Source organism: Thunnus maccoyii, chromosome 7, assembly GCF_910596095.1.
Source record: "Thunnus maccoyii chromosome 7, fThuMac1.1, whole genome shotgun sequence".
Taxonomy (NCBI): Eukaryota; Metazoa; Chordata; class Actinopteri; order Scombriformes; family Scombridae; genus Thunnus; species Thunnus maccoyii.
Window position 1 is genome coordinate 3,257,362 of NC_056539.1, and position 238,303 is coordinate 3,495,664.

The 238,303-nt window shown below is 39.2% G+C and overlaps 1 protein-coding gene and 1 long non-coding RNA gene across 7 annotated transcripts; one reads left to right on the top strand and one right to left on the bottom strand.

Annotated features, from left to right (window-relative positions):
* Positions 1–242: 242 nt before the first annotated feature.
* Positions 243–117,565, bottom strand: LOC121899939 (spermatogenesis-associated protein 16-like). Of its 5 annotated transcripts, XM_042415721.1 has the most exons (13): positions 116,464–117,561; positions 114,736–115,345; positions 111,602–111,747; positions 90,160–90,249; positions 70,378–70,462; positions 61,882–62,029; positions 51,840–51,992; positions 49,831–49,958; positions 40,675–40,842; positions 26,971–27,054; positions 24,197–24,294; positions 2,005–2,100; positions 513–668 (listed from the first exon to the last, which is right to left on the bottom strand). In XM_042415721.1, the coding sequence occupies exons 1-13, from the start codon at positions 116,613–116,615 to the stop codon at positions 599–601; spliced, it is 2,028 nt and encodes a 675-aa protein (XP_042271655.1). In that variant the 5' UTR covers positions 116,616–117,561; the 3' UTR covers positions 513–598. The 5 variants fall into 5 exon arrangements, with proteins under 5 accessions (XP_042271653.1, XP_042271654.1, XP_042271656.1 ...); XM_042415719.1 differs by lacking the exon at positions 24,197–24,294 and having other exon boundaries at positions 243–668; positions 116,464–116,576; XM_042415722.1 differs by lacking the exons at positions 24,197–24,294; positions 116,464–117,561 and adding an exon at positions 116,404–116,452 and having other exon boundaries at positions 244–668.
* Positions 76,066–236,153, top strand: LOC121899941. 2 transcript variants are annotated; one of them, XR_006096832.1, is made up of 6 exons: positions 76,066–76,105; positions 77,556–77,736; positions 214,570–214,756; positions 233,400–233,490; positions 234,836–234,855; positions 234,932–236,153. It is a non-coding gene; the product is annotated as an uncharacterized LOC121899941 (long non-coding RNA). The 2 variants fall into 2 exon arrangements; XR_006096833.1 differs by lacking the exons at positions 76,066–76,105; positions 77,556–77,736 and adding an exon at positions 189,945–191,289.
* Positions 236,154–238,303: the final 2,150 nt, after the last annotated feature.

The following is a 238,303-nucleotide window of genomic DNA, read 5'->3' on the forward strand; positions in this document are numbered from 1 at the left end:
TTGCTCCCTTTTCATGGGGCTATTATTATTATTATTATTATTATTATTATTAAATAAATGGATGTGGGTTCCTGGAAATTTTAAGACCTTTTCCATTTTCATGCAACCTGACAATAAGTGCACAGCCCCCAGTGTCATCAGCTGGGCTATAATCTTCCTGGACATGACCTTTGTCACTACTGTATACTTGTATGAAATCAGGAATCAAGAATCATAAAGGGTAAAATTGTTTTCATATATTTTATTTACAGTAATTTCTATATCTTATAAATCACAATTACACGCACTTCTAATATATAATCTCACATCACATTAACATTCTAGGTTATGCAGTACTTACTCAAATTCCCTACAAATAATCATTTTGTGCAGCCAATTTAAGCTAATGCTGGTGAGCTTCTCATCTGATTGGCGGTTTCTGATAAAATTGGATTAACAGAATTCAATACATCACTTTCAGTGATGTTGCTAGGAGTGATTTTCCTCGTTGATGAAGAGCTTTCATTGGCTGTTTTCTTTTCTGCTGATGAGCTACAGTATGAGGCTGTCTTTGAACTGCTGGGAGTCAGGGTTTTAGCAGAAGGTGAGATCCTCTTGACTACTTTGTGCTCAGTAGCAGGGGTTGGAAATAATTCCCTGGAGATGCTGGATCTCTTCTTCCCTTTGGCCTGCAAGCAGAAAACCAGGAAGTAAGCAGCATGTAACAAATGATAGGCTAATGACTATAATGGCTATAACTGTTATGATTATCTGTTGACTCCTCCTGCTCTAATACATAATTTCCTCTTCGTACAAAACAGTACATTGATGCAACTGAGACAATGTTTGTAGCATCCTAGTTTTGTCAGTTGGCTCAGTCTAAGTAAGAACTACTCTAGTGCAGCCTGTTTTCATTTAAAGATGAATAAATCTCCACTTAGTAAACACTTAAGTTATAACAAGGTCAAGCTTGAATTTATGACAGCTGGTGCAACCAGCTGCTGACTACAAACAATACAAACATAGCTGCTATGTCTTGTGTGTGTGTGTTGCACCTTGCACAGGAGATTAGACTTTGCAGAGGGTGCCACCGATGCATGTAAACAAACATCTTGTAGGTCAGTCTGTGACAATGACATGTTTTAGATTGACTCTTCTGTATGTGAGCAGCTCTGCACTGCTAAACACTGTGTAGTGTAAATGAAGCCAATACAAAAATGACACTGACCAAAGAAAAGAAAATGTGATCACACTCTACATTTTGACACCACGCTACATTATTTAGCAGTTAATGAAGTTGCTATAACCATTAGATACAAAGCATCATGTAACACAGCGAGGGCCAAAACATCCTACTTGGCAATGCTATGCACAGATATGACCAAGGTCAGTCTGAACAATAATATAATAAGTCTTCTAGGTCTATTGAATTCTCATAAATATTCATAGGTGGGGTGAGCGTACAGGTCGACATGGGCTGCGCTCAGTTTCTCAGTCATGTCAATCGTCAGAGCAAAACATGCTGATCATAAATATGCATCACGCAGGAAGGAAAAACTATAAATATTCAATGGTGTCTTTAAATATCATGGACTTGAGATGCATGCAGCCACCCACCCCCAAACTACTGCAAACACAACTACAAAGGTTTCCAAAGCTTGAAATTCCTGTTGACTCTCTTCCTCATGTACTCTGTTTGGAGCAGCGGATGTATACTGCCTGATGGCAGATATTAACATTTAATGGCAGTTAATGTGAGCACTGGGTGCTTTTTATACAGTGACATTAGCTGTAGAGAGATAGAAGCCCTGCTTCTTTGCAAACTTAAATCTTACTGTCATCAAGCAAGTAAAATTTGATTATAAAGTATATTCAAGGGGCCATCACTGTACAACTGAATACAAGTTACTGTTTTACAATGCAGATAAAGGTTTGTTAAACAGGCCGCTCAAATCAAGTCAAACTCTTCATTACATATGCAAACCTGTTATGTTTATAGTCAAAAAACAAAAGACTGGCCCTTACCTTGTCTTTGTTCTTCTCTCTGCACAGATGTCTTTGAGCTTTCTTGCGGAGGTATTTCCTCCCCACTGAATGAATGAGATCCTCCAACCAACCAACCTGAGTACACACAGACACAGACCTCAGATACAGGTTTATATCACTGGTTCACCAAATCTAACCCCAATCTTGAGGAGGCGCACCTGTTCTGTAAACTGAGAACTGTGTTTGAGTTTCAAGGCGTCCTGGAAGGAAGTTGGGATATAAAATATCAACAAATAACTACCATTTGTAACCCTCAATAGCCAAACGGTGTTTTTCATCCCAGATTTTACTAAAAGCTTTGTTTTAAATGTTTGTTTCATTTACACTGACTGATACTAGATAATGAAAAATGATCCACTCTGTACGAGTTCAATGAGAAGCTGCAGCACATGGGTTAGATTATCTTTTAAGCTTCCCTTTGCAACATTCAACATTTTAATGAGGTCAAAGTTGAAAATCATCCATGTTCTTTAAAGTTCTATGCAATAAGTGTGCATTAACAGTTGAACTGCTGGTGCACAAAACACAAACATACTGTACATAACCCCAAATATGTTGGTGCATAATGACAGATAACTACTCTAAATTGTAGTATAGTACAATGTCTCCATTATTACTGTCACTTGGATTTATTACAATGTTACACAATGTAACAATTTCATTTGGCAGATGCTTTTATCCGAAGCGACATACACATGAGAGTTAATATCTAGTCAGGAGAGAACAATGCGAGTAATTGCCATAAAGCTAAGTTCAGGTCCAATAGGATGTAGATGCAAACAGGCAGTGTATAATGGCAATTTATTTTTATTATTATTTACTTACTAGAATGGTCCCATTCAGTTAGTCATATGAACATGATTCAATGCATGCTATAATGCTACTGTACTGTGATCATTGATATGACATAAAATATTTTGATTAACCAGAAGAAATTCTGTTTGCAGTCTGGGGTCATTAATTAAAATGACAGCTCTGATGGAACTCAGGATTTCTTAAGATGACTGATGTCTGGCATGTGAAGAATCACAGAAGGTAAATGTCCCTTAGATTCTGGTACCATGTTGAAAAATTTAGATATTAATGAAGTCACTGGTACTGTGTGATCTGTGCAGAAATTTTCTGTAAATTGTCTATACAACCCATTAGTCATAAACTTTCTTTTTAGTTTAGATTGAAAGGTCTATCAAAATACAACTTTAAGGCAGACTAACAAAGTGAAAGGGAAAACTCAGTATACATGAAAGGTTTTTTGAGTTTGTATTTTTGGAGAAGTGTGTCTGCCCTAGCCACATAAGGGGAAAAAAAGACCAAACTGACCTCACCCCTGGGTGCTAAAACAAAATCGGGAAGTCTATCTTTAATGGGAAATTGTATTTTGCTGTTTTCAACTGGGGTCATCTGACGCTTATGTTCCTTGCCCTTTTGGGATTCTTTTGTACTGAGGTTGTCATGCTCCAAGAGATTAATTTCCTAAAAAAAAAGCTGCCTGTAGTTTTTATTAAATGTTACCTAAAGTATTTGTTAAACTGTTTTTAGCCACAGATGAATCAACATTTGTTGTTCTAGTGAGTCTTTCTGGCAGCAGGACGGTGTGATATGTTTTTAGCCCTGCTATCAGCATGGATCCAGGAATAGAAATGTTGGTCAAATGGTTGCTCCACCACTTTGGTCCACACTAAAATATCTCAACAGTTATTGGATGGACTGCTGTGTATATACATTCATGGTCCACAGAGAATTAATCCTATTGACTTTGGTGATCCCCTGATTTTTCCTCTAGTTCCACATGAGGTTACTTTTGGGTGAAATGTTTTAACAACTGTTGGATAGTTTGCCACTGATGAAATTTAATTCACATGTTCATGTCCCCCACTGGATGAAATGTAATTACTTTAGAACTACCTAACCTGACTTTTCATCTAGCACCATCATCAGGTAAAATTTACAGTTTGTCCAATACATTGTTCTATGACCAAATGCTGATGAAATAAACTGCATTTTCATCAGCCTCAGCTACACTTTGCGTTCATTAATAAATGTTATGATAGTCACCGAGACCAAGCACCATTGTACATAAGTCACCCTCTTGTCATCATCGGACATAGACTTTGTTTCTGGTTCTGGTTGACAGCTGGTGGGTTGTTTGTATGCTCTCTCTTTGTAAAAAATTAGCAGATTCCTCAGGTTGCAACAACATTAGATCAGCCTGATCTACTCATATGTAATTTTATGTAGTTTTTCCAAGTTGTATCACAATAAAATGACGGAGCAAAACTGAGGATGAACTTGTTTTGTTTTGCTAATCTTGTGCACCCAACAACGAGAAGCACCAAGGGAAACTACAGTGTACCAAGATGCTACCAACCTCCTTTTTTCTGGAAAAAAAAAAAAAAATTTGCCAAATTTTAGCAAACATTATCCTAACTTCTCCCCTGATTCTTTCCCCTATAATAGTACAGGCCTGGTGGCCCGCCAGGCCAACGAGAACCGCAGCCAGGCCAAAAAATATTTTTTTTAAATGCCAAAAATAACGCCAAATACCCATTCATTCGGAAATCAATAGCGTTTGGGAGCCTCTGAGCAGCGCTGTTTTGAAACTTGCGTCAATGTCTGTGTTGTTGCCTGGGAAACTCCAGGTAGCGTAGCTCCTTTTAAGGAATAGGGCAGTGCGTAAGCGAGTGAGTGGTTAAGTGAGAGAGTGAGTGGCAGAAAAGTGACGGTGAATGTGAGCAGAGGAAAAGGTTAGCAGTAAGTTAAATGTACAGTACAAGCTACAGTGTGTCAGTTAAAAAATGCTGCAGCTTCTCAAGACCAAGAAAAGTCTTGTCTGTTCTTTCTACATCTGCTGGAAAAGTGAAGGGGGTTAGTCTGGAAGTTAGCAACAATGGGTTAGCCTAACCTGAAGACGCTAAACAGAGAAATAGAGAACGGAGAAATGTGTGGCTGTGTGCACTGGTTTTAGAACAACTTCTGTAAGTGCTCTTCTAAGGGTTACACATGATTTATTAATGGCTGCAGACTCTGGATACTGCTCTGTATTGGTGCTGCTCCTTAGTGCAGCACACCATCGATCACACTTTGCTAATTAATAGACTCAAGGATAGGGTGGGCATTTCTTGAACAGCTCTGGAGTGGTTCTTCTCCTATCTGTCAAATAGAAATGTTATGTCTCAATTGATTCGTTCACCTCTTCACCTGCACAGACAACTTGTGGCATACCTCAAGGATCAATTCTTGGACCAGTTCTGTTCTCTCTCTATATACTACCATTAGGTTATGTCATCCATCACAATAATATATAATTTCACTGTTGCAGGTGATACACAGCACACTTCAGAGCTGCTTCACTGATGTGAGAGACTAGATGTCACAAAACTTTCGTAGTTAAACTCTGACAAAACAGGTGTGCTTCATCATGGGCCCTGAGCACCTCCACAATCAAGTCCAGCCACTGCTTGATACCCTTATCCCAAATATTAAGGGCACTACTAAAAACCTGGATGTTATCTTCGACAGTGAGCTAAGCTTTCAACAAAACACACACACAAAAAAATGGTACAAGCATGTTTCAACCAACTCAGGAATATTTCCAAGATCAGAGCAATGTTATCTTGTAGCAATACAGAGAAAAATATTCATGCTTTTATATCTCCATGCCTGGCCTATTGTAACACCTTGTTTACCAGTGCCTGAGCTATAGCCAAACTTCTGACGAAGACCACATCACCCCAGTTTTAGCCTGTTTGCACTGGTTACCAGTTTCTTTTAGAATCCATTTTAAAGTCTTACTCATGACTTACAAGGCTTTACATGGCCAGGCACCAGAGTACATCAGTGAACCCTTGCTATCCAAAAAAACCTCTTAGATCTGCTGAGTTAGGCCTGCTAGCTGTTCCAGAGGTAAGGTCAAAGGGTGATCAAGCTTTTGCTGTACTGGCACCTCAGTTTTTGGAGCAGTCTTCCAGTTCATATTTGGTCTGCTGACACTGTTTCTGCTTTTCAATCCTGTCTTAAGACACATTTTTACAGACTTGCCTTTTTGCCTGACAACTCGTCTTACAGCTTTATTGTGCAACCACCTGATTTTAAGTTTATTTTAATAGTTTCTCTTGTTTTACTTTTGGATTCTTTCATAGAGTCTTTTCATTGTGTGCTTGTATTTTGCTGTTCTTGTGTTTTTCTTTTATATTTGTGATTGTTTATGTGGTGCTGTTTATGAAAAGCACCTTGTGCTCCTGGCTTGAGAAGTGCTATACAAATGAAATGATTATATTATAAGCCTCACAGAGCTGCTAGCATGGCTGTAGACTCTCAGTCTTGTTAATAGTTTTTGGACAACAATGGAGCTCTTTGGCAAAGATAAATAAGATATCAGGCTTTGGTTACTTGTTAGTAGAGTCTATTCTTTGTTGGCTTTGGTGTTTTCATGGGATTTAAAATTCATGAGTGAGCTTCTTGTTCCTTCTACTTGTGAAAAGTTGCCCAGAATACAAATGTCATTGTTATTAAGATATAGGAAGTATATTCATAAGCTTTGCTGTATTGGAAGCTTTGCTCACAGTATAAATTAGGGCTGAACAGCACTGAGCTCTTCCACTACAGGCTGTAAACTAGCAGAGAGTAATACTGTTTGGACAGGAGGCACCAGGTTATGAATTGGCTGTTTGTGAGCCAAAATAAATCCCCCATTTCTCTCTCTCATTCTCTCCCTCATTCTTTCTCACTTCTTCTCCCTATCCCTTCAGCCTTCCCCTCCTCTCACACAGCTTTAACTCCTCACTGCCTCCTCTCCTTTTCTTCTTATTTGCCCCCTTTTCCCTCGCTTTTCTCCGTCCGTCAGGGATGTAATTACCTGCCTGCTTTGGCTTCAGCACTACCATCTTTCATTTCGCAAGGCTGGAGTGTAAACGAAGGGAGCAGAAAGAGGAGAGAAATTTGAAAGTGAATAAGTGATGGAGAGGTGAATTAACTGGGTTTTGTGGGACAGAGACAAAGCACACACACATGCTCACTAGTGTGTGTGATGAGTGACACCTGTCAGGCTGACAGTCATATCTGTCGGCTGTAATCATCGTGGGCACACAGACAAATGCAGAGAGTGATGGGGGCTGTGCTGGGAGGGATTCATGCCCTGCATACATATTCCCACCTTCCTCCACTCCAGAGTGCACAGCTCAGCCTATGTGCATTTAAGTCTGTGTGCACACCACTGAGCTGGTCCACTTGAACAAACAGTGTGGGTGGTTTGGGAGGTGGTAAATTAAAATAAACAAACCTTTTCAGCCACCATGACAGCTTCTGTACAGCATATAAAGTCTCACTTTCAATAAACGCTTAATGCTAATGTACTGTTACAGTTTCTCCAGTTATAAGAGGAACAATATACACAAGGCACAGAGTTCACAGCTTGCTGCACATTATATTGTTATGTAAGTTTGTCTAAAAGCCCACTATAATGGTAGATTACTTTTTGATTCCTCATTAAGCATAACATTTGCAAAAACTTGTGTTTTTTGGTGTCACTTTCTCTTGATCCCTTTTGGTTTGCATGTTGCAGCTAATAGCTTTATTAATGGTTAATATATCAGACAGCACAGTCCATTGGAGGGATTATCCTCCAATGAGCCCTCCCATTCATTTGGGGACAGTGTGTTTACATGTAGAGAATTCCAGCAAAACAACAAAGTGTCGTCCGGCAAAGAAGTTTAACCGGGCTCAACTTTTATTGCAATACGACGCAACATCATCTGGCAAGGGGCTGCATTGAGTATCAGTGTTTTGGCATCTGATAAGCCTTTAAATGCATTTATCTGTACCTCCAACTGGACTTCCTAGATTTAATTAATTGTGTCACCAGTACCTTAAACAACAGGCCCACACCAATGCAGCCCCTTGCATTGTTTTAATGCAGGGCAGTTTTCAGTCTAAACGCAGCCTAACTGTGTTCAGACAGAGCAAGAAGTGAATTTCAGGTGCGGCTCAATTACATAAAAAGTCAATGCAAAGATGCGAATTTATCGGGGGGGGGGGGGATAACAGAAAGAACCAGAGTTTCTGGTGAGCTCTGAGTTCAGTCAGAGGCTGAACTGAACACTAACACAGAAACACAGACACCTTCCCACAGACGTGGTCGCGTCATGCCTCTTTTGCTAGCTAGCTGATACAAGAGTAGCGTAGCTCCGTTAAGGTATAGGACAGTGTGTGTGTGAGTGTGAAAATGTGCGCGTGTAGTTGTGCGGGCACAGAGAGTGACAGAAACGTGACGTGAATGCGAGCAGAATAGAGGAAAAGGTTAGCAGTAAATTGTCAGTACAGTAATAAATGCTACAGCTCCTCAAGACAAAGAAAATACTCATCTATCGAAGGGGGTTAGCCTCGAAGTTAGCAACAACGCATTAGCTTAACTTGACCAGGCTTGCTTAAGGTGGACTGACTTTTAAGGCGGACTAGCAATTCTCATTTTAGTGTCAGTCTCAGCTGCTCTTTAAGAGAGAATCATCATAACTGATGTGGTTTGCAGTTCGAGGTGTCCTGTCAACAGTTTTACAGATGTCTCTCTTACAGTGGTGGTCTATGGGGAAAATGCTTTTTGGGCTGCAGAGGTATTTTTCGTTGCAATACCGCGAGTGGACACTGGGAAAAATTGGCTGCAAGGCTGAGCAGTGGAGCCCTATCCAGGCGCTATATGTTGCTAGATGATGTCATGTGTTAATTTGCATATCTATGATGTCATGACATAATTACATACATTCAAGATTTTAAAAAATCTAAAGAACATTAATTTAAATTAAACTAAACTGACTGTAACTATTTATATCTAAATAGAGCAGCTTCTCAATGTGCATCTAAATCTACCTGTAGTATTAGTAAACTGTTGTATCGACTCTAACTGAAGTATCATTAATAAAGAGATGATCATGCACCGGATTAAATCTAAATAAATAACTGTCTATTTTGACAAAACAACATCAAACTTAGATAGTAAAGTTAAATCATTTAGAATAAAAACAATGAGGATCAATGATTGGTCATTAGGTACACACATTCACAGCTCATTCATGACTCTGTCTAGCTGATGATTGGTTGCTGTTGCTCTGTCCCACCTACTGAACAGTCAATCCAAGGAGCTACATTATATTATTCTATGAGAAATACTGGCGTCTCCCTTCAAGGAGAGGAGTTAAAGTCTGTTCAAAAAGTTGCTAGATATGTTGCTAGCCGCTTTTATGAAAAAAAGTCGCTAAAGGGGTCTGAAAGTCCCCAAGTCACTAAGTTGGCAACAGTGGTTTGATGTTGACCATCTGAGAGTAGCGTGTTAGCGTACTAATTTGCTAATTAGCACTGAGCACATAGTACAGCTGAGGCTGAATCATTAGTTTTGCACATATTTGATCATAGAGCAAAGGACGAGGTGAAAGTTTGACTTGATGATGGTTAATGCTAGATGAAAAGTCAGGGGTTAGGTACTAAAGTCACTTAAGTTCATCTTGTGGGGAACATTAAATGTTGGTACCCGTTTTTATGGTTATTAACCCTATATTTGTCAAGATTTCATTCTGGACCAAAGTGAGGACTCAAAGAGGACCGCAGATTTGCAGATTACAGTGAGGTCACATTAATGATTGAAGGCTTCACTGTCTGAAAGAAAAGAAGGAATAATTACAGCAACCAATAACTATTTCATCATACATTCAGGCACTGAGTATTTTATTAAGATAGACTTGAAAAAGTCAGAACTTAACCTTCAGGATAAAGAGCAAATGTCTGGAAGTCGTCAGACCTTAGTTGCCCACTAAACCTCATGTTAACATCTTCGAAGATACTGATATATATTTTTGGATATTTCTGGCTTTGGGGTAGGATTTAGGATTGAGGATTTTCAGGCAGGCAAATGAGACATCTGACTGCTCACAATGTAATTTCATTGTACCCTCTGGCATTTAAGTAAAAGAAAACATGATTTAGTTGACATATGATCCATATTTTAGCTGCATGATGCATAAGTCACATTTTTGTATTATAAAATACGGTGCCAAAAATATCATTGCACCCTCATGGTAGAGGGCCTCTACCACATCTGCCACTATTGGTGACTGGTAGTGATACTGCAATTGAACCTGAAAGGTCACTGGAATGTGCAGCATCTTGTATCTACTGCATCAATTTAATACTAGAGTATTAAGGCTTTTCCACAGTGGTTACAGATGCATACCAGCTTTGCTGCCTCAGCTGTCCAGGCTGGACCCTCAGCGGGACTATAGTGACATGCTGCGGCCCGACATACCACTGCTCTGAAGTGAACTCCTCTCAACCATAGAAAGTTAACAGCATAATTTAAATGAAACAACCAGGAGAGTTAGCTTGTTTGTCCTTGATGCTAATGATATCAGACTGGTTAACCAACAGCCACAAATGGGCGTTATGACATGGATACTTCATCTCCATGAAAGAAAGAAGAAGACATCAGATAACGTGAGTCAGATACAGCTTCTCTCTCTCTGTCTCTTTGGTCACTAATTTCATCTCTGATGGTTAAATGTCTCTGTGGCTGTTGTGTGAATTTGTCTCCTTAACAAGAATGCAGCAGAGATCATATAATATGTTGTGGGTAGTTTGCTTGTTGGAGTTACAGTGAGCTGTCTGGACTCACTCATTCATTTGGAATTGATCCTGTTTTTAATTGTTTTTTTAACAGTTTTTAATTTAAGTGGTTGTTCAGTCACCTGTTGATGTTGTGTGATTTATGAATGAGTGTGCAGGTCTGGCTGCTTGCTTGTAAGAATTCCTTCATTCTTGTTTGTTTTTAAGCTGAACCGCATATTGAGTAATAAACTTAAAGTAACTAGAACTGAGACATTTTAAATACTAAAAGTAACTAGATTAACAAGTGTTAACATGTCATCTTTGTAGACTATATTTGGTATGTTGTCTATATAGATCAGAGTGTGTAAGTCATGTATTTGATACATGCATTAATACTCTCTGATGTGAACCTACACTTTTAGATCTGTGAATGTTTTTCGTGTTCAGTCTTTCTAGTATTCAGCACTGATCTGAACCTGTATCACATTATAAACTTTGTGATACTTTATATATTTCTGTATACTAAGAAAATACACAGGAAACACGTGTAAATCATGTGATATGTTTGTTTTTGATGAGAACATAAATCTGTTGTCACAATAGAACAATACTATAAATTTGAAGTTAACTTTTTTGGTAAAATGACACATCTGAACCACTCCACAGCTAAAATGAGCTTCATAAAGATAAGTTGATAAAGATAATAAGTACAGATATTTGCGTTTTTATTCTAAAATATAGTTAAAATAAGTAGACCTACAAGTTTTTTGTTCAGTAAAGAGAGAAATAGGGCTCCTTCATCAGTAGTAGCATACTTTTTGAAGTTTAATCTTTTATTTTATACTTCTCATGCATAAATAGGTGCCTTTGCCAGGGATAAAAATCATAGCCAATGCACCAAATTACACCTGGACCCCCCTAGGTGACTTCATGCCTTCAGCACTTGTTATGGACACCAGTAGAAAATATTTCAGTCAAAAAATGTTTTCTCACCAGCACCCATGCCTGCAGTTTTCAGATGTACAAAGCACATTAAGAGTATGATATGATCACACTATGACATCACTACTTGTTCATCTGAGAGAATGGAAATCGTTTCATGGGCCTGTGGTTGAACTTATATGAACTACTGTATAATACGCTCTTTAACTGAACCTCTGTTGCTCTGTCAGTCCACTCAGACCACAGACAGTGCTGTCAGAAGTAGTATCCAACAATCCTGCTAACCTTTCCAGCAGGAACATTAAAACTCCTCCCTCCTCTCTCCTACACACAAACATATACAGAAATATTTTTAGGACTATGAGTAATGGATACATGAAGTGTTATGTACATCGCCCACACACAAACTAAATTAGCATCTCTGTGGACAAGAATGGAAGTGAATTTAAAAGGATACATTATATTGAGTGGTAGCAGTCCACTAGCATATACTGACCTTTTGGAAAAAAAAAACCCCACTCTGAATTATAATTTTCCTACTATAATGCCCCGTCTTAGAGGTTTCTAAAACTTGTATCATGAGTGCACCACCTAAACACTGATTCAATGACCGGCATAGGTCAAAGCGACCTGGCAACAAGAGTATTTGCTTCTCCAGAGATTGTAACCGGACCTTTCGAAAACAACTCTCTATCTTTGGCTTCATGAAGTGCTCTGTGTATTATTTGGTAAAGAACAACTCCTTATCTATCTCTTCTGGTTATGCAGCTGTTTATTTAACCTGAAGTGCTGTGTGTATTGGTTGGTACGATTCCAGACGCTATCATGTTTTTTTTGCTTCTACATAACCCCCCCCCCCCCCCCCCCCTTAGGATGAATCCTTCATCATACCAGTTTCAAAGACAGCGTGTTATACGTTCATTTTATATGTGTTAAGGTACAATTGGATACTCAATGTTGTGAGAGCAACCAGTGTAGTAGATATGAGAGTACATAAAAATGCATAGGCTATATTTTCAATATTATATTATTAATTTCAGTGAACTAGTAGCAAGATTCACATCACATTGACACATACATTTTATACAAAGTTTTGTTTTAGTTGATCTCTGGCACATATTTAAACTCCAATTTCATTCAGATTTACAGATGAACATTTTTGAGTCTAGTAAGTGTTTTTTTTTCCACATGGAGAGATTATGTTGATTTATAGGACAGGTCTGGACTACACATGAATTTTGTTTGTACCGAAAATTATAAATAAAAGAAATGCTCTCTTAAAGCATACACACATCACTTCACATCTCTTTATACAACTGATTTTTTAAAAATTTATTTGCAGCATCATATCTCATTCTGGCCTTATTTATACTTTCTTTATTATTCAGAAGTGACTATGATATCAGCATAGACATCTGTATGGTAAACTGTCCTCCTGCCCATTTTGGCATGTTAATTTGCCAGTTGTCTGTGTGCCTGGTTCCCCAAGTAGAGAAAACTATTTTCTGCTGTTTGGTATTGTCAGCGGGATATTCATAAAACACCACATCAGCAAGGCCATGCCTCAGTATAATAGTTGGCAGTCCCAGCACTGTGTTGGGATGTGTGTGTTCAGTGCTAGTGCGGAACTCACAGAGCACAGCGAGGGATCGTTATCAGCTTAAAAAGTTCACTACCATCACACCACAGACATAAAAATGTGGTCTGTTCTAATTACTTAGCAGGTAATCTGATGTGTTCCTTTTAAAATGACCTAACTTTAGAGTACCTTTACACCTAACCCTCATCTGTGAAAATGTAGAGTTGCAACACATTCTACAGACTTTTCTGAAGCCTGTCCTCCTTTCAATGTGAGGACACACACAGACTTGTACACACATGTGCAGTGCTCCAAATGGCCCAGAGACCTTTTCTACAGTGTCTGCATTGTTGAAACAACCACTGCAATCAATAAACACCACAGGGCTCATTTATCAAGCAAGATATTAACGAATTTAGAAGGGTTAGGGGGTTAGGGTTAGGGCCAGGGTTAGGATTAGGGTTATGGCTAGGGTTAGGGTTCAGTCGACAGAAAAACCAAGCATCTGGTTTTCTTTTAAGGTACAAGAAAACCAGATTTTAAGAAGTTGCAGATGAGGCATCTTAGGAGAAACATGACAAAGCTTAAGAGATGCAGACAAACAGACACAAAGAGGGAAGGGAAGGGAAAGAGAGGACCACAGGAAAGGAGGAATAAAGAGCGAGACAGAGAGGGAGGAAGGAAAAGATGAAGGTGAATTGGAGAAGAGAATAAAGTGGGGGCCAGTGTCTGGAAATAGACCCAACAGAGACGAAATAAAAAAGCACCACCATCACCACTGCAGCAGAGCGGCACAGTCCGCAAATTCCCTTATAGATATTTTATGGAGCGGAAAACATTCGGTGCACCCTCAGTGTTCTGGCCAGAACTGGGATGGAAAAGAGGCCAAAAGAGGAGAGAGGAAGAGGAGAAAAAAAGGTGAAGTGGGCTGCAGTTATTTTTATGTAATGGAATTTTAACGAGGGGCAGCAGACATCAGGAAATGGCTCAGTCAACTCAGAGAGCAAATATACTGTAAAATATATATGGCTGCTGTTGTGTCAAAACATTAAAACTTCAGGTTGGGAATTCTGAAAATGTTTTGGGTCAAGTTAAGTTTTTCATGGTTGGTCAATTGTGTGCAGAGTTCATTATGAGGGGGGCCAACAAAAGTCATTCAAAACATAAGTGGCCGTCTGTTGAAAATAGAAATGTACATTTTCTCCAACCATTCACTCCTCATTTTTGGAGTTTCTTCTCTTGTGCAATTGAAACATACTGTTGGACAATGCCTCAGATAAAGCATCAGTCTTACCTTTGAGTATTTTGGCATTGTAGCCATAAAAACAGCTACTGTGAGGTGTACTGTTAAGTTGTTATTAGCGCCACAAAACGTCTAAAGGAGGATGGTTGGTCAACAAAGCAATGAAGCCTTGAGATGGGAGACTGTTTTTCATTTCCTTTTTCCTTCCAATAACTGTGTCTTTTAAATGAATAGTTCCATATTTTGGGAAATGTGCTCATTCGCTTTCTTGCCAAGAATTATATAAAAAGATCAATATCAGAGTTTGAGCCAGGAGGTGATTAGCTTAGCATAGCATAAATAGGCTTCTGGAGGGGGAAAACAAGTTAAAAAATACATCTACCAGCACCTTGAAACTGTAATACGTGGTCTAATATTTTGCATGTCTGTTTTCTGAAAGTATTTTTAAAGTGTAATCTATTAGACTTGTCTGTTTTACATGCAAAGATAACTTTTTTGGGAAGAAAAATGGTTGCTTGTATGACTTAGAGGTGACCCTGGTAACAATCCACAAATAAACTGGGGTTTTTAAAATAACTTTTGTATAAAATTTAATCTCTACTCCAAATTTAATCCACTCTAGCGGCTGCTTTGCAGCCGGTGGAATCAAGCCGTTAGAGTGGTGAGTCAGTGTATTTTTGACCTTCAGACAGTCAGTCAGGCTAGCTCCTGGACTTCCAGTCATGATGCTGAAGCTAATCACCTCCTGGCTCTAGCTCAGATATCCCTCATGTTTGTGTGTTAGATGTAGGTAGGTGCAATGCTGGTTTGCATTGAAACCAGTGTTAAGCCCAGAGTTGCAGCTTATGGTCGGCGCCATCTTTTCCGTTTGAGCCAGGACCTTCCAAATAAGGAGTGCGGGGCGTTGCCTTTCACGCTTTGGAAACAGACCCCGCTACCTCAGACCCAAACTGACACTAGCTTACATGGAACACTGAGCTTGTGCTAGCTAACACGGCAGGTATTGTTATCAAGTAACATCAAACTTTCCAAAATATTGCGACAGTAGTCCGACAGCGCAAGTCCCAGAGCTGGGGAGCGAACTGTCAATCACAGCTGTCAATCAACAACCACTCAGCAGACATCAAAGCTACTATACATCTTTATATGTTATTATCCGAGCAATAATTTCCAAAATAACCACCAGCACACTTATTAGAGGACCTGAATTTAGAGATTGAGACCATAATGACTCATTAAAAAATGATTGACTTACTATTTCATGAGGGAAGTTGATGCTTTTTGAATGGGATTTTTTTGAAGCCATCATCCAGTGACCATCAGTGATATTGCACTTAAAGGGACTTCTGCACTAGCTTCAATTTCAAGCAGTGGTTGTTTGCGCTGGAAAACAACACATTTTGTTGTTTAATTTAGACGACGTGGCAATTGCACAGAAAATAGTCATAATTTTTCATCAGAGTGTTAAGTCCCCTTTTTTCTAGTCTCTCCAGTTCTTAGGGGTTTTTTTCTCTCTTCCTGTTACCCTGCCTCTGTCCTCATCACTAAATTAGGAATCATGGCAAACGGCTCAAAGCAAATCACATTTTTTGGCAGGGTACTGTGATTTCATATATTAAGTACATATGGCAGTGGGAAATACTCACTTCTGATTGCTTCACAGGTGTTTGTTAAAATCATACACCGGGTCAACACAGTTCTGAATCAATGTGCAATTATTATATTGAAATGAAGTTAACCATAGCAACAAAAAATCAGCTCAAACTCCATACTTCAAAGCCTTCCACCTACTACATTACAATTCAAGTTTTTAATTTGTATATTTTTATTTTAGATTTAGCTGTTGATTTTTTAACACAAATAAACAAATCATTCACTCTACAAAATATCAGTCAGTTTCCCAGAGCCATTTGAATATAAATACAATACATAATAATATAAAATACATCTACAGTTTGAGCACATCACTTACATATCCAATCTTTTTATATTAATGTGTAAGAAGGATGTTTCAGCTTTCAGTCTTGAGCAGCCCATTTTTAGCATCTGTCTTCACATCTGGCAAAATCTGTTGCAGCACTGACAAAAAGTGTGGGGCCACAAATTTTTACCCAGACATGCCATTCACAACCAGTAATAACAATATACATGAAAGACACATTTTTATTTTGTATCTGTGCAACTATTTACCTACATGAGAGCAGCTGGGTCAAATTGATCCACAGACATCATTGTTGTATATAAATTTAGTATAGACGTATTACAACACATCAGTGTGTCCAGATTTCACACCGAAGGTCATCACCATAATTGAGGAAAAGAGATGGTAGCCAGTATTTCAGACAACTCCAAAGTAGAAATGGGTCATATTATAGGAGGGTTAAAATAGATGGATAAAGAACTATTAAGATTGATTCTATTTTACAAGTACCACTGTATGTGTAGCACTTTATTTAAAGATACAATATACAAGTTGTGGAAATCCAGCTAGTGCTAGCATGAGACCACTCTGCTCCTTCCCTCCCTCTCCCCTCCTCCCTAATGCACTGGGAGCTTGCTAGTCTCTAAGTAAGCCATAGTGATGTCTTCCAGCAGCTAACGCTAGCGTCGAGCCTCAGTACAAGAGGAGTGGTAGGCTAGAAGTGTGCTCACATATTGATTGACAGCCATAAGCTCCCGCCCCTGACTCTGGCCTTCTCTGAGTGGTTAAGAGGGCAAGGCTCACTTAAAAACTTGAGAAGGGAATATCTCTGTACTGCTGCCAGGCTGTTCAATGAGCCTTTGACAACACTTCTCCACATTAAGATGCGCTTGGGAGCGTATTTCAACTAAATATAAGAAAAACATACATACTGTAGCTTTAAATACATATGCTGGGCTCTTCAGATTAAAAGCAGCGCTCTGTTTGAAGTACATATTCAAACATAAAAACAAAAATCTGTTGAAAATGTTGTCAGCCATTTGTAATAAAGTCTTTTTGATGAACTCTCTTCCTCTGCGTGAGTGCACCTGAAAGTGGTGAGTATTCATCTACTCATCTTTTTGTCTTGACTTTCAGATCTCTCGCTTTTCTTAATAATAAGGTTAAGTAAAGAAGAAGATACATGACTTTGTGGTCAGTTATAAATATGGTGGAATGGCATCTCTCTGGCTTTTGATGTTAAAATTGTGGACAACGCGAGAAGAGGCAATTAAGGTTTTAATCCAGGGATGCAGTAATGGCAGCAAATGGCGGGCTAATCAAGCCATTAGGATGATTCGTTACAACATAAATAGTGGTTACACGCAGACAGGCAGGAGGACAATGCAGTTTGGATGCAGTCGTAGCACAGCGGCTGATGGTGTGATTAATATAGACCATCAGTAACAGCAGCCGTCTCGCTTCACTGAGCGGCAGACAGACTCACCTAGCGATTCCCCGTTCTCCCAATACACACACACACACACACACACATACACGTTAATGCACATGTGCACAAACATATACACTTATCCCATTCTTTATCGAGTCGCAGGAGAGGTAGTAAAGGAGGGAGCTGTAAGTACTCTGCCTTTCTTTCTTCCTTCTTTTCTCTCAGCCCACACACTCCCCTCCTCTTCCTCTTCCACTACGCTACACTGCCTCAGAAGCCATCAACTCTACTCCACCTCCATTTTTCCTCTCTGCCTCTCTCCGCTCTCTTCCTAAATCACTTAACTGTACTAAATCAAAAAAAAAAAGTCCCTCACATCTTTACCTCTCGCTTCATCCAGCTTTCACTTTCAGGGAGTTGGCTTATGGACGTGTTGAGTTCAGGAATGTGTGAGGACTCTTATGCCTTTAAGAAGGGTGTAAGGTGCCTGTTGTGCTATTTAAGTAATTAGTAGAGAAAATGTCTCGATGTTGGGGCTTTCATACGTTGATGTCTGGAGAAAACTGAATAAATATCACAAGGTACATTTCACTGTTCATCCAAAAGGCTTCTTCAGTTCTAACAGTTGTTGGCATGATACTGGCTTGTATTCCTGTGACATGTGACTGCTGATATTTCAGTACAGTAACTTACACATTTCAATAGTTGCTAGGAAGCTTCTCTCACTCTGATGGCAGTCTCCAGGCCTTTATGCAAGTAATATTTCTCTGACTGTCACATCCTTTGACCACCTCTCATATTAGTCATAGACTGCTTTGCCTCAGAAAGAGGTTTTTAAGCATCTAACTCCATATCAGACTGTATATTCCTTCTATTTCTGTCACAGTACAGCACTCTGATGACACGTCGTCGGCAGCTGTCGTAGGCTAATATTCTCGAGTCCTGTAATACAAGGACTGGTACTGATAAATGTATTATGTTTTCGTCTGGTTATTTCTGACAGCAGGACAAGAAGCTATGCAGTGTAAAATTCTTCTTTTTACTCTTAGGTAACATTTTTATGAAAGAACTTGTCCACAATCAGAGCAGAACAAACTACATAGTAGTTTAGGGGCGTTTAAGCTAATGATCAAATCTCAGTCAAGGCAGATGGACGCCCACCTAGAGCCCGGTTCCGCTTGGGGTTCCTTCCTGTTAAAGGGGAGTTTTTCCTTACTGCTGTCGCTAATTGCTTGCTCATGGGGGAATGTTGGGTCTCTGTAAAACAAAGAGTACGCTCCAGACCTGCTCTATGTGAAAAATGCCCTGAGAAAACTTCTGTTGTGATTTGGAGCTATGTAAATAAAACTTGGCTTGACTTAACTCACCTCCATAGAACAGGCTGAAACCAGTCATTTATTTAAGTTTACCTTTAGTGAGCCTGGTCAAGTTAAGCTAACGCGTTGTTGCTAACTTAGAGGCTAACCCCCTTCGATAGATGAGTATTTTGTTTGTCTTGAGGAGCTGTAGCATTTATTAACTGACACACAGCCTGTACTGTACATTAACTGCCAGATTGACAATGAATATAGGGGAAACACTGGATGTATTTCTTGTCTAGATTATATATTTTACAAATGTTGTTTCAATGTTTGGTTCTCAACTTAGTGTGATAGTAATATCACTGTGTTATTGTCGAATATATGTTTGTGAAGAAATCCTATTCCTAGGCTAGTTGAACTCTTGACCATTGCTTCTCTCTGAGGGTTGTTTAGTAACCTTCAGGGTTAGCTATGAATATTTCTGTTTCTGTAGAGTGATACTTAAGAACTGCCAAATCGCCAGAGAGAGAGGCTGATTCTAGGTGGTATGTGCTCTCTCTTAGAGATATGATGCATTGTACTTCTGATTGTATTATTTCATTACATTATTTCAAAACCTGACAACACTCTTTGTGTGTTCATTGACTGATCAAGCAATTCTCCACTACTTTCTCGTGGGTGGCCCGGCTCCTCCAATCCACATGTGGAATTGTCGTTGGGCAATATACTGAACCCCAAATTGCTCCTGCGCCATCGATGTGTGAATGATTAGATCCTCCTGATGAGCAGGTTGGCAGCTTGCATGGCAGTCCCTGCCATCAGCGTATGAATGTGTGTGTGTATGAATGAATGTGGCTTGTCATGTAGAAGCGCTTTGAATAGTTGGAAGACTAGAAAGGCGCTATATAAGAGCAGTCCATTACCATTTACATTTTTGGGGCTTGTCCCTGGGATGCTAAGCCGCTGACCTTTTTCCCGGGAGAGTTGACCCTGGTCCTGCCAGGACCGATCCCAGGAGATTGCAGAAACCTTGGGGTCCTGTGTAAGTTGGGGTCTTTTTACAAGAAGACTGAATCTATAGGCAGTTAATCGGCAGGGTAATTCTGTGGAAATTGCATTTGTTAATTACTTCCAAATTCAAGAAAAGAGGGTTTAGCTTTAAAGCATGCATTGATGGTTGTTGAGGTTTTACTGGCGCCATAGATACTCTAAGCTTAGAGGTTGAATTAAGTCTTCTGCTGAGGAGGTCCTCTCTCTCCTCCTTTTCAAGTGTGCCTAGAGGATGAGTGTGCAGTCAGGAATAGTTCTCTGGATGCAGGGCTGTGGAGTTTGTGTGCAGGCGAGACATGCTGGTTCAGGCAGGTGGATTGGAAAATGTGTACATAAAATGATGTCATAGAAAAAGTGGGGTTTCAGTCCCCATTTCAAGGTTACAGTCCTTGATAAAAGAGCAAAAATGAGGCAAGACCAAAAAAAGCAAATGTGAGCCTGCGTAACTAAAAGCCAGAGAAAAAAGGGGTTGAAGTCCCCTAGGGCTAAAATACCAGGCGAGATGAAAAAAGCAGAAATATGTGAGCCTGAGTAAATAGTGAAAAGCGCTTAATACGGTTAAAGTCTGTGCTGTGAACTGTTTTTATCTGTCTGAATTTCTGCATTTTGCTGTGCAGGTATGTGTCTGGAGCTCCTGCCTGCAAAGTAATTAAATAGAGTAAAGTCAAGGAAAGACATACCTTTCCTAAGCAAGTGCTAGCAATAAGTTGTTGAACTCAGGAGAGAGAGAAAAATAATTTGACTGCTTTAATAAGTAATTAATGATGCCTGGTTACCCCTTTGGTGACATACATCGCATGCATTACCAACCTCCTTTTCTTACCTCTATTGAGATTATTGAACATACTGAGCAGTTGGTGTGTTGCACTTTTATTAGATCTTTTGGACAAAGAGAAGACAAAAAGGTTTTTGTTTAAAACACTGTCAGTGTTGGCCTGCATGTCAGCATGTTGTATACTGTTTTTATCTTCACATCTCCAAGTGCTGGCTGAACAACATGCTTTCTCTCCAAAAATACAAGATAATTGTATTTTAGTATTTGGACATTTGTATAATTGTTACTGAAAGTGTGATTAATACAGTGTTTACAACTACTTCAATTAACAACAATGTGTAATGCTTTCTTTATGTCTCTGAGGTTTTTGTGCAATGATGTAAACATTTCCATGACAAATCAATAGTCATAATATCATGTCATAACATTTAATGAAACAGATATGTTACTTTTTGGGAATTTTTATTTTAGAATAATGCTTTAATCATAATTCTGCTGTTTGTTTTTGATCTTCTAGAGTAAGTCTCACATTATTGCGTGCTTGTTTAATGAATATACATCTTCGCTTTAATGAATCAAATCACGGTTGTCAAATGAAATCCAGGAACTAAGGAGAGAAATGAATAAATAAATTGCTATCGAATGGAAGAACAAAACATTCCAGAAACGTTGACAGCCATAAAGCCTTCCCTGGCAGTCAGAACAGCAGACGTGAACAGCAGCAGACGTTGTACAGTAACTTGCAAAGCACAGCTGGTTTGATACCCCTCACTGCTGTTTGAAACACTGCAATGCTTGGCTGGACCAACTTTTTTCTCCTACAGCGATGCTCTGAATAAATGAACAAGGACTCGGACAGTGCTCTGAATTCGTTAACTCTGCGGTTTGGCAACAGCGTGCTCTTTGACGAGTCATATGCAGATACAAAACATATTCTCGGTGTTTAAGTTGAATATTTTAAATGCTGTACGTTCTGCCTGGTCAGACTGGTTGTTAACGGTTAGAAACAGAGGAGTGGTGCTGTCAAGAAATGCCAGAACTGCTGTCCGATAATGAATTAGTCTTCCTCTTGTTCTTCGCTTCCGTATTGTTTCACTTGACAGTTTGTTAATCTGTTGTGTGCATGTGTGTGTTGGCATTTCCCTCCAGTATCATGTTTGAACTCATAGTAATTCTTTCTCTGATTTTGAAGAAGATCACTCAGAAACATTTGGCTGTTTTACGTATGTTGAGTGGAAATCTGTGGACAAAAACGTTTATATTGTTTCAGCAGTGTAGGCTGTTGTTACTTCAGATTTCAGACTTCACACTCATGCTTGATAGGGAGTTCAAGTAGCACAAAACTATTCAGGCACAGTTCCAATTTCCACCCTGAACCCTCACAGACTTTGAATAACGTCACCTGTATGATCAGTATAAGGTAACCTGAGCAGAGGCATCGCTGTAAAGATAGATAGTAATGTGTGAAGCTCCTACAGATCATATCATGATCATATCTTTATATAATGCAGAACTAAATGCAGCACTTGCTGATATATGCATACAAATTAAAATTATTTTTATTATTTGATTTTATTATTTTTGGATTCCCCCTGACATTGTTGACATATTAGAATCTATAAATTGTGGGTAAATCCTCTCAAGAAAGTCTGGTAAAGGGCTGAAAAAGGCGACGAGAGAACCCTGAAGCACTTGTCATTTGCCACTGATGCCTTGCAGACTTGAGGAATGACTATCAAAGGCCCTCTTTACACCTGGCATTAACATGGGTCTTGAGTGATCCGATAACAAGTGGACAACTCTAAGTACGTCTGTTCACACCTGATATTAACATGCGTCTCCATGTGCTTCTTAAGTCACCACTTATGATCGGATCTCACAAACAAGATGTTTTCTGGTTTTGATTTAATTTCTATTCCAATTGCCGATTTTGAAGAGGAAAACTGGGCTAGGGGAACGGGAAAAACAGGAAAAATGTTTTTTTAATTCTAATGAAATACAGGAAAACCAAATAATGCATTTTTTTTATCCTGTTATCAAACAAGTTGAACACAGCTTTGGACAGAGGGCACATGTACTGGGAGGCAGCAATGCAATCCCTGTGCCTAGTCTACTGGAAAATAGAGAACGTCAGTTGAGAAGGCAGATCTCAATGCGTGTTGGGTGCGTTCACACCTATACTAGAGCTGTCCACTTGTGATCAGATCACCTGAGACGCATGTTAATGCCAGGTATAAACAAGGCCGAAGTCTGTGAGTCTATAAGGATGGTCATTGGAAGTGGGCCTTGGATTACAATCTTTTTGGTTTTTTTTTAATATAATTTTAGTTTTTTTAATATCTACTAGGCCTATTCCTGCTAATCCTGACAACAGTTTATGCGCTCAAACAATGCCTCAGAGCTGGATACTGCACCTGAGCAAAGCCCCCCATAACAATCCTACTGCAATACAGTCCTGTCTCCTACAAATGACGTTTACTGTATATATCAATAATTTGCTTTCTCAAATATGTTCATATAAAAATACTCTGCTTGGAACAATAAGGCATGTCTGATATGCCCCCACCCCCCCCCCCCAAAAAAGTATAAGTACCACTTTAAAATCCTTAAAATAGCATCTCATTCTCCCTCATTAAAAATTCAGTAATCTATGAATATGCAAATATTGTTCATTTCAGAAGTTTATCTGTTGGACACAAGATATCTCCTGCTTTATTGTAAAGTTTATTCTCAGTGTATGTGCACTGGAGGATTCAAGTTTCCACATCACACATGTGTAAGTTGCATATTGGACCACAATTGGCTCCATACTAGTTGTGATGTCACAAATCATGCTCGTATGCCCCACCCCTTAAAATCTGGTTTTCAGTGAACACACAGATGAATGTGAAGACAGCATTCTAGTGTCAAACTCTGCACATACATCAATATGTATAGTGAAGGTCAAACATCTAACTGTAGGAATACGAGGAAAAACATAATTTTGAGTGAGAAGGGACTTTAATAATCAATCAAGGCCAAGATCCTGATGTCTGTGAATTTCTTCTAATACATTTGATATGAACATTTTCGGCGTTTTATTAACAATCATTTTAGAAAGGCAGCATTGTGTTCGTTTCAAATTTAATATAATATAGTATATGCAATTCAGTCATAAAATCTCTCTACTAAAGGAAGGAATCTCTTGTTCGTATGTATGTATGTGTATCCGTCACATATCTTAACAATAATTCATCCAGTCAACTTCACACTTGGCCTATGTATTGCTGAGGAGCCAAGGAAGTGCAGTGTCGAATATGAAGTTGTTTGGATGAGAGATTCTTGAGAAATATATAAAAGTACCTTATAAACAACTTTGTTTCTGCTTCTCCTTCTGCCCACGGGGTCAGCGAGTGGAAATACAGACAGTGCCGCTCTGCCAATGCAGCCCTCATTGTTGTCTGAGGGGGAGATTACATCTGTAGTGATAAGAACTACCATAGAGAATGAATTGAAAAGAGAGTGAAGCTCTACTGTTACCATTACTCATGTGTGGGAACTCGATATGTATGTTCAAGACATACTGCAGGATGTCTCAGGCACGTTTTGAACAGGCACTGCAGTTCATTCCAACTTCAGCTCAGCTCCAAATTGGAGACTCCGGATAGTCTGAGGTGTTTAGGGAACATGGTTCAATTGTAGCGTCTACCGATAGTCTGCATGTGAGGTGTTTAGGGAGCATCGGTAAATAAAAGCATGTACCGATAGTCTGCATGTGAGGTGTTTAGGGAGCATCGGTAAATAAAAGCATGTACCGATAGTCTGCATGTGAGGTGTTTAGGGAGCATCGGTAAATAAAAGCATGTACTGATAGTCTGCATGAGAGGTGTTTAGGGGACGGGCACTGTTCTCTCTAGGTACTGAGAATTCGGTCTGTTCCAAACAGGCACATTTTGAATGGCCACTGCACCAGTGGCCTGAATATTAAAATCTAGTCTTTTCTCAAATATTTTACCATGTGCATACAATATATAGCCATGGTCCTCATCTTTTTTCTTTATATTATAAATAACATATTTGACTGATATTTGTTCATTCTACAGAAACATCTCCAGTCTAAGCGGGTAATGACCATTTCTTTGCTGTCAAAAGTAAATTGGATTTTGGATACTAGTAAAACTGTAATGCATATAAAGTTATTTGCTCTAAAGAACCAATGGGTTGCTTCAGAACTTCTCCTCTCAATTAGCTCAAACAGAGTTTAATATTTAGTGTGTTCATGGTCCTTACAGAGATTTTAGTTTCTCTGCCTAGAGGAGGCTTCCTCACGGCCACGAGGCAGAGGCAGAGCTTATATTCACATTTACAACAGCTCTACCAAAACAAACTAGACAAAGAACCAGGCTGTCATACAGTAGTCTGTGTACTGAGTTCAGCATTTTTCTCCAGTATCTCAATTTATTTCTTTTCAGTCCTTGGGTTTATGAATTTCATTCACAAATCTGAGAATAGCTGCAGAGATGCAACTGATTTGACCTTCCATTTTCTATCTACTGCAAAATAAACAGACAGAAAAGAAACAGTTGGGTTTCTTGGTACCAACAGGCCAACCATAGCATTTGACAGACTGGGTTCCAGCAAGAAACAAATAACAGCTATTAGTGAGAAACCCAGTATCCACCCTGCCTTATATACTATATACTGCCTTACACATCTATTTTCTTTGTAATTTCTGTATTATTTATGTAGGATGGGCATTGTTATCTAATGGCTGCACCAGAGTAGATGATGGTTATATTTACCTTTTTTTACCTGTAAATATAAGTTAAAATATAAGTATCTAAAGAAAGCCAGCCCAGCCTTCTTTTAGATTACATTCACACTAGATGTTTCTGCAGCACATAAGGAGCTTTATAAGCTTTACAATCACAAGTCAACATAGATTTTTAAGACCCTCAGGGTTTTCCCATTGACACTTTTGGCCACACCAAGTCAAACCATTGCGTTTCCATCACCAGTTTTGCTGCGCTGAGTTGCGCCAAGTCACACCCGAGATGGACCATCTCTGGAGTTGGGCCAAAGCGGCCCGCCTCCAAGCAGGTTGCGGTCACATCTCGCTGACTGCAGCCAACTGTGACGACCCCCCCCTTCTCCCTGCTTCTCCTCCTCAAACAGCTGTGTTGCACCGCGAGACTCAACTCATGTCTGTGGAGACCAGAGAGCTGTTTTTAAAAGTCTCTGTGTGTTCAGCTCTCAGTACTTTTGTAGCTTCTAACTGAATCTCTGTGGTTTAAAGTTTAGTTTCTCTCCTGTGTTCCTGTTTGTACTTTCGGAAATCGGCTTTATTTTATCGTTTCCTGATCGCTGAGCTGCGTTAAGTTACTGCTGATGAAAACATTTCCTGCTGCTGCTGCTTCATATTAAAAGCTTTCCACTGACAAACTAATGGAAGGTTTTTATTGTGAAGAATTTATAGGAAATAAAATGTGTTTATCCACCGTTCAACAGCTGTGACTTTGACCACTAGTCACAGCCATGATGTATACAGGCAGTGTGTCATCAGTTAAAGACACACCTCCAAGCAGGTAGCCCTGTTGTAATGAAGATGCAAATCCCTGCCGTGCTTGGCTGATGTGCCAATTCAAACTGAATCAAGCCAAGCCAGCACATGTGTATGGAAAAGGCCTACATCACAACCTTATCCATAGCTTTGTCATCCTGCTCATTACTGCTGATAGTGGCATCAGATCAGGAAACACTTCTATGTGTCATTTTGGAGTGAATGGTCAAACTATGTATCTGTTGTTTAATTTGGAGGACCTGTGGGATAACCCTGGTGACTCACTATGATGTGATCAGGGTTACTTTTCAGACTTGACAAAGCTCCTCCACAGTCACAGAGGATATTATACAACTGACTAGAAGAGTTTTAGATGTGTAACCTTTACTGCACCTTGACCATAGTGTAGTTGCCATAGAAGGATACATGTAGTAATAAATGATATAAAAAATGACGCCATGAGACATCCAGGGTTTAGCAGAAATGTCAAATATCAATGGTTCTGTCTGTTGAACCAGTGGTGGGTTTCAACAGTGTGTCTCTCTCTCTCTCTCTCACACACACATTCTCTCTTTACCTTAAGCATTTTATTCCAGACACGTTCAGTGCTACTCCTCTGTCCTCCCAGTTCATCCATGATGTCTGTCAATAAAGCCTGCAGCTGTAGAGGGTCACGCACACACATACACACACACACACACACACACACACACACACACACACACACACAGACATACACATACATACATACACACACACACATACACAAAGATTATGGAAATTCGAGTGGTGCCACTTTTTTTTCCCCATAAACACACTATCTCAAATGAACACAGACAAACATACAATTTCCTGATCTGTACTTCCACAATTTGCCTGTCCATAATTCTGCCAGATTGCACACATACACACACACACACACACACACTCTTACAACTAATTAAAAATCCATTTGCTGGGTGTTAATTTTCATAGCCTGGTGGGCTCTGTACAATGTATGCCAGGCTGTCGCCAAACCAAATGCTCTGCCATTCAGACAGGATTTTACAGAGCTGACTCACGCTGAGACAGACAGATAGACATGCATGTGCTCCTGCTGATACTTTATTTCTGCATGTAGTCATGAAGTATTTTCTGTTGGTGCTCTCCACAGGGAGGTCAAAGTTCAGGGTCAGCTGCAGAGCAGTTGCCCTAGAGCTGAATAAGGATTCAGTGTTTTGGATGAGGGTACTTCAGCAGGCTGGAGCTTTGGTGCTTAATTTCAGCAGTAAAAGCAATACTCACTTGGGGAAATACACTGGTTTTCTAACTTGCTTCCACAACTTCCAACCTGAGTCATAGCTATCACTGAGGACACTGAAGTCATGTCCTCTGTACTTTTTCCTTGAATTTGGGGATTTTAGGAACAAGGGGGAGGTGGTTACTTAACAGGCTGTTTCCAGTATTTCAAGACTAATACGCGCTATTTAAATTGGACCTATATATATATATATATGTGTGTGTTGGATACTTTCTCCTTAATGTTTGGTCAAAGGGTCTTTGCTAAAAGTAAAGAATAACACATTTATCAAGTGACTTGCTCCTACTTGAATGTAGAATGTAGTAGTCTTGAATGAAGTAAATGTTAAGAGCAGCTTGCATTAATCAATGTACCCCGAGAGACTACAGTTTACTACATCACAGAGACTGGTGAACATGTAAATGTACTAACTGACAAATGATGTCAGTGACGTGATGCAGAGTCGTCATGCTTGCTGTGTTACAGGGATTAATGGATGGTTGATATCAGTGCCAGAGAAACAAGTAACCAGGTCTATGGAAACAAGCCCAAAAAAAGTGACTCTCCAAAAAAAAAAAAAAGAAAAAAACAGATGACCTTACCCACCAGAATGTGACTGAGGCCACTTGGTCAATTTATATATGTATAAATATATCATAAGCAAACATATCAAAAATACTATTATTTGTAATCTTACATTTTTCTTTTTAACTCTAAAGAAGTTGAACCAGTTTAATCCAGTCTTTTTGTTTTTTTTCTGTATTTTGCCCACTTATAGCCTGGCATTGTTAACGAAGTAGCTAAAGAAACTCCATCAATCGCAAGATTTTGATTGTAAATGTCTCACTCACTGACTGTTACTTGTGTGTATGGGGGAAGGGGAGGGGTGGAGGAAACAGGGTTGTGGATGGATCCTCAACAGAACAAGCTATTATGCGTTTAAATAACATCAAAAACATCTGCTAAGGATTTTTTTGAAAGTTTTTTTTTTTTAAGCATTTTGGCTTTATTAGACAGGTATAGTGGAAAGAGACAGGTGAAGGTGGATTACATTAAGGATTGGCTCTGAGCCCTTTCTTGTTTGCAATGGTGATGGACAGGTTGATGGACAAGATCAGGCAGGAGTCTCCGTGGATTATAATGTTCGCCGATGACATTGTGATCTGTAGTGAGAGTAGGGAGCAGGTTGAGGAGAGCCTGGAGAGCTGGAGTTATGCACTGGAGAGAAGAGGAATAAAAGTCAGTTGGAGCAAGATGGAATACATGTTTGTGAATGGGAGGGAGGACAGCGGAATGATGAGGATGCAAGAAGTAGACGTGGCGAAGGTGGATGAGTTTAAATACTTGGGGTCAGCTGTTCAAAATAACTGGGAGTGTAGAAGAGAGGTGAAGAGGACAGTGCAGGCAGGGTGGAGTGGGTGGAGAGAAGTGTCAGGTGTGATCTGTGACAAGGTTACCAGCAAGAGTGAAAGGGAATATTATATATGTATGGTATATTGTTGGTTTATTGTATGGTTTGGAGGCGGTGGCACTAACGAAAATACAGGATACGCAGCTGGAGGTGGCAGAGTTGAAGATGCTAAGAGCTTCTTTGGGAGTGACGGTGACGAGATAGACAGGATTAGGAATGAATAATTAGAGGGACAGCTCAGGTTGGACAGTTTGGAGACAGTGAGAAAGGCATGTGAGATGGTTTGGACATGTGCAGAGGAGAGATGCTGGTTACGTTGGAAGAAGGGTGCTGAAGATGGAGCCGCCAGGCAAGAGGAAAAGAGGAAGGCCAAAGAGGAGGTTTATGGATATGGTGAGGGAAGACATGCGGGTGCATGGCAAAAGAGAAGAAGATGCAGTGGACAGGAAGAGATGGAAATGGATGATTTGCGACGGATGGGTCGTGACCCCTAACGGGAACAGCCAAAAGAAAAAGAAGTGTGAAGTGGAGAGAGACAGGAAGAATGGGATATAGAGAGAGGGGATGACATACAGCAATGGGTCTGGGTTGGAAATGAACCCTGGCCGCTGTGGTAAGGACTCAGTCTAACGTTACATGGTATGCGCACTAACCGGTGATCCACCGGGGCACAGCTAAGGATTTTAATGTTGGCTAGTACATACGTGGTTCTGACTGCAGGCAGCGATATTTGACAACTTGGATTAGACTTTATTTAACGTTAGACATATAGGGAACAAGCCCAAATAAGCAACTACACTTTAGAAACAAGCCCAAAAAATCGCAACCAGTGACTACCAATATTTGTAAGCAACAAGCCCAAAGTCACTCATTATAAGTGGACAGCTGTGGTTGATATCAGTGTGGTCTCTGCGTTTAGCTGACAGATGGATCCAGAGGAGAAAAAATGTGACTCACAGTAATTCCAAAGTTGTCTTATTGACATGTGTGTTCTTAGTAGCCTTGCTAATGTTAGCCATGGGTATGCCACAACTGGAGGATGTGTGAATTGTGCAGCTGAGGTCAGGACTTCTGGAGTGCTGTGTGCAGTCACTGAGGCTACGCTAACACTAACTGTTGGATGGTCAGAAAATCTTTCCAAACTGTATCCTACTGGCTTGTTAAACCACAAATGTCTCATTTTCTATTCCTACATGTGTTAAATATAAAAGATGCAGGATGTGGGTTTGGGGGAGTTATTTAAAGGCAACTTTGATGGAGCTGACGGCTGACTAACAAAAGTAAAGTAACGACTGATGTAACAGGTTACACTTGAGTAATGAGTAATGTAATTACTTTTACAATTAATATGTAATCAGTAATTGATTGCAATGTTCAAGTAACTTGCCCAACACTGTCAGCTGGGTTTTGTTAAGACTTACTTACTACAAGAACTGGACTTCAGAGAAGCTGCAGTCTTTCCCTAACCTTTAAAAGTAGTTTTACTAACCTAAACTTAACCAAACATTTACCATAGAAATGCAGAGAATGCTCATATAGATCATTTTAGAAGATGCTGACAAACCACCTTTTTTGCTGTTTAGGTAAGAAGACTTGTTGATTGATTTAGAATCAACTTTTGGTGGATAGATTTGACATCAGCTGCCATGTTTTCCATTTTAAAGATTGGCTGTCCAGTGACACGGCAGTGTGCTGTACTGTATCTGTCAAATCAATTATAGAGGGTTCATGTTGATATCTGAGTGAAGAGAACTGTCAATCATCTTTTGCACAAATGGCTTGAAATGACATCTGTCTCAAGTTAAAGGTCCAGTGTGTAGAATTTATTGGCTTCTAGCGGAATGGACTTGGTAGAAATGGAATATAATACTTGCAAGTATGTTTTAATTGGTGTATAATCACCTGAAAATAAGAATCATTGTGTTTTTGTTACCTTAGAATGAGCCCTTTATATATATATGAGGAGTAGATCCTCTTCCATGAAGCGCGCCATGTTGCACCGCCATGTTTCCTGAATGGACAAACCAAACACAGGCTCTAGAGAGGGCCTTTCGTGTTTTTAGTGGCCACTGTTGGTTCTTCTACATGCTTGGAAGGGGAGGGGTAGTGGAGGGGTAATCAGTTGGTTGCAACCTCACCATTAGATGCCACTAAATCTTACATACTGGTCCTTTAATTTATGCACGGCATTACCAGACCACAGTTGGAGAGAGGAAAATTGTGGGATGACTTTGCCATTAAAATTCTGCGTCAGTCTTCAGGGCACATGTACAAATAACACAACAGAGAGAGATTTGTTTCCTCTTCACCTGAATTCACTGTAAACCAAATTCCTGAGCCTTAAATAGTTCCTCAAGAGTGACAGCCAATCAAAATGTCTTCAGTTTGGAGGGTTCATCATGTTTTTTTTTTCCTTGCGTGAACTTTGATTTACACAATAAGAAAGTAAATTACAAACACACATACACAACATGTAGCCTATTCAAACACATCTGCTAAAACATCTTTTTTTCTGAGGAGGGAACTAAGCTTTTCACTTTTGTCAGCCACAGTTTGGCTTTTCTTGGGGCCCTTTCAGTCAAGCTGGATGCTGCGAGCTGTGAATTATTAAAAATCCTGAGAGAGGAGAGCAATTTGACATGGCTCTATCACATCTTGACTGGCACATGAATGCTGTATTGGACTATGAATGGAACAAATAAACACATTTCAAATTTGGGAACTTTTAAGATACCTTCAGTGCTTCAACAAAAACTGAAAAATGCTCTTTTGGGAAAAATAACTACTTAAAATGAAGGAGAAAGTCCTTATTCAGGTGCTTTTCTGAGGCAGAGTCTATAGCTGAAGAATTACCTTCCAAAGCTAATTCATTTTGATTGATCCACCAGTTTTAAACACAACTTGCTTCAGATAATCTATATAAGCCCTTACATTTTCTTAAAATGCAGCCTTACATAATGTATCATTCTTGGCTTTGTTATCAGTTGGTGCAGAGAAGGCCTTTTGTTTACTGCGAACATATTTTTTTTCTTCAGCTATTTTATAATGTATGGAGCTCTAGTCTAAGTTTACTGAAGTGGGATAAAAGTAGATTCTACTACTTTTTTTGTAACAAATTTGAAATATGCTCTGTGGTGTTCAGAAAAACAAAACAACAAAATACATGTACTGTATATATTACAGCTAATATTATTTACTCTTTACTATGCTGTTGACACCATCTGTCTTTGCAATGATTCCAAATGAACCACCATAAAGTGTGAGTTCATCTTGGCATCTTGCTATGAGCATATTGGTTGCTGTACCTTTATTTTTCCTCAGTGATACTAAGTATTAGTGATACACAGTGGGTTTGCTGAGTGGTGGAAGCTGCTGTTTTTTATGTACACAGGGTTGTACCTTTTAACTTTTTATTAGAACCCAACAGATATTAACATGCCAATATTAGCTTATCACAGATGTAAGTAGTTGCAGTTCAGACATGCCAAAGATGTGTTTGAGGTAGTTTAGAAACAGCAACATTACCACAGTTTATCTACCAGAGAAAACTTAAGTGTTAAATGTGCTGTACAGTTTCCATCTTTGTCACAAGTCTTTAATTACCACATTGATAGATTCTAATCAAAAATGTTTGTGATTGTGTAATAAGCTATTAATGGCCAATATATCATTATCTGACATTCTAAAAACTCAAATATCGATGTCAACCTAAAAAATTCAGTATTGGTAAGACTCTACTTCTTAAAAAAAATCAAAGAACCAACTACTTCTGTCACAGTTGCTGATCTTTTGTACCAATTATTCAACTAAGAGAATTCTTAATGCCCATTTAGGAACATGACTCTTACTTCCTGAACCACCTGACACCAGAAATAATTCCTCTCTGTAGAGACTCTTATGTTGACCCTCCCCTATCTGTGCATCTCTTTATACTGTCAAGTATGACAAAACATACTGTGTTAATATATTTATGCAAACCTAAAAATCCCTTTGAAGATTAACTTACTTCCATACATACTCTGAATTACTCAAAGCAAACAGGGACACGCTATTTCAGTTGTAGATTACATGGGTAATACCTCACGGTCATGCATTTTTGGGAACAGAACTGTAAATTAACTTCTAAATTACTAGGTTTGCCATCACTGTGCCCTCCAGAGTTAATGCTATTAACTGATAAGTCCTCAGAGAGCCCCGACGTGACACGTGGAAAACTTTGGCTAGCGGGAAACAAGATGTTGGCTATTAGATGGAAACCTCTGCACACTTTCTTTCCTTGCACCAGTGGAGTGTGTCATTAATTGACATCCTAGCCATGGAGCTGCCCGCTGCTAGGATGAATAAGGCTGCCCAAGATGTGCTTGAGGCCAGGAAGGCAACACTTGAAGCAGCAAAGAGTCCACTTACATGAAAATTAACTTTCTGTGCTATCTTCAGAGCCACAGAGAAAAGGGGCGGGGTGGGTAATGGTTCCTGGGGGTGGGGGCGGACAGAGAGTGGATCTAAAGAGACAGACAGGAAGCAGAAGCGGACGACTGGGGTGGAAAATAAATGGAGTAAAGAAATCTGGAAGGTGGAGGAAAGAAAAAGGAGTAGGTTTTCTTGCAAAGGAGATCTGACCTTTAAAGAGGACAAGAGGACATCGTGTATGTGTGTGTGTGTGTGTGTGTACTACTATCTTTGGGAAGACCAATTTGAGTTTTAGACCTGGGGAGTGAGGACATTTTGGATAGTCCTCACTTTGGGACAGACTTTGAAGGGCTGTTTAAGGGTTAAGACTTCTTTTTAAGGTTATGATTAGGTTTCAGTCCAGTTTGGGGTTATGGCCAATTCACATAGAAAGCGTTTTTAGAAGTTTTTTTGACATCTGTCATCCGCGCATGTCACGGAACAGAACGCTTCCACTCTATTAAATGTATCAATCTACACTGACTCTGAGACACGTGTGAGTGACACGCGTCTCATGGAGACCCCCCACGTTTTTTTACAGTCTGTGTCTATTTCTGTCATGTTTAGTGAAGTGTAATCTGCACAGACAGCTGTTTAAATCACACAAATATCCTGCTGTATATGTGTTTTGAACTTATTAACAGTATCTACATTGATGGATCAAGGCTCCCAGTCTGTGAGCGTGCCTGTTTTACTACAGGCAGATTCCCCTCACTCACTGCGGTTGACGGGGAAATAAAATCAATTAAACGATAAATACAATTACTGTTGATTTCTTATCGTGGAGCCTAGTGGTGCAACGGATCGTAGTTGATCTGTGATCCGTACGGATTGCCCCCCACAGTTGGGGCACGCATGTGAACTGCGGATTAATTGCAAAATTTAATGTGTCATTTAAGACAACGTAAACAAACTGCTGTAAGTACAAGTCATGGACAGACAGCATGTTGCTGATTTTGAAGAGCATTGACCAAACCAGCATTTAAGGGGTCCGTAGTGACATCTGCAGGTATGTTTACCTGCTGTTTAATGTGCTGCAGCTGAACAACTAATTAGCTACATAGCTGCTAACTTAGGTTAGCGGTGCACTTTCCCCCGGTGAATGTTTGTTTGGTGGCTTGTTCAACAAGCTGAGCTGCAGGACAAGACGTGTGTTCATGTTTGTAAGTTTTGATGATGTGGACACAGGCTGTTGTTTCATTCACTACCATGTTTAAAGGAAGAAAGTATCATGCCTCGTATTGCAATTGAATTTAACAATTGAGCATTGAATATTTTAAGATTTTATTTAACATTTAACATTTAAACATCTTGAATGTTGTTTTCCTTTAAGACCATGGGCAAAAGTTCCTTGCTGTGTTTTACAGAATATATGGAAAGCAAAGTTTTATTCAACTCATGGCTGCTGCAGACTACCAGCTCCAGGCTACATTAGATGCTACTAGCATCGTACACCGGAATCTCAGAACTGTCAACGGTTGAGTTGCATTGTGGGTAATGTAGGCACTAGGTTTTGACGAGGAAGAAAGAATAATGCATGAAAAGGTTCTGCTGCATCTATTTTAATACTTTTTAAAATTATTTTTGAAATAACTGTCTGTGGGTTTGTGAGTCATACAATGTTATAGGGGTGCAATGATAAATCATCATTCTTTTAATTACCTGGCTTTCAAATTGGACTTTTAGTGTTTTATGGTCTAAATGCAGTCTAAGTCATAAAATCAGTGTGAGGAAACTTTTTCTTAAAGTCTGAAGTCAAATGACTCAAGTCAGACCAGAAGACAGAGAAATGATGACTTCTTTAGGACAGGAATTCAGGGACTTGACCTTAGCTTGGGACTTACTTACAAACTTCACTTGCAAAACATTGACTGTGTCCCATTTCTGCTTGTATATACTTCCATTTTTAATAAAGACAATTGCATATAATCAATTAATACAAAGTATTGATAAGATTATGTCAACAATTTTCAGCCTCACTCCAAGACATACTGCATGATCTTTTGAAAAGCCGGTTGATTATGTTTTTACCTTCATCTATGGTCATATGGTCTGGAGACTGAAAGAATGAGATTGCAGAGGCAAGAGGCAAAATGAGTTTGCTTTGCAGGGTGTCTGGTTTAACTGTAGATATGGTGCTCAGATATCTGGATTCTGGTCACCACTGGAAGGAGAACCTGGGGCAGACTCTGTCCATGCTACTGGGACTGAGAATGCTTTAGGATTCCTCATGAAAAGCTAAAGGACATGCTTGGGGAAAGGGGTGTCTGGGCCACGCTGCTGCCAGCATTAACCTGGACTTGGGTTATTGGTGAAAAATGAATGAATGGAACTTTCAAAAAGACCACAAGTTGACCACATGTTTTTATATGTTGGCTTAATGTCAGTTTATCTGCACATTGTATTTTACTAAATTTGGTTTTAATAATTACTTGTTCTATCATCTGAGGGAATAATTAAATTACCTGTCGTATTAAGATATCAGTGAAACTGTCGCCTGTAGTTTATTCATTGGGTTTTTCTTTTCTGGGTCTTTCTTTCTTGGGTTTGTTCTTGCTTTCTGGCCAATGAATGTTAAACAATTACGTGGTCAGTATTTTTTGGCACTCAGCCTGAATTTCACTTCTTCTTTGACTGCCTTTTTGTTTTACGTCATTCATTCATTCATTTAACTTTGTTTTTGCACTAACAAATCAGTAGCATGACTGCAGAGATAAGTAAAGAGTATCCATTTCACCATATAGTAAACATTTTTCACAATGATCTAAGAAATATGCGATTTTTCTCTACAGGTTGTCAAACATTTAGTCCATTTGAACCTGGTTGGTTTTCAGTACGATCTGTTTTGGCAGATCTGAACACAGCAATCGTATTTGAATGCAGACCAAAACAACAGCACCAAGCCCATTCATAGGTCTGTCCATTGCCAGAACATGATCTGACCTTGATCTGACCCAACTACAAGACGTACTCTGGAAGTTTGAGCTAAACAGCTCCTTTAGCCAGGTGTGCTTAGCATACTGGGAAGCAGATGAGCAAAATCAACAGTTGCTAGCTGCTGTAGCTGGAGAATGAATTGAAGGCCAACCTGTACTAGCAATGAAGTATTTTGCCTTCTTGACATTGGGCAGATAGGACCTTTGTTCCTATGTTTGTGTTCTTTCTCCCGTCCCAGACACATCTAACCAAGAAGCAGACGTGTACTTCTAGTGACCAAAGGAACAACAACAGTCTATGCAGCTGCGTTGATCTCATCTGAGCTTGTCATTTTTGTGGCGATCTTTCATTGCTACTTTTCATGGATACAGCTGGGTAGACTGCTAGCAATGTAGGAAACAACAGCAGCCAATGGGCTGCCAATACAGCAATACAAGGGTGTCCAACCTATTTTAATGAGGTAGAAAGTTTTGTGTTTTTTAACTGTAGTAATGTTTCATTTGTACTGGCCAATCCAAAATCATTGGATTCAGGGTCCAGTTTGGTGTCATGGTCCAAGTTCAGTTCAGTCAAGTTCAGCTAACGACAAATCAGTTAGTCACAATGAAGAAAAATGGCTTTTAAAATCTGTGATCACTTATACTTTCAGTATGGCACTTATACTTAATGAAGATTGATGTCTGTCTAGAATACGCTAAATTGTATTTGTATGAAACAAGAGTCAGTTACTGTTGTCCATCTCTATATATCCCTAATTACAACTAACCATCCAACTACACTTCCACTGCTCCACACACACATGCAAACACACTCATATTTTCCTGCTTCTCTTTGTTTCAAACACATGCACATTTGTTCCTCACTACAGTATTTCTCTCTGACACGCAGCTCCTCTAATTCCTTACTTTAGTCTTCTTATCACAACATGCACATGCTCCCACTCATTGACTTTTTCGCACATGCACAAACATGCAAAAAAACTCAGCAACGGACAGAAAGAAGGCCAGCCTCTGCCTTCTGATTCCTCACTCTCTTTCTCTCAGTTCATAAATATTAAAGTGCAGGCCCTGCTTATTGCTGTGCATAATTCAAGACTTTATTAAAACAAGCTAGCCTAGTTCTCTCTCTGTGATGCTACTGTGCTGTTAAAAGTGTTCCTTGATGATGCTTACATCCATGGCACTGGAGGCCATCCTGCCACACACACACAGACACACACACACACACACATGCGCACATACATGCGCGCACACACACACACACACACACATACACACACACACACACACAGGCACATGTTTCTTTCTATACTTTTTCAGACCATCCATAGTTTAAACTCACTAACCCTTAACTGAAAACAGGAAATTCTTGTATTTGTCAACCTCTGTGTTATTCTCATATTATTGTCATATGACTATTGGTCATCAAAACATTATTACTCCCCTCCTTCACTGTAGAGATTTCGGAAGTGCATATTATGGCAAGATCATATAATTTAACAGATATAATCTGTCTTTGAGTAAGACGGTGTTGCCTAGAAACTCCTGTAGCTATTAAGTAGTCATGTGACTGAAGTGGACAGGTCTCTAGGAGACAAGGATGCACACAAGTGTGCATCATCAGCAAAATCATGGCAACATAAGTATGTTGTTTCTCAGGATTCTGTAGAAGCAGCATGTACAGGCTAACCAGAAATAGACCAGGTATTGATCCCTGAGGTACTCCATATGTGATGTTATATTTCCACCTAAGGTTCTCAGGAGATACAGAAAAATGTCCCCCCTGAGACAGGAAATCCTACCTACGTCTGAACCTTTTGAAGTAGAATGTCATGATTGCCATGACTGCTGTTGGCAGGGAGACTTGATTGAAATGTTCTGAGTAGTTGACTGATGGCCAGGTATTCAACTATGGACAATCTTCTCCATAATTTTGCTGAAGAACAGTAATTGTAGAGGCAGAAAATAAGACAGACTCCTTACAAAAGATAAATACAGCAACTTGGTTTTATATATTTGGCAAGCTCTCTGCTTCCATACAAATTTCATACACAGTGCTTGGGTTTAGTCTGAGGTTGTACACAGGAAAACAAAGTCACTGTGGTGCTTGAGTATGTTACTTTCCTGCATCTGCTTTCATACATTCTCCACTGCCAAAAGCAGAGAACTTTCAAAGGAGTGCTCATAAGATGTCATACAGATGGCCTTAAATGAATATTGCCAAATTCAAATTCTGTTTACTCACTTTCATAAAGTGTGGAAACTTTTAGCATGGTAATAGATGCTGTGTATTGTTCTAAAGTTGAGATACATACTGTATCTTGTTACACAACAGTATACTGTTATGTACTTTGCATGGGGGTTTGGGTTTGACAGCATGTTATCAAATTAGTATCCAGTATCAAATGAACTTTTTGAATCTGAATCCTTACAAATCCTATTTGACTCCACTTAGGTTCAACTTTTAGATTTATAAGTAGTTAAAGTAAAAGGTAACTTTTGGCTCCAAAGGCAATAACAGCAGCCTAATTAAAATTCACAACCTGAAAATGAGATGAACAGTAGGAGATTCACAATGTTGAAATAAAAGAACTAGCCCCAATTAATTTTGCACACTGTATTTTTCAGCTATTTGACCTAAATACTGGAGGTCCTGATTCTGGGCTGGTAAGGTGGAAGCTTAAATTATTGATATGATCTGCATAAAAGGTTAACTGGGAAACTGACGTGTGATTAGCAAGATGGTTTCACTGTTCAACCATGTTAGAGAGTAGTGTTTCTTTCTCCAACAAACAATCTTTGGTTGAGTACAGAAACAAGCTTGCAAAGAGGGCAGAAACTAGACATTAGTTTATAGGTAGCCTTTGGGCAATTCAGTTAAGGCACTGATAATTAGCTGCAGCTGATATAATTTGATGATTGCCATTTTAACTGGTGGAAGTGCTGGTCAGCACCAGCTAAAAATGAGAAGCCTACTATCTGAATGAATTGTGCATTGCACTTTGATCAGATATTTTGTCTCTCCTAATTCTTTTGGATTAGCAGCGATTTAGTCTTGTAGTTCAGCCAATCCTGTATTTTATCAAACTGGAACCAGATCCAAAACAGAATCTGCAATCAAACCCCAAAGCAATTACTTTGGAGTACAACAATTTAACCATGAGATGTGGGCAGACAGATCTGTCACTTTTGGTGATAACCGAAAGTAGTTGATCCATGATCTGTAAGGATCACCCCCCACGATTCGGCACGCATGTGAATCGCAGATTAACTGCAAAATTAAATGATTTAATATCCCATTGGAGACAACGTAAACAAACTGCTTTAAGTACAAGTCATGGACAGACAGTGGATCTAATGGGCCCGAAGTGACTGCAGCTGAGCAGCTAATTAGCTATCTAGCCTGCTAAGTGATGTTAGTGGTTTAACAAGCTAAGCTGCAGGACAAGACGTGAGTTATCATCAAGTTTTGATGATGTGGACACAGCCTATTGTTTCATTCACTACTGTGTTTAAAGGAAGAAGGTATCATGCCTCATATGGCACTTAAATTTAACAATTGAGTATATTTTATATATTTTAAGATTTTATTTAAACATTGGGCATCTTGAATGTTTTTTTCATTTAAGACCATGGACACAAGTTCCTTGCTTTAAGTGTGTTACAGAATAAATGGAAGTTTATATTTGTCTCTTTTTTTTTTTTCTGATCCGAAAAATTATCCGATCCGTGACTCAAAACCGTGATATAATCTGAACTGTGAGTTTTGTGATCTGTTGCACTTATAGTCACTTGACGACAAGAAATGAGACAGAGAATTTTGTTATCCATCAAGATTTGTTTTGGCATTTCTTCGACTCATTCTTTATTCTGGCCTAGCGCCTATTGAGAATTTAGCAACATGGACAGCAAAAAACCCACACTTTTATATTGTTGCTACTATTGGTTGCCAACTAGAGTTGTACTAGTTTAAGAATAACTTGTTATTTTAACTTAGATCAAACTATGTGGATTTGTTGTTTCTGCTCCTACCACTGCCACTAACTTCATTTGATATTAAAGCATTCTGCAGCCCTTACACCCACTGGATCTCACCCAGGATACAAGTACATAGAAAACACTCACACACTCACACACATGCTCACATCCAACCATAGACATATTTCAGCTGTTACCCACCTACATGCAGACTATACAGCTGCTTACCAGTGTGTTTTCCTGCTGTGTGCTGATCTGCGGCAGGTAGGGAGCGGTGGCGAGCTGAGCCTGGCAGCGGTGCAGTATGGTGCTGTGCTCTCTGTGGTAGCCCAGTTTAAACAGCAGGCTGCTATACTGAAGCCACTCAATCAGACCTGAGCCCGCACACACACCTGACTGGGGGGGAACACAATGTAGAACACACACACAGGTCAGAGGAGTAGCATGTGCAGAGATACAAGCATGTGTGTACAGATATTAGCCACTCTAGTGGCATGGCTCTTGGTTGGATAGATTGCCATGTTTGGCAAAGTTTTTGGTGATATTCAAGATCCCCAGAGGATGAACCCAATAGCTTTGATGATACCCTGACCAGCATGGTCAAAGTTTCAATTTGTACAATATTTTGGTTTAATATCTGAAAAACTAATGACATTCCCATCAGCCTCAGTGGTAGTTTGCGTATAATGCTAATTAGCAAATGTTAGCATGCTAACACACTAAACAAATGATATCTGCTACACCAGTATGTAAACAACTTTTATTGTGAGCAGGTTTGCATGCTAACACTAACATTTCGCCAGCCAGAATTTCCATACCAAAGTATATCTGATGGGAGGCACTGTCAGCTTGTTTGATCTGTCCATCGGTTCACCTACACACCATTTCCTCTAACTGTCTCCTTGATATTTTTCTCAGGAGTTGGTGGAGACCAAACCAGAGCTAAAAGGAGAGTGAATATTGAATGGTAATATGTAAAAAGGCAACAGTTTTCCAACATGTTCGCTGTATCGACTTTTTAAGGTGAGAATATGTCGATGTTGTGTTTATAATTGTTGCCCCAGTGGCCAAAAACAACACTATCATTGTCAGACAACTGTAAAACATACACAACTTTCTCCTGTTCTTTTACGAACTTTGCAGCCCTAATTTGTTAGGAAAAAATAAGACACTACACGAGATATCATGAAGTGTCTCTTGACATTTTGACCTCTCTGCACCATCCTTACAAAAAATAAAAAACGATGTACCACTGCCACACACATCTCTTCACACTTTGATGCTCACAACATGATAATCTCTTTATCCGAAGGGTACCAAAGACCTTTACTCTGAAACCTCCCTCTCAGTTTTTACATTAGCTTTACTTTGACTGCTGTGGATCACAAATATTACAGCCTCACAGAGCCACTGGCTAAAGATTGTAGTCTGTAGTTATTTTCAGACCAATCAGAGTTATTCACACAAACTGCTGCCAACCTGACAACTCTGTTGCCACATTTAGCAGATTTCAGACGTTCTGAAAAGTAAATTTTGACAAACAACCACAGGGAGCATTGTTAATGTGTTTACTCCCGGAGCATTTGGTGACAAATTGGCACAGCTGATACTGATGCATGTAAATGTGTAGCCTACTACTCGCTTGACAAATCCATAGAGATATCATCACAGCACCTCCTATACACAAAGCAAACCTGCTGCTAAGAATAGATTCTTAGCAGAGAGGCAGATAGTATTATATGCAAATTAGCATATAATGTCATCTGGCACCTTCTCCCAACTTTTCAAGCAGCCAAAAGCTAGTCTCATCGGAAGAGAGTTGGCAGTACCTGGTCGGGGAGTCGTGCGGAGCAGGCATGGTGGCGGGTGTTTCAGATTACAAAGCCAAAAGAAAAAAGCTGTTTCTTTGTTCATGACAGCAACCGTTTTCTCGGGTGGGAAGTGATGAATCCATTCCATACTATTTGTCGGCCATTTCTGAGGGAGGCCGACGGAGCTGGCTCGCTTTTAAAGGCGCCGATAATTACTGCAAACACACATACACACAGATGATGCCTAAAATGAAGTGCCAGCAGCGCCAAAGCCAGTCTGTTGGCGGAGTGGCTGGATGACACCACCTCATAATGTCTGATTAATGTACTGGCAAGATGGATGAATAGAGACTTACCTGCCTCATCAATCTGCTCTGGTTTTCTTTCTTTCTTTCTTTCTTTTTTTTTTGTTTTCATTGAATTTGGTTAATTGAACAGAGAAATGTGTGTCGTTTGGTTCTGGATGTTATGACTTATGAGGCTCATCCAAAAATTCAATAAGAGCAACATGGGCCAATTTATAATCTGGATTAAGGAGTGCTTCAATTTCAAATTCACAATAGCTAGTTTACATCTTTCTTATTCATCAGTGTGTTTACTACTGTGTGCTCATCATTTCATACACACACACACACACACACACACACCACACAGACAGTGCAGAGATATTACATTGATCCCATACATAACATCTCACTTGTTTGCCGTCTCCCACTCCCCCTCCCATCTGTCCTGCTGTGAGACAGTTTTCCACCAGTTTACCACTCTTTGATGTTTGTCAGCTCCTACTGTTAAGTTTGCTCATTATGTCTTTTATGGCGTTACGCCGGGCTTTTGAAAGGCAGCCCGCTAAGCTCAACAAAAGGCTTCAGAAACAGAACAACTGCGCTAACACTATCAATGTGAACAAGGTGACACAATGCATACGGATACAGGTATTGGATACTGGTTCAATAATGTGTAATTGTTATCTGTATTGACAACAAAAGGCTGTTGAAAAAGGCCGCTGATAGGGATTGATTAGTACAAACAAATCTTACAAAAAAAAACTATCAAACTGTGGCAAAATCTAATTGAAGTGACCCAGTAATCCATGATAGTGTGACAGCGACACACGATACAAGGACCCTGAAACTGAAACAGCTAAATGGAATTCAGCCATCATTCATTTGATTATTTTCACCTGCGCTTTTCTTACTGTCACATGTTAGAATATCTTCTGTTAAAACAGTTTGTCGCTACAACGAACTCAGCAGGGTAGAAAACCAGAGGTCATATGATCAGACAACAGTTTAGCCAGATTATGTGTTTAGAGGTAAAACTTTTGTTACTTTATTGGTGAAGAAAGGCAAACAACAGGTGATGTATGGGCTAGGAGAGGAGATAGACGGATAGGACTTTCATTTCTTCATCTCTGCCACTTTTTATGATGATTGTTGTTTTTTTTCTCTTACTCCTGAAAGATATCATTGCTCTTTCATACTGAGACACTGACATACTGTAGATGTGACATCACTGCTACTGACATCTATGTTTGACCACTTCTAGTGTGTTCAGTAACTGGAATTAGAAAAATACAACAAACCACAGCATTAATCCAAACCTTTAGTTAAGAGGTCATTTGTAGCAGTGGTGGTCTAAAGGTTAGAGAAGCGAGCTTGTGACCTGAAGGTCGTCGATTCAGTCCGTGGACCGGCGGGATAAATCTGGGTGGGGAAAGTGGAAAAAGCAGCACAAGGCCCTTAACCCCAACTGCTCCAGTGGAGCTGTTCAGTGGCCCGCAGCGCTGGTCAGCTTCCAGGTGAGAATGTGTGTAACTGTGTGAATGTGATCAGGATGTTCCTGCAAAACAGAGGCTGCCTCTCAGTGAAACTCCCCTGAAAACATAAAGGTTAAAAAGCAAAAAAAATTCTACACCAGCAGTACCAATGATAATGTTAGGGGAAGCTTTTGTCTGGTTTCTGAACATAAAGACTGTAACGACCTTGAAAGACATCTGTTTCTCTTCCTCCTGTGGAGTGGACTTATAGTTCTGCTGACAATGAGACCTCACAGGGAGGGTCAGTATAATATGTCCCAGCTTCAACACACACACACACACACACAGGCTCTGCTCAGCCCAGCAATAATTAAAGAATAGGTTGGAAATCTTAGCAGAAAATCTGTCATTCTTCCTCTGCCTTCTCTTTGTGTTCCTATTCCGTTTTGTAGGACACACTCTTCTCCCCGACTCCCAGATGACTTCTACCTGGTGGAGGTTAATGGAGTCTAAATGACACTGGCATGTACTACCACAGACATTAGCGCACACACACACACACACACACACACACACACACACACAAACTGTGTACTCCCTGAGGTCTGTGTGCTCTACTTGTGACACCACTGTTACTGAGAAAGTAAGAGGAAAAAAAAGGGAAAGTCTGATGGATGGATGGATGGATGGATAAGAGCGGCTGTTCACAACCTTCACACAGAGTTCACCGCAGATTTTTTGATTTTTTTTTTAGTACATAGATAAACTAGGAAAAGCTATTTTATCACTCTGCAGTGTCTCCTGTGGCTGCGTGAGGACACACACACACACACTTGCATCCACTTCCAAACATGAAGTAATGCTCCATTAGGGAAAATCCAGCCTAAAAACTGTCTGCATCAAGAATAAACATCATGTTTTGGTATCACTCCTTTAAAATAAATGTGCATAGGATTCTGCCATTCTCCAGCATGTTCAACAAATATACAAGTATAATAGATCAGAATGTATTGCAGCTTTATTTTTCCCTATTCACCTACACATACAATCTGGATTAAATGAGCAAACAGATGAGCAAATATCTAACTCTGTGTGTAGTATCATGTTATCTGTTTGTCATGTGTAACCTGAGTGCAGTGAGTACACATCTCTTCTCTTGGGGGCGCCGAAAGTGACTGAATTAGAACAATAAATAACTAGTAGAGTGAACTAAACATCATACACTGATGAGATCTAGCAATGTGAGAGGTTTGGAGAGAAAACTAATCTAAAGAAAATGTGACTAAATGTCAAATTAAAAAAAAGACCCACAATAAAATCTAAAAGACGCAGCTTTTTTCAGTTTGGTACACAGCTTTCTTTGTTTCTGTTGGCGACTTTCTTTGTTTTGGTATAGGTGACTGATTTAGTATGCAACTTTTTTTTTCTTTTGATGAGTGATTTTTTTTTTGTTTTTTAGATGACTTTCTTCAGTTTGGGATGTGGCTTTCTACATTTACTAGATAGAAAGCCACGTTTAGTGAAAAGCTTTTTTTGGGGTTTGCCACAAGACATGTTTTTGCACGATTTTATTGGATGGGCAGCTGACTCCCAGTGGTTTGGTAACTTTCTTTTGTTTGGTAGGCAACTTTCTCTGGTTTGGGAGGAAGCTTTTCTCATTTTAGTACATGACTTTCTTTGGTTTGGTGTAAAACTTTCTTCTGTTCAGTACAGAACTTTTTGACTCAGTAAGTGACTTTCTTCGGTCAGGTAAGCCCAGTGAACCAAATACTGGCATGGCATCACTCAGATTTTTTCAGGGCCTGCATCTAGATATAATGTAACTTCACATGTGCATTTTATTCAGTCAGTATTCTGTATACACATGCTCTTATTATTTTAATACTTTGGAACATCTTTCTAGTCAGAGTGCCTAAAAAGCAAATTTGCTGCAATTCACCCCAGTGCTGTATAATGTCCTTTGAGTACTTTTGTGTTTTCAATTTATTCATTCCTCCTCATCAAAATTTCACAGGTACTTCACACACACAGGTACACTTAATCTTGATCGTAGCCTCTTACCATCAGAACAGATCGAAAACGGAGGATAAAAGAAAATCAGGATTTCTGTTAGATCTGATTTCTGATGTCTTTCAAACAGATGAACTATTGGAATGTTTCCTGTGGTCTCTTTTAAGCACAGTTCAAGGAACACTGAATCTGACAGTGGACCGAATGCTGAATCAAAACATAAAGGTCCTTGGTTATAGCTGGACAGGGAGGGAGAGGGATTAAAGCCTGTGTGCAGGTGCCTACAGTTGTGGTATCTGTGTTAAGAGGACTTTCAGTGGAGCTTTGTTCCTTCTGCAAATGGAAACACTGACCACTACACTTATACAGACACCCATGCAGGTATTCCTGCACTTACGCTATTAAAAATAATTTTACATTTCCTTTATAAATACCTGGGGTCCTATTTATAAATGTTGAATATGCATAAAATGGGGCCTGAAAGAGGCGTTCGCTACGTCCCACGCAAAAGTTGTGATCTATAAAAACAAACTTGGCTGGAGAATGTGCACACCCGTATGTAATCTCTGACCCATGCGTACAAACATTTTGGAGACGGGGGAAATCAACGACAGATGGTGAGGTGGTGAATTGAAGCCAGATTGTATAATAATCCTCTCACACATTTAATTTCACTTCATATCAAACATTATAGATCCACGTTATCATAAACATTCAAACCAGCAGTGTTATCTGTACTTGGGCTCGAAGTGAGCAATAACTATTCCATAAGCATCTTTCAATTTGAAAGATATAACCCAACTCAGATCTTAAAGTCCGCTCAACATTTAATCAGCATTGTCTCACCCGGAGCGCAAAGGAGAAAGTCAGTTGTGGAGCAGCGCAGCAACTGCTCAAATGAATGATGTCAGGATGTGGCAGCAGGCTTTCCTTTCTCTGATATTAGCTAAGTGTGAATATAGCCAACTGATTCATTTTCACCTCAGCAACGTTAACTAACTGATGAAATTATCATCAATGATTGTAGAAATCCAAGATGACATCAAATAACTTAACTTAGATTAACATAACTGAAAACTAATTGCAGGACAGAGTGTTAATAGATTTTTAATATTTCGTCATACTGTGCATATATCACCAGGTATGAGTTTAGTTTCCATGTAGTTTATGTGTGTAAAATCGCTACAGTAAACATGATTGTGTTGTCAAGCGCAGAAACACTGGAGACACACCCACTCTGCCTTCTTTCAATTACCACTAGAGGTTAACTGAAAAAATATTTTTTAACTATACTTATACTTTGTTATATCATATTATATACATGTTTTCCCAGAGCTTTCAACAGCATCTCATGGTCTTCACTAGTGGATGGAGTTTGCTCAGTTGTCATGGAGAAACAACATAAAACTGAGCAAACTCCGTCCATGAATAAAAAAGTGTGGTACAAATTAAATGTATTAATGTTATTATTTACATGAAATAGTCTACAATTAAGAATCTAAAAACTTATATTTGAATATGGAACTATCTGTTCAAACAATAAGTAAAAATGTTACAAATCTGACCAGTTATTCAATATTATGAGTACTTGACCGTTTTTGATACTCTGCGGACACATTTCAGTTGCCAAAAAAATAAAATTGAAAACTACTGTCTACTACTGTTGATACTCATTTGATACTCTAGTTGAGGCACATGTTGAGGCCATAGTTAGTTAGTTATTAGTGCTGTTGAATTAGGTTGCATTATATGTGATAGATAGATAGATAGATTTTATGTATAGTCACCTCAAAACTGACTATAGAGTTGAATCATCTCTGACTCTGTCAACATGGAAGGATGTTATTACTACAAGCTCTTGTATTGGGTTATAAAAGTGTACAAAAGTGTTGTATATATTTCTGGTCACTTAGTGTATAAAGAAGAATGTTGTCATCTTGAAGCTGCACTAATTTCTTTAAGCAATATTGCGATCATAAACCTTTACAGGTCTTAAATTGAGTTCTAAAATGAATAGGGAGCCAATGAAGAGAGGCTAGGACTGGGGTAATGTGCCTGTACTTTTTAGTACCAGTCAACATCTTTGCAGCTGCATTTTGGACCATCTTTAGGCAAATAACTGAGGACTAGGGAAGGCCTAAATATAGGGAATTGCAATAGTCCAGTCGTGATGTAATGAAGGCATGAATTACTGTTTCCATATCATGGAAAGACAGAATTGGCTTGAGTTTGGAAATGGTTCCTAACTGATAGTAACTATTTTTAACAACAGAACTGGCTGTTATCCCCAGAACCAGGGGATAACAGTCAGGTTTTTTGCATGACTTCACAAATGGAGTGAGGAGGCCTAGCTTACTGATGAGATGGCTTCTGGTCTTAGAGGGACCATAGATAATCACTTCAGTTTTGTTACGGTTTAGCTGAATGAAATTATTTGTCATCCAGCCTTTAATGTAAAGGAGAGGCTCTAGGGAATCCCTAGATTTCAGTGGGAGGTAAAGCTGTGAATCATCAGCATAGAAGTGATGGGGGCAGAGGAAGAGGAAAATGGACCTATAGCCACTGAGAATGTCCTATGTTTAAGATAGGATTTAAACCAGTTTAGCACTGTACCCGTAATACCAACCCACATTTCAAGATTTGTCAAAAGGATGTCATGATCCAAGATCTAGTAAAACCAGGATGGTATTTTCCCCAGAGTCAACAGAGAATAACGGATCATTTTTCACCTTTAACAGAGCTGTTTCAGTACTAGGGCTGGGTGAAAAATCAAAATCTCATATCCCAATAACAATACCTATCCCGATATAGCACATTTTAATCCAATGAATAAATAGTTGGTCCGCCCCCTCCCTCTCCCCCCACTGGCTTAAAGCTGCCTTCATGTGTGCCTTTACATAGCATGCAGGTGTTCTTGATTCAGAGGTATGACAGAGATCAGACTGATCAGAGCTGTAAACTCTGCCATGAGGGAGGACAAAGACATTACCAGGACGTGGGGAGGACATTTCTCTTCGTTTGATAACGTTAAGTTAAGTTAGACTTTTCTGTCGGCTTCCCGACTTTAAAAAAAGATGAGAGAAAAAGAGAGAGAGAGAGAGAGAGAGCAGCTGTGGTCAAGTGAGCTAGAGAGTGAATGAAGAGAGGGAGCGCTGGTAGTGAGGAAGCCGGTGAATCAGATCAATAAAACTTTATTTTCTGATTGTTTCACAGCAGTTACGTTGCACAAACACCCTCACACACCTCCACCTCAGGTTTTACAGCATGCAACTTTACTGTTTGGTTCAGTCTCACCGCTATCATCAATCTCTTTTTCCAGCAGTGAAAGGCAGGTAAAAGCTCTGATTAACTGAGTGTACATCACCTGCTCAACACCAAATAGCAGACAAAGTCAGCTAGTTACACTAGTATCACATTCAGCAGCTAAAGAGACGGATATGTTTTTGAGCAGTTGGTGGAAACCAAAACAGAGCTTACAGGCATAGTTGATATTGGACTTACATTCATCACTGATGATCCTATTTGCAGGATGTGTGAACAGGCAACTATGAACAGGCAACTGTGTGAACAGGCAACTGAACATGTTAGCCATTTAACTTTATAAGGTGTTAACAGTCAGTGTTTTTGTTGTGGATAAAAATGGCTCTCAGTTAAGGAGAAAAAAGTCCTCTACATTATGCAATTGATGAATAACCCACATGTTTTTATTTGTAGGACTAGTCATATATATTTCTGTTTGGCAATAACTTCCCCCAGACTCATGACACTTGCATGAGCTGTTTGTGTGTTTGTTGTTATACTCACATTAATTTGGGTGGCCTGCATCAGATCCAGGACAGGCAAGATCTTCTCATACTTTTCACATAACTTCCAAGTTTCTTCCTCGTCCATCTTCTTTTGTTGCTTGGGACTCAACAACTTTTCTTTCCCTCCTGCATGTTGTCACATCGCAAACAAAACATTATTACTAAACTGAGAAGAACTCTGGTTACAGCTACTTGAATGCCTGGACAACGTTCAATTTACGTCCACTACAAAAGGTCATTTTTCCATTTTAAAATCTGCCATATCTCTAGAAACGTTCTTGATTTGATATGTTAGGCCAGTTATTTGAAACTTGTAGCGTTTTGGAACATTCATAAAAATCTCACTCAACTTCTCCTTGATATTTTTAATGAACCTATTTTTTCCCTAACTGAGATTCAAGTGACGTCTCAGTAGCTGGCCTCAAACTGAGTAAAACATTTCCGTGTATTTGGAGATCACTGTGATTTCAGCTGCAGCGACTCAGATAAGCTTTGCCAGGAGCATACTGAACTCATCAGACATTCTTGCCATTGTTAACCCCTGTATGCTGCAGGCCATGTGACTGATGACTTACAATACTACAGACTGAATGGAAAAAGCCGTGCCAGCAGGCATATAGTTTTCATGCACTACAAAGCCATGACAAACACACACAAATCTTAGCCTGGTAATAACTGGGCACCATCCTGCATGCCTGGTAAATACAATAACATGGATCTTTGGGCTACTTCTTTTCACTTTCAGATGCCTGCCCTTTTTGGACAGACAGACCCATTATCTACAACCAGAGTGGCTCTGACCCACTAAATGCAATCTTTCTAAAGAAATGGGGGTAATGAGGTGTGCTGGGACACCCTGTGTGTTGTGAAGTGGGTGGGGTGGTATGTTAAGCCTGTAACATACTTTAAATGTCACCATGTGAATGTTTATGCAGTTACACCAATGTATGGTTTCTTCTTTTATTCATTTTTAAATCAGAAATAGTAGTTTTTCATTCAAAGGGTAATTGCTGTTAGTTACAACTTGAGTCTTCATCGATGTGGCCATCATTTCTTTCAGTTGCTAGATGCTCCAACTGACTCTCATTCAAAAAGTGTCAACTTCTCTCTAGAAATACTAAGTCAATAATTTTTTTCAACGAGTCATTCTGGTCTCAATCTCTAATTTCAGACCCTCTAATAAGGCTGCTGGTGGTCATTTTGGAAATTGTTGCTTTGTTAATAAGATTACTTATAGTAGCTTTGATGTCTGCCATGCAGGTGTTGATTGACAGCTGTGATTGACAGTTGTCTCACCTGCTGCGTATTGTTGCAATATTTCACTAAGTTTAATGTGATTACGATACCTGCCCTGTTAGCTTGGGTCCGAGGTAGTGGGAGGTGTTTCTAGAGTGTGAAAGGCAACACCCCAAACTCCTTATCTGGAAAGTCCTGGTTCCAAACGGAATAGATGGTGCTGACCATAAGCTGCAACTCTGGGCTGCAAACCAGCTCCAGTGCAAACCAACATCACACCTCACTACATCCATCTTTATATACTGTCTATGGTTCCTGCACATGCTCAGTGGCGACCGGAAGACATGATCACTGTTATTAGTGTTTGGAGCCATTCCTAAACAAACTACTGTGACTGTAATCTTCATGATGAAAGAAAATGTCACCCAATGCAACAGTGTGGCTTAATAATTGGTACTTAATACTTAATACATAAAAGTTTTTGGACAACAGCAGTTAGTTTATGGACAACGGAGATATATCAAGCTTTGAATACATACACAGTACTAGGTAGCAGATCATTTCATTTTTGGTTTGGCTCTACACATGAGATTTGTTGACACTAAGACAAATGTAGAAAATCACCTTAACCTAATTTGCACTGCCTACATTAAGTTTGCACCTATTTGTGCTGTCTGGCTGCCTCTAAAATGAATGTTCAGTCTGAATGCACCTTTAAAGTACAAAGTAGTGAATGTGAAGCTCAGGTAACACTTGTACGCACATACACACCTGTGAAAGAGGGACAGATCCTTGAGTGTATCTTCTTGAGGAAGAGGCCATCCTCTCTTCTCCTAAAGCCCAGGGTAATGAGGTAATGCTTAGGTACAGCTGGAACAGACAGCCAGTCAGTGGTCTGGGGGAGGACATGGCCTCCTCTGGGGTCTGAGGAGAATGAAAGAGGAGGACGAGGAGTACAGATCAGGACGGTCAGCGTTGGGATCTGAATGTATTTCAGAAGTCAGGCATGTTGATTCGCCAAAGGGAATGCAGCTCTGCTTATTGTAGTGTGGCCACTACATTAACATTTACCATGAGCAGTGAACTTTACAGCTCCCAGTGTGATACTGACTGTTATTTATGACCAAAGTCAGGGCATGCTTACCTCTCTTCACTCTACAACATATTATTTGTGTCAAGTTAAACATAAGGCACATAAACAATTTTAATAAGCCCTCGTCAAGCTACCACATTAGTTATTTTGATGCTTTATTGAAAAAAATAAAAAGATGAGGAAAGCCTTTCAGATGGTAAACATACCTACCATTGGTTGTCATTTTCTAAAAGCCTGGATTCATTTGCTGTTGCAACAGTATTTAATACAATGAAGAATTTCATCTCGAGGAAAATCCTGACACCAAGCAGAGCAACTAGAAAGACACCAATATATCTCTCATACAACATATTCATGTCACTGACAGCTGGATTGTCACTGGATAGAAACTTGAATTTGTTTTGGTTTTATGGCCCACAACTTTATTGTTTAGTTTCTCACCACTCTTGTCAATCTTATTTCCAGCAACAGCAGGCGGGTGCAAATTCTTGTAAGATGTTTCCCACAGGAGTCGGTAGAAAGAACACCAGAACCAAAGGAGAGTGCATATTGGACTTCACCATGGACTTCATCATGGAGTTCATCAGGTGACCACAACACAACTACAAATGAATCTTAATGTTGATGTGAGTCTGCTGGATGTGTAAAAATGCGCATCCAGCAGAAAAAAACTGATAAAAAATGCGAGAGGGCGCTCCCAAGAAAAACAGCAGGATCAGTTGTTCATGCAGGTTCCCCAGGACAACATGTATTTATATTCAAGTGACAGAAGCTCTCTAACTGCCAGTCAACACTGTTTTTTTTTAAAAACACTGACATATTGTAACCCTTAAAGTTGGTATGGTGAAGTTAAAACAGTTGCTTATTTACACATGCAGCAACTTTATTATTCATTTGGAGTCGTGTTTCTGTCCATAATATTCGCTCCCTTTTAGTTCTTTACTAAATGCTCCACTATGTTCACCAGCTAGTCTACAGCTAACTGTGTCTGTTCACCGTTTGGTGCTGAGCAGGTAGTTTACAGTGGGTTTTTAGAGCTTTTTCTCTGAAAACAGCTGCCTGCTGTGATCGAAAACGACACTCTAAGAATGCTGAGAGTGAACCAGAACAGTAAAGTTTCAGCTGGACAGTTAAACAATGAGCTTAAACTTGCTATAACGCTCCGTAAAGCAGAGAGCTGCGGAGTTGCTGTTAATGTTGTCCTGCCCATTACTGTCAATAGGGGCGTTAGATCAGAAAACACTATACTTCATCAAAATATGTTAGGCCTGAGTATTTTTTGTCCCAGAGGGACTTAAAATAACTGACAACTCACTTTGTTAAAGATGGCTACAATGACTATTAATACGACTACTACTTTGACCTGGTTTTAACTGATCTGGATAGAGAACAATTGTCAAAAAGTCAAAAGAAATGCAAGGAAAGAAGAAAAGGAATAACCAAATCAATATAAATACATATTCTTTGAGTCATGTCATTGTCATATTCTTTTTTCTTTCTATCCTGACCACTGAGTACATCTGTTAATTTCAGGGAAAAAAAATGTTGGAGGTTTGAAATTCAGTTCCAGCAGGGACTCAGAGATGGAGTACCCTCCAGATGAACTAGATAACGAGAGAAATTCAATGTGTGATGAATGGGACCTCAGGAGAATGTTCATGTTAAGGTCTGGTGGACAGTGCATAGTGAAAGTGGAGGAAGGAGAGAAAGGAGGGGGCAATATTATCACTTACTGAATTCAGAATGTTATTGTGAAACGTGCAGGCGTGGCTATTACACAGGAAACTACTGTGAATTCTGATTTTGAACGAGGCCTTATGAGATTTTGAGCTTTTGTGTCATTCCTAGTCCTTTTCCATGCACCGATTCAGTTTCGATAGGTGTTGAAATGTCAAATTTTGTCAACTAAATAACTGGGTTTTTTGATATGATAGTGAATGTTATTTAATCGTACGAGCCAAATAGTGTTAGTTGTAGGTCCTGTTGTCATTTGTATGTTTTTGTAGCCAGAGCGAGGACTTAGCATACAGAGATACGTTAGCAGTTGCTCATGGTAGGTTGAAGCAAGCTAATGTATTAAACAAGCTCATGACAGTTGTTGGTTGTAGTGTTAATTGAGCTCTATTAGTGTGAGACATTAGCTACCCTGTCAGAAAACTTTTGGATTTCAAAAGGTTTGGTCATTATCTGTTTGCTTTTCTTAGTGCTTTTTCTGTCCCTGCTATTCATCTTATTTTAAAATGTGAATACAAACAGTTGGTTGAACTTCAGTTTTTGTGCCGCACTTCAGTTTGATCACTTCCCTCACTAGCTTAACTAGCTTCTTTAATGATGTCCTGGGAGCACTTCCAAAAATCAATAAAAAATGGAAATGGCCTGTTGCTGCATCACACTACACACCCCATACACAGCCTGCCGGTCAGACAACAGTGTTTTCAGTGGGAGGCTCCTTCAGCTCTGCTGCAACTGTTACAGGAGGTCATTCCTGCCCACTGCAGTAGCCATCTACAATGAGGGGGAGACTCCTCCACTGAGTGGCAATGCACCATGAACATTTTACATTTAGTTTGCACATTAATAGCAACGTCTTACCTTAAAGTTTTAAATTCTATTTTTATTCAACTTTTTTTTTTATTAAACTTGTTTTTATTTAGTGCAGCACTTTTTGTATAAATATATATTTTTGGTAATTCACACAAACCTCTTGTGTGTGTTTTTGTAAGCTACGTGTGTTTTATATTTTTTTTGTCATTTATGTGATAGATGCTATCTAGCTAGCAATCTATAACTTAGTAAACTTATAAACTTAGTGATGTTTTACCATTTTAATAGTGAATGTAATCACTTTCTATGTAAACAAATTCCAGTTTTGTTTTCAATTTGTTTCCAAATTCCAGTTTAAATTTTATAAAGTCCATGAGTGAAATATATCTTCTTGCCAGTTTATAAACATACAATACTAAGCTTTTCTTACTAGCTCTATATATGAGCTAATACAACAACTTACATTAGCAATTGAAACAGACATTTTAGCTGGACACAAGTTAAATAGCAAGTTATTTGTATCTGTAAACATTTAAATAGTCTGAAAATCATTTGATATCATTCAGTAAGTCATTCCAAAAGTAAAAACATCAAGCTGCCAAACACAAGAACTGTTTAATATAAAACTTTAGATCATCTGAGACACACGCTTTTTCTTGTGCATTATAATTGCAATGGTTTACAGTTTACTCTGAAATAGACACAATCAGCGGTGTAGCACTGAGATACCTGAAAAATATCATGTTGGAGACAAATCATGTATAGAAATGACAGTACAATCAAGGCTCTGCAAGCTGTCTGAGCAGATCCATTCAGCAGGGCAAATAAGCAAATATTTACAAATATTCAGGTTCAGTGGACATCAGGATTTTTTCAAAATGTAAACTGCCATCCTCAATCAGCATCCTTATGGATGATCTCACCCTGTGTTTTCACAAGTGCTGCACAGGTTTGAAGGATTTTGTCCATTTTGTGTGCCCATAGACTATATAAAAATAACGCATGTAGTCACCATGATGTTACCTGTTGGTTATGGACTCCCGTTTTGAAGCCTCAAGTTTGGCATTTTCACCATCACCGTCTTGGTTTTTTGGAGCCAGAAGTGATGAGAAGTGACCATATTTGGACGAGAGGATGGAGCTGGGGAAGACCTCCGCATGGTCAACTGCAGCACCTCACGCATCGCCATGGTAGCGACTTGTCAATCACAAGGTAGCTACACCCTAAAGCTTTATGTGAGAGCGTATATTAAGTGTCATTAGGGACACCAACTGAAGCTACTAACAAGAGTTTGCATTAGCTAGCAGGAAGCCATTCAAACATCTAACCTGCAGATACTAATCTCTTGACAAGATGTCGCCTTAGAGGTTTTAACGGTGCTTCATACCCCAGACACTTCTCTGGTATCAGGTGGTCTTCTGTAGGTCTTGTGTGTTGAAGTGAAAAGAACAAACATACGGTTGCTTCAGTGTTTTTTTGGGTTTTTTTTTTCAAATTTAAAGCTTTTAACCACAGGCGAAGGGATCCCTCATTCTTTGGAGGGGGATGAAGTTTGTAGGGCGCCTTTTGTTTGCACCAGTTATCATGGTAACCTCTAACTGCACAAACAATCCCAGTTTTCCTCAAAGCCATAGTTGTCCAAAGTGTTGTTGTGTTTGCTGCTGTGGTGAAACAAAAGATAGCTCGACACAGGGCCGGGCAATTAATTGAATTTTATTTTCAATTAGGATTTTGGCTTCCAACGAGTATGAAAACAAGATAATTGAGATAAAATGATTATTGTGCTGCATTCCGTCTCGCAATGATGATCTAGTTTTGTCTTGTGTTATAAATCCAGCGCACCACTTTCCTTTACAGTGGTGCGCTTTCGCCCCTCCCTTAAAGCCCAAACTCACTCTCACTGGGGATCCACAGATGAAGTGAGACGTGAGCAGCACATTAGAGCATTTTTAACTGTTTAACGCACACCGACTCCGACCTGCGTTCAACGTCTCAGCTCTCCAGGAGCTGCAGCTGACAGACGGCTGCTTCTGTGATCAGAGAGGACAGCAGCCGCACACAACTGCCTTCACCAGGCTGACTGACAGCAGAAATCTACTGAACCAAAATAGTTTTCATGTCGGCTCCGCAGGAAGAAATCAACAGTGTTTGTGTTTATTGATTCATTGATTTTATTTCCCCACCCACAGTAGTGAGTGAGGGGAATCTGCCTGTAGTGAAACAGTGAAACATGACTGGAAGTGCCTGACTGGAAGTCTTGCTCAAAAAACAAAAAAGTAAAATAGCTGCGTCAGTATTTTTGTTGAAAATAAGGTGAATAGGTTTTCCCCATAGCGGTGCTGTGCTTTATAATATGAAGAACACTGGTAAATAAAGTTATAAGGTAAGTTGTGGCCTTAACGTCAGCATCATCATAGTTATGGTCAACTAGAGAAATGATAGTGTTATGGATTTGGGCAAAGGTAGAGGAAATTAATCTTAAGTTAATACCTGGGCTTGTTCGTAGTTTTTCCCCTGCTGTTTGTGTTTGTGTGTGTGTGTGTGTGTGTATGTGTATGTGTGGTCTGTCATAGGTTACTTTTGGGGACAAATTTCAGACTTAAGACCAGTTGATTGGGGACAAAAGACGTGTCGCCAATTGTGTGAAAGCTGATTTTTGGGTCAATGGTTAAGGTTAGGGTTAGGGTAAGTCTCCAGGAAATTAATGAAAGCCTCCAAAAGTGACCATGATCTGATGTGAGTGAGTGAGTGAGTGAGTGAGTGAGTCCACAGAGCAGCCATTGTCTGCCTCGTCAACTGAAAAAAGTGTGCATGTCAATTAAGTTAATTAAGTTATTTTTTAGAAATAAAAGAAAGATTCCACTGTGCAGTTTTCCTGCTGTTAGACCAAGCTGCACTCATGTTTGTTTTGCAAATACATACATAGCATACATAGACATTCCGAAGGACTTGCAGTGATTTGTAGCTGTACACGTTTGTAATTATCGGCTTTTAATCTTTTTATTTTGTGACGGTATTTGTATTTGTGAGCCACCTTACAGCAGTAGTGACAAGACTACAGGGTGGTGAAGTAGCTTTCCAGCTGCCACACCTGACTGTTGGTGAATTAGAAGGTCAGTTGTAAGGTTGACAACCTGAGTTGTCCTATATAGATCCCATATTTTCAAGTCTAACTGATGTGTATATTGTGTATTTGGTTGCTATCACAGCAACGGTCGCCAAGGATCATGGGTAGGCTAATGTAGTCGCTTCCGCTATGTACAAAACTGACAAAAATACTTGATTTCTAAACCAAAATGACACATTCTTTTGAATTTGTTTTTCTGGATTTTCGTTGAATAGATCACATGATTTCGTTTTTCGTTTTTGGTTTAAAATGAAAAAAGGAAAAACCCATGTGACTTCCGTTTTTGGTTCCAAACGCAAAAATGAATCGGCCTGATGTCCGCAGACCTGTTCGATATTCAATCCAAAAAGGAATAACGATAAAACGAGTCGGCAAAAACGGGCTGGGTTTGATTGGTTTTTCGTTATTTGATTCTGACACCAAAAACAGTTTACCATTTTTTGTTTTGAAACAAATAACAGATTTACCGTTTTTTGGTTTTTCAATTACAAATTAATTACGAATTATCCGATGATACCCGGAGCTATTTAGTGATTTTTGTGTGTGATCCAGATATGTTAACTTGGTGTTATGAGGACAGTCTGCTAACTATATACAAAATCACAGGATTACCAGTTTTAAATCCCTGTTAGCCCTGTATTTTGTTTTTCTTAACTAAATAGCACACAGTGTTCAACTGTAAATTCAGTTTGTGTGAGCATGTGTCTAAAACGGCCATTTAGTTTATTTGGCACTCAAAGCTGCTAACTATAAGTACCGTTGTGGCGTGCCTGAATGCTCTCGAATGTGTCACAAAGCAAATGTCTTAGTATTTATGTGTATATTTACAGCACATTACTTTTACACTGTAATTCTACCGGAGCATACTGCCAAATCACATTAATATGATTGCATAACTACTGTAAGGTCAAAGTATACAGCTGACATTTCACAATCATTTATTGTAAAAATGATACTGTAACTTACTGTGAAAGTAATGCAACTAGTAGCCAGTAATTTACTGTCAATATACAGTCAAAAGGTGAAAAGGAGAAAATGTTCAAATGGATTGGCGATGTGCTAGAAGGGACAAAGAGGAGGAGGATTGAGGAGTCTGGGCTTTATACGGGGGGATTTATGATCTGTGGTTGTGAGGCAGACACTTTTCTATCTCTCCTACTATAATTTCATTACAATTCTCAGCGGAGAGTTTGAGATTCCTGAGGTGGAGATGCCAATTCCGAAGACTCTGCTGATGCATTCATGTGTTTCAGTGGTGAGTTCTGAGAATTTCATCAGCCCTGGTTGCTTATATCAGTCGAGGTGTCCTGAAATAAGAACATAATGGTGTACGTAGAGGCAAAGAACATCCTGACTCTCCTAGTAGTGTCACAAACTTGTCCTGTCCTGTGATCTGTCTGCTATTTCAGAGTCGAATTACTTTTGGCTACACTATAAAGTTTTGGATTTCTGTAACTGTGCTGTGGTGGAGTTTCATTATGTTTGGTATTGTTAGAATGTGTGTTTGTACTTGTATAGGACTGTAGAAGAACCATGTCTGCCAGGGAAGACTTAGGGACATCATTAGATTATTAATAGTGAAGCATCAGTGTTAGAGCAGCATGTTACTGTTGTAGCTGCTGGAGGTGGAGCTAGTTTACACTACTTTATATACAGTTAGCTAGTTTAGTCCAGTGGTTCCCAACCTAGGGGTCGGCCCCTCCAAAGGGTCAGCAGATAAATCTGAGGGGTTGTGAGATGATTAATGGGAGAGGAAAGAAGAAAAAACAAAATTCTCATACACAAATCTGTTTTCAGTTTTTGGACTTTTTCTCTAATCTTTGATTTTTTCTGAAATATTGGATCATTTGAACATTTATTGAAATGAAAGCGTGTGAGAAGTTTAGAGGGAAAAATCACTATTTGGTGGAGCTGTTAACAACTCATAGACATGTGACATGTGACACACTGCTTTTTATAAGACGTCTGAAGCCAAAAAGGTTGTAAACCACTGGTTTCATCTTTAACAATGTGTTGTATTTTAAAAGCTTGTTATATTATCCATTGTGTCAAATCTTCATCTGAAAAGTAACTAAAGCTGTCAAATAAATGTAGTGGAGTAGAAAGTACAATATTTCCCTCTGAAATGTAGTGGAGTGGAAGTATAAAGTAGCATCACATGGAAATACTCATGTAAAGTACAAGTTCCTCTAAATTGTACTTAAGTGCAGTACTTGAATAAATGTACTTAGTTACTTTCCACCACTATCTGCAGCCGGTGTCTGTACTCAGAGATCATTTGTGAGAGAAAAACCTCCACTCTGTACATTTACAATAGGACTGAGAGTATTTGCAGTCCCAACAACTCCAACACAGTGATACATCTTCTCTATAGCTGATCTCATCAAATTCATTAACTTTATCCAGTTAAACTTTCATTCATATCAAATCAACCATTTCAAATAATCAACTTATACATTTTGAATCTGGACCTTCAGTATTTGGATAAAATAGCTTGTGAAAAATAATGAGTGCTATTAGGTTACTTGTGTTATTTTAATGTGCCACATATTTAATCAACATTGCTTATCTTCTGCTACTATGTATAAAGTATAATTATTTTTACTATGTATGCTGAGCCTCTTACACATAAAAAACACCACTTGGGTGCAATGTGTCTACATCATAAGTCAACAGAAATCAAAGTATTGTCTCATAGAGGGCCATTTGATCTAGTGAAGCATTCAGGTAATATGGGAGTCAAAGTAAGAGACCTGCTCTATGTCAGACAGTTTCATCAAAAAAAAGAGATAAAAAAAAAAAAAAAAAGCTAGCATATGACTCATCATACATGTGTGGTTATACTTATAACAAGATCAACAAAAGTCTCTAGAAAATGATTCTGGTGAAGACAACACCTTATATCAACAGCTACAAGTTTCAATGATAGACGCCCAAGTGGTGCCAGCAGTATTTCCTACGTCAAGTGAATGCAGCATACAATCCCACTTGTGTTCTTGTCTCATCGGAAGAACAGTAACTGTACGGCTCATTACTGAGCATGCATGTCAGTGTCGTCATATATGAAAGGATGTAGCTTGTGGGTGGCAGTACACTCCCGATGTAAATAGCAAAGAGAAGTTTCATTAAACTCCATCATTACTGTCTCCTGACAGCAGTTAATAAGGAAAGTGTCCTCATCTCCTCATATGTTCAAGCTAAGCTACATTTGATCCTACACAGACAGCTTCTGCAACAGGCTGCAGAGGTGGTATTTATTATGTTTCCTAAGTTGTATGGAGCTGTTGAGAGAGAGTTTGATGTGTATGTATAGTATGTGTATTATATCAACATACAGTGTATTTCTGTATCAGCGGTGTATTTTGCTGATACAAATATCTGCAACTTTTTTTGAAAGGAGTAGAAAAACAACTTAAAACTTTTTTTCTCTACTCTATGTAGATCATAAACCCTTGAATATAAAAACCAGAAGAAACGCAGCTCCCCGTTTACTTGTATTTGTTTACAGGTCAGTCTTACCCGGTCTTATATGGTGGCGTCCATGCTGCATCTATGTATATATGTCTATATGTTCAAGACCCTGCTCTCACCTCAGCCCTGCTCTGTCATCCTTTACTCTCTGCTCATCTCGACTCCCCCCCTCCCTCCCTCCTCTCCACTATCCCCCTCTCTGCTCCTCCTCTCCTCTCTGACCACTTGTAGTGTGAGATGTCTGGGGCCTCGGGCCAGCCTTGTTAACTTGGCTCTCTGAGACCTTTCCTTTCCACAGCTCTCTTTTCTACTCAGCTTTATTTCCCCCTTTTCCTAACTCACTGCCTGGAAAACTGATTCACTGATGGACTGACATACTGACTTGGCTGACCTGCTGGCAAACATAGTGTCTGCGGGGGCTCCTCTAACCGGCTGAGTCGACAAGAGACTGGCTGACTGACTCACTGCTCACCTTGTCAAAAAGGCTGCCTGTGAGTGACTGTTTGCATTTGTAAACCGGGCTGCCTGTCTTAAGATTCAATAAAACTGGATAATGCAGGATTTGACTTGGAACGCACCTGTGTATATGAAATCAGTGAAGGTAGGGTGATACTTCATGAAAGCCTCTTCTGCTTGGCTGATGTCCTTGTCTGTAAGCTCTCCAGTGTAAGGCGTGTACATCACAGTGACATCCTTCTCTGTGGCTTGAGCTTGGTACAGCATAGCCTAAGGCAGGGAGAGAGAGAGAGAGAGGGAGGGAGGGGGGAGTGAAGTGAGAGAGTGAAGCTTCAGGGCGTTCTTGTGCCTCTGTTCATATCAGTCCAAGCTGTGCTCACAAGGATGTAGAATTGATGAGTGTGTGAAAGTGGGAACACTTTGCACATCAAGGTCCTGGGTTTGAGACTACAGATTGAATATGGATTTACAAAATTCAGCACCTTTTTAAGTTCAACGCCAGTGGTCCCAAAAGAGCTAAAAGAGAAACTAGAAAGCACTGGTGGAAGAATTATTCAGACCCTTTACTAGTAAAAGTAACTATATCACATTGTGATAACATATACTGTACGTGAACTGTAACAGAACATACATAAAGCATCAAAATTAAAATGATTCATTATGCAGAGTGTTATATAATGAAAAATATATATTGTACTATTGGATTATTACTGATGCATTAATACTTAACCCCAGTATGCTTCAGATGAAGTGTTGACAGCCTCTAAAACCCTCTTTCAGAAGGCAGAAATTATGTGTCTGACAGTTTATGTAACTTTTAATAGCAAGATACACATCAAGTCCCTGGTTGAGGTTAATTCAAGGGCAGCAGACAGACATCAGGCCCCTCAGTGTGATTAATTTACTGGAAGTACACAAGATACACATCATTTCCTTGTTTTGGTTAATTGCAGTGCAAAAGAGATGTTATTGTTTTGGTGGTTTTGAATGAGGAGGGATACTGTTTAATTGGAATGAAGAAGTTTATGTCATTACGAGATGTTATTAACCTTTTTTACTTGTTAGTGGAAATTAGTTATATTGTTGCTTCTAATTCAGATAAACATTCCCTGCTTTTGGTTCATTTCAGTGCACGGACTGTTACCTCATCTTCATTAATTTAAGTGTGTGCCATTATCCACATTTGCAAGATTAATTGCATTATGACTATACACAATACAGAGTTGTTGGAGAGAACCTTTTGAGTGTAGACATTCAGAGCAGGTTTTAATAATTTTGCCTGTAGACATGGTGGTTGGATGACACATCGTACAACCTTGTTTGAAGCATACCGAGGCCTTAAATTGAACTATACAATGTCAGGTTTATTTTTTATTGTTTATTTGGATACCCATTTGCTGTTCCCAAGGTAACAGCTAATGGGGATGCTGTTGGCTGGTTTTCACTTCTAACACTAGTTATGTGGCATAAAGATCCAAGAGCATTTCTTAAAAACATGACAGCAACTCTTCTCACTGATATACTCACCTTTTAATAATGAAGAGAATGACTTAGTGAGGTGTGACCTACAGTGGTGGACAGTAACTAAGTGCCTTTGAGCTACTTATACTTCACATATACTTCTATGCTATATTATACTAATTATACTCCATTACATTCCTGAGTTAAATATCATACTTTTTTCACTGCTCCATTTATCTGAATACTACACTTACTAGTTACATTAGTTAGTTACATTTTTCAATACTTCTACCCTTAACTGGATGAGGACATCTTATCTAATAGAATAGTTTTTAGTTTACAATAGTTTAGTTTAATAGTTTCAGTTGATCAAAAACAATTTTCAAAGAGAAGGTTTAACTCATCCACACTGTTCGATGACATATCCATTGTGTAATCATCAGCAAGCCTAGCTAAACTAGCTTTACTCTAAACAAGTGGAATATCAGTGGGCTCAAGCAGCTTCCCTGGGGGACCCCACACTGTACTGTCCTCACATTGGAGATTAAGAGTAGAAGTATTAAAAAAATGTCACTAATGTAAGTAGTAAGTGTAGTATTCAGATAAATGGAGCAGTGAAAAAGGTATGATATTTAACTTAAAGGTATGATAAGCACACACAAAATTAACATGCCAAAAGAAAAAAAATCTGAAGAACTACTACAAATTTAGTGGTATTGCTGTCCCTACCATTCCCACTGGAGGGTATTGAACATACACAAGCTGAGGCAAATGTGTGTGTGTTTTCTCTTTTGCCAAGTGTAAAAACATCAGGAAATAAATCTTCAGTGGATTGGGGCAGAGAGAAAACATGAAAAGAAAACATGGAAAGGAGAAGGAGAAGAATGAACACGATGAAAGAGGATCCATGCTACATACAGAACCATATCTGGCTTTTTTGATCAAAGCAAAATTAAATCTAAGGCAGAGGCCAGAAAAAGTGTGATTTCTGATGGTAATAGTGGTGGTAGTGGGAAAGATGAAGAGTTTTTTTTAAAGAGCCCTCAAACTGAATGTGCACCCACACATCCACACTGCATCTTCAAACTCACTTAGACGGGGGGGGGGGGGGGGGGGGGGGGGGGGTGAGAGAAGAGCGGAAATCTCTTGATGTGCTGTGTACTAAAACCGCTCCTTGCACTTATCTCACATCAAGTAAATGCAAATGAACAGGCTTGGATGGCGAAAAACATGCACATCCACACAGACGGGCACGTTATCCTTAAGACAGTCATGAACACAAAGAGAGGGCATCGTTCCAGGTGGAAGCATCGAGGAAATGTTGTGTTGGGAGCTGAAGCCGTTTCCCCTCACCTGTCCTCACGCAGAGAGAGGACGAAACAAAAAAGGCTAAACAAGAAAAAGGAAGAAACAACAGGACGAAAGGAGTCTGAATTGAGTTCTGTCACATAGGATTTCCTTTTACTCTGCCTCGCTCCTCTTTCTTTTTTCACATCCAAAAACAAGTCCTGCAGTTTCCCCCGTTCCCCTGCTCAGTCCTACTGTGTGTGTGTGGAGTAGTTGTGAAGCTGTGGCGAGTGAAGATGATACTTTTAGCAAAGTTTATCCTGAGTGACCGATGGCTGCATTTTACCAAAAAATTGTAAAAGACAGACAGACAGCTGGGATCACAACTTACTCTCTCCACTGACAGCAGCTGAGGGTAAATACCCATAAATAATTCAAAATAAAAAGCACTCTTTTTTTTAAAAATAAATTAAAGCTGCATATATTAATATACTGTATTTATATTAATGATGGATCAAATCACAACTTAGTGACGAACCCACAGAGAATTATTACCCGACTCTGCAGTTCCACTCAGCTCTACTGAGCTTTGTAGCATCTTTCAGCTAATTGTTTTGGTTCACTCTCACCACTCTCATCAACCTAATGTCCAGCAGCAGCAGGCAGCTGTTTTCAATGAAAAACCTTCAATAAACCCACAAATACACTAGCTGCCCAGCACCACACAGCAGACAGATAAAGCTAGTGACTAGCTGGTGAACATAGTAGTGCATTTAGCAGCTTAAGGGACAGATATTTTTTCTAAGGTGCAGGTTTCACAAAGATAGACTTAGTCTTAGATCTAACTAACGGTCAGACTTCAGATAGACCTCTAAATTCATCTGTTGTACAAAGCTGTCTAGATATTGATCTTAAGTCGCATTTATTTACTATGAATTCTTGATACACTCATAAATGTTTTCCTTCTTGTTCTTACAGTTGGATGTTTGAGCTTCATTGTGCAGAATGATGTATGTGCAGACTTTGACACTAGAAGGCTGTTGATACATTCATCTGCTGAAAGTGGAAAGTTCCTCTGTGCTGATTTTAAGGGGCGGGGCCTACCAGCATGATTTGAGACATCACTACTAGTTTGGAGCCGACTGGTGTGATGTGGGAACTTGAAGCCTCCACTTTAAAGTGAAGAAGGAGACATCGTGTGTTTAGCAGGAAGACTTATGAAACGAAAAACATTTGCATATTTATAGATTCTGGAATTTTTAATGAGGGAGGAGGAGTAGATGTTATTTCAAGGACAAGATAATTTAACTTGTTTTGGTTGAAAAACCATATCAGACACAAATTATCATTACATACCATCTTATATACATCTTAAAACATGTCTGGAGGGGATCTTTAAATAAAGACTTTTTTTTCAATGTGTATGTGAACACAGTACAAACCAGCTGGGCTGAGATGTTGTAGCTCTCTTAAGGTGCTTTCAGACATCGAGTGGTTGCTGCTGAAAATGATGATGTCCTCACTGCTGTCTGTAAAGAATATATTCCCTTCTCATTGCTTACCCCTCAACATTGTAACCACAAATTAATCATCCATGATCAATGATCCATGTTTTGCTCTTTTTTTTTTTCATGGTTGTATGATATCGCTGACTGACTGGAGGTTTTGCTACGTTTTTAATATGACTCTGCTTCTGCTTTTGCTGCTGACAAACGAGGCAGACTTCACACAGCCACAGGAGGTCCTTGCCAGGTTAACATAGATGTAAGTTGTTTTAGGTATTTCAACGAATGACAAATGCTGTTTTTTTTTATCCATTCTTATACAAATATTTACTTTCTGAGTAGCTTCATTTATTCATAAAATAAAAAAAAAAGACATGCCTAGCTGTGACGGGAAGCTACAGTGTCATAAGCCTGTCAAATAATAAGCCTGAAAACTGAACAAAAACAGCCAGGAGTCCAAGTGATTTAAAGGAAAAAGCTGGTGATATTCTATATTGCCAACAAATCACAAGACCAAAACGAATTGATCTACTAACAAGTATTGTGTGTGTGTGTGTATCAGAGCCGGATATATCTTCTTCCTCTGTGCCGTAGAGCTCCATTGTTCTCCAAAAACTATGAATAACACATCAGTGAGCCGCACTGCTGTACCGGGTATCACGTTCCTTCATTACTATGAACACACACACACTGTAGTTTATTTAGACTCAATCCCACACACACACTGTACTGCTGCCAAAAATACTCACTAAAACACCAAATGTGGATTCATCCACAGCTGAAAATAGTCCCTAACAAATGTTTTAATAACATACAAACTAGAGTGTTTTTAAAGGTTTACGTCTTTAAAAAGAAGCAATAGTTAAGGAAGGGAAATCAAAAAATAGGTTTTTACTTTTTTTCATGTTTGTACACAAAGATAAATATTTAATTTGCAGCCAGATATTAAGCTGGTGTGTACAGAGCAGCATAATAAAATCATAGTTAAAGACACCAGTCGCCTTGGTTTTGTGTCTTGGTGCATTCATTCTCTCTGTGACATATTATACAGGCAGAGATGATGCATTTCATTTAATGACACTCTCATAAAATGTATTTGTCAATTGCAGCTTTTAAAATAAATTAGGCTCTTTATGAAAATCCTGAATTATCAGGCAGAGCTGAGAGTCACACACAGCACTGCAAAAATGTTTATTATACATCCTTCAAGTGATCCAATTATTTGTCCCAAAATAAAGCATGTACATGAGAGTTTAATTAGTCAGCTTTCATTCTCTATTTAGTCTGTGTGAACCAGGAATATTTAGGTTGAGTCTTCAATTCAGATTTTTCTCCACTTTCTTGGAACTTCATTTAATTTTGTTTGGGTTTTGACCTTTCACTAATTCAATCCAAAAATTAGAGTATGGAACATCCCCTATTAAACTACTGTTGCCCAACACTGTTTTTTTTCTTTATTTAGTAATATAGTATATTGGATTGAAAATGACTAAATTTCTAATTTCTCTGGACACTTCACTGAGGGATTAAAGGAAAATATTTTATTTTTTTCATTGTTTTGGCCATCATTTCTCCCAGTTATGATAACATTATGCTCACCACAGTTATTGTTAATATCTGAGAACACTGTGACAGCGTTGCAAAGAAGTCCAACAGATCAACAAACACGAGCAGTCAGACAATCAGACTGATTATAAAGAAAATGACATCTTATCCAGATTTAATTAAAGGTTAACTGAAGGTTAACTGAAAGTTAGCACAACCATAATGTTGGCAATAATGCCTAATTGCACAGGGCAACTATGGTTGCGTACGGCGGATCAATGGTAGGACGTGGATCTGTTAACTGTGATGGATGTTTATAACATTATTGATGATAATTTGACATTCTTCTTTGTTTTGCCTTTGAAATAAGTCCAGCCTAACCTTGACGTTTAGATTGTCTGACCGGTCCTGAGATGGACAGAATCCTATTGTGATATCAATATGTCATATTGTAAATTTTGTAGATAATCAATTCAGAAACAGTATCTGTATGTACAATATATCTGTCATGCTAAAATTAAGAAACAGTTTCTGTGTAATATAGTCAGATGGAATGATGAGTACCTTACAGATCAGGCTACATCATCACATTGATGGAAAAATAATCCAATATTGCCATGAATCAGCCCTAATATTAGCCCTGACCCAACCATATGGTAAAGTCTGTGACGGTATACATATTAATAACATCTCACAGTACTTATCATTTGCTATTTTGGCTTAATTTTACTGATAATCATTTTGTAGCAGCATCAGCAGTCAGTGTGGTTAAAGCACACTCATGTCTACTGTTCCTGATGCACAATGGTTGGAGCAGGAATATTTACATACTGAGATATACGCTAATAACAGCTTTTAATAGCAGTTAATAGCTTCACGCTGTTACTCCAAGAAATGATTGATTTTCAGTTCCCCTGCAGTATACATGACAAATGGCCAGCTCACAAAACGACAGTGATGGTCAAATCAACAGAATAGTTTAACGTCGACCTTTCATCAGATCACACAGTCGCACATTCAATCAAACCAGAAGACAACAAATTAACGTCTGCCTTAGTGTTTCAATCAACGTCTCAGCGCTTCAGATTCAAGACAACAGAGAGCTGCAGTTTTATACCCTGCACAGGTGGAAGAATCATTATTTTGTGTCTCATAATCTATGTGATATTCTTCCTTCATCACAGCCTAAACAGCACAAAGTCTTCCTCAAACATAAAGAGAAAACACTCTCAGTTCATGAAAGGTATTTAAAATGATGATTATTGTGAGGCTCATTGTGTTTATGTTGAATTAAAAGTGTATTTGTTAAGGCTGAGGTTATAGCACTGCCTCTGCCTTTGGAAGTTTTTGTTCATGTTTTATGTTCATGAATTTCAAAAATAATGGATTATTTCAAGTAGGCTAGTTTTTGTACTGTCTTGAGATTGTTATTTAAAGGGGCGTCAAGGGCTTTTAAACGAGGGATACAATACTGGATCAAACACTAAATCATTTTGCTTTTGTGTGTTTACTTCATGAAAAAATTAATATTGGAGAATATGTTTTATTTTCCACTGTAGTGTAAGTTTTATATTAGCAAAGCACTCTGGAGTGAAAATTGCAAAATGAACATTGGGATGATTCTGCTTTCTCATCTCCAACCAACTTTCATTTAACAGAAACTGACACTTAAGCTAGTTTTCACTGACAGGTCCATTTTTACTGACTTCAAATGATATTTAATATAAAATATTATTTTAGTCACTGCTTTACTTACCAACTATTTACAATGTACTCACCTAAACTACAACTGAAATTTCAGTTGCTTTTATCGTTTACAATCCCGCTGACATGTTAGCAGCTGTCATCTCTTCATCCGTTACTCTTCAACCGTCACTTCAACTACTTTGTGTTCTCAAACACACTTATAATTCAACTGCTTACAGGGCTTCACCTTGAAACTAAAATGTCAAACGCTTCAGTTATGATACTTCAACTGATTTCAATTGCTTTGAGCTCCTACACTTGAAATGACTGTTTTGACTTCAATTGACACTTCAGCAGTTAGAAGTCCTCATGTTACGTGCAAACAATTAACATTTTAAGACATTTTTAACATTTTTGACAGTGTTTGCACCTGCAGTTTCAATCATAACCAAGCACAAAGTTGCCTTTGTCTAGTTTCAAGTAGTTTTTGTCCTGTTGAGTTTTGGTTTATAATTAAATTAAATAAATACAAATGGCTTCAGGAGATTTTTAATGCTGAAAAATAAGAACATAATACTGGATGGAACACCGAATTCTTGTGTTTTTCTGGACTTTTTCTGGCTTGTACTTATGCATAATGACAGCGATCTTCTGCTTCAGTTCAAACATGTCAGCTGATTTATTGATTTTTATTTATTTATTTTCCATATTTCTGCGGCGACATCAAACATTGTGTGTTATGAACTAATATTGATATCACCTGCTATCCGGCTAATTAGTGACAGGTCTGTAAGTTGTTTCTCTACAGCGGCTGGGAGGGTCAGAGAGTTCAAAAGCCAGTATCAATTATTGATTAGAAGACATACCGACTGATATATGGACCGTGCCCTTAGCTATTCCATTTTAAGGTTAATTCAAGTCTGTGTTCTGGACACAGACGCACTCTCTGACACACACACTTTCACCTTGCCCTTGCGGGTTCATTATAAACACTTTAGCGGGCCGTCTGCAGCAGCCAGAGATTGCTAAACAGTCCTGATTGATAGGCTGGTGAAGACCCCAGTCGGCAAGTCCTTTTACCAATAATCATTCATGCACACACTCGTCCGCTGAGCGCCCATCTGTCCTGCTCACCTGCCAATAGAGTTTGAGCTGCGTGCTGATATGGCGCTCGGTGCCTCCCAACAGACAATACAGCCAGTCAGCAGTCAACACACTCCTGATGACAGAGAGAGAAAACAACGTGTCAGGGAAATATCAATCAAGACACAAGCTTGTAGCTGCTGATAATGTAGTAAGTTTTTAGAAAAGGCAACAAGCTGTCCAAATGTTTTAACATGTCCTTCTGAATGCTGAACACCAGTCCCCATTCAGAAGGACGTGTTAAAACATTTGTGCAACAGATCATATTGTGTAACAGTCTCTCCTGTTGCATTACCTTTGCATTACTTATTTAATTATATTTAACATACTGCTGATGTGGTGGCCTATCCTGGGTCTACCCTGCCTAATACCCAGTGCATGCTGGGATACATTGGCCCATAGCCACTTGTTGCCCTGAACAGGATAAGTGACTAAAGAAATGTATATTTGTATTAGTGTGGTTAGATGACTTTACAAACATATCCAAGGATTGAACTGAGAGATTTCCATTATGAGCAGCACACAGGCATGTTATAGTATATGCTGGGGCTTATGTCAAATTTCTGCCCTTATCCTTTTTAAAAGGATGAAACAAATGTACTTACTTTTGTTTCTACCTCAGAAGGATTGACAGTTACTACCATTGACTGTAAATAAAGATGGACGTCATGACAGCACCCCAAACATCTCAATCTGCTGCAACATTATGTTGTAGGCTCCTGTGTGTGTTGGCCCTCATGTAACAAATATCAGTGTAACTTCGCATTTCATGGCTGAGGCATGTTGAAGCCTCTAAATGGAGTTTGGATGTCCACATGAAAAAGTCAGAAAGATGACTATATGTATCAAATACAGATTTCTACACATCTTCTCGCTACTCAGCCAACAAAAAACACAGATCTCAACTGAATATTTGCGTTTAAGCCATTTTAAACTTTAGTTACAACTGTTGAATGCTGAACCCAAATGGATTTGATAAAGGATTTGAAAGGACTCTGATTCAATAAACGGATTTGATTACTGTTGATTCAAATACAAACAAGTTCTGTTGAACCCCAATAATGTGTGTGTGTGTGTGTCTTTGGGAAGTGCAAGTACATTGTCGTTGTCCTGTTAAATTAATGTTAATGTCCATAAGTCCTTAATATCTTGTTAAATTCTAAATAGTTAAAGTAAAAAGTTACTGACAAGTTTATGAGTTGCATGTGACAAAACTGAAAAAAAAAAGAATCTGGCAAAATACCCAGATTCATTAAGATCTGATACAAACAATGTTCCTATCAAACTTTCCACTCTCTTTTTTTATTAGCAAAGAACAATAGAAAACATAAAGGTAGCAAGCTTCCATTACTGGCGGCAGATTAGATCAGCTGCTAATTAACATTAATTCCATAATGGCCAAAATGAAAAGAAGTGTGTGCATTCTCTGGTTAATGTGCTCTCTGCAGCTGGTGTGTCACTCTGTAACACCAAGTGGACTGTGTGTGTTGTTATAGTTCATCAGCCACCAACAGAGTGGTGAACTGATCAGCTGATCCCCTCACGTCTTTTTAAGAGTCTCCCAGTTCAACTTTGATTTGTATATCAATATTTGAATCTGATCAATTTAATAGTTCAGGACTGAGGACATTCAATATGTAGAGCTGGTGAAGTACAGAAGGCTACAGCTGTTAATTGAATGTTCCACATACATTTTATTAACATCTTTTATATTATGTTGCTCATCTCATTTTCAGGTTGTAGGTGCAGGTTGTGAACATTTATCGATTCAAATGTGTACAGTGTCTCAAATAACAAAATTAGTGTGTAGTATTTTTATAGTGTGTAGAATGACTTTGTGAGTCACCCCTTAAATGCATAGGATGTTCAAAGATGTGAAAATTACCCAGGTGTCCGTTTTTTTTTTTTTTTTTAAAAAGCACTGGGCTTGTCATTTAAAAGCCCAGTGTTATGTGCAACCTGGAAATCCATATCAGCAGAGATCACCCAAGAGCCAAAGCATTGAGTTTTACAGAAAAGAACAAAAATGGAGCAAGAAAGACTCAGAGACGAGATTTTTCCCCGCTGCAATATGGCTAGAAACCTCCTTATCGGGGGGGCAACCAAAGTTCCATCCACAGTCAGTATCAAACCCGACTGCACAGAAAGAGAGAGATAGACACAGTTTCTCCTTGTCTTTGTGTTCTTCACTGTGTCGGTGTAGATAGTTGTCAGGCTGGGTGGGGGCCGAGTATATAGCCTTGGCTCCCTGCCAGTCAAAATGCTTTAATGTCTGTGCTGTCATTGGGTGCATGTGTGTTACAATTTAATACAGTTGTGTGTGTGTGTGTTTTTGTGTCTGAATTTGCATGTATGATGTGTGTGGAGATGGTAGTGAATATGTGGATTGGGGGTATAGGGTAGTTTGTGTGTGTGTGTGTGCATCATGATAGGAGGATGCAGCAAAGACATGGATCTCCTTTGACAGAGTGAAACATTAAAAGCAACATTCTGTCACTCTATGTGAATGTAAAGCATTTCTCCACAGCAGGGAGCTTACACAGGCATGACTGGTGTGTGTGTGTGTGTACATATGCCTGTATAGCTCCCAACAGTGTTAATGCAGACATACCCCATCATTTCTCCATACATCGACATCCCGCATTAGGCTTATGTGGAATACATGGAACTATGTTATTAGTATTAGCAGATACTATAGAGATGACTGCAGGGGAAACTCCCACATGTCCCAGTAAACGCTAAGAGAACCAACAACACGGCTGTTTAAATGACAGTAGCGCACCAAGGTCAGCCATTGTTTGTCGTGCTAAGAGGCCCTCCAGGCCCCGTTTACTGGCTGAGTGTGTTTCCCATCACGCATGGCTGTCGGTCTTGTGTGATGTGGAGTCGGGTGGGCTGATGGGTGTCGGGGTTGGGGGTGGAGATTCCTTCACAGATAAATACAGTGAAGGAAGAGTGAGAGCTATACTGTACTATGTTTAGCACTACATGCCACATCAGGAGCTGCTGTGAAATATCTCCCAGCCCCTCAACAAGCTGTTTAGTTTGAAGATATTAATTGTTTTGCCAACCACCTGGATTAGCTCCAACACTGACAGATTTCAAATCAAATCGTCACCTCTCCTTTTTAGCCATGCTAGTGATGTGGAACTATGGACGGGTTAAGATTTAATTTTGTATAGACATTGACTGTCACAATTTTGCTTTTTAGTGAAATGTCTCCACAACTTTCAGATAGATAACCATGAAATTTGTTACAAGCTGCCCAGAAAATGAACCCTTATGACTTTGGCTAACACTAGGAAAGGTCTTTTCCTATAGCACCACCTGCAGGTCAAAGTTTAGAAACATCCTGTGAAATATCTCTACATCTACCAGATGGGTTGGAACATTCATGATCTCCAGAGGATGAAACCTAATGATTTTGATGATACCCAGACTTTTCCTCCAGTCCCACTATGAAGTTGACATGTGGCTTTGGGTAGGTGTCTTGACAACTATTCGATGAACTGTCATGAAATTTGGTAAAGTTCCCCTCAGGATGGGTTGTAATAACTTTGGCAATCTTGATTTCCATCCAGCGCCATCATATCCATATCCAGAATGTTTGGTTTATGACCAAATACCTGCAAAAGTAATGACATCACCAAATAAGCTAATGTTATATTATCATGCTGTAATAAGATGTGTTATTATTTAACTCAAAGCATCTCTGTGACTAATTACAGCCTCACAGAGTGGCTGGCATGGCTGTAAACTCAGTCTTGTTAACAAGGAGCAGTGTCAAAAACATTTAGGTAGCAGACACTGTGCATTGTTCTTGCCAGCTGAAATGACAAACGTAACGAGCAGCAGTAATATCAGTTAATTGATGTTAATGCTGTAACAGCTGATGAAACTTTTGACTGTTGTCTAATTGATGTGCTGTTTGCAAGCTGGTGTCTGTACTCAAGCTGTACTCAGTACACTGGGACTGTGAGTGGGCTGTGTTTTTGACAATACAACAATTTCTATTTAAGGAAAAACGTCCAGTTAAACTTTTACAGCTGGGAGTGGAGTGGTTAGCAGTGCTTTGAGCTAAATGCTAACGTTGACATGATCACAATGACAATGCTGATATTTAGTGGGTAATGTTTACCATGTTCACCATCTTGGTTTTGCATGTTAGCATGCTATTATTTGCTTGTTAGCACAAAGTACAGTTGACGCTGATGGGGATGTAATTACATTTGCAGGTATTTGGTCATAAAGAAAATGGACAAACTGAAAATTTGACCTGATGGTGGTGCTAGAAGAAAAGTCAGGAGATCACCAAAGTCAGTAGGATTCATCCTCTGGGGACCATGAATGTCTTTACAAAATTTCATGGCATCCATCTAATGGTTTTTGATTTCAGTCCTAACCAAAGTGGTGAAAAACACACCACATAGACAATATTCAAGGAGGTGCAGTCCAAAGATTTTTCCCATAAAAATGTGTTTGCTGCATTTTCACAAGAAGTTATTGTCATAGTGTTCAACAAAACAACCAACCTTAACCATCAGTAGACATTTCATCAACTACAGGAAAGCTGCGAGCAGTCTGCACGTTTGTGTGGAACACTCTTCTTAAGGTTCCAATCCCTCAGTAATGCACTGTGTATTGACTGAGTTTGATCGGCTGTAGTGGGTGTGCTGTAGAAGTGTCCCTCTCCTATGAGGTGGGATGATTATACCGTCACTCTCCATTGGTCCCCGAGGTACTGTATTGTATATTGTCCAGTGACTTAGGTCTGGGTCTATCAACTGATGGTAATCTTTAGGCAGTCCCTGTGCGGTGTAATACATCATATATTGACTTGGGATGTGTCTATCAACTGGATGTGTAGCGCTCTCTGTTGCAGTGTTTCCCTCTCTTCTGCAGTGAACACAACTCCCACTGGATTTAATTAATCACTGTCTTGGTTGGCTGCCACACATACACACATACATATGCATGTACGGATCATGTTTTACTGCAGGGTGTCTCATGCATTAACTTGACCCATTGACTATAAAGACTTATGGATACAGCAGTTTCTGCTCTATTTTCTGAAGATTGTTTGTCATTAGATGTTCAGACCGGATCTAATTACTAACTTCTGGTACATGCATGGAGCTGCTTACTGTAAAATGTATTTAAGCCTCCACTGTTATTACAAGTGCTGGTGTTAGTGCTGATTCTTACCCAGACATTCTACATTCACAATCTAGAATGCTGTCTTTTGAATATTACATCAACCTTTAACTGTTATTTTCTGTTGAAGAAACACCTGTCCAACCCTTGATTTGTACGCAGCAGTCAAGATGAAGTCTGGAAGCAGAAGAGTTAAATGCATCCCATCTTTTCTTAAAGGAGACCTATTATGTTATTCCTTATTTGCAGTCATATATAATGTTACAATGTCGGATGTTCATATTAAACGTGGCCAAAGTGTCAAATAATGAGGTAAACGTATGTAGAAGTAATCCCTGTGAGCAAAAAGCACCGGCTTCAGACTGCTCTGAGCGCTCGGTTTCCAACAGTTTTTTTCTTTTCTTTCAGCTTGAGCCGACGTTGGCTTGTGATGGATTTCTTTATATGGTCATCTGCTCCACACACAGCGTGCAAGTTCACTGCTCTGCTCCAATAACATTATGGCATTTTTCCATTGTTTTGGGGGTATCACGCCGAGCCATGACTCAAGCCGAGCTGGCACACTGTGAGTGTTTTTCCATTACACAGCAGGGCAAAGTAAAATAAGTTGTTTACCTGTTGGAGGTGTGCTGGTCGTCTGCAGCTCTTCATCAAACATCATCATCACTGTGGCTGTTTCTGTTGTACTATTCCTCCCTGCATTATTTCTAACTGATCCACTGAGCAAAGAGCTCCAGATATCTCCATATCTTGTTGTTTATCGGTTTTTAGCACCGCTAATGAAGCTCTGCTAATTTGGTGAGGAACATGTTTTGTTTTCTGTAAATTCTTCACAATAAAGGTCTCCTGTTATTTAGTAATTTAAAAGCTTTTAATATGAAGAATTAAAGCAAGAAATGTTGGGTTTGCATCGAGGGTAACTTAACATGACTCTGATACAGCTGCCTCTTGAAAGGCTTCTGGAAAACTGGCCAATCAGAACAGAGTGGGCTCAACAAGGGGGGTGCTTAAAGAGACATAAAGGGCCAGTATAAGATAAATAAGAGGTTTTTTGAACTATGAATCACGCAGTGCTATTCTAGTGGAGTCCCAGAATAAAAATATAGAGCTTGAAATGAGCATAATAGGTCCACTTTAAAATATGACCTTTGTACATTAGTGCAGTATGCAGTGATGTTAATAGAATTTTTACAGTGTTTTACTGCGATTATAGGCATGGCTAGCATTATGTAAGTACTTGTTATCAATCCATGACCAAATAAAGAAAATACACACTATAAAGCTGCCAGGGGCAAATAAGTCTGAGAGGTCCTGAGATGATTAATAGGAAAGCACAGAATCATAAATATATTCTGTGGCAGACGAAAACATCAGATCTGTGAGAAGTGATGAGGAGACTGTAAGGCTCCTCAAATGAATACATGAAACAAACATAAATGTCATACTTCCATCATGTTTTTTTATCAGGTTTTTCACAATTTGAGATTTTACCGGCATTCATTTAATTGCTTCATCTCGTTGTGTCTGCAATGGCTTCATGGCACCGACTGGAGAATTAGCGCCACCAGCTGTTTATCTCGGTGACCTAACTCCAAATATTTGGATGGAAATGTGCATTTTGAATATTCTCTAGAAATGCACTTAAAATTTGTGCAACATTTGGATGGAAACCTAGCTATAGACAGTCAAGGAGAAAGGTGTCCTTCTTAAAAATGTTTTCAAAAACCAGGCAAGTAAACATATAAGGATTATCAACGGCAGTGAATGTGATGCTTGTATCCTAATTTGGCAGCATGCACTGCAGTGCGTGTTTTAAAATGCATAATTCACTCAGGGCTTGCATCTGCAAAGTATCTCCATTTTACTTCTCAGTGCACAGCAGCCACTTGGGGAAGCACTTGTCATTGCCCCTGCTGTTGCTATGCCAAGTACTGAAAACCTCTTTGAATGCGTTGCTTCAAAGAGGTTTTCTCTTTTGTTCAAGCTGAATTTTTTTTTTTTTTTTTTTTTAACAGGAGGCCTGGCGCTCTGAGCACATACTCAGGCCTCAGAGCTGTCATCAGTGTGTCCTTTCCACGGTAAACAAGGAGAAGAAACAAGCCAGCGCTATAAAGAGCTCCCCGGTGGACACAGTGTCTCACGCCTGATGCAAACATTTTCTGCCTCTCCAAATTGGTTCGGACGTTGGCCGCTGAGGTAAGCGTCTGATTCTCATTATGGAGAATGGACATTGCCCAATTTCAATTGGTGTGTGATCAATCAGAGTGCCATCAGCCTATCAGCCTGCTTTTAGCTAAAAATATCCCCATTTTTTAAGGTTGAAATGGGAGGAAAAAAAAGTTTTGTATCTAATGTTTTTACGCTGACACATGAACATAACACACACAATCAAGAATGCATCTGCACACGTGTATGACCACACACACACACACATACATGAGACAGGATATAAAAAGGGCAAGGCTGCCAATAATGCAGATTGACCACTTAATCCCCACTGGTCCGTCTGTCACCTGGCAACAGAGGTGGCCAGAGATCAATACACCTATTACCTGATATAAGAGGAGAGAGCAAGAGAGGGGGAGAGCAAGAGGGGGATATAGAGTGAGAGAGAGAGAGAGATGCCCAAGGCCGACATGTTGTATCTCATATCAAGATAATAACCCTGGTGGCCTTCTGACAGCTGTCCGGATAGAAAATATGATGAGGGATAGAAGAGAGGGGAATAGAGGCAGAGACCGACTCTCAGTCTGTTGCTGCTGCCATGAGACAGACATGTAGACTGACAGACAGCTACACAAGTTTATAAATGACATCGAACACACACAACACATTAAAGGATAGCTTTAGGATTTTTCAAATCTACCTTTATACAACACTCACCTTCTATTCATCCTTAGATTTACTGGTTGCTATAATTGTTCCACCTCTCCATACTGGTAGTGAAGTGATCCCTTTGTACAGCGACTACACTGTCAGTCACACTTGGAACTGGCACACAGCAAAGTTCATCCGTAGTGTCGGAAGCTTGGTGATGTAGGAACTATTGCAGCTAATGCGCTAGCAAGCCTGGCACATCCTAACACTATAGCTCTGCAAAACATAGCCATGCCTCTTATTTTGGACTCCTTGGCTCTTTGTTCCTTCAAAGGTCACCAAAGTTGACTTAAATGTGAAAGATACATGTGAATTTATTTCACCCCCGTGAGCAAACCCACTGAGTGTGGTGATTCCATTTAAATAAATGGACTTTGCTACAAAGTTTAGCAGTTTTAAACGCAGGTGTGAACGGAGCGGGGTGAACACTGCGCAATAAGAAGGAAGGTTTTTCTCAATTTATTTCCTATGGAACACAAGTGAAAAGCATTGTGGGATAGCAGGCAATGTGGGATATTCAGACACAAAGTTTGGGTGAAATTCACCTTGAGGCTCCATCCATAAATTGTTGAAGAGAGTCACTTGTTAAGGAGCAAGCTACTCAGTAGCTTGTGAGCATTATTATGCCCACAATGACAAGTGAGAGGTCACGTAGGCGATGTTGTACAATTTGTCTGCTTCCAGTGGATCTTCACCATAGAAGATAGGAAACTAAATCCACAGTCCTCATTATGTGCAGTAATACATTCCAAAGTTGAGGCAAAGCTAATATGAGGCCAAAGCAATTATTCCTTCAGTTTTTCATGTTGTGCAGTGCATTTGACCCTGGCGGAGTGTCAGGGTGTGTGAAGTGTGATTCAGGTGCATTTACAAATTTAAAAATTAATGTAAAGCTCTCAGTGCGTTCGTCCAAAATTCCGCAGCCTTATAAGCACAAGAGTAGTGCTTTGTGAGGAAATTGTATTCTTTTTAGTTTGTTCTGCTTTGTCATTAACATACAGTGAGGTCTGCACTGCCTTCTGCTATTTATGACAATTCCTCTCACTGTTTCTACTGCCAAGCTCTCATTTTTCTACAACTACAACTTATTACAAGCTATTTGAGGAGCACAATGGGGCAGGACAGTCTGACCCTGTCACCTGTATACACAGCTGCTCCTCATTTTGCAGGCAGCTTCGGTGTACATATAGAGGGTATACACATAACGTTACTGCACGTGGAAGTCTCCACAGTCACCCCCTCCCTGAGTGGCAAATACATAACAGTCAGCATCTGTCACTAATGCATTCATATGGGAGAAAAGCATGAAAAATGCTGCTCAAATGGTTAAGAGCTGCTGTGTAATCAACTGCATAAACAGATTCAGAAAGAATTCAGGCAGAGGATTTACAGACTGCTGAAGGGTAAAGAGGAGAAGCCATAATTTCAGGGGCAGAGTGCTAACATGTTTCTAAATGAAATTAATAAAATCATTTTATAAATCTGTCATGTGAAATTGTCATGATGTCGATCAGGCTCAAGGATGAGGTATGTGTAGCCCTGAGGATTTGTTTAGATTAAAGTTATTTGGTGTGGAACTACATATGTCAGTGTTCACAGAGTGGTAAATCTCTGGTACATCATACTGATCTTTATTAATTATGATGCCCTTTATTTTAAGACATTGATCAACTGAACTATTACTTGCCAACTATTTGATAATCGATTAATCATTTTTAGTTTTTTTTTTTAAAGAAAGACAATCTATGATTCCATCTTCTTACTTTTAAAATTGAGTCTAGATAAAAACAAAATAACTGGGTTGTGAACTGTTGATCAGGACAAATGAAGACGTGAGGACATTTGGGAAGCAGTGATTGACATTTTTCACCATTAACTGACGTTTTTGTCGACCAAATGACTGCTTGATTAATGCAGAAAATAATCAACCAATTAATTGATAATGAAAATAATGGTTAGCAGCAGCCCTGGTTTATTCTTAAGTAAACTTAGACTTCAGTTTCTTAAAGGAAGTTGTGTCAATGTTAGCCAATGATGCGGTTTTTAGATTTTTCACCCTCATTTACACTAGTCATTTCAAGTGTCCTATACCCAGATAAAATCCAGATTCAATGCACTTTTTATTATTTTTGTGTCTCAAGTGACAAGGTGAAAAACAGCTGATTTCAGCCTAACTTTAACTGCCTTTTTCACAAGGGACAGAAGCTCTTTCCACACACTGCTTACTGTAGTAGTTAAACTTAGGAGGAGCAAAGATCATGTTTACATCTTGGAAAGACAAAGTCATTTATACCTTTTCAACATCTGGCTAGAATCAAACCACGTCCTGATTTTCCCAGATTTCATCCAGTCTCCAGTGCTTCTTGGATGCATTCATGTTTTTTTTAGAGATGTGATAGCTAGCCAGTCTGCCCAAGATGCATCACGTAACAAGTGTAAATGGGGTCTTTCGGCAGCCCATGAATGCCTTGGCTGTCAGCAGAATTTTAACCCTTCATGGGACTCTCATGAGTACCAGAAGCCATCAGTCATGTCAATGTGACTTTGGAATCAATAGAAACAGATAATCAAAACACAGCCAACCAGTAAATGGGAAAGGGATTAAATGCTGCTGGACAGGAAATTACTTAAGTTCAGTGAGCCATCACACATCTCAAAGCAATTCTGGTGAATAAAACAAAACGCTGGTAAGATTGCTGTTTATTTGGGTGCAGGTTATTGTAGTAGTAGGCTTAGCAAAGTAGCTGAGATGGCCATTGCCCTTGCTACTTCTCCCAGCTTCTGGCATTTACAAACCAGACGGGAGGGATGTGTGTCCCAGTGACCTTGAGTGCTGTGTTGTCTTGGGCAATAGTTCCTGGTAGGATCTCCTGAGGCGAATTGGTTCAAGGCAAGGAACCAGACTATATGTGTCTCCACCTTTTTACATTATTGTAGTGTATTCAGTCTCATTCATGAAGGAGAGTCCTATAATGCTTTCTCAAGTTGAAAATGTTTAATTCGCGCTGGTCAGGGCTAATTTACATCCAGATTTGCCTTTGCATTGACTGTTTGCAGATGTTCTGTCTCTAAAATTCAGTCCAGAATAGGGAAACCAGAGCTCCATCCTGGAGCCTGGCCTGGGCATGCACTTAAGGCATAGCCCCAAAAGACAACTTGGGGTTGCCAATATGTGATCTCACGGGCCATAAGGAAGTGTCTAAGGGCTTAGTGCTTTGCCAGCCAGGTGGCGAGTGAGAGCAGAGGCCTTGGCATGCTGAACCTCGGGTTCTGGAAATTGGCTGGCCCAAACCATTTCTCATGCCAATGTTACGTTAGAGGAATAGCTCAACAGTTTGGGGAATATGCTCATATAGGCTTTTTTGCTGAGATGGAGATATTAAGATTGATACCACTCTCATGTCTATTCATTAATTATAGAGCCAGTGCCAGCCGTTGCTTAGCTTAGGATACAGAGGAGAAGCAAGGGCAAACTGTTCACCTGATGCACTCCGTAGCTCAAAAATATGTTGGTCACCAAAAAATTGCATGCAACTCAATGTACAACCAAAACCTGTTTATTTTTTTCCAACGTTAACCAGAACAGCGTTGGTAGCGTTGGTCCCCCTGCTTCCAGTCTTTATGCTAAGCTAAATGCCTCTCGTCTCTAGCTCCATAGTTCACACACAGACATAAGAGTGGTATCAATCTTCTCATCTAATGCTCATCCAGAAAAGCAAATCGCATTTTGCAAAATATCAAACTATTTCTTTAAGATGGGGATCTAAAGTATAGGATATCTCACAATCACAGTCTGTGATTGTTTTACAGCACCCTTTCCACCACTACCACTAGAGTGAGCCTGGACCGCATCCAAGTCGAGTGTAGACCAGGTACACACATACAGTAGGCTGCAAAATAAATGTGGACTGGGGCTATGACTGATGTTAGTGGCTGAGAAATTGATCTCATACAGATTTATACCACCCTGGAAGAGTGACTTGACTGTGTTCTGCAGATAAAAAAGGGTGTCAACTACATGGCCTGAGTCTTTAGAAAAAGCAGGTCAGAAAGGCTCGGCGGTGTTTAGATTATCATCAGTGAGACGAAGCCCTCTAAAACATACTCTGTGCAGGCAAACACGCAGGCAGGCAGAATGGAAGGCACTGTGGCCAGCCAATCTGCATGCATTGTCATTTTACTGGTGTCAGCACTCTGGATGCTCACTCACACAAACACACACACATACACAAGAGTAAAGGGTCTGCTTGAGTGCTACAGCCCTTTTTCGCACATATACAGCCAGACACATAGATAGGGGAAAACATGAGGTAAGGGTAAATAAAGATGAAAAGTGAGGATGGGGGATAGCAAGAAGAAGGGAGAGAGGATAGGTGAGAAAGAACTGAAGAAAAGGAGGTAAAAAGTGGTAGAGGACAAGATGTGCCTGTTCCATTATGACAGTGGGGAGAAAAGGAAAACAGGATATGAATACAGAACATCAGAAAGGTGTAAAGATGGAGGAGGAGAGGGAGGTGAGAAAGAGACCAGGGGTTAACAAGAGAAAACTGCTCTCCTTCTCTCTCCTGCCACCCCGGTCACACTCTACCTCTCTCTCTGGCTCTGTGAGTCATGCAGTGCATCGGAGAGATTCCTCGTGATCAGACTCAGATCACAAATGACGCCAGTAACACGCAAACAGGAATCAAGTCCACTCTGACAGGAACGTGGAATGAGACTGGGAGCAATTAAAAGGGCATATTACCATTTAGAAAACCATCTATTTTTAGTGTGTCAGCGATGGCAGGACTTTAACCTTGTTTAATAAAGCAGCGTGTTTGGGTCAGATCAGGTTCTTATTATGCATGCTCCATCCAACCTGATTAGTTTGGATGTGATATTAGTCAACATTAGCCTTTTATCAAAAATGTAATAATGGAAGGTCACTACTGTTCACCCAGATAGGATGCACATTATTTACTGTATATTCTTGTTCATCAATACTACACTGGCTGTACATGTCTCAGCTGTTCCTCTCACAGCTTTTGTGCCATTTGAACATTTTGTTTTTGTTTTTTTGCAACGGCTGCAGTGCAGGGATATGTGCATGTGTATGACTTATTGTGAATTAGCTCAAGTTTGTGTAATTAACATGTTTCATACAGATAATTCTGTTAAACTACAAAATGCTTAAATTTTCTGAGCACTTAGTGTTAGTTAAATTGAAGCACTGAAAGGATTTGAAGTGTCAGTTGAGGTGTATGCATTAAAAGGAGTTGAGGTGTCCTTGGATGCAGATGAAAGCAGTGTAAATGTAATCACTGAAAACATTTCTATTTTGTTTTTAAGTTAAAGTAATTTGAAGCTTCATTGTGTATGTAAACATTGAAAGCAGCTGAACTGAAGAGAAGGAGCTGAAAGCAGGTACTGTGAGCTGATTACTGAAAGCAGCTAAAATATCTGAGCAATAAAAGCAGTTGAACTGTCAGAGTGTAAGAGATGTAAGCAGCTGAAAAGGCATTTGAAATGATAAAAGCAATAGAAATTTCAGCAAAAGTTAAGGTGTTAGTAGAAACTACCATGGCTTGAGGCTGATGGAAATTCAGAAGTGCCTTAAAGTGCAATACCACCAACAGCCACTAGATGCTCCAACTGACCGCCATTTAAAAAGCCTCCACTTCTCACTAGAAATACTAAGTAAAAGATTTTTTTCAATGAGTCACTATGGTCTCAATCTTTAAATTCAGGCCCTCTAATAATTGTACTGGTGATTACTTTGGAAATTATTGCACTGTTAATAAGATTTGAAGACTTATAGTAGCTTTGATGTCTGCCATGTGAGCGTTGAATGACAGTTGGCTAACCTGCTGCTCTCCCCGCCTCTGGGACTTCCACTGAGTCAGAATATTTTAATAAGTCTATGTTACTTGATAACAATACCGGTCCTGTTATCACAATTTAACTACAGTAGCTAATGTAGCTAAAGTGTAACCAGTGCACCAGTAAGCTAGGGTCTGAGGTAGCAGGGCGTGTTTCCAGAGTGTGGAAGGCAACAACCCGCGCTCTTTATTTGGAAGGTCCTGGCTCAAAATGGAAAAGATGTTACTGTAGATGAGAATGAAAGCAGCATCCCCCATGGTAATCACTCCAGTGCTCCATTATAAAGCATTAGCGCTCATTATACTAAGTTTAATAGCAGAATACAAGATTGAGAAAAATAGCAACAAGAGTCATTTATAAATAAATATTAATATAATCTTAATATAATTCATATAATCATTCATCTATATCCCTTTTACCAACACAATCATTTCCATATTTCAATTCTCACAACATTTTACACTGTGCTTGTTGCTTATAGCAATAAGATGCATGTGTCTCAGTTGTAAAACAGGTTACAGAGATCAAATGGAAAATGAAAATGTGTGGCGGAACTTTACAGTTAAAGGTGCCGTGTGTAAGATTTGGCCACCAAACAACTTCAATTCAAATTTGCTTTATACATATATATATATATCGTAAAAGCATCAAGAATCAATATTTTACACATATATATGTGTGTGTTTGTGTATATATATATATATATATTTCCTGTGTATGTGAGTGAGTGCTGATGAAGGGTTTATGTTTCGGGAAGGATGAAGGGGTAAAGTAGCCATATCCATATTGTAATGAATCCCCAGTTGACCCGGACAGACGTGATCACTATTAGTGGTTTCCACTGTAGTTAAATGTTGTTCATGCATCATAATAACATCAGCAGCTTGGTTAAGACCTTGGGCTTTACTGTATTTAGAGTTGGAGTGAGTCAGTACTTTTTCAGCGCTCATTGTGAGATCTCCTGAGAGCTGACACATCCAATTTGCATCTTTCACCTATGATAACATTACTGACATTTTTATGACTGACTGAAACAGTCAAGTGCTTGTTACCTAGAATAATTGTATTGAAAATAACTGATGTATTTTTGTTTTCATTATCATAGAAACAACAAGAAAAGCAAAATAGAGAGTGTGACCAAAATGGGACATGTGAGGAAAATGTTTTTTAGGAATCAATGGAGTAGTAATTAGTAGTTAATGGATAGATGAATTGAAAATGATTTCAAATAGGCGATATATTATATATGCACTATATTAACAACTAAGAAAAAGAGGCAGAGCAGGGCCCCAACCTCTCAGGATCCCTAAAGTCCCTGGGTTCACTGTGTGGCAATTAGACTGTGGCAGTTTGATTAATTGCAATTTTGTTTTATGATGGGGTTGCAAGGTGAGTCAGTCAGTCGGTTCACCACTTTTACCAGATTAAAACATAGATGGACAAATATTGGAGAGATTGCCGTGAAATTTTGTACATTTATGTTCCCCAGAGGATGAACTCAACTGACTTTGCTGACTTTTCCTGCAGTGCCATGATGAGGTTGACATTTCTGATTTTGAGTGCTTTCATCAACAGCTAATGAAAGTGCCAGATTATGGCTTGCTTCCTCAGCCAGCTGTGTCGTCAGGTCTCCCGCTAGCTTCCTGACTCGGTCTGCGATGGTGTTTCTTGACAAGCTGACATTGTTAAAAGCCGGTTTCTGGTCAGGGCACACCTGTTCACATACCTTCAGCATACACTGCTTCAAAACTGCACCTTCTGAAAAACACTGATGATCGGGCGATTACTTCAGCCACAATAAAGCAGCTGCATCTTTTTTTGCTGTAAGTTTTGAGAATATATTGTTTCACAAGCGCAGGCTGCCTTTTAATTCTTGTTGCTTTTCTTGGTGGCTAAGTTTAGCAAACTTGTCTTTGTGTTTGGTGTGCTGCCATAAATTATATTCCTTTGGCACTGCCACTGCCTCCCTACAAAGAAGACATACTGGCTTGTCTCCATTAAGCACAAACATGTATTTGCTTTCCCATCTCTCATTATATTGCCTTCCCTCTGCGTCAACTTTTCTTTTCTTTGACATTTTGCCAGGCTGCTACTATTAACGTCCCTAGCTAACCTATAACCACTTGGCTAGAGTGCCAGGTGCCACTGCTGGAAACGGCTATATGATATTGAGATGCTATCTAGCGTATACTGATACTAACAAAACCGGGATGCATTCTGGGACATGTAGTTTATGGACACCGTACTTCTGTAACACAGCATAGAATTGCATTGAGTAAGTTATATTCTTTGCAAGCTCTTGCAGGCCACATAAAATGAGGTGCCGGGCCAGATTTGGCCCGTGGGTCTTGAGTTTGACACATGTGCACCAGAATAACACTAGAAGAAGACTGTAAGCTGCCAAACATGGATGTAAACATTGCATTGTTAGACCTCAAGGATACACACAATGTGTTTTGGTATAAATAACAGTGAAGGAAAACGCCACAGGGCACCTGAAACATTGTCATTGACGTTAGGCACAGTAGTGCTTTGAGCAAAATGTTAGCCTTTTAGAGCTGCTAGCATGGCTGTAGACACTAAAGGTCCTTTCAGACAGTGAGTGGTTACTGCTGACACCTCTGTTGTTTTCAGCTGCCTCTTGTGAGCAGCCATTTGCCACTGCTGTCTGTGATGGTTCAACTTCTTTCAACGTGCTGTCGCGGCTAGCCGTGTGACCATTACAACCACAGCGAGTGAAACAAAACTGATTTGCCTAAATTATATATATCTGAACAGACAGATCAATGAAGAGAAACAGTATTGGAACAACATCAGCTTCAAAGTCTGATGATCCGGTCTGGAACAACAAACGTTTGATACTAGTTAGCAAAACTTACTATATATTACTAACCATTGACTGTATTTTAAGCTACAAACTGTCCTATTTTTCTGTGTTATGAGATAGTTGGTGGACAGCAGCAGAATGTGGTGTACAGGCTGGTAGGATCACAGGCAGCCAAAACACAGAATATCACAGAATACTAATGTTGCTAGACTGGAACCACTTGCTGTCTGAAGGCACCTTAAAGGTTCTGTATGTAGGAATCAGAAATTCCCTCTCACTAGTGACACCTGTGGCCATTAAATAAACTGTAGTCAACATCCTGGTGCTCACGGCGCAAGACTATTTAGTAGCACTAGTTTACTAAACACCGGTAGGCTCAGTGAGCTGTGGCTGGGAAGCAATGCGCTGCGGTTTTGTTATGAGATGTGTGCTTATTACGACCTTTGGATTACAACAAGGACAACAGGAAAAACAAAAGGGGTAAGCTATGTTCTGCTATCGCTCTAGAACTTGTTTTCTGCTCCTTTGCTGAGGAAATAACGTAGTTTTAGCTGTGTGTATGCTCGGAGGTGGGCGACTTGTCACCGCAGCTGTGTTTGGTTGTGAAATGTGTAGTGGTTGAAGGAAGCAGCTAGCTGTATCATTAGCTGGAGAGCTAATATCTGCAGGGCGTGTCTAGTCGGATAGCACCGTTTTTGTGTTGTGTCGTTATGCTGGTCGTTTCTTGACGTTAGCGGGAGAGAGACACACCAAATCTTGAGGTCCTGTCTTGTGGAGAGGGTTTGTATCAAAATCTAGTATTAATAGCTTTATTATTTTAGTTGATCTTATGGTTACATATTGCATATTTCTAAATCAATGTGTGTTTTAATCAGTATGAATTAACTGACACACAGCAGACATGGGGCAGGGTTGTACTCTGGTTGATTTCTGGGAGTCTGGCCAAAATCCAGTGAAGCTGGCATGTGTAGTCTGCTGTGTATTTTTCACCTGATGTGTATTTAAAAGTAATGTAAAGGTAGTAAATGTAACTCAGGTAATAATAATAATAATGATTAGTTCTTACAATAAGCCAATCCTGGACAATCCCTGAATTAGGTCAGCTTGAACCGCTTTGATTTTATGCAAACTGACTGAACCGATATTTGTCATTATGAGACGTCTAAAGCTCAGATACTGACACGGCCAGCTGGATGCCAGAGATGAGCTGGAGGAGGTAGGCTGACCTGGGCTAAGATCTCACCAATAACCCGGATAAACCTCTCAGGCCCTGTTTACACCTGGTATTAACATCTGTCTTGGGTGAGTTGACAGCTCTAAATATAGGTGTGAACGCACCCGAGACGCATTGAGGATGGATTGAGATCCAATCACTCAGATCACATTCTGACATGGTCTGGGCTGCATGTGGCCACGTTCTCTTAGTTGTGTAAATGCATTGAAGGACCGCCTACTCAACTGACATCCTCTATTTTCCAGCAGACTAGACACAGGACCCTCCGTCCAAAGCTGTTCAACTGGTTTGATAACAGGATAAACAAATGATTTTGTTTTTCATGTGAATTAAAAACGTAATCCACCCCCTGTTTTTTCCTGTTTTTCTCGTTCCCCTAACCGGTTTTCCTCTTCAAATCGACAGTTAGAATAGAAATGAAACCATTAATTTTTGGCCTGTCTGGTTAAATGTTGCTGGATAGTTTCCAGAAGAAGAAAAGAGAAATAAAAGCTCTATGTGTTACTCAGATGTCCTGACTGTGGGGCAGCTACACTCTCATTCATAGGCTCTCATTATGTTCCACTCAGGAGCGGCTGAGTCATGTGCATCACACAGGCTACGCAAAGATAAAGGACATTTAAGTCATTTTATTTCAATTGAATTGTACTTTTGACTTAGTTGTAACCCATTATTGACATTTGTGGTTTCTGGGATTTGAAAAGTGGTAGCAGACTCAACAGCATGGAACCAATAATCTGCTCATGATTACTAAACACTACCATGTACCGAAATCATGTGTGTAAGTTCAGCTTGAGTTTGTTTTTTCATTCTCCTGTCTGCTTTTTCAGTGTGTGACAGAAGTCATCCCTCAGTAAAGCTAATCAAGAATGAACAAGAGATGAAGGGAGAGTGAGAGAGGGAGAGATGGGGGGGGGGGGGGGGGGGGGAGTGCAGGAGCTGGCAGAGAGGTTCAGACAGATGGACAGACAGACAGGCTGTGCTCTGTCAGCACCGTCTGACCTGATGAGAAGGGACAGAAGGATGGAAGGACGGGACAGCAGAGGGAAATGAAGTGGAGAGAAGTCAAAGGACTGACCTCTCTGTTTACCACTAGTTCACCTACAGAAACACACACTAACAATTGATCCATTTCTATTTGGGTAGACGGATCAGTCAGTTGCGGAAGTTGTTATTTCTATACAGCAGGATTAGATGATTGTACAGCTGGACGTTTCAGCATTCCACATTTGTATATGAGACAGAATTACGGAAGAATAAATCATCTGGAATAAACTTTCGCCACTGTGAAAATAAGAATTCACTGCAAACTTTAGCAAGGCAGAGTTCTATGGTGAAGCACATAAAGTGCTTTTAATGAGAAGCAGTGCATGCAGGCAGAGTGAGGGGACTCTAAAGAAGGCTTTTTGTAAAGGCCCTGCAGGCTACCTAGTGAGGAGATCAAAGCAATATATTTTGGTCCAATTACCTTTCCCTACAGACTGGAGAAACACACCACGTGTCATGGATTATAGTTTTTGTCACATAAATGTGCAGCAGCAGCAGCACACAGCGTGGATAATAAGTGCTCATGGAATATTAGTGGAGAAGTTGGTGTGATTGTCAACTGAAACTATTCTAAAACTATGGACTATTCAGGTTACATGTCAAAAGTTATTTCTTTGTGTGTGCTCTTGCTGCAATGTGCATGTTACTTGTTAGGCAGGTGTATTTCCAAGCCTCTGACACTGGGAAATAAGTGATTACCATATACCATGGGTAGACAGAATACACACACACACACACACACACACACACACACACACACACACAGAGTTCTTACTTTGCTGCCTGGCAGGGTTTGCCCAGCATCCTGTAGACTGCAGCCTGCCGCAAATGGTTCTGGAAGTGTCTCGGGTTCAGCTGGATACTCCTGGTATACAACACATACACACACAATGAATACTTTGACAACTTTGCTATTCTTATAATCCTTTTGCGTACTTCGGTGAAACATTATTTACAGTAAGATGAGGAGAAAAAGCTGTAATTTAAAATACACAGTAAAGATGTTGCATTAGATCAAATATAATAACTCCAGAATAACTGCAAACTAAATTCTGTCACTGTGTCCTGAATCTATAACATGTACTAATTCTAGTACAGTATATACTACATACTACTCATCACAGCATACTGTTATTACAGTTATTGTACAAAAAATAAAGTCCACTACAAGGCAAAACCTATCATGACGGACGTCATATCATCTGTGACCTCAGACTACAGGCAGATTTGAAAATGAGAGAGCTGCCATATTGTCTTCTGGTGATTTTTAAACAGATGCTCCATTTTTTCTTCTTCTTTTGATGTGATTCCAGCAGGCTGTATGAGGCTTGTAATGCTGCCTTCTATATCTGTTCCAATAGGTACAATACAAACACACTACATGTACTCAAAAACTGTTTAGAATTAGTTTGTAGTCTGGATTTAGGACAATGCCTTGAATCAGCCATAATTTTGGTATTTATATGCAATTTCAGTTTTTTCTTATGATTTGATTTCATACTTTTATTCCTTAATGCCCCAAGACTTGCTCTCTGTACTTGGCCTAGTAGTTAGTAATAGTTGCACTTTTTTCACTACTACTGCTAAAACCAGCTGTCTACATGCTGGCAGCTGCCCTTACTGTACATTCTGACTGTTTCCATTTTCTGGGGAAATCTTGTGTGCATTTAATGAAATGTTACATATTTTGAGACATGTTTGAATCAGCCATAAAAAACGTACATGCTTCTAATTCCTGGTTTTGCTATTTAGACACAGTTTCTTAGATACTTTACAAGTGGCTTCTGAATCCTGACTGACCATCTCTTTCAACAGGACATAATGCAGCAACATACTGTCAGCAATAGATATCTTTTCATATTTCACTGTCTGCACAATCAGTGTATAAACAACACTAAGAGTTTCCAGCCACAGTAGCAGCTCTGTGAGGCTGGTAACATCTGCATGCTAACATGCCCACAATGGTGATACTAACATACTGATGTTTTCACAGGTGTAATATTCACCATCTTAGTCAAGCATTAATAAACCAAAGTATTGGACAAAGTGAAATATTGACATGATGATGATGACGTAAAATGAAAAGTCAGAGGATCAACAAAGTGATTACAATTCATCCTGAGGGGAACATGAACGTCTGATCAAAATGTCATGGCAATCCATCCAATAGTTGTCAAGATATTTCATTCCTGACATACACTGATAGTATAGCCTGCAGCTTGCTTAATGGGATTTCAAAGAAAATGACATAAATCCTGATGTGTTATCTGCAACACTTTCCCTTTACTTCATAAGTAACCTTGCTCACTAAACGTTGATGGTGTGTGGGTCTAACTAATCTGTAAACCCATGCTCCTTGAATATAGGCACACTCTTAACTTTGCTACATGTAGATCTGCTGCACCTGCCTGCCAATTTTGGTTTGGGAGGTTTGTGGCCATATACAACGTATCCATTCATAAAATCATTTGTTAGTGCATGACAAAACAACTCAGTTTAAACAATTGAAGTTGGTTATTTTAATGTTAATTTTAAAAACGTGTTCATACAGAGAGCATCATTAACACCGATGTGACTGCAGTTCGTGTTGATCTTGTATCAAACTGTGCCGTCACCTGAAAATTCAGGTGTAATCGTGTCTCTCCACTGACTCTAAAATTCACCTCACTTTCTGTCTAAAAAACACAATGTGACCTTTCTGTTTTTTTGGCACCTCACAAATAGCTGATAGATCTATTTTTACTTCATCACATGTGACGTACAACATTTTGCAGCGTCTTCTCCAGGAAACTCTACAAAGCTAGTGTAATACTTAACATTTTTAACAATACCATATGTCATAAACAACTCTTAACTTTCACACAGCCTACTGTATTTTATTTTATCAAAATACAATGTGTTGCACAGTATTGATAAAGTTAACATATATTTACCAGCTATTATGTGAGGTGCCAAAACACACACACACACACACAGCCGAGCCATATTTCAGTGTTTTGCAGAAGGCTCTTAAAATAACCGTTTTCCAAAGACGACAAACTTCCGGCTGCTGCACAACGCCAGCTTTTGACAGAATAAGCAGGAGATGAGAGGAGGAAGAGAGAGGAATGCATCCATCCAAAAAAGCAGCAACAACAACAACAACAACAACAACGAAAGCGTGGTGACATGCACAACAACCCGCACACATCAGACAGAACCAACAGATGAAACCAGCTGCGTAGAAAAGAAACAACCAAGAACAAGGCAGCCGCAATGAAACGTTGTCATCCCTAACAACCACACCTCAAACATGGGCAGTGCTCTGCTGCCGAGGCCAATATCTTTCTCTCTACTGTGTTTCTCCACCTCTCTGCTGCTATAAGAATGCTAAAAAGGTGAGAGATCATAGCTATAATAGTTATATAGTAAATGTTGAATGCTCTGAATGACATCACTCAGGTTAATGGAACACAATACAGGAGTATATCTAACATAGTCATTTTCCACACCATCTGTCCAATCTGATTGAATTCTGTAATCTGGTGAAAACATAAATAGACTAGATTAGAACTGAAGCGCAATATTGAAATGTAGCTCAATCCTAAATCAGTATGTAACCTTGTGTTTAGTTTCAGTGTATCATTTAGTAACATAAAGTGCTGTTGTAGCTACCAAACAGTGACTTTATTGAGTATATTTTGCTCTTTTATCAGTATGTATAATAGTACAGGGATGGTATGTCTGTCAGTCTTAGTAAGATGTTCACCAGATAACAGGGGGGGAGTGGGTGGAATATTCATAACACGCCCACATCAGGATCACACAATAACCACCCAGGTGGTGTGTGTCAGTGCAAATGAGAAAACACACTGTCACAGTGTTATCAGCTGTTATCCCAGCTTACCCCTCAGAAACTACAGGTCAATGTTTTAATCTGTCTTTCTGGTTTCCATACCTTGTCTGTGGCTCTCAACTCCAAGCCCACTGAAAATGTCTTCAAGAATGGCTCATAAATACACATTTTCATTTTTCTTAAAAGTCTCAGTAATTTCCCAAAATAGCCGGACACTGTAACTTTTAGAAAACGTTGCAGGAGGAAATAGTGCAACAGTGTGGCTCATTCATGTGTTTTTAATAATTTTTCTGACAACAATGGAGTTCTATGACATAGAGGAATAAGATATATCAGGCTTTAGACACACACACACACACACACAGCTTTAATTCTCAGTTGCACTAAACTCAAGGACCCTTCTTTGAATGATCTAGCTCAAGGTTTCCAGCAGCTGTATGGTCAACCACAGTGAACTGAATGGGGTTTTTGGATCTTGGTTTTTCTTTGCATTTGTGGAGGCTGTTCACTCTCCCATAGTAAGGACGGGACATTTCATTCTTATCAGCTAAGTCACCAACTGTTGCGTCCTGTCTGGCAAGTGAACGTCTAGATAGTTTTTTTGACTGACCAGTTACATTATTTATGAGCAGTTACATTATTTAGTTTCATAGTTCAGCCTCTAGAAGTTACATCAAAGCCATCATGTGGAACACAAGCAACTTGTCATTTCCTGTAAAGAAAAAAAACTCCAGTAAAAACAGAGACGTGAGCAAAAAGCTGAGAGACTGCAGGGTCTCTGGAGAATTCTGAGTTTAGTCAGAGGCACACACACATGGTCAGTGAGTCTGTTGCTAGCTAGCTTACAGCTAACCTACAGTTGGTACTTGGGCTACTTGGAGCTTATAAACACTTATGAAATGGTCCACTTGTCAAATTTTGCTTCATTTCTGAGCAAACCTCAATACAACAAGTCCTCAATTAAACAACCAAATATATCCTTTGACCATGTGACTCCAGAATGACTCATATGAGTGTTTTCTATTCTGGTGCTCCTATTGGCAGAAATGAGAAGGACGACATCATTTGTCTGTGCTTTCCAAAACCATTACAAATCACTATTAAAAAATAATGGTGTTTTATGATGTGACAACACTGTAGTTAAAGTCTGGTTATGTTTAGGAATAAAAAACATTTGGTTAGTAGGGGTGTGCAAAAAAATCGATTCACATAAGAATCAGGATTCTATCTCTGCCGATTGAGAATTGATTCAGAAATTCCCAGAGGCGAATCACATTAAGTCTCGCCACAATGCTGTTTTCCATTTTTTCCTGACATGAGTTAGCTGCTAAATCATATAGATAGCGCAATGACGCCGCACGTGTTTTCGCCCGGACCCAACTCTGGGGGCAAGAAGGAAGTGAAGTGTGTGTTATGGAGAGACTGCGAGCAATGGAGCTCCTGACAGAAAAACAAATACAACGTGCATTGAAGGCGATCATTTGGACATATTTTGGATTTTCTTATCTCGAAGGGCAGAAGGAGCTTGACAAGACTAATGCCATTATCAGGCATTGCAGCTCACCTCTGCAGGTTTATGTATTTGTTACCGCTGTGAAACAATCAGAAAATAACGTTTTATTGATCTGATTCACCAGCTTCCTCATTAATGTTACCAGCGCTCCCTCTCCTCATTCACTCTCTAGCTCACTTGACCACTGCTTCTCTCTCTCGTTTTTTTTTAATAATAAGTTGGGAAGCCGTCAGCAAAGCATAACTTTACTTTTAACGTTATCAAACAAAGAGAAATGTCTTCCCCTCTTCCTAGTAATGTTTTTGTCATATGGCAGGTTGTACAGCGTTACAGGTTGCGTTTCTCCAAAAGTTGGTTCTGGTTCAACTTTTTCACTGCGGCCCCTGCAGCCCTCCTCCCCCACAGCCTAAACGCACAACCCGTCAGCCTGCCAGCTGGTTACCTGAGGACGGGAATGAGAAAGTCATTTTATCTCAGTGAAAAACATAGTCTCCTTGAAGTTTATGACAAACTGCCAAAAACGAGCCAACAAGATGCAGCAGCGAAACAAGCGTTTAAACAGCTGTTCTGTATTTTGAAATTAAGAAAAAGAAAGAAAATTGGTCAAAATAATCATCGGCTTATAGTGATCAATTTGACCAATTTGATCAATTTTCTTGTTTGCACTTTTCAGCTAAATGTAGCAGGCAGTTATTGTTTATTTGATTTTATCATTTGAAGTATGAATTTAAGTTATTATTTGAAGTTTTACACTTAGCAGTTTATCTTTGTAATCATTTTTATTTTTGTATTAGGTATTCATTTGACCCTTTGTCTCAGGGCTGCTTTGGTTTCTTATTGACTGAGCAAACTAAAAGAACATAAATCTTACTCAGATTGACTTTGAGTAGCAAATGTTTACATTTGATTCAGTCTGATCTTTTTTGAGACCTATAAAAGTGTTTACTGCAGTCAAATGGAGAGAGTGACTCAAAACATCAATCTAGAATCAAATCTATGAATGTATTGAGAATTGATTTTGAATCGCGAATTGATTGTGAATTGAATCATGATCCCAAGAATCGGAATCAAATCAAATTGTGAGATTTCCTGAATCATGCACTCCTTAGGTTTAAGGAAAGATCATGTTTTGGGTTAAATTATCACTTTGTTAAGGTTAGAGAAACATTTGGTGTGGGTTAAAGTTACTACTTATTTAAGCAAGGTGACCTTCATCGTCATGGCTACAATAATAACCATGGGGTTAAGGTTAAGGAACGATTGTGGTCACGGTTTTAAAAAAAATCTGTCTCAACTAGAGGTTGGAAATTGGAAATTGGAAACAGCCGTCTCCTGTAGCAAAGTCCACTAATAATTAATGCCTCCATCCACTACACACACACACACACACACATATATATATATATATATATATATATATATATATATATATATATATATATATATATATATAATCATCTGAGCTGCACCACTGCACTGAGACGTGTCCAGAGGTTGTTCACAATGGGTTAACATGAGAGTGTTGCTAGTGATGCTATTTCATCTCAGCTGGAATAAATGGCATTAAATTTGGCGCTATGACACCCAAGAAAATGGCTTCCTTCACTGAACCAGTGAATACTAGCTGTTGGGTTGTTAGAATATTTCGACCATGTTGTAAAGCTGCTGTGGCAATCAATAGTGACAATATGGCTCTATCACAGCAACAGAGGTAACACTCATGTTAACCCTGTCTCCCTCCATTGTCTGTCTTTATAGAAACCTGGTTGGAGAGCTAAGGGAGATGTAGCTCAACTGGAGCCATGATACACGCAGCATAAAACTCTGTGTTCACACAACATCTTTAGCACCCGTATCATTAATCCATCACATTTACCAGTAAACCATCATCAGTAGTGACATCTCAATCATCGTTATTAAACATCAAAAAAGTAATTAGTAGTTAAGTTTATGGTACCACTATCAAAACACTGTGCTGCACAATACAAGATAGATTAAAAATACACACAGGAAATCAAAATAATGCCTCATAGATGAATGAAAACAATTCATAACACAAATTAATCAAAATTAGATTGAAATGCACCTGTTATTGTGGTTTCAAATCACTGAGTAGGTTGCAAAAAAATGGTAAATCAGGCTACCTGAACAATACTTCATTTTTTAGGTTCCATCTCTCATCCCTTGTTCCTCTTCATCTTATCATATAAGCTGTAGCTTACTGTAGAGAAACATGTTTATTTGAAGGAAATGGCATATGCATGGTATTTGTATTTAGGCATCTTTTACATATCTGACCTGTCCTCACAGGAAAAATATTCTTTACGTGGTTTATGTTAAGTGACAGCGCCTTCCAGCAGTCATAGTAATTATGACAGGAGAGGTTTGGTTGCATTTAGGTTGTTTGCCTGCTAGATTCAGTTCTCTGTGAGGTAAAACCACAACACCATTTAAATAACTTTCTAACACACACAACCCCTTGTGAGCAGCTTCAGTTCAAAGACTGATTTGCCTTGCTTTGTTTAAATAATTTTATAGTCTGGAAGAAGTTAAATTATCCAATATTGTAATCCAGAGGAAGAAAAGAAGTAGAGACAGAACTTTATCTATTAAAAATGCATTTTTTTCTGCTTGCCCTCCTCTTCCTGTGACTCTTCATATCATATTTATCTTGCGACTCTGCCATCTTTTAGATATCTGAACGCAAGCAGTTTATTTATTTCTATGAGTTCTAGTCCAACATGAACTTGCTAACACTTGGAACTTGGAGTGAATGGGCACAATGCCAATCAGCCAAGCTGTTGTATAAAGTAGTGTTAGCATATGCTGTTCCTTACAGTTAAATCATTAAAGGGAATCTGAGAAGGGCAGTTTGAATGGACCACATGCTAATGCATTTTTTTTCTGTTATGATGTATAATCAGTTTAGGTTTTCCAGCAGAGGAACTGTTGGATAATGAGGCAGCATTGAGACAGCCTCAGCTTCGGTCCAGGCAGCGGTGGCAGTGTTCTCCAGCGTTGTCGTGATTGTGTGAGATGTGTTTTCTGCGGGTCAAACCGGGACCTCAGCAGAAGTTTGCTCAGAGCCCCAGGTAGGCCAAGCTCGCCACTGCTAGGAACTGACTGAACACGGTCTCTCTCCCCGTCTTCTCACAGCTAACAAGGCAGAGATGAAATAATGCCAACTTGTCGGAGAGGGAATAGATTGAGGGTGAGGGTAAAGGGAGGCTGATGTATTTGCAAATTTGACCGTCAGTATGAACACGACCGGAGCTTGTTTTGAAATCCATCCACTCAAAAACACCCCGACACACAAGTCTGATACTTCCTCCTTCGCTTTCGATTGGTGCTAGAGGGCGGAGGAGGGAGAAGAAACAGCTTTCAATATCATTTGGATAAAAAATATTTCCTAAGGGGCAGATTCAGTTGCTATTGGATTCCAGCGGAGAAGCGAATACATGGAGCATTATGGAAATGTGAGCCGGCAATAATAGTGTTCCTTCATCAAAAAGGCTCTGAGCTATCGTAGTAAACACACAACAAAAGCTCCACTCTGTCTATCAACTGAATACTAACTGGCTGTGCGCATGACATCCCTTCTGAGGAGGTTGAAATGCTCTGCTCATGGGCACGGTGGCAGCTGACAAGAAGTGGAAACTGACTCGCAGCTCACAGTTAAGCTCTTTATTTTCACTTTTCAAGCTACAGCACAAGCAGGAACTGTTTTGCCTGCTACTCGTTCATCTATTTAGTCATTTAGGTGTGAGGACTGGTTGTCTACTCCTGCTTTCATTCACCGTATCATCATCTATGTGACTATTGACCTGTGTAGTGCCACTGTTGGTTTCACTGCCCACACTAGTATACATACTAGTGATTCTTCTTTTATTTACTACATGAAGAATTTATGACAGGAATTATTATTATGACAGTTGGAGAAATGTGGTCTGTGTTTTCTTCCAGACAATACTCTTCAAATATTGTAGCTTATTGTAGGATCAAACTGCATCAAATAATCAAAATAAATTATATTACAATATTGTTACAATATAAATAATAATATACAAAGACATAATCTTGTGTTTGTTATGATTACTGTAACGTCTTCATTGTTGCATTCTAATTTGTCAGTGTAGTGATTTTGGTTACAATACTGGCTGCAGCACTGCTTTGGCCCAGATAGTAGCATAGGACTTTATGGGTGTGTAGTTATGTGTCTCTATGTACATGTAAATATGACAAATGCATTTATACTCATGTGTGCATATTGGTCATTTATCAACAAATGTCCCCAACAATGTTAAAACCAAACCTATGCCTTTATCCTTGACATTCATCATGCAGAGTTTTGGGCTTATCTGGGATTTACTCAGAAACATTGGTTTATAATTTGGATTTATTTCTATATACAATAGACTGCATATAATAATTCTTCTCTACATAAATAATAAGGATACATAAGCATTTGCTTTTATCTGGAGATTAACTCTCTTAATGTCTCTTGTGTATTGGAAATATAAGCATTGGATCAGAGTACTTGGACCATATCTGAAGTAGATTTAGTTTCCCCATGAGACATGAACAGTTTCATATGTGAATAATAATATTTTCTTGGAACAGGACATTAGCAACCTAGCTACAAATATACCTTCATATTTTACACTGGAAGAAAATTATATGAACAGGGCAGCGCTTACCCAAAGTGTTTTTTCAGTGTATTATTTGACATGTTTTGGAGTATTATATCATGTTAAATGGATAAAACATGAGATTTAATAGAAGTTTTTAAGAAGTGAGAATAGCCCGCCTGCTTTGAATAAATACACTTTATGTCAGCCAAAAAGGCAGGCAGACTATTTAGCAAATAGCACAGTGGGTGTTTGCCAGCTTTACTCTACAGTGGTGGTGGTTTGTCATCTCATACTTAACTTAAGAGCTGCTTCTGAAAACCTTAATGGCTGCACTTCGCTGTATTGTCTTCTGTCTATTTCTGTAACTCTCTCAGCTTTCCTTTTCCAAGAGGAAAACAAACACACATGACAGCCTGACTGTCCACTTACGACTGCAACAAACACACACACACACACATAGATTTTTTTTTTTGAATTTTTCAAACACTCTTAATCTTCTTCTTAATAAACACATGCTGAGAAAATACCTCTCCAAACATCCTGAAGATCTTTTCTAACAGATGAAACGAGGAACATAGTCTGCAGCAGTCCAGGAAACAGTGTTAAACAGTTTCTCTCTGAGTGCAAAAAGGGCAATTATCATTAACATTTGGATTTATAGTGGAAACAAAAGTATTGACAGACACAATCCCGTGTAAAACTCTCCGCTGTAAGTCGCCATTTGTACGGTAATCTTCACAGAGGCTTCACCTCATCACTCAGAGCTAAATGAGCTCTCCACAGAGCGTCAGTCCCACCACTCACTTTACTCTTGTTCAACACTTTGACCATCATTCTCTACATTGTTTTTTTCTGCCAAGATATTGAACCTATTTTCAAATGACTCGCTGAACTCTAACAGACACCCAGTATGCTTTTAAAATCAGGCACAATTTTCAGAACAGGAATGGGATCATCACCATCAGGGTGAACGTATCCATCACAGTATGCAACTAACAGGAATTGTTCTCATGGTGTTTCAGCTGATGTTTCCAGTTACTGAGCATGTGACTGATGAATCTGACAGATCTGACTCCCAAGTGAGAAATCAGAGCTGCTGCGTTATCCGGGTACAGTCCAGACATTTTAACCACATGTCCCAGATGTCATGATCCGTGCCGAGCAGAGGATTCTGTTGCATGTGTGGTATTAAAATGAGTCCCATACACCACTGGCTCCTTTAAGAGCCAAAACAGTGAGTCACACCTCTCCAGAATCTGTGGAAAATCCCCCACACTGTGAGCAAACCATGATAAAACCTTGGAAGATCATCCTGGTTGTGATTTCTCAAAATCCATGAAAGACAAAGACACAGCCAGTCCCAAACCACCACACTGACCCAGTATGGTTTCAGCTATGGGTCTCCAGACCAGGTCTGTAGGACTAGTGAGAAATATCTGGATAAACTGGAGATGAAAAGCAGCGCTCCTGCTGGCCAGAGTCAATGACCTCCTTCCTCTTTAGGCGAGAACAACACACTCTGTGGGATCCAGTGGAAGTGATCCCCGAAAAAGTTCACAATCACTGTTTGCACTTTGGCCAGCAGATTTGTTACATGACAAATGATGACATAACACAGATGATACCAAGTTGTTTATTATTAAAATAAAACCTTTAAAATACAGTTTGGGTAAAATCCATTTCCATTTTTTAATCTTCCTTCAACTTTTTCCAACATGTATTCCCAGTTTTTACAAATTAAAGATTCATTCCCAAGATACAGACCAAGATATTTAATCCCTGCTTTATTCCATGCTAGCCCACCGGGTAAAATTAGTTTCCTACTTAACCCATTGCCAACCATTAATGCTTCACTTTTTCCCCAGTTAACTCTTGCAGATGAGATCAAGCCAAAATTATTAACATTTTTAACTAAAACATCAATATTATGCTGCTTATTTACAAGAACAATGACATCATCAGCATAGGCAGACAATTTGAAGACATTTTTACAACCAGGGAGATGAATACCAGAGAGATCTGTCCTCAACCTGTGCAAGAGAGGCTCTATAGCCAGAGAGTATAACATGCCAGACAGGGAGCAGCCCTGTCTGATTCCCCTCTCAATTTTAAAAGGAGCACTCAAATACTGCTAATCTTTAGTACACTCTCAATGTCAATTTACAAGACCTGGATCTTGGCTATGAGACCAGAGTTGAACCCAAAAGCTTCTAATGTTTGCCACGGTCAAAAGCTCTTTCTTGATCTATAGAAATCAGACTAGCTCACAGCCCAGTGAACTGGAGAGGTCCAAAATGTTCTGAATCAGAATAATGTTGTCAGATATCAGCCTGCTGGGTACACAGTAGGTCTGGTCAGTGAATGACCTGCTCCATCACTTTCCTCAGTCTAGTGGCCAACACCTTGGACAGAAGTTTATAGTCTGTACAAAGCAGAGCCCTGGCCTCCAGTTCTTAATTTCCTGCAAATCCGCCCTTTTTGGGGAGAAGGGTGAGAACCAGCCTCCTGCAGCTCAGAGGCAGCTGCCCCTTACTCAGTCTCTGACAACACTTAAGAGGTCTTCACCAATCACAGGCCAGAAAGTCTTATAAAAGTCTTCAGGTAGTCCATCTATCCCTGGGGCCTTGCCGCTCTCCAGACTCTGCAACGCTGCATGCAGCTCCTGAGCAGAGATCTGCACCTGCAGCTCTGCACTGGCCTCCACAGTAACCTTTGGTAGGCCCTCATGAAAAGACTGCATCACCTCTGGCTTCTCCTGAAACTCTCTTTTAAAAAGCTTCTTGTAGAAGGCGACACTGACAAATCTCACAGCAGACTCCTGCAGCAGCTGCCTGGTGTCAGACCGCAGGGAATGCATGAGCCTCTTCTGCCTATTTTTACGTTCCAGACAGAAGAAGAAGTGAGAAGGAGTGTCCACTTTAGAAACATGTTGAAATTGAGATTGGGCCAGAGCACCTTGAGAAGAAAAACTCAACAACCTCTTTAATATGTTCTCTTTTTCCTGTGGAGTACAGCTCCAATATTTCTCTCTCCAGAGCTGTCATAGACCTGGCCATGTCTGTTGTTGCAGCGAACTGTACTCAGACCTGGTTTTTCTGTACTTGTTGCAAAAGAATTCAAAAGCATTCGTAAAAGCATTATCAGACAGAAGAACCACATTAAAATGCCAGTAAGCACTGTTACATTTCACATTTTTTTATAAAAATTGAACGCTGTACAAGAGAATATAACAACTGGAATTATGGAACAACCTTTGAGTACATTAACCTGCTGTTTGAAACAATAAAACCTATCAAGTCTTGCCACAGACATAGAATTATCTTTGCTGTAAATCTACGTGTGCTGTCATTTGTTCTGATAAAAATATGTCACACGACTCATACGTCTCAACTGACTTTATAAGACGACTCCTAGAAGCTGCACGTGGTTCCTGATGGTTTCTGTCTAAAACAAACATTTCTGTATAGTTGAAGTCACCATCTAGAAACAGATATTCCTCACTGCTGCCATTATTAATATCACTGTTCAACACATCCAAGAAAAATAATCTCTCTGTTCCTACAGTTGGAGCATAGACATTTACAAACACCATTTTTACTTTTTACTTATTTTCAACAACCGACAGGAAAACAGGTAAAAAAAAATCCCTGTAAAATAAAACTCCACCACTGTTACTGCTCTTATGGCTTAAGAAAACCTCCCCACTCCATCCCTCTTCCATTCAGTTCAGTTATCAGCAATACTGTGGGTTTCCTGAAGAAAAGAACCTCTTTTTTTGCATTAATCAAACTATAAAGGGAAGCTCTTTTTACATCATCTCTTGCATCATTTATTGTTTTAAGAACCCAGCCTTATGTCACACATATTTGGGATAAAGTTGCCTGAAACACTTCATTGTCTCTGAAGTGACATGAACAACATAATCAAAGTCCTCAACTTTGAACCAGAAAGCCAAATTAAGCTCCTTGTCATTTTTTTTTTTCCGAATCATGTGAACCTGTCATCTAGGAGACATGACATGTGTCAAAAGAAGAGATTTGCAGCGGAGGGGGACACCAATTGTGTGTACCTGGCCACTTTTTCCAACATCGAATTTCTTATAAACGGGGGCAGATTAGAAATAATGATTTTCTTTGCAGGAATAACTAGTGATAATACAGGGGTGAAAGTACCCTGAATCACAACTCCTCTTTCAAGCACTCGATTCATTTTTTTCAATGCTGTCAAGAAAGATCACGACAGAGCTGTTCATCCCTCAGGCAGATTTAACACTTCCATATCCCACAACTTTACCCGCTGCTAGACCACACTCCTCCACTGAACAGCTGACCGCCGGCAAAAGTTTTATCACATGCTGGTGAGTCAGTTTGTCTAAATCAAAGTCACCACCTGCAGCCATGATGAGTGGCTCCACCGGTGGCCTCTGCCACTGGAAAAAAACAACAAAACTACTCTATCAGAACACTTATATTCAGAACAATAAAGCATAAACACATCAACACAGAGAAAAAGACAAAAAAACAAGCAAAAAGAGTTAGAAAACTCAAACTCACACACTCCAAACACTCTCAGCCACCACGCTCACTCCCAGCATGCACTTTCAGAGAGAGAGAGAGAGAGAGAGAGAGAGAGGCTAAATTTCGTTGAATCATTTGCTCTACTTAAGGCTGACATAGAAGGCAAGAGCCACAGGAAGTTAAAATGAGTGAATGGGAGTGATGAGGAGGATGAGAAAGTTAGTAGAGGAAGATGAAGGAGGATGGAGAGGGCAGGACAACACAAAAGAGAAGAAGAGGAAAGGAGACTAAAAGAAGAGAGGATAACAGATGAAGATGAGGTAAAGATAGAGAAGTAGACGGTAGAGAGAAGAAAAAAAACAAAAGGGAAGAATATGAGGATGCAGAAGTCAATTGAGGGTCGATGAAGAGCAGGGAGAGATGCAGGAACAGAAGAAGAAGAGTTAACAGGAGGGAGAGCTGAGGATATAGAGAGAAATGAGTGCACTGCTGCTAATTGAGTGCTCTATCTGCAAGACAAGGTCAAGAAAACAATCTGAACTAACCAGCCACAACAGACACTTCCACCGTCTTTTTGTAGTTAGACCCTGCTTCATGCTCACAGTGGGAGCTGCCCAGTACAACCACAGAGCTGCACTAGTGCACTCTGGGTTCAGTGCCTTTCTGAAGGCACTTCAACAGCGGCTGCTCAGGGAATGGAGAGTTGCTAATTGATTTTCCTCATTGCAAAGCTCTCATCAAGTTCAGGAGATATGACGCTTTTCAATCCCAGTTTTCTGACATCGTGTTTTTATGAACTGTACACAGACTAGGGACGTGCAGAAGGCCCAGTATTTGTATTTGTATCTGTATTTGTTGAGGCAGCAAAATTATTTGTATTTAAATAAAAGTTACGCTTTTAATTTTAGAAAATTAAAGTGTTACAATAAGTGTTCATGAATAAACTACCTTACGAACGAGGTCCCCCTAGACGACTGTGCTGACTACTGAGCTAAAACTTTACTCATCACCTCATCACAGACCGACCTCAGATTTATTTATACACCCATAACACAGAGACAGCGCACTATGTAACGTGTAGGGAAGAACTTCAAAGGTGATTCTTGCTTTGCACTTTTCATTTATTGCCTATTTTTTACATCTTAACTTTGTGGAAAGGAGGTGGTATTTGACATGGTGTTTTTTTTCTTCCTGTAAACGAATAATTTTTAAAATATTTGTATGAAACAAATATTTGTTAAAAAAAAAAAAAAAAGCACTATTTGTGCTTTGCCGAATAACGTATTTGTATTCAGGCACACCCCTAACACAGACAGGTGACAAATTTAAGGCAATATCTGAATATATGGATGGAGAAACAGAACAAAAGCAGGATGTGAGGGCTCACTGAATGGTTTGATGAGTATAAAAATGAATCATATCCGATTCATATGTTATGGCCTTCACAGTGACCACATCTCAACTCAACTGACAGACTCCAAAGTCTGCCTCTTTTATTAAATGCACTAATCACAGCTAAGCACAAATCTCTCTGTTTTGGCTGCCTTGAGCCTAGAGTTATATTAAACTGTATGCTGTGACAAACTATAAAGACACTTTGAGGACGGTCAAAAGATGTGTCTGCTGATCAACTGGATGTTGTTTTTATTCCATTTCCTGGAACAAATCTAGTTCAGTTGTGCGGAAGAATTCACAGCTCAACATCAATACCATCACTACAATAATCACACTTTGGTCTGTTCAAAGTTACTATCAAAGCATATGTTGTCTGCATTCGCTAACATTCACTATAGTTAATATCCTGCCTGCAGTTAGCAATGTTAAAGTGTCAGTATTGGAGCTGGGAAGTTTGAGTGTTGTGTTGCCTCTGTGCACCTGGGTTTGGACCTCTGAACATACCAAACTTTTGACTTTTTCAGGTTTCTGAGTATGAAGGCAAGTCCAAAAGAGTGCAGGACATACTAATATGCGTTGCTAGATTGTTTTGACCTCATTTTCTTTATCTTACTTACTCTTTCTGAGCCAGACAGGTGTTACAGTTTCTCTTTTTCTTCCCACTCGTTTTCTGATTTTTACTTTTGTTTTGCATCATTTACATCAACACCACTGTAATAAACGTTACTCCAATGCAAAATTCATACCCCAAACAATGCACAAATATCAAAATCATTCATGCTGTTCCCGAATATTCAAATTCAGAGCATTCCAATTATGTTTTCTTGTAAGCCAAGTATGGCCAAGCCCTGTTGCGTACATGCAAAGCTCTGCAGAGTGAAGTGATGTTGAGCATCTGGAGCAGCTGCTTCTGAGCTTAACCCCACACAAACTCAACCAGTTGGCATCAGAGCCACAGAGTTGTCTCATCCATCAAGAAAAACTTGAAATTCACTTGAAAGATGGCTTCACCAGACAATGGATGGAAGTAAATCTCACGACAAACTGCTTTGTTGTCTGTTCTTTAACAGAGGAATCCAACCAGCAGAGCTTCTACAAATACATCCTGTGTATAATGTGCTGTAACAGATATAACACATACAGCATGTGGAGAGTATCATTCATTACATTTATGGTCAGGTCAGACAGCATGTTTGGTATAAAGACTAACTGATGAGCATAGCGGAGCATTTAGCAGCTGAAGAATGTTGTAACATTAACACCCATGCCAATGTTTCCTTTTTCGGTTCAGGTTTTGTTTTCAATGACAAATTTAACTGTCGCTGTTCTGGCCCCATAGGTGCTGGGTAATGATAAAGAGTGGAGAAGGGTTTGGTTTTTTCAGTGTGTGTGAGTGTGTAAGTCGCCCTACAGTCTCAGAGTTCAATCCACTCAGTAAAGAGTCTGTTTTGTTTTCCCCACAACCCCAAACCAGTTCAGTTCAATCCAATTTCACAAACATAAAAGAAACACAACACAAAAGTCTTCTGCGGACATTATCAAAGCAACACAGTACATAAAATAAGCCAGCAGAAACATCAGATTGGTGGGACCACCATGTTTAACTATATATATTCAAACGTTACAGTTACGGCTGAAAATGACAACAGAAATAAACAAGTTTTCCAATTTCACATATCTCCACAATTCAAATCAACTGCCAGTTATCTACCTGGAAGTGACTGTTGTTGTTAGTGCGACGTTGTTAGTGTCACCACCCCTCTCCCCCTACTGTACAATTCCCCTGTGGGAAAGGTGGGTGTAATTTCTTTTGGCCCATTCATTATCCTAATCCATCCCATTATCTCTCATATTTTTTCATCTGTATTTTGGACTTCCTACCATGTTTGAATATTTGTCTTCAGCTGCTAATATATTGATTTCAATGAACTGGCACTTAAAAAAAGGCCTAGTTGTTTTAAGAGTGAGTGCTTCTAGCTTAAAGTTGTGGCAAACTAAACTCACTTCCATTTTTATTTTATTTGTGTAGGAGCTGGAGCAGGCAGGTGTTAGGTATGTCTTATTGTATATGTGGTTTTATCCCATGGTTCCTACCATTATATTAGCCTCTTTCACACATGCAGTTCAAGCTGAATTTCACAGGTAATCTTCTGTGTCAGGGTGACTTGTGAGCAGCACACAGAGTTGTTATTCTACAAAAAAAATCTATTCTGTAGATATGTTGAATCTTCCTCCGTCAAACCCTAGTGAAACCCAGGTGGAATCTGCCTTTGATTATCACAAGCAAAAGATTCACGGGTCAAGCAGACGAGAAGTAGGTGAGAGTTTTCCAAATGTGCTTTCATGTAGAGCAAGTGAACCAATCACAAGAGACACCAAACTAGTCTGTTTGACTCTGCAGCTCTAACTGTGTGTGTGAATTCTCATTTTCACAAATATAGGGATGGAAAACTGCTGGTTAGCTTCAGGCCAGCTGAGTGAATGTGAATATTAATGATTGGAGGAAGAAGGTAAACAGGCCATTCTCTGCTATTTTTCATTTGCTATTTTTAACAATAAATTATATACTGTATTGCATTAAACACAACATCTCACCCTGTACCAATTCTGGACTGCCTTTATGTGTGAAAGCTTTCTACATAGATATTAGCAGATAGTGCACTGACTAAATATTATAAACAGAGTAAACCACTAGTTTTAGTTTCTAGTAGTTTTAGTCTAATCAGCCGTAAAGCTTTAACTGTTCGCTTGTCCAACACTTCATCTCATGCTGACTCTAAAACTAATGACCACATGCCTGCTAGCCTCAGCTGTATGCTAACCTTAGCATGCTTGCAACTGATGCCGAAAGACACTGTCCTCATTGATGGCTGCTTACGCTCGGAGAGACAGTCCACCAATCAGAATTAGTAAGTAGGATTAATAAACTAGTGACCTAACTACATCATGAATGTATTAAAAGAGCTGGATACTACATCACCACTCAGTCTTGCTGAAAATTCATCCTTCTGGCAACTCCAAAAGAATCCCCTGAGGCCTAAAATGTATTTTCTTCATAGACATAAAAGACACCTACTGAAAGGAAACATCAAACATGGTCCAATTATTGTTTTATATTTGTAACACTAATGTTGAAGTGCGATGGGCCACACAACGCGGAAGCAAACCCATTAGCAAGAAAACTTGTTTGGCTTAACTTTCATTCAAATGACAGTTCTTATAACAGGTTCATACACAACTGTACAGGTTGTTACAGAAATAACAACTCTTAAAGTGGCATATTTCTGTGATCAATGTGAAAAACTCTAAGTTAACTGCTCCTAGCAGAAGCTACTGCAACTTCTGGGTAGACTGAAAATAATGTGTAACAGATATTTTACTCACTCCTGATTGGTTAGGATCAAACAAAACATCCACAAAAATAAGATAATGTACACAATATCAGGCAAAATGCATGAAGTGAAACGAAATGGCCATTCAGTCTGATTATCAACATGCATTGCAGGGACAAATCCACTGTATATCCAATCTGCAAGAAGTTTGGCTATTGACTGACTGAACGGAGGATTCATAGTAGATCAGGAGTACACTGTGTCTACATGGGCAGCATAGTAAAAGCAAATCATCAGCAGTGCAGCAGCAGCAACTTCAGTCCTCCATCAGTGTCGACACAGTACTGCATGTAGGTCACCTGATTTTTGCCAGTGGTCAGATACCAATACTGAATCAAAATAGTTATGTGCATAAAATATAAGGAAAAAAAGTTCAACAGATGAAGTTTAAAGAAACTTGAAACTTTGGGTTGTTACACAGAAGTTAAAAAGAATAGAGGAGGGAAAGAGAACAAAGTGACCAGGAGTAGATCAAATAATAATTTATGCCCATGCTGTTTATCCTACTGTGCTATTCCCCAAGGAAATCTAATATAATTACAGTAAATGTTCTTCTGTTGGCCTAATATTCAATTCAGAATATTGAAGACCACATTTACTTGGCATTATTGGGTATCCTTGATTTGCAATTAGAGCAGTCCAGATTATTATGGCATGGATTCAAATGTAGCAGATTTGTAAGCTAACAAGACCACGTAAAACCAAGTATACGGCTGGACCGTGTATGGTCAATGTGTGAAACTGTGGCCAGTTTGTTACAGGGATAGTCAGTAGTGTCCATAATGTGAGTTCCTGGACATGTTCATCTGCAATTTTCTGTAGTGGTCCCAGTAATATTTGCTGGTAAAGTGTGCTGAAGTAGCATCACATGACATGGTTAAGCTATGATTGAGTAAAAAAAAAGGTTATAAATGCAGTTGCAAGAACATTATTTTCCAGTCATATCTTGGGATATTTGATTCGAAAGAGAATTTATTTTAATTTTAGTATTAATTATTCTAACTCCCCCTGCTCTTTCATCTGTTTCTATCTGTGGATGTGTCTCATTTTTTACTCTACATTGAGTGTTTTATTTGTGGTGTTTTAACTGTGCGCTCTCCCTCAAACCTCTATGCGCCTTTTTCCTGCCTCTTTCTCAGTCGATGATCATGGAGGCTGCGTTTGAAATTGAATATGAAAGTTTTGACAGAATTGTGGGTGTAAATTCAGGAGGCACATCACCGCCCAGTTACAGTTAAATCAAGCGGCCTCAGAGCAGCCGTCCAACACTAAACTGATATAACAGCTACATGAGTTGCATGTTTTACCTGCAAGACTCGTGTTTTAATGCTGTTATTCATTGTTTATGATGTGATAACATCAAAAGGAATAAAAAGCTTGTGTCCTAGTATTAGTTCAGTTATAAAAAATCCAAACGCACTGCTGGCTGCTGACAGCGCTGTCAGCTGGAGAGTCGATCACATTGGATGGGAGAGGAGGAGACAGTAGAGATGTTGGTACGCGTCTGTTTAAACAGGAGTTTAGCCAACTTCACTGTATTTAACACCAGAGCTGAGAGCGTCAGAGCTAGGAGCAGGAAACACAATCACTCTGTGTTGCACTGCTGTCCTCTGCTTCCATCATCTCGCGATAATTCATTTTGAAAGAGCAACAGCTAATGAGGAAACTCCAACTCACTCCAGTTGGCCGACCAATGGTGTAACTTCATCGCTCACTGAGGCACTCAATTACTCAAACGGCAAACGGGGTTATAGGCCTGGTCTGTGGCTGGTCCAGCCAAACATTCATTCTCTGAACTCTACTCCAGCATAGTATAACAAAAATAGGTTTCAAGATAAGTAATGCTGTAACTTAAAATACTTAACAAACTTAAAAATAGTAACATCAGACCATTGTTTGCCTCTTTTTAGGTGGCAGGAGTGGAAATGAGTTATGGTTTCAGAATGATGAAGACAGTTGGAGAAGAATTAGATACAAAATAGGATGTAGGCTCTAGAGGATGTTTTTTTTCTGAGCAACTATCATGTTTTTCCTAAACGATGTACAGATTTTGAGGTATTCTATTATCTCAAATGGCTTGAAAAATAGTGCACATAACTGCTGTAAGTGGGGAAAAAAATCTCAATCTCTCTGCAATCTCTCAATCGCTGCATTCAGTGTGTAAACTACAATTATTGTCCTATTTGCAACCTTGTATTGTCTGATGGTGTGAACTCCATAACCAGGGGAATCTTTCACATTACTACCATCCATCTCACATTACATGAAGTAAATCCAGCTGCTGCAGTTTGGGAAACAGCATGGCTTTTCTTCTGGCATCATGCTCAGACCAAACTTTTCCATTTTTTTGCCCAACTGTTGTTCAGGATTTAAGCAAAGGTAAGCTGCTGCCTCTTCATTTTTCATTCATCCAACAGTTTTGTTTTCCAGTGTGTAATGAGAATTATCTCCTCATGGGGCTGTGGCTGTAATCTCTAATTCTTGTTATTTTGTTATTTTCCTCTTACTGTAGCACCCCTTAGGACAATAAATGAAATTTCTATAAATAATAATAATAATAAATGTCCTACATTTTGTCTAATTAGAATTCAGTTAAGTTAATGGAAGAATCAACACAGACAAACAAACAGAGGCAAAGACATAACCAGTGCACTTGTTGTGAATTGATGGCAAGAGCAAAACAAAACGAATAAAACAAAAACAAAATTGGATTATAATAGTTGAATGTATTTGTTTGGGAGGATTAATAAGACAAATTACCATCTAGATTTTCATTCTCTTGAGCAACACGGGGAGAATTTTTGTGACAATCAGTGTAACTATTGGAGACCCGTTTTGTCTTTTTCAAAGAGAGTTACAGTCAGCCAGATGTCTTTGACAGGCTAAGCTGTATGTATGTGTGTGTGTGTTCAGGGGTACGTTGAGGCTTCTGACCTGTGCGCGTGTTCGAGGGCCAGCTGGGGCTTCTTCATCCTCAGGTAGCAGACCACCAGCCTCGCCTGGATGTAGCTGATCACAAGGTCGATGTCCTCAGGGTCTGCGCACTGCATGTCGTTCAACACATGGCCTTTAGAGATGAGCTAGAGCGAGGAAGAGTGCAAAGAAGAACTCACAAGAACTCTAATATAGTAATAATGGGAGGAAAAGTTTGGTGTTAAATATGTTTTAGCAGTAGTGGTATACTTTCAGACATATAAAGCATACCAAATATTTAAGAAAGAGAGATTACAGAAATGGCATCAGGTCGAATGATCAGTTGGACTCAACATACTTTCCTTCAGCCTATTAATGAAGCAGAAACAATGGCTGAGTTTAAACAGTGAGTGACGGTGCAGAATGAGAACAAAAGTCTGGGTTTTAACAAGATAAGCAGCATTATAACTGCTTAATACAGCATTCACTTTAAGCCATCTAAATAAGGGCTGCTGCTATCATCGGTGGTGGCTTTGTCTTGTCTTTTGAAGCCTTAATGGAGCATGGCCATCAGAATGTCTGACTGATGTCAGCATATGGTGAATTTAAAGACACAGGAGTAAATGTTTCCGTATGAAAGACTTGCCTCACACTGCGTTTTAAAGTGAGACTGTGTATTGTAACTGAACGGTGGCCACAAGAGGCGATTACACAGTAATGGTACTTTCTCAATATACATTCTTGGCTGTACTTGTAGTCTTGCGGTGTTAATCACGGCCAAAGGACGGTCCTGATTCAAAGACCACATTTTGCCAGGAACAGTCTGAAGTGCTCTTGCTCCTCTCATTATATCAGGGATGCTTTGGGAGCCGAGTTGTGTGAATTTGTAGTAAGTGCCTCAGCTTACATTTGGCATCAACCAGCAGCGAAGATGGATGACAGCCAAACCCACAACTATAAGGAGTTCAACCTGAACGTGTGTGTGTGTGTGTTTTCAGACAATGTAAAGACGACGGCAGCCGAGCCACTGAGGTCAGGCATCGAAATTCATGATGGTTTAACTTTTTCAACTTGCGACCACAACTCACTGTGTGATGACAGCAACCACAGAAACCACTGTGAGGGAATTGCATTTGAGAAACAATACAAGAGCTGATTTTACTGGTGGACTATCAGAGGTGGATCGCAGCAGCCTGTGGTGTAGTGTGCAGGCGGCTGCGATCACGATGGCAACAGCTCGCTGTATGAAAGCACCTTTAATGCTGGGGACAAGCTACTGAAAATGGCTTTACAGACTGATCCAATTGGACACCACACATACACATCACTTCAATTCCTGCCAGCCTGTTTGCAAGGCAAAAAGATTTGTACTGACAATTGTCTGACTGCCATGAAAGACTGGATGGCTAACAACTTCTACAATTAAACGCAGATAAGACTGAGGTCCTTATCATTGCTTCAGATAGTTGCTCAATGTATTGGGTCCCTTTGTTCAGCAGTCCAATCTAATCTTAGAAATGTTGTCTTGTTTTCACATATAGAGTCCTGCATGGTCAGGCACCTGTGTACATGTTCCATCCTTATATTACCAGTAGGTCACTTAAGTATTCAGACCAGGGCTTACTGGTTGTCCCTCATGCTTGACTGAAAACAAAAGGTGATTGTGCCTTTGAAGTTGTGGCTCTGACACTGTGGAACGCTCTTCCTATAGACATACAATCCATAAGCAGACATATGCAGCTGAAGACTCATTTATTCAAACTGGCCTTTGTCTCGCCTTGTGCTGTCTAGTGTTTGTAATTTTGTGTGTTTTTAATGTTTTCCTGTTGCTTAGACTTGATTGTTTGTTTTCTTTCTTTACTCTTTGTGACTTTGCTCTGTGAAAGGTGCTATACTAAAACTTTTTTGCTTACTTGCAGATGTAGGCTATGTACAGTATATGGAATGTGTCCGGCCACTCTTAGCCAGTGATGAAAGAAGTATTCAGATCATTTACTGAAGTAAAAGTACTTATACAGCAATGTAAAAATAATCCATTACAAGTAAAAGTCCTGCATGAAAAATATGACTTGAGTAAAAGTACTTAAGTATTATGAGCTTGATGTAGTTAAAGTATTGCAGTAAAAGTAGTGGTTTGGTCCCTCTGACTGATATTATTATATATGACATCATTAGTTAGAGCAGCATGTTACTGTTATAGCTGCTGGAGGTGGAGCTAGTTTACACTACTTTATATACAGTTAGCTAGTTTAGTCCAGTGGTTCCCAACCTAGGGGTCGGGCCCCTCCAAAGGGTCAGCAGATAAATCTGAGGGGTGGTGAGATGATTAATGGGAGAAGAAAAAAGACAAAACTAAGTTCTGATACACAAATCTGTTTTCAGTTTTTGGACTTTTTCTCTAATCTTTGATTTTTGCTGAAATATTGGATCATTTGAACATTTATTGAAATGAAAGCATGTGAGAAGTTTAGAGGGAAAATCACTATTTGGTGGAGCTGTTAACAACTCATAGACATCTGACATGTGACCTCGACTACACACTGCTTTTTATAAGACGTCAAAAGCCAAAAAGGTTGGAAACCACTGGTTTCATCTTTAACAATGTGTTGTATTTTAAAAGCTTGTTATATTATCCATTGTGTCAAATCTTCATCTGAAAAGTAACTAAAGCTGTCAAATAAATGTAGTGGAGTAGAAAGTACAATATTTCCCTCTGAATGTAGTGGAGTGGAAGTATAAAGTAGCATCACATGGAAATACTCATGTAAAGTACAAATACCTCAAAATTGTACTGAAGTACAGTATTTGAGTAAATGTACTTAGTTACTTTCCACCACTGCCCCTGGCTCATTACGCCTGCTCAAGTTTGGGCCATAAGCCACATCCTCTTGGGTGCAGTCATATTTTGCAGCCATATGTTCTCGTCTGTTTCAGTATGGGGCATAAAACAGCAGATAAGGCACAACAGTTCTCAGCAGCGGGTTAAAGGGGGAAGGGGAGCAATGAGCAGAGAGCAGCAACCAGTAAATTGTGATGTTGCTTTTCTTTCCCCTGGCTAGAGGTGCATGAATAAAAACTCAACAAAAATAACAATAAATCAACAATAATAGTAGTTTTACAGAGGTTTTGGGGAGTGTGTATGGATGTAGCCGTACCTGCAGGGCAGTATTGAGGGAGCCAACAGACAATGTGTATGTCTTTGTGCTGCAGTAGAAGTCGGCGTCTCGCAACAATGCAAACAGCCCTCGGTCAATTGGAGGCAGAAAGCTCAGATTAGGTCCATGCCTTTGATCCCTTGATTTATGGACCTGACTCACTGACAGGGAGGAAGAAAAAGAAGAAGCAGTGTGGGAGGGAAGAGAGGCTGGGAGAGAGTAGGAGGGGTACAAGGACTTGCTGAAGGCAGGTAGCATCTCCATCCCAAAGGCCAAACTGTTTTCCACATTCAGAAGTCTCTTCACGGAGATCCACTGGCGAGGAGGGGAGGTGAGTTTACTCCTGCCGGGAGTGCGCTTATTTTGCTTCCCTCCTTTGTCATCATCTATAGGCTCTTTCTTTACATCCTTTCTTTCTTGGATGACGTTGGTCCGCCTCTTCAACCTTTTAACCTCTTGTTCTGTGCTGTCAGTCTCAACAGAAGTGGTGGGTGATGCTGGGCAGAACTTGGCCCTTTGATCTGTCTCTGGATCTGCTGTCCTCTTGTGGCGTCTCATTTTTTGGTCAACTTCTAGGTTGGTATTTTCAGTGCTTCTGTCCTTTATGGAACTAAGGGGGTGGAAGCCATATCATGAAGTCAGATGAAATGAATTGACAACATCATGAATCACTGAATAACCAAGAGGAGTTTCAAGGGCCCTGAAATGCATGCCAAACTTTTATATTTATTTTTTAAATTAGGCTTTGTAAGTACCTATAAACACACTTAGAGCAACATTAGCATTAATTAAGTGTGTTCATGACCATCTGGGGAATGTAAGTCTAATATTCTCTCTTCTTTTAGCTCTGTTTTGATCTCCACTAACTCCTGACAAAATTGTCTGTCTCTTCAGCTGCTAAATGCTCCACTATGTTCACCAGCTAATCACTCACTTTGTCTGTCTGTTGCATTGGTGCTGGGCAGCTAGTGTACAGTGGGTTTATCAGAGCCTTTTCAGAGTTTACTGCTGCATAAAACAAGGTGGAAGATAGTTTGGAGCCATAAAACCAAAAACTTGCTAAAAGAGGCTAAAAACCTCCTAAGAGCTGAAGGCTTCTACAGAGTTGGTCATAATCCTCTTGGGATTAATCACAACAAGCGACCACTTTCACATTACACATAGTCATTTGATCCATTGTCAATACAAAAATATGGCCAGTGGCATTGTAACACGTGATATTTTGATAAGTCTTGGTAATTATGAAATAACTTAATACGGAATCATTACAATTTCTGCACAGTTAAAAAAGAACATTTTGTTACATTTGGACAACTCATGAAATAATCATAAGATGAGTTTTTATCAATTACTACAAGGCCCAAAGTGGGATGATTGAGATGGCTAGATGTGTTTTATAGCTAACTGGATAAACAGATATTAAAGTTAAATACAGTAAAGCACATTAAAAAGCCAGTCAAAGTTGTTCTTGATTCTGTAGTGAAATTTTGTCATCCATCAGCTAGCTATGTCTGAAATGCTTTTAACAGCAAAGCATTCCTATAACCTCCATCAGTTTAACTGCAGTTCATCCCCTGAAACGGTTAACTACAGTACTACCCCATTCATTCTGAGTAAACTGACACTACTGTGAATCGTGATTAGTGAAAAAAAAAAAGAAAGCATCACCTTTTAGACATTGACACAACACATCACTTTTGTCCTTAAATGATTAGAAAATATTCTCACCTCTGCGTTGCTTTCTTTTCACTTGAGACAATTTTGAAAAATATAATTTGGCTCCAACCTTGTTTATAGAAAAACATTCCAAAGTTCATTGTGTTCTTTTCAATGATGCCTTTGAGTTCTCCTGGAAACAACCAGTCACTTACAGTTTGCATGTCATGTTCAACATATTATATAATGATGCTCCACACATTTATCTTGATCAAGACTTTATTTATTATTTTCTTCTTTGTGAGTATTTTTAGACTCCTACTGTCAAATGTTAAACCATTCACTCATGGTGTTAGTCCACTGAATTCAAAGCCAAACTGGCAGTTACAACAAGTCGTCCAGATTAAACAACAAAATAGGTTGTTGGTCCATTCACTTCAGAATGATACTTGAAAGCGTTTGCTCATCTGACGCCCTTATCAGTAAGCAGTAATAGGCAGTTTACAGGCATGTAACACATATGTTTAGATTTTGTTAATTTTTTACACAGAACATACAACCAATTTGATAGATGTCTCCTTAGAAACATTTTAATTATCCACAGTCAAATGCCTGCCATGTGAAATAACCTAATCCCAAGTGAGAGTGAGAATGGTTTCACCAAGCTTGCCAAGCCCCTGAGGAAAGCTTCCACTGTTAGAGCTGAGGCCTTTTGAGTGGACACAGCATAAAGTACAGAGAAATGTCTGGGAGTATTGTCTAAATGCATGCATGTACTAAAATTAGTGTATATATTCTAGCTAGACAGGCAGGCAGGTGTTCTTTAAATTAATGGCAGGACTCCAACTTCATATTTGCATGTCTCTGCCACTCTCTTATTTAGTGAGTGAACTCTGGTGTGCTCCACTAATCTTTAATGGCCTAACAGTCTCTGTAATAGCAACAGAGTGGAGATGGCCAGGTGGGACGGCAGCAGCTGCCTGTTTATACAGGACACAGTATAATGAGGCCCACGCAGGCAACCGCAGAGACTGTACACCTCGACAACAGCTTAGCGACAGATGTTGAGCATGCTCTCTGAGGGTAGCCTCAGCCCGCAGGAGTGGGGGGATGGAAGGAATGATGAATGGATGATTGAGACTGAGGTAAGACGAGGCAAGAGAGCCAGACTGTCGTTCTTTGATGTCTGGTTTGGACAGGTGAAGGTGATGGAGGAGAGGCGGGATGGATGACTTTAAGAGTGTGTCAAGGGAGGTGAGGATAGAGACATACAGAATGTATACAAGGTTTGTCAAACTAAAGACCTTATAAGACCTTCCGATATCTGTTAAGATGGATAGTGTAGCTGAAATACACAAAAAAGAAAACAACTTGAGTCAACATTAAGCTGTGTGAGTCTGCATTATTTGATGTATTTCACAATAGAAACAAAAATCACCAATAAACCATTACACTTTAAATGTGCTGTTTTTCTTGCTTCCAAAGTTAGAATGGCACTATGAATGTGTATAACACACTCAGTTGCCAGTTTGTTAGGTGCACCCACATAAAAATAAAGTCTATAATACAACAGTCCTGCAATAAATCTCCCCTTCATCAAGGTTCTAATGTTTAGTTTTTGTTGAAATGGTTTTAAACTTAATGCTTTATTCAGAGGCTGCAGTTTGTGATGCTGTTGAATTGCATTTGCTTATATTCTGAGGGGTATTTTTACACTCAGTGATGTAAATGGCGTGGATGAAAAATTAGAAACATCTGTTTGTATAACATCATACAATTCAACAGTAACACAAACAGCCTCCAAAATGACTATAAAGTTGAATGAACAACTTTAGAAAACAATTTCAACAAGAGCTGAACATGACACCTTACAGTATATAACAGTATGGTGATTTCAGGACAGTTGTATTGACTGTATGAGTTTCAGCTTGGTGTATCTAATAAACTGTTTGGGCCCATACAGCATGACCATTGAGCGGGCTGACTAACTACAGAAGACTCATTGTTATTGGACATGATGCCTAAAATTCTGATCATACAAAGAGTAATTTCCGGGTGTTTGTGATGTTCAAACTGATTTTACAGAAGTTTATTTTGGAATGACTGGGGTTAAAGTTGTTTTTTTTTCCAACTAGTGATCTTCACGTGATTCTGCAATACTGAATGTGGCCACTTCACCAAAATCACCTCACGGCCAAGTGCTATTCCTGGAGGCATGCACTGGTTTCTGCCACTATGTCTTTTTTCACACTGCCAATGGAAGGTGCCAATATTGGAAATGTTTTAATTGTACACGTAAGTGGCTTTAATTTATAGTTTTCCCCCTGTTGGTTGCCTGGCAACCTCACAGTGACAAGAGGCTGAGAAGTCACTGCTCTTGGCTGTTATTCAACAAGAACAATTCCAGAGTGTAAACCGCACATTGTCTTTTATTTTTAACACTTCTGTTTCTGTACAGATGAAATAAACAAGATACGTCATGTGAATTACTGATCTTTAAAGGTCTTGGTAGGTAGATTTTTTTATCTTTGGACACAGCCAGGCTAGCTATTTCCCCTGGCTTCCAGTCTTTATGCTAAGCTAGGCTAATTGCTTCCTGGCTCCAACTCCATTCTCAACACACAAATGTCCGCAAAAGAAAAAACAACAATAACACACACACACAAAACAAATATGTGTATTTCCCAAAAGATGATAATTGATAGCCTATGATTCAGACTTTCAGGACCTGTACACATTTGGCTGCGAACCATCCCAGTGCCTTCTTGGAGGTCACATTGTGTTGAAGCCAACAGAACCACATCATCTGCAAAAAGCAGAAAAGCAATCCTGACATCCCCAAACCAGACACTCTCTTCCCCCTGACTGCGCCTCGAGATTATGAAAATCACAAACCGAATCGGTGACAAGGGAGAACTCTGGCAGAGCCCAACACCTATTGAGAACAAGTCTGACTTACTGCCAAGAATGTGGAAACAGCTCTCACTGCGGTTATATAAGGACAAAATGGCTCGCAGCAACGGTCCCAGTACCCCATACTCCCCTAACATTGCTCACAAGGTTCCCTGAGGGATACGGTCGTAAGCCTTCTCCAAGTCCACAAAGCACAAATTACACTGATTTCATAATTCTGAGGTTTTACAGTGATTTTCCTTCATTTCTCAACTAAAGGACACTAGCTAACACAACTCTCAGGCTTTGCAGTTAATCACAGATTAAGATTCCAGATTATCAAAACTCACTCAGTTGAAGAAAAATACCAGCTTGGTTAGTTGGCACAAGTAGCCGTAGCAAAGTAGCAAAACAGCATCTCTTGTTCAATGTGCCATCATGGATGACTCTTACATAAGCTTGATTAGCTAAATTGCATCTTTTAATCTCCTACCAGCCCTCCTCCCTTTTCCTTCTCACTTCCCATTTGTCCGTTCATCAATGCCCATTTCAGTTCGATGACTTGGTCATTATCAGTTTTCCAGAAGTGTGAGGTCTAAGCAGAGCTTAGACAAAAATGAAGCTTAGCGAAAATTTAGTCATCTTTTGCATGCTCACTTATAATTTCCTTACTGTCATTCCCCTGGGCTTCAATTAAGACATCAGCTGGTCACATCTAACCAATAGCACGGTGACACACCTTCTATATCAGCCTATCATATTGCGGCTGTCTTTTTGAATACTTTTTCTCCCTCTCTGCCTTAGTGCTTTCATGGTGCTGTTTTGCACACTCCATGGAGGGATTTATGTTGCTGCTGCTCAGGACTGATGTCCCTCGATTCAAAATCTCCCTGTAGAGTCTAAGCACCAAAGAGTTTTCACAACACTTAATCATCAATATCATCTGTATAATAAACAGTTCCCTCTGCTTCATACACTCGTCTCTCTGGATTGAAATGACATTCTTGGTAAATTGTCTTTTCCCCCGGTAGATCTGGTGATGGTTTGAGGACAACGGCCGTAAGAGCCAAAATGTGTATTAAGTCTGTGTTATTTATTATTTATTTAGGCTGTACATATTATTTACCTGTTTACTTGTATGGTGGCAGGAACAGAGACAAAGTGGGTTAGTGGGGCCCCAATATTTTCTGTTGACCGTCACGTCATATCACATCAGGTAAATAGTTGTGTTTAACTACTCCAGTGCCACAACTGCTTGTCAGTCTTTTTTGTTTTCATTAATAAACACCATAAAACGTTATCTGGACTTCAGTATGGATTCGTGTGAACACATCATAGTTACGAGCCTACTTAGCCTCTCAGCAGCTTTTTCATTGATAGTAGTCGCTACAATGGCTAATGTTGAGCCTAAAAGCCTGCTGTTGTATGAATCATTTTCTAGTGCTTTTGGTGTTGATATATAGTTCCCTGAGTGGCAGTCACTTGGAAATAGCAATATTTGTCATTGCCTTTGAGTGTGTGTGTTTGAAGGTAGTGTGTATTTTGAGGGTGAGAGATTGTGTGTGTCTGCTGTCTTTCTTGAGACTATTGAGTGACAGCGTTTTTGCTGACAATAGTTTGCCAGAGACAGAAAAGGGAGAGAGAGATGGAGACGCAAGCAAAGAGAGAGGAGTAAAGAAGCACACAAAGATAGTTACCATTTCCAGCATGTGGCAAGTGATTTTCTTTTGCATTTACTCCAATTTTCTCCAATTTTCTTCCCATTTTGCTCAGTGCTATTTCCAACCATATGCCACAGTCCAGCAGATTAGCCAGTTTGGTTTTATTTTTGTCCAGACAACATCAGTTTCAGTTGACACAGAAACTGCTGGTAGCGGACGCTAGGAGGTCGGGGTGGAACGTTTTGCGAAATGTTGCGGTTTAGGGTTGAAGAGTAAACTTCAAGTTGACCACAACATTTACTGAACTTAACCACGTACTGTGAGTGCCATAACAAAACCACAGAAATATTTAATCATGCTTGAGCTGCCAAAATATAGTAGGAAAACAAATTCAATAATTAGCAGATATGTTAATTATCAACATTTGGGGACTTAGCAGATATGTCTATTAAACAAACAACCTGTGCGACATTACGTTTCTTTTACATACAGTAGTATAAAGTATCAGTAGTATCTCAAACTAGTAGTATACAAATACAATATGAAGGAGACAGGGTTGGATGATCAAAGAAACATGCTGACCTAAGAGTTTATTTCTGTAAGCTGACTTGACCACAGCTGCTCTCTCTGGGAAGCCGACAGCAAACTCAAACTTTAGTTTTAACGTTATCAGATGAAGAGAAATCCTTACCCTTCCCTGGTCCTAGTAACGTCTTTGTCCGCCTTCATGGCAGAGTTTACAGCTCTGATCGGCCTGATCTCCGGCTGTGATTGGCCACCGCAGCCTTCAGCCGCAGTGAAGAGTTGCGTTTCTCCAAAAGTTGACTGGTTCAACTTTCCGGCTGCAGTCCAGTGCAAAATTCCCGCAGCCGAAATGCACTACCCCCATTCAAATGAATGGACTGGCGTTTTCGCCGCACCATCTGATTTGGTCTGAATACAGCCTAAGACACCTGAATAACAACGCTGTGCAAACTTTACCTAAACCATGCATGCAGATTCTGCAGTCAGTGATTGTTCATACCCACATAATTTCATTTTAAAATTATTCTCAAAAACCCAAAGACTGAGCAAAGAGAGCTTTAAGGGTGCTGGTAAGTTGCATCTTTCACTCAAACATAAAGACATGTAAACATAAGAGTAACTTCAATAAAAGGTGGGAACAGAAGATACTAAATACTGTCAAAAAGTATGGATGTTGACGAATAAGATTATTTTAATAAGTTAAAATAGCATGTGAAACATGTTACGGGGACATGATGTGAGCTGTTTTTGATATTTTAAACAATATCTGGTAAGGAGATTGTATCCAGTTGCATCAACTCACCCTTTCTTCGATATGCAATAAAACACAGAAATCTTTGGATGGAAACAGTTTGTGCTAGAGAGACCGTCAGAGTGTTAGTGTGGATGGGTGAATGTGTGCATGTATAACTGAGTGAAAGCTGTATTTAGTAGCACAAAACACAGGAAGCCCGGCTGCCTTCATGCAGGCAGGAACAGAAAGACGAGCAACGAAGGAGAGAGTGAGAAAGTGTGAAGGCGGGGAGGGAAGGAGAAGGCAGACGACGAGGAGTCAAAGAAGTTGAATTCGCAGCATGGTAGAGAAAAAGAGAGGAATAGAAAGTGAGAGAGCTAGTGGCAGGGCAGCGGACGATGGTAGTAGGCGGAAACACTCACACAGCTCTTTGTTGTTTCTCTGTTGCATATAAATAGCTGTTTGTATTTGTTTCATACATTCGGTTTGCCTCTTGTTTTAGCCGCAGGGTAGGTGGGTAGTACTGGCAGTAGCTCTGAAAACGTGTGTGTGTGTGTGTGTGTTGTTTTCCTTTTTGTGCAAACCAATTTAATTTTCAGATGTCAGAAGCAAATTCATCTTGGCCAGTACATCCTAAAGGGGAAGTACAGGACTTGGATTTAAGTGAGGTTTACCATTAACCCAGGTAGCCAAAATAGCTCGGCCCAACAGACCCAAGCCAGACTCATTATAGGGGTACTTCAGAAAGTACTGAAAGATCAAAGAAGATGAACTGAACTTCAGCAAAGTCTGAGGGCTCACATTTAAAGGACTGGTCTGTCTAAAAACAACAGTCAGGTGTCCATATGAACAGTGTAAGAGGTTTTCCTCACTGTAATCATTCCTCCTGTTCGTACTGAATATTAAAAGATCCTTCAAATGTGCTTTCAATGTAAGTGATGGGTGGTGCCCACACAGTTATTTAGTGCAAAATTGACCCAGAATCCGAATGTGAATAGAGTTAAGTTGCAGATTTTGTTATCAGTTTTCTCAATAGCACAACCTTAAGCGTCCACAGGTAGCAGAACTTTAAGTATGGTGATTGGATGTTTCTTGCTGACATGCGCTCCTGAGGGGTCACAAGATAATGAAAGATGCCCTGTGGAGTTTTCTTGTAAACAAAAATAAACAAATCTAAAGTTCTGTTTGCATTCAGTAATACTCATCAACATGTATTGTGTGTATCCTCAAGGTCTCACAAAAGTGTTGAATGCATTTCCTTCCTCATAAAATATTTGGAAACAATTTTTTAAAGTAATTTCCTGCATTGTTTATATGCATATTTACTAGCTTGCATTCATCTTCATCACTGCCTTTATTGGAGCATTTTGTTTCTTGGTGTATGAAAGTGCTCCAGCTGTGACCAAACATCACCAGTGTAGAAAATGATTGGGCTGTTTTAATTCAGAGCCCTCAGAATACCTCCTCACACTTTGCAGCTCCACTGGTAAATACCCAGTTTGTAGTCTCCAAGCTGAAAACCCAGATATCATTATTCTGATGATATCATCATGGGTTATTTTATCAGACTTCGGAAAGCTCCTCCAGAGCCGGAGAAGACTCGAATAGTACTAAAAATGACAATTTAACTGATCTCAGGGTGTGAACTTTGTGGAGTTTGCCTTTAATGACACACCAAAATCACCCATGTGACATGCCAAGTTCATGCCATGTCAGATTTATCAGAATTATGAGTTTCACAATCTTCACATGACCAACTCAGTAACTCAGTACAACAATATTGATAATGTGATCTTGCAAGGGGAATCTGTCCCATTGCTACCGTCCATCCCATATGTATATCCCATGAGTGCAGTATACGTACAGGGTGATGAAAGTAAGAGGGTTGAAACAGGCCAAAGCTGGCCCATCTCCCATCATCCCAAATTGATTCAAGCCTGCTCCCCTAAATCCTAGCCAAATCTAGCAGCCATACATGGTCCAGTGCTGGCTCACATTTAGTTCTCTGGTGCCAGAACACAGCTGACTGTGCTGGAACTCAGCCACGATTAGACCAACCAGGCCAGCTGGGAAGGTTCAGGGGTTCAAGGCAAATATTATGTACTCGGAGAAACAAAAAGAGGCGTTTAATGATGCTTTCCTTGAAATGCTTATCTTGTCTATATACGGTTATTATTTGTTAGTCGCTCCGGTTAATTCTCCAGGAGGAGTTCATTGAAATGCAATGTCTGTAAATGGCAAACACTGTGCAAAAATTGCACAGTAAATTCAAAAGGGCTGACTTCCTGTTGGACTTAGGATACAGATCAGATTTAAAGTGGGGGGCTTTGACTTTGAAAATTGTTAGGGGGCGCTATTAAGCCAACTTGCCACGCCCAAGCCCAAGACCCAAATCAGACATCAATTTTGGCCTTTTCTGATGTATGTGCAAAGTTTCGTGAGTTTTTGAGCACAGCTCAAATATAGCACCTTTCAAAACAAAGTTACAAAGTGCTTTACATGGTTGAACCAGGATTAGAACGTTTCAGGACTGACGCAAATAAAATCTGGCAATTATCATAATACAAAAATGAAATGAAACAATAAAGAAAAAAAAGAAAAAAAAAGAGAACAACAGTAATAATAAATCAGGTACAACATGTTGGAAATCAAACGCTGCGCTAGTATCAATAAAAGGCTTTTTTTTTTAAAGATATGTTTTGAGCTAGCTTCACAGAGATCAACACTATCAAGAATAAAACCAGAGGACAGAACAATGTCCAGGGTGTGTCCCTTTAAGTGAGTGAGACCCTCAACTGACTGAGAGAGATTAAAAGAGTGCACAATGTCTATAAAATCCATAGTGAAAGAGGAGTCAGGGGGCAGCATACATGTATGTTTAAATCATCTAAAATCAAGACTGTCAAAGCGAGTCATAATAAAAACTAAAAGATCAGAGAATTTCTGAATGAAACCAGAGTTAGATTTGGGGTCTGTAGATTAAAACACAGAGTAGCGGGGTCTCGTCATTTATCATAAAACCAAGTGATTAAAATGAGGAAAAGTTTCCAAGTGAGTAAGGCAAAAACTTTTCTCTGTGAATCACAGTCAGTCCACCTCCATGACCTGAAATCCTAAGAAAATAATTAAAACCAGGAGGACAAGCTGCATTCAGTGCAACACAGTCACCTGGACTTCAAGCTATAATATGTAATTATTCCACATTAAAATACCTTAAAATGACTGGACCTATGTTTTATATTTTGTTTATATCCCAAATGTTTCCAACAATTTTCAAACCCAGAGAAATCCGTAAGTTTAATCAAGGTAATGGACCGTTTCATTCGGTCTCCTCTAAATGTTGTCATACCCCCTCTACTAAAGAGTATATGCACACAAGATGCATGCTTCGGCATTGCGGTTGTCCACCACAGTGGCGTCTCCCAAAGAGTATATGCATATAAGATAATACATCGGCGTTGTGGTTGCCCGCCAGAATCTATCAAAGATTGACTTTTATTCTGTTTTAAGCCACATTTTTACAATAAACCTTTTAGATCTTGATCCTTCCTAACTATATCTTGTAACGGGATGAAGAATTTGGTCATTGGACATCTGGATCTTAAGTTATCAGAGAAACAAGCTGAGCAAACATCAACAGTAGCTCAGCTAACAGCCCCTACTGGACGTCCTGTGCCTGCCAAACAGCGTCGGAGAAACACTTATTTTTTGCGTGAAACTGCTTTATTCAGTGTTTTTACCTGTTTTAATCACTGGGTCTGTTTGTTCTGGAGAGGAGGAGACCTCTGAGGGTAATTCAGCTCCTGGTAAAAACATCCTGAACGACTGGCTAAAACATTTAGTTTTTTTTCCTCTTTTTCTAACTACACTTTGTAATGCACACAGCAGAGGGATGCTCGCTACACAGGGAAAAGAAGAAAAAATTTAATGTTTTGATAACAAGAGAAATGGCAAAACTCAGTAAAAGACACAGAGATGGGAATAATAATTTTTGTTTTCTTTATTAGAATTTATTTATGGGGAGGCCAGGCTTCCTTTAGGCCTCTGAGAGAAACCACCAGTGAAGAGGACAAGCCAAGAGTCCAGGGAGTACAGATGGCTGAAAATCTCTGAACTGGCGGAGATACAGTATGGGACCAGAGAAAACGATACTACATTTCAGCACCACTAAAGACTGAGCAATTGAGTTGAATTGTTCTTTTACTAACTCAGTTCCTTCTCAAACTGAAACATCGTTGATGCCAGCATGAATAACAGTATTCACAGTGGGATATCTTTTTGAATATAGGTGGTAGTTTCCCATCGATGTCGGCCAGGTTAGCTCCCAGGAAACACTTGACAGCCACCTGGCTGGAGCGGACCAACACACACCTCACCGTGGAGTCCCCTACGACGAGGGTGGAATGTCCAGTGTGAGCAGGTAAATCAGCCACGGGTGGAGGCGAAGCAGCAGTAATGTTCCGCCTGGTACTGTCTTGGCAGCTGCCAGTGGGTCTGTTCCGGCTCCAGGGACAGAGCCCGATGGCTGGTCAGGATCGACATTAACCAGAGGGAGGAAGCGATTAGAGATGGTGAGCTGCTCAGGCTTGTTTTTGGGGCAACAGAGGCAGAAAAACAGATGTGAAGAGATAGATGTGAATAACTCTATTTCTGACTCCATCTCTCTTGTTTTGGATTATGTGAGAGTAAATCATTGGTGCTTTAACAAGGAGATTTGTCTGTGTAGCGGAGATAGTTAATATTTTAGTCACTTTGGAAGGGGAGAGAGTGAGAGGAATACAGGCAAAGAAAGAGAGAGAGTTCTCATTGCCAAGAGAGTGTTGTTGTTATAGCTAAGTAGCATACTTGACATTACATAAAAAGTAGCACTTTAGAGAGCTGAAGGCTTTTTATTTTCACTACATCTCTCTTCGCCTATCGCTCCATCAGCAGTAATGAGAAGCACAGATCCATGTGCAATCCATATGTCATTCATCAGGAGAATAAGAGACAAAGATGAATAGAGAAAGAAAGAGAGAGGGCGAATGAGAAAAACACCCATGTATGCTTTTACATTGTGTAACCAATTTCTAGAAATCGGCTGGCGTGTAGCCTCTTACACCGACTCCTTTGCGTTTGATTGGTGTTTTGCACAAACTAAAATGTGTTGCTGCCAAGTTGATGCTGTCAATTATAAGCTTGGCTTGCGATTCAGCTCAGTAACATTAAATACAGTTGCTCAAATAGGCCCACTGCAATTTGAAGGGATGTTCACTCACAAATGTTTGTTTTGTCACCATATCAGTTGCTAAAGGTGCTCAGTACACTAACAGACAAATCTTTTATAGCGCATCCTCAGACTGAACCCGGATTTAATGAGTCACCTGCATCAGTTCACTGAACGAATCGGCTTGAGTGAAGCTTCCCCCAGAAGGTTTAGTAAACTCCAAAAAATAGAAAAAATATCTTGAGAAAAGGCTCTTTCCATATTAACAATTAAAAATTACCCACTTCAACCAACAAAAAAAACACTTACTTCCTTCCATGTCAGCTTTCATGGAAGATGCTATTTCAAAGTGGCTCCAGTACCAGTATCACCCCCCAGATAAACTGGATAACATGTTACAACAAACAATATGATTCAATTGTAATATTTTAATAGATGATAACTCCTATGTAAACAAACAATTACTGAATAAAAACATTATATTTACAAATGATTTAATAGATAGCAATAGCAAAATTATGACTTTCCATAGAATTTCACAAGTATACTGTCCAGTACGTATACCACTAGAGTATAATAAAATTGTTGCATCAATATCTAACGTCTAGAAAAATACTATAGCTAAAAAACCAAGACAACAACTGGTATGCTGCTCATATGGTAGAAACCTATCATGGGTGAATGGAAATAAAATTAAGAATGTATAAATATAACATAGTCAACGACAAGATAGTTATAAATCCAATAAATACCTTAAACAAGTGGGAAGACTCGATCGATACAATAATTCCATGGAAAGATCAATATCAATAATTCAACCCTAGATGTTTGTGACGACCCTTCCCACTCTGCTTGTGGCTCCTTGTGTGTGTTTTTCTGTTCCTGTGTAGGAGGCAGTCAGAGTGGCAGAGGTATGTCAGGAGGATGAGCCACACCTGAATCAACTCATTCTGATTCTTATATAAGAGGGCTGGATATGTCAGTCCGCTCTCTCTCTCCCTCTCTCTGACGCACTGCCACTCTGTCCCTGCTTTGGTTCAGTTATGCTGTTTTAGTTTATCTTTATGTTTTGTACATCCACACACACACATCCTCCACTCATGCACATCCCACACCAATTACTACTGATTTCCACCCTCCATATTGTGAATATTTAGTTAGCCTTTAAATTTGGTCTAATTTGATTAATTTGTGTTAATAAACTTATCCTCTGTTAAAACTAAGCATGGTGTATCAGTATAAATACGTATAATACAATTACAGATAATATATTCATTTTTACCCACCAAAAAGAAGCTGTTTATTTGGGGCCTAGATCAAACTTTCTTGTGTAGGTTTTGCAATGATGATGAGGAATCAATCTTGCATTTGATGTGATATTGTCCTATTGTTGCTTTATTTTGGGAACAAGTCCAAAAGTGGATACTGAACTATAATAAAAAAACTTAACTGTCAGTTTACAATATGTTATTTTAGGAGACTTAAGTAGCAGTAAATCAGATATCAGTAACACTGTAATCCTGTTTGGAAAAGGATTCATAGTATACCAGATTATAAAACCTTAAAAAAATCTTAAAATATACTGGATGATAGAAAGATAAACATCTAAAAGAAATCTACAAAATATGAAACTCCTAAAGGGATGGCAACAACCCCCTCAACCACTTTGCTTGTAGCAAGCAATGGTGGATCCTGCTCTTGCTGCCTGGATGGTCTGCACCACTTGTGCAGACAGTCCAGCTCGCATCAGCCCGTCCCTTGTTTTAATCTTGGCAGCCAGAAAGAAGCCATGTCACTAGAATTCCTGCAAAAATTCTTGTGTGTTCCAGTACCAAAACAGAAATGGGTTCATCAGTGACTCAGTGACTCAGAATCCTTCAACAGTACACACTTTATTTTTTTTCCCCCATGACTGGTACAAACTCAGTTGATTTGATCAATCATCAAACAAAAATCATATTTATATAAAAAAGGTGTGTAGAGGTGTCTATGTGAGTCGACAAAAACAAACCAGCATAACCAGTCATTACAGCATCACATGAACTGCTTGCAATCTCACCTCATCTCAATACAATTACAATTTCAAAGTAATAATAATAAGTTTATTTAGAATGGCACCTTTCACAGAAATGAAATTCACAAAGTGCTTCACAGGAATAGAAATTAAAAATAAGACCATAAAAACATACATACAATAAAAAACATATGCCACAAGTTAAAATTAACATAAAAAACAAAACACAGGCAGCAGGGTACCTCAAGAAGAATCACATGAACAAATGATCATTACACATCACACACAATTCAAGATGACATAAAAGCCAATTTAAAAAGATGGGTCTTCAATTGTTTTTTCAAAGCTTCTATAGAGACTGCTGACCGTATATGTACAGGAAGAGAGCTCCATAGTGTTGGAGCCACAATTGCAAAGGCACGATCTCCTTTAGTTTTGAGCCGAGAGTGAGGGACAACCAGTAGGTAGAAGCAATAATGAGAACCTCTGTCTTGTCAGTATTAGCTGTAGGAAGTTGTTTGACATCCAGTCCTGACAGTTGTGGAGCACAGACAGTTTATCAGGGTTATTAGGCTTAAAAGATACATAGAGCTGAATACCATCAACGTAACAGTGATAGGAAACATCACTAAATTTGCTGATAACCTGACATAGGGGGAGCATATATAAAGCAAAGAGAATAGGACCCAAAACGGAACCTTGCGGCACACCACAGGAAAGAGAAGCAGTTTCAGACGTGTAGGGACCAAGAGACACAGAAAAACTCCTGTCTGAGAGGTAGGAGGAGAACCAGTCCAGGGCACTCCCTGAGACACCCACACATTGCCTGAGCCTTTCAATCATTAGTCTGTGATCCAAAGTGTCAAAAGCTGTGCTAAGATCCAGCAGCACTAAAATGGAGCACTCACCCACATCAGAAGACATTATTATGTCGTTGGTACCTCTGAGAAGAGCAGTTTTGGTGGAATGCGTCTGACGGAAACCTGAATGGAATTTATCAAAAATGTGTGCAGTCAAGACAGCAGTGAGCTGTTTGGCAACAACTTTCTCTAAAATTTTAGAAATGTAAGGCAGCTTGGATATAGGCCTGTAGTTATTGGGACTGTATGGATCAAGGTTCGTTATTTTCAGGAGGGGCTGAACAACTGCATGTTTGAAGTAAGCTGGGACACAACCAGATTGCAGAGAGCTGTTTATAATAGAAACCAGGCATGGCCCAGTACACTCAAGCGCATTTTTGAGCATGGAAGTGGTTAAAATCTCAACAGGAGAGGAGGAGGATCTCATACTACCCACCAGATCAGTGAGGTCTTGCATGGAAATAGGAAAAAGACTGGAGTGGAGAGGGGAATAAATGAGGGGATAATGCCAGCTGTGACATCTCTAATCTTACCACCAAAGAAGGAAAGAAAATTGCTGCAGTCCTTATTTGACCAGACGGGCACATCTGGAGGTGCTGGAGTGACAATGCTGTTAATAGTGTCAAACAGGACTTTGGGGTTGCGTTTACCAGTGGAGATAAGGTTGGAAAAATAAGAAGCGAAGTGTGCATTTATACTGAATACATAAATATTACGTGTTAGAATCCATGTTCAGTGTTGTGTGCTGTTTTTTCTATGTCGCAGTTGTAATAATTCTATGGATTCAGATGTGAGAAAAGAAAGAAAGATCAATCTATGATGACCTCTATGTACCTTGTACTTACAAATAAAAAGTGGATTTTTCCAGATTACCTGGTACTTTTTTGTATTTAATATCCATGTTTGGAATAAATAGAATGTAATATCTGTTTTAACTTTGATGTATAATTGAGAAATCCATATAAGGCAGCGACTATGGTGTCAACATAATGTGTGAGTCAAACTTTTTCTTCTGTGTCAACAAAAGAGCAGCGTTTGGAAGAAGATGATGCATAAACGTAGTTATTAATTCTCACATGAAAGAAATGAGCCATTTGTGTTCTTTCAGGAAATATTACGTGGTTGGGAGTGCACCTCCACATTGACCTCACATATTGAACAAGTGTACTGCGTTGTATGAAGAGAGATAATCAATATGCAAATTATTTATAGAGTACCGTCTTTTTTCAGGCTTTTTTCAGTCACAAGCAAAATTGTAAGGAACATGCAAACAGTAGTGTGTCTGGTTAACTAGCTTACTTCACACAATAGGAAACCAGCATTACTTTCACAGCCAATAAGGAGCATATCATTAACTAAGTACACTATTTTGTAGGGTTACAGTTTACATTAGAAAAAGCCCTGTTCAGGACTGGAACATTCACTGCATGGGAGATGGTCCTGAAGGCTACTATATCAGAGTTTAGGTATATGCTAGCAGTTCTGCTATGCTCTTTTTTGGGAAGTTTACATAACTCCATCTAAATATGTTACCACAGATAGTGTTATAAATTTGTCCAACTCATCAGTATGTCCTCAAAAAGTGTAAAAGTGAAACATTCTGTCTGAAAATACAAATAATAAAGCATAAATCTAACCTCTGCTGCTTGTCGAGGTATGTTCTTCAATATTAAGCACACGTTTACCATACCATACCATTTAAAAAAAAAAAAAAAAAAAATCTTACTGTGTTATGCTAATCCTAACTAGCTCTACCCTACAATACAAGAACAATGTTGTGCGTTATTTAAGTTTTCTACAGGGACTACCAACTGGTAAGACAACTTGTGTGAGGATGCCCTTTTTCCATGGGACATATGTAGCTTCAGCATTATACTTTTATCATAAATGTAGGCATCATGTGCATATTTAAGACTCTTTTACATAGTTCTCATTTTAAAACAAGTCAGCTGAAGATAGTTTTCAACAAACTCACTGAACTCAGGTCAATGCAAGCTAGCTGCAATTATTTGTCAGCTACAGCTGTCTTTGGCTGTGGGAGGTGCCTGAGGCGTTACAGCATCTGGTGGTCTAGCCATGCTCATTCTGTTTGTACCGTTTAGATGTGTTAAACGCACCTGCTGGGACATGGCTATCTCTCCTTTGCCCCTGCCTTGTTCTGTGGCCCAAGGGGCCTTTCATGTGAGCTCCTGGAGGTATGTAGTGCAGTAGTCTGATGTGTGTCAAGCTGAAATGGTCTTCAGGCAGCTAACTCTACTGTTTGCTGCCAGACTTGCTTGATTGAGTGTATTGACCTGTTCACCACTATCTCCATTCAGAGGTTCAGGAAAACACTGTCAGTGCTTTTGTATTGTGTCCTGTATTTGGTGGAAATGTGTGTTAATGAATGCAGGCTATAGATCTCCTCCTGAGACTTTTTGTCTCTGTTGTTCAGCATTTTGGTTTGTTGATCGTCACTGTTGGCCTGCCATTAATGTTTTTAGTATGCTAGAGTGAGCCAACTGGGTATCTTGTTGAGTAATAATGTTCTCATTGCTTTCCTTATGGAGCTGAGTCACCATAACCAATCAATTATTACAAAGAAAAATAATCTTACTGCTTAGTGAGTAATTTGGCCTGTTTTCTTCATAACTTTCTGTTGTCGCTTAGTCAACACTGCACTGTTCAGTACAGCATCTGCATCACAGACTGGTCGTCAATAATCACTGATATACCCAACACATAATCATTACAAATAGGTGCACAAAATAATATGAAAGCAGCTCATAGCTGTAACACATAAAAACACATGCACATAGATAAATGAAATGCCTCACTGACAGAATATAACGTCACACAGAGTAATCAGCAAATAAATGAACACTGTCTGAGTTAATTTCAACACTTTAAAATGGGTCCACAGCAGACTGTTAATTTAAGTCTTTCTAAAGTGTTGGTATCTAAACACTGTATTAGAGTAATTCAGGACTCTTTGTATAGTTAGAATTTAACACTCCTCAACACTGACCAGTGTTAGCTTCTTTCAGAGTTAGACATGAACTCACAGTGTCATGACAGGATGTGATGTTATGTAAAGCAAGCTCACTGTAAAGATACTAAATTATACCAGATTTGTCGAAAAGAAAATGTCTGGGGAAAAAAGCTTACATCTAACTTACTCACTTCTCTCTGAAAGTAACAAATGACTTAATCTCCACAGCCACAAAGGGAATTGAGTATACCTGAGTGGGTGTTTTCTCTGTCTAAATGAAAGGAATCTTGCATAACACTCTGGCAGCAGGTAAACCACTGCTGCAACACGTAGCCGCACTCACCTCAGCTTCCATGTAATTGTACTTGAACTGAATTTGTTTGCATTTACATTTTCTTGTGTTTTTCAGTGACCAAACATGGCTTAAACCACAGGTCAGACAGTAATTTTAGAAATCCTGCTGCAGGGAACTCAGTCCTCCCTGTTGCTGCATCCTGTATGTGTCTGTCTGTGTGACTGTATGTGTGTGGCTCTCTCCTCCCAAGCAACACCTACAGTACTGTCTAGTTTGTCGAATGTCATCTATGAACGCCACTGCAGGTTAAATCCCATCACCAACACATTGCTGCTCCTGGCATAGTTATCCTGGAGACTTGTGTGTGGTAGCTACATCACAGATTATTATCCGGAACGTTTGAGATTGAAAGTATTCTACAGTCTACCCAAAATAAAGCCATCTGTGGCACAACACATTTTTCCCAAAGAATCCACAAAATCATAAATAATAAAAATCCATCATGAAATCTTAAATGGGTTGAGAAACAGAGCTGCTATCATTACAGATATTGTTAAAGATATGTAGGGTATGACAAGATGTAATAGATTTCAGCCTGTTTTCAGTCTGTTTAGCTCACAGGCTCAGAATTTCTTTTATAGGTTTGTTTGTACAGACTTCCAGTTGGGACAACAGAAAGTCCCAATTTACTCTGTAAATGGTTCCTAGCAATCACGTGAGCCAAAAAAACATTCTACTGTTACCACCCAGAAAGTACGCAGATAAAAGGAAATTCAGTAACAGAAATGTATAGACACTCAGATATCCACCTTAAAATACAAGTTGTCTGTGAAAACTGTCAAGTGTCAATCATCTACAGCTTTTTGAGAATTAAATTTTAGATATACCTTAATTTGTTCGTTTTTTGGCCACATGGGGGCAGTGCAAGAAGCTTCAAACACAACACATGCATATTATCAATTTTGTAGTTGACTTGGCTAACATCTTAGCAAACTGTTATTTACACAACAATCAGACACAGAGCAAAATGCACTCATTCTGAGTTGTGCTCCTGTCCACCTGATGAATGCAGGTACAATATTCACTTCAGCTCTCTTTTGGTCTTCACCGACTCCTGAGAAACATACCTGTATGTATGTTGGAGCTGTTAGTTCCAGCTGCTAAGTGTTCCACCTTGTTCAGCAGTTAGTCTCTAACCTCGTCTGTGGAGGGGGCATGTGTTTTGTATGTGTTTTTGTTTGTTCACTTGAAAAAGCAATGAACATAGTTTATCATCAAAATCATCAAAATGCTACCGTTGTCAGCACAGTGAAGCCTGACCAGAGTGACTTGGAAGGTGCTATTATTATTATCTTATTTACAAGTGCCACCATGATACATGTGTAACTCAAAAAGTGTAAAAACTAGAGATAACTTAACTGAAGAGTTGTTCTTCTTCTGGCAGTCGTGATACAGCGATGGCTTCTTCTTCTGTCAGTTTTATGGCGGATGGTAACCAGAGTTAAGGGTTATTACTACTATATTGAAGTGTGGACCTTCTTCTTATTTGTGTTTATTGGCGGATCGCAAAACAACTCTCATCTGGAAAAATGTGCGTAATAAAAAATGTATGAGGTAAAAGGTTACTTTTATCATTAAATACACACGGAACAATCAAAACTTCAAAATACTATCTTACATACACAAACCACACAAAATTAAACAAATATGAATCAAAAGTAAATTAAACTCAATACCATTCCTCCCATACTTGCTTTATCCCATGACATCATCGATGATGTCAGCAAAGGCATAAATGCAGGAAGTGTTGGGTTGCTACAATCTCTAACACCTTGAAAGCATGGTGGTATGGTAATTAAGAACAATTAACTGGAGAAACTCAGTTAAGTACTGTCTGAATTCAGTTATTGTTCAATATACAGTTAGTGCTGATTTTTGATTTAATCAGAAAATGCCAGCTGTAACAAAAGATAATAATACTAAACACAACCAAACCCAGGATAGTATGTGTTTGAAATGCTAATGTTTGCGAAAACAAACAATTAGCAAGCATGGTTAAGAGAATTGTAAAGTGTAAATGGTGTAATTAGGGACAAATGGAGTGTTCTCAACCACTTTGTTACAGCATGCTGTTGTTAGCTGTAGCTTTTAGTTCATTACATTTATTTAAGAAAAGTGATTAGTAATGGGAAATTAAGCTTTCTAAAACCGCAGTTGTAAATACATTCACTGAGCTCTTTATTAGGAACACCTGTACAACAGCTCTGCCATTAATGAAGCTTATACGTTTTTGGTTTATTTTTTCCCCTTTCATTTTTTTTGTTATTGGGGTTGTACTGGGTGATGGTAGTGTACTGGAGTGCATTACGTCAAGATGAGAACAACATCAACATGGCAAAATACAGTAAAGTATATCAATATTTTTACAACCAGGTTAAATGGACAGGTAATATGGGGAAAGGAGGAGCTGTGAAAGAACAAATAAAGAAAAATTTCAGAAGTATAACTGATGTGTTCAGAGACCAGATCTGTCTGGGAAACTACACGCCAGCAGGGCCTGCAAAACATAAACTTCTGCAAATCCTACTGAGAAAAAACCATCAATAACTCATGTCAATTACTTTAACTGTCATTTGGCATAATTAATAGTCAGAACTCATTCATGCCATTAGGGAGTGTGTGAGCCCTCATCTGGTTTGTTGATTGGGATAAATCTATTAAATCTGCTGTTACTCGCATAACTTGCCTTATTTTTTGTTTTATAGATGATGTATAAATGGATGTAGTGGGATTGTTAACATTAGCTGTGATTTCTGCTAATTGTAGGCATTTAAAGTGAAACAACTGAGGAGTGGAGCACAGCTCACATTGGTGTTAAACATTCACTAAACCTGTGTGTGTGTGTGTGTGAAAAATCTGCCAAGTTTTAGGGAACAGCTGAGGTATGGTGCTGTTTGGGTGCTAAATATTTGGCATCACTTTTGTTGTTTTGTTGTCGACTTTTGGAAAATACTGCCTGATGGCTGCTAGTGTGTATCTTAGCTATGCTGACAATCATTTCAGTTATGTTGGCGAGCTAACAAGCTAACCAGTAGAGTTGAATGATTCACCGTTATCTGTATCATTTCAAACAACTAACTTATTTATATTCATATCCATACTCAGAATGGGTGGGGCTTAAACCGAAGTGGGTGGTGCCTAACCGGAAGTTGGTATTTTAAGCCTGAAAAGGATATGGGTCGATCAGAAGTTGCTATATTTATTGTTTATTAGAAAACTATTTACAGAACAGCCCCAAAATTTAGCTTCAGATGAATGTTTTTGATCAAAAGAGTAAAAGTATTTAGTAGTAGTATTTATAGAACAAGTTTTTTATAAACTTGAATGAATAAACTTTAGTGAATCAGTGAACACAACACATGCAATATTAAGAAGTATGAAGTACAAGGCATGAACTATTTTTTTTTTCCTTTTTTAAAATTAAATGTAAACTGTGATGTTTGTTTGCGTGCGTGTGTGAGATAAGTAGTTATGTGCTACAATATAGGTACACAATGCAATATTCAGCCTGTTATTTATCTGCAACCTAGACCATTACTCTGTTTTTTTGTTGATGTTTTTTTTTTTTTTTTTTTTTTTTAATGAACTGATGGTAGGAACCTGGGTGATCCAACATGGAAATACGCATTCAGCCTTGTGACTGTATTCTTGTCAAAAGCACTATGTCCGGTACAACCCAAGTTCTCCAAATAACTTGGCTGACTAGATATTTTACAAACTGAGATAGGAGCGAGCTGATGGAGGAAAACCTAATGGGGTTAGAAGCAGTGATAGTTGCCAGCTGTTAATCCCTGTGGACAGAGTGGCTGTGATGATGGCAAGATTGTATTGTATGGTGCAGCAGTAGTGAACTTTGTGTTCATTTGTCTGTGTGTGGCTGCCTGTCCTATCACGGAATGATGTGGCCACAGCTACCCAATGAAGATTTTCCTTCATCATGAGTACAGATATTGACACATTTTACACAGGTTATACTCATGCTTTTAAAAAGTACATTATCCGTACCGGATACTTGTTCCATCTGAATATTCAGTGATTTTGAATCCATCAGTCATCATCATTTTGAAACAGTGATAACAGAAAAACTGTAAAAATGTAATCCCTAAACTGTCCACTTCAACATAGTAACCAATGCAGAGCAGAGGCGATTGTTAGAAGTTACGTGACCGGTTGAGTAAGCATCTCACAGTCAGCTGTTCTTGTCTGACTCCATTTGTCTGTTTTGTCCCGCTGAACTCTTTTCTTCTTACTTGTAATGCTCAACACTCCAGTTGATGGTGGCTGTTGTATTTCTCTTGACATGTTTGTTGTGGTCGATCACTTTCCTTCTTCTTTTTGGCTGGCAGGGGCGGAGCTAGACTTTCAGCACAGAAGGGGCAGAGCATTCTCGAGGGGCTCTTCTGATAGTCATTTCAAAACTCACAACTGCAAAAAAAGCTGATCTATCCTTTCCTATCCATAACACAAATTGTCACTCATTGAGCCAAGCAAGTCTACTGTATGCCTAAGAAAACATATAGTGAAGCCACTTTGTCAGACAAGCTTGTTCTGAAGAACAAAAAAAAGAAAACAGGTTGCTGGTCGTGTTCAAATGTTTTAGCACTGAGTACAGCAAGCAGCGCTCTACATGCCTCAATTGACAAACAGTTCAGCACCACTGCCAATAGACAGCGACAGGTCAGATGCACTGTCTCAGTACCATGTCTTTCTTACACAACATAAACATATAACAGACACAGCAGTCTACAACACTATAAAAGGCCTTCTCAAATACAAAGTAGACAATCTACAACACCACAGGTAGTAACACAGACAGGTGCTGAGTTGTTAAACAACAATTTAATCTAACATGACTGATTTCTTCATGAGCAAAATTTCAGTTAATAAAGACTAATTATGGATGTTCCACTCACCAATTGTTGTCCCTGCTGTAATTTAGTGTAGTCAATTTGTGTATTCCACCATCCTCCATAGACCAAATTAATCTAAACTTTGTATGTATCACAGTCTCTTACTTCATCCTCCTCTCCCTCATAATGGCACCCCTGCCAACCACTTTGTCTTTGTCATTGTTCATGTCCCACTCAACACACAGCAAAGTGAGGTTTGATAGTCTGGTCTCATCTATGTAAATAGCTCTTAATGAGCCTCAGACAGCTGAAACTTCATCTTGCGAGTTTCATTCATCACAAACATAAAAAGACATGAATATCTCATATTTTGGCTAAATCTTTTAGCAAAGTTAGTCATAAACTTTGAATCACTGCTTCTGCAGTCTTCACTTCCCGCGGAGTCAACAAGTGGAAATACAGACAGCGCCACTCTGCCATTGCAACCCAGATTGTGGTCAGAGGGGGGATTACACCCATAGTGATAAGAACTACCACAGAGAATGAACAGAAGAAGTTAAGAGAGTTACTGTTCCTGCTGTGCTGCCAAGTTGGGTCACACACTATGTGAAGTGACTCACGCCACCCGCTGTTATGGAGTATGTGATGTCTTTTGTGTAGGAACCTTTGTTCATACCTTGTAGCTTAGGGACTCAGACATTTGAAGGTACTCTTACCTGGCACATTCTCACCTGACAACTTTAGAAAAAATAGGATTTCGCGGCAAAAAATTAAGTAAGGGTGTGTTTGACACATTATTTTGTTCATTATGTACTTTTTGTAAATCTAAAAGTGACATAGTTTCACTTTAAACCAATGTGCAAGAAATATTCATTTACACGTAAAAATAATGATGCGATTAGAGGCCATAGTATATACTTAATGCAGTCGAACTGTTCTTGATCTGCTTCTCATCTATTATTTGCACAATTGGGTTGGGTTTTAAAAAAAAAAAAGTAAACTTCAGATCCTCTTGCCTATTGTTTAAGAAATTCATACAAGAATCATTTGTAAGAAAAAAAAATTGAAACCACATGTACACCTGGTTTTAACAAATGAAATGTAAATGGATGACTTGCATAAAGCTGGGCAGACACTGTATGTTTTTATTAGTCTTGTAGGTTGTTTTAACTCACATTATATGTATTAATCTTTCTTTCTGCATGACCAGAACCTGCGACTTCTATCCTCACACTGTAAGGATAAATGGACCGGCCATGATGTGGTGCTAACAATTAACGTAAGCATGAGACACGTCTGCAACACTGTTAACAGAAAGAGAGAAAGGCACCGTTACTTTGTGCAATTCTACTGTGAACGGAAAGTAAGAAGAAAAAAGGGAAAGAGCTATAGCTGCTGCTGAGTTCAGTTTTATGTCACAACGGTCTCAATATGTAAAATACTACTCCAATAATATTAAAACAAGCTCATTACTTTTAAAATCAGATCTTTTACAGCAGCCAAGTGGGAAATTGGACCATGGAACTGCATAAACTGCAGACAGCCAACCACAATGTCTGACCTCCTGGAAATCCAACCCTTCATCTAACAGCCAGATTGCTGATCACTCAGGGAATTAATCAGGTGCCCCCTCTCAAAATGAACATCAAATGATAAACGATCTGACAGAATTTCATTCCAAGTCTTATATTAGTCTGGTCGACTAAAATCGGGCTTAAATCGTACACTGTCTGCCAACTTTACACATTAATGATCTCAGCCAGGTGTTAAGTGCATCCTGAACTGTATTTAAAAAGGCCAAGGAATTAAGTAGCCTAGAGCTCATATAGCAGCATCACTTCCCTTTACCTTGAATCAAGTTAACTAAACACAAAGGCCCTCGGATTAAAAGTTTTAAGTTTAAAGTTTAAAGACCAAAACAACCACATTGAAACCTTGTTGTAGAGGTGGTCTCGATCTGGTTACAAACTGTGGTATGGTTCGTTGAGGTATGAACATTTTCCGACCTAGATCCAACCCAGCTGCAGGAGGTATTGCACATTTTTTGGATTAAAGTAGCTCCTGTAGCCAGCTGCACTGTGCATTATGTGCATGTGCTCAATATGTGCTCCCTTCTCCTCTTCAGCTGACTGAAGGCACGCCGTACATCTTTGCCTAACGTGAAGCAACACATTGTTCCCTAGATGTTGCCTTTAAGTGTGCTCAAATGTGCCATTCTGCTTGCATATTTTTGCTCGGTATTTGGCCCAAACTACGGCCTAAATTATGAAGAAATGCTAATTCTGCTGATGGTCCATTTTGGATTGCTAACACAGAAGAAAGACAAACTCTCCTTTCTCCTTGAAATTTTGCAGTGTGAAACCAAACCAAACGGAATATGCAACAAAGTAGCAACTCATCAACTGATTCAGACCAAAGCAAACTGACAGTAGGTTTGAAAACACCCTTAGTGACAACACTTTCTATGGGAAACTTTAAAAAAAAGTGTCATTCATAGGTTAAGAGTGTCTAAATGTCATAAATCATTAATGTTAATGTAGTACAGCATATGTATCACTATATCCTGTGAAACCATGATTACTTTACCTGTGAATGCACATTGACAGGTACAGTCAATGATGAGATTTGTAATTATAGAACCTCAAATGAGTGTACTGTACTGTAGATTTATGTGTATTTCAGGATTCATGGATTTATAGTGTACAGAAGCAGAAAAAACTAAATGCCAGAAAGACAGCTGAGGAAGAGGAGATTGTTAATAACATAAAATGAATTTCCAAGAAGTGTGTGTGATATTAATTAAAAGCATCAGCCCGTAACTGATTAACAACACAAACAAATTGACTGAGAGAAGTCTTACATCTGCACTGGCATTTTACAGAGACACAGCAAACAAAACAAATCTAAGTTTGAAATTTACAAGTCTATTCAAATCTGGGTCATAAAATGACAAAACTCTTTCATATCAAAGCAATAGCTTCCTCCAAAAGGAAGATTTACTTTAAACTATAATCACCCCTATTCTTTTAAAGTTAAACTGATGACCAAACAAATAGCAATTGAGCCTGTGGCAGTGAGAGAGATGTGGTCACCTGATAGAAGTGTGTGGAAACACTTCTCATGGCACTGGGAGGTGTTTGAACAAAGTGCTGTGAGTTGCTTAGTGGAGTTTATACAGGAGATTCTGAACTGACTTACAGCTAAAAACTGTGCAGCTTTTTCTCACCCTGAACAATAAATCCATCACAATGACTCCATTTCGATGCGTTAGTGTTAGGCCCTAAGTGGAAATGGAGTCATCAGTAGCCGTGTTTCCATTAACCTATTTTTATGTGCATATTGAAGTATCACATTAAAAAAGCTCAATGGAAACACCAAAATTCGTAAAAAACGTCGTTCTTACGCTCGCTTGAGGTGGGTTTTGGAAATGTGGAAAAAGAGTTTATGCACAAAATGGGTAATGGAAACGCATTTGTTGAATAAATAATGACGTAGTGAACGTTTAAGTCACATGACTGATCAGCTGTTTCTGCTCTCGGCGTCTTCCAACATCTCCAGATAGCATGAAGCATAGCTAATACTAGCTGACATGAAAGAACAATGACAACTCGCCCAATTGAAACAAATTCCTGAAGATCTCTTTTTTTTCTCGTCAGGACAATATAACTATTTGTTTTGTTGTTGTCTGGTTGGCATCCTCTATTTCTTCTACTCCGTTTACTGGCGGATTATTTAAGCCTGTACCGCCCTCTACTGATGAAACTATGCGTTGCGTAGCCTAGTTTATTCGTGTCAAACCAGTTGATGGAAACACATCTAATTTGCAACATTTCAAAAGTTTGCTTAAAATGATCTTGTGAGTCTAATGGAAACATGGCTAGTGTCACAAGTTACACCTGTGCTTTTCCTGCTATTGCAAGTTAAAATAGCCACATAATCACAATTCACTCACAATATTTTAAGAACTGCAATTTTCTTTTGCCATCACAATATAAAAATAGTGCAAAAATGCTCACAATAACTTAATTCACTTTAAATGTACCAATGATGCCCCAAACTCCACAAGCATGTTTTTCTGTTTCTGGCCAGGCATTGAAATCTGGGTCATATTTTCATTGTGCATGAAAATCATTCCCACAAAATCAGAGCCCGTGATTATAATTTACAGGCCCATTGCACTGGGAACAAAATTGATTGACTGTAATCTTAATCCCAGTATAATCTCCCACACTGAGGGAGAGAGAAAGCCAGAAAGACATAGTGAGAGAGAGTTAGTGTTAATCCAAACCCAGGTGCCGACCCCTCAGCTTCCATCATAAACCAGCACTATAAACTTAACTGTATGCCAACGCTTAATCCAATCCATATGGCATCAGATTTATCTGCAGGTAAATCAGTGCCTGGGATAAGTATCTGCTGGCTAGATTAATAGAGTGCAGAGGAAAGTAAAAAAAAAAGGGATGAGGAAATGTTTTAGGGCCACACTCCAGAGACCCAGAGCAGAGATCTGTGTGTAAATGTGTGTGTGTGCAGATGAGAGAGATACTCTGGAAATATTTTAGAGCCACACTTAGAAACCCTCAGTATATTCTGCTCCCAAATGACGCTGTTGCACTTCAAATTAAACGAGAGGTGGGTGAGGTGTGTGTGTGTGATAAAATCCCCTGAATATATTGCCTATGATACAGCATATTTTGCCCCAGTGTGTGATGGGGGGGACAAGTTGAAATGGCTGCTTTATAAAATTTGTAATCTTCTGTTGGCTTCATTGTTTGGATGCATATGGGTGGCAATCAGTGGTTTGGAGGATCGATAAAAGTTAGCGACACGTAAGGGCACAAGGATGGTGGGCTGGCCGGCGGTGTGTATGTTAGAGAGAGGGAAACGGAGACTGTTTGGTCTCAGAGGGCTATGCTACTGCGGCAATGTCAGGGTTATGGATAGCCAAGCCAGAACTTTTCTTTCTGTGTGTGTGTGTGCGTGTGTTTGGATGGCAGACTCCCCCAAAGTGTAATTACCAGAATGGTAAATCTCCCTCCATCCAGGACACACACCAAGAGATGTGGACCACTGCTCAGGCCTGTATGGTCGTGTTTGTGTTTAGACACTTATCATTGCAGTCATTAATATTCAACCACATTAAAATCAACACACTACTGCTTTGCCTTTAGTTACAAACGCATTATAACGTCAGCATAAACTAATGTTATTGCTTTGCAAATAAAAAAAGAAATACACATGGCTGGGCAAAGCGGTGTCTTCTGTGATTAGAGATGGCTTTTTTCTTTTTTTTTTCCTTTCCTTCCTTTTTTTTTTTTTTTGGAGTGACAGTAGACCAAGATGGGTGTTCATGGAAAAATTTGAAAGCAAAACAAACAGCTGAAGATGATAGTCCACACGATTCAGAGCACCATAGATGTGTGAGTTTGTTGTTATTTATTTGAAAGGACTAATAACATTATATTCCGTACAGTACATAGCGGTGTAACAGCGTGATCACATGTAACTACTGGCTAGATTGGACGGTATGAGTAATGGCTATAAAATGTGCTTTCAAACCAAATCAGATGAGCTGATATCAGCTTATCATGCATGCCCATAAACGGCGGTCTGTTCTGTAGCCTTGGTTGCTACGGTTGTTGCTAAGGTTTTTCCACGTGTTTGCATTGTCCACCCTCATATTTCAGATCAGATTTCGGCTCAAACGTGTTTGAAGTTGACATTTGGAGTAAAGAACAGGGAAAAGTAGTGAAATCTTACTACTACTGTTTGTTCCATGGTTTATTGATGTGGCCTCCTGAGCCGCTGTAAGTCAACCAAGATGCAACCTCAGGAAGCTAACCAATCAGAACAGAGTAGGCTCATTGGGGGGGGGGGGGGCTTAAAGAGACAGGAGCTAAAACTGCCTGTTTCAGATAGAGGCTGAACTGAGGGGCTGCATAAAGGGCCAGTATAAGATAAATAAGGAGTTTTTTGAACTGTTAATCATGCAGATATATTCCAGTACAGCCCCACATTAAAAATATAGGCCTGGAAATGTGCATGATACATCCCCTTTAAAGGGTCGGGTCATCAAAATCAGTCATTCCAACGGATGAATCGAATTTTTTTTCTACTAACTAAATAGTACCAATAAAAAATGGTGACACCCACGTACCTGGACATTGTCTTCCCAGAAACCATGCATGTCCATGTTGGATTTTAAGATATTCCTTTGAGCAGGACAAATTTAATCCTATTTACCTTTATTGTGTTTGGCTGGCTTCAGAAATCTCAATGTCTCAATGATATATAACAAACAAAAAACGTAAACAGTATGAGATATTTTCAGAATACAAGGCAGTCTTGAATTTGGACGTATACCACAAGTCTACCCTCAGGTAAATCTTCCAGCAAAATTGTAAAGTTGTCCATGTTTGATGGTATTGTTATCGGCTTGGTTAAATAAAAACTACGGGGCAATTCATTGTGCTATCAGCACCATGAATTTGCAACTGCTATCTGTCCCATCTCAAGGTCCGATTCACATTATAATTATAAAGTGGTGACACCCACCACAGGAGCTAAATGATATGATGGTGCAAACACACCTATAAATTTATACAGCTGAGTGCAAATGTCTGTTGTCTCAATGTGTCTGACTGAGTGACTGGAGCAGTTTCCAGTGTTTCAGGCTTTTCTCCACATTTCAGCACACAAATTATTCTGTAATGAAAACTGGAGAGATCACAAAAGCCTAAAATTGTGTGTCTTTAATTAGCAGAGGTGTTCACACACAGAGCACTCCACAATCACAAACCAACTTCCATGTATTTAGCTTATTTTACTTCTCTAGTATTTCACATCTATAACACAATCTACTGAAATGTAAAAATACAGCTATTAATGTCTCAGGGACGTCTGAAACTCGTCGATTAATGTCTGAATCTTACAGTAATGTTGTTCAGGTGTTACTGAATGTATCTGGGATTTCGCAGAAACATCAGTACTGATGTTTTGGCTATGTGTCACAGCTGGCTGCAGCATCAGACAGCAGCTAAAACGATGAGTGCGTCTCCAAACTGAGAAAGAGGCTGTGCACATTTACACATGCTGCACAGCAGCAGTAACTTCATTAACCCCAGATCGCTCAGGATCTGACAGTAATTAATGTTGTGTGTTTTGCTGCACATCTACACAGATCAGCTGTTACACACAGATTCCAGGTGTATATGTTGGAATTGTTTGTAATAAGCCACTTACTGTATGGATGAACCCTGAACTCCATCAGTGCTGTCAGGACATTTTTAATTTTAGTAGCTGAAAGTCTGTGATAAGCTACCACCCCATTGATACCCTCCCAATGTCTAACTTAATATCATTCAATATCAATTCAATATCATTCCATGCTCACAAACTTGGAGAGAGAGAGAGAGAGAGAGAGAGATGCAGTTACCACAAACTCTCAGAAGACATGAATGATTTTACTCTAACTGTGTGTGGCTATTAGCGCTGGTCTTAGTTTGCTGCATAAAGTTTAGTTTGCTGCTGACTGAGCAGTTTGTCTTGATGTCTTGGCGCTAGCGATATGATGGTGATTTACCTTATTTTTTCATCACAAGCTCAGTGTGACATGTTTCCCGGTATGAGCTAATGCTATTTTCTCTGTTGTGAAAAAAGGATGCAGAGCAAGTTATGTTTTGTTCTGCTATTTCGCTAATTGTAGCTCATGGCGATGTGGGTTAGCTTGCACCTGTTTTTGAACTTGAATGACTGTTAATGAGTGTGTCCTATAGCTGTCTTCTTTTCAAAACAGTAACGTGTGTGTGTGTGTGTGTGTGCGTGCCACTATGAATGCCACTGCGTACAGTAACGTTAAATGTCAACCTATTCAACGCACATATTCACAATGTTCACACAGGCATTTATTAGTTTAGTTTAGTTTTTGGTGTGAGGGCGGATTAGAAAGTGAATGTTTGTTTTAAAAAAAAAAAAAAAAAAAGAATTCAATGATACTTATGGAAATATGTGTTTATTGCTGGGTTTATAAAAAATATGAACCAATATTAACTGATTATAATTATTATAATGGTTTATTGAAGAACACTTATTTTAATAGTTTAATATTCTAAAATAACAAGCATGATAAAAAAACAAACAAACAGGATTGTTATGCCTATTTCCACTTTTATTCAAACACAAATACAAATACAAATAACTTTGCTGCGTATACAAATACATATACAAATATTGGGCTCTGTGCACATCCCCAGTCCCAAGACGGAAACATCATGTCACAAATGTCATTTGTGATTTCAGCAAACTGATCGATTAAATCTGTTCTGAGCAGTTTCAAGATGGAAGTGGTAGCTAACTATTTACATTTGGAAGCCTTGAATAAATGGCAGAGGGCATTCTACTTTCAGCAATATGATGCTTTTTCTGAATGTACAGAAAATCAAATACTTGCAAGTCCAGTATACAATTAAAGGATCAACCTGCAATATTATAGCAATATACTGTGTCTGTTTGAAATATTTCAAAGAGTAACTTAACACCAGCCTAAAAAGTGTTTCTCTGTCGTCTTTGGTGTCAAGTCCATTGCATCTCTGACCTTACCCAACAGTGATGTCACAATGTACTGACACACCCTAGAGTACACATCCACATCAATGCTCCAAAGTAAGAGAATAAAGCACTGGAAGTCAGCAAAAGCAAGATTTCCTGCTGCTGTGAAGTTGCTCCTTTTTAAATCTACGTTCAAACCTCTGCAGATGATCCAGAATGTGGCGATGCGTCTGGTCTTCAACCAGCCCAAAACAGCACATGTCACCCCGCTGTTCATATCCCTCCACTGGCTCCCAGTTGCTGCCCGCATCAAATTCAAAACCCTGACACTCGCTTACAAAACAGCAACTAAAACGGCTCCTGCCTCCCTGAACTCCCTCATTCAGGTCTACACTCCCTTCCGCTCACTACACTCTGCCAATGAAAGGCACCTGGTACAACCACCACAACAGGGCCCTAAGTCACTAGCTAGACTCTTCTCCTCTGTAGTTCCCAGGTGGTGGAACGAGTTACCAAACTCTGTTCAATCTGCAGAGTCCCTCTCAATCTTTAATAAAAGACTAAAGACCCAGCTCTTTCATGAACACCTCAGCACTTGATGGACTGCAGGTAGAGAAAAAACAAAAGAAAAAAATATCTGCTTCTATGCAATCTGTGCACTCTATGCATTGCCTTGGTGACCTACGTCCTATTGGACTCAAACTTAGCTTTATGGCACTTACTTGTACGTGTTGTTCTCTCCTGACTACATCCCTGCTTATGTTGTATCAACTCTCAGATGTACGTCGCTTTGGATAAAAGCGTCTACTAAATGAAAGATGTAAATGTATTTTACTTTTTCCCATGGTTACATCACTCTCAGAACTCTTAGTTGAAGGTAAAAACTACAAAACAAACCAAAAAAAAAAATACAACTCATACTTTCTAACAACTTCTGTAGCTCACATTGAGTAAGCTTTTAAGATGCTGGCAGGATGGTGTTTTCCATGTCCTTCAAAAGTCCTCTGTCACCAATAGTGAATCATTGAGAGCGTATTATTTTTGAATTTTACAATAGCTCATCAGTTGTTGGCAGTTTGGCATGGCTTGCAAAGATCTGAGATATTTTATAGATGTGGAGGTTGTCAACTGTCGCCTGCAATAAAAGGAGATGAGGTTACACCAGGACAATATGCATTTTATTCTGTATGCATATGGGCATGTAGGTGTATTTAGAACTTATATTTATGGGCTACAGAGTGCTGCATACTGTAATGGCTCTCATCTTTTGTGCTCATCACAAAGATCAATGGCAACTTCTGTTCTGGGGCAATAAAGTGTTTATGACACCTCACTGCATACCCCTCTACCAGCCCTCTCCACCCCCACCAACCCAGGCATAAATATTGTCTTCTGTGAGCTGGTACAGCCAATTAACAAACTAAGTTACACCAAGAAATAACTGCATTGTTCCATTGACAAGCATTGTTTTATTAAGCCTATCAATTCAGCCCAGCTCTGCCTCACACCTCTCCCTACAGTTATTGAATTGGTTTGTGGGCGCTGGGCTTGTTTGACATGTGAGTTTGCTTGATTGCAGAGTAGTTTGCATGTGAATTATAGAGCAAATTATGACTTTGCAATTCCAGACAAGATGGTCAATTTAATGTTAAATTGAACGGAGCGTTGTTCTTTCCCGGTGAGGAGCTGCTATAATTACAAACTATTGGATAAACGTTTTGTTGAACATAATGAAATGATGTCCTCTTCATTTGCATCTCTGACAAGTTATTGAAAATCTGTTTTTATTCTAAGTCAATTGTATATTCTTTGTACAGACTATTATTTAAGGGCAAATACAAACATGCTGGATTATTGTCAGATCACTGCCCTGCACATTTGTTTTCTACATCACATTATTAAGCTTATGCAATTTAGTTTTCCATTGGAATGTAAATGGATACACGAGTATTGCAAAGAAAACAATCCAGTTTTGTTCGAGTTATGGTGATATTGCATGCAGGGAGGCAGAATAGATATAAATGTGATTCTTAACACTATCTCCCATCCACAGGAGCTAGAATATGAGGACCTTTCAGCTGATGAACTCTTTACTGTCATCAGTGTGTTCTCTCTGCAGTCTCTAATGTGAATGACGCACATTGTCAAATTGAAATTACACACAAGGGACTCAGTGGTTATTTTGGTAAAATCTACAACATCCTGCAACAGGAGCTTGCAAAATATCCAATTTGCTCCTATGCACATCGCATGTCTTATCTTTAGGCAGTGAATTCTTACTGTAAAGTGTCCAGACTATTAAACATGTCACTCTTCTCTGAATGTTCATCCAACACCACGCTGTCTCCTAGAAGTTATGTTTATACAGCAAATAGGTTTTGAATTAAATGTAATCGCCCCCGGATTACTTTGATCAACATAATGATGAAAGATTAATTAATGTATCTGGTAAACTGCAAAATGTTGATGCTTCACAAAAATGTTCACTGAGAATGCATTTTGTTTGTTTCCTGCAAAAATACATCCGCACTTGTCATACACTATCTGTGTAAGTCATGTATTTCATAAATGTCTTTAAAGAAGCAGCATTTTCACCACTCAGGGGTTTTTGTTGTTGAAAGCAAATTGTTTAATTGGCATATAAAATTGCCCCCCACCCCTCCAATTTCATCAGGTGACTGACAATAATATAGGCTAGTATGATGCGGTTGGTTGTAAGACTCCATGTCGGTTTTCCTCCTGTCCTTTCCAATTTTTTGAGTCACCAGCCGCCACTGTTCCACTGAGATACCCTTAGTCCAAGAGAGTCCTTATGCTTCAAGTATTATCTTTTGTAAAACTGAAATAATGCCAGTAAAGAAAAATGCAAATCCTACATTTGTAGTTCGTCAGTCACACTTGCCTTTCAGGCTGTTGGAAGGAGTCAAAATTATTTTCTCCAGCAGTTTGCATTTTTCAGACTGCCTGTTTGAGCTCCTTGACATCTGTGACAGCAGTAATTCTTGGCTGCTTGACAGATGATTCAGTCCGTGGTCCATTTCTGCAGTAGAGGACTCGTTTTCACTCATCATGAATTTATTTCCTCCGCAACAGAAAACACGTTATACGAGCATTCAGAAACTCCTGCAAGTTAAAATGAACTAACCAAACACCTTTAGTGCTGACTGTCTCTAACAGACTCACAAACAGACTTGAAGACACTTGCTAGCCTAGCGACATTAAGGCTACAAACAATCCATAATGCAATGCAATTATCTAGTCATTGAATATAAGACAACCTCAACTTTTTCAAATGTAATTTCCAGAATAAAATATCATCCTATATTCGGGTCAATATGGTATAGAAAAATTAACCGTGCCCTGTCTGCTTCAGGTCAATGTTGAATATTTTAATATTGGAACGAAGCTATGATATTTGCCTAACCATAACAATGTTATTCATGTTTTAGTTGATCAATACTCATTTATTATGAAGATTTTGTGTTGGCAATGGCAACAGTTGGCAGATAAGTTAAATATTACACTTTCCTTGTTATGTTGGTTAAAAATAATCTGTTAGGCAATCATTAGGCCTCTGTGCGTTGTATATGGCACAATTGACTCTTTAGGCCAGTCCCTTTATTCATGAAATGAATGGCCATAGGCTCTTAAAATACAGATTGTTAAAGGAGATATTATGGTAAAGTCAATCACAGCTCTTTTAGGACTTTTGCCCACAAAGTGGAAATATTTTGAGGGTGAAAATAGATTTTAGTACAATGAAAAATGGATTTCAGAATTAGTTTTATTCAAATAAGTGAATATTCTGTTTGAGTGAAACCCATATTTCTGTGGTCCCGAGGAAAAAGCATTAAACCAAGGATTATTCTTTTGTGTCCATTAAATGCTTTATGTTCCAGAGGTTTGTTGTATCTGACAACAGTGCTGTGCAGTATATCAAATACCTGTCAGGTTCATTTCACAACTCTGCAAGAACAACATTGATTTCTGTTTGTGTTCCACTTGTTCAGCCCCGAGCTGCTTAGATGAAACAGTCACCTTAAGTATTTGATCAAGGATGAGAAGAGTAAGAAATAAAATTTACCTGTGGTGGTTTTTCAATTGCATGTTATCTTTTAATAAAATGTTCATGTCCCCCAGTCTTTGACTTTAACTAAAATTTTGTTGTGAAGCACCCCGTATTGTTAAAAATAATGAGGCTGAATCTAGATTAAAAACACATTTATACCTATAACCACCACTGGGCAAAATTTACCCGTATATGAAAGGCATTTATTTCTGTGCGGTTTATGTTTTAACATTTTAAGTTGCAAGACAACGACATTTGTTGGAGTGTGTGATCAGACAACTACGTCAAGTCATAATTAAATGATGAAAAGAGCAGAGGAGAATGACCTGCATGATGAAGGCACAGTGTAAACAAAATAAAACCTTCACCAAGTGCCTGAAGTGCAGGAAAGCTGTCTGTGGAAAATGCAGTGGTGCTGAATGTCTGCTCAAAGTGTGTTTGAGGGACATGTATAATCAGATGTGTTCAAATGAAGATGATTTATCCTACTCACAAACATTCATTGTGTGTATTTTTAGTTAACGGAATATTCAGTCATTTTTGTTTCACTATGTTACCGTTTGAAATATATATATTTGTGTTATCATGTTATAAATAAAAAGCTTTAATGGTTACCACAAGTTTCTTGCTAATGTTCTCCTATTCACATTGTTGAAATGCCTAAATTAATAATTGATTAGGTAAAATTGTGTGCTTGACTTTGTCGTGTTGATTATGCTGCAACATTAAATCACCCATAACTACGGTGGTTGTTTATTGTTATTATTATGGCTATTATTATTGCTATTATATTATTATGGCTCATTCATAAGTGGAGTGACCGTGGGGGCAGAGGGGGCAGCCGCCCCAGGGCCAACACTTATAAGGGCCCCGCTGGAGACGTAGCGCACGACCCAACTGGGCAGAGCAGTAGGAACAGAAGAGCTGAACTCTCTTAACCTCTTCTGTTCATTCTCTGTGGTAGTTCTTATCACCATGGGTGTAATGCCCCCTCCGACCACAATGTAGGTTGCAATGGCAGAGTGGCGCTGTCCGTATTTCTGCTCGTTTACACCACAGGAAGTGAAAACTGCAGAAACAGCTATTCAAAGTTTATGATTAACTTCGCTGAAAACTTTATCAAAAATATGTGATATTCATGTCTTTTTATGTTTGTGGTGAATGAAACTCACAAGATGAAGTTTCAGCTGTCTGAGGCTCATTAAGAGCTATTTACGTTCATGCATAGATGAGACCAGACTATCAAACCTCACTTTGCTGTGTGTTGAGCATCACATAAACAGTGACAAAGACAATGTGGTTGGCAGGTTTGCCATCATGAAGGAGAGGAGGATGTGGCTTTTAAAAGGGACCGTGAAATGTACAAACTTTGTTAAACTGTTTGGTTTATTTTGTTCTATGGAGGATGGTTGAATACACATATGGACTACACTAAACTACAGGCTGAGCAGGGACAACAACTGTGGAGTATAACGTCCATAATTAGTCTTTATTAACTTAAATTTTGGTTATTAAAAATCAGTCAGAATATTAGATTAATCTGTTGTTTAACTTCATGCTTGAATTATACTGATGGCCATATAAAGCGATTAGTGTTCTTAAAGATACTTTGATTATAAAGCAAGAGGACCAAAACACAGGTGATGATTAAACAAACTCATTTTGTGACTTTCCTTTGTGAAGGCAAGTTTGAAGACGTTTTTATGCGGTAGCCAGGTGCATGGGTAAATTTTACCCGTTGGACAGATGGACAATATCAGACTTTACACACACCTCTCGAAACACATCTGTAATAAAGGTATATAAGATGAAATGCTCCGAGAATCGCCACCTTATCATGGTGGAGGGGTGAAAGTGTCCCTGTGACCCTGGGAGCTGTGTTGTCGGGAGCATTATCCCCTAGTAGGGTCTCCCAAGGGGGGGAGAGACATGGAATCTGAGTGGGCCATGTTCAGGACTTCAGTTGTGGAAGTGGCTGCTCAGAATTGTGGCCAGAAGGTCAGCGGTGCCTGTGGGGGCAGCAACCTGAGAACCTGTCAGTGGACACCAGTGGTGACAGAGGCTGCCAAGCTGAACAAGGAGGCCTTTTGGGTCTGGCTGCCCCCTGGGGTCTCCTGAAGCAGCAGATGGGTACCAAAGGGCCAAAAGGGGGGGGCAACTCAGGGAGTTGCTTAAGCAAAAACCCAAGTGTGGGAGGAGTTCAGGAAGGCCATGGAGAAGAACCTTTGGTTGGCTTCAAAGAAGCTCCAGCAAACTGTCAGGCGACAGAGGAAGGGGAGGCATGGCTTAGCACAGGCTGTTTCCAGCTGAGGACATTGTCAGGCAGTGGAAGGAACACCTTGAGGATCTCCTAATCTCAACTGACATGCCCTCTGTGGAGGACGCAGAGTTCGATGACCCGGGGGAAACCTCACCCATTTCCCTAGCAGAGGTCTCAGAGACAGTCAAAAAGCTCCTCAGTGGTAAGGCGCTGGGTCTGGATAAGATTCAACTTGAGATGCTGAAGGCTCTGGACATTGCTGGGCTGTCATGGCTGGCACACCTCTTCATTGTCGCATGGAGATCAGGCACAGTGTCTGTGGACTGGCAGACCAGGGTGGAGGTTTAAGTTTTCAAAAAAGGATACCGGAGGGTGTGCTCCAACTATCAGAGTATCACACTACTCAGTCCCCTCGGGAAAAGCTTATGACAAAGTCCACATTTGGGTTAATGTTACAATGTTAAAACAGTTTTATACAAAGCGATGTACACATTAAAGTTAATACAACACAAGCAAGGATCTAGACAGGAGAGAACAACATGAGTAAATGTTCAAGTTCAGGTCCGGTAGGACGTAGGTGCCAACAGGCGTGCATAGAAGGAATGCATAGAGTGCACAGAAGCAGAAAATAATTAATCAATTCATTTTTTATTTTATAAGTCCATCACATGCGGAGGTGTTCATGAAAGAGCTGAGTCTTTAACCTTTTCTTAAAGGTTGACAGGGACTCTGCGGATCAAATGGAGTTTGGTAACTCATACGACCAGCCAGGAAACTACAGAGAAGATCCTGGCTAGCGACTTAGGGCCCTGATGTGGTTGTAGTACTAGGCTGGGCTAATACCTCCATTCATCCCTCCTCAGAATGAGGAAATTTGTTGACTAGGATTCAACAGATATTGAATCCTAGTAACTGAATTTTCTTCTGACGCCACCTGCAGGTTGACATTTGTGGTTCAGAGTGAAATGTTTTAAAATGTTTTGACAACTGTGGGATGAAAATTACCATGCAATCTGGTGCAGACATTCACAATCTTTGAACTTTGAAGATCCCCTGCACCACTATCACCACTATTATTCTACTTGTCCAGTACTTCGGTTTATGACTAAATACCTTCAAAATTAGAGCCACTAGTATAGTGGTAAACTTGTCTTGTTCTACCCAAAGCTTGCATTTACTCACCCTTTTATGTAGGATTAATATTTTTTGTTGTCTAAAAGTACAAAAATAATATTCTTGAGGACTTTATATAACTGCTAATCAAAAAGTGATCCGATAAACACAGCAGATGACATGCACTTTGTGAAATTGTAGAGAATTCAAATCTCAAGTCTTTACAATCTAGTTTGGATTGAATGTGCATCTGAAAGTATAATCTGCTATCACTGTTCTTTGCCTGATGGCTTTATTTGATCTCAGTCTCTTAATGGCTTATGGTTACCTGCTCCCTCTTCCCAACAGGTCAATCACAGTGTCAGTCAATACCATAAATCAGGGCTTTTAACAGCTTCAGATCCGATTCCTTGTAATGTTTCCTTGTCGGTTTAAAAGTGTAAATCACACTTTCACTGAATTTAGAAAAACTGTCATGTAAGGTTACCGCCTTCCAGCACAAATATGATTCCATCTCTCTTAACATACTATTGATCAGATTAGGTGTGAGTTGAGGAGATGAAAATGATCCTTTGCTATCAAGAAGTGTGTGTGCCTTCAGGCGGAGGCCTGGGAGAGCTGCAAAGGTGAGAACATCCTTCTTCTCTGAGCTATTTTTTCCACTTCTATACTAAGTTCAGGGCTTTTTCCATTATCCTACACCCCATTTCCTGGCAGAAAAAGGAAACGCATTAAAGAACATCAACTCTGCACTTCTAAAGGTCTGTCTCCATGCTCTCTACAGTGGAGCGATACAATGTGCTTGTAGGAGGCTTTGAAATCCAGGACACCAAAAGCATTTCAGCGTCTTGTTGTTTTGGAAAAAGGTTTCTCTCTCTCTTTGTGTGTGTGTGTGTGTGTGTGTGTGTGTGTGTGTGTGTATGTGTATGTTAGTGTGCTATTAGTAAAACAAAATCTGTCATAGCCTGGCGGTTCTAGCAAGTTGCAGGAATTGTTTGATGAACCGAACTAAAAGAAAAATGGAGCCACAAGTGAGAAAGAAAGCGTCCATTATGATAAAATGATAAGAACCTTTCAGTCATGAAGCCTTCATGAAAACTGTGATTTATATATTGTAACATAATGTAATTTCTCCTGTTAAACAAGGATTGTAATATTTACATTTATTTTGATTGGGAAGAGCATGTGTGACATCCAACATCTTATAGGCCAGAAATATTTTGAATGACCAAAAACTGTGTGCTTATTATGAGTTAGGCTTATAACATGTAGTTATGTATAAACCTTATATACTGTAGATCATTTCAACTCTTATAGTTAAGCAGCACTGTTAAAATGACTATGTTTCAGTGCAGCACTGTAAAGTAACAGTAGTGATACTAGATAGAATTTTGCTTATTTGATTTTTTGGCCACTTGGGGGGTTGTAAACAAGCTGTAAATGCGACACTGACATGTCATCACTTTATGAAATTTTCAAAAGTGTTATGTTACTCTATGGCTAAGACTTTCCTCCAATCACACGCATGCAATATGACAATATATATATATATATATATATCGTCATATTGCACAGCCCTACTGCAACATGTCATTGGACTGCCTCACTGAGCCCAACCGGCTATGGGTTAGTTGCCATGGCCCTCCTACTACTTTATAATCCCAGCCCAGTAACATGAACATGAAGTGGGTGAAATTATGGCCTAACCTCGCAGCAGTCAAAGGTTAAACAACAGACACCCTGCACACCCCATTCCCCGAGTCATCTTGGATCATGGGAGAATGCAGGCATATAATTGCCCACAGGTGTCCCACAGTTGACACACACACACCACCCTTTTCACAAGTCCTGAGTCACACCTGCGAGCATGGACCTTGAAAAACCTTATGAATGGAGAAAAGCATAGACCAAGAAGCTGCCTCACATATGTCCTCGACACTTGCCCCACTGAATAATGCCTTAGATGCTGCCATATACTCGGACCACAGTGGGGTGCGTCTTTACTTTCCTACCTGTAGGCTTTGGAGATGCACTCACAACGCCAACTAGCTAAGCACCTCTTGGATAGGGCTTTACTGGCTAATCCTTCTCCATAGCACATAAACAGCTGTTCAGTGCACCGAAAGGGGGCCATGCATTCAACATAACATGCCAACACACGTACTGGGCACAATAGATGCAATTTGCCTTCCTGATGTCCCCATGGGGTGGAAGACAAAATGCCTCTAGCTGAATAGTTCTCAACCTAAATGTGTTCCTTATGTTCTTAAGAACAAAGGAGGGGTTCAGTCTGACAGTGGCACAACTGTGGTCACCACGAAGCAGCATGCAGCTGGGATGAACCGACGGTGCACAATATACTCACTCTCTTAACTGAGGTCAGCACACGCAGCAAACCTGTCTTGAATGACAATGTCTTCAGAGAGGAGCACTCCAGAGGCTCATGAGGATCACTCACTAGGGCCTCTGCCAGCAGCCAAGCCCGGAGAAGTTGGCCAATGTGGGGAGTCCACCTATCCAGCCTGCCTCCTGCTCCTGACAGAGTCCTCCACACTCTGGGATGGACCAGGGCTGGGCCACCAACATCTGGTGACAAAGTTTGGCAGTCAGCTGGGGGGCAGCAGCCAGGAAGCTATGGTATTCTGATTCTGCCCTCTCCACCGCCAAACCTTCCATAAACTTAAGATTGGCCTATGAGCAGTCTGTGAATGAATTATCATTGGCTGCCTCAGCACAGCGTTAGAGGTTGTGTCAGTGCGTCCATCATCCTCCGTATTTCCCACAGAAATAACGGGACTGGAGTGGAGTAGAGTTGGTGTCTCTTCTCCTTGGTCCGTGTGTTGGCCAGGGGCATTACACGAACAGCGGGAGACAGTGCTGACACTAAGCACAAATGAGGCGTCCTCACTCCGGTCGATGTGGAGGCGTGAAGCATTATTTCTGTGTGAGGATATAACGCCGCTCATCGCCTCACCGTTTTTGTGGCTTTATCGTCAAAATAATTCAAGATGCTATACTTCCATAGCATAATCCCACAAAGAGTGACTTTGAGTATTCATTTTAATGATGTTTTACACCACTGGCTCCATGTGCTGTCTGTGCAACCCTGTTTCCTATAAATTACATTCATAGACTGTATGTTTTACTAGAAACTTAATGCTAGCTAAATTATGTTTTCTCTCAACATAATGAGAAAATAGTTGATTAATGTATTTGGCAAGATGCAAAAATGTTGATACTGCGTGTATGAGTGAAATGTTAATAAACAACAATCAATAATAGAGACAATAGACAACAATAGAGCAATCTGTTTTGCTCCACCAAAATATCCGATCATGTATAACAATATTCGCTAACTACAGCAATATTAAAATTTTTATGGTTGTGTTTAGGCACTGGCAGCATTTAGTTAAAGTTAGGGAAAGATTGTGGTCTTGGTTTAATACAGAAAAAATCCCCTTGATGCTGATTTTGGTCATGCGAGTGTAATTTTATAAAAAATGAAGCGCTTGGTCATATCAGAACATATTGAAATAAGAGCCTGTCCTCCCAAGAAAAATGACCCTATAAGTCATAAATTCAGTTACCAAAAACAACCTATAGTTACATTTGAGTGACAGATGCCATCTAGCGGCCGTAGTAATTATGACCCAGAGAGGTGACGCAGTTCAGATGATGTCTAGATAAGGTGACTTCCTTATTAGGAGGAGGTGGGTTGGGTGGATGGCTAGATAGTTAGATGGTGAAAAGTGGACTTAGCTACAGGAGACTGCTGTTTGCTTCCTTTTAAAGTCAGGGCTTTTTTTTTTTTTTTTTTTACAGTAAACATGGTGTTTACCATGATGATGAAGGTTGCCTAACTTTTTAAACCATGATCTTTCCCTAACCTAGTAGTTTTTTGTGCCCAAACCTAACCAGACCTTAATCACAGCATTGTCACATCATAAAACATCGTTATTTTGTAACAGTGATTTGTAATGGTTTTGAAAAGCGGCATATTACCCTCTAATGGGTCGTTCTGGAGCTCAGGTACAAATGACCGATGTGGTTGTTTGATTTGAAGGACTTGTTGGAGCTGAAAAGGAGATCCTGTTGAAAATGAACTTGAGCAAAAAAAGGTTTCCAGGGAAATAAGGTAGTGTTAGCGGATATACTGTATTGGCATCGTTGTCATTCAATGTAATATAATGGTGCCTGTGCTAGACACATAAATACACACTATTAATTAATTCAATTCTGGACCCTTTAGGAAACTGCTCGATCCCAGTCAATGAGCTTCAAGTGATCTGGTGTGACAAGTTGTCTTACGGTCTTGCCTGGAGATGAGAAACGCATCACAAGATTAGACTAGAAATATTGAGGTTAAAAAAAAGTTCTTTCTCAACCCATGTCTAAAGAGCAAGTAAACAAGTACTGCTATGTCCATCTCTGCACTCATGTGGTGTTGAAATGAAAAATGTTTGATTTTTTTATTACCCAATTTTAAAATGTCCTAGAAATTAACCATTAAATACCTGAAAATTGCTCAGAAAAAAATCCTTTCATTTTAATTATTAAAAAAAGAATACAATTAAAGGACCTGTAAAATAAACTGTTAATCACAAGTTCTAAAAATATTATTAAAATGTGAGCAGTACCAGCATTGGCGATCATCATCATTATAGATGGATAATATTTCCATCAGACAAAATTGAATTTTAGCATAGACAACAGTTTTGTGGTGTTTAACACATGTGTAAATGTAATATAAGGACTCACTGGCGCAGTATAAGCAAAGGAGATGAGGGACTGGTGATTAATAGCATCTTGAGTTAAGGAGCAGACACTGTAGCCCAGCTTTCATTCGACTGTCTCTCCTTTTGAAGGAGTCAGTCCAACCAGAAGTGTATTAAAAACTTTCAAAAATGAATTATTCAGCTGTTCAAACCCCCAGCGTTTAGAGGACACGGTTTACAGCCTGCAGACACCACCAGGGTGCAAACCGCCAACTCTCACTTGGTTTTATCTCCCAGTTTCTCCCTCCGGTCCCGTTTTGACAGTCCGCTCACGAAACCCACCGGTACATGAAGGCAGTGAGGAATGATCGGTGTTCAAACTTTAAGGAGAGGACGGACAAGGGGTTTCCAGCTGGGCTTACATTGATCCCTTGCCTCCTGAACTATCTGAGTTGAACAGTAGAGGAGAGGAGAAGAACGTGTCTGGGATTGTTTGGCGGAGAGTAACCGGCTGTCGAAGGAGAATACAGTGATACAGACATCCACCTCTGTTATCTCTGTGTTTTTACATGCAATCTTCTCCTTGTTGTTTTTAAGGGGTGTGTGGATTTGCTCTGATACAGACTCCAACAGAGGATTTGTTAATTGATCAACACTGTTGTGTGTACTCTGGATGAGGACTTTTTCACAGCACAGGTTAGTGAGTGTTTTGGGTTGTCAGTTTTTTTAACGTGCATGTGTCAGTGTGTGTATGTGTGTGTGAAGGACTGTTGCACATCAGCATCGTAAACTAGATGACTTTACAGTCCCACTCAATTTGCAGGACAAGTGTCCTTTCTGTGTGTCACCCGCAGATGCACACATGCAGAGGCAGGTGCAGACAGGAACCTGTTCAACAGCAGCCAGTCTGGCACTGCAGCGCTGTCCATGGTGCTGAACATTAACCCCAGCTCTCTCTCTCAACTTCCACTCGTGTTTACTCTGGTGTTGAGCCATGAAGGTTTTATGAATTTAGTGTTGCCAAAGCATCTCATTAGGCAACCTGACTTACATGAATCCATGTGTTCCAGAAGTATGGCTGTGTGTGTTGAGTTACCCAAGTAATGAAGGATTTTGGTTGCTGTGTATCCAGCGCAGTATGAGTCAGGCTCTTCAGTGTGCACTATCAGTACTGTCTTTACCATTTTTTAAATTTTATTTACCTACTACCAGCCTCCTGCAAAGGAGACCTGGCCAACATGGCAGCACAAAAAGTTTCATACAAAGTCATCCAACTCATGAAACAGATAAAAGTAAGCAAAGAACAAAGTCAATTAACAAAACAGTAATTAGCCATAAAATGCAAAGTCTCTCATATATTAGATTCTTTAATTAAATACAAGTCCTTTTTGTAGACTATATACTATGTGAAAATATGAAGTATATCCTTCCCATCTCTGTCTATACGTAGAGACAGACAGCAAATATATGTTTTGTGATTGGAGATGAAAACGAACTCTATGAAATAAGTTTGCAGAGAAATGGTGGAAGATTGCCGTGAAAGGCTTTATTCAGCGTGTATGAGGCTAATGCTAAATAAATGCTTAATACAAGTCATTATTGGCAAAATCTTAACCAATTATTAATTAATTTATCTAGTATCTAGTTTATCTAGCAGGAAGTGTTCAAAGCTGGGGTTCAAAGTTTATTCTTCACTTACTGAAACCAAAGTCCTTTAAAGTGCTCCAAAAAAAAGAAAAATGTTAAAAAATATTAACATCTAGATATACTGTAGCCTATACTGTATAAAGAACATGTGATTTGAACAAAAGCTCCAGAACAGCCACTAAATCAACCTTGTGGTGTGGTTTTACTCTGGAAAACTGATAAACAATTAAATGTAAGAGACATGCAACTGATGTCATGTATACAGGGTGTCTAGCTGAAGCTCATTTACAGCCTCTTTCAGAGGTCAGACTCAAAGAAGGTAAAACAACTGAACTAACAAATGGATAAAACAACAGAAAACAGACTAAATAGAATGTAAATATCTGTGTATGTCTTAATTATAAATGACTATATGTTTTGACATGGTATGTACTGTAAGTCATGATGGGCTAGTTTTTAACCCAACAAAAAAAGTTGTCTTGCTGGATTTATGCTGTGTCAGCCATTAGTCCAAAACCATTTTTGCTTGTTGAGATAATACGGAGTATAAAATGTAAGTCACAAATGAGCCGAAGGGTCAGTTCACCCAAATCACCCCACATTTATTTACTTTCCCCTGGTGGCATCAAGCCATGCAGACAATTGTGGTTTTATGATATCCAGTCCTTAAACCTGTGGTGACACCCTGATGGAGTGGAGGCACTGGGGTTATTTATGTGGTTAGCAGTTTAGCTTCAGTGAAAACTGTTCATAGCAAGTACTGTGGATCATCCAGAGTAACCAGGACATCGGGCCTCTTGAAAGAACCACTCATACGAACAGAGTTGTTCTTAAGAGGCACAGATGAGTGATTTTAGAAAATTTGTGGTATTCATCAGTTTTCTCATACTTAGAATTTTCTCTTAGGTACAAACAAAATAGTCCAGATCTGTCATATTTGTCATGAATAGATCATCTCTGCCTTTCTTCACAAGGGAAAACACTTGTTTGAAATAGAATCATAATGTCTTAATCTGATTAGGGCTGTGGTCTCCTGGTCGATTAGTTGGTCGATATGCTCTTGTCCGACCAAATTCTCATTGGTCGAATAATTGCCGTGCTACTTTAATAAGGAGAAAAATACTACATCAAAAGTTTTCTAGGATTAATCCACTGTTTCCTGTGGCGGGAGGGACAGACTAACAAATTACCTGAGAAAAAAAATATTCAAAACATCTCCGTTGTTTTTACAATGTTGAACTCGCCCAACCTAGTGTAGACTGCTAGGTCTAACTGCACTCAATGTTTACTGAATGTTTACTGAATCAATGTTTCTCCTATAATTATAACAACAAGAACCCCCGCCAGGGCAAAAAAATATTTTTTAATGCTGAAAATAACGCTAAAACTATTGGGAGCATAACTCCTTTAAGGAATAGGGCGTTGCGTAATATGTTTGTGTAGCGAGTGAGAACGAGCGAGCAGCAGAGAAGTGACGGAGCAGAGGAAAAGGTTAACAGTAAGTTGTCAGTCTGGCAGTAAATGTACAGTACAGACTCCAGTGTAACAGTTAATAAATGCTAAAAAGTCACGTCTGTTGTTTCCCCAAGTGCTGGAAAAGTGAGTTAACAAAGTTAGCAACAATAGGTTAGCCTAACCTGAAGACACAAAACAGAGAAATAGAGAACGGAGAAATGTGTGGCTGCTGAGTTCACTGTGCACTCTGTTGTCCCATTACATGAAGCGCTTTGCTTTAAAAAGACATTTTTTAGCATCTAACTTCACGTCAAAGCGTTCTGTCTTTGTTTCTGTCACAGCTAGGTGCTGCTCTACGTTGTTGTTTCAGATCTCCTACTACATGCTCATATTAATTCAAGTCATTTCTTCTTTGCTCTACACCTGATCGATGGTAAGTTTCCATCAACAGGCTCCAAACTTCCTGATGTTTTTTCACATTAAAGGCCTACATATAACTGGAAGCCTGCAATACTTGAAAAAAATTCTGTATTTTATTTATTGTAGCTTAGCATCATTCTGCACTGATCGAGACAACAAGTAAATATGGAGGAATGCTTGTATTAATTGGTGTACAGGGGAATTAGAAATAAAGGCCTGTCCCAAATAAAGGCCTGGTTGTCTCTGCCACTGAAATCAATAGAGGTAGCAGCATTGTAGTCCGTAATATTTACACATGTAACTACAGTCATTATATATTAGGCTCTGAGTGCTTCCAAAATGTGGGTGACCCGCACTCAACACTGAGTAGGAGGGGGTAGGGGAGAGTTACATCACAGCATGCGTCTGTGTGTTTGTGCTTGGTGCGACAATATCACAGCATCATGTTCTGTTTAACATTATTATCTTATCTTTAATATCACAATCGAAATCGTATCCATAATGTTAACTACTCTGAGCCCATACATAAATCAATGAAAGCTCAAGTGCAAAATATAAGAAATAAGTTAATATATGAATAAGTAAAATGTGGATAAAAGAAATAAGTTCATATAAAGCAGGTGAAATTTAAGTAAAAGAAACAACCACATATATAAACAAATAAGATGCAAATGAAAGAGGCATTCTATCTATAAAGCAGATAGAATACCAATAAAAGAACAAACTCTTGAATATAAAACAGACAAAAGTGTAAAATATATGGAAATGCATAGAAAAATACTAAAATGATGATACTAAAAATAAGAACAATTAAAATTTGTAATGACAATGCAATTAAATTAAAAAAAAAAAAAAAATAGTAATATAAAGAGGAAATATGAAAGTGATGTGATGATAGAAAAGCAAAACACTGTTAAATATGGAGCACAGAGCAAAGTTTTGGTGAGCAGTCAAATGAAGAATGAAGATACAGGGTGTCAGATCCATGAAAAAGAGACAGTAAGCTGGTTTGTAATTAAGGATTTAAAATTCACTCGTCACTGGTGCTGATTTACGGGGCTCAGCGGGCAGCGGTACCGCTCCACCAAAAACATCTCTAAATGCCTAGTAGGGTGCAGATTCTAGGGATATTAACATTTTAGCTCTGATAGTAAATTAATCAGCACAAGCCTAACTGTACCTGAACGCCTCCAGTGGAGACGCACAGACGGAGCACTCACTGCTGCTGCTGCTCCTCTGCTAGACGTGCTGCTCATGCTACGCTTTCTGTGTAGACAGTGTTAGATGTCATAGAGATGATTTAAGAGAAGAGAAAAGAGAACCAAGGCTTCCCACTATCTTAGGGACGAGGCTGGCTGGCTGGGGCAGATATAAAAACTTGTCAGCGTTGAGCTGTAGGAGAGTATCTGCCATATACAGTAAAGGGTGATTTATTATAAAGCAATATCTTATAGTGCTGGTAAAGTGGTGAGTGGTGGAGTTAGTCATGGTCTTAGTGTGACACATTGGAATGTGCTAGCAAATAATGAATTCTGTCTTCTTTCTGCTGGTTGTATTACAGATGAGATTGTAAAATGCAAATATCCTCCAAATTTTGCAATGTGTGAACTGTAGTCTGCATATCATATTCTAATCAAGACTTGAATGCTTCATGTGAAAACCCTATCAATGCGCTTCCTCAGACAGTTATTCTACCAAGCATTCTCATCAGCATCATAAGCACATTAGCGTGAAACAACAGGGATAGCAACTCAGCAGTTATAGACAGTGGCTTGTGACATGAAGTTTGCCAAATTCTTGCCTGGCTGAATAGGGAAATCTGGAGGCAGAAGCTGTGATTGGACTGGCCAACTCTGAGTGGGAAATGTGTGATATTGGAAAGATAACGTGCTCATTTAAGGAACAAAAGCAGGAACACACTGTGATTTTTGTACTATATGTGACCATGAGTCATTTCAGATTACACAGTTTACATGGCTATTCCCCACCCTGTGGTCACATTATGCTTCCGGTAATGCAGTATTATGACACTTTTTCCCTTGAAATGTTATCATGCATCAAAACGCAGTGACATAGTGGAGGGTAAATTCATCTGAGCTCAGCCAAACTCTGCTTTTCAGGCAGAATTTAACATTTAGGAGATAAATTCCAAGCAACAATAAATAAATTGTCTTTTAGAAGAAAAAATGGAAGAATAGCGGCTGTACAGTATGTTTACACTAGTTACTGAAGGTCATAGTTTGTCCACCTTTAGTTTCTCTCTCTCTGACTGTGAGTCATACTGAAAAGCAAGCACACTGAGTCACAGACTGCCTGCTGAGCTAAATCAATTCCATTTGACTCAGTTTGATTTGAAGACGTCTGTGCACTTCTTCTTTCTGTGTCATGCAGCTTAGTGATGGGCATTCTGCATGTGCTGTGTGTTTGTATGCACACATCTGACTGAGTTTACATGCAGCCAATGACTGTGTGTGCATCAAGGTGTAGACTTTCTGTATTTGCGATGTGTTTATCATTATGCAGCGTATGTGCTTTCAAATTGATGAATGTGTTTCCTAATTTCTAAGTGTTATTGTTAAAGGGGACCTATTATGCTTTTCCTTATTTTCAGTCATATATATATATATATATATAAAAAAGAAATACATCACAAGCCAACGTCGGCTCATGCCATTATATATATATATATATATATATATATATATATATATATATATATATATATATAATGGCACAATGTCAGATGTTCATGTTAAACATGGCTTATGTGTCAAATAATGACATAAATGTATGTAGAAGTAATCCCTGTGAGCAAAAAGCACCGGTTTCAGACTGCTCTGAACGCTTGGTTTCCAACGATTTTTCTACTTTCAGCATGAGCCGACGTTGGCTTGTGATGTATTTCTTTATATGGTCATCTGCTCCATGCACAGCGCACAAGTTCACTGCCCTGCTCCACTAACATTATGGGGTTTTTCCATTGTTTTGGCAGTAGTCATGCCAAGCCATGACTCCATTACACAGCAGGGCAAAGTAAAATAAGTAGTTTACCTGTTGGAGGTGTGCTGGTCGTCTGCAGCTCTTCGTCAAACATCATCATCACTGTGGCTGTTTCTGCTTGTACTATTCTATGAGAAATGTATAATGTAGTACAAAGTCAAGAGGTTGTGATATGTAGCACAACAAGTTAGTGAAGCTCTGTAAACCATGTTTCCATGCATGCACAGTGGCGTCTGCGATATTAGGAACCTCACTCCTGAGTTACTACTATCTTTTTGTTTTTATTGGTCATTTTTAATCACAAAAAGACAGTTACCACAATAATACAAAAAGACAAAAAACAAACTTGAGAAGAGTACCACAAGGGCATCAGCGTAGCCTCTACTTCACAACCATGCCAACACAATTTGGATAATGTTGGATCAATTTTCTTCAGTGTGTAGGTTGTGTAGCCCCTGTGTATTTTCGTTTTTTGCAAATTTTTGTCTTTGACACAATTTGATATTTTAGTACTATTTTTAAGGGCTGCATCCCACTGTGTTGTAGTTATGGGTATACTCATGTCACATTCCCATTGTAATATAGCTTGGAAGTTGCAGTGAAAGATAGCAGAAACCTATACATTGCTGACACTGTACCTCTCCTGCCAGCAGCTCCCATTAGTATGTCTTCTAAGTCTCTCTTGTTTCCTATGTCCAAGCCCTTAGGCAGTAATGACCTATTAATAGATTTTATTTGCAGATAAGATAAAAATTCTGAATCTGTCAGCCCAAACTGTGTTTTCAACTCATTGAAAGGGACCATATTTCCATTTCTGATCACTTGACCCTCCTGTTTTATGTTGTGCTGCTGCCATACACTATTTTTAAAGGTTTTACCACTCTCAGTGAACAATTTTTTTTCCATAATGGACATAATGGTTAAGATATTCCACTGAAAGACAAATGTTTCTCTAACATTTTCATAATTTTGCATGAGAAGTGTAACAGTGGATTGTCCATTCTGGGAATGACTTTCAGGTTGTAACATAAAACTAGTAGAGATAAATCTTTATTATGATCTTCTAAAATTTGCTCCTCAAGTCATTTCCAAGTGCCATCTCTCTCACACCATTATAAGCCCAATGCAGGGGGTATCTTGAATTATATGATATGTAGTAATGATGAATATCAGGTAGCCCTATTCCTCCTCTGTCTTGCAGGTTTATTTGTTTTTATAGCTGGGTTGTTTGTCCCTCTGTAGGACGCCAGAGAATAATTAATTTATTTCCTTAAACCAGCTGGGGGGAAACTTAACTGATATAGATGACATAAGAAAAGCCAGCCTTTGTGATATATTCATTTTTATAACTTCAGATCTGCCCCACAGGGATAAAGGCAAGACTGTCTACCTTTTGATGTCTTCCCTTATAGTCTTAAGTAGATCTGATGCATTTAACTTAACCATTTTTGCAATGGGGGATCGAATTTAATTTTTTAGTATTTCATGCCTTTTAGGTTCCAATTAAAGGAGCCAGTGCCTAAAGGTATTTGAAAAGTGAGATGATTAACTGGAATGGCCTCATTCTTACTGTAATTTACTTTGTAACCGGAAAACTGTCCAACTGTGTCAATAGACTTTAGTATTTGTGGGATAGAATTCTATGAATTTGCTCATGTTAATAGTATGTCATCAGCAAAAAGACTGGATTTGAATTCATAGTCACCAATGCTAATACCTATTAGAGTCATTTCTAAACAAACTGACTGTCTTCTGGGATGAAGGAACATGTCACCCAGTGCAGCGGTGTGGCTCATTGACATGTTTTTAATAGTTTTTGGTAATAAAAAAAAAAGAAGAAGAAAAAAGACATTGCTTGGAATAAAAATGTGTGTCTAATATGTTTTTTCCATCAAAAAATACAATTATCTCATTAAAAACCTTATAATTACATCTATTTCTTCTCCCTCACTGAAAAAGTCTAGAGCAATGAATATGTAAAAATTGTTCATTTCAGAAGTTTAACTGTTGGCCAAAATATGTCTACTTCACTGTCTATTCTGAGTATGTATACTGGAGACTTCAAGTTTCCACATCATATTTGTGTAAGTTGCCTATTGGATCACGATTGGCTCCAAACTAGTTGTGATGTCACATATCATACTCATAGGCCCATCGCTTAAAGTCCAACTCCACTTGAAAATATGTTTTTCTTCTTGCTCCTACAGTTGGACGCTTAAATTTCACTTTGCAAAATGATGTATGCGCAGAGTTTGACACTCGAAGCCCCCCCCCCCCATTTCAATCAATTTGTACTTGCAATCTACATGCATTTAGCATCTAATTAAGGCAGCAGCTCATTTTGCAATCAGTGACTGGCTGCCCTCTAGATGTGTTCTGAGCAGATGGGAGCTCAAGAGGTTCAAACCAAGAAAATAAGTTTAAATGTAATTTGAAACAATGACATTCCAGCATATTTACACAGTTTGCAATTCAGGTCTAAGAAATTGTTCTATTACTGATAAAATGCTAATAATACTAACTTATGAAAAACTTTGCAATTAAGAAACTGAGGGCAAACTTTTGTAATGTAAATGTGTACAGTCAGCCCAGTGCAGTGAATGTCAAGTTTGACTGTGTTTATAATTGACAAGCCTGTTTCTGAGAACATACGTTTACTGGTACAAATTTCTAATTTGCAAAATACATTTTGAAGGAATTGTTTCGTTTAGTGAGGAAACATTTTAACGTACATCCCCCAGAGTCTAGATGGTGCTGGTGGTGGAGTGGAGCCAGCGGGTGGTTGATGGAAACCTTTGAACGAGTCTCCCTTGATATCATGGAGGCCATGGTGTTGATAGGGAGGAGGTGGGTTGTGAAACAGTAGATCTGAAAGACAGAATGGCAGAATTGCAGCAATATTTAAAGAATGGCATCTAGAGACTGATTGGCTTGAGGAACGCAGGCAGAAATGTCATCGGTCAGGTGTGGTGACATCGGAATTGTGAATGATTTTTGACAGCAGGGGAAAGTGGACATGAAGGAGAGAAATAGAACACCCATAGTGGAATAAAGGCAGAATGAGAGGGAAGACATCTTCTTTCTTGAACTTTCAGCAAAGCTTCATTTAGCAATTAATGAATAGATACAAAATGACTAATTTTCAGGGAACAGTCAAGGGTGCTTTGTAGGGATGCTGAATTTTAAAACATTAATAAGCAACTGTACCATAGAGGACTCAAATGTACACCTACTGGCAATCATACATAGAGAGATACCTTACCATCTCTTGACCAACCCTGTCTCCTAAAAATTATGTCTGTATAACACTAATTTGCAACAGCAAATACTTAATGAAAGTAATGTTGCTTGGATAAACTTTTTTTAATCAACATAATGAGAAACTTTTGCAAATTAACATGTCTGTTGCAAAAGGTTAATGCTATATCAGTAATATCTTCACTGACAATGTACAATTGATTTCCTACAATGTCCATTCATAGAAACTAACGTATGTATGTCATTTTTTAAATGGTTATGTTTGGTACTCACAGCACTTGGTTAAGGGTAGAAGAAGAGGGTCTGGTCACACCAGAAAGTGGAACAGCAAAATTACTTTTACTTTTTTAGAAGCTTGTGACATTTAACTAGTTGTTGAACTACCGTAGCTGGTAAGCTAACTGCTACGCTAGCCAGCCAGGTCATGGTAGAGTTAATCAGTTGCTTATTCCTGTTTTTGTCGTATTTTGGCATTTACTCTGCTCCGTTGGGCATTTTGTTCTGGATATTGCACATCATATATTCAATAAAGAGTTTTATTTAAGAGGAAAAAAGTTCTCTGAGGTGACAAGCTTGCTAACTCTCAGTTAGCAAAAGAACAAGTCCACACAGTTTATTCAAAATACACAGGCCTGTGTGTACAACTGCATGCAGACCATGCCTCTTTAGTAGAGCAGTTTAGAGCCAGAGTGAAACTGGAACTTTCGGGTTCCAAGCAGCTCAATTTTCATGGGAGGTGTAATTTTTCTGTATGCTAACAAATTAGGCTTTATTTACATGACTCTCTAAGGTTTCACCTTCTAATAGCAAGTGTATTGGATGCAAAATTATCTTCCCCTGGAACAAATTCCATTTTTTTCAGAAAAAGCGATGCAAGAAAGCTAGTGGAACAGAGTCTAGATCAGACATACTGTGACAGAGGAGGTTAAACAAAAGTGGATGCTGCATCACTGCTAATAACCTGTGATGTCTTCTTTCACTTCTGACTCTCTGGTTCTTGGTTGCTCAAAGGTCAGCACAGTCTAGACAGCTTGCTGTCAGTCAATGGTGCAAATTTGCAGGTCGAAGTTCACCCAAGCTGAACCTGACATTAAGTAATTGATTTCCCCGGGAAATTTTGTATTTTCAAAAGCTACAGTAACCAGACCTTATTCTGAAAAAGTTAACAATGACTAGACGCAGACAGCATGTGTTTACTGTATTAACATTTAACCAAAACCAAGATCTTTAATTAACCTTAACCAAAGTGCTAAACCTAACCACACACAGGACTTAGGATGTGAATCCCAGCCAACAGTGTCAAAACCCTGAACTTTCCTCCTTCACTGGGAAAAAAACCAACATTGCCTGTGAACGTAATCCAAGCAGCAATTATGTTTCTCTTAAAAACCTAATTGTGAAAATAAATTAGTAATTTATGAATGTAATTTCTAGGAAACAAGTTTGTTGTTGTCCAAACAATTCCCCTTTTTTATATATAATATGGTTAAATATTGTATTTATTTATTATAACTGCTCTCCATTTACTTTTTTAGGAAGCTTTAACTTTTTGTTAATTGCAGAAAAATCCCATTTAAAAAGTGAAAAGCAGTAACTGCACAGAATAAACTGCCCCAAGTCTCCTGAAACTTGCTTTTTTGTAGTGCATTCACTTGGTCTGCTTTCACTGTGATTCAAATAATAAACTACAGGTCAATTCAGTTTTCAGAAACCACTTAATATACCTGCACAAATCTGTACCTGCTTTTTTGAGGCTGAAGATTTCCCACACAAAAAGTGGCCCTCTCAAATTGCATGAAGCTTCATGACTCTGGCATTATGCACAGTCAACAACACTTATCCCCTCCAGTTAATTGTGTGATCTTCCCTTAAATGCATATATATATATATAAAGGCTCCAGGCAAGTGCACATCTAGAAGCACAGAGCTCTCTTTCTTCTTCTATAAGTAAGTCATACATTTTAAATATGTTTTCTTTCTTCCCTTATTCTAGTGAGTCTTATACCAGATCTGCAATTGTAATGTAAAGAACTATTATATGCAACGCACTGCATTCCAGCACCTGCTGTTTGAAAGAAAAAATCGATACACCTCCCTCCATCACAGTATATAAATGTAGAGCATGGGCATTGCACTAGTTTTTTTCTGCTGTTTCGCTCTCTATAGAAAAATAACAGAGCAGAAAGTCCAATGATAGTGAACCTGTGCATTATTTATAGCATCTGTTAGGTACAATATTATGGAATCAGTTAGCAGTAGTAAGCTATTACATTGAAAAATGTGAATATTAGACCTCAATTTGTCATCATAATCCTATCAGTAAGAGACATGCAGAATAACATCCATTATAATGAATTTGCTATGAGATTATTATTGTTTATACAATTTCTCCTGTTCATTTTATAGGGAGTGGCAAGATGATTTATGGGACATGGAAAAATTGATGTATTGTATGCACATTTATTATCATGGTTTTAACTTTTGTGATGTGAGCCTTTATCTTATGAATTAATGAGTGTTGGCAACAATCTGGTCCTGATATTATGTTTTATCTCACTTCTGTCAAAATTTAAAAGGCTAATATCCATGTAGAAGACCATTTTATTTTTCACAAAGGCATGAGCAGAAGAGAATTAGTGCTCCATGATTCCAGTGCTACACAACAGTGGATTTATTGTGTCCTTTTCTTCACTCTTATATCTTTCTTTGCAGTTTTCTTTTCTTTTTTTTCTTTTTTTTTGTACACGTATTACATTTGGGCCAGAAATGATTCACGTCAATTAAGAGTTTACCAAATTCATATTTTCTTTATGCCTTGGAGTGCTAAAGCAATACGTCAATTAATCAATTATCAGACTGCCAATTATCAACCTTTGCAAAAATGCAAAAAGGACTCTTTGGTTCCAGCTTCTTAACAGTGAGGATTTGCAGATTATCTGTGATTTATATGATTTTTTTAATGGAATATTTTTGGGGGGTTTTGGATAAAAACAACAAATTGAGGTCATCACTTTTGGCTCTAGTGAAATTCTTTGAGACTAAATTATTCATTGAAACATTGTAGCTTTAATGCCTTCCAGGTTTAATTTTCTAAAACCATATCATATTAACGCGCAGGTGACTCTAAAAATCCAGAGTGTCAAAGCAAAAATGTTTTAGATCTTTTCCCTGTAAAACCACATGAACTGAGCCAGTCATGATGGTGAGGACTCTAGCTCAGGTTACTTGGGATCAGCAGAACAAGCTGTAAACACAACATTAACATATAATCGCCTTTGTAAAGTTGATATGGCAAACGTGTTAGCAAACTCCCTATTCACACATCCAGCAGACATAGAGCAGCATAAACATTAATTTGGAGTCGTGTTTCTGTCCACCTGATGAATGTAAGTCAAATATTCACTCTTCTTTTAGCTCTGTTTTTGTCTCTACCAACTCCTGAGAATATAGCAATAGCACAATGTAAAGTAAACAAGTAATGCATTCAAAATCTTACTAAAGTAAAAGTACAGAACTCTAATAGCAAGATGTTCTCAAAGAGTCAAAGTCAAAGTACTCAATATTAAGCAGAATGGCCACTGTATTATATTTTAGAATATTTGATTATTATTACTGATGCATTAGAATATGAGTTGAATGTTAATGTTGTAGCTAGTCACAGTGGAGCTAATTATAACTACTTTCAGCTGTTAGTTTAATGTGAAAATGCATCATATTTTATGAACAAATAATTAGTTTAGCATGCAAAATACGAATCTGCAGTAACTAGTACCAAATGTAGTGGAGTAAAAAGTACAATATTTTCCCTTTATTTTCCCATTTTAGTGTAAAGCAACAAAAAAAGGGAAACAGTCACGTAAGAGTGTCTCAAAATTGTACTTAAGTGCAGTAAGTACACTTGGTTACTTTTCACCACTGCTGCTAAATGCTCCACTGTGTTCACCAGCTTGTTGCTAACTTTTTCTGTCTGCTGTTTGGTGCTGAACAGGTAGTGTACAGTGTGTTTATCAGAGCTTTGTCACTTAAACATGGTCATGAGAGCGGTGAGACTGAACCAAAACAGTAAAGGTGTGTGCCATAAAACCAAAAGAATGAGCTGAAAGAAGCTAAAAAGCTAAAAGCTAAAAAATGAAGGGAAGTGCAGAGTTACTCTGTGGGTTTGTCACTATGAGTACATTACACACACACATTTAATCCATTGTTCATATTAAAAATGATTGGTGGAGCTGAAATTTGTCTCATGAGGATTTGGCATGGCAGGTGGGTTTGGTGTACACATTTCATTCCACACTTTCAAACAGTCCTCAATGAAGTACAGTTTGTGCACATGCAAATCCAGCCCCACCCCTACCTTACATTAAGACATGGCATAGATTTATATAAAAGTCCACGCTCACCCACACCTCTGTATCCATTCTGTGAGAATCCCCTTCAGTGCCCCTCTGATGCCTAGTAAACTAATGAAGACATAAGCCCTGAGTTTAACATCACACAGACCTTAACTAAGATGACCTGACTCAGATAATACGGGGCAAACATAATTCCTGTGGCATCCCTCCAACTATAAAACACCGTCCAGAAAGCCCAAACTATTTGCTCTCCGTTGTTTATTTTTTCCCTCTCATGCACATTACAGTGATTTATGGACTGTGCTGTTTCAATACCACTCGTTTACATAAAGCAGATTGTAAAGAGGCATTGTTGAGGGTTCTTTCCCCCACTGCAGAGATTTTAGATCATTAAAATTATGATCATTTAGTAGAATTCAAAATCTGTGTGTTCACCGAGCCTCCAGCTGGCATTAAGTGTTTGAGCAATTCTGTAGACAAAAATGTACTATGTTGGAGGTGTACTACCCTGAAAATATACATGAAGAGGTGCAAAAAGCAGTCAAATTAAGAATGAGAATGAAAATTAGAGGGTGTAAAGGAAATGCCAAAGCTGTACACATGAAGCTCTTTTGCCAGTCTATATACTGTAATGGTTAAAAGCTGTATAGATAATACATATTCATACACCTCAACTAAACTAACCATGCAGCTATAAAACTGGAGCTGAAACTTCAAAGTAATATACTGAAATACAAAAAGTCTAGAGAGAACATGCACTTGAGACTCAAAGTCACTTAGGGCCAGATTTACTAAGAACATGGCGTTGCAGTTTTCGTTTGGTTTACAGCTACAGTCTGTGCGTGTTCATCACCTGATTTAGTGAGACATTAGTAAATTCATTATGCAGTCAGCTCCTGGACTGTGCCTGGTGCTGACCTCCAGACACATTCTGTCAGTGAAGGAGAGCTCATATCCGTGGGATTTCTTTTAGATCACTAAGCTCAGAAGGGAAGTGATAGAAAGATCATCAATGAGGAAAGAGACACACCTTGCGATCACCTACACAAATGACACAAACTATATACACCGCAACATAAACACATACACTACATATGGTTGGGGAAGGATGTATCAGTGTCTGCACCTAAAACACTGGCACAGAAGCCTTAGTGAATCTGGCCCTGACTCAAGTTCTGAGAGTTTACACAGAGTCTCAACATAAGAGAGTGTCCCCACTTGATGAAATTGTTCTACTCATTCAAGAGGCTTCAGCATGTCGCATGACTATAGCTGACTTCAGTGATAGTAGGTAATAGTCAGGTAAATAGTCTGGCAAAACCCTGTTTAATGAAATGTCAGAGAACTGGAAGAAACCTTCAGTGAAACTTCATGTTCATGTGGTTACCTTTTATTGCTAGCCCTGTAGACACCAGATGGATGAAAGATGAAGCCTAAAAGAGCTATTTTAATCATGTTACATGTTTGTTGTTAGTAGGTGAAACCAGATACAAACAGTGTAGCTCATGTTTAATTAGTATTGGATGGTGCCATTTTGCAACTCCGTTTGTTGACACTTCAGTAGTTCTTCACCCAATGGTAGACATCACTGGTGTGAGAAATTGTGGCTGTGGTGAGCAGTTATGTCCTCTCAGCTGCTTGTAATTACAGACTGTATGATGACATGCACATGAATAATGAAACAAAGTTTAATTGACACAGAGTATAGGGATTTCAAATCAGGCCACAGAGACCAGAGAGATGAGCAGACAACCAACGGGACTTTATTTGATTACACACGAACATACAAAACTCAGAAAATCACCATTTTTTAATTTCGTCTTTGCACGCTGTGTGCAAAGACTATTCCCAGATGTCTCCTGTTTGTCTGGTGGCCTGACATTTTTTTTGGGTGTGTCAATGACCGGCATAGGTCAAAGCGACCTGGTAACAAGAGTATTTACTTCTCCAGAGATTGTAACCGGACCTCTCGAAAACAACTCCTTATTTTTCTCTTCTGGTTATGCAGCTGTTTATATAACCTGAAGTGCTCTGTGTATTGTTTGGTATAATTCCACACACTTATCACGTTTTTTCGCTTCTACAAGAGCAGCAGAAAACATATTGCAGATATCTATGATCAACATGGTCATTCTGTCTGATAGCTGAGTTGAAAACAATATAGTCCAGGTGGAATTACATTGATATATTGCTTGGCACTTTCAGCAACATGTTAGCTGAACAGGCAAGGCTAATCACAGTGAGCTACACATACAAATCTTGTTTGATCATCTATTTTTTATTTTATTTGAACTGTTGGCAGTCTTTTGCTGTCACTCTGTACTTTATCAATACAGCTCTCCAAAATGATGTAGGCCTACTTATATTTTTTTTGGTGGATTTTCCCTTTAATGAATGAGCAACCAGCGCTGCTGTTGGTATTTCACTGCTGCACAATGTTGCACTTGATAGTGGAATTCAAGACAACCTTTTCAAATAAGGGTTTATTAATTGAATTAAGCCTCTGCTTTTGATTCAGTGGCTGCAGTTATTCAGTCTGTGTGTGTGTGTGCGCATACACCTGTGAGAGAGATGTAAGTAGTGGTTATCATTAGATGTATTTCTTGTATATATTATACATGTTACAAATGGTGTTCTCAAACTAAGTCCTCAGTGTTAGTTTGTTATTCTGCACCTGTTCCAAATACCTTCATGCTGAGTCTGTTTTAAATGGAGCTCCTTGCTGTGTAAAATGAGATAGTTGACTGTATGTAAGTTGGTTTATGTATTTTTGTCTGAGCCAGTGGTAAGGGTGAATCATAGTTATGCAGACTTCTATGTCTCTTTAATGAGTTGATTTGACAAGCCTTTGGAGGATAGTGTTGTTTGTTCTTCAATTCAATGTGATAACAATGTCACTCCGTCACCCGATGCTGCTTTGGTCCACACCTGTGTGCTGTTATTCTGACATATATGGTTGGGAAGAAGTCTTATTCCTAGAATAGTTGAACTCTTGACCCTTGTTTCTATCTGAGGGCTGTTCACTGACATTTAGGGTTTGCTACATTTATTTTTGAATCTGTACAAAGTACTTAAGAAGAAGAAGTCGCCACAGAGAGAAAAGATAATTCTAGGTGGTATGTGCTGTCTCTCGGAAATATGATGCATTGTACTTCTGGTTGTATATTTGATTACATTATTTCATAACCCAGCAATGCTCTCTGTGTGTTCTTTGAGTGATCAAGCAATTCTCCACTACACATGTAACTTCTAGCACTGTTTGTTCACTTGACAACAACAATGTGAAATGAGTTCTGTATCTGCATATTTATGTGTACAGACGGTTTTGTGAGTGTGTGGGTGGTACTGCATGGAATTTAAAATGCTGAAAATGAGATGTGTGTGTGTGTGTGTGCGCGCTTTGTGTATGTGTGCATATTAAATGAGATTTGTCACACTGTAATAACCAGTGACCAGGGGAGTGAAACGGAGAAGGCTCTCAACATTGATCACCGCCAAGGATTCCCCTTGGAATCAAGAGAGGTGTGTGTGGTTAATGTGTGTTGTTGCATTTTGTATGTGTGTGTGTGTGTGTGTGTGTGTGTATGGGATGGGAAGATATGGCCAAAGTTAATTATCAGAGAAAGCATTTAGCAAATGTGTGTATGTTGGGTGTGGGGGTGTTATTGCAGCCAATGAACCAGAGAGTTGGGTGTAGATTTGTATTCTGAAGCTGTGCTGTTGGTGGCTGTGCCTCCATTCCTCTATTACACACACAGATAGATGCATAGACACATTCACACATATACAAAATATTCACAAGCACACAAACTGCTTTGTACTCACTTATGAAAATCACTGCTTCATTAAAGAGCAGCCAACCCCTCCACTGTAACACACACACACACTGATCTTGCAGCAGAATATGGTGACAGGAATCAACGTTTGTGGTTGGTTGTTTAAATGAAAGCATTGCTCTGCTGTCTTCCTCTCAACAGCCTTTTCCTCCCTCAGCAAGAGTTACAATATGTGGGAAGCTCAAGTGTTAATCAGTGCTGGAGTCTGTGTATCTGTGGGCTTCTAAAGCTCTCCTCTATCATACTGTAGGTGGCTATGAAATTAGACAGAAGAGCAATGATATCTACATACTCCATCTCAGTCATTCTGGTCATGCCTCAGCCGCCGAGCATCTAAAAACAGGTGTGCTGCACAGGGGTTAAAGTGTGCCAGAACAATCCGGAATGGTGCTCCAGCACCTTCGATTAATAAGTAAATAAATCTGATTGGCAGTTTCATGCATAATAATGTCAAGCAGGTTCATTTTTCGTGTGCTGCAGCCTGGCGTTCCTTCCAGCTGATGAAATCAAAGTAGTTACTCAACAAATCAGAGAGTAATGTCACCCCACGGCCCCTCCCCCGCACTCAACACACATCCTTTTTCTGTTCTCATCACTTCCCTTTCAGCGGGTTCATGTGTGCAGATGTCAATAAACCTGGGGTTGTGTTATTTCAGTATCTAGCTAATTACAGAAGGGGAGCGAGCCTAAACGGAGTAGCTTTTTTCTGTAGTGGTAGGTAATTTCAAACACAGAGCTCAACAAATATCACCAAATACACAAGCTGTTTTATGTGCAACTTGGCTAACTATCTTGCTAGCTACCAGTACGGTAGCTGATACCCCCTGCTGAGGGGGTTCCTGACTGACATCGCAAGCGGCCAGGGAGATAGCCGGGGCAGACTTATCAACCTAGTGGCAGTGCTGGCGATGATTGTCAGGAATGCAGCTGCTATTATGAGGAGCATAAAGTGCCCTCAAATTGGGATGAGTATTTCCCAGTTAGAAAGTACATTATTAACGTTAATGTGTGATAATGATCATTAATTGTAGATTTTTTTTTTAATCAGACAATGGATATGTAGATGATGTTTTGTTGAAGTTATCTGGTTAATTCAAATGCAGCACAGCCCACAGCCACAGCAAGAAATGGGAGCTTAAAAGAAGATCAGCTGATCACATAGCCTGTCCACATAGAAAACTGGAGCTTTTAGTGCAAATCAATTTAGGAGTTATTTTGAGTTGATAGTAATTTTCCCCACTGCACTGCTACACTGCATCTTAGGGTTCCTCCACCTGCCAAATCCCACTTTAACCCCCAGTGCTGCAACTGATTATTGTCATTATCTAGTATTTTTTCCAATGACTTGTTTAAAAATACCGGAAAATTGTGATAAAAGTCCATCACATGTTCCCAGAGGCCTGTTTGTCCAAAACCCAAAGATATTTATTCCTGTAACACAGAAAAGCACCAAATCATTATATTTAAGAGGCTCAAACTACCTAATGTGTAGCATTCTTGATTTATAAATGACTAAGTTTGAGTTGTCTTGCATTACAGACACATTTTTAGTGATCAGTAGCAAAATGCCAAAATAACAACCTTAAAACAATGTTAAAATGTCCATTTTCTTTATTTGTAGACTCATTTACAATGAACATTCACTCTCAGTGCTAACCGTGATGACGGTTTCTGTAACTGTAACTTAACAATAAAAGTTGCTTGAATGCCTTTAATGTGAAGCAGCACCAGTAGGAAATGTTGGGTTTGCATTAGCAGTACCTGTGATGTCTGTGCCTCCCAGCAACTGTAGGTTTTTATATTTTGTGACTGTTTAAAGCGAAGCAATGTCTACTTTTGAGACTTGTCAAAGGTTGCAGACAATCTGTCTGAGAGAGAGAAGGTCAAACCAAAGAGTTTCCTTTTCAGACTATTTGAGATTGTTGTAAATAGTTTGCAGAGTCCTAAATAGGTAAAACTATCAAGTATTTTACCATAAAAAAAATTCCAAATCAGAAAAAACTAAACATAAATGGTGTACTAATGATATCTAGAGAGGGCTGTTCTTCTAGTTTTTAAAGGTTATGATGATGGCACATGGTGGAATTAGTTAAAAGATCAATGGAAAAATAACATCCAACATGTTTAGCTCCTTCAGTAGAGCCAAAAATCACTTGACTTAAAAACATCCACAACTGAAAGCAAGGGTCCTCATAGGAAATGTGGTCTTAATTTGGAAAAAAAAACATTTGTACTGGGGTGAGACTGAGGCTACCAGTTTGTTTTGTTTACCAACATATCACAAAATGCATAAAATATGATGTGAAAATATGAGCTTTAATCATGAGCAGGATTGTGATATGTACTGGTTGTCAACATAATGCATGTTACCGAGATGACGTTGTTTTCTGACAGTCTGGAAGCTTCGTGGAGACTGTGTGCTTTTATTTATTCCAGGTCACTCTGTGTTTGTCAGTGTTAAAGGAAAGTCTAAAATGACACAATTAGTATGACGTGCGTGTGCTTTGACATCATGATTTAGTTCCAGGAGCAAGGTTTGTGTGTGAATGTGTGTTGTGTGGACCTGGCCTTGCAGGAGGTAAATCAAACAACAACTTGGATCAAAAGAGAGCCAGAGTCAGCCTTTATTTAAAAGGTGACAGCAAAGGCGCAGTGGGTGAGTGTAGCTGAGGCTCTGCTCGGTCAGGGCGCCTCCAAGGCTCAAACACAGGTCTGCTCTGCTGAGGGAGAGACGGGGAGAGAGGGAGGGGGGTCTCAGTTTGGTCTCCAGTCTATAGGCCAGGTGCGATGGTCACAAGAGACAGGATAGACCAAACAAAGGTCAAACATGTATGAAGTACAACATTACTACCTTCTGTGTACATGTGAAAAAGCTTTTCTAGTGAAGAGTTTCATCATGGTGCACATTCTTGAAACAGTGATCACCAGTTAGCAGTCAAATGTAAAGTTCTCATAGGTAAACATATTAGCAGATGTTATGACACAGGACTCCTTCAATGTAAGACATGAGCTGAGTTGATCAAACCAAGTCATTAGCTTTGTACAGGCAATACCTCAAGGTTTATGTGTGTGTAGAGCTGTAACAATTCATTTTAGTTAGTAGTTAGTTGCCAACTATTAAATTAATCACCAACTATGACTGATCAAGTCAATCATTTTGAGTCTTTTTTTTTTTTTTTTTTTTTTTCTTTTAAGAAAAAAAAAGTCCAACTTCTCTGACTCCAGCTTCTTGAATGTTACTATTGACTTGTGTCTTTGGTATTTTATTACAGTAAACTGAATATATTTGGGTTGTAGATGTCGCCAGAGTTTTGGGAAACAGTGATAAACATTTTTTACCATTTTCTGACATTTTATGGAACAAACATACTGATCAAATAATCAGCAGATTAATAGATAATGGAAATAATTGTTAGTTGCAGCCCTATATTTGTGCATTTTTGGCATCAAAATATTGTACCAGCTGTATTTGATAGTTCAAGTTGATATACAATTAGGTTATGTGTAATTTGATATGTAGAGGAATTTTTATACTTTTAGTTGATTAATTTTATGCTCTGATAAGAATAAAACACGAATTAAAAACACACAAACAAACAAAAAAAAAGACAATTCAAAAGTTTTAAACAGTGACATTTATTGACAATGGTCCCGACCAACTGCATCTAAAATACACTGACTATATACAAGATGAACACTTATCATATTTAACTTTTTTTACTGTATGTTACATCTAACATGTTAATATGTTAAATTACATATAATAATCATGTCAAAATAGCCAACTGGTCTTTCTCACTGATTGGTGATTTAGTAAATGAAGCATTTCTTCATTCTACTTTTCAGTCACTTGCTCATGATGTACAATCTCCTTTCAAACTCTTGGAAGTGTGAAGTTTTGGGAGCAGAACCAGCTGCTTCCCATACAGGTTGATTGCTTTTTTCCAAACTGTTTTCTTTTTTTTTTTTTTTGGTTGCCCACCATTTTTTAAGACTGTCTGTGTGACATAATGTGAGGTAGCAGGAAACTATTTGTGGTTAAAGTGAGCTTACTGGTGGCGACAGACATGTATTAATCTAGCAACATTAGGGCTACAAACCAATCATAATGCATCACTCAGGATTGATTGATTGATTGATTGATTTGTTGATTTGTGTGTCTTGCACCTTTTCTGGTGCCCAGCCCATAGGAGAATACAATACACTAGACAATAATCAGGACCACATGACAAATTGTAATGTACAGTTCCTCAAATTCAAGAGGAATACATTTTTAAACATTCAGTTTACGTGACAGAAATATCCTGTTATGATGAAAACAGTGTTCTCTGTCTTAGCAGCCATGCATTTTCTACAAATCTTACCAAAACAAAAATCTCCACATTACAAATCCATCTCAACATATCCGCTTCACACAACCAAAACATATCAGGATTCTTTGATTTAATCTTTTCAAACAAGTAATTCTTCTAGTCACTGTACAAAGGGCAATGGAATACAAAATGAAATTTATCCTTGACAACACCAAGATCACAAAATAAATAAAAAAGTAAATAAATAAACATTGTTCTTCAGAAACACCTTTTATACCTGCCTACCCCGAGTGCCAGTGGTAAAGTACCTGTTCTTAACTGAACACACAGGGACCTTTGCCTTCTTTGTAAATTTAATTTTGTATATGGTTCCGTGTGGTAATCTTCTTTGATTTGAACATAATTTTGAAGCTCTGGCTTCTTACAAATTTCCTCCTTCCATTGTTCTTTATAAAGCTTTAATAGTTTTTGTTTGACTGAATTTATATTAGACTGCAAGTTATTCCTGAAAATAAAATTCAAATCAAAAAGGGAAAATATTGCAGCGACCTCTCTTAATCAAGGATGACTGTGTGCTTGATCCCAGTTAAAGATCTTCTTGGTCAGTCTTTCCTCTGGCAACTGAACAAAGCAGTTCCACAACTTTTGAAGTAACAAGCTCATTCTGAGCACATTAGCTGTGACACATACTGTACTACGTACAATACTACAGGAACGAGTATGGAGACCAACATTAGAAAAGTGTCAGTAGTTCACTCCAAATAAAGTCAGAATGCAGAAGACCTCTGTGTAATTTTTTTGTTGTGTGTGTGTGTATTGACCCATAATGCAATCACAAAGGTAATAAAGAAGCCACTCACAGCCAAAAAAGAAGAGAATAGCATCTTTCCATGTCAGTACAAAAGGGTAAAGTACATTGATTTCTTGTGAGTATAAGTATAAAGTTTAAATCTGTTTTAAATCTGTACGTCTTCGACGCTGTCCATGGTGCTGATCCTGCTGATTTGCCTTTAAGTCAAGAATCTTATGACAAACTGTGTCAGCCAGAGGCATTAGTATAGGCTCTTTTTCAGTAGCCTTGTTAGTTAGTCTGTGTGTACTAAAAGAAGGTAATCAGTGAAGAAGCACATACTGTATCACAACTGTATTTGGAAAACTAAAACTCTCAACAACAAAGGGAAAAACATGGTAAAGTTTGCTAGTCAACCTGCTGCATTTCTTTAGTCTTTAATCTCTTTTTAGTTCTGGCAAAGCACCTTATAATCTTACCACATTATTCAGTGCAAATCATTTAAATTGTAAAATGGATGATTATGAGACACATATTTAATAAAGACAAGCAAGAATCCATCCAAAATATAGCATTATATCCACCATAAATATTCATGTGACCACTGAAAAGCACATTTAAAGCTCCCTTCAATGTAAGTTGCTTTGCAATTTCCATTTTACAGTTTCATGATCACAGAATATTTTCATAAGATCTTTAACATGTGGGTCTGACACCCTGCAAAAGACTTCCACCAGCTCTGAAGGGATATCAGATAATGAAAAGGACAAAGCTCAAGTTAAAAGACAACAAACATTATTTTCAATTGTTGATTCATACTGAAAGGTGTCCATTGCAACATTTTATTAAAATAAAAACTCATAAAACAACATCTAACCCACACTCAATGTGTTCAATTACATAACATTGTGATAACAGCTCCCACAGTCAATAGTGTTCAGCTGGCAGTAACCATGCTAGCAAGTTAGCTCGCCCTGCAGGCTGTAGAGGTCCCTCAGGAGTTACAGTGTTTGTGTATGATGTGTGTTGATTGAAATTTAAAGGTTCCATATCAGAAGGTCTGAGTCCATATTTATCAAGCTTCTCAGAATCACTCATAGCAATTTTTCTGAAAGTTAAAAATACTCCAACCTCAGAGTAGGACTTGAAACTCATTTATGAATCGTCCTTCTCTTGCTTTCACTAAGGCGGGGGAGTCTTAAGAGAGAGTGTGATGTTGCTGTTTTCCGACACTCAGCCACAAAGTAGAAACTATAATTATGTGTTGCAGTTCTCTTAAATAGATACAGTATGTACACACCATCTAGCCTTTGTAGGCTGTAAACAAAGCTACTCACGTGGGTTAAAAATGTATATGTATCCCATTAAGTAAATTAAAATAGTAGGAGGCCTAATTTGACTCAGCTGTATGAAATCAGCCTCATTCAACCACATTGTTTTACAATTTCTATAATATTGCAGCATCTTGTTTATATATTGCATATATATACATGTGATAAACTGTGTACTGTGTTGCATCACTGTATGGCATCTTCTCTTCCACAGTCCCACTCCCTAATTAACTTTACCTCCTGTCAACTTTTCTTCCCTATATGAGGGGAAACACACATATAAGCGCGATCAAAGTTTGATTCATCACTTTCGCAAACTTGCATGTTCCCCGTTACAACTTTTTCTTTTTGTAGAAACAATCTTTCAATACATTTATTCTCATCAATCTTTCATAAACCATCTCTCCTCTCATGGAATATCTCTGCCTGAACACCATCTCCTGGAAACTCCTAACAGGTCAGGACTCCTCTCTTGCTCTCCTAAATATCAACAAATATAGGGGTGATTTCCTAAATTAGGAAAATTGATAAAATGCTTTTACTCCTAGTACTCCTAGGAGTGACTTCCCTCTCTGAAAGCTTGACAAATATGGCCACTGATGTTGGATTCATACCTTATGTTGCTACCATAAGACTGATAATACCCGAAGCCTCAAAAGTGTTTGTGTGTGTGTAAATGTGCTGTTCGTCAATTAGTGACCTACACTGTCAGTCTTTCTGCATGCACCTGTGCCTGTGTTGTTGTATTTGTGCATACAGTATGTGTGCACCAGAGATGATGAATGATGATAATCTAGCCTTGAACCACCCAGTTAGTGTCCTAACCATTCACACACACACACACACACACACACACACACACACACACACCAACACACACAGAGCAGATTAAAGGACAGAGCAGCAGTAATGTAGTAGATGGTCGTAGCTGTCCACTGGCTGTAGATCTCTCCAGCTGTCAGGGTCACAATCAAGGGCAGGCAAGAACAACACACACACACACACACACACACACACACACACACACACACACACACACACACGTATACTCACTCTCCAGAACAGTACTTATTAGACAAAATTCTGTTTCTCCTTAACATGGGTAATATAATTTGCTGAAATTGATATCTTCTCCACACACCTCTCTCATTCTCTCTCTCTCTCTCTCCCTCTCCCTCTTTCTTTCTGCCTCTCTTTGTTTCTTTTTCTCAGTAATGAGTTTAGCCTCAGTCTTGGGGTTAACACTTGTAGTAAGTACAGAGTGGAAAATGTAATTATTCTAATTGTTTATTCTCCCATTCTCCAACTCTTCAAGCTAATGGGTTGGTACTATCAGCATTTGCCTGAATACCCTCTTCTTCTTGGCAAACAACCAGAACTATTATTCCACTACTCCCTATGTACAACCAGACGGAAACCTTCTGGGCCTTTAAGGTATTCAGTGAAGGCCTAAGAAAAAATATTGAATTTTTTTTTTTTAAGAATTTTTGTACTCTTAATTAATATTTTTTTAATTATTTTTATTCACTCAAATAATAGCCATAATTTCTAGATCATCGTTATAAACTTGGACTAATATGTCTTGGCAAACAGTGGGTTAATATAATGTAACGGAAAATGGACCAATCACAATTTTTCCTCCGATGGTAGCTAGGTGAATCAGCAACTCCCCTCTGCCAGGACCTTCAGTAGCTGTAGCCTGTGTAATTCAAGTCAATGTGGGGATGAATGTGATTTTGACAGTTGTCTGAGCATCATATTTTGTTGAGTTGTGTGTGGGACAGTATCCCAACATATTCCGGGCATTCGTGAACATATAGTGGATAAGTGACCCACGAAGGTAGTCAGTGAGTGAGCGAGGGAAAAAATAGACGATAGAATGACAACGAACGGTAACTCACTAACCCAGTAACTCCCAGTTCTATTTTTCTGCTGAATGAGAAAGATGAATTTACTTGTTGCCCTGCTCTGGGTAAAATTTGACAAGAACACTGCAGTATATTTAGTTGAAGGCCAAAAGGAAGCAGAAAGTCTTTGTTGACTGCTTCATGGGCACAAGTTGCTGGTTGTTAACTGGTCTCAATGTCAATCTGTGGACATTTTTTTAAAAACTGTAACTGTGATTTGAGTTTGACTTTTGTTCAATTTTGTGTCTTAATTTTTGCTGTGTTTGAATTTATGTTGGGTATTGCAGTGTCCAGGCACAGAAGTCAGTATGAAATTGATATATTTGTCATTCATTTTCCTATTACTAGTCTGCAGTCAAGACACATTTCAGTGAGAAATGAACACAGTCATTTTATCATTTTAATTATTTGATAATCACAGTTTCCTATGCATGCTGTAAGAAGTATACTGTAAACCTACAATTTGCATCTCTAGTTTTTATTACCATGGCCATTAAATGGCAATAAATGCTTTAATTAAGGCCAGTGAAAAACGGCTGAGCATAGCTTAAAAAGAGCTTGTGCCTTTTCTCATTTCACCTCAGGAGGTGTTGGCTGGTCAGTATGAGACATCTGATATCTGCATTTAACTTGGTTGAATGGCGTTGCTGCCTTTACTTCTGGTAGAGAGATCTACATTGAAATTCAAGTATGTCTAAGCTCGAACAAACTCAAATACATTGTATTAGCAATGGATTGTTTTAACAGTAGCTAATGATTATTCTAGATATTTTACTTTCATTCTAGCTAAACAAATATATGAAATAAGTCAACATGATTTGCTTGTTTCATTTATTTTCACAAAATAATATAGGCTTTTACATGTCATATTTAAATGTAGTCATGATAGCCAGTTTTGTGTGAATCACCTTTATGTGTTGTGAAGCCAGTTAGGGCAAAGAAACCTTTAATATGCTGAACTTCCATGTGACACTGCTCTGGCTATTATTTTTATTGCTATGTTTGATTTTTTTTTTTTTTATTGCCACTATTGAAGGCCCAGGGTCCAGGGCCACGCTTCGCCATTCTGTACAACTGTAGCCCATGTTAAAGTAAAGTAGCATGAAGCATTGTGGATTTATCATTCATGTCCTGTTCTGATTTTTATACTGTTAAGATTACATGTCATGACCCCTGTCAGACTACATGTACTGTATATGTGTGTTGGACTTTGGTTTCATGCTCTTAGGAGTGGGAAAGGGTTAGGGTTAGGGTTTAGTAGTGTACTCTGTTCATTGCGAAAAAACGTACTGTTGAAATGAGGTGTCTTATGTAATGATTTTTTTGCACTATGTACCATAATTCAGATAAGCTAGAGACTTTGGAGTAAAGGATTACACTGTTTCAGACAGCCAATCACTGTAAGATATGTACTTTGTTGTAAACAATAAGAAGTGACTAGATTTAGAGTTTGAGGAGGGAGTGGTTGATCTGACCTCTGTAACTAGGTCAAACTTTCTCGGAAATGTAATGTACATTATATTTCTTAATTATGCCATTGGTAATTTCCACCACACCCATTATACACAATGAACAAAATAGTGTAACAGTACTGCATGTTGAACACCTTCACTTTGACAAATGCATGTTATCTCAAGGGTTGAAGGTTAAAATGTTCTTCTCCCTGTCTTTTGTAAGGATATATTGTGAGATTTATTGAATAGCCATCAGTATTGTTTCCATCTTTCTTGCTGAGTGCACATTAGTGTGGTGTCACTAAAAACAAAATTTATGATTTTTTTTTTTTTTTTAAAGTAACTCTTTGTCCTTCAATTTGCTAATGTGTTGTCTTATATTCCATTTCACAATTTATGAACTAGGCTGTTTCCCTCATTTACAGTCTTTGTGCTAAGCTTAGCTAACCGGCTGCTAGTTCTAGCTTCATATTTACCACACATGGTGTACAAGAGAGTGGTATTCATTGATCTTCTCATTTAAATATCAGTGAAAAGCAAAGAAGCACATTTACCACAATTTAAAAATGTGTAATATGCCACCTAAAACTGACTGAAGAGCAGCAGCATGGATTTTGATTGGCTAGCTCCTTCGGCTGCTCTGTGGGTTTGATGTCATTCAAATAATTAAATCATAGATTCCTGGAAAGAAAACAGAATCATTAATGATCTTTTTGTATGTTATTTTTAATTAATATACAATAGCTTTTAAATATTGACACACTCAAAGTTCTATACATGAAAGTGGACCTATTATGCTCATTTCTAGCTCTATATTTTTTATTCTAGGACTCCACTAGAGTAGCTTTACATGATTCAAAGTTTTAAAAAAAACTCCTTATTTATCTTATACTGGCCCTTTATGCAGCCCCTCAGTTCAGCCTCTGTCTCTAACAGGCAGTCTTAGCTCCTGTCTCTTTAAGCCCCTCCTCCCAATGAGCCCATTCTGTTCTGATTAGCCAGCTTTCTGGAAGCCTGCCGAGGGGCAGTTGCTGCTGTGAAAACCCAACATTTCCTGCTTTACCGCTCCACATTAAAATATTTTAAATGACTAAATAATGGGAGACTTTTATTGTGAAGAATTTACAGGAAATGAAACATGTTCTCACTGAATTAGTGGAGCTTCATTAGCAGTGCTAAAAACCAAGTGACACAACAAGATATGGAGATATTTGGAGCTCTTTGTTCAGCAGATCAGTTAGAAATAATGCAGGGAGGAATAGTACAAGTAAAAACAGCCATGTCGGCTCAGGCTGAAAGTAGAAAAAAAATGTTGGAAACTCAGCGTTCAGAGCAGTCTGAAGCTGCAGGGATTACTTCTACATACGTTTACCTCATTATTTGACACTTTGGCCATGAAATTGTTATGGTAATGTAACTGATCAACTTTTCAGCTGCATCGTTTTCTTCCAAGTACTCCAGTGGTAAAAATGGGAAGCTGTGTTTTTCAGAATAAGTGTGAAGAAAGATTAGTGCAAAATGAAAACTATTGTTACACAATCATACTCTGCTATTTAAACTGATCCGGTATGTTTTGTGTATTGTGTTGGGGTTGTTTCTTTTTTATCTTTATTGATGCAATAACATAACAAATAGACATAGAGACATAAGACAAAGCAGTTGGATGGTGTCAGAACACACAGACATTAAGACAGCAGAACAGTTGACATTGAACTGGGAGGCTGAGTTTAACAAGTTGTGGTAGTGTTTGTGATGTGACATGGGGTTTAAGTATGTTTGTAAGGATAAGACTGAAGATGAGAGGTGGTTTTTAAATGTAATTTATTGAGAAAGTTCAACATTTACCAGCCATGTTTATCAGGCTACTATTAGGACATGGAAAAGATCATAATGTATTATGATGAGATGCTATAGTTTCATTTGCTGGTATTTGGCTGTAATATGTGTCGTTTGTAGTGAAACATGTAACGTCACATATAATCCAAGAGGAATGGCCACATTTTTGGTGCTCGTAGGCCACCATGCCATATTTTTAGACTAATACATATTATTGCCATTGGCAGATTAGTAGTTTTTATTTGTGAGAAAGCGTTTTTGTCGGTCCAAAGCAAGGTCATGACCTCACCTTGGAGGGAGGGTGAGTTTGGATCTCCATTTTTGGACTGTAAAGAACTCTTATACACTATCATATAACAATTTGGAAGCTTGGATATGCTGGAAAACAGATCAAACAATTCCAATTTCTCAGGGCATTGTTCCAACAACAGATGTTACTGCATAAACAAATTTAATAGAATATCATCTAAAAACTAGAGCACCATTTTGTCATTTAAAATCTTAGTGCTCTATTGATGAACTTTGAGTTTGTGTAGGTGGCACTCTCCCTGTCACTGTCACTAATTGTTAAGCACCTACAGTAGTTCTTCTGTTTATTGGAAACACACCAGAAGTATGAAAAACACCACTGCCTCTATCCACTGGGATGTTTCCCAGAAAAGACCAACCTGACCAGAGTGTTAAAAACAGGAACACAGAGCATTTTTTAACTGGCTAGAGGTTAAATCAAGAGTAATGTTAGGGCTTATTAACTAGAGGCAAGGAAACCATCAATCTTTCAGTTACTGTAAGAAGCTTTAACACAGCAGTACAATTACATCTTGTACACTCTGCTCCTCATTTTTCAATTCTTTCCAGGAGATAAAACATTCTGCAAATTCTACAACTCTGTCCTCTCACCACATCCCTCTCATCTCTCTCTTCCTTTTCTACTTGTTTCTACTTTTCAGCTGGTGAGACAAGGTTTGCAACATTAATGGAAGCTTGAAAACTTCGACCACAGGCTTTTGAAGCAGCAGAGAGAGCCTCCTCTCCCTCCCTCACTCTTCTTTCTCCTTTCTGCTGCTGCTGAGCTGATAAATGTTGCATGGAGCTTGCTGGACAGATCCTTCTCCTAATCCTCTGGTCAATACAACAACTCTCCATTCGGCTGGTTTGAAAGTGTTCCATCCCTATCACCTCTCTCTCTCTCTCTCTCTCCACCCTGAAAAATGCAGCAGAGCTGAGCAGTGTTGGCCTACAGACCACTGACATGACTGTCAATCCTCATCACGTGACAAGGTTTTTTTTTTTTTGTTTCTTCAGTTTGAGCTTTGGTCACATTATAATTGATAGAGATACTGTAGGTCTGCAGGTAGTTTCCCTAGCGTCAGTGGAGAACTGTTAAGGCTAATTCATGGTAGGTCGCTCGACACTTTTGATAAATGTCGCTTTGTCAAGATGCATAGATTCCCGTGTTTATGCTCACATCATCAGGCAACTCAAAATGGTTGTGAAATTGCAGAGTTGGTTGTCTACACGGTTTGAAATGTTGAATTGTCAATATCTTGAAAGACAGACTTCAGCTGACAGGAGGTTTGTTTTCCTTTTCAATCACTTAAGTAATATTAAGTGCCAAGTTGGCGATATCTGAACTTTTAGGAAGATTCCCAGTTGTAATTATGACTTTGAATGTTGACATAAATGGTATAGTTACAGCTTGGAAACTGGTAATTCCAGTATAATACAATCCATACCCAATCGCATTGTACCGCTGAGAGGAAGTGTTCTTTTAAAGAAAGAGTAGGATGATTCCCGCTATGTAGGCAACTCATCACCCACAAATGATGCTACTTTCCTCTAAGTCAGAGTCAAAAATATGCAGCCAGGTCTCCAAGAAATTACATTTATCTGCTACACATTTTGTTGCATATACATTTAGGATAGAATATATTATCACCTGGATTATGCTTTTTATCAACAACAGAGTAATAATTGTTCATCATCATATCTGGCAAGTTGCAAAATGTTGATAGTGAAACTTTATGATTATGTTTAGGCACTAACAGCATCTGTTTAAGGTTAGTGGGTTTTAATTAGGAATGTAATGGTAAGTGTGTTCGTCCCAAACTGTTTGGTACAGGATGTTCACTTAGGTACATAGCTTTCCTCTGTTCAGTACACTCCGTGACCCAAACAATTGCTGTCAAAATAGTTTAAAAATCCACTTACTCCAACGTGTGGAACAATAACTGTAGAGCGCAAGTTCCACCTGGAACATTTTAGCAGCGCACCACTTAGCTGTAGCATGCTCATAGATGCTAGCCGGCTTAGCCAAGGTACCCTGGTTACTCTGGTTACCCTGTAGTGTCACTACCATCATATTGACAAACGAGAGACCCATAACACTGACCGAGTGCCACACTATTTTTAAAATATGCTCTCCATTATCTCCATAGTGAAATGATACTGCGTCTCCCTGTCCCCCTCCCCTCTCTGTGACAGTAGGCTTTTCACTCCACCTTTGAGTGAAGCCGTTCAGAACAACTATGGTAAGTGGACTGCATTTATATAATGCCTTTCTAGTCTGCCGACCACTCAAAGTGCTTTACACTACATGCCAACATTCACCTATTCACACACTGATGGCAGAGGCTGCTGTGCAAGGTGCCAACCTGCTCATCAGAATGCTCATTCACACACACACACACACACTCACAAATCGATGGCACAGCTTTTGGGAGCAATTTGGAGTTGAGTATCTTGCCCAAGGACACTTCGACATGCGGACAGGAGGAGCCAAGGAATTGAACTAATTCTGATCAGTGGATGACCTGCTCTACCTCCTGAGGCGCAGTCGCCCCAAAAACTATCAACACATTTGATTTCTGAGGTGATCACGAATGTGTTTCACGAAGACATTTGTTGGGATAACATTTTTTTTATCTTAACATATTCTAATGTGTTACCTGCATTGTAAACCACACATTCACATTTGATGATGTCTCTCACATAAAAAAGCGCCCCTCCTCCTCTTCCATCAGGTCTGTCTCATACACCTTAACTGCTTTCCTTTGACTTTTGTGTGGTGAAAAATTGAGCATTTTGAGCAGTTTAATCATTGACCTAAGTATTGAAGAAATGTCAGGTTTAAGCTCTGCTGATATCTGTGAGTGGATTCATGTAAACTGAATGTAAATATGCAAATCAAAATGCAAAACTTCGGAACTCCCAACAAAAAAGCAACAAACCAACAATTCTATTCGGTGTGTGTGTCATAATACAGAATGGAATTATGACATCAGGAGGTCTGTATATACTCCAGTAAGTACTCAGACAGAGTTACTTCATTCCAAACTTTTCAACGGGTCAAGTACTACTGTGAGTGCATCTCTTCAGACAGTCATACAGTATGTTTTCCAGACTGAGTGCATCAACACTGGGCAGCTGATTTTCAGGGTTTTCAGTGGGGCAGAGCAGGAGGCTCTAGTGAAACAGGTGGAGGAGCTGAAGGTTCAACTCCAAAAGGCCGTGGAACAGAGTTATTTTCAGGAACAAACGGTCACAAAGCTCTCCGCCAACCTGGAGTCAGAGGTGACAGAGAACGAGTCTCTCTGGAACCAGGTGGAATATTTAACCAACGAGCTCCACAGAGAGAAGACATGGAGACAGCAGCAGAACAATCTGTTACATAAAGAAAGAGCCGAGTGTTATGAGGAGCAAAGTTGGAGGGTGGAACTTGGCAAGGAACTGGAGTCAAAAACACACACAAAAAAAACCATTTAAACTTGTCTTAAGGACTAAAAGATATCTAAATATTGCATACTCTTATTAATGTACCACTTTAATCTCCTTCCTTTGATGTCTATCAGCAACTCACAAGGAAAGGTGTGCATTTCACTTCAATGATTCTAGTAATGGCAAGATGGTATTCATGTTTGGAGGAAGCTGTACTTGTTGACCTCACGTTATAACATGATTTGACCCCTATCACCAGAAAAACCCAGAGGGGTTGTACAAATTGTCTGACAATTTCTACAACTTTCCACGACTGACAATTGGACATTTACACCCACTTCACTTGAATTTTGTGCCTACAACATCTGCAAAACTATGAATGCCTTCCAGGAGAAGTGTGTCATTATCCCCATATTTAAATGTTTAGTTTAGTTTATTTATTTGTACAGAGGTTACAATAAAATATTGCACAGTAAAAAAAGTTATATTAATTGTGCAGGAGAGGAAAGAAGCCCAGAGGGCTTATACAAAGTCCTCCCCTTCATTTCAACAAGTCATTAAAAATATATTGAGTCGTAAAAACAATACATCAAATAGACAAAAAACATGTATAGCAGAATGTGAGAAAAAAAAGAAAAAAATATCAAGACAGAAATTTGAACACTCTAAACATGCAAGAGATGTGAGACATACCCAGTCACACAAAATTCTGGCTAGTGAAGTTTGAAATCATTATTTTTGGATTAAAAGTATCTGATTGAGGTATAAAGGATATCTAGCAGCCCAAACAATATTGCAATGATTGATATATGGATAGATTAGACTATAATACAGGGTTAAATGAGAAGAGGGATGAATCAGAGAACAAACGTTCCTCAATATTCCCATCATTTCCATTGACCATTTGCAACTTCAATATGAAGTTAGTCTTTCATCTACAATAACTTCTAAGAATTTTGTAAATGGGACTTGAAACATTTCTGTATCATTTATGAATATTTGTCATCTTTTGAATATTTTTTGTTTTTATTGCAAAATATCATGAAATTAGATTTATCAACATTTAGAGTGAGTTTGTTCATCTGAAACAAAGTAATTTTAATCTATTTGAAATGCAGCCATTTATGGTACAAATTGTTCTCTATTGTTTGAATAATTGGTTAGCCATTCGAGTGCAACATTTTGTAGTCCATATTTGTTAATCTTGGAAATAAAAATATTGTGGTTAACTGTATCAAATGCTTTGGATAAATCTAAAAAGATACCAAGTGCATTTTTTTCATCCAAGGCAGTAGAAATCTTGTTAACAAGCTGCAACAGTATCAATCATGTTGAGTATTTTTTTTTCGAAAACCACATTGATGTGTGTACTAGGTGTTGTTCTCATCTAAGTGCTTTGACAGTCTTGCATAAACAAGATTCTCTAGAACTTTGAAAAACAAGGTAGTATAGAGATTGGACAGTAATTTGTGAAAGTATCATGATCGCCTTATTTGTAAAGGGGTATAACTTTAGCAACTTTAAGATCATGTGGCACAACACCTGTTCGTAAGGGTAAGGAAAAAAATATGGGTAAGAGGATCAATGACTGAATAACTTTTTTTTTTTTTTTTAATCAAGTTACTTCTGATTCCATCATGTCTCTCAGCAGAATCCTTTAACTGCATAACATTACTATGTATCTAGCAGTAGATGGCTCAAAATTGCAAAATGAGGAAAATTTACCTGTAATTAAATCAGTTGGAGTCTCACCAGAATCATCAAAATTCTTGGCTAAGGAAAATCTTACATATATAAAAAAAAATGTATTAAAACCATCAGCTATCTCCGTGCAGTTAGGAGGAATTCCATCACTCCCCAATATTTCAGATGGCCCAACCACAGGAGCTTTTTTTCTAGTAATTGATTAATGAGGTTAGAGGAGTGGGATTCATAACAAATTTCTTATATAATTTATTCTATACAATAGAGGATCTTTTTAATTCTTCAATCACTCAAGGTTTCCCATTTGTGGAGTAATTTGTTTTTATTGATCAATGGAAAACATTTGTTGAAAACAGAAATGAAAATAGCTGAGAATGTGTGATAGGCTCTTTCAACATCTTGCTGATGGTAAACATCTTCCCATGAAATTTAATTTATCAATGACTTGAAAGACTCACTATTCCCTCTGGATTATTTGTGATCTCTTGCGGGGTATTTTTAGATTTGCTGTGCTTATTGACCCTGGTTTGAATCAATTGAAATACCGGAAGATGATCAGAAATATCAGTCAGCAATTATCCTGCAATAATATTGTAATCTAAATAATTACTTAATATGTCGTCAATAAGTGTAGCAGATGAGCCTTTTATTCTAATAGGTGTATGAATCAAGGGATAAAAATAAGTTGAAGAAAGTACATCAAAAAAAACATCAGTAGATGGCAATTCATATTTTAGGAGGTTAATTTTGAAATCACCAAGTAACATACACATTTTCCCTTCCTTACATATCATTTCCAGGGTACAGTAGAAGGCGTCCATGAAAGTGCTGATGTCAGAATCAGGTGGTCTATAAATACATCCAATTTTAATACTTTTACCATCAAATAGTGATCAATGGGGAATTTCGATGAACAATGATTCCAAGTTTCTGAAAAGCAATCACTGAAAAGATATGCTTCATAGTGGATAAATATTGAGTTAGGTGATCATAGTTTTTAGGAAGACTTCAGATATTCAAGTGAAAAGATGAAAAGCACATACTTGATTATCCTGCGATTCGCTTTGGGTTAAACAATTAAACTGATCCTCATTATAGTATTGACATGATAATTTAGCATTTTTAAAGTTATCAAGATTACTGTCAGGATCAAAGTATTCATCGTAAATGCCAATATTGTCATTATTTAGGTCAAAAGGGTTAAAAAACTAAAACATTGCTTACACAGGACTCAAAGTCATCAATTATGTTGATATTAGTGTTAGAGGATTCAGTGGAGCAACTCCTGATTCGAGGGCAACTCTAAAAACAGCACAGCAAAACATCTCTAGTTTGGTCAAGGAGGGTGAACAACTACCTTGTCATACTTCAAGCAGGCAATGTTGCCTTTCAGTCTCTCAGCTCTGAGTTGGGCAGCAGTTCTTTCTTCTTCAGTCACTTTCTGAAAAGTCTTCATTAATAAAAAAAAAGTTAGTACCCTTGAGGTTCTTTGCACATTTTAGGCTGTCTTCCTTATCCTTGAACCAGAGTAGTTTCAGTACAATATATCTTGGATGTCCAGTGTGTCAGTAATTTCCTATGCGATGTGCTCTTTCAATTTCAATGAGCTTGGGGTCAATTTTGAGGTGGTCAGAGAAAGTTTTTTTGCAACCCAGGAAAAGGGGGGATATTGATCTTGTGTTTGTTAGTGACACTGAAATTGAGTGATAATTATAAACTGGTGAAGAATGTGAGACCAATACCAGCACTGCCTAATTTGGTTATGTCCATTTGGTTCTCTAGGGTACCCTTTGCAGACTGTACATGCATAAAAGTGCACCAGTTGAACATGTGGAACACTTGTGCACATGTAGATATAGTATTCCATTGTCTGCTATGCTATCAACATCCTGTTTGTTGTATATCAGGGGCTTAAAACATATAAATTACATTTCCATCAAAATAGTTGACTGGATTGCTACAAAAGCAACACCTATATTTCTGAGAGTGCTTTGTATTTAGTCAGGAAGTAGTGAGTTGTGGATACAAGATGGCTACTCTGACCTCAGATGTTTCACAAAGCTGGAATAATGGCATCAGAATTCCTGATGATGTGATTATACTCTGTATAATCAGCTATTAATGTGTTATTGTGTATAGTAGGCATGCGGCAGGTGTGTGTATAGTTGCTTCAACTCCCAAATATAGGAGTACACTGTTCTATAATGTTGGAGACTATATGTTGTGTTCCAAATCTTGTTTTTTGCTAGGACATTCTGACCAGTCACCATGACTAATATAACCGTAATATGAGCAGCTGATCCCATTGCTGTGTTGGAGAACTGATGTAATTAGCGCTGCTGTGTAAATAGTGGTAGATGTTTGTCACACTGCTGTAGAATTAAGTAAAGAGTTTTATTTGTGAACCTACAGAGTTTTATGTATGTGGCTCTTTGTTACTCTACTGCAAACTGATCATCTATAGACTACCTCATTTCTTTGGAACTGTTATTTTACTGAACAGGACATCGGCAAAACGAAACAACAAATAGGACAACTGAATAATTTTTCACTGTCAACAGCATGAAAGAGTGTAAGCCCAGGATCAAACTGACTATAACAGTCAATATCTAAAAAAGCACATTCACACACTGTAAATGAATGTTCCCAGAAGAAAAACGTACATGGTTACACAATAGCACAGGCCACAGTTAGAGCACAAAAAAAAGAAATATAGAAAAAAGAGAGGCATTCAGAAAAAGAAAAGGGGAGTTGTGGCAGCAAGTACTAACAGGGATGAAATGAGAGGGTTCATGGTGTGCGCTGGCGTGGGAGAACTTTCAATATGAATGTGGAATTGAAATAATAGATTGATTCACACAGTGAAGAGTGTAGGTAGACCAAAATGTTTCACCTGGAGTGTTGAGCCAATTAAATTTAACTTCCTGATTCCTCAAAGTTTCCTTTGCCCCCCAATTTAATTCAGACTTTCCAACCGATTTGGACGAGAGCCAGTGGACAGTGACAAGAGTTTTCAGCCTTCATGCAGGTCCCCTCATTATGCCTTCACATGTTGTGTGCACAGTTGTTGGTGGTAGACGATGAGGTAGCCAGTCCTGTAGGTGCATGATATAAGGAGTTGGAGGGTTTCTTGCTTGCCATACCCATCTCCAGTCTTCATTTATTCTCTGCCAGTGAATGAGAAATGTACTTACTTAATCGACTACAATCTGAGATGATTAGAAAAAAAAAATTTTGGTGGTCTGAAATTTTTGAACAATTACTATGGTCAAGGGTTGGCCATAATTACAGAAAGGCAGCAACAATGCTGTTGAAGCTTAGCACCATACACCATTCAAGTTTCTATATGTGATTTGTTTATCTTAAATCATTTGCATGTTAGTTAGGTTGGTAACAAAGACTGACTTGAAGACAGGAAGTAATGTTCCAATGAGCAGGTCCGAGTATCGTTTGATGCAAAGGAAGACAAATGGGGGGTGATTGGGGGCAGCGATGTGCACATTTCCAAAGATACAGGAGGCATTGATGCCAATACAAACACTGCAGGTTTCCAGATGCTCAAAAAAAGTTGCAAATGTTTAGTGACATAGAAAGTAGTGAAGTAGGAAATGCAAATGCATTCAGCTGAGAAATATACAATACTTTGTTTACAACAAAACCTAAACAGGATACCTTCATCATAATTAAAAGACTGATAATAATCTCATGTCTGCACGCTAAATATGAAGCTACAAGCAGCAGCTGGTTAGCACAAAGATGGAGAAACAGCTAGCCTAACTGTCTGAAGGCAACAAAATCTGCCAACACCTCTAACATGTTATAACTTGTGTTTAGAAATGACAGTTTAGTGTTACTGGGCTTACCTGCCAAACAATTTCTTGGCTAGGCTAAGCTAAGCTAACTGCCTGCTGGTTGAAGATATGTGAATCGATGGTATTGATGTTCTCATGTAATTTTCTGTCAGAAAACAATGAGCATATTTACCAAAATGTCACAGTATTCCTTTAAAGCAACAAGTTCTGCAGTCCAACCAAATACGTTGTTTCATCATGTGACTCCGGAATGACACATAGGAGCATTTTATAATCCGTTGCCCCATATCGGCAGTAATCTACAGGACAATATCATCTTTGCTTTCCAAAACTGTTACAAATCACTGTTAAAAAATAATGATGTTTTATGATGTGTCAACGCTGTGGTTAAGGTCTGGTTAGGTTTAGGCACAAAAAACAATTGATTAGGTTTAGGGATCGTGGTTTGGTTAAAGTTATTGCTTCCTTAAATCTAGTTGACCCTTGTTGTCATGGCTACAGTAATAACCATGGGATTGAGATTAGGGGATGACAAGCAGTTGGAAACAGGAAATGAACAGCCATCTCCTGTGGCAAAGTCCACTGTTGGGTTAATGCCTCCATCCACCCCTCCTCCTCTGAATGAGGAAAATTGTTGACATATACTGTATATACATCTTCCAAACTACACCACTGCTCCAAGTCATAATTACTATGGCCGCTAGATGGCATCTGTCACTCAAATGTAACTATATGTCATTTTTGGGTGACTGACATTATGACCTATTGTGTCATTTTTCTTGGGAGGACAGTCTCCTTTAAAAGCAGGAAAGACAAAGAAGCTCAGTCAGGACCTTGAATTTCTGACTTTCTTCTCCAGGAGACACTATCACTATCAAATGTTATGACATTTCACTTTGTGGAGACAGAATTATCTTCATACAGTTAGTGACAAACTACCCTAATAAGTAAATACACATACATTTTAAGGTTAAGACTTGGTTTTTGTTCAAACTTAGGATAATGGTTGGAATTAGGCATGTATGTGTCTGTGCTTACGGTAGTCTCCAGGGAATGAATGTAAGTCAATGCAATAAGTGACAAAAACATGTTTGTGTGTCCTTAAGTGTGTGTGTGTTTGTGCATACAGTGCTGCTTGAAAGTTTGTGAAACCTTTAGAAATTGCTCTATTTCTGCATAAATATGACCTAAAACATGATTAGATATTTACACAAGTCCTAAAACTAGATAAAGTGAACCCAAATAAATAAATGAGACAAAAAGAAATCAAAAAGAAAAAAGAAATTATCCAATCTTACATATTTGTGGGACGCAAAAGTATGTGAACCCTTGCTTTCAGATACTGGTGTGACCCCTTTTTGCAGCAATAACTTCAACCAAACGTTTCCAGTAACTGTTTATCAGACGTGAACATCGGCTTGGAGGAATTTTAGCCCAGTCCTCCTTACAGAACAGTGTCAACTCTGGGATGTTGGTGGGCTTCTTTGCATGAACTACATGCTTTATGTCCTTCCACAGCATTTCTAAAGGATTAAGGTCAGGACTTTGACTCGGCCATTCCAAAACATTATCTTTCTTTTGCTGTAAGCACTCTTTGGTAGAACGACTTGTGCGTTTAGTGTCGTTGTCTTACTGCATGACCCACCTTCTGTTGAGCTTCAGTTCGCAGACAGATACCTTGACATTTTCCTGTAGAATTTGCTGGTAGAACTCAGAACTCATAGCTCCTCAATGATTGCAAGCCGTCCTGGTTCAGAGGCAGCAAAGCAGCCCAAACTGTGATACTACCATCACAATGTTTCACAGATGGGATAATGTTCTTATGCTGGAATGCAGTGTTTGCTCATCACTAAACATAACGCTTCTCATTCAAGCCAAAAAGTTTGATTTTGGTCTCATCCTTTTACAGAATATTTTTCCAATCACCTTCTGGCTTATCCAGGTGGTCTTGAGCAACCATAGATGGCAGCAATGTCCTTTTTGGAGAGACGTGGCTTTTTTCCTTGCAACTCTGTCATGCACATCATTGATGTTCATTGTTCTCCTGATGGTGGACTCATTAACATCGACTGTAGCCACTGCAAGAGAGACCTTTAGTTTCCTAGACATTACCTTGGGGTACGTTGTGGCCTCCCAGACTATTACACAATTTTTGTTGTTCAACCACTCCTGGAGAGGGTAACAATGGTCTTGGATGTCTTCAATTTGTACATGATCTGCCTCACAGTTGACTGTGAGTTGTGAGTTGACTGGTGGAGTCCAAACTCTTTAGAAATGGTTTTGTAACCCTTTCCAGCTTGGCGAGCATCAACAACTCTTCTTCTAAGGTCCGCAGAAATCTCCTTCGTTTGAGCCATGACACACTTCCACAAACCTGTGTTGTGAAGCTCAGACTTTGATAGTGAAGACCCAGATTTCTCTTCTTTAAATAAGGCAGGGCCTCCCAGACTCACACTTGATTGTCATCCCATTGATTGAAACACCCAACTCTAGTTTCCCCTTCAAATTAATTGAAAATCCTAGGGGTTCACATAGTTTTGCCACGCACAAATATGTAACATTGGATCATTTTTCTCAATAAATAAATTAACAAGTGTAAGGTTTTTGTCTCATTTGTTTAACTGATGTCTCTTTGTCTAGTTTTACGACTTAAATGGAAATCTAATCACGTTTTAGGTCATATTTATGCAGAAATAGAGCAATTTCTAAAGGGTTCACAAATTTTCAAGCAGCACTGTATGCACGCCCACATGTAGAAATTCTCCATTTATTGTTCAATAACATACAACACTGGAAATAGACTGAGTGGTTCTAGTCATTCATATGTATTTTTTCTCTTGAAAGGAGGGTGCCATCAGCCTCTTGAGAGAAAATGAAAATGCACAACAAATTTAATGTTGTTATGAGCAACAGGTCATGTCATACTTTCATTTGAAAAATGGCTCGAAGGTGAATGTACAGTAAAATGGTATGTGAATGGGTGAAACAAATTTCAAACCACTCTGGTCATTAGTTTTAACGTTGGTCAGAGTCAAGCGAATGCATGGGCAATCACATGACCTCCATGGCAGAGGTAGTGTAATTAATGATTCTCAATTTATTCCATTATCACATTAAATACAGCACAATCTACACAGAGAGAAAATAGAATGGGACCGAAGAAGAAGAGTATGACTCACTCTCTTTTTGTCTCTAAGTCTTTATTGTGTGTCTCTTAAACTCAGTATGTCCCCCTCTCTCTCTGCTTGCTTTACAAGCCAGAATTACCACTTCCAGGGTGTGAGAGCCATAAAAAGGCGGGTGACTGTAAATGCAACCAGGATAATGGGGGTGTGATGGGCAGTGCTGAACATTTTACTGCCTGTTAGTACCTGTTACATGTTGCTTTTATTCATTTATCCCCCTACTTTATAGGGAGGGACACTTAAATGGGAATACTGCTTGATTTAAAACCACCCAGTATAATGTCTGCCTACTGTCCAAATTTGACAGTGTGAACAACTCTCTCCCCAAGGAGTCTAATGAAAGAACTAGATAGAAATATAATAAAAAGGTGAGTGAATGTAAATGCAACCAGGGTAATGGAGGTGTGATGGGCAGTGCTGAATATTTTACTGCCTGTTAATACCTGTTACATGTTGCTTTCATTCATTTATTCCCTTACTTTATATGGAGGAACTTTTCAATGGGAATACCGCTTGATTTAAAAGTACCCAGCAAAATGTGTTCCTATTGTCCAAATTTGACAGTGTGAACAACACTTTGTCCAAGGAGTCTGAAAAAAAAACCAAACAAACAAAAAAAAACAGATATGAATATATTTAATGTCCACAGGGGGTAAAATATGAAGCAGAAAATAGCTGCTTTTGTTAGTCTACAGAAAGGGTGTTTGAGCTTTTACTGTACATACAAAATGAGCTTTATTGTATTGTGCTAGTAACATGTTAAAATGAGCCCACCATGAAATCACCCTGGGCGCTGCCACTTTGTCCACAAAGACGGTCCCCAGGTGTTAAATACATTATCAAAAGAACTGTAAGTCTGTTCTTTTTATGTTCGGGCATGACTTATAAATAATAATAATAATGCATTTAATTTGTACTGCTGTATTGCAGTGAATCTCAGAGTGCTACAGCATTAAAAACGAAAACACCCATATAAAGAAAATAACAAGAGTCAAGATGAAAAAGCCTTCCGGAATAGAAAGGTTTCTAGGCCTTTTTTTAAAAAGGGACTAGGGTCTGTGCTGCCTTCAGATGGTTAGGAAGGCTGTTCCACAAGCGTGGTGCAGCAGAGCAGAAGGCGTGATCCCCCATGGTGTGGAGCTTAGTCAGGGGGCCCAGAGGGGCAAGCTGCTGGCAGATCTGAGGGTGCGGGTGGAGGTTTGTGGTATGATCATTTCCTGTAGGTAGGGAGGCGCTTGTCCGTTGATGGATTTGTATGTGAGTAGCAGGACTTTGTAGTTAATCCTGAAGGAGACAGGGAGCCAGTGCAATGAAAACAGAATTGGCAGCACTGTTCTGAATGTACTGGAGCTTCTGGATTCTCATATTATACACCCACAGCCATCAGTTCAACATCAAAGGCATACATGATAGTTTTTACTGTGTATTTTCCTATCCTTATGTGATAAATTGGATCATGGTTATAAAGTAGGAAGGGTAGGTTGTCCCAGGAGAGACCGCCTTGATGTATTGTTTTGCTACATACAGTATGAGAATAAAGTAAAAACAGAACAAATCTTGCATTTTGATGCCTATAAACTTTTCTACAAATATGTTAACTCAGGGTCATATCTTTTGATATGTATCACTACTAAGCTGTACTCTGTTAAGACGTTGTGTAGGGCTGAAATGCAATCTGGATATCTGACCCGAATAAGAGATTTCATGTTATTTGAAGAAACTTGCTATCCAGACATCATCTGAAGTGACATCAGAAAACTGTACACTCCACACTGACTTATTTAGTAGCAGGAAGTTTGAGTTTCATGTTGCTGAGTCCAAACACTCAAATATATCCAGCATTATTGAAGTTTTTCGGATTTTCAAGCGCCTTTTTAGTCTGCAAGGAAACATGGCATCCTGACAGGAGGTAATGGAACTGAGTGGAAGAAAGGCATTTTATGCGTATCCTATCAAAATATTAAAGTGAGACAATGTTTAATTTTTGAAAGATTAAATAATGAAGGTTACGATATTGTAACCCTAGTTCTATAAGAACAGGCAGAGCCCTCTACTGGACTCTATGGGTAATACTCTCCTCCACATCACATACACCCAATCGTCCACTGAAATCTGCATATACGTAGCTTGCCAATCAGGAAGCACTTACCGATTATGTGCGCCTCACACAGTATAAAAGGAAGTGTCTCGCTGCTGCTTTCATCCCACCCCCACATCAGTGGACGGCGTAGGAGTGGCCGAGTCCCTAAGTAGAGGGCTCTGTCTGTGCTTATAGAACTAAGGTTACAATATCTTAACCTTCGTTCTATTTCACTAAGGCCTAATGTACCCATGGTGTCCATGCACCATTGACGAATGTTGCACTTCAAGCAGTGTAATGAAATCATATTGTTCACAGTATATGCTGTATGATACAGAGTGTATCCAGCTGTATAGTTTACTGTTTAGATATTAGGGATGTGCAGAGAGCCCAGTATTTGTATTTGTATCTATATTTGCTGAGGCAGCAAAATTATTTTATATTTGTATTTGCATTCAAATAAAAGTGGAAAGAGACATGAAAATCCTGTTTTTGTTTTTATTACGCTTTTAATTTTAGAAAATGAAAGTGTTACAGTAAGTGTTTATGAATAAACTACTTTGTGAAGGAGGTCCCCACACCAGGTCTCGAACTACAGTCTCCCAGATCATAGACGACTGCGCTGACCACTGAGCTAAAACTTTACTCATTGCCTCATTGCACACAGACCTCTACCTATGTTAACACCCATAACACAGAGACAGCATACCGTGTAACATGTAGGGAAGAATTTCAAAGGCGATTATTGCTTTGCACTTTTCATTTATTGCTTATTTTTAACAACCTAACCTTGTAGAAAGGAGAAGGGGAACAACAGGTTATGGGGTTATGGAGAGTCCCCTGGGAGCACTTTGCATGCGTTGGTAGCCCAGCTTTATCTCTGGGGAACACCCCCAACTCCAGGAGTGATGTCCAAATTAGGAAAAGTGTGTCATGTAGCAGGTGGAAGTGACTCCCCTCGTTGGGACCTGCCGATAGATGTAACCGCAGAGCAGAGGAGAGAGACTGAGACAGTGATGTAACCGACCTGCACAGTGGTATCTGGTATCTGTTTTTTTTTTTTTTTTTATTCCCGAAAACAAAAAAATTTTAAAATATTTGCACAAAATAAATATTCATAAAAAACCCACTATTTGTGCTTTGCCAAATAACATATTTGTATTTGGGCACACCCTTAGTGTCTAGTAGAGGGTGGAGCCTGATGAATGTTCGTCCTGCTGTGACATGTCATTAGACTGCCTCACTGAGCTTGACTAGCTATAGGTTAGTTGCCATGGCCCACCTACTACTTTATAATTCAAGCTGCTTTAGTGGAGCAGTAAGGCCCAACCCAGCCCAGTTAACCTGAACATGAAACTGGGTGTAACCATGGCCTAACCTTGCAGGGGTCACAAATCATACAACAGACACCCTGCACACCTCATTCCCTGAGTTATTTTGGATCACAAGAGAATGAAGAGGTATATTGCCTGGGGGGGTCAGGTGTGCCACAGCTGACACTCACACCACCCTTTTCACAAGTCCTGAGTTGCTCCTGTGAGCACAGACCTTGAAAAGGACCCCTTCATGTCCAAAAGATAGAACCTTATGAATTGACAAGGCATGGACCAAGATGCTGCCATGCATATGTCCTCAAGACTCCTTACCCAACTGCCTATGGGTTTGGGAGATGCACTCACAAAGCCAACTAGCTGGGTGCTTCTTGGAGAGGGCTATGCTGGCCACTTCCTCTCCATAGCACACAAACAACTGTTCAGTGCACCGCAAGGGGGCTGTGCATTCATTCAACATAACGTGCCAAAACATGTACTGGGCACAATAGATGCAATTTTGCCTCCCTGTCCTCCTCCCCATGGGGTGGAGGACAAAATACCTCTAGCTGAATAGTTCTCGACCTAAACGAGGTCCTTATGTTCTTGGGAACAAAGGAAGGGTTCGGTCTGAGAGTAGCACTGCTGTGGGACCACGAAGCACCAAGCAGCTGGGGTGAACTGACAGGGCACACAGCTCACTCAATCTCTTAGCTTAGGTCAGCACAAGCAGCAAAGCTGTTTTGAATGACAATACCTTCAGATAGGAGTGCTCCAGGGGCTCATAGGAATCACTCACTAGGGCGTCAAGCACCAACAGTAGTTCCCACTGGCGGGTGGAAACACGCATCACCAGGCGTCGTCTCCTAACCCAAGTTTTGGGGGCTCTGTCCCAGGAGGGGGGCTTGATAGGTGTGCTGCCCATGTTGGGCCAACCTCTCCAGGCTTGGCTCCCTTTGACTTTCCTGGGGGCTAGAGTAGGATCCACCATTGCTGGCTACAAAGCAAAGTGGTTGGGATTCTAATGCTGGTGCGGGGAAAGGAGATTAGACCCCCTGTCATGTGCAGTGGGAGAGGTTCTCTCCTTTTTACAGAATCTGGTGGAAAAGGGGCTATCTCATGCCACTATTAAAGTGTATGCAGCAGCAATTTCCTCCTGTCATGAGGGCTTTGGCAACAGACCTGTCTTTGCCCACCCCCTTGTGAAACATTTCTTACAGGGGGTAATGGACCAGGGCTGGGCCACCCACATTTGGGTCATCTCTGCGTACCACAGTGCTGAACAGTGGTCCGGGGCTATCAGGAGGACGGACAACCACTCTTGTCTCACTCGAATGAGATGAAGAGGAGAGAAGGCAGAAAGCAGCCTCTTTGGCCATGGTGGATGTGCAGACGTGTTGGGTGGATCTTGCAGCGTCAGGGAGAACCAGAGCGGGCAGTGGGTGTTGTTTCGACTGGCGAACAGGTTCAATTCCGCTCTCCCAAACCAGTACCAAATCTAGTGCACCACCTCGGGGTGCAGCACCCGCTTGTCTGTCAGAGGGCCACCTCTCAACATGAGGTCGGCACCCCTGTTTTCCAGACCCAGAATGTGAAGGGCTCTCAGAGAGAGGTGTTCTGAGGTCTACAACAACGGGTTGTCCACCGTCTTCAACAGAGCTGCAGATTGGACTCTGCCCTGCCTGTTGATGTAGGCAACTGTGGTGCCATTGTCTGTTCTTACCAACACATTTCTCACTTGAACCAGAATCAGGAAGTTCAAGCAGTGCATGTGCAGGAGCCTCGGTCATGGATGTGGCCCTGCAGTGCCACATCCACTCGCTGAATGTTTGGGGAACCATAGAGTAGCCAAACAGTAGCCTGTTGTACTCGTAGGTTATCCAATAAAAGGCAAAACACAGGAACTTCCTGTGTTTCAGTGCCACCTTGACATGAAAATTTGATGCTTTCAGGTCATTGGTGTGAACCAATCACCTGCATGAACCAGTTCCAGCAATCTCCTGATGGTTAGCATGTGGAGCGTCTTTCGGGCAATACACTGGTTCAGGATACAGGAGATCTAAAATGGTCCTGAAACCTCCCGACTTCTAGGGAACCAGGAAGTACGCGGAGTAAAACCCCCTCTGTCCATCATGAGTGGAAACGATTTAGATGCCTGTTTTAGTAACAGGTCCTGGATCTCCTCGGACAGAGAATCTATCTCCTCTTGGGAGGATAGATTTATTTCCTTGATGCCAAAGAATGGAGGAGGAACACAGCAGAACTGGAGTGAATAACCCAGTCTCAGTGTTTTGTCCACATCCAACTTGCGATAACTGTGATGCCACTCCTTGTAAAACTGTGTCAGAGGGCGGGCGGTCAGCAGGGGGGCAGCAGCCAGAAAATCGTGATACACTGATTCGGCCCTCTCCGCTGCCAAACCTTCCATAAACGTAAGATTGGCCCACAGGGGGCTGATATCAAAAGGGATGGAGTGTTCCGTGAACGCATCACTGTTGACTGCCTCAGTACAACGTTTGACGTGTCAGTGTGTCCATTCCCCTCTGTATTTCCCATGGAAATAACTGGAGGGGAGCAGAGCAGATGTGAAGTCTCCTCTGCTCTTTTTGTACAGGCCTGGGACATTACTCTCTAAGGAGGAAGTAATGCCCAAGATATGTACTGTGTATGCCGGTCCCATGAAGGGTAGCTGCGAAAGCAGCAGTAGACAATGCTGACAGTAAGCAGACATGAAGAATCCTCTAACCAGTCAATGTATGGGCACAAAGCATTATTCATCAGTGAGGATATAACGGCTGTTGCCACATCACTGTTAGCCAGGGAGATGAGATGTGCTGGCTGGTAACGGCACCAGAGAGCACAGCGAGAGACAGATCTGCTTCTGTGTGTCGCTGTCGAGTGGGATCTGTTTCTTTCTCACAACATTGCACCTAACAAAGTGAATTGGCTCAGTGCTGAGCTTTTTTCAGCAAGGACAGCCTTCAACTGAAAGAGGCTGTCCGCTGTCTGCTTCCCTAACTGAGGGATGCAAGGCAGGGGGCACCAGCTGAGTGAGTGCTTTCTGCATTACGCAGCCTCTGTGAACAGCTGGATGAAGCAGGCTGGGCCGCTGTCATCACAGCGTCATGGAGGGTTGGAGAAGTGGAAGAGGGGAGAGTGGAGGATTTTGCTCTTTGGTCGAAAATATAATTTGTTTTTATAAAATTTTGTTAACACATTTTCAACACACAGTGAACATGAACATGAACAGTGGTGGGGGGGAACTCTGCCGCTCTGCCCTGCCTGCGTGCTCTCCTCCTTGCCTGGTCTCGCCTCTGGCTAGAAAAAGGTGCAAACAGCTGATGGAGGGTCAGCTGTGCCTTCTCCTCTTCCAGCCTCTTGAAGCGCTGAGTCACAGAAGAAAAAGAGCCCCTCTGTAGGGTGGTGAATCCCAGCCACACGTGACATGAGGCCACTGTGGCAAGCAACATCACACGCCCGGTGGCAGTAGCAACACCCAGAATCAGGTTATTCATCTGCCTGATGCAGCTCAGAAAATTGGCCGGAAAATTTCTCAAAATATTCCAACATGTCCCTATCCTGCACTAGCGGGGGCTGCGGCTTCCTGCTTGCTGCCCAGCCAGCTGAATGAGGAATCAGGAGGGCTGTGAGTGCCACTTCCAGGGGGGGCACACCAGGACAGCTTGTCTCTATGTGGCCCTGCACTATCAGGAAGGAAATCAGTCCTGCAAGTGGTGACTTTGTTTCAGTGGCTCCTTCCAGGACACTTCACGACACACTGCCAAATGTCTAGGAGAGGAGGTGAAACAAAGGCAGGTTGAGCCAGATGAGCTGGGCCATAAAAGCCATGGGAGGTGGGAGCAGTGAGAACCCTACATGCTCTGTTGCCATGGCCATAACATTTGGGAAATCATGGTGAACTGAAGTTGGAGGTGGATTTCCGAAGGTCAGTGATGTTGCAGACACAGACAAGAGGTTGATGTCATCGTCCATTGGCAAAGCCACTGGGACAGTCTCAGATGAGGTGTCCGGTGGCAGCAGTGGCGGGGCACTGGATGAAGTAGGGGATTCGTCATCAATGCGGAGATCTACCTCGAGCTCCGGGTCGCTATTGTCGTAGTGGAGCAAGACGTCACACAGCCAAAAATAGTCCCACCCTTGCTGGTGTTGAGTCGTAGAAAGTCCTTGGTATTGCACCCAGGGCAGTGGCTGCATAATTCCGCTCTCTGCGTAGCCCTGTCAGAGGCACTTGAAGCAGAAGAGATGTCTGTCGGCGGTTTACCATTATCCCATGATTGAACAAATACATTTTATCATGACTATAGCAGAATAAACAGATTGGCTGGAGACGATTTTAGGCAATTGAATGAATGTATATGTATGTATGTATGTATATATGCAAACTAATTATTAACATTAACATTCACAATAAGTTCTGAGTGTTAAGGATTGCAGTGCTAAACAGTCTCAGCAGCGAGCACATACAGCTACAGTAAGCCCCGAGGGGAAAACATGTATAAATCAGTCACCACCTGTACTGCTTAAAGGAAAATTCAAGTTTATTTCAACCTGATGTATTTTCCATAAATGTGGCCATTGTGGCTCTGTTTGTCATGCTAACTTCATTTCTCAGGCCAATTTTACAGATTCCAGCGATTCAGAAAAAGACATTTTCACACAAAAAGACAATAAAAGACAATCATTGGGCAAGCTGCTGAGACTCTTAAAGCTTTCCAAATAAACATGATTTTTACATGAATCACTACAAAAGTTTGTTTCTGAGTCTGAACAAAAGTGAACACAGAAACTAGCCAGCTTTTTTGGACTACCTTCTTTGTGAGAAATGTAGAGCTTTTGGTTAAGCCACTCCACTTAGTGTCCAACTGACACAGGTAGGATGTCTCATTTAGTGAAGGCTGGAAGCTCAGCTCTGTTGGAGCTCTTCTTTCTGATGAAGGCGGACAACAGCTGGAGCTTCAGATCTACTTTTGTATAATTGTATTTTGATTATTAGAAGCTTATTAATGAATTATTTCTTGGTGATGAGAAAGGTTGGCATCATAAGCAAACCTTTTTCATCAACACCCTGTAAAATCACATTACATCAGACATTGGCTTGTATGTGCTGGCTGCCTGTGAGTTGTAGAAGTGATTGCTCCCCAGGCAGAAACCTCTCTGCCAAGGTTTAGGTGTTCTACCCTTTGCTGGCTAAGCCCTTGGCTCTAGATGACCTGTTTTGTCCCTGCTGTTCTTGCCTGTGAAAACATTCAGAATAAAAATACAACTTTTGGAATGTGAAAGTCTCCCTCCCCGTCTTTTCTCTCCCTGTGGCATGAGTAAAGCCAGATTTATGCTTGTCTGTCAAAGTATTCCTGCAGTCTCGCCAAAGATGCTGTAGACATGCAAACTAATTTATAGTTCAGAACAGGATTTAACCTGCTGATTGTAGTAGCACCTTTGCAACATTCGATTATTGTGTTGTGTATTATAAGGCCATGGTGTACATTCATTAAATAGCTACACTAATTGTCTTAACATTATTTGATTTATTTTTTGCCAGAGAACAATAATCATGGTTACAGTGGAATGTTAATGGAGATTCACTTGAGAGAAGATTAGAACATAATTTAAATTTATAACTAAATTTTTACACACTTATATACAGTCTTAAATATATACATTTAAATGTGCATAGATCTACCGTTAGTAGAGTTGTATTAAAGGTACCCTTTGGAGTGCACATGGGTGAAGCCACACAATCTTTCCTGTGGTTTCACAATACTTCACAGATCTATAGGTGGCTTTAATGTACCAGTAAAAATGGCAATGTCCCAACAAAAGCAGGGAAGAAATAGACTGTAAGCTATTAAACATGGATGTAAACAATGCAAGATTTAAAAAACTTCAAAATCAATTTTTCAAATGTTATATGATGACGAAAACGCACTCAACACTTGTTCACACAATGTATTTTGAAGGAACACTCAATGTAAACATAACATTTGTTTGTTTGCAAGAAAATACAAGGGCACAAGGCACCTTTAATGGATTTTCTGGCTACTAGGGGGCAACTCTAAACCAATTTGACAGAAAGACAGCTGATGTATAGCCTATTCTTGCCATATAAAGTTGCTAGAGAAAACATGTTGGCAAACACAGCCTACTTATACATGAGACACCAATAGATGTCATTAGACACCAACAACAACATCACCCTTGATTTACAGCCGTGTTTCTGGTTGTTTGACAAATTTAAGTACAGTATTCTCTCTTTAGCTCCAATTTGGTCTCAACCATTTTCTGCGGAAAAACTTCAAATTTCATTACCAGCTAGTCAGTAACATTGTCTGTCTGCTGTTTGGTGCTGGCCAAGTAGCATACAGTGGGTTTAACAGGGCTGACTCAACTATAGTTATTCAGCCTACTCTAGCTTATTGTTTTGGATTTACAACATACACATATACTCTCTGTGCTGCAGAATTGGGTGATAACTTGTAGATTTGTCCTAACAATCAACCCATTTAACATTAAACTTTGTCATTTGATGCAATGCTACTATGAAAAAGATTGATTAATGGAGCTTTATGATCTTCCCCCCACATGGTAGCAGGGCTCACCTGCAGCTACACAGTGAGGAGCTCAGACATCCACAAGGAACTCTAAATAGAACAGTTGCTGCTTTGTACCAAAAGAAGCCAGTTGAGGTGATTTGGCTGATCAGGATGCCTCTTTGAGGTCTCCTTTTGAAGGTTTTCCAGAAATGTTCTACTGGGAGGAGACCCATGCAGGGGCAGACCTGAACATGTTGAGGGGATTATATATATCCCATCTGGCCTGGGAACGTCTTCCCTAGAGTGCCTGATCAGGATAAGCTGTGGGAAATGAATGAAGCTTTATACATAGACATCAGCTCCAAAAATACATCAGAAGAAAAACATAGTTTATCAGCGGTCTTTAAATGTTATGCTAAGCATCTGAAATGTGTGTTTCAAATGTGTGTTATACATGATATCAAACTGCCAATTGTATCAGGCAAGACAGCAGTACAATAAGCCCACATAAACATAATCATAAACAAAATCAAACAGATTCTTCATAAGTTTGTGAGGGGTATGGACCAACAGTCAAGCAAGTTTACATGATGCATCAACAACAGTAAATGTAGCAAATACACATTTACACTAATTGTTCACTGTACTTTAGTTTTGACTATCTTATAAAACCATTAGTGTGCTGCACACTAAACTCTTTGCCCCCTGGCTTGTGATGACACTTGCTCTAGTTGCTCTATCGGGCTGAGGGCCCATAGTTTACTTGTCCTCATCGATATTACTCTGGAGCCCTGCCAAAACTCACCTCCACTACCAGAGAGGAAGTTACAGAGAGGGAAAGATAAATAGAAGTAGATAGGCTGAGTAAAATGGAGGATAGGGAAGCAGATAGAATGGTGCAGAATGGGCAAGATGTGTCTTCAGAACAATAGCAAAAAATCTGTGAACAAGAGAGAAGTATGCAGAAGGAATAACAAATGTGCTGACGTGTTGTTAAGCAATGAGGCCGCAGACTGTTGGGTCAAAGGATAAATTAACGGTTCCCTGCAGCTTAAGCAGGGAGTCTGACTGCACAGATATTGTACATACATCTATTTGGATAAAACTAACTCCCCAGCAATTCTTAGCCTCTCTGTATCCCACTCGGCTGATGAAATTACCCCCCAGTGTTCAAACATGAGTCAGGCAATTACGGCTACCACCAATGAAGTTTCACTGTGGGTGCCTGACAATTTACAAATTGGACCAGATGTGTAAGTGAGTGGACAATTCCAAAAAATCTTGACTCGCATAGCATAGTTTTAACTGACTTCTTGCATTTCAATTGCAAATCTGCACATATTTAGTAGGGGTGTGCCCGAATACAAATACATTATTTGGCAAAGCACAAATAGTGGGCTTTTTTACGAATATTTGTTTCATACAAATATTTTAAAAATGATTTGTTTTCGGGAAGAAAAAAAAAAACACGTCAAATACCAGCGCCCAGATTGGTTACATCGCTATCTCTGTCTCTCTCCTCTGCTCTGTTGTTACGTCTATCAGCAGGTCTCAACAAGGGGAGTCACATCCACCTGCTACATGATGCACATTTCCTAATTTGGACATCACTCCTGTAGTTGGGGTTGTTCCCCAGAGATAAAGCTGAGCTACTGACATACGCAGAGTGCTCCCAAGGGACTCTCCATAACCTGTTGTTCCCCTTTCCACAAAGTGAGGTTGTGGAAAATAGGCAATAAATGAAAAGTGCAAAGCAATAATCTCCTTTGAAGTTCTTCCCTACATGTTACACGCTGTGCTGTCTCTGTGTTATGGGTTTATAAATAAATAGAGGTCCATCTGCAATGAGGCGATGAGTTAAGTTTTAGCTCAGTAATCACACGGTCATCTATGATCTGGGTGACAGTTAGAGACCTGGTGTGTACCTCTTTCGTAAGGTAGTTTATTCATGAACACCTTTTGTAACACTTTAATTTTCTAAAATTCTCTGCACATCCCTAATATTTAGGCATAGCCGGGGCATTAATCAACTAACAGTTTAGATCATACTGATCCATTTCTCCAACTGACAACATCAAAACAACAAACTCATCTCACTGTAAGCCAGTCTTTCATTGGCTGTTGTCTTTCCATCTTCATAAGTAGACATGTTTGATGTTGACTTTAGGAATTATAGTCATTTTACCTGTTAACCATAACACTTAAGTACTGCTCTTGGTTGAAAATGACACCTTCACTTCACAGTGTTGGAGTGGCTTTGACCCAAAGCTTCCTGCCACAGCAGATTAACATTTCACATACCACACACTATAGGACATTACTGTAGAAATTATGATGGGAAACTATCAAAGGAAACCTGTGTTGCAAAGTTATATTTTCTTAAAGCAGAGACAGTCTGCTGTCAAACATTTAAATTTGAACATTAAAATTAAGCTGCAATTGTAATAAGGCTTAATGTAACCTGTGTATGTGCTATCCAGCTCTATTATGTAGGGAAAATGAACAAAAATAATTTTTGGATCAGACTTCATAAGTGCAAGTACTCAATATAAAAGGACTTAAATTGTGATTGAGAACCAAAAAATGTGATTGAGGAATCCCTAATTTTCATTAAGCATTTCAAAGAAAGAGGCTACTACGAGAGCCCCCACTTTTTCCATTGTTCTGTGCTTTGCCCACACCTGATTAGCTGGGTCAGGTGTGTCTAGCCAATCAAGGGCTATAGTAATTGAAAGGCACAAACAGCCATGGAAGCTAGTTAGAGTAGTTGAGGAGGAAGTGTTAGTAGCTTAGCCTTTTGACAGGTTTCATAAAACAAACCTACAATTGAGCCTTATCCCATGGTTAGCTTTGTGTTACCTTTAACTTGGTAGATGCAGTCCATACAATGTGACTACATCTAAAGAAAATCCACGCAGCAAAGTTGAAAGGTCACCTAACTCTGCATGCTTAAGCAAGCCTGGAAAAAGCTACAAGTAGTAGTGGTACATAGCTATGTTTTCCCTTGCAAAAAATGAATGATGCTCATCCAGGGCATTACTTCCCTTAACCTAGGACGTGCCATGTTTATTGACAAGTCAGCCAGCCCCACCTAGCTAATTTTCATTTTGAGATCCAATCACAATGCAGGTAGAATCAAGATAACAAGATCTCTTATTAATACTGGGTATAAATGCAATGGCCCGTGGATTGGATGTCATTAGATTACATGTTAATCAAATAGTAATACTAAATTTAAATGGGGCTAGATGCTTTTGTACCACATCAAGATTAATCTAGCCTCAGCAGATCCTGCAGTGTGTATGCAGCCTGTTTACTAGCTATCTGTTTTAACAAGTGCAAGTTTGAGTTAAATTGTACAATTATATGGCAGTGTAACTACAGTAGGGTGCAGCTCTGTGGCACAAGCTGATAATGGACTTAATTTACTAATGAGTAACTTTTCATTGTAGGTGGTTTACATTGAAACATGTACGGCAAATAGTGATCTCTTGAGCTTGGGCACAAACCGGTGTGTCTCCAGATCACTGGAATATACTGTTCAGCCTACCTGAAGTGCCATGGACCTACCCCAATGAAACAACAGTGAAGGAAGTTTCGCACTTGATTACCATGAGTCACTCTGAAAGCTACAAGCAGGTAAGTGGTGATTGTGCCTGTCTTATGTCTTAAATTGTAGAGAAAACCTTACCTTTGCTATGGTACTCTTTTTTTTATTGTTGCATATTATTCAATTTAACTCTGAACTTGGCTTCTATAGTTCTCACCTTGGGTTATGGTTTGATGGATAGTAGCTTAATATACTGTGTATTGCTTACTTGGTGATGATTGGACATCACAAATCAGCACCGTCTGGTAAAATAATCAACATTTAGAGATGTTGAGTGATTTTCCAACTACTTCAGTTGATAAAATCTTTTCAAAACCATTTAGATTGGCTTAAAAATGCTTTGTCACCATACTTAAGACAAGCTCATATTTTCTTAGTATCTGATAATGGAACATGTACAGTACATACATTGGTTAGATACATCTCCTTGGTTCCTTCCCTGCACAGAATCAGTGGGATCAGAGACATGAGACACTATCTTTTATTCATCGGCCCACTGCATCATTCACGGTTGACATGTTAAGTGTTTATCCATTCTTACATGAAATTCCTGATTAGTGTAGGTGAAAGAGACTTTGCCATGGTCCTCACATCTCCTGTATATTCCTCACATCCACACTCTTGATTAATATAAGCCCTTCCTGGCAATCTTTTTATTCTAGTGGTGAACTAGGCTGAAAAATTAACTCTTGACAAAAACTGGATGTTGGTGATTCTGCACTCGTATTCAGCTGCCATATATCAGCTGCAGCAGCTCCTTTATAGATGCCTCATCATGCATACAGGATGTCTTTACCATATATTATAGTTGGGACTGTAGGGTCTCATAAATCAAGCCATATTTAGCTTCCCGGCATCAGTGATACTGACATCTGTGTGGCACAGAGATATATCGCTTCTGTATGTGAGGTCTCTGCTGTCATGTAGATGTGATGATCAGATGACTGGCACTATTGAACAGCATGTGACTGCCATGCCTGCCATATGTTTACTTATAAAAAAGTGTGAGGATTATTTTGATTTTCTTGTAACTATTAGGCTCCATATCCAGTCTCTCTCTGTGTGTGTGTGTGTGTGTGTGTGTGTGTGTGTGTGTGTGTGTGTGTGTGTGTGTGAGGGTGGAGGGCAATCGTCTTAATGCTTGATAGTTCACTTTTACAAGATCAATCACTATGCAACTAACGTAGAACAAAAGTTTCTCACACATATGAGCCATCAGTTTGGCTCATATATGTTTAAACATATTCCACTTGGTTCTCAATAGCGCTACCTATGAGGTTTTATTTGTCTTATGGAATGCTTGCAATTTTGTTTTATTTTCTATTTGTTTAACAAGTATGTTAATTTTGTTGCATCAATTGATTTAAGTTCATCATGGTTAAAGTAAAAAAAAAACTGTAAAACTGTTTTAAAATTGTTTTTAATGTTGATAAGCAACATATTGAGGCCTCCATTTAGAGATGATGCAGTCTTCACTTTAAATATAAAACAAAGGTGGTATTAGATTATTATCAGAGTGCAGATTCCTAATAGCCCCATGAAGCTAGCAGTTTCTTAGACAGAGTTTTAAAACAAATACTATAACATCTGATAAAAGTAGAACTGGATCTGTTCAAATGTAAAAGACAGCCCACTCCCCATTCAAATCAAAGCATAATTGCATACATCAATGGGTCACAGTATCAAGACAAAGGCAGGAGACTGGTGTGCACTTTGTTGTATAATTTAACAATCCCGTCTGTGAACAAAGGCTGCCCTTTGATGTGATTACATATCCTACAGCAACAGGTTGGAAAGATAGGCCACTGATTGGATATCAGTCCTCAGGGTTTGACTTTTTCCTGGGATCAAGGCGCTCCTGCTGGGAAGCTCCTGAATTTGTCATGGGATGATGTATGCTTTATGAAACTGTTCAATGGTCAAAGTGAGTTCGGAAAATCAAGCCTGACTTACTACATAGCAAAAAACTATGCAAGCAAGTGAAAACAATGTTTTATTTAGATTAAACATTTATTGGACATTTATTAATGATGATCTATCTGATGATGCCTTACTATTTGTAAATTTATATAAATGTTGCTTGCTTTGTCCAGATTAGCAGCTTATGTTTGTTTGTTTATTTGTAAATCCATGAATAATACATATGAATAATTAAAGGAATATATCTGTTACAGATCCACCTCAAAGCTAAGAATCCCCGAGTAGCACAAAGTGATACATTCTTTAATCAAGACGTTTTCGAATATCATGCAGAAATAAATCTGCCAAAAGATTTGTCATAACTTGATATTTTTGAAACTACCATAAAAATTCTGTGACTACATAACACTATTTCTACTTCTATCATGCTGTCTTCACTTTACCAGCATCAGACACTTGTAGGAGAAAACACAAGCAGCCCAGTCTGGCCAAACACAGCTCTTACAGTCCTCACGTGGTATCTTTGTCACTGCCGTAAACCCCTGATGTGTAGTTCTAGTTTTTGAGGAGATGCAATATACAGCCTACAGTGGCTACGTTATGTAGGCTCCACTGTAGCTATGCAACTTAATGCAAAGCTATAAATTCCTCTCAACTTGTGCTGCAGGAAGCACATAGTCCCTCACTGGTTCCCACCAACAAACAGTGAATTCTGAAAATGATTTTAAACTTTGTAGTGTTAAGAAAACAAATCTTTTACAACTCAGCAACAAATAAAATGACATGTTAAGATGGAGCTTGTTTGCAATGTAAAGCCTTGACATGGATCTTGAATGTCGTCCTTTTTGGCATGACTGTTAAAATTTAAGTCAAAAAGTCTTGATAATCCCTTCATACTCAAAGTCCAACTAGATTTTAAATCCAAATATAAAATGATCCAATTTACTAAGATATATGTATGTGCATTTTTTGCATTGTAAATCCACCTGACCTGGTGTAGTGATAGGCAGAAGCCCATTTACCTTGCAAGGCAGCTGGATTCGCGAGATCATGACATCATGGATGATGTGAGAATCCATCTTTTCAGGCTTCACGTCAGGCTTCACTGGTGGTTTGGAGCATCCTATGAGGATTCCTCCTATGAGATCTTGTGATCTCGTGAATCCAGCTGCCTCTCAAGGTAAGACGGTGACAGACAGATGGTTCATCCAATCATCTGCCAAGTATTTTTTGAAAGTGCTTGCCCTTTTCCAAACAGTTTCCAAGGACGACTTCTCAGATGGTTCTGTGCAACAAACCATCTGGTGCATCAGGTTAGAAGCCCATGGGAGGAAACTTGTTGCAGTGTTTGTTCTCAGTGACAAGAGAGTCTAGTCATAATCCCATTTACTGGCGTGGTGTCTGTTACATCAGGAGCACTACATCCATCTTAGTCTCTTCTGACAGGTGACATGCTGTGAATCGCAGAGAGAGACGGTTTAAAAGGAGGAAGTCTCACCAATACCCTCTTAGCATCCAAGTGTTTTTCTTCTTTCTTGATATTGAACATGTTTGCTGTTATAACTCATTCTTTCCCTCTCAATTCTCCATGGTACGGCGTGCAGTAATGAGATTAATGGCTCTGTGTTGTGTCGTCAAGCTGCGATAACACCTCTTGTACAGTCGGGCTGCTGTAGGCTTCAGGATGCTGAAGAGTGTTTTTGAGAGGAGGAGTGTGTTAGGGGATGATAGCAGCAAAGGATTTACATTTTTTAAAGGTGATTCTTGGCAGGTCATCCCCAACTCTCGAGCAGTGGAGGAAGTGGCCAAGAATGGATAAAAGAGAGATGAGGGGAGTGAGGTGTGTACAAGAGGTGCAGACAGAGAGAGATGGATGGTTTACTTTGTTCATACAGTATTTGTATGCACATTTTCACATCAGTCAAGTCTTTTTTTACCTCTCTGCTGTGTACAGTAGACTTGATTTAAATCTGAATACTGAAGCAGAGTGTATACTTTGGTTTTCAGACTTCAGTAAAATCAGATTTGTTTAAAGCCTTAACTGCAATATTAGGCAACAAGAACAGAGACAAGAATAAGACATGATGTTCACTGTGATGGATTGTTTTTTTGTTTTTGTTTTTTTTCTATACAAATGCATACATAATGCATCTTACTTGATCACACATTTGGAACTTTCTGACCATTGCTAAGTGAGAAGTATCAAAGTTCACAGTACTGTGTGTTTCAGAGTCAAGTTGAGATTTATTCAAATAGTATCATCACACAAAGTGACTCAATACAATTTAGAGAGAATGACAAAAATAAATAAATACTAACACACATTACAGTTGATAGAGTAGATTATAACAATGGTGAATAGAACCAACAAAGTTCAGAGAGAGCATTAAAACAGACAGGTTTTGAACCAACCAGAGCGTTGCGATAAGTAGGAAAAGGTTATTCTTTATTCGGATCCCAATTAGATTCCACAAAGTGATTACATCCTCCAAAAATATAAATATAAAAATGATAATAATAATAATATACAATTTAAAATTACCCAACATCTATGACATGAGAAAGGCAAAATAAGCCAAACATAGATAAGAAAATTTAGTTTTTTTATTATTTTAAATACAAAAAATATATATCGAAACTTGTTGTTAAAACATGAACAAATGAAAAACAAAAAAACAAAAAAAAACCTAAACATAGAATGACAAACAGAAATAAAAAGAAAACAATCATGAATAGATTCTAAATAGACTTCTAAATAGAATAAACCTTGAAGAAAAGTAAGATATATTAGAGATTCATCAGTTTTTCTTTCATTGACTTTATAAAGATTAAATGTTTCCATAAAAGCTGCTGTTCCAATGTAAGTGAGAAGCCTTTTCCAATAGTAGATACAGCAATATGAAAATGCTCTAAGGGGGACTGCACCGATTTTACACATGAAAGTGTGTTTACAGATGTTGTGGAGTACTGCTACATATGTGAAGACTACAAATTTGGAGATGAAAAAAATGTAGGGGCGTAGGATTAGAAAGAAGTGAGGTTACCAGACCTCTGTAGCCTACTCCTCATCTCTGCTGGTGGCTAGCAGTTCCAGGCTACATTAGCAACTAGCATCACACACACTGGAATATTGACTCAACCGTGGACGATCGAGGGCATTGTGGGTAATGCACCACGTTTTTACAAGAAAGAATGAGTGGAATAAAAAGACAATTTCCTGGCTCTGCTGCATCTATTTAGATCTTTTTTTTTTTTTTTACAACTAGTGCAGTGCCTATTCAAAACGTGCCTGTTTGGAACGGGCTGGTTTCTCATTACCTAGAGAGAACAGTGCCTGTTCCCTAAACTCCTCTCATGCAGACTATCAGTAGATGGTACAAATTACCGATTCTCCCTAAATGCCTCAAATGCAGGCTATCTATAGATGCTACAATTTACCAATGCTCCCCAAATGCCTCACAAGCAGAATATCTGAAGACTACAATTTTGAGTTGAGCTGAAGTTGATCGGATGAACTGTAATGCCCGTTCAAAATGTGCCTGAGACATCCTGCACTATGTCTTGAACATACATACAAAGGCACATGACATGCACATGAGGAACAGGAATAGAGCTTAATTCTCTAAACTTTTTCAATTCATTCTCTTTGGTAGTTCTTATCACTACAGATTTAATCCCACCTCCGACCACAGCGTGGATTGCAATGGCAGAATGGCGCTGTCTGTATTTCCACTCGTTGACTCCACGGGCAAATCAGTTTAGTTTATGAGGTATTTTTATATATTTCTTGAGAAGTGCTCCTCCAAGCAACTTTACACATCAACATTGCACTTCTTTGATTCCCCAGCAATCCACCTGCCAGGTATGAAGTAGATTGGATGAATCGTTCTTGAGATATGCTAAGGACAAACAAACATACATACATACATACATACATACTAGGGGTGGGGCCGAATACAAATACATTATTTGGCAAAACACAAATAGTGGGTTATTTATGAATATTTGTTTCATACAAATATTTTAATAATTCTTTGTTTTGGGGGAGAAAAAAAACCTGTCAAATACCAGTGCACAGGTCAGTTACATTGCAATCTCAGTCTCTCTCTCTGCTCTGCTATTACGTCTATCAGCAGGTCTCAACGAGGGGAGTCACATCCACCTGCTACATGATGCACATTTCCTAATTTGACCATCACTCCCGGAGTTGGGGGTGTTCCCCAGAGATAAAGCTGAGCTACTGACACATGCAAAGTGCTCTCAAGGGACTCTCCATAACCTGTTGTTCCCCTTCTCCTTTCCACAAAGTTAGGTTGTAGAGAATAGGCAATAGATGAAAAGTGCAAGTGCAGTTCGAGACCCAATGTGGGGACCTCCATCGTAAGGTAGCTTATTTATGAACGATAATTCTAACGCTTAAATTTCCTAGAATTAAAAGGGTAATAAAAACAAAAACAGGATTTTTAAGCCTATTTCCACTTTTATGGGCTCTCTGCACATCCCTAATACATATATACACACAGACAGACAGACAGAGATTCCTTGCTTTATATTGAGAGATTGGCCATGACAGTCAATGTTACAGCAGTGCAATGCTAAATCAGTGGAGTACTCTTTTAACTTAAATCACAGGACATAGAAAGTCTAAGGGTGTATATGGTAATTAGGTGCTTGCCAGTTTAGTTCTGTATAGCTCAGGGTGGATACTTTAAAATCAGCTCTAGCATGTACAACATCCAGTGGAGAGAGATAGAGATGAGTATGATCAAGTTTTCTGGCTCTGGTTGGGAGTTAAGCATTCAACTAGCAGGATTGTGATAGATTACTGGTGTAGGCCAGAGAGAAGAATATTACAAGTGATCACTATCCAGTGTTCTGCAGCCCATTCCAGTGAATAGAAGATTGTTCACCTGCTTAAATGACATAACTTAAGATGTTTCATGTAATGCGGCATTGTACAGAACTGTCCAATATAAGTGTTCTGTTTGGTGAGTGGTCTATGAGAAAACTGGACTCTAGAAACATAGAAATTACCATATTCTGAATTGGTGTCAAAGTGAAAAACAGACATAGGAGGAATCTGCAGACACATCAGATCTCCTTTATTGATGTCTTCTTACCATACTCTTTGAAGGCTCATTGTGTATGTAGGAGGTATGAAAGAGTGTTTCTATGAAGACATTATTTTCATTTTATGATGACTCAAGTGAATCTCACTGATAAAGGCTGCGTCAGAATCAGAGAAAGACAAGCAGAGCGAGCAGTTTACAGTGCATTTTTGTCATTGTAGCTGTCTTTCTGCTAACATATGACACTCTATGAGCAGTGTTAAATGGCAAATGGCTCGCATAACTTACATCTTGTAAATGCTTTGAGAACAGCACATTATGACAAACATCAAGAGATGACTAAAGCTCTCCTGAGTGCTTTCTTCACCCAAACCTATGTTGTAGGCTGTTATTTATCAAAGGTACTCTAATGCAATGCTTCTACACAGTGCAAATGCACCATTGACGAATGTTGCACTTCGAGCAGTGTAATGAAATCATATTGTTTACAGTATATGCTGTATGATACAGAGTGTAGCCAGCTGTATAGTTTACTGTTTAGATATTAGGGATGTGCAGAGAGCACAGTATTTGTGTTTGTATCTGTATTTGTTGAGGCAGCAAAATTATGTGTATTTGTATTTGAATAAAAGTGGAAAGAGGCTTAAAAATCCTGTTTTTGTTTTTATAACGCTTTTAATTTTAGAAAATTAAAATGTTACAAAAAGTGTTTGTGAATAAACTACCTTACAAAGGAGGTCCCCACATTGGGTCTCGAACTAGAGTCTCCCAGATCTTAGACGACTGCGCTGACTACTGAGCTAAAACTTTACTCATCACCTCATTGCAGACAAACCTCGACCTATTTATACACCCATAAAACAGAGACAGCACACCGTGTAACGTGTAGGGAAGAACTTCAGAGGTGATTATTGCTTTGCACTTTTCATTTATTGCCTATTTTTACAACCTCACTTTGTGGAAAGGAGAAGGGGAACAACAGGTTATGGAGAGTCCCTTGGGAGCACTTTGTGTGTGTCAGTAGCTCAGCTTTATCTCTGGGGAACACCCCCAACTCCAGGAGTGGTGTCCAAATTAGGAAATGTGTGTCATGTAGCAGGTGGATGTGACTCCCGTCATTGAGACCTGCTGATAGACATAACAGTGGAGCAGAGGGCAGTGACTGAGATGCGATGTAACCAACCTGCATGCTGGTATTTGACATGTTTTTTTTTCTTCCCCAAAACAAATAATTATTAAAATATTTGTATGAAACAGATATTTGTAAAAAACCCACTATTTATGCTTTGCAGAATAACGTATTTGTATTCGGGCACACCCCTAGTAGATATATTATGTTACTGTCCCTTTACATGAGGTCGATAGTGGGAGAAATAACATGGGAATCTATTCTTAATACCGGATCCCAAGTCGCCACTATTTTGGAGAATTTCCATTCCAGATATTTGGCATCCCTTCCCATTCAGCCCATCTATCACCTGCTTGAGGTCGAAGGGGCTGAGGGTCAACCTGTGCCCTATCTCTTGTTCTCCTGACTTTCCCTGACAGTGTGACTGGTGCAGAGGAATAGTTGACTGCTTTATCCCTCACTGTCCCAGAGTGTCACTTTGATAGAGAGATTCCAGTGTTAGTTGACACAAATATTTTGCTGCAGCTCTACCAGTGTTGAGTAGACCGTGACACGTCAACATTCTTGAAGAGGTTGGACAGCTTTGCAAACCCCATCACCATTCCAGCAAGGCACAAAATGTGTGTCTTTGGGGATGTTAGTGTTGGTAAGGAAGAAGAATGGAAAAATCCAGATGTGTATTGATTATAGGAAACTGAACACTAGCACTGTAAAAGACTAGCCCTGCCCAACATTGAAGAGACATTCTCAGCCCTAAGTGGAGCAAAGGGGTTCCTGGTGATGGACCTCAAGTCTGGTTATTACCAGGTAGAAATGGCAGAAGAGGATAAACCTAAGACCACATTCACATCTCCTTTGGGCTTCTGCGGGTTCAACTATATGTTCCAATGTGCCCAGCACTTTTCAACACCTAATAGAAAAATGTTTTTTTGGCTGATCTTATAGCCTTTTCTGAGACAACTGAGGAGCACTAATATGGACTTATGAAATTGTCACCTGAGAGGTGTTAGTTTTTTAAGTCATCTCTAAAATATCTTGGTCACGTGGTAGATGCCTAAGGGGTCCAAACCAACCCAGACAAGATCTCCCTGCTCTCAAAGATTGGTCTCATCCTGTGAGCAGAGAGGAGCAGAAGCATTTCCTGGGCTTCACAGTGTATTACAGGCATTTGGTGGAGGGCTATTCTAAGATCGCCAAGCCTCTCAAGTTTCTCACTGTCAGGTACTATCTACCCAAAAAGAGAGGTAAAACCTACAAAAGAGACCAGCCCAGGAATTGTTTGAATCTTCAAGCACCCTTTGGTGCAGAGTGGACATCTGAGTGTGAGTCAGCCTTTAAAGCCCTTATTGATAAGCTAACGTCAGCCCCTGTGCTTGTATTGCAGATCCCAAGCTTCCATACGTGTTACACCAAACGGAAGCAGAAGAGGGGTTAGCGGGCTGGTCTGTTAGCCAAGCTAAAAGCTAATGCGACCAGGCCAGCCATTCCATTGCTCTTTTTTGTCAATGTTTGGTCACTGAATAACAAAATAGAACAGTGCCAACTGAGCATTCATTGGGAGATGAGGAACTGTTGTTTTTTTCTCCTTACAGAAAGTTGGCTAAGCAGCAATATGCCAGACTCAACTTTTCAACTCAACGGGTTTCTACTATTCCGTGCAGATCAGAATCAGCTGCCATGGAAAGCCTTAGGAGGTAGACTCCATAGATTTGTGAAATAAGAAATCCTGCCTAACTGAATCTGTGTTTTTGAGACTGTCCTTGGTTCACTGTAGTTTCAAAGCGGAAATGCTTAGCCATGGCGTTGATTGCTTATTTCGCTCCTGATATGTCTTGTAGCATAGGAAAAACACTACATGGACATGTTAACAAAGTTAAAAACTTGATTTTCATTGGAGAAGGTCTTTAAATTCTCTCTTTCTACAATGTCTGTTCATGGCAATGATGGTGTGCTTAAGGTTAGGGAAAGACTGTGCTAATAGCAAATTAATTATGGTTAAATATGGTTAGAGTTAGGCAACTAAAACACAGATTTAAAGGATGGGCTTGGGATTTTTCAGTCCTCTCTTAATACAATACTGACATATGTATGTGGTAATAGGTTTTGATTGCTGTAACAATTACTACTCTCCACACTGGCCCTGAAGCTATTCACTTAGAATTCAGCTACACTGTAGAAATTGAAGACAAAATCTTTTCAAAATTCAGCTGAAGCTAATATGAAACCTCAGCAGTCTGAGTTAGCTAAATCGAGTTGAAAGTTACAATCTGTTGAGTTGGAAACCTGAACACATTTACAGGTAAGGTTGCAGTTGAGGTAAATGAAAGACAAACAATTGCCTCCTTCTTAAAATTCAGATGTAGTACACACCAATCCACCATCCTGGCCCCCACACTCTTACTTTCTGCCTTTACGTATGGAGCACACTACTTCTTGCATTGACACTGAATGTTGGCGTTGGACATAAATCGTGCGGTGCAGAATTCCACAATGTGGATGTAATTCTGAGGGATATTGGGATGTTGAGTTGAAGTATACTTAGATAGTGAATTTGATACCAACAGGTAAATGAGTACAACATATAAGCTATTATTTTGAACTCCTGTGCATGAAGACACTTGTGCATGGTATCGAGGTGTAACACTGTGTCTACACTGAAAGCGTCTCAGCTGTGTTTTTCAGTCATCCGTGTCATGTGCGTCTGATGGAACAGTACCTTTTTATCTTAATCACTACAGCTGTCTATGTCCCTCTCCTCATTTCCTATCATCGCTCCAATGCCAGCTAACCAGGTTGCCACCAGAATGCTAACTTGGGATGTTGTGGTTTGTGGTCAGTGCCTTAACCCCTAGGCTGCCGGGGTGCTCCCATAACTCACATTACTTATACAGTCATCAAACCCCCAAGCCTTGTATGGAAGCATTAGCATTTATCGTGTGAAGTAATATTCTGGTTTTTCCTTTAATTTGTCTTTTAACATACCATATCTAGGCTCTGATGACCAATTTCATCTATAGAAGTTCAGATTTAAATTTTGCAGGAAGTGAGCCAAGCCCAATGTCTTAAACAACCATTGTAAAGCATTTAGAAGTGGTGCAGCAGTATGTGGTAGTAGAGTGAGACTTTATTGGCAACACTGACTGTGGTGTCATGCAGATACCACATACAGTAGTTAGTATGCAGGTAATGCTCATTCAAACCAGGGGTGTCCACTCTCAACACTTTACCCAAGGGACAGAGCTGTAACTCCGGGTTGCCCTGACATGACAGACTCCACGCGATTTGGAGAAATCATGGATGTGACAGCCTTGCTGTCAGGAGGGAGGGAGACAGGACAAACAAAGACAAAGATGGAGATGAAGGTAGAAAATAAAAGCAGAAAGACCAACAGATTTACTCCCATGGAAAGTAGATACAAGGTGTCACAATGTTAGAATTCTGCTGCATCTTAAAGAGATTTTAGACACAAGGAAAATAGAGAAGGAAGTAGCATGGGAGGCAACAGAGAGGAAATCAGGAGGTAAAAATTGGGAAAGGACTGAAAAAGAACAGAGATGAGGAAGGAAGCCTCAACTATAAAAATAGAGGAACTCTGGCAGACAGAACAAAAGATATAAAGCAAGAAGCACCCAACCAACTTTCTTGGTCATAACTCTTCTGAGGGAAGGGACAACCCTTTTCAGAGACATCAAAGCCTCTGATTATTCTCCTGTTCTGTTTGGCCACAGCTCAACAGGATGGGATGCTTCATCTAATCTCACAAAATCAGCTGTTAACCGTTAGTGCCAGCCACTGTTTCATATTGCTGATTGCTGATTGAAGTTTGTTTTTTGTTTTTTTTTCCACATGAAGATCCTCTGAAACAGTGCAATATGAATTGATCAGAACCACCTGTGTATGTGTAAATATGTCTTCTAGGATTGGACCACAATACAGTATTGGCTCTCTAATATAGTGTATGATGTCTGTCCTTTTGTAAAAGTGAATCAAAATCAGTCAGTTATCATTCCCTATAAATGACTGATTGTACGATTTTTCAAATTGACCTGAAATGTCTTCAAGCAGCACTGTGCAATATCACATTATTCTTCTTACAAATGAAAAGCTGAATTCATCAGAAATAAAACACACTCTCACTCAGTTAAATACACTGAGGGGCTTTGCTGAGACAGTCTTTCTTAGTCTGGTATAACCATGTGCTTCTGGTGTTAGCAAACTTTAGATAGATATTGCTGACATCTGTGACTCAATTTGCTGACTTTAACTCTTTTTAAAATGTTGTTACTGTTACACTGCGTTTAAGCCTTTACCCCGATTGTGTAAATGTGGGAAGGGGCATGTCTGTTGCGGCCACAGTAGCCGCTACTCAGCAAAAGTTACATGGTGTAAGTTAAAATTCCACCACCTAATTCTCTGAACACAATTTGGCATGCATGATCGACAGATATCAATCATTCTGACACATCACTCCTATTTAAAACCAACATCCTGACATCACATATGTTCCATTACAGTAGCTTCTATAACTCAGTGTAATTTCTCATTAAGAGCTTCTTTCATTGGTTTTCTGAAAAAGTGAATAATGTTCTTGGAGTTTACAAATTGTACTCTATATGAGAATATAGAACACAAATTGCTATTAGACTTTGAACGCTTTGTGATTCAAAAAAAGTTCAACACTGATTAATTTGTTTGCATTCCAAAAAAACTATAGCACCCATGAAATTTTTCCATAGCAGCAATATACTGTTGTTATCATTCTTCCCCCCTAGTTCAATATATCCTGCTATGCTTTCTTTTAATGTCAACTTTCCGACTTGACTTTCCAAGTCAAGTCAAAAAGGGGTAAAGTTAGAGTCTAGAATTTGGGGTTTTTGCAAGTGGTGATGGGAGTGGAGTGAAAGAGTGGTGCTGGCCTTGTGCAGTTTATGATGTTTACCCTACTGCTGTGGCAGGGGATGGGTAAGGTTGGCAGTTCTTGGCTCGGGGCTCTTCATACCAGGGATCTAGTGGTCTTATCTGAGTTGGCTCGCCAACAACTTCAAATCAACTCAAAAAACCTGATCTGCTGTCATTGACATGGCCAGAAATTACTGTTCAGAGCTGAAGGAACCTTTGTCTGAAAGTGCTCTGCTGTGTGACCAGTAGGTTTCGTAGGGGATGTGATGTGTTGTCTGTTATGTTGAGCAAACATCTTTCTCCCCACAACCAACTCTTGGAGCGCAAGAGAAGTCCCCAGGACAGAGCCTGTCTTCTTTATCAGCTTGTTCAGTTTCTTAGTGTCACTGGTAAAAGGTATACAATATCTTGCTGCACACATTAAAAGACCTAAGCTTCCTCAAGAAGTAGTCTGCTCTGTTGACAACCTCAGTGTTACATTTCCATTTCAGTCTGTTGTTGAGCTGAGGAGGTATCTATAGCCCTTCAACAGCCTGCTTATACTGTGTAAGTTTGGAAAAGGAACCATAGACAGTGCAGGTCAGTACAGATCTAAACAGACCATTCTACAGACGGTAACAACAGGCACTTTGTGTAAGTGAGTAAAGAGAACTATAGACATTTGACTTTACACAGAAATAGAGGAGGCACAGTACCTGGAGATGTAACCACTCAAGTAAAAGATGGGTAAGTACTTGCTATCCTGTATTGGTACTTTTTTAACGGTTTATTGTAAAATGAAAAACCAGCAAGTTGGAATCAATATTAATCAATAATTGGAATCTATATTAATGTATATAAATGTGAGATTAGTAACTCTAAGGGTTGAGGATGTGTGTAAGAACTCCACATTTATATGGAATGAGGATCATGTTACATCATATATAATATTTATACACCCATAATGCTTGTCTGTGTTAAAGACAGAGGACTTTCAATGTTACATTGTGCAAACTCTCTTCCAATGTCACCATTACAATCTGTCACATATAATATCACTCTCATGAACTTGTAATGTTTATAACAAACAAACAACAAGAATTAGGAGATTATGCATTTACACACCTTGCACACTTCAGGGAGGGCTGGTCAGTGCTTTTGAGAGTTGATGTCCTGATGTAATTGAAATGTCAAAAGTCATGTAGCATTTTAACTTCCGATTGTGAAAAGGCTGCTCCATTCCCTTTTCACTAGGCCCTTTGAAATTATCATTGTTTTTTGTGTTATATCATCATTATTTTCAGTCAAACCTTTCCATTAATTTGTTAGGTTTGAATACATTGGTTGTTATGTGTGGTTTGTTTTGGTTTACAGGTTTATGATTTGTTAGAAGGGTCAGCCACTCTGTATGTTTTCAGTTGTTCTGTCTGGATTGTTGGAGGTAGATCAGCTGCTCAATCAGGGAGATTGGAAACAGGTCCTCCTTGTTAGGATGTTGGAGGATAGGTAAAACTGTTCTGTAGTAAATGACATTTGGTTGAACTGTGGACACTTATGAATAGTTTGTGTACTTATAGTAGATTGTGACTGTCAGAAGTATGGATTCTTGTGGTTTGGCAGAGGATTTGAAACCCTGAAGGGAGGCTTAAGTTTCCCCCTCAACAAACAGGATGCCTCCCTGGTCCTGTGGGCAAACCTCTGGCCATGCCTTTGAAAAATACCATTACACCATCCATTTAGATTTCAGTGACCCCACAACGTTAAGATAAAACTTTTTCTGTGATGTAATTTACTTATTAGTGGCATGTCACTCAAAAAAAGAGAAAGAAACAGTAAATCAACAAATGAACAGCTTTATAATACTTTTTTTTGTTTTACAATAGGACAGAACTAACAGTATCTCTGTGAATGCCAATGGGGCTGAGGTTCTCAGGCAGAGGGCGTACTGTGAAATACAAAGAAAACTGTAATAGTGACATTTCTAATTAATTAAATCTTTGTGGAATACAACATGCCTTACCATCACATGAAAAGACCACATGAATTCCCTGAGGCTTGCTTAGGGAAATTCTGTTGGAATCAAAATGTGAAACATTTCCAATACAACTATGCTTTGTTGAAGACATGGAGTACACTTTCACTTGTAATCCCATGAGGTATACAGTTCTTAGGGATACAGACTTACTTGGTTCAGGCTGGCGGCGAGTACACTGCAGCAAGTTGTCATGACAACAGTAAACTCTTGCTTCATAACCTTTCGATTTTGAGTACAAAACACCAAAAAGTTTGCTAATGCTTTTTTGTATATGGTTGGCAAACAACCATGCTATAAGCGTGATAATCAACGAATAGGTGTGCGTTAAACGGTTTTAAGGCACAACGTGAAGGCAAAGAACCACCTGATGCAAAGTAGAAGGTGGTTTGCCTCTGCGAAGTGCCTTAAAACCATTTACCAACAATTTTATATTTTTGGCAAATGACCATGGTATAAGCGGGATAATCAACGAGTAGGTGTGCTTTAAACGGTTTTAAGGTACTTCACATCAGGTGGTTCTTCACCTCTACTTCTTGCCTGAAAACCGTTTTTTAAAATTTATTTATTTACCACAGTGCCCTGGCCCACCGCCCCCAGAGGTGAAGCAAGGAAGGAGTGAGAAAGCGAGCGGGGGGGAGGGAAAGGGAAGAGAGGGGAAAAGAACGACAGAAAAAAAGAGAAAAAAAAGAGAAAAGAAAGGGGGAAAATTGAGAAGGGGGAGTAAATAGGGAAAGTAATATATCACAGGAAGATATCCCACGTACAGCCAATTCGTAATGTTGTCTTTGTGTGTTTAATGTTTTGACTTTTTTTTTTCCTTTTTCCTCCTCTCCCCCTTCCTTTTAATCCCCCTTTTTCTTCCGAGTTTGAGTTTGGATTTTACTTATGTCTGCGTGGGGCTGGGGTATTCCCTTCGTTGCCTCCAGACCCTGGGGAGGAAGCTGGCTGTTGGAGGGTGCACCACGTCATCCACCCACCCATTCTGAGCAGCCCCCAGAACCGATTGGGAGAGAGCCTGTTCTTGTGGGGGGAGCGATTTTTCCCATCCTTCCCCGTTGCCACTCCTGCCCCACAATAATAATAAAATAATGATAATAATGATAATGACCATAATATTAAAATGAAAAAAATTGTTGTAATTGTAATATTATTAGGTAATATTAGGTATTGTAGGTATTATTATTATTGAATATTGCTGTCAGGGCAGTGGCTATGGTTATGTTCTTAAAGCAGTTATGGCTTTTTATGGCGGTGCTAATAAATGGCAGGGTGGATATATCCAGTTCTTTGCAATGTTGTTGTTCAGTGTCTAGATAGGGAGAGGATTGTTCTGTGGGATGGATCCATTTGTTGTAGTTGATTAGCCAGGAAGTAGTTCAAAAAAGTGCATCGAGTCCTCTGGTATTTTTGGGTGATTGTAATGTGGTCAGTTTGATTCTAGGTTTTTTTATTTTTACAGTAAAATTTTGTTATTGTTGAATCTAGAGAGTTGAACCATGTGTGTAGTGGGCATACTGGGATCATTGAGAAAAGGTAGTTTATTTTTAGTAGTATTGTCATCTTTGTGATTGCTATTCTTCCGATTAGTGAAATTGGTAGATTCATCCATCTGTTTGTGTCATCTTCTATTGTTTTGATAAGCGGAATGAAATTCAAGTGTACCAGATATACCTGATATTTTAGGGGAAATATTAATGCCTAGATATCTTATGGTGTCTATGCAGGAGGGGGTGGGTGGTGGTAGAGCTGCGGTTTCCATCTCTTTATGGAAAGTGGTAGCAGTGTTGATTTTGACCAATTAATTGAGTAGTTTGAAATTTCAGAGAACTTAGTGAATAGGTTCATGGTTTCTTGTAGTGAGAATAGTGGTTTCTGAAGGTTGAGTAAGATGTCATCTGCATATAAACTTATTTTATGGTTTACCGTGGCGGACTGTATACCTTTAATGTGATTGTTTTGGCAAACTGCAGCAGTAAGTGGTTTAATGTAGATGGCGAAGAGTGAGGGAGAGAGTGGGTATCCTTGTCTTGTCCCCCTGTGCTGTGTAAAGCTTGTCGATGTTAGCCCGTTGATTGTGACTGTGGCCCTTGGTGAGTTGTACATTGTTTTAACCCAGCTGATAAATAACTTTCCAAATCCAAATTTGTGTAGAGTGGCAAATAAAAATGTCCAGTTGACTTGATCAAAGGTTTTTTCTGCATCTAATGAAGCTATTATTGTTTCCTCTTTATTCTGTGTTACTTGATGGATTATGTTAAATAGTTGGCGTGTGTTATTGTATGAGTGTCCTCCTTTGATAAAACCTGTTTGGTCAATATGGACTATGGATGCAGCGATGATTTCAATTCTGGTGGATAATGCTTTGCTGATGATTTTTATGTCTGTGTTGATTAGAGATAGAGGGCGATAGCTGGAGGGAAGGGTTGGATCTTTATCTGGCTTCAAAATTACTGAGATGTTAGTGTTCATATGTGGTGGGATTTTACCGATTTTTGTTAATTCTTGTGTCATTCTGAAAAATAGTGGTGAAATGGTTTGCCAGAAATGTCTTAAAAAAAAAAAAAAAAAAAAAAAAAAACTCACTCTTTAAGATCTGGTTCATTATCTGATGTGTATAATTGTTGGTAGAATGTTTGAAAGCTGTGTTTTATTTCCTCTGGTGAGATCAGGGTTTTCCCTGCTGAGTTTTTTATAGCTAGAATGATGTTTTTTTTTTCCTTCTTTTGTTGAAGTTGATTTGTGAGAAATTTCCCTGATCTATTATTATATTCAAAATGCTCATGTTTGAGTTGTTGTGTCAAAAACTGGGTTTTTCTATTCGTTATGTCAGACAAATCTAATTTATATTAGTTTATTGAGATTTTCCTCTGTGGGAGTTTTAGCGTAAATCTTTTCTAATTCTTTGATTTTTAGTTGCTGTCTCTGTTTTCTTTTTTACTGTTTTTGCAGTTTCCCAGATTAATGTTGGTGAGTTATTTGGAGAGTCATTTATGTCCATGAAGGATGTCCACTCTTTCCTTACAAACTTGTCAAAGTCTGAGTCTTTAGGCAGAGAGTGTTTTGATGGAGGTTTGGAGGGAGTTGTTGGACTGTTCTACCTTTTCAGTGTATTTGTGGGCAAATTCCAGGCTCGAGCAAAGCTCTTTTATTTCGTCATGAAGTGTAACCAGTAAGTCAAGTTTTTTATTGATGGATTGTAGAACACTGACCTTGATTTCTGTTGTCTGAAGATTGTCTGTATTTGTAGATGAGGTCTTCTTTCTTTTGTTAGGGTTGGAAGAGTCTTGCTGAGGGGTAACGAGAGTTGTATCCATTTTGCACTAGTGGTAATAGTGATGGATGAATGCTTCCAGGTCTGCTAATTCCCCCAGTGTACGAAAAGACACGATGCATTCCGGTTGTGGTTTTACGGACTGATGTGTTGGTTATTGTGATGAAAAATGGAAAGTCCGAAAGAAGTCAAATAGCCAAGCTGTATGTTTATCTCAGTGACTGGGTGCCGCCATGATGGATCTCACCTCCTTGCATGATGTCTCGCGGTACTCCTAGAGCATGTCTTGATTAAAAACTGAAAACCGTTTAACGCACACCTACTTGTTGATTATCCCCTCTTTAATCAGAACCTAAATATTGTTTTGTAGGCCTCATCTCCAAGCCCATTAAGATGCAGAGAATCAAGGAACAGGATCTCCCCATGTGCTACCAATAACACCTACAATGGATCATTTGAAGGTAACAATGACAACACAATATACTAATAACTATACTAACATTTTGATTAGAATAATGTTTTAAAATGACACTCAACACAGAGGAGACAGTGGTCTGATACAGCTTGCTGCCTCCTCCAAGCAGGAAATAGGATGACATCTTTGCAGCCCAAGTTATGCTGGTAGTATTGGCAAATACTGGTTAAGTTAGACATAACACCACCTACACATTTTGTACATGCATGTTTACATAAGAAATTTGCAAATAACTTACCAGCAAAGACAGCAGTGGGTCCACATTTATGTTTTTTCACGTGGCAACAACATAGGGGCCCACAATGTGAACATCTTTTCCCTGATGGTTTGAATATTAAAAAAGGCATTTACATTATCAGGAGTTAGTCAAATGTAGTGTAGTGAATCCTGTTGCAAGAAAAAGATTTGTCTTCACAGTACAATACAAACAGTCACACACTAAGACAGACACAGTATACAAAACACACTCACATTAGTCTCCAGACATCGGTTCCAACCTAGGCCCCAGAAGTCCTCTCTTGTGAGGCAGGTTTTGCCATCTTTGACAATTAACTCTGTAGTTTGACAATTTCTGTCTAGGCCAAAAAGGAAAATCGGTCACTGTAATTGACTTTTACACAGAAGACTTTTAATTTTAATCTTACAATTCTTATAAACTCACCCTGAAGAGGGCCCAAGTTCTTCTCCCACTTTGGACCGAAGATAGCATATCGATGCTCCCTCTGCTCACAGCTACTCCTCTCAGTTGGTGTATCTGAACACATAAATATCGGTCATTACTGACAGTATGAATCCCAAAAATACAGTCATTATTTTGGATTCAGATATTCAGTTGTGAAGTTATACAGACAATGTGTATTTATAATAATTGTGTTAATATTGTTGTCACACATAATAGACATCTTATGTTGACTTTCTGGACATTTACCATTCAGTAGTAAATACAATGGCTACACCTACAATGCAGCGGCTATTCTGGAATCAAAATCAACACTGTTTAATAAGAAAACACTGAAGTGACACTTACGTTTCTGCCTGTACTATGGCCTCAGGTGATTCACATTCTTTTTTCTGTAAGGTCCCACTGTCCTTCTGTATGGTGGCCACTCCTTTGTCAGACATATTTATGATTTGAAAGGACCTTGATGTATGGATTTCAGGCCCTGTCCCAGCCTCTGCCTCTTCCGATCAGAGGACAGGAGAATTTCACCTCCCGTGTTAATGTATGCTGCTTTGTAGCGCTTCCTTTTGCATGCTGCAAAAGTTAATTTTTTTTTGTTTGTTTGTTTTTGTTTTGTTTTTGCCGCCTGGGCTCTTTCTATGTTACCAAGAACCTACCAACCAAAATAAAGTAAGTACCATGAAACACATACACACAACATGATATCTTCCCTATATGACCTGTACCTCAAAACCTTTTCATCTAGATCTGTTATATTCTTCATCCTCACCGTCAAACTTCAAACTGGTCGCCCATGGGACAGGCATTCAGAACCTCAGGAAGGAGGTGAGGGGTGGGGTGTTCTTCATGGAGCTCTACCCATTAAAAGTTCACAGCTAAAAACAATGTGACATTGCTCAAGATGAAAAGGAAACAAACTGCTGGATCCAGCAGTAGTGTTTGTGTTATGACCATGAAGGTTAAAAACCACACCTGCTTGGCAGTATTTATGCTGTACACCATGGCTTGCAGGTGAACATCCCAGTCATTGTGGTGCTCATTGACGTACCATCGGAGAGCACGTTTTTATTAGTACATTTGTCCTGTACATTTACAATGTGTAATTGCAGATTTTTGTACATATTATACACATGTACTATGTAATGTCTTTGTAACATCCATGAAAAAAACATGCGTCCACGTTTACCTGGCCATTGGTTCCGGGATGTTATATTTAACAGTGCAAAAATCTCTATGTTGAGCTGTCAATATGTATACAAGAGCAATACAACAATGTGTATTAGTACCAACTGAATAAAAAAATAATACATGCATGACCTGCAGCTATGAAAATGATCATAGTTTATCCCATACTGTATTTCTCATACCTCATTCACAAACTCCCTCCCTGACTTTGCTGACAATGCCAACCATATCAAACTTTGCAGTAATTGCTGCTGAAACCTCCATAGCTGACTTTGACTGTAGAGGTTCAGCAAAAACAAACTTGCTGAACAAATCAGTCATTGTCAGTATATACTGTTTTTTTCTTGCTGTCTCTTTTAGTGGCCCAATTAGGTCCATCCCAACCACACTCCAATTTTCTTTCACCTGTGAATATACATGTCAATAGTTAATCACCTGTGTACATCAGTGTACTAACTCGTAGCTCTATTAAAACCTATAAATTATACACTCACAATGACACGTTTAAAACAACATTGTGTACTTTCAGTGGACATTGGTGATCAACACTACCTTAATGGAATGTAGCACCGGTGCCACTGTTTATAGGATAATTAAACTGGCATGGGTGACAGCACTTGAGCAGAAACAGAAGTCAATGTACGTTAAAAGATAGTTTATGTGACAGATGGCCTAACATACTAGTTTAATTTTCTCAGAATAAATGTAGAGTTGGAAGTTCTGTGGTCCAGATGTCAACCCTAGCCTTACCCAATCAGTCACATCCTCCATGGTGGTGTGCCATTAGTACCCAGCCACCACACAGTCTCTGGTGACACCACTATGGTTGCCAGTGCCTTGCTGGTTGTGGCACTTGTTCAAAACTGCCCACCTTTCCTCCACAGACATAATCACCAGCCGCATGTAAAGCTGGTTTTGGCCAGAGTAGAACAGTCTGCCCTCTGTGCAAAAAAAAAAAAACCACACACAAACACAAAATACTGTGCTGAAAAGAAAAAACAAAACAAACAAAAAAAAAAACGAGATATCTCAGAATACCAGTGGAGATGCCATGGTGGAGGTCCAGTGGTACTTGGCTGAGCAGCATATTCGAAGACCAGATGATCCCTTAAAATGCTAGGCAACACATAAAACCCGTTACCAAAACCTGTATGTGTGTGCACAGAACCTTTTGTGTATATCGGCATCATCAGTTCCTTGTGAGCAAGTGTCCAGTCCCACAAAATGACTTTTATCCCCCTTTATCCAGTCTGAAAATTCCCATAGCTGCACTCTGTTCTATAAAAGCACTTTCATTGCCCTCTGTTCTACAAAAGCACTGACCAGCTGTTCAAAAGCCCTTTCACTGTCCTTAGTTCTTTCAGTGATTTTCACTCATACAATGTAAGAATCTACACATACACACACACACACAAAATTGTGCTTGATATTCTAAATTGTGGTTGATTTATTTGATTATGATATTTTCCCCATTTTTTCTTACGACTGTTTGTTTATGTAGCCTCTCGAGCTGCCAGAAGTCATCCAAGACATAGCTTTCGGAAGCTAACCAATTACAATAGAGTGGGCTCATTAGGAGGGAGGTCTTAAAGAGACAGGTGCTAAAACAGCCTGTTTCAGACAGAGGCTGAACTGAGGGACTGTGTAAAAGGGCCAATATAAGATAAATAAGGAGCTTTTTTGAACTATAAATCATGCAATGATATTCCAGTAGAGCCCTAGATTAGATAGATAGATAGATAGATAGATAGATTAGATAGACCTGGAAATGTGCATGATGCATCCCCTTAATATCATAATAATTTTTTGTTTTGCTATTTTGCTTAATTGTGTTTATTGTGATTTGTCGTAATTGCTGTAACTGAGGACCAGAGTGTAATTTTTGTTACTTTTCCTGCTTTAAACAATAAAGAAAGGATATCACAGAGCAGTCACTGAACCTTTCCTTTCCTTAGTTTTACCTTTCATGTATCGGCTGTGTCCTACCTTGCTGTCCCATTGCTGTTAGTGCAGATCAGCTATGAGTGTGGTCAAAGCCTGTTTACTTTGACTCCCAAGGAAGTTTCAGGGTCAACTATTAATATGCCTAAAAGTGGTTTAGCCCCGGGTGAAGAATATTGAAGTGAGATGCAACAAAAGCGCCAGAGATAAGTCAGAGCCAAGGACAAATAGACTGGAGCTCTATACAGATGCCAGAGCAGGAGACTATTAGATTAGCTGTAAACGTGAATTCTCCCTCCAACGTTTGACAGAAGCTGAAAACAGATCCATATTTTGCTGGAGGGACTTGTGACGCGCATACAAAAACTATTAAAAGGTCTTTAAAAATATGGAAACTTCATTATTGTGGTGCTTCTGCCGGATCCAATGAGGTACACATTTACAAGTGCATAGACATACACACACACACACACACACACACACACTCCTTTGTAGTGTGTGTGTGTGTGTGTGGCAATGATGCCAGCAGTGAGTGAGGAAGTTTAAGTGTAACGTTATGTCCTCCTCCAAGAGATTACTTACTGATCTCTAGGAAAGGGAAGTTCTGGATTAAAATAATTTTTTTTTTTAATTTTATGTTGAGGAATCTGTCCACCAAGCCCTTCTAAATTGTATAACTAGTCATTTAAAATACTTATTTATTTATTTTTACTCCATAAAATCTCTGCAGTCCGAAGCTCAATTTGAACATTCGACTTACATTCAACAATATTCTTTTATCCCTTAAGGACAGGTGTCACAAGGCAAAAGCTCTGTTCAGACAGGATTACGTTTAAAGTGCCATATAATGATTCTCATCTTAACAACATATGTGACAACACAACGTAGCTCTTGATTTGCTTGGATCTTGCTGAATTTAAAATTGGACTGCAGATGTCATTGTCAAACATAGCAGGATGCTTGCTTCACTGAAGCATGCATCCTGTACTTC

Bases quoted from the DNA above. Each gene is read 5' to 3' on its own strand.
- LOC121899939 (XM_042415719.1), bottom strand. From the start codon at position 116,552: ATGAACTTTGGAATGTTTTTCTATAAACAAGGTTGGAGCCAAATTATA. The intron at 62,030-70,377 runs GTGAGCAGGACA...TCCCTGCCTTAG, and splicing joins AGCTCAAACTCTATTGGCAG to GCTATGCTGTACCAAGCTCA. The intron at 49,959-51,839 runs GTGTGTATGTGC...GACAACATGCAG, and splicing joins GATCTGTCCCTCTTTCACAG to GAGGGAAAGAAAAGTTGTTG.